The 288,358-nt window shown below is 42.3% G+C and overlaps 2 protein-coding genes and 1 long non-coding RNA gene across 7 annotated transcripts; all 3 read left to right on the forward strand.

Annotated features, from left to right (window-relative positions):
- The first annotated feature begins 78,400 nt into the window (after positions 1–78,400).
- On the forward strand, positions 78,401–234,572 carry FNDC3A (fibronectin type III domain containing 3A). 5 transcript variants are annotated; one of them, XM_084767822.1, is made up of 26 exons: positions 78,401–78,546; positions 106,679–106,816; positions 136,730–136,805; positions 188,472–188,548; positions 196,597–196,834; positions 199,985–200,254; positions 201,784–201,842; positions 207,573–207,730; positions 207,833–207,892; positions 208,899–209,037; positions 210,568–210,621; positions 213,371–213,495; positions 214,617–214,791; positions 215,921–216,007; positions 218,036–218,174; positions 219,227–219,295; positions 220,124–220,242; positions 222,584–222,689; positions 222,775–222,950; positions 224,147–224,260; positions 224,912–225,061; positions 225,157–225,440; positions 225,550–225,762; positions 227,742–227,908; positions 228,684–228,811; positions 232,053–234,572. In XM_084767822.1, exons 2-26 carry the CDS (start codon positions 106,718–106,720, stop codon positions 232,359–232,361), a joined length of 3,591 nt encoding a protein of 1,196 aa, XP_084623948.1. In that variant the 5' UTR covers positions 78,401–78,546; positions 106,679–106,717; the 3' UTR covers positions 232,362–234,572. The 5 variants fall into 5 exon arrangements, with proteins under 5 accessions (XP_084623948.1, XP_084623947.1, XP_084623946.1 ...); XM_084767821.1 differs by lacking the exon at positions 78,401–78,546 and adding an exon at positions 79,078–79,315; XM_084767820.1 differs by lacking the exon at positions 78,401–78,546 and adding an exon at positions 98,080–98,201.
- A 4,247-nt stretch (positions 234,573–238,819) lies between these two features.
- MLNR (motilin receptor) lies at positions 238,820–240,975 on the forward strand. The gene is given in 7 exon segments (XM_084768094.1): positions 238,820–239,148; positions 239,151–239,210; positions 239,213–239,245; positions 239,248–239,360; positions 239,364–239,784; positions 240,408–240,475; positions 240,478–240,975. Coding segments are annotated over 7 exon segments (1,071 nt in total). The 5' UTR covers positions 238,820–238,952; the 3' UTR covers positions 240,658–240,975.
- A 15,309-nt stretch (positions 240,976–256,284) lies between these two features.
- LOC311589097 lies at positions 256,285–266,492 on the forward strand. Its single transcript, XR_014776423.1, has 5 exons — positions 256,285–256,646; positions 257,293–257,517; positions 259,145–259,217; positions 264,449–264,628; positions 266,403–266,492. It is a non-coding gene; the product is annotated as an uncharacterized lncRNA (long non-coding RNA).
- The last annotated feature ends 21,866 nt before the right edge of the window (positions 266,493–288,358 follow it).

A 288,358-nucleotide genomic window follows, 5' to 3' on the forward strand; every position in this document is an offset into this window, starting at 1 on the left:
GTAGGCCAAGGACAATTTTTTAAGGGGGTAGCTGTGACCCTTTAGATGCCCAGCACACACTGCAGCTGAGACATGGCCTTTAAGTGAAACAACGACTGTTAAAATGGCAGTGGAGTCGCGTGGAGGGGTGGCAGTCAATTTAAAATTTCATGAAAAATAAAAAGCTGTATAAGAAAGACATTTGTCCAAATACGAACGTATTCCGATGCTGTAGGACAAATTTGAAGAATACTACTTAAGACAGGTATGCCATTTGATGTTGGTGCTAGAAATATTCTCTTACTAATTATGTAGACATAATTATAAGGCTGATTTCCTCCTCTGTGAGACTAATCACTAATTAGGCTAAATACTAGTTAGGGCTACTACTTACATAAGTAAAATTGTTAATATTTCAGAAGTGACTGTAAATAGAGTGTGTAAGAGTTAATACTAGCTACAACACAGAAGACAAAAGCAAAAACACTTAATAGCTTAAAAGTAATGGTTGAATGGATATAAATTAGGAATAAAATGTCGTACTTAGTAAAAAGAAATTCTAAGAGTAAAAAAATCTTCATATTCCATGAATGGAGTTAATGCACATTTTTCCTAAAATTGAAATAATATTATTTAATAGTATAAATATATGGAAAATGTACGTAATGCATATACAACGACAAAAAGTTGCAAGAGAGAACGTGGTTCTATAAATAAGCAAAAAAATTATTATCTTTAGGGAAAGGAAATAATAGATTCTGCCCAAGATTGATAAATTGAGAAAGAGACACAATATCTATAAAAAAAAATAAATACTAGGTGTATTAGTCAAGGTTCTCTAGAGGAGCAGAACTTAGATAATAATTAATCTATATATGTATAAATGAGATTATTAAAATACCTTCTTACAGACTGTGTCCAATAGTCCAACTCATCCAGCAATAGATGTTACCAATGAAAGGTCCAAGAATCTAGTAGTTGTTCATCCATGAGGCTAGATGCCTCACAGGTTCACCAGTATACACCAGAATCCCAGTGAAATAGGCTCTAATGCCAGTGAGGAATGGACTTGCCAGTCAGAGCAAGCAGCAAAAAGTGAAAGCTTCCTTCTTCCACGATCTCTATATAGACTGCCAACAGATTAAAGGTGAAACGTCTCACCTCAAATATCTGGGTGCAAAAATGGATCTTTCCACTTCTAATGATTGAATTAAGAAAGAGTCCCTGGCAGGTATACCCAGATACTTGCGTTTTAGTTGATTCCAGATGTAATCAAAAGTTGACAGCCAAGAATAGCTATTGTAAGTTTACCTCTTGTCAATTTGACACACAATCATATATTATTGTGCCATGGTTTTCAAATGAAAACAATGACCATGCCATAATTATGCTTAACATGATATAACCATCCCTCATACAGCTACAAATGCATGATAAAGTTTAGAATGAGTGCCTGTGTCCCCTGAAAAGCATTCTTTTGGTTGGTATCTCAAACTTAAGTGAGATACCACTGATATTCTCTTAATTGATGTTATATTATATGATTAAAAACATCAAGGAAAGAAAACATAAGTATCCATACAAACACATTCTGAACAAAATATGATAGAAACACTCATGTCAATTAAAATCTTCATTTCTGCAACTGGTCACATGGTCTTAGCTGGCATTTATAACTACTGACCTCTGTTAACCTTTCTGTATTTCCTCCACCCTCAGCAAGCACTTGAGCACATCTTGGCTCTTTTCCTGGAGGATTGACCAATACCTTCATTCCCGAAGGGTCTGTGCCCTCTGTCATCCTGCCTGGTTTAGGCTGTTGTAGTTTCCCATTGACTTTTGATCACAGGACATGGAGCCATCAAGGGATCCCTAAGGGATCACCTGCACTGAAGACATACTATTCCTCCATTGTGGACAGGAAATCCAATGTCCCCCCTGATAATCTGAATCAATCACCCACCAATCACTGTGATTCCTTCCTTAGTCAGTTGGCTTAATGGCATCAGAAACCCAAAGTGGCCAGGGGAAAGTCTGAGCTTCCAATTCTATGGAATGTTTGCTCTCTTGGCAGGAGCTTTCTCCCTCTGGCACAAAAACTTCCAGGCCAGCAGAACTTATGATCTTAGAAACAGGAAGCAAAAATTTTTTCCTAGTGGGTCAGTAAGTGTGATAGTGAGTAAAATTATTCCCTTTTCAACCCAGTGATCCTGGCTATGTGAGAAACCATACTGTGTATTAGATGCCGGTTCAAAGCATATATAGCCTTCTGGAGAACCATGGCCCAGGCCTACAGGCTGTGCCACCTAACTGGAGCTATAACTGTGTCTTCAAAAGAACATTGCATCTTTCTATCAGGCCAGCTGCTTCACGATGAACAAACTAAGATTAGTAGATCCCACTGTTGCACTTCTCTGGCTGTGGAGTGAGTTCCTTGCTCAGAAGCAACACTGTGTGAAATAACATGATGGTGGAGAAGGCATTCTATAAGCCCACAGATGGTTTTTGCAGAAGCATCCAATTCAGGAAAGGCAAATCCACGCAGAACCATCGGTAAACCAGGCCCGACTCTTCTCTTCCTCAGTCAGCCTATAGGACACACCCCATAAGGTGACAGGTGCATGCTAGGCAGCAGATGGCATTAAATGGTAGTAGAAATCATTTGGGCAACTTCTGTAATTTGCTGTGCCTTGAGGGCCTATTCAGGCCCAATCACATATATTCCATTTCCATTTGATAATGGATTGCTGCTGTGCACATCCTACTTTATGACTCGGTGGCTCAGATAATATCCAGCTCATGTTGGGCAGCCCCACTTGCATGGTAACTTGGTGGCCCACTGTCAAATGTTCAGTTTTCACTAAGGCCAAGAACGCTATCTCACAAAGGGACAGTAGTTGCCTGCAGAGGATAGCAGAGCCTTGCTCCAAAATCCCCAAGGTCTCTTCTGTGATTCACATATAGGGGCCTGCCAAAAGCCCCAAAAAGCATCCCTATCTGCCACTGCCACCTCACATACCATCGGGTCTGCTGGATCATAAGAGCAGCCTGTGCAGCAGCCTAGATCTGCTGAAGAGCCTTCTGTTCCAGGCCCACACAAAGCTAGCAGCTTTCCCAGTCACGTGACATACAGGCTGGAGTAACTCACCTAAGTGAGGAGTGTGCTGCCTCCAGAATCCAAATAGGCCCTCTAAATGTTGTGCTTCTTGCTAGGTGGTGGGAGGGGCCAGGTACAATAACTTATTTTTCACCTTATAACAGCAGTTCTCACTCACCCTTCCTAATATTGTGACCCTTCAATAAAGTTCCTCATGTTGTGGTGACCACCAGTCATAAAGTTATTTTTATTGCGACTTTGTAACTATAATCTGACTACTTTTATGAATCTTAATTTAAATATATGATATGTAGGCTGTCTAATATATGACCTCTGTAAAAGGGTTGACTCCCAATGGGGTCATGACCCACAGGTTGAGAACTGCTGCCTAGGAAGGAATATGCCTGCATGTCTTACACTACTGGATTCCTAACAACTTTACTGATGTAGAAGGCCCTTGAATTTCTGTGAGATTTATCTCCATCCTCTGCACATATGTGTTAACCAATAAGTCCAAAGTGGTTGCTACCTCCTGATTACTTGGTCCAGTCAGCATAATGTCACCAGTATACTGTATAAGAAACAGACAATCAAGATCCATTCAAACTAAGTTATGACACAGGGCCAAAGAGGTAAATACCTTTGGGGTAAAACTGTAAAGGCATACTGCTGCCCTTGCCAACTGTAAGCAGATTGGTTCTGGTGGTCCTCATGGATAGGTATTGAGAAAGAAGCACTTTTTTAAATCAATAGCTGCATGCCATATGCCTGGAGATGTGTTAATCTGCTCCAGTAAGGACACTAGCTACATCTACTACATCAGCTGTAACTGTAGTCACTAGTTTTTGATAGTTTACTGTCATTCTCCATCTGTCTTCTACACTGGCCTGGAAGAGGGGCTAAAGGGACGTGTGGTAGGAACCATCACCCCTGCATCTTGCAAATCCTTGGTGGTGGCGTTTACTTCTGCAGTCCCTCCAGGGGTGAGATGCTGGTTTCCATGCACTAGTTTCCCTGGCAGAGGCAGCTCTAAAGGCTTCCATTTAGCTTTTCCAACCATAATAGCCCTCAATAGGTCAGAAAGCCAATGTGAGAATTCTGCCAACTTGTAAGTCTATATATCCCAATTATGCATCTGGGATTGGGGAAATACCTACAGGGTGAGGTCAAGGACTCTCTGCACCTACCGTGGGCTGGACTTCAGCCAAAACTCCATCAATCACCTGGCATCCCTAATCTCCTACTTTAATTGGAGGGCCACAATGTTTCTTGGGATCTCCCAGGATGAGTGTCAATTCAGAACTGGTATCCAATAGACCTCAAAAAGTCTTATTGTTTCCTTTCCCCCAGTGTACCGGTACCTTTGTAAAAGGCCGTAGGTCCCTCTGGGAAAGGACTGGAAAAAGTCTAACAGTAACACTCTTAGTTATTTTAACAAGGTCCTTCCCCAGGGGAACCTTGCCATCCCTCCATTCAAAGGGTTCTGGGTCTACAAACTGGCTCAAGTTTGGAAATTAGTTCATGAGCCAAGATTCCTCTTTGCTATGATTCCATGCACGTAGCCTTTCTTTCTTTCTTTCTTTTCTTTTCTTTCTTTTTTTTTTTTTTTTTTTTTTTTTTGAGAAATTTTCTGCTTATACAGACCAAACAAAAATGCAATAGACTTTTCATCTATCTCATGCTTGAAAACACCATGGTTGATTAGCCAGTACCAAAGTTCCATACGAATCATGCCACCATAAAATCCGTTTTACCTGTGCTGCCCATTATGGACTTGCTTTGTCTACGGTGCCCATTGCAATAACTATCACCACCTTGCCTTTGGTAGTTTAGTGCTGCCACTGGCTCCTGGTATTTCATTTAATTCAGCCCATGGAGCAGCAGCGTCTCCAGCCCTAAGGTCTGGCACAAGGAAAAGAGTGACAGCAAAGCTCTTCAATGTTCTGGTTGCTCCCCCCACCCCCATCCATTTTGTGTCTTGTGAGGTTAATGAAGGGCATGCCTTCTGGGCCTTCCCATTGTGGAGAATTAGGTTTTATACAGCTTACCAGCTCTAGCATTGCACTTTCCCTGAGCCTTAAAATCCCTTCATCCGCATTAAACTAAGGGATAGCAATTATCTCTAACTCTTTTTCAGCAGGCCATCTTTTGACAAATGCTTCATCCAACCATTCACACTAACTTTTGTCACTTTTTTTTTTAACTGTGCAAGCTTTCATATTAAACACAGACTTTTCACTCAGTGGACCCATATCAATAAACTCAGCCTGATCTGGTTTTATGTTCCTTCCACCATTACCCCACAACCCTGAAATTCCATTCCCACACATACTCCCCAGACTTCTGCTTGAACGAGTTAGTAAGCTCATTGGGCTTGCTAGTGTGGCGCACCTCTGATTTCAGCCCGAAGCTAGCAGCTTCCTCTGTTTTTCTCTGACTCTTTTCTCGAACCTAGTCTTCATTTTCTTCAAGTAAGGAAGATAGCGCCAAAATGAAAATGCAATGACTTCATAGTGTACTTCGATTTGGTTTCTTGCCTCATCCTGAGGTTGTACTTACTGAGGGGAAGAGAGAGAGATGAAAGAACGAGAAACTACACCTCTACAAACTTGGTGATTCTGTGACTCTGAGAGAGTGCGCGTGCGCGGTCTTCCCTTTGATGCCATTCTGAGCTTAGCACCGAACTCAGCTGCATCCTCTATCTCTGCCTAGCGTACATGATCACACTCTCGATGTTTCTGCTTGGTGGCCTGCATTCAGACCCTTATCTCACAACATCAACTCTTCTTGCTTCTTCAGCACCCCTGCTGATTAAGCAACAAGAACCTTTTTCTCCTGGCCTTGTTCTGATTCCATACTAAAGGGCAAAATTGATTGCTAGGCTTTATAACTCAGGGCCTGGTAAAATGTAGGCCAAGCAGTGGGCGGAGGCAGCCAATAGTTGGAAGATGTTCGTACCATGTTAGCTAAAATACTCATGTAAATAATTAAGCTAATTTAAAGGGAAAAAATCCGAATATTTGACTCTTTAGACTCTTTAGAGGATTAAACAAGTACTTGCTGCCACCACACAGGAAAATAAACAAAAAAGTGTAAGAATTAATTCTTGTCCTCTAAGAATCTATAGCTCAGTTCAGAAGACTAGAAATAGTTTGTTTACTTAGCAAGCCCCCCAAAGCAGTGGATCATGTGACCGGAAGAGCTCAAGAATAAGGTTGACGATGTCCCATGGTGCAAGAGGAAATAACGTTATGGAGAAAAAGCATCAAACCTGCAGACACAGACATGAAGCCCTTTGGCTGCTCCTCGAGACTTGGCCGCAGAAGGTCCAGTGCTCCCCGTCTTCACACAGGAGGAGCACATTTACCAGATGCATTCTGCTTGGGCTGCAAAACAGGCCATAGCTCAGGAGGGACGTGCTGCCTCTCCTCACACTCATCACCCACACGTGCCACCCGCAGCATGTTGCCGAAGAGCTTCAGAAAACACCTTCCCTTTCTAGATATGGTGCCCACTAACACCCTTCCAAGCCTTGTTTGCTCCTAAACCAGTCTCTAGAAGCACGCCTCAGGCCCTCTCAACCCCGTCCTCTTAACATTCATTATCCTCTCTCCTTGGAAGAGCCTTTCTTGCCCTTTTTCTCTGGAAGTCGTGCTCAGACTCAATTCCCACTTTTCTATACTCAACGGCTGAAGCACTGACTGACTCCTGGCAAACACCACCAACCATCCCAATAGCATCTTCATTTCTAACTTCCGGGAGCAAGTCCTCACCGATCATGTGGGTCTTGGGGACTGAACTCAAGTTGTCAGGCTTGAAGCCAAGAGCCTTGACTCCCTGAGCCATCCCTGTCAGTCTTCACATCACTCTCCACGCTGAGGTTTCTGCGAATGGCCTCTCCTCGTCAAATGATTTGAAGTGCAAGGAAATACCTTTTAGGTTTCTGCTCCGTAACTCCATAACATGTTTCTCCCAAGGAGTACTAAATATTATTGCGTAGCTCCAGGTTCATAAAGAAGACCCTGAACAAAGGGGAGGCACCCACGAAGAGAGAACCAAGACAGATCTGGCCTCCATTATCTACAAGGAAATGGGGTGGAAATCCCCACGGCCCTGACACTGGAAGTCATCAGTGAGCATCAGCTGGGCCGCTTAACCATTCTTATTTTGACCGAGTTACTTAGACTCCTTAGATGCCAGTTTTCTCCTCCTGAAATAGACAGAGCAGAGTCCTTAGAGTTGTGCGGAGCCAAGGTGAAGCGTAGTGTGTGGGAAGAATAGGAAACCATCTAGATATCCGTACCCCCAAGAATGGATGGGTGAAATAACCAACATGGGTCAATGATAAAACACGGTCAAACACAGCACAACGTTACTCCGGATGGGTGGGTGAGGCCATGTGCTCATGTTCTTCTTTTCTCCTCTACACGCCTTGGTGAAATGTTTGCTAAATGAGAGTCCTCAGGTTTCTGTTCACATCGGCAACGCTTCCTTTACACATTATAGGGTCGCTGAGTGCAAAGTAAGAGGGGCCTTGGAAATAGTTTACTTTGAAACTGAACGTGGAGCTGTCTGCCTTAATGACACTCTCCTCCCTGGACACTACCCGACTCCAGGCTGTACAACCTTAGCCTTACACTCCTGTCCACCTTACCCCCAAGCTAGAGATGCTCCACTGGATAGGAAGAAAGCCTGGATGCCTCCCAGGTCCCGTCAGCTCACTGCTTAACTTAAGACCGGAAGGCAGCTAAAAGCTTTACTTAAGATATTTTGAAAGGCAAACTATAAAGGAGTAATATGTCTAAGCAATATTCAGTAAAATCATAAAACTCTAAAGAGATTAAAAAGATCTGGGTTGCGGACGTCGGGTTACAGCAATAGCTTCAAATGGTAATTTTCACTTCTCTGGGAAGGATTCTTCCTAAAATTACAAACTGGCTTCTAAGACGGAGCCCATCGAATGACATTTAACCTCGTTTACAAAGAACCTATTACTGTGAAGAACTGACTGAGGCCCCTTTGCATTTCCTCTCTGCGTCTTAAATTCATGTGCAATTTCTAAACCTACTTCTAGTCTCTCTGATTTCCAAACTCCCTATCTCCTTTAAATGACTGTATATGAGTACTGTGTAGTAAATCTGCCTGAAATAACCCCAAACCAATGCCTTCCAAATGGCTGTCCGTGTGGCTGTCTCTGAGCTATTCTGCAAGAATGACGTGCGTAACACTCAGAAATCGGCTGTTTGGGAGAATGAAGGAACTTCTGTAAACTGAGAACACTGCCATATAACACTTGGCCACTCAAACCTTTGCGAACATATTTTTCAATATCCAACTATGTTCGCAATTGATGAGAATTCTAGACAACTGTGTGCTAAGTTCATAAAACAAGATTTGGACTCCTTAGTCACTGTGATCTATTTCATGACAGATAAGGAGGGAGATGTCTTCTCACTAGTAATTCTTGATGATACCTGCTTAGAATTGAGGAAAAATTTTTTGGAAGGAAAATAGTTTGTACTTTGTCCTTTCTGGGTAAAAAAAAAAAAAAAAAAAAAAAGGTCGTTTTCATCTTTCTCTACCTGGAAAAATCCTATTATCTTGAAAACTCAAGCCTAAGTGTCAGGGACATGTCTCCTGGCTCTTTCTGGGAAAAAAATCTTTTTTTTTTTTTTTTTTTTTTTTTTTTTTTTTTTTTGCCCTTCATGCTCCCAAAGAGTGAAAGTGCCTGGACAACTAGTATAAGCTATTGGAAAGCAGACAGCGCATGCCGCTTAGCGTTGGCTATCCTGTACCTAGCACAGGAATTAAGGTGCTTCAGATACTTGGTACTTCAGACACGTATCAGAAAATATGCGTGTTTTAAAGTGGCCTATTTGGGGGCCATCTTAAGGAATGGAGGAGTCATATGACGAGCTAAGGATAGTATCAGGTGAAGAAAAGAGGAGCAAGCACACAAAGAAGGAGTCAAGGAAGATAAGAGGAGGGAGAGAAAGAACATAGAAACAATAGAAAATATCATGTCTGGAGTGTTGAATCGCTGACTTTTCTGTTTAAGGCACAGGTCCTCAGAGATGCTATTAGCTTTGAAAGCACTGTTTATTATCTCTCTTATTATTCTAACCTGAGCCCCACGGCTTTGCACTCATTCATCCAGAAGTCCTGCTCTTATGGCTCAGAAGTTCAAGGCTCTCAGGCACCTCCCTCCCTCCATCTGCTTTCACCTGGACCAGATGGTCAGAATGCAAGCAATGCTTGCCTAGCTGGGAGTATATCATGCTGGCTGAGAGGGGACGTGGGTTTAGTGTGTCCTTTATCAGAAGAACTCATGGCAAGCAACATCAGAAGGGATAAGCCTTGCATCACTCTTCGGACTCCTTTCAGAAATACAGAAGCTACTCATTTACCTGAAAAAGAATTCCAAAGAAGAGAGTGCCTATAAAACCAAAGGACAAACAACTGGGACCCACAGAGAGCAATCTGCAATTCAAAGAAAGCAAATAGCAAACTTGCGAATTCCCTGGTTTCAAAACTAATTTGCTCACCATGAGCCAATCTTACAATTCATTAGCTTCACCCTAGAGACAGGACTGAATGTCAGGTCTTCTCCTGACCTATAAGTAATAGGTGCCACAAGCTCAGAAATGAGCGTGGTGACAGAGTGGATCAATGGGATTGTTACAAAGCTGAAAAATAATAGGCTACGTTCTGAATGTTTCGAGAGAAGGAATTTTCCTTTCTCTTCAAGAAAGAACTTTTCTTTAATTGAAATATTTTCTTTAACAGCATTAAAATTAAACAAAAACTATTCTGAGAATTAAAAATAAAACCAAACCACCTCGATTATTTGTTTAACCTGAATGTAGAGCTGAGAACAGGGATATTACCACATGAGCAAATTATGGCGGCATGCTGTTATGTGCGGCGACAATGCAGCGTGAGGTCAAATGTGTGCTGCCACCAGGCCTGGATCCACAGCACCTGTCTTGCAGGTGTCTCTGTATTCTTTCTTCCTTCTCAGTGAGAGAACTGAACGTGTAACTTAGATTCACGGGACCCAGGAAGGCTATGTGGAGGAGAGCCGTGACCAACCAGCTTGAACCTCCGTCTGCCTGTCGTTGTGACATGAGGGAGCACTAAGCCTACAGCCGTCTGAGAACTACAGTTTGGAGCCTTGTTTATAAGAGCGATCTTTTCATCTGCCTCTATGTTCTGCTTTTAGTTCATCTTTATAACGTCTAATTTCAAAACTCATAGGGAAAAAAATAGTGTAAGTGCAGATAAGCAAAAAGAAACAAATCGTAAACAGAAGAGAAAAACCCTTCCACTTTACCAGGTCTCTACAAATAGATGTACCACTATAAGAGAGAGCTCGCTTTTGAACAATTTGTTAAGGGTTTTTTTCGCCCCTCTTAAAAATATTATGAGAGCTTGGGTACAGTGTGATGGTAGAGTGTTGGCTAGAAGGCATGGGCCCTGGATTTAATTCCAGGTACTAAAAAAAAAAAATATGGTCATATTTCCTTCTGCCTCTCTAAACACTAGGCAGTCACATCATTTCAATAACATGGGAAAATCACAGGTTGGTGAGCGGCAGTGTATCTGCTCCTTAACTAGCAAACATTGCCAGGTGGCAGTTCCCAGAATGCTTAGAGCCCAGACTACAGCACAGGCTATTACTTGGAAAATCCGGTCATTTGGTATCCTAGTAGAAGTTAAGCAGCTATTGCCAGGAAAACAAACAAACAGACAAACAGCAAAACAAAACTCCTGTTGTCAGGACATACTCTTGTCATCAAAACATTTGCAAAGTGATAGGCTAGGGTAGTTCTTGAGGGCTGTGACTCATCTCTAGAGCCAAAGAAATGTGGTATTGCAGGCTGGCAGGTCTGGGTCCACGTAACAGCTCCACTTTTTACCCAACAGGAAGAAGAGACATCTGCAGTGAGCAATTTTCTAGGTAGAAATTGCTGCACTTCCTCCTGCTCGCATTCCACTGGTTTGAGCTTAATTGCCCAACCAAACCTAGCTTCAAGGGCATCTGGGAAATAGCACGCAAACAGGGTGGTCTTGTATTCACCAAAACTCCATGATACGGAAGAAAGGGAGAACAGAGCTGAAGGGAAAATAACAGCCCTTCAGAGTGAATTTTACAGCACACTGTTTGAGAACAGTTGCCCTGCTTTGGTGGCTTCTAGACACTGACTCACCCTGGCTGGTTACGAGCTGTCGTCTTACACCCAGACTCAATGCAACTAGTTACTAGTTCTCTTCTGAGAGACAGATAGCTAACCCCAGTTTGCAAAATGGACCCCTTAAGACTCACATACTTGTATGGGATTTAAAGGGTTTTGGTGTACGGAAAGTGCTTCTAAGACATTGATTGCAGCTACAACATATCGAAAGCCAATAGAAAATCGACGGTCTGTGGCCAGGAGGTAAAAGTAATCATAATACAGTAAAGAATCAGCCCTAAATGGCACTAAATGAAGTACAGACGCTGAACGCCAAGGCCTGGAGCCAGGCTGCCCAGGTCTGTACCCCGACTCAGCACTTATTAGCAACTTGAGCAAGTTATCTCTGAACCTCATTTCCACATTTAGAAAATAGAGATTAAAATGAACAACTTCCTGTATGGTGGCTGGTGAAGATTCTGTAAGTTCATGTAGAACACATGTAGCCTAGGCTCTAGCACAAGGCATGTCATATGTAAAGTGTTGGCTTCCACTCATCTTAAAAGTGTGTTCTCAAAGAATATTAACTAGTAATTTTTTTTTAGAAAACTCATCTATTCACCTAAATCTTTGCAGTGGACTTGTATAGACCATCATACTAAAACCTTACCATTTCTATTTCTATTCCCCAGTACTCTGCACTTCCAAAACCAGTCCATCGATACTCTGTATTATAGAAGGAGGGAATGCATCCATCATCCAAATTGGACCGGCACTGCATCTGCACCTGATTTCATTTCCTTTTGGAGAGAGTGCATATTTTCATGTCTTCCTTGGTTCTGTAATGTAGGCTTTTAAATGAACAAAAGTCTCCTTTCAGGTAATGTGTTTGCCCGGAGCTGCTTGCTTCTTCTTGCTTCCTTGCTGCTTCTGAGACCTCAGCATTGAAAGCTATTCTCAGAATCCAGAATTGAATTAGGTCATGTCTTTCTTCTCTACAAACTTTAATTAAGGTATTCTTGAGTGATAATACATGCCAAACCCCTCAATATACTCTATATGCTCTAGCTGCAATTAAGTTTATCTATTAATTGATGATTACTTGTAATTAGGGAAAAAAAATCAAGACGTTAAGAACCTACCTGAAAATCAGGTTCCATGAATTTGTTCAGTTTCTATGATAAATGTAATTAGTTTATGGCTATTCTTACTTCAAAAGGTTGGGTGTTTTTTTTTAAGAAAAATTACCATAAAAATCAAAATTATATGAGTTGGAAATTATTTTTCTACATTTTTAAAATCATACTACAGTATTAAATTAGAAATAATTCATTCAAGTTTTTATTAAAATGGGTCCTAATACTACAGTGGTTATTTAGTAATTACAAATTAATACCTAATACATGTTTTATTTAGTGTCAGGTTTAATCTTCCATGTCAATTCTGCCCTGTTCATTGCATTAATCTTAAGGTGAAGGAATACTCCAAGAAAGGACCCTGTGTTTTCTTTTTTGTTCTGGAACCATATGAGGCTTGGAAAAAAAACAAGTTGTAAAAATACTACTGCATGGAACAACTGGGAGGAAAATTTATTCTCCGTTCCTCTGCAGATACCAAGTGCCAGTAGCTTCTCGGTAAGGGTTACACTCGGGAGCACCCTCCTCATTTGTCTGCAATTTGGGCTAGCTTGATTTTGTGCAGGAAACTGCAGCTACTGTGCATTTCTGAGCCTGACAACCATGTCATGTCCAGAGGAAAGCATTTCACTGCATGACACGTGCCCCCCCCCCCAATCCTCTGTTCGTACAATCTCCTCTTTGGAGGCAGTCCCTGAGCTTTGGTCGGGGAGAGTTCTTTCTGATTCTCCAGAGGATGGCCCCACATCTATGTACATATAGACAGTATTAATTCAATTTAATGTGTTATAAGAAAAAACCATAAAGTTGGGGAGGGAACATGTTAGAGGAATATGGGGGGAAGATGGAGAAGGGATATGGTCATATTTTATTGTATGCATTTATTTTATATGCTGTCCCTCAGCTTAGGCCTTTTCTGATGCTTTCTGGTACAGCTCTTCTGGGCCAGAGCACTATAGAAGCACGGCATGTGTATGTCTCTCCAGGAGGTACAGGATGCCTATTATCTTATGGTGATATTTACTTTGGTCCCTTAATTAAGGGATGTCAGCTGGTTTTCTCCATTGTAAAATGACTTTGCCCTTTTAATTTTGACTTCATTGAAGGAATGTGTATTTTAAACTATACAAATGCTTGTTTCTCAAATATCTTTCTTAACTCATTTTAACATCTACAGATGAAGATACTTGCCTGAAACAACTCATTTGTGGTAATTCATGTTAAAGAATGATTTTTCTATTTCCACTCTTCTTAAAACTGATGCTCTGCTGTAACTTTGAATGGTCCCTTCTGTTTCTTCAGATCGCTTACTCACATCGAATTGCACACAACGTGCTCCACCTCTTTCTGTCCTGTGGTATAAAGTGCTGTCCTGTGGCAGCCTGGCCAAGCTCTCCAGCAGATCTTTTCTCCTCTAATGCAGACAGCTCCTTCCTTGCTGCTCTGTTTCTAGCAGGGGTGAAGCAAATACCAGCACAGCGCACATAGGGAAATGCAGGTTGTTGATGAAGAACTCCATGTTGGCGTGTGTTTGGCTTCACCCTACTAGTAGGAAGCAATATTTTGGGCTATTGCCTGAGTAGTGCAGGCTCCCGGGGAAGAAAAGTGAGGAACTGGAAAAAACTAGATTCCAAATCCCAATGTCTTAGAAAGGACACTTATTCCTGAGCTATTTTTCTCATTCCCTAATACTTTGGTGTTCATCACGTAAGATCATCAAGACAAATTCAGAGCCCCAGTACATCAGCCAGTTCTGACAGAAGAGGCAATTCACTGTGTGGACAATGTATCCAAGTGTCACTCTAGGCATGTAGAATAGTTTCTGGAGTCTAAATGTGTAAAGGCAGTGTCGCAGAGGCCCTTTGTGGGCATTAACTTTGAGAATCACGATTCTTTTGATTGTAATTAAGCTCAGTTTTCTAGATCAAGTGATCCAAGAAGAACCATAAAGTATTTAAGTCTCCTCCACCTGCCTTATTCTCGATAAGCATTCTGAAATAGTCCATATTCCCTGTATACGTTCTTAGCTTGCAATATATTCCACCACCAGATCAATTTATCTGGAAGACTGGACTCCTTGCCCTGCCCCACACTCAGTTCTAGGTAGAGGCATTCTTCTGACCCTTGACACTCTTCTGAATTGCTGGGTGGTCGCGAGGTTTGTAGTGTGTTGATCTCTCCTCGTGTGGAAGAGGAGGAAACCACAGCCTGGAGCAGAGGCTTGATCTTCCATCTCCAAAGGTTGGATACACTGAGCTCCTTGGCCATGGCTGCATCCTCCACTTTCAAAACCAGCAGCAGCACATCAGCAGCTCTCTTCTGAATGCCTCTTCTGCCTCCATCATACAAGGACCCTGAAATTACCTTGGATTTGTCTAAGTGACCCAGGATAATCCCTCCTCCAGGTCCTTTGCAGGATTCCTTTAATCCTCTGAAGAATGTTCATGAGTTTGGGCTTGGGGACATCTGTGAGGAACTGTTTTATGCTTGCTACAAAGACTCTTGGGGCAAAGGACAAAAGTCTTTAGCCTCTGACCTAAGGATGTCTTGTCTATTTTCTCTTCATAATTTAACCAGTATATTCATATGGCTGTAGGTATACGTACACACAAAAGGGGATAGATTTACAGGAAAAATCTGCAATCAATAAAAAATGAGAGTGGGCTACTTTATTCATTTCCAGTCCTCAAGAGAAACAAAAATTTAAGGCTTCTTTTTAACAAAATAACATTGCTAAGTTTGTACCAATGAGTTCTAGAAACAGTAGGAAATGAAGAATAAATCCATATTTAGGATTGTGGTTTTCTTTCTTGGCTCATTCTTATATTGAGCCTCTGTCCATAGGCTTTGAAAAAAGTTTAATTCCAGAATTTTTATTGTGAGGTAAGTGTTGTGGTGTAGAGACCCAAAGACCATTCAGCATGCCAAAAGTCTGAATTTTGAGTCTGTATTAGGCCACCCAGCAACTGCCTGGAGAGAAACACTTCTCACAGAGCAGCCTCTAATGCATTTCATGGGGATATTTTAAAGTCAAAGAACACAGAAAAATTATATCCTGGTTGGCGGTTGCGGGGGAAAGTAAAGCAAGCAAGCAGTTTAACAGAATCCAAAAACATGCAGTTAGCTGGGGCTTTCTGATCCTCCAAGTCTCTAGAACAGAATTGGGTACTTTCTCACAAATCATGGTAAAAAATGATAAAAGATGGGGGGATCAGTTTCAGATTAAACCGAAGATGGCTCCAAAGTGTTAGTTGTGGATTTCTGGGATGCAAATTGGAGTAAATGCCTATGAAAGATTTAGGGGCAAAGGAGAAGAAGGAGGCAGGAAGAGCCTTCAGATCAAGACGTATGCATGCCTGTTCTGTGAAGGGAGAGAGGGGGCAGGGCTGTGTAGAAAGAGGCACAGGCTTCAATACAGCTTCAGGAAGTCTTAGGCAGGCCAAGAGAGACTCCAAAAAGGATGGCTCTTTAGGAGCAAAGCCAGGCTCTACTTCCAAGCCATGACCAATCATTGGCCAGAAGCTACCCAAGAGAATAGGTACCAAAGGTGTGAAAAGAGGGAAGCTGTCCACTAACTGCCACTTCACAGTAGATTTTCTTAAAGTGAGATCTGAAGAATACTCCTTCACAACTGACAGAATTCGTCATAGTCTTTGTAGATATGAAAAAAATTATGATCGCCTAATCCTCAGCCTTAGGCACATCAGCTGTAACGTGACCACAGTAACACCTAGGCTTCTTTCCTTTAAATACTTGGGTTAAGGACTTGATCTTTACGGAACCTTCTATTTCCTTCTAGAAAGTTGACATTCAGTTGAACTCAATGACATTTAAAACTGTACTCTTAAATTCCACATTCTCCAAACTCTCCACCCTCTTTTTTTTTTTTTAATTCTAAGTACCATCCTTCATGAAGTATCGAGTTAGAACATTTTTTGTAAGTGCTTTTGAAGGGGGCTGGCATCCTCCTGAATGGTTTATCTCCAAATCTTTTGTTCATGTTATTATGGTGATGAAGATAGTTGGTTAGGAAACTGAAAATGATACAGTAAAACTAAGGGAATTTTCACTGGTTATAAACACTTATCCAAGCTGGGCTTGATCCAATACATGTTTCCACAATGCCTCAAGCACAAAACCAAGGCATTCCACTCAAACAGTTCTTCTGCTTTGGACAAGATCTCTTCATTTTACTCTAGAAACTCAAAAGCACCACTGATGAGTAAAGATTGATGCCCAGCTTATTCTAAAAGGATGCAGAACGGAGGGTAAATAGTCTAAATAGGAATAATGATTCACAAGTGCAGTTTTCTAGACTATCAGCCTAAAACAGTGCACTTATAAAATGGCACACCAAGGAGATGGCTGTAAGCACATTATGCAGGAAATCAGGAGGTGTGGTCTCCATCCATCCTCTTATCTTTTAAAGGTCTGCCGCCTCCTCCTATTCTAATCTCACTACACTATACAGACTGCCTGGTAATGGGAGTTACTCAGCCAGGGTGACTCCTGTAGGCAAGCCTCTCTTTCAAAATGCTTGCCTGAAAGACTTCAGGGGAAGCTGGGAGTGAATTCTCAGTGAAACAGTTCATCAGAGGACAGACCAGGACATAAGAAAGAAGCCAAAGGGCACTACCTCAGTATTTGGTCGTAAAGACTGATGCTCAGCTTATTCTAAAAGGGATTCATAAAGGGGGAAATGATGTAAATATGAACAATATCTGTGCTAAGAGTGATCCGCAGATGCAGCTTTATAGACAATCAGAGTAAAATAGTGCGCTTACAAAAACGATAAACGAAGGAGATGGACTGTGAGTATATTTTGCAGGATATCAGGAGGTGTGGTCCGCCAGAAAAGAAAGAAAAAAATCAGAGATGCTGGGAAGATAGATAAGTGGGTAAAGAGCTTGCTGCACAATTGTGAACTGAGCATGGATCCTTAGGTCCCCTGTTAAAGCCAAGTATTGCAGTGTTGACCTATAATTGAGGCAGCAGACAGTTCTGATGACTCACTGGCCAGCCAGGTTCAGTGAAGGATCCTGTCTCAAAGCATTAGGAAGACATAGGAGATGGACCTCTGCCCTCCACACATGCACACACAAGTGAACGCACCAACAGACACACATACATACGTCACAAACACACGTCACAAAATTAAAGCAATATAGTACTATGACACCTAGGTTCAAGGGAATTTAATGCATCAAACTTATTGGCAGGCCATAAAGAATGCTAAGAATCTACCCTGGAGCAGGCAAGCAACCAAAGCGGAGCAACAACAGGAAGCTGCCACTGCCCCAAGGCTGGAGAGACAAAGGCAAGCAGTGTTCTTAGAGCCTGAGGTAGTAGAAATTGTGGCCATCCTAGGCTGCTGACGTGGACAGTTGCTGTGGCTGCTTGTGGAAACACTGTACAAAGACAAGAAAGGAAAGAAGTAGGAAAGGAAGGAAGGTGGGAAAGAAAGAAAAAAGAAAAAAAGAAAAGAAAGGAGGAAAGAAGGAATGAATGTCTTAGTATCACTCTTTTTTTCCCCTCCTACCACTGTCTTGTATTAGTAAAACCTGCTAATAGGAAAGCCTGGGAAAAACCCTTGAGGGGCAGCCTTCTGTAATGCAGAAGGACAAACAAGCTTAGGGTACAATTACACCATTTCTTCTGCCCAAACCCCAAGAGCAATCTATCATAGTCACCCTTTGAGTCAAATGAGTAAGAAATATCCAGTAAAGCATGATATCTAGGTGTGTCTATAAAAGCATTTACAAAAGAGATTAGTTGTTGAATAAATAAATGAGGAAAAGCCATATGCCAATGTGGACAGGCATTGAATTGGTTGAAAACTTAATCAGAAGAAAAAGACAGAGAGACTGGGGCAAGATGAATTCTCTTTTGTTGAGACATCCAGTTGCTCCTGCCCTCACACATCCAGCTGCTTGGTCTCCTACCTACAGACACCAGGATTTATACCAGAGCCTCTTAGATCTTAGACTCATCAGTGAAAGGAGAGGGCGCAGAGCCAGGCAGATCCTGCGGGCTTGCTGGCCAGCCAGTCTAGCCAACATGGTGAGCTCTGGTCTACGAGTACATGCACAGGTGAGTGCATCCTAACACACACACACACACACACACACACACACACACACACACACACACACACACACACACACACACCAGAATGGCAGAAGTATGTTTATAGACATTTCAGCAATTGGAAATTTTGTCCTAACTGGAGTCAAAATTCACTTTTTATGAAACTCAAGTTATCAACTGAAACAGTAGTTTTTTAAAACCAAACATTTAACACAATGCAACCCTAAGGTAAGCTAATTTGATACTTGCATGCAGAGGAATAACAGCAGGATGAGGTCCAAGGTCCTTGTTTTCTATAATTGAACAATTACGTTTCCACAAGAGTAGTAACAACACTATAGTTCATAACAAACAACAATAGTCTTGCGGTGAGGTGTTATGGGCAGCCTCCTTGCCATTGGCTAGCATGTGAAGCACAAAGCATTCATGTGTGTTCAGAGCCAAGGCTATATGAAGGTCACCCAACACAACACAGGCAAGAGCTCCCAGAAGCATCATAGACACATTACATTTAATTTTAAATTAATTTTTGTCCATTGCATATTCAGAAAACTGCTGCTAGTTTTTCACAGTCTCCCCCCTCCCCCAACCCTCAGTTCCATGACTCCATTGTGGTCATGACCCATGGCTTGAGAATCTGAATTTACAAATAATTGTTGTCTTTTATAAGCACTTTTCAAGTAGAGTGATAATTGAAAGGTTGACAGACTAGAGCTGAGAGAGTGTTGAAAAACAGAAATGGAAATAGTAAGTAGGTGTAACTGTGTCAGATTACAATGGGAGCTGGCGGAGTGTGGAGGTTACTGGAGGCTTGTCTCAAATGAACAGCTCCTGAGTTTCGTGACTGTGTAACTATTGTGAGAACGATGCAGGGGATAGAGGTAAAGTCATGATAACTAAGAAAAGACAGATCGCTGTCAATGTCTCTGTCTAGGATAAGCTCCGTCAAGGCTCCTTCTCCTTGGTCTCAGAGTAGACAGGAATCTGATACGAAAACCTATTTACCCACCTATGTTTCAAATTTTTACTAAAACATTTTAAAAGTATTTTTATTGCTGTTTAACATACATTTTGTGATGACAAATGAGACTGTTTCTTGTATATTTATCAGACATTTGCACAACTATTTTTGTTAATATCCTACATTTACTTTTAAATTTTCTTCTACATGAAAGAGCAAATATTACATTAATGATTTTTGCCTTCTCTTGGTTTAGCATCTGTCTGTTGAACTACCCAAATGTACTGGGTTCAATAGAAAGTCTTTTATTTGTACGCACAGTTAAATCTATCAGACCCTTGCCTCATGGCTAGATATTTTTGAAAAAAAAAACCCATAATCTGCTAGATACTCATTTATTAAAAAACAGATCTATCTTTTATATTTTTAACTTATCTGGACCATACTTATGTCTACTGAATAAACAAGGAGATAATTAAACTTGAAAAAAAATACTCAGAGACATTTTCTAGTTTTTCAATTGCTACTGTACTCATGTCATTGAAAATAGCTGTTCTTCTACAGTTCTATACCCAGCAAAAATCACCTAGCACGAATGAGGCTAAGATAAAGACAATTACATATAAACAAAAACTAAGTTTGCTACTAGTGTTCCTATTAAAGGAAATGCTAAAGGAGGTAACTCATACTAAAGGGAAGTAGCTGCCAATGGGAGGAACGAAGAGCAATGAAAGTTTAAATGCATGAATGAATCTGAATGACTATCTCATATCAATACAGCACTCAACATACAATGGCTTAAAGAAAACAAGCCTTTCACATATGGACCAAAGTCAATGAAAACAGATTGGGTATTAAGCCCTCCGTAGTGTTTAGAAAGAAAGCAAAGGCATTAATTTTATATTAAAATTGCACAACTTCGAAATGAAACACATCGAGAGAATAGAAATGACAGCTCATTCACGTCCAGAGAGAAGGAAATGCCAAGACAGGATTAGAGACAGAGAGATTTGTTGGTGAAAATTTCAGTGGAGAATAAAGAGGAGAGAGTCAGAGAAAATCGGAACCTTCAGACTCTGACACAGTCTGCCATCTGTAAAGGACAGAGTGAGGAAGAGCGGGTGAAGTAGGAACCAAGCTACTATTTGGAGAGAATGTTCCAGTAAAAAGAGGAACAAGTACAAAATCAAAGTGGGTACAGAGTTCATGAAACATCCCATGATCTCCAAAGGGCTCAGTAAGCCCAGAGTACCAGATGGAGATCTCCACGCAGGAAGAGATCAAGCCAGCCGATAAAGGAACAGTCACAAAGGCTCTGCGCGTCATCCAGGAAGGACGCTAGATTTTAACTTAAAAGCAACAGGAAATTAATGAGTAGATTTTCCTAAGAAATGAGACTTGATTCAATGGGGATTAGAGCACCTACTCCATATAAGACATATCACTACAGCAGATTAAGGCATACAGACCCACCTTCCTGCTTCAGTCAGCATTAGCAAGGAGGGGACATGGGCTCTAGGTAGGGTCAGTTGATGGACATAACACACGAGAGCCGTGGTTATAAAGAAAGCAGTGTAAATAAAGCAAATAAAGAGTAAGATGCAACCACTGACCAAATCCTCTGCTGTATAGCAAGTCCTGCCTTAGGGTGGGAAAAGTGAAGTCTCAACCGCCAACATTGAATGAATCTTCACTCTTAGACTCATCCAAGTACAGGATTGACGCCTGAAATGAAAACATAGTGACTTTTTTTTTTAAAGAACTAGCTTTACTGACATCTAATCCACATGCCAGAGAGTTGATCTTTTGTAAGTTTGAATTTTAATTGTTGTGCATCAGTGGCATGCATCCTCTCCTGATGTGTATTAGTTCCCAAGGAAACTGCACACCTGTAACCCATTGCAACTGCTCCCTGTCTACAGACCTTCAAATTCTTGTATATCCACAAATCCATTTCAACGCTTTACCCAGATTCCTACCTCTACACTTTATATAATTGGACCCAAATACACATGCAGGTCTCTTCACTTAGAATAATGTCTTAAGTTTTGTCCATGTTACATCTTTGTTGAGTATTCCATTGCTTGTTATTGCTGAATAGTATTCTTTGTGTGTATATAACTGCTTTTTATCTAGTCTTGGGTTGTTCCTACTATTTGGCTGTTGTTATTATTAATGTTGCTATAAACATATCTGTGAAAGTTCCTATGGGGTTGTTTTTTTAGTTCTTTTATGTGTCTACCTAAAGGTAGAATCCTGGGTTATACCATCCCACTATATTTAACTACTTGAGGGATTTTTAACTGCTTTCTCGGTGCAACACTGAACCACCAACGATGCATGAGGATTCCAGTTTCTATCCCTGCCAACACTTGTTACTTTTATTTTCTTTCATTCTAGCCAGCATAGTTGGTGCAGTGAATCACATAAGGCTTTGATCTGTTTCCATAGTTACTAATGATGTGGAACTCTGGCTTTCTTTTTTTTTTAATAATTTAATTAATTTATTCAGATTACAACTCAATTACCATCCCATCACTTGTATCCTCCCATTCCTCCCTCCCTCCTGCTTTCACCCTATTCCTCTCCCATAGGTCTATGACCAAGGGGACCTCCTCCCCCGCTATATGGTCATAGGCTATCAGGTAGCATCTTGGTAGCCTGCCTATTCTTTCTCTGAGTGCCACCAGGCCTCCTCACCAAGGGGAAGTGGTCAAATAGGGGGCACCAGAGTTCATGTCTAAGTCAGTCCCTGCTCTCCACACAACTGTGGAAAATGTCCTGTCCATTGGCTAGATCTGAGTAGGGGTTCAATGTTTACTGCGTGTATTATCTTTGGTTGGTGCCATAGTTTTAGCAAAACTCCCTGGACCGAGATCCACCTGTCATGATGTTCTTCTTGTAGGTTTCTAGGACCCTCTGGATCCTTCTATTTCCCCATTCTCCTACATTTCTCTCACCTAGAGTCCCAATAAGATGTCCTCACATCTATCCCAATCTCCTGGAATGAAGCCTACCTGGTCATGGTGAATGATAGCTTTGATATGTTCTTGTATTCAGTTTGCAAGTATTTTATTGAGTATTTTTGCATCAATGATCATAAGAGAAATTGGTCTGAAATTCTCTTTTTTTTGTTGTTGCGTCTTTGTGGGGTTTAAGTATCAACATGACTGTGCATAGAATGAATTTGGTAATAGAACCTTGTCTTTCTTACCACTTCAGCCACTGCCTGGGAAGCTAAAATGAAGGGAGGAGCAGGATGAAGACATATCCTTCCTGGTAGTGTAGGTAACTACACATGGAGCATTCTGCAACATAGGAGACTGAGCATGAGGAATCTGCATGCAAGGGGTGCTCGCCTCTTGCTCAGAGAAGTTCAAAAGATAACATTCACCAGTTCAGAACCAGGCTCTGGCTTATATGAAAACCATGGTGTAATTCCATTTACTGCATTGGCTACCATCTCTGTGTGGCCGTTATGACAATGTGACTTTCAAAAAGACCCTTGGCAAAGTTGAACCTTTAGGCCCCTTGTAAGGGACTGTCTTGATTATGTTAATGAGTTGGGAAAACCCACCCACCATGGGTGGCACCGTTTCTCTGAACTGTGAAAATGGAGAACTGGGTCTCGCCATTCGCCATCTCTGTTCCCTAACTGTGGGTACCATGGGACCAGCAGTTCCCAGCTCCTGCTGCCTTGACATCCCCCATCATGATAACCACGCCTTGAAATGGAAGCTGGAACAAATCCTTTCTTCCCAAGTTGCTAGAGAACCTAGACGCCCTTTACTGCAATCATAATAATTCAGCCATCACCATCACTTGCTTACACAGTGCCCCTCCTCCAGTAAAACAGAGTAAAGCTGATCTTCTGGTGTGATTTTCCTGCATTGAGTTTAGACGTCAGATGTTCTCCATGCAGATAAAAACGCTAGCCAGATTATCAGGTTAGTAGAGGTAAGTGCTTACATGTGACTTGACTGGCGGCAAAATAAATGACATAACTTCTTGGGGTCTGCCAACAGCAAAAGGAAGCCAGCTCCCAGACAGCCATATTGTCAGTCTGTGGCACTGGACTGAAATTCAGCCACCATCTGTGTTATGATTTATGACAATGATAAAAAGAGGCTGTTCCACTGTTTTCAAAATGATGAATACATGAAAGGCTAAATGCAGCATTTGGTACATTTTATTATTTTAATGTATTTTGAGAGCATTGGCTCCTGAAATGCATTGCAGGCTCCGGGGGGAAAAAAGGCTTTTTCTTTAATGTAGTGTGTTTTGAATAAGTATGGTCATGGAAAAATCAGACATCAGGTTATTTAAACTTACCCCAACATTAAGAACAGTTTAAATAAAGAGAATTTTTTTTACACCCAGACCCTGTGGTAAACTTTTTCTAAGACTAATTTTTTTCCCCGTATTTTGTTTTTTACTTTCAAGGATAAATTCACCAGCCATAGATCTGTTATGATTTATTATGTTAGTATAAATGTGTGACAAGTTTTAAAAATGTTCAAAATAGAGTGTATGACACTCTCAAAAATTAATTAATATTATTAAAATAAAAAGAAAATTCATAACTAATGAAATTACCTATCTAATTTCATTTTGCCTTCCAAAGAATTTGTTTTTACAACAGTGTCAAGATTTTATATCTGATTCATAGGTCAAGACTGACAGAAATAAATTTCATATGTCATCTAGATTCCAAATTGCACTTTAACTGCATGACTTAAATCATTCAATCCCACCTATTCCCAGATCTTACTATCCCCCTCAATAGAGCACAAATGCCAATTCTTAAAAGTACTTAATACAAGTCTTCTAAGATTCATGGCTTTGTTTAGCATTGCGTTTTGGGGGACTGGCTGCTCTTACCAAGATCATTCTTTTCTCTTCCATTAAGCTTTCCCCACTTAACACAGAAATGATGGTTCCACTGTAATATTTTCATACATGTGTTCTGACTTGCCTCTGTCCCTCAACTCAGCTGTGCCCTTCCTCCGCTCACTGACTGCTCTTTCCCTCCACAAAAGTAATTCCTGCCATTACCCTCAGGTCACGTGTATTCCATCCTTCTCCCTTCTACTCTAAAGACACACACACACACACACACACACACACACACACACACACACAGTGTGTCCATTTTTAAATTAGGTTTCATTTTTTATAGAAAACAAGCAGCATTTGTCTGCGGCTTATTTTGCCTAACACACTGCTGTCCAAGTCTATTTTCCTACTGATACCATTTGTTTCCTTATGGGTTAATAAAAACCCACCATGTGTATGTATCACATTTTCATTATCATTTATTTGTTGTCACTTGTTTGCTGATGACAGCCCTTCTGATGGGGTTAAGATGGAGGTCTCAAGACATTTTGATTTGTGTTCTTTTGATGGCTAAGAAGGTTAATTTTTCCCTAAATGTTTATTCGCCATTTATATTCCTTTTTTTGAGATCAGTCTATTCTGTTCCATTCTTCAACCCATGTATTAACCACACAGTCTTTGGTGTTTAATTTTTTAGTTGTTTTTTTAATTATATCTATCCTCTTTGATGCATAGTTGTTGATGCTTTCTTTTCCCCTTGTGTACTTTGCTCTTCACTCCGCTGATGGCTTTCGCTTTGACAATCTCTGAGATTATTTCATGTGAGTTAGAGTCCTTTTTTCAGAATTTACCTCTAAGAGTGCCTGCCTTTGCTTATTGGTTAACAATATGTTTAAGAATATCCTCTCAGTATTGCTGTATCCTTAGGCTTGAGTGCATTGTAACCCCCTGACAATGCACCATGGAACAGGAATGATTCACACAGTGGCAATGTAATTAATCAAATTAGTCGTGGCTGCCTGTTGTCTTGGTTTATTTTTCCTGATGCTGTGATAAACTGCTCTGACAAAAAGCAACTTAAGGGAGAAAGGGTTATTTAGCTCATAGTTCCAAGTTATACAGTCTCCCATAGCATAGATGTGAGCAACAGGAGCTTAGAGAAACTAGTCAAATTACGTCGATGTGCACTCAGAAGGCAGCAGTGGACACATGCAAGTTAGTGTCGTGACAGTGCAAGGCAGTGCAAAGCTTCCTCCACCTTGTTTTCTTGCTGAGACCATTTCAGGTTGAACTAGAATTTGACCTCCTTGATGGAGAATCATGGAAAGATCAAAGAAGTCTATTCTGGGTCCTGGCTAACTTAGTTTCTGGTAAACGTATGCTTGCTTCTAAGAAGCCCCTCTACAGTTGTTGAGCAAAACTCCAGGATGTGGTCTTTGTCCTCAAAACCCCCGTGTTCTGGTCTCCCAGGCCACACCTATATTCAAATACCTAAGTGTGGTCACAACTGGCTGGAATAAAGATTTTCATTTATCTATAAACTCTGAATGAGTGGTCATCTCTGGAGGGCTCCCTGCAACAGTGTTGAGTTAGTTACTCTATGCAAACTGAAATTCTTTGCCTAGAGAATTATCCCCCTGATAGTGGGGAGGTCATCCCACTTCAACTAATATTAATATAATGAAGATAATCCCCCCATAGGCAGGCTCAGAGGCTCCTTCTCTGCTGATTCCACATTTTGTCAAGTAGCACGTGGTGTGCTGGTTGTTGGTTCATTTTTGGGTTTTGTCTTTCTGAGATGGACTCTCACTGTTGCCCCAAATGGCTTCAAATCTGCCATAGAGCTCAAGCAGCCCTCAAACTGTAACTAGAAAGTTTAGGACAAAATCCCCTGCTCTGTCATCTGTAATATGTTAGACTCTGCCTCTCGTTCTGTTGCACCAGTTAGAGAGTGCTCCTGAAAAGCAGAGAGAGGTTTATTCATTGTAGCTACATTAGGAAGGAGAAACAGTGACACCCCCACAATGGGCCAAGTGACCTTGAGTCCATCTTCAGGGTACTGATACAATCTTTGTGTTAGAGAAACAGCTGGGGCCGAAGGCAAGCATTAGCATGATTTAGCAGTCCTGACCAAAGTGTGGTCTCTGATCTTTGTCTGTGTTCCAATCTTGCAAGGATGCCTGAAGAAGTCCTTATTGCTCGCTGGAGAGTGTGGTCATGAGGCAATGAGTGGTTCTGATGCAGGAGAAAGCCTCACCCTCATGGATAACTGCTCTCCATCAGGCACGGTTTAGCTCTTCTTGCGATCTTGGGTGATTTTAGACTGAGGACAATGATTTATTTTTGTGCCTTCAGCTTTAAAGTGGGATGAGATGGGTGAGACAAGACAATCCTCAAGCAATTTACATGCAAATTTTGGGGGCCCAAAAGCAGTTTCTAAATGCCAGTTTCAATGTTAGCAAACTTCCTACCTCGGCCTCCTGGGTGCACAGGTTATGAATGTGTTGCCTCTGCAGCCAGAAAACTGTTACAAAAAAGAAAGGTGGAGATGGTCCTAGTGATGAAACTCTGGGTTCTTGCATGCAAGGCAAATGCTAAATTCCTGATCCTGATAAAATTCTTAACTAAGTAAATGCTTAAGGGAAATGAGGGTTCGAGTCACTGGATTAGTGAGTTGCCCTCAGCATTTTGGTGTTGAAGGGAACCGTCTGAGCACTCAGGGGAATTTGAGAAGTAAAACCACAAACTTATGTCTTATCTTTAGTTTAAGTAAGATTATCAGAGAACAGTTACAGCTTAAAATCATTGGTTACTTTTTTCTAGTCATGGAAACAGTATTGTAGAAAGTCAAACCCAAAGCTTAACTATACTGGTTACATAATCATAGTACACAGTGGATTCCAGACTTAAGTCTTTTCTGTAAAGAGGACATTCATAGGTGAAGAGGGAAGCTTGAACAGTAGAGCAGGAGGCATCTGCTTGAGGTCTGAAGACACGAAAGGTGGTAACCCCTCCCCCTGCTTGTATCCCTGAGGTTCTCTTCACTGAAGAGGAAACTGTCCTTGCATGTCTCAGAGAGTAATTTCCTTGGTTAACTGGTTACTTTAAAATATCTTCATCTGATACGGTTACCCATAGATGTTGGCACTCCGTCTCCTAAAGACTTGACCAGAACATTCATTGTTGTCACTGGATTCTGTATGAAGATTAGAGCTCTTTACAATCGAAGAAAGCAGAAGTAATCAGCCTGACCTGGGAAAATGACCTGTAATAAAATATAAGTTTAAGATTTTCTAATGATATTAATTAAGGACAATGTGTGCAGATAGAAACCAGAAGATAGAATAAAAGCCCCCATTGTCTCATTAACATCTTGGGAGCCAATGACCTAGAGCACAAAATACCTTTTCTAAGAGGAAAATTAAGTTGTTGTGTGTCCACCTACCACCAAAACATTGGCACAACACCTGGATGGGCCGATACTTTGGTTTGGGAACAACCTGTATAATTTTTCTGGTTCTACATTTACTGAATACATGTAAGACTCTTGGTGTTAAGTAGAAACCAGAGTAAGAGAAGCCCTCCAACAAATCCAGACAGAGTGCTAATTGTTATAGAAGGCCCAGTCCACTGTGGGCAGTACCATCCCTAGGCAGTTGGGTCTGGCTAGTTAAGACCATAACAACAAACAATATGTTAGACTAATTTCCTTGATGAGCATACATGGAAAATTTCTCAACAAAATGGAATTAAAGAACATGTTAGGAAGAAATCACATCACAACCAAGTTGGTTTCATCCAGGGTTGCAAGTTTAATTCAATATATAGAAATAGATAGCTAATTCAGTATAGGAACAGACAAGGGTCAAAGACACACAATTACCCTGATAGATACAAAAAAAGCATTTGGCAAAGTTCAGCATATCTTCTTGCTAAATGTCAGGATAAAAGTAAGTATAGAGTGAACTTATCTCAATATAATAGAGTTTATATATTATAAACCTATTGCCAACATTTACTAAATAAGGAAAAATGAAGGACATTTCCTCTAAAATCTCCAATGTCTACTCTCTCCACTTTTTTTTTTTACAATACAGAGTTTTAAATCATAGCTGAAACAATAAGACAAGCAAGAGAGAGAAATAAAAGGGACACAAGAAATAAAGAAACCAAATTATCCCTCTTTGTAGATGATATGCTCCTATATTTGAAAAACCTTAAAGACTCTACCAAGAAGCTTTCAAATCTGATAAATTCCTCCAGCAAAAATAGTCTTTAACCAAGGAGATTAAAAACTTATACAATGAAGAATTTAAGACACTAAGAAAAAAAATAGAAGACACTAAGGTGGAATGACTTTGAAAAATAATATTATAAAAATATCTGTACAATTGAAAGAAGTCTTCAGACTCAATGAAATAGCCATAAAATCTGATACCATTCTTCAGAGAACTAGAAAAAAAATCTAAAATGTGTAAGGAAGACACAATTCCCTGAGCAATCCTAAGCAGAGGCAGGAATCCTGGCGGCATCGCAGTATGTGACCTCACACGATGCTACAGTGATAGTTAGCACCGCAGCACAAGGGCACGGTGGCTCAGCAGGTAATGTCACTTGCCACGAAGCCTGATGGCCTGAGGTTGACCCCTGGAACCTACCAGATGTAGGGAGAGCACTGAATCCCATAAGTTTTCCTGTGACCCAAGCATGCACACTAAAAAATTCGCACATGCATAAATGGCATGGCATTGACATAAAGCAGACGTGTAAGCCAATGAAACAGAATAGAGAACCCAGAAATAAACACAACATTTTTTTGACAAAAGTGTCAAATGATATAAACATTAGTTTAAATTTTTTTAAATAAACAGCACAGCTTCTTCATCTAGTGGAACAGAGAAAACTGGACTCCACATCTAAAAGAATGGAATAAGAGCAACACCTCTCACCTTACACAAAACTAACTCCAAAATAGACCGAGTTCCTTAACATAAAACCTAGAATGCTGGAACTGATGGAGAGAGGATGCAGGTAGAAATACTCCAAGAAATAAAAACAGACAAAAAGTTTCTGACAACACTAATAGCTAAGAAAATATCTTGAAAGCTTTACTTGTGGTTTCCATGCAATTAAACAGTTAAAAAAAATCTTCACAGCAAAATAAAGGGATGCAGAATGGGAGAAAATCTTTACATCTACAAAACTGTATCCAGAATACAGACCAAAAAAAAAAAAATACATCTTCCAGTTGGTGAATGGATTAATGAGATGAATGGATAATTTTCAAAAGACAAAGCACCAAATGAATATTTAGAAAAGCTTTCAACAACCTTACCATCAGGGAAACTAAAATTAAAATTGCCTTCAGATTTCATCTCAATCTAGGCAGAATGGCTATTATCAAAAAAGATGTAGAGGAATTTTAATCCAGCAACATGGCTGCTCTGGCAAGGGATCACATCCAAAGACTTTCTAGGCCTGTGTGATCTGCCTGGAATGCAGACACACTCTGGATTACAATATGATCTGACTGGAATAAAGGGGTGTCCTTGGTTCGTGTCTTTAATCCCAAACAATGAAGATAAAGTTAGTTTACAGAAGGAATAAGCCACACTGGAAAGTGATGTCTAATTGTGGGGCAGACAAGGTGACTAATCAGAGAAAGATTTGACAGAAGGTGTCAGAGATAGGATATGCTCAACTCTCACGAAAACAAGACAAGAAAGAGAGGCTACTTAAATACAGTTCAGGGAGAGAGAAGAGTGGTTTGTTTTGTTTTGTTTTAAACCAGGACAGTCGTTCAGAGAGAGGTTTCAGAGAGAACAAGCTAGATACATGTGAAGACAAAATGAGCCAGAGGATGAGAAGGAGCCAGAAGGTTAGAACATATTGTCAGAATTAGCTTAGGCCAAACAAAGCAGTTCAGTCAGAAGCCAAGAGAAGCTGCTGAAATCATTCAGCATGGAGAAGAATTTGGGCCAGAAAAGCCAAGTTGAACCACTCAGTGAGAGTTCAGAAAGAGCTAGAAAGTTTGGGAACAGCTCTCATCTCACCTCCTCATTTGAGGAAAGAAAAACAAAAAGCAAGCAGGGCTCAGTGTCACATGCCTGTAATCCCACCCAGCACCCACTCAGAGAAGTAGAAGCAGGCGGATTGCTATGAGTTTGAGGCCAGCTTGGTCTACAAAGAGAGTCCAGGTCAGCCAAGGCTACACAGAGAAACCCTGTCTTGAAAAACAAAACAACGACAACAAAACCAAAAAAACAAGACAAAACAATAACAACAACAAAAAACAACCCAAAACCCAAAACCCAAAACAAAACAAAACCAAAAAGTGAATGGTAATACATGCTGACAAGAAGGCTGGGGAAGAGATGGAGTGATGGCTCAGAGGTTAAGAGTGCTTCCTGTTTTCCAAAGGACCAGAATTTGGTTCCCAGCACCCACCTTGGGTAGGTTATAAACACCTGCAAGTCCAGCTCCAAAGGATCCAAGGCCTTCTTCCGGCCTCCATAGGCACTTGTGGGTACATGATGCACACATGACCGTGTATACATGCATTCATAATTAAAAATAAAAGAACACTAATATACCACAGATGGAAACTTAAGATGGCACAGCCACCGTGGAAATCAGTTAGAAGTTTCTAGAAGAAGAAGAAGAAGAAGAAGAAGAAGAAGAAGAAGAAGAAGAAGAAGAAGAAGAAGAAGAAGAAGAAGAAGAAAGGAACAGAACTACTCTCTGATGCAGTTGTGTGACATCTGGCCATGAATTCAAGGGATTGTAAACCCCCCATCCTGACACTTGCACATCCATCTTATTTCTGCATCACTCATAGTATCAGAAAAAAAAATAAGACCAGCTCGTATGTCCATTAGCAGACTAATGGGTCAGAACATGTGATACAGCCACACAATGAGAACAGGAAAAATAAAATCATGACTTGTGTGGGGGAAAAGGGGTAGAACTGGAAATCATTATGCTCAGTAAAATATACCAGTTTCAGAAAGACAAGCAGTACATCTTTTCTCTCATGTTTAGAACTTAGATGTGTGTATGTGTGTGTGTGTGTGCGCGTGCGCGCGCACGTGCACATGCGTGCGTGCGTTTGCGCGTGCATGTAGATCATGAAACTGGAATGTGGACTATGAGGGGGAAGAAGAGATCTTAGGAGAGGGGCAAAGGGAGAAACGGTAATAAAATGCAGGTGACGTGAAATCCCAGTGGAGGCACTGTTCAGAAAGACGAAGAAAGCAGGCACGAGGGCACTGGAGCGGTGGGACGGGATATGCACAAAAATGGCACAATGGGACCCGTGATTTTACATTTTAACTTGAAAAAAATAAATGAAACTAAACCGAAGCGCTAAGTTCTGCAAAAACAGCCCATCATTCTGTTGCCTGAACGCAATAAAACTTCCTATGTGTGCCTAAGCATGGTCCCGTTTATGTGCAATAAATCCTCCAGTATTTATGCTGTTTTTTTTTGAGGCTGATAATTGACTCCTGCAAACCATGTGGCATATTGCTTAATAAAAAGATGGATTTAGGGCTGTGCTTGAGTTCCAAGTAGATCCAAATGCTGCACCCTTCTCCACACTGAAGACAAGAGAATTCTCCTTGCTCTCGCTCTCTCTCTCTTTTTAAAGACAGGGTTTCACTGTGTAACAACTCTGGCTGTCCTGAACTCACTTTGTAGCAGTCCAGGCTGGCCTTGAACTCACAGAGCTCCACCTGCCTCTGTATCACAAGTGCTGGGATTAAAGGCGTGCACCACCACCGCCCTCTTTAGGGAGAAATAGTTTCATCACATGAGGCAATTTAACTCTTTGAACTGCAGGGGCCTATTGATTGAAACTGTCTTTTCACATCTTTAAAAGCCACAACATACTCTCAACAAAGATCATTTGCTTTTCCATTTGAAAAATTCACATCCACAACGGAATGAAAATGTAAGCTACAGGGATCCATCCATCACACATGCATGACACGACATCATCTGATGCCATGCCTTTGGAATTACTGCATCCTTTTGGTTACAAAGAGGACCAAATAAACAAACACAAACATAATGTGATCTTCAGTGTTTTTAAATCATACCAGTCTAATTTTATCCCATACATTCAAGGACTCTGCTTGAAAAAAAAAAAAGGAATCTACATCTATCTGTATGCGTTTATATGTTCATGTTTGTAACTAAATGTTGGTCATCTTAATCGTCTACAGATGTGCATACAATAAGTAAACATTTGTTTTTTTGGAATTATTTATTTGACATAAGACTATCAATTTTTAACTGCAAATTTTTACTGATCACCAAATAATGTCAGAATTCTCTGAGGTGACTTAATAGTTTACCGAAAGCACGAGAGAATTTTTGCAGTCTTCTATTTCTGCTTTTCCTTGGGAGTATTTGACTCAATGTTCAACAAATCTTTTCAAATATTTACCACATTCTACATAAAAATAATAAGATATGGACCAGAAGGAGATGAGTGTCTTGAGACAAAACTTCCATAGCAATAAAAAAAAAAAAAGAATCACATAACCAAAATTCCAAGTGTAATCCAAGTTGATTCCATATGAGGGAATAATAAGAATTGTCTTGGTTTGTGTCTTAAACAATATGGTATTACTGTGAAGAGGCGATATGATCACAGCAGCTCTTATAAAGGAAAGCATTTAGTTGGGGCTGGCTTACAGTTCAGAGGTTTAGTCCATTGTCAGCATGGCACCTAGGCAGACTTGGTGTTGGAAGAGCTGAGAGTTCTACAACCAGATCCACAGGCAGCAGGAAGAGAGTGACACTGGGCCTGGCTTGAGTATTTGAAACCCCAAAGCCCACCCCCAGTGACGCACTTCCTCCAACAAAGCCACACCTCCTAATCACTGTCAAGCAGCACCACTCCCCAGTGACCACGCACTCACTATGTAACCCTATGGGGCCCATTCCTATCCCAACTACCGCAGTTTAAGAGGAAGAGATGTCACGTGTTTGACTTGGGTTTGAGACATGAATGTGAGTTAATTTGGAGACATCTAACAGTAGAGACAATGAGCTCAGAGAGCTTGCCTGGACCTACAAGAAGCACTCAAAACGGGGCTAGTGAGATGGCTCAGAGGGTAAACAGAGCTTTGCACCAAGCTTGGCATAATCCACACCATGGAAGGAGGGAACTGCAGGTTGTATTGTAAGCTCACATGTGCTCCTTCCCACCACACATACGTGCATGCATACATAGATGCATACACATACATACATACATGCATGCATGCATACATACATGTATGCATAGACACACACATACATGCATACATAAATGCATACATAGATACACACATACATACATATAAATATAGTTTTTGAAAAAATGAATGGAAAACAGGATTATAAATTTGGAGTGCTAGCTGCGTGTAGATGGGAACTGAAGTGAATATGGAAGATATACTGTAAATAAAAAGATCAGAGCTTCAGGGATGGATGACCAGAGAGACCAGGAGAAAGAAAGCCTGTCACAAAGGTAAGGATGTAAGGCCATAGGAACAAAACCACAGATGGGCAGTAAAGCATAGGGAATGTTGAGTACATTTCACTTTGTCAAACAAAATAGGTTGGCGCCAAACACACGTTTATAGAACCACCAGTTTTTGTTTATGGGAAATTGTTTGGATAACCTGGCTGCTGTGCGTGTCCACAGATTGTTTAGGGTTGTCTTCCAAAAATTTCATAAAAATATGAATTCATGTTTGAAATGCAACATTCTATGAATGTGTATGTATAATAAAGGTTCAAAATATAAGTATACATATTTAAAAATTGGAATTCAATAGCCCCCAATTTAGAAATTTATTGTCGTCAGTGACTTAGAAAATAGCTGAAGCAGGAAATAGAAATTGAACTTCTCCAAATTCCTTTATATTGTTTCTTTAAAAGCACATATTCTCTGACGCTTATGGTTATTTGATTCCACCACACATATAAAAGGAAACAATTTGCTTCTTTTTTTTTTTAGTCCTAAAAAGAGAAGGAAGCTGCCTCAGAAGCATGTGTTTAAAAGGCATTGTGTGGATCTAGAGAGATAGCTGAGTGAGTGAGAGCACTGGCTGCTCATGAAGAGAGCCCGGATTTGATTCCCAGCACCCATGGGGAGACTCCCAGCCGTCTGTAACCATAGGTCCCAGGATCCAGCACTCTCTCCCAGCTCTTCATATGCTTCACAGTGCACAGACTTACACACAAGGCAAAACACCAATTTCCCAAATAAATTTAATACATTCAATGGGGTTTGTTTCCCTTCCCACCCCTGCCCTCTCTTCATCTTCACCATAGAAGCCTTGTAGGGTCTTGGTTAACTTGAAGACACATAAACAAACACAGATAAAAGTCTTTTCAGCGCCAATCAATTCTTCCACAGCCTGGGAGGTTATGTGTTCTGTGTTCTTCTCATAAAGGCAGACGCTCCAAAGCCCATGCAGTTTTTTCCAAACAAATATATTGGCGGCTACTCATCTGTAGGATGTGCTGCCTTCTCTTCTTGTCTTCCTGCTTTTTAAATGTAAACTGACACCCCAGGCTAATAAAACAAACAAAAACAAACAAACAAATAAAAATCAGCAGTGAAGAGAACTGTCAATATAATAGTAGCATTAAGTCTGAAATTCATCCTGACCCAACCTGGAGAAACTTGGCCTATACCAGCATGCATACCGTAACCAAAGCTGCTAACATTTGCTGCACCCTTGCTGTGTGCCAGGTGTTCTACACATCATTTCATTGGGTCCCTTTTCCGCAGTAACTCTCGGTGAATGATGTTCTCTTCATTGTATAGAGGCAGCAACTGACATAGAGAAGAGAGAGTTCGTCAAAAGTCATACCACTGATCTATGAGATCCCTAGAGCTTTTGTAACAACAACAAAAAAATGCAAACGGTGGTGCTTACAACAAAATTTGTTGTCTTCTAGTCCTGGAGGCAGGAAATCTAAATATCAATTTGCAGATAGATTTGAGCCCCACAGCGTTCTCCTGGCTCCTGCAGCTGCCTGAAACCCCTGGCTTTCCTTGGTGTAGGCCTCTGGAACTTTGATCTCTGCCTCTATTTCCAATCTGTTTCCAAGTGACGCCTTTCCATTTCTATTTCTTCTCCCTTTGTGTCTCATTAGGACATTTTATCATTCAAGTTAGAACCCAGCCTAGTTCAGGAACGATTCCACTTCAGAGTCTTAAGTCAACAATATTGAGAAAGACTTATTCCAAATAAGGTCCTGCTCTGAGGTTTGAATGAACGTTTTCTGGGGGCTGTTTTTCAACTAACTATAGCTAGTGAGTGAGTGAGTGAGTGCTAAAATCAATATACAAACATCTATTCAATCTTTTATCCATTATTTAATGTTTCTATTTTTAGCCATATCTCATGTACAGTGCATGCATATATATATGTACATATATACATACATACATACATAGACACATTCAGTAGGTATGTGCAGATTATGCACATATTGGATATCCAGTAAAAGATTAACAGTTGAATGAGTATTCAACAACAAAGATAATGTCTGGACAGTCTCTTGACTCATGCTGTGACAGAACTTACTGTAAAGAACTTCCCGGAAGACTGCTTCTAAGTAATCGGTTGTGTGTGGAGCCACTTACTCCTTGTCATTATCCTCTTTGATCTCTCACAATCTGTGGTTTTGATACAGAAACCGAAGGCAAATTAGAAATTGACTCAGGAAAGAATTAAGAGAGAGGTGTGGCCCAGAGCCCCACTAATGATGGGAAATAAGTGTGTACCAAGCTCACTCCTCTTGATCAAAAGGCAAAATTAGCAGTTTGCAAGCCTCTCTCGGTGTCTCTGTTCTTCAGTCCGGAGTGAAGTTTAGGTGCAGTGCTAATCTGTGTCCCTTGCTTTCCGAGAGCTCCCCGCTGATTTCCTAGAACAAGAGAGGAGCTGGCTCCTAGAGTTTGCTTCTCCGTTAAATAATTCTGAGCCCCAGGATATTTCTGAGGTGGGTAGTCACTCAGGGCCATGTCCCAGAAGAATAAGGCTATGGGGGTGGGGTGGGGGTGGGGGTGAGAGAACGTAACAAACTTTCCATCTCAGAAATTTTGAATTTTAAAATGTGCTAACGTGAGCGGTGAGAAAAGTACAATTTATAATGAATGTTCTTTTTCTTTTTAAAATATTTTTGCAGATGGGAATGTGGTTTGTTGATAGAAATGTTTGCCCAGTTTGAGCAAGGCCCTGGGTTTGATTTCCAGTGCCACCAAAATGGAATATACAGTATTATTAACTGTCTGACCATAAACGCCAAATATGACCACATTCTGAAATGAAGACTATGGGAAGAAGAAGTAAATTCTTCTAAAGTTGTCTGATTTCCCCTCTTCTCTTCACTAAATCAGAGCTGGGGAGGGGGATGAGGGGCAAGGGAATGGGTTGCTTGTTGGCTGGTTGTTTTTCATATGTGATATAAACCTTTCTGGAAACTCTCTATTTCCGGTTTCCACTCTGAAAAGTAGGCAGTGAGGCATCACCTACTAAGAAGGCAGTGTCCACACATTTATCCAATAAAAAAAACCCGTAACTTTTTTTTTATTAGATGGGAAATTCATTGGTTTCTCAGTCCCACCCTCATGAACACAGAGAACTTGGCATCCGAAGCTCACTGTTTTGTTTCTTCTGAACAGTCCTTGGGTCTTGCTTGATCCGAGAACTCCAGCCCTCACCTTTCTATGTCAAGGTTTTTTTTAATAGCCTAGAGCCAGGGATAGGGCTCCAGCTTAGATGATCCAGTTTTGATAATTGTTAAGACTGAGAAATGACACACAGGCGAAAGAACAACACACCAGGAGGAAAGATGCGGAGCTTGACCTTGGGGGTCTTCCCGTTACAGTTCCCATGGGCCAGCCGGTTAATGAGAGGAAGAGAGGAAGTTGTGTAAGGTGGAGAGAGAAGGGCTGCATGAGAATACAGACCATGGTTCTCACTGGGGGGGCTGTGACTGTCTATATAACAGCTGAGTCTTGGACTGGGGGTGAAGTCACGTAGCAGGTCTGTGAAGTGTGTGTTAGTGCTTCCAGGTAAAGGAGGCCTAAATAAATGCCTATCTTCTTGTGTGTAACTCTAGCTTACTAATTTACCAAGTGCTGATAGAGCTCGAGAAACGAGATAAGGCAAATCCACAGAGAGAGACTGGAGAAGCATACCTAACCAAATGCTACACAGTCTTGGTCACTATAATAATTGCTGTCATGTCAGCCAGGCAGCCTTGTAACTGTGGACAGTCAGAGGGAAAGTCAGCCATTCCCTGGTAAACCGTCAGTTTAGACCAACCTCAACATTCATTCTCAGTTATGTTTTTTTTTTTTATCTGAACTACATGGATAAAAATTTCTTTGTTCCCTGGACTTGTAATACCAAATGATTTTATTTTGAGAAATATAGCTACATTTCAGTTAAAATATACACCTTATACAGGGATTTTATTTTGTAAAACATGTTCCACCTTAGAATTGCTCTAAATTTATGATAAATTATACAGACGACGGAGAGCAGCCTGTTTTCTTTGTATAGCCCAGGAGTGGCCCCACCCACAGTGGGATGGGCCCTCCCACATCTATAGTCAATTAAGAAAATGCCCTATAGACATGCTTGCCCGCCAATCTGACAGACGCGATTCCTCAACTGAGCTTTGAGATTTCCTCTTCCCAAGTGACTCTAGTTTGTGTCAAATTGACAAAAACTATAAGTAAATGTGTCCCGGTGTCCACCACAATAAATGAAAGTTTCTTTAAAACATTAAACATACAGTTGTTACATGAAATAGCAACCCCATTCCTAAAAGAACTGAAGATACATCTCTACAAAGCCATGTAGAAGAATGCTTATAGCAGTGACATTGAAATAGTATAAAGAGGGACGGTCTAAGTTTCCATCAGCTGATGAATAAACAATATAAAGGATGCTAATGTATGATGCAACATGTACAAACCTCAGGAACATTAGGTTAAGTGAAAGAAGCCTATCATAAAAAGCCACAGACTTCCATGTTGGAGGACTAATATCCAATTACAAGTGAGTATATACCATGTGTGTCTTTCTGGGTCTGGGTTATCTCACTCAAGATGAGCTCCATCCATTTGCCTCCAAATTTCAAGATTTCCTTGTTTTTAATAACTAAGTAGCATCCCATAGTGGAAAGGTACCACAATTTCTTTATCCATTCTTTGACTGAGGCATATCTAGGTTGTTTCCAGGTTCTGGCTATTACGAATAAGGCTGCTATGAACATAGTTGAGAAAATGTCCTTGTTGTGTGGTGGAGCATCTTTTGGGTATATGCCAAGGAGTGGAATATCTGGGTCTTCAGGTAGCCTTGTTCCCATTTTTCTGAGAAGGCACCAGATTGATTTGTCTGAGAGTCTTCACTCAGCGGGGTATTGGGACAGATGCTGGGACTCACTATTGGACTCCAGGTGAGAGTGGTGTGGAAGAAAGAATTGGGGGATAGAAGGACCCAGAGGGTTCAGCAGACCCACAAGAAGACCATCACAGCTAGCAAATCTGGACCTGGGGGCCCTGCACAAACTGGTATACCAACCAAGGACAATGCATATAGTAAACCTATAACCCCTATTCAGATCTAGCCAATGGACAGCTCATTCTCCATGCCTGTGGGGAAAGTGGGGACTACCTCTGTCATGAACTCTGGTGCCCACTATTTGACCACCTCCCCTTGGTGGCCTGGTGGCACTCAGAGGAAGGGGAAGCAGGCTATCCAGATGAGACCTAATAGGCTGTGGTCATATGGTGGGGGAGCAGGTCCCCTTCTGTCACAGATCTAAGGGAGGGGAATAGGGTGAAAGAGGGAGGGAAGGGGGAATGAGAAGATACAACTGAGGGGATAACAATAAATTATAAATTAAAAAAAACAAAATAAAATAGAATAAACAAACAAACAAAAAACCCCACAGACTATGAGATTCTATTTATATGAAATGCTCAGTATAGTTAAATTTGCTTAGTGTGGTGGTGTGAATAGAAATGGCCTCGTATGTTAACAGATGCATATGGAGTGGCGCTATTTGAAAGGGTTGGGAGGTGCAGCCTTATTGAAGGAGGTGTGTCACTTGGGTGGATTTTGAGGTTTCTAAAACCTTAGGCAGGCCCAGTGGTTCTCTCTTCCTGCTGACTGCAGATTAGGATGTAGAACTCTCCACTCCTTCTCCAGCACCATGTCTGCCTGCGCGCCGCCATACTCCACACCATGATGAAGAAGGACTAAACCTCTGAACTGTACATCAGCCCCAATTCTGTGCTTTCCTTCGTGAGAGTTGCCATTGTCGCAGTGTCTATATTGACTAGGATACTTCCCAAGAACTAGAGACAAAGAGGAACAGAGACTAAGAATATCAGGTACACAGAGTTTCTTTACAGTCTCTCACATTTTCTGTTCTCGCATTTCTGGTGCTCCTGTTGTCTCGGGGTGAGCAGGACTTTGCATTTCCAGGCCCTTATCTGTTTTCTTCGACAGAGAGTGAAAGAGAGAGGCATATGGAAGGTCTCCACCTCAGCGTGTGGGTCCTCTGTCAGCCTTGTCAGGAAGCTCCTCTTGAGACATCTTGCCAATCTCAACAAACTCTTTTCATCTTGATTTGTTTTTAGTTTCATCTTAGAGTTTCTTTATATAATCTGATTTTGCCCCAAATTTGACATGTTAATGATGAGAATTTATGTTTTCTTCTTTCCTGCTCATGAGTTTTCCTCTTAGTCAGTAATTTCTTACTTTTTTTGTGCCAGTTTCTTCTATTTCTTTCCATTTATGAACAAGCATTGGCTTCTGGTGAACATAGGCTTGTAGTTATGGAAAGTGACATATGAATGCTGTGGGAAAAAGAGTCCTGTTGTAGATTTCCAGATGTATTTAGAGGTTGTTCTTTGCTTTCTTTGTTAATTTGTTCTGTACTTTTTCTATTATCTGTTTATTTGTTTTTAATTATTGTTCTGTTTTTTCATTTGTTTATTGCTTTCACTTTTTCCCCCAAAGAGAAAATGCATTTCCTTATAGATTAAGACTATGAATTGCAAGAAATACTACTTCCATGCAATCCTACACTCCCCAGAACTTAAGCTATCTTTTTATTCTTCCTCAAGTCTAGCATTGCTTGATATAATATAGTATTTTTTTAAATTTATTTTTTCCCACACTCAAATGAAGAGCCATATGGAGATAGTTCCCTGGACCATCCCCCACAGTAGGAATAGAGCCTAGTCACAGGAAGCTTTTTAATAAATATTTAATGAAATAAATAAATGAAGTTAACACAAAGGGAACAATCATGTTAAGAGAAGTTGCAGGCCTCTCCCTCTCCACAAAGATTTCTCTATGGTTATTAGGAAACTATACTAAGAACTAAATAAAAAGCAAAGTGGAGAAACATCTCTTTGATTCCTGCCAGAAAATGCTAAGTTCTGATATGGGCAACCTCTGAGAGTCACTGATAGTTCTGCAATATGAGAGGTGGGTAGAACTCAGACAATTCAGAGAACAGAAGAAACAAGCCTGGGGGCCCTAGGCAGGCTCACCGAGAGGGCGAGGTGAAGAGAGAGGGGAAGTCATTGCATCCAAAGATCATGGCATCCTTCCTTCCTCCTTCCTTCCTTCCTTTCTTCTTCCTTCCTTCTTATTTCCTTCCTTCCTTCTTTACTACTTTTTCTTTGAGATACAGCATCTGATTTATTGGTCACTGAATTAATTGTAATAGTTAGACAGGGCATCAGTTAAGCATGGGCTCTGTTTTAAACAGTCTGGAGTAGATCGTAACCATCCACAAAGATACTGGTGGCCTTTGCCAGGGAAAGGAGCCAATGAGAATATGGCTGAGGAATTCAGGCTGTGTTTAGAGCCGACTGTATTCATGGAGTATCCAAAGATTAACACTTTCTATTTAAATAATGAGAATTACTTTCACTAAACCACCTTACTTTTACTTATAGAAAAAGTCTTACCACTATAAGAATATTTTTTAGTAACCTGTCATTTGCCAAAATGATGCTTTTAAAGGTCAATTCCTAGAATCATCCTGGCCATCACTCACTCTCATGAATCTCTCCAAATCCCTTTATAGCCAGCTTGAGAGCTCAGCCTCACACAATGGGAGGTTATAAGTCAGCTACACCTGTTACCTATAAAATGTGGTTTATTACGACAAAAGCAATTGTAAACCTAGATGCTCTGATGCTGGTTTTATGGTGAAAGTCAAGCAGCCCCTGGCTTTTCTGTCTGGTCCCCAATAGTTGCCTTGACCAAAGCAGAAACTCGCAAAATGGCTACTCTCAATTCGAGCGAACTATAAGCCGTGATCTCATGTATCAGTTTCCCTAAGATAAAGTGTATTGGCCATGAAAGATTAAAAAGTAAACAAAGCTATAACAATGCCATCTCTTGAAAAGCTTATCATTTTTCTCAAGCAGGAGTGCAGATTTTTTTCGTTGACATCATTTTTTTTTTGGTCTGTATTACAAATCTACCAATTATATCTTAACTCCATAAACCTAGCCCCTCTCATTTTTAACGAATGAATTATCCTCACATTAAATGCTATGGAAATTGGCTCAGCACAGTTACATTGCTGCCATCCTTCTCCAGAAACAGTAATAATGATTTATATTTATATGCCTTGTCACAATTTGCAAATTTTACATAAAATCTCTTTACCTGTGAGTGAGGTACTCTTAGTTGCAGTGTTACAGATATGGAAAATGAAGCTGAGAAGGGTTTGTTAATTTAAAAAAAAACAAACAAGCAAACAAACACATGAACAAACGAAAACCTCACTCAGTGCTGGGCTTAATGACTCAGGCCTGTGATTCCTGGTATTCCAGAGTCAGAGTAAGAGTGATCACAAGTTCAAGGTTTACGGAATGATCAAGGCCAAGCTGATCAAACTAAGAGGTAAAATGAGGGCTGAGGATGTAACTCAGCAGTAGAGCGCTTGCTACCATGAGGGAAAGATGGAGTTCCATTGTTAGAACAATAAATCCATCCGAGACTGTTCTCTCACCCACCCCAGCCTTGGGCTGTACTCTGTCCTATCAGGGCGGTCTCCTGTGGGCTTCTGGGTGAGAGAGGAAACAGTGGTAGGAATCCAAGGTACTCTCATTTATGGCTTTGGAGTTGGTCTTGCTGCACCCTGGAGTCAGATAGCTCTCTCTCTCTCTCTCTCTCTCTCTCTCTCTCTCTCTCTCTCTCTCTCTCTCTCTCTATGTATCTGACTCCCCTGGATCTAGTCCGTCTTTGTAACCTGTGCCTGAGCCCTAAGTTTATGACATGTTTTCCATTGGCACTGAGCTAAAGTGAAAGCCCACCCTTGCTTTCTTAGCTCGTGACCTGTGCACACACCCGGCCTCTCCCAGCTTGGTATCTTTAGGAAGTAGAACCAGTTTCTGCCTGGCTGGAAGTGTACCTGTAGACCACAAAAGTCTCTTGTAGATACTGCGTGGTGAAACTGACACCCATCTCCAAGGAATGAAGCACTTTAGAAAAAAAATCTCCCCAAAGTGCTCCAGACACAGGCTAAGGCCTCTCTCTACATAAGTTCAGATGAAGCCTATGGCAAGAAGCCAACCACATAAACAGTTGCCAGACAGCAAGCTTCTACTCTACAGTACAATGCACATTTGTTTTCATTAAGAGTTGATTATCACAATCAAAACTTTCTCTCAGACATTTCTTTAGCCAAGGAGGAAGAGGAGGCGGGCAAATCAAAACACCAAGGTCTAGGGAGATTGCTACTTCTAATTGAGATCCTTCAGACACACTTATAGAGAGGAAGGTATCTGTGTCTCAATTAGCTACATCTATGGTTTTATATTGTATTATAAAGCTCAAATAACACTAACTAAAATACAAATGGCTTTCTGTTAAAAATTCACAGTTGGTATTGTAGAACCAGCATGAAATCCTTAAAACTTCGCTAAGGATTCTATGTTTCTTTGGGTTGTCTGCCTTCCCACGCATGATGCGTCCCCCCCCCCCCCGCCCACCCCATGCATCTGAATCGAGACAGTTGCTTTAGTTCCAGGCATGTCCACTGACCGTTGGTCATCAAGATGGGAAGGATCGAGAAGATTGCACCTCATTTTTAACTACTTTTCCAATCCACATGTGACTTTTCTGTGGAAAGCCTTGTGGCTGAAAATTAGTTACACAGCCACATTTAGCTGCAAGTGAGGCTGTAATAAGTCTCTGTGAGCATGCTTGGTGACTACTTACTTCACTGAAATTGGGGTTCAACAACCAAGTAATAAAACTGTAGGAGGCAACTGGAGGAGGATTGCCATCTGTTCCTTCTCAGGCAACTGTTTGAATACGTCTCCCTTAGTTCCTCTGAGGCCCAGGACATGTCCTAGTATCTCTAACCACGTCATGAGTCTATGAGCTGAGAAGAGCTCACAAGTGAAACGTGGTGCCTGGATGGCCGCGAAAGACTTTCCAGGGAATTTGCTTAAACTCTTGGACTCCCAGCACTTAAGCTGCTGGTTCACTGAATCAAAGAATGGTCCCCCAAAACTGAACTGTAAAGGCAAATGCATAGCAAAAAGAAGTCTCTCAAACAGCCCTAGTTAATGAGTGTGTTTGGGAAAATTTGCTGGGTTCATTTGACTTCTCATGTTTATAAGGCATTGTTTTCTCTGTGTATGCTGTGATCCCATAAGAGGCATTTCTAATGTCAGGAAGTATTTCCAGATGATTCTCTTGTACAGCAAGGTCTGCTGCAGAGGAAGGCTGGACCAGAGGTTGATTCTACCCAGCCCTGAAGTCTTCACATGTGCCATTTCCCCTCCTTGTACTGCTGTTACTCTTTTACACATATCCACAGAAGCAAGCATTAGCCAACTCCCCTTTCACTACACCTCGGATGAGGCCCGATGGCAGGAACATAGGAGTCACCATACTGTCCCAAGTTTTGTTTTCATATAAATCTATACTCATCCCGCCACTCCTCAGCATCTCAGGAATAACGCAGGGTGTACTTGTTTCTGCTGTGCCCTTGATCCCCATTTATTGCCCCCTTTCTCTAGTGTCTTCTTTTGTCTCTCGGGGCCCACCCGTGGCTGGGAAGGAAACTGACAGCTTTTATGTAAGAAATGGGACAAATAAATGAGCCATCAGAGTGGTAGGAAAAATGAGAGTTATGGAAAAAGACAACATTCACCCAGGACAGGCCGGTGGGGAAGAGCAATACAGCTCCTGTTGCCCCATTAAATGACAGGAAAATATTCTGGGTGGGACATTACCGCAGGAATTCTGGGCTCTAGTTCCACTTGGAGTAACAGGGAAGCCACTCTAGGCAAATGCAACGCTGCCTACGTGGGAAGAGAATATTATAGCATCTTCTTGTAAGAGCAAGGATTCTGAATGCAGAACAGGAATCCCACATTCCACCAAAGCCTGCTCTCCCTATTAAAAATTATGGGGTGGAGATGTTTTGACATACTTGCCTGTCTTATCAACCCCAAATAAAACATTCACTGCAGTCATAACAATTTTTTTTTTACCTCAGATCTATTTTGGATGTTTGCTGATGGTGCCAGTGTTTCCCTGTGGAAATGCGCTTGTTCTTCAAACAGTGCCAAATGCAACCATTTTCTGGGCATATAGAACATTTTATTTTGAAAATCCTTGCTGATGTATGCAGGGCCTGTACAGTGTCAAGACACATATTTAATCAGGCATCCCTGAGAGAGCAGCTTAGTACCATTAGCCTCATGACACAGAGAAGAACACTGAAGTCTAAATAGGTCGACTAGAGGTTGCGGAACGCTTCCGAACAGCAGAGTGCTCTAAAAACATTGTGTGTGAAGAGAAAAAGTGAGCTCATGAGGAAAAAAGACTGGCGAAAACTGCCTAGAGGCAAAGAAAATTTACATTTTTGTTTTGAAAGCTTTCACAGTGAGTGTCAAAGAACTCATTGTTCTCCTGAGCAATGTACAGTTTTTTTTTTCCTCACTCAGGATTTGGGGAAATTAGACAACTTCATCTGCAGAATCCAGGCAAATTAGAGGTCTATCTGTGGCTTTCCTCTATGGAGTTTAATGTAATAAGAACATTCTGGTTATGTTGTTGCTATCAGCATTGGGCAAAAATCAGATGCATCCTATGCAAACATAATAAACAACCAGTAGCTCTGTCTTTCACCAAGCACCTATTGAGTGGTGACTCTGGGTCAGTCAGTGAGCTAAGGCTGGAGACTCAGTGGTAAGTAGGATAGCCCCACCTTTTAGTGGCTTTCTATCTAGCTGAGAAAAGCAAAACCTAACTCAACAGTTAAAAGATAGTATCTTAGTAAGGCTGGAGACACAGCTAAGTGAATAAATGGCTTCCTGATCAACTGCGACTCCACTACTATGGGGTGGATTTCTGGGGCTTGCTGACTGTCAGCCTAGATCTTAAATTTAATAACTTAATAAGGGATCCTGTCTTAAGGAAATATGGCACAGACTTACAACAGAAAACCCAATGCCCTCCTTTGGCTCACACACACAGGTACACATACACACACACACACACACACACACACACACACACACACACACACCACAGAGAGACACAGACAGACAGACAGACAGACAGACAGACACACACACACACACACACACACACACACACACACACACTATGTTAGTTAAATGAAAAATGTATACAATGTACCACAGAAACAAGAAGAAGTATGAGGTATGCTGTGCCTATAGGAAACAATGTAACTAGAGAATGTAATATTGAAACAATGTCTTAAAGCAGAGTAAGATAAAACGCATTCTGTGCATAGGAGTATCACCTGGCCTGCATGTGCTGAGTACAAAAGGGGGAAATAAAGTTGGAAAGGCAGAATGAGATGGGCTGGTGACAGGTGATGACCCATCATCAGAGAAGACTAGTTGAAGGGTCTAAACCAAGAAAGGCCTTGGTCATCTCTGCTTTCTCAAATTGGGCCGAAAGGGGCAGGGGAAGTACCGGAGGTCCATGGGTCAGTTGGGAGATCTCACATCCACGCAGTAGTCCAGGATAGAGATGCTAATGACCTGAAGCATCACAAGGTAGAGAGAGCCAACAGTATCACGTTAAGTGAGAAAAGCCAAACTCAAAAAGACAAGTATCACGTGTGCTCTCTCATATGTGGACTTTAGGATTAAAAAAACAGCAACAACAATATGAAAACAGAAGGGGAACTATTAGGAAAAAGGAAAGGGATGAGGGTTGAGAGAGTCCCGGGGATATCACAGGCGTGCACAGACATGTAAAGAACCTAGTGTTTTCTACAACTAGAAGGAGTTTAAAATAAGACACAAGGCAACACCTGGCAGCTTGATAGGACATGAGTCTGATATCATTGTCTGAGTAGAGATGACGGCAAGAAAACATTTTTGGAGAAGTCAATGGTGAGATTTCACAATGCATATGGCCTTCTTGCTGAATAAATAGAGGACAGGGGAAACAATTGATCTTTTATTGCACAACTTTCAGCACCTTATAATCTTCTGTTTGAGATGAAGAATTGATGGAGCTGGAGGAATTCTGTTGAGGTTTTTATTTCACCTCACACTAGGTGAAGCATAATTCCCTTCTTACACCCAATTATCAGCCTTGCAGATGAACCTTTTCTTTTCATAAAGTCAGTTAGAAAGCGAGGCTAGCAAACTGACATGTAAAATAGGAATTGGAGGAAAGAACTGAAGGCATGATTTTCAATTAAAATCAGTACAGCAAAGAAATATCTGCACACCCGTATTTCAGCCCCATTCATAACAGTCAAGATACAGAATCGACCTATCAGCAGATGCATAAGGAAATGTCAGCTATATAAGCACATATGAATATTAGTGAGCCACAGGGGAAAAAATGAAATCGTCATTTTCAGAAAAATGGCTAGAAATGGAGTCATTGTGTCAGCTGAAACAAGCCAAGCCCAGGAAAGAAAATGCTGGACATTCCTTTTCATACACAGAAGGTTGTTTACTTGTTTCATGTTTTGAGATGCTCTAATGTATCCGAGGCTGGTTTCTAACACGCTGCGTGGTAGCGGGTAACCTCGAGCTACTGGTCCTTCTGCGTCCACTTCTAGAATACTGGGGATTTAGAAAGATGTGTGCCACTGCTCCTGCTTTATGACGTGCTGGCGATGAAACCGGGGTTTTATGTGCTAAGCAAATACTCTGCCAGCTAAGTTACACGCCAGCTCCAGGGTTTTTGGTCTTGTTTCTTTAAGTCAGCTTGACTATAGAATGGTGATGACTAAAGGCCAGAAACAGATGGTGATGATAAAAGGAGGCTGGGCCTAATTAGCACACACACTGTGCGTGTTGAAATATCACACTGATTTATATGCATAATTAATAGATTAATTAAAACTTTTAAAGAAAAATAAACAGATCAATATTATCTACTTTAATATAGTATTTTATTAATTCTTTGAGAATTACTTACAGTGGATTTTGATTTGCCCTCATTCCTCCCCTAATTCCTTTCAGGTCTACTCCCAAATTTGTTGCTCCTCCCAATTTCCTGTTTTCTATTCGGCTTTGCCTTCTTTTTTTACTAACTCACTGAATCCAATTTGTGTGGTCCATTCACCCTCTGTGAGTGTGGGTCCATCCACTGGAGCACGGTCAACCTACCAGAGGCTACACTTTTACAGAAAACTGATTGTCCTTCTCCAACTGACATCACTGTCAATAATGCCTCAGTTAGGGGCGGGGCCTCAGGAGACCCTGCCGCTTCCACACTAGAGTGTTGACTGGCTTGATCTTGCACACATCTTGTGTGGGCAACCAGAGATGCTTTGATTTATGTCATATCCAAAGACACTGTTTCAGTCAGGTGCTCCCTGATCTCTGGCTCTTATAATCCTTCGGCCTCCCCTTCCTTGATGGTCCCTGAGCCTTGGTTGTGGGGCATGACATAGGCGTCCCCTTTGTGGCTAAGCAGTGATGCTGACTCTTTGTACTCTGACCAGTTGTGAGTCTCTTCGTTGACCAAAGCCCACTAAACAAAGATACATTTCTGATGAGGTCGAAGAGATGTACCAACCTATGGGGAGAGAGGGATAAATTTGGAGAGCAGTTTGACACTGTGCACACTTAGCAGAATAGATTATCAATTTTCTTAAAAGGTGTGCCTTTGTATCTTTGGAAATTACTCTACATATTTCCACAATGCCTCACGTCACAACAGCTGGCCAACACAACAAATTAAATACAGGGAAGAAAACATAGAGCCATACGGAGCATAAACATATTCTAAGGGAGTACCTAACAAGTAGTGAAGGCATTTTTATAGATTATAGTGAAGGACTCATTGAGTTATTAAAGGAGCATACTTTCAGCAATCACATAACTGATGACTGCGACACTTTAGCAAATGAGGAGTTCAGTTCTAGGATAGAGCCATCTAATTACTTGTTAGCTTTGGATTTTAAAGTTAAATGAAGTGCATGCTAAAAGACTCCAGTCACATAGATCCATTCAAAGCTGTTCAAATTAGCGCACTCGTGGCGTACTCTCTTCCCTACCTCCATCACCACCACTTTATGGATAAGAATCCAGATGTAATCTTTCTGGTCATCAAAGGGAAACTGTCTATTTCCTCTAAAGCTCAAATGTATCAATTATATTGAATGCATGACCTGCCTCCTTCCCTCCCCCTCCATATGGTAAAACAAAACAGAAGGTAATCTTCCATTGCTAAATATGCTCTTTTACTTTGTTTTATTGTACTTGTTTATTTTGCTTAAATGTTCCTAGTACCTAATAATCTTCATTGGGCAAAATGGCTTCATTAGAGGTGGTGATGGTGCTGGCAGCAGCGGCAGTGGTGTGTGTGTGTGTGTGTGTGTGTGTGTGTGTGTGTGTGTGTGTGTGTGTGTGTTGGTTTCTTTATTTTTTACATATTTTTATCAGCACACAGGTACTCCATGCATAGTAACTTGTTTTACACCTCTACCTCATTACCACTCCTGTCTGCCCTTCTGAGTATTGCAAATCTCTCTCCCATGTTTGTGTGTCTTCCTTTTGTTTTGTGATACACTGAGATTAACCAGGGCCATCTTTGTCAACTTGAGTTTGAAATTTTCTACTGGAGCCTGGTGGGCTCATCAGTGGGTGTACAACTGAAGACAAGACAGCACTTCTACCTTTAAAATGTGTCCTGCATAAGACAGTTGGCTTAGACTTCCTAGTTCCTTTTATTGACTTGAGTTGTACTGTCAGTTCATCAGAAAGCCATTTTGTGTGTGTGTGTGTGTGTGTGTGTGTGTGTGTGTGTGTGTGTGTGTGTGTATGCATATATTCCTCCCATGGGAGCATTACTGAGGTTTTATTTGACCAAAATCATTTCAATCATGTTGAATGAGGAAGAACTTTTGGGATTAAATAATACATTTGCTCATGGATCAAAAGGATGCATTATTTCTTATTGACACCTCTTTTCTCTGGACGTTGCTTTCAATAACAAGTCACTATCATTTCCAATTTTTCTCTAAGTTCCCTATTTTTCCTGACCACCTATTGCATTAAATGCACTTCAGAGTAACTAATGTTTCCCAGTAATTAAACACCTGTTTTCATAAATAGCTAATAGATTTTCAGCATAGGATCCATTTGTTGAATATGACTTTAAATGTGCCTGTTTAAAAATAGCTTGTCACATTTCAAATGAATAATGTCACTGTGGACAACCTCAAGGGTTAGAGCGAGACCAAAGCTGAGAGAGAGTCACAAACACATATGCTTTAACCTTCAGAAAGGGTCATTATTTAATTCACTATTATACCCACTTATTCTACATCAATTTTAAGCAATCATGTGTTAAAAGATTAAACCCATAGATTTTATATTATGGCTACATGCAGAATGATTTTCATATTTTGTGTTTGGAGGAAGACGTGACCGTGAAATATTCTTTAATAAGCATCAATAAAAGAAGAAAGTGCTTTTCTTGGAAAAGTAGAATATGTTTAAAGGAAATGCGTATTATCCTCAATTCAAACCATTCCTAGAAATGTTTCACCTGAGTGTTTTGGCCAGTGGGATTAAGGGGAAGAAAGGAATGTACTAAGATTTTGTACAAGAGAAATCTGAGCCTGCTATTTCATCTGGAAATGGAATCATATTACAGCCATTTAGGCCTCAGACACAGAAGGGATCTGTAGTCCGCAGCTTTGTTCTTTAGGGCGAGGCAGAACATTGTGTTCACCGGGACGAGGGGCCTTCTGTGACAGACTTTCCGAACAAAAGGAAGGCTTTCATAGCTCAGTGTTGGCACTCATGTAACCTTTAGGTAGGTAGGTCTCTTTGCTCTCACTGAGCTGTGGCTTGTTCTGTAATTGCATGGAGTGAAGAGATGCCGAGTCTTACAACAAGATGCTTGGGTCATTAACAAGTCGAGATTATAAATGCCATATCTTGGAAATATCATTTGGGTTTAGTCAACCTGAAAACATATCTACCCTTTTCTTCCTGTAAAACAACGTTATATTCTATGTTTTAAGTGGTTTGGGAGGCCCTGAGTGTAGGACCTTTAGCTCATCAATGCTGTTTTTCTTTCCTTTTTTTCTTTTTTTCTTTTCTTAACCTCATATTCTCTTTATCCTAAACTTACCTAGTCATCCATCTACTCATTTATTCATTCATTCATTCTAATACGATAAGGCTTTTTAAAGGAAGGATTAAAAAAAAGGTATTCCCATATTAAATGTTTAAATGGCAAAATAAAAGTTAGCTCCAAAATGAGTGAGAAAAAAAAAGGCTTTAGGAAAATTATCTACATGGGCAGTAATGGTCCAGAGAAGTCCCCTCTAAAGTCACCCACCTGACGTAGACTTGCCAAGTGACCCAGCCCACAGCCTTGATTTCACCATCTCTGGCTCCAGGTCCTACTGTTCTGTCTCTGTCTTGCCTCATTCCTCCTTCAATATACAAACACAATACCAGTTGGCTCAGGGAACCTCCACTATGAATTTCTCTAACTCAAGTCATGTATGGTCCTTCCCCTTCCTCTGCTAGTCTTGTAGCTCATTCAGTCTTAAAGACTATCAACTTGAGACTCTTGTTCTCTACTGAGAAACTCACATGTTACTTACAGGGATGAACTTTTCTGTTAACAAATATCTCTAGACTAACTCAAAATGATGATTTGATCATGGTCGGTCATACTGAACATCAGCTTGGGCAAGGTGGTGGCACTAACTTTGACCAAAAGACCAATCGGTAAATCCATGCTCTCCCAATGCCCTAGGCAGACCTTTCGTAAATTAGATTCTTTGATGGTAGGGACACATCAGGTCTTATCGCAATAGACGAGGCAATGATGGCAGAGTTCCCAGGAGACATCTTCAAAAGCAGTGAGGGCTGCAGCACCGTGGGGCAGAGGAGCTGACCAGTAAAGCTCTTGCAATTGAGGACTCAGTCTCCAATGAATGAGGATGTCCCCTCAGAGTTTCCACAAACTGAAGCAAGGGCCACGCCTTTTATCCCAGTCATTCTGTCAGCTAGTCATTGGCCATGAGATGTTTCTTAGGAGGGGTCGTTGCAATAATCTGTGGCAGAGGACAATTCCCACCCAGAAACAGTGTAAGAAGACAGCAGCCAATGTGGCTAGCATCTGGGAAATGGAGGTGTTACTCCTAATAAGATTTCTGGAGGATGCCAGAATCTTGAGGGCAAAATGAGGGCTTGTCCATTTGTATTAAGTTGTCTTAACTCCTCGTGCGTTTTAAGATGAGGCTTCTCACGTCACCACAGAAGCTGTGAGTATTTTTCTCTTCTACATATCCCAGATTTCTAGTGTGTAATCAATAAGCTAAGTTTGATGACTCAAAACGGTTGTTCTAATCATCGTAATAGGGCACTCAGGTGACAGTAACATAACGTAACAATCTCCCTAGATGGCCCAAATGATCTCATCAAGTTCTGAATCATCCTCCTGGGGGACACAGAGAACACTTAAATTAAGGCTTCCATTAAAACTGTAGAAGGCTCATCTACAACGAGTACAGGACTTTTATTTAAATCCATACTTCTCCACCACATGCATTGAGATCATAGGGCATTTTGAATAGTAACTCTATGCTTGTAATGAAGCCAGAAATTTGGTCTTTATGAAAATCAACACCTTTATGTACATAGAGACAAATACCACTCTGAGTTACCATGGGTTTACAATTACTTTACTACAGTCTAACTTTTAATTTATCATATCATGCCACTAGTAGGCAACGTCATAAAGAGAATGAGGGCTTTCTCTTTAGGATGGGTTATTTAACACAGTGCCATTTCATCTGAAATATTCAGACTTTACCTTCTACTAAAAATAACTGGTGTTGAATTCAAAACACATTCCATTGGGCCAAAAATTACATCCTCTAATTATCCAATCTAAGTTGATAATGATCTAAGTTGAGTCTCTAATCTGTTTAGGCATACTCTTTTTTTCAATCATCAGGAGAGATACTCAAAGCTGTTATTTGCAAATTCTTAAAAATCATTTGGAAACTCAGCTTGTACCCTCAATAATGCCAATTATATCAAATCATGAACTCTTTGGCCAGCTTCAGACCGGATGACATTGGAATTCTAACTAAGGGTGGAAAAGCTGTGTGAGCTGGCTAGCACCAAGTCATAAAAACTGACTTCACCCAAAGGGTCTGATAGCTCGATTCATTGAACTGGCAGTGGGATTAAGATTGCTTCTGGTTATCTGAAGAGGGTAAATAAGTTCTCAATAACTAACCCCTGTTGTTCCTTGATGACCCTTCCAGTTAATGGAGTTGGCACAGTACTTCATAGCTCCCAAACCAAAAAGCCTCATGTCTTTGTACTACCCACTCATTCCAGGGGGCAGGCAGCATTGCTTCTGGGGATAATTTAAGCCTGATTTACAAAGGCAAGCTAATTTGTGCACGAGCAAACACGCAGGCTATGCTGGCTAGCTTTATGTCAACTTGACACAAGCCAGCACCATTTTTGGAAGAAGGAACATCAATTGAGAAAATTGTGGACAAGACTGTCATGAATGTCCTGTGGGTGGTGTCAACCCTGGGCTGGTGGTCCTGGCTTCTATAAGAGAGCAGGCTGAGCAAGCCACGGGGAGCAAGCCAGTAGTCATCAACCCTCCGTGGCCTCTGCACCAGCTGCTACCTCCGGATTCCTGCTCTGTTTGCTTTCCTCCCCTGACTTCTCTCAGTGACAGACTATAACCTAAAAGATGAAAAAAATCCCTTTCCTCCCCAAGTTGCTTTTGGCTATGATGTTTTATCATAGCACGCGCGCACACACACACACACACACACACACACACACACACACACACACACACAAAACCTAACCTACACAAGGAAAACCTGTTGATAAGGTACTAATTTTAACTAAAAGAAAACTTAGAGGTTTTAATCTTATCTCTCATCTTGCACAGATTTGACAAAAACCAAATCTAGGAGTGGCAGATATGGGAAAGACTGGACAGGCCCTGGAGAAAAGCTGCTTGCTGGTTTACCTTCATGACGGACAGTGAATTATAAGACGAAATAAATCCTTTCCTCTTCACGTGGATCTTGGTCATGGTGATTGTCATAGCGATAGAAAGCAAACTAGGACAGATGGTTTGAAAAATAATTCATCCTGTCTGCTTTGAAATGATACAGGTAGATCCATTGTCTATCCCTCTGAGCTTCTAGAAAGCAGGATGTTCCTAGCAATGCCTAATACTTAGATAATACCTCTCTTCGTCAAAGAGTTTTAAATGGAATAACTACCTGTTGGGCTCTGTCCCTCACCTCAACTCCAGCTACACTGTTGAACAGCCCAGTGATTAAGTATGGTGAGAGTGATAAACGGGGGGAAATAATTGGTCCATTATTGTCCTTAACCACATACAGTGCCTCATAAAGTTCCTAGGCCCTTTTATGTCCTTTGAGATTGACCATATTTTTCAATAATATTTTGGATTTTCCCCCTTATTAAAAAGGAATGTATATTCGTTGTTTTCCTTAGAAGCCTTAATAAAAACATTCAAGGAAAACAACTAGTGAATTATTAATTAGTTTCATAGATTGTAATGGTGTACTCATTACCCTTATCACTTCTTTGTTCCTAAGAAATGCAGTGAGGCATAGAAAAACTACTGGAATTTTATGACTGACAGTTGTACCAGGACAATGAGAGAAGTACAGTGAGTCTAAGAAGTAGTAAGATAGATTCACATCCTGCACTTCCATTTTAAAAACATCCTTTATTGTGTTGTGTTTAATTGAGACCACATCTTACTATGCAGGCCGGGCTGGAGAGAACGTGCTGTGGATTCCGGTCTATCTTGAGCCAGTCCTTCTGCCTTTGCGTCCTGAGTGCTGGAATTACAGACATATGCCATCTATTCTCAAGCAAGAGGATTCAGTTTTAATTTTGGTAGCACAAATATCTGCTAGGAAGTGTTAACCACATTTTGGCTAATTTTTTTCCTTCAGATTTATTATAAATGTAACGTCTCATGACAGATTCCAGATCAAGTTAAATTATACATTTATTTTTCATACGTCTTGAATTTCTGTACTCTTTTGGGCGGTTAATTACCTCACTATAATACATCATACAAATTTTGCTGCTCAGAGAAACGCTAAATAATGGGGTAGGAAAAATATTGAGAAATGTATAACAAGTAAAGAAGTTCTAATGAACTCCAGTGAAGCAGGGAGTTCCCTTGTCAGGACCAAAGGGAAATCACCCTTTCAGAAACTCTAGGTGGCTCACACTGACCTACAGTATCTACCTCTGGTCCATTCTCTCCTGCTGTGTGCTGTGAATAACGTAAGATGTGCCTGTAAGACAGAAGTCTGGTTGGTCACGCCGCTGCCGGAATAGACTTGTTCCCCCAAGCTAGATTATAAATGTTTCCATGGAATGCTGCCTTCTTCCTTATATTTCATTATATTTTCCCTAAGTGTCCCCAAGCTCCCATTATGCCACTTCAGGGAGTCATATTAGCATAACTCTCTTCCTGGAGGAAGTGGGGTGGGGAAGGTGGAAAGCAGTATCCTGAATAATGTGGCACTGCTTTGTCTCCTAACACATGGCTCACTCTGATAGCAAGAAGGACAGAGGAAAGGTCAGAAGATGATGTTTAACACACCCAAATCCACATTCTTCATTAAGGGTTTTCTTGGAACTCCTACCCAGTGATTTCTATTCATGGCTCAGCATAGACTGACATCACTGCTTTTATCATGAGGAAAGACTTGGAAACGCAGATGTTTGTTTCAGACATTTTACTTGTTTCTGTTTTTTACTTGTATGTATGAAGGGGAGAATAAACATTAGTTAGTTAACTATCTCAGGCCCAATCACTAGCATGAAGTCTGTATAAATGTAGATGCATTTAGTTGTATAAAGTCTGAAGTAAGCATGAATCAAAAGTGAAAGAAGTAAGACATTTATTCATATAAGTCTGAAGCTATTAGAATTTTACATTTTTAATATATTTTATTAATTTATTGATATTGCATCTCAATTGTTACATCCATCCCTTGTGTCCTCCCATTCCTCCCTCCCTCCCATCTATTAGAATTTTTAAGTAAAAAATGTATAAGAAAATTCTCAATGAAAAGACAAATGTCTAAGATGTGATAAAGAAAAAATAATGATGACTGAAAGTAGCTCTCACTTTCAAGGATCTCAGTACAGTCACATAGATGCTCGAACAAATAAATTAAGCCCAGTATCAAGAAGCCCTATTGCATTGAGAAATGCATTGAGGACTAGTGGAAGAATGAAAACGATTGAGAAGATATAAATGTAGCGAATCTACACATGCTATAGACCTAAAAGATAATCCAAAGTGTACCAAAAAGGATGAGATAACTGTAGTTTGCAAAATGCAATGCATCTCAGTTACGGCCAGGTCACTTTAGAATACTGCAAAGGTGCTGCCGTAGTAGTCCAGGTGCCTGAGCTTGGTCTCTGTATCATGGGCATCTCAAGCTTAATACTCCCAGTAATGTTGACCCAGTCAGATGAGTATTACACACACACACACACACACACACACACACACACACACACACACACACACACTCAAAATGCACTGAAGTTTGAGAACTAGGGTCTAGCCTGGTGTAAGAAAGAATGAGCCAAGGAGATCATAGCCCATGTCCTCACCACATTCTTTCTTTGACTGTCTCGCTTGAGTGTAACTAGACTTCTACATAAAGACAACCAAACTATGTTTCTTAGTTTAAAAGATGGCCAACTCCTTGGGAGATGCTCACCTTGGGCACTCCCTCTCTGAGGTCCTAGTTTTCATCCTCCGAAGTTAATTCTATCTTGAGGAGTCAAAAGTGGACAGATCAGTAGGAGGATCCTAAGAGTTTATATTGGTTTTGTGTAGCAGGGTTCTTTGGCATTTTTAGAAACCTATGCATCCAATTCCAATAATGTTTGTTTGTTTGGTTGGTTGGTTGGTTTTTCAAGATAGGGTTTCTCTGTGTAGTCCTGGCTGTCCTGGGCTTGATTTGTAGATCAGACTGGCCTTGAACTCACAGAGATCCGCCTGCCTCTGACTCACCGAGTGCTAGGATGAAAGGTGTGTGCTCCCACGCCCGGCTCCAATAATAATTTTTCAAATGTGCAAAAATAAAATACAAAGGCATACAGAGCTTATATTAAAACACTGGATGGAAGAAAGTCAAGATCAGAAGGCTACCTAGAGAAACAAGAGAAAGAGCTATGGAAAACAGATGAGGTTTTCTCTGGAAAGAACCCAGCCAGTTCTTCCAACAAACACCAGGCTACTCAATGGAGCTGGGACCTGCCAGGCAACTGTGCTCTGAGAGTCAGTGCTCTGAGAGCGGTTTCTCATAAGTCAACTCTAAGTCCGAATTCAGCGTGCTCTAAGAGGAAGGAAGAGCACACTGAGTCGTAGGCACAAAGCCAGAGAAGGGATGTGTGTGCAAGCCTGAAGTTGAAGGATTTGCAGCCGCCATCCTCTCGCACACCCCACATTGCCTGGAGGAGCAAGGAGTCCTGAACTTGGGAACTGAACTCAGAACAGCAACCGGGGATCAAAATGTGTAGCAAGAGCAGAGGAACTTGGATCCAGGGAGCCAGGGTCACCCCAAGCTACACAGGCTGTGAAGAAGGTAGCAAAGTATATGCTAATACAATGTAAATCTGAGAGATGCTCAGTCCTCCCAAGGCCCACCCTGTGACTCCCCAGTCTCTCTTCCCTAGCCAGAGCAATAGGAGCTGGATGGACAGATTGCAGAAGTTTGTGGTGGAGCTTGCCGCACTTCAGGGCAGACTGATAGAGGTAAACGCAGGTTAGTTAGCTGGCCTCTTGTGCTCTCCCTTGGAACCCGAGACACAGAGAGCTCTGCCCAGACTTGTCTGAAAAGCGTGAGATAGAGTTGCAGTGTGCAACCTGGGGGAGTCAGCAGGTGAGGATGGACAGGAAGTGGTCTTTGACCACAAAACACTTTTCCCTGAAAGGACACACTTAACTTGTGTGGATTACTGAAACTGGCTGCCCTCCTCCCTGTTTATGAAATCTGTTTTTAAAAATAAGTTGAATAGTAATAACAATAAATAATAATAATAATAATAATAATAATAATAATAATAATAATAATAATAATAATAATAATAATAAAATAAGAAAGGCAGGATATACCTCCGCAACCAGGAAAAAAAATCAGAATCAGACAAGAGGTATAATATCTTTTATTTCATTGTATTGTCCATTTTTATGTTTATGATGTTAATCTTTAATTTTCACTTATTTACTTAGATATTAGTATATCTACCTTAATTATTCATTTATTGTGTTGTAACTTGCTTCTGACTTGAAAGGCTTTTATACCTGCCATCCCTTTCTCAAAACCTAATATACAATACCTTTCCTATTTTTCTGGATATACTTTCTTATTCATTTTCCCCATTCTTTCCTCTTTTCCTAATCCTTCCTTACTTCATTACTTAAATATTGATGCTCTTACCTTAAAACAACAAGAACAAATCCCTATAAACCAGTGGTTCTCACTCTTCCTAATGCTGCCACCTTTTAACACAGTTCCTCATGTTGTGGTGACTCCCAAACATAAAATCATTTCATTGCTACTTCATAATTATAATTTTGCTACTGGATGATGGGATTCAGACCTGGGACAGGCTGCTGAGGTGCCTATTTAAGGTACCAAAACGGAACTGGCCTCCAGGTTCTCCCAGCATCCCTCAGTCCCTACCTGAACTTTCCAGCCCAGGGGCTGGGTTTCCTCTCCCCCAGAGGCTCTTCACTTAAATGTCATATAATCTCTCTCTCTCTCTCTCTCTCTCTCTCTCTCTCTCTCTCTCTCTCTTCCTCTCTCCTCTTTCCTCTCTCTCTCTGCCCCTCCACCTCACCCCTCCATTTTCTGTCTTCCTGTCTTCACGACACTTCCCCTGCTTTTTAACTTTAATTTGGCTTGAATTGGTCCAGCTTGTCGGCAGAGAATACCTATCACTGCTATAATTTGTAATGTGTAAATATCTATTGTCCAATGGTCCTGAGCAACCCCTGTGAAAGCGTCAGTCAACCCCCAAAGAGCTCGCAACCCACAGGTTGAGAATTGCTATAGTATAAACTAAAACGTCCCAAACCAGTGGCCCACTGCCATTCTCTCTGAGCCTTACGAGGACAGACATGAGCTCACAAGCATCTTCGCCTACAGTTAACACCAGGACTTCCGTCGCACTACATCTGTTACTGCAGTTGGCCTTTTCTTGAACATAAATCCAACTGAAGACAATTCATCAGAAGAACTTTAATAAAACAAACAAAAAACCAAACAAAAACAAAAAACACTGGAGGGAAAGGGAAAGAAACATAAATAAAAGAATGTGCGCATACAGCCCGACAGACACAAAGGACCACAAAAATCATGAGGCAGCATTTCATTATGATACCCCCACAAGCTGGTAACTTCTTATTACTGGGAAATAAATATAATTATGTCTGAAATGCCAGGAGAAGATTGGAGGGTCCTACTTTAAAAAAGAATTAATAGTCATATATAGAACTACAATAAACAGGTGAATGAGGTAAGAAAATCAACTTCAAGGTTTATATTAGAAAGTAATCAAAGCAGACGAAACAGTAATATAAAAAAAAAAAGTAAAAACCTGGAAGAAGGGCTGGCAAAACAGCTCAGTAGATACAGGCACTTGTCATCACCCTGAGCATGTGAGTGGGATCTGTAGAAGCCACACAGCAGGAGGAGGGAACCAACTCTCAACAGTTGCCCTTTGATCTCTACATATGTCCCCAAAATGTACATGCATGCATGCACACAGAGTATGTACCTAAATGCAAATGAAAATTTTTAATGGATAAAGAAGAAAAGATATTATAGCACCAAAAGAAGGACCAAATAGAAATTCTGGAAATGAAATAAGCAACAAATAAAATGGAGAAAAAAGAAACCCACAACAGAAGTCATGATCACCAGACAAGAACAAGCATCAGAGCAAAAGCCAAGGTCAAGACAATAATATATACAGACACATTTAAAGGAAAACATTAACAGATCCGGACAAAAATCCCCCAAACTCTAGGGTACGTTCAAGAGATCAAACCTAAGAATCCATTGGATAGAAGAAGATGCTAAGAAATACCCTTAATGCTTAGAAAATTTATAAAATGAAATTATAGCTGAGAAATTTCAAACCTAAATGAATCTGAACACTCAAGGCATTTAGCACCCTAAAGATGCATGATGGCAAGAGAAGAACTCTGCATTATGTCATAGCCAAGATATCAAAAATTAGGGCTAGTAAGATGGCTCATCTGGAAAACACGCTTACCCCCAGTCCTGGTAACCTGAGTGGTTTCTTTAAAACCTACACAATGGGAGAGGACCAATTCCCACAAATTGTCTTCTGACCCTCACACATGCTCCATAGCAAGTCATGTCCCCCACCCCCACAGTCACATACATGCAGAAAAGAAACAAGGAAATGTACTAATTTTTGAAAATGTAAAGCAAAGGGCAGTAAAAGCTGTAAGGGAAAAATATCAACTCACATACAAAGGCAGAAATGTCAGAATGATGTCATAACCTTTCATGTGAGGATATAGTTCAAGGATATGTGAAGGTAAGTAACTGTCACCCGAGATTTCTATACCCAGACAATTTATCTCTTAACACTGATGCAGAAAGAGGACAATATTTCAAGACAAATATATCCTAAGGCCACTGCTGAGAATCAGAGCCAGTACAGATGAGGAAGAAAGGGTTTCACCAATGAGAGCACAGACATGAAGTCATTTCATGAGAGGGACAAAGTAACACAGGAGAGTCAGAACGAAATCAATCATATCCAACAGGGAAATTCAGCAAAGCACTTGTACTAACATTGGAGGAAGAAAAAAACTACCAGCAGCCCTATCAACTAGATCAATAACCAACAAAATTACAGTCAGAAGTAAATCCCTCTCAATAATACCTTAATTGCAAATAGACTTAACTTACCAATTAAAAGATGCATTCTAGCTGACTGGATTGAAAAACAAAATTCAGGCTGAGGTACTGGTGCACACTTTTAATTCCAGCACTTAGAATGTAGGTGGATCTCTGAGAGTTCAAGGTAAACCTGGGATATACAGTGACTTCTAGGCCTTCATAGTAAGACTTGTCTTATTAAAAAAAATCCAAGTATGTGCTATTTTTGAGTCACAAAACTAAAAAAAAGACACTACAACCTGAAAGCTAAGACTGGAAATCAACCTATCAACTAATGGATTATATAACCAGCTGGCATGGGAATTCTCATATAGGATGAAGTAGACTTCAAAACAGAACTGGTTAAAAAGTAAAAAGAGAGCCATTACATATGGATAAAGGGCACCATTCACCAACAAGATATAACAGTTGTAAATATTTATCCACCAAATATTTGAGCTCCCAATTGCACAAAACAAACACTAAAATATCATGGATGTCCTAGTGCAGCTGTGGGAGCCTTTACTACCTTAACCTCATATTTTCCAAATTAAAAGTCACCAAAGAAATTTCAGGGCTAAAATATACCATAGATAATCGAGTTTAGCCGGTGTCTATAGAGTGGTCCACCCAACAGACAGAGAATATAGACAAAGAAATAAAGGATGAAGGACTCAGACTACAGTGAAACAGAACTAAAAACCAATGGCGAGAGAACCTCCACAAACTACACAAATACTTGGAGGTTGAACACTTCACCTTTGAATGAACAGTGATCTTTGAAGAAATCAGTGAGAAAAAAAATTTTAAAGTCCTAGAATCAAATTAAAATTCTAGAACAACCTACTAGAACCTTTGAGATACAGCTAAGACTGTTGTAAGAAGAAACTTTATATTTGACTTTTTTTTTAAGTCAGAGAGATCTCAAATAAATAATATGCGGATCCATCTAAAGATCTCGGAATCTAAATCTTAATGCTGTAGATAGGAAGATATAAAGATTGGGAAAAAATAATTGAAATGGGCAGGAGAATACATAGCATTAGACAAAGAACTTGTTGGGGTTTTTTGTTTGTTTTTTTGTTTGTTTTTTTGAAAAACTGAACAAGATTGACAGACCCCTAGATGAGGTGGGGAGAGCATAAAATCAACAAAATTATATATGAGAAGGACAATCTTCAATAAACCCAGAAGATCATTAGAGGATCCTTTGGAAAGCCTAGGAGAAAGACAAATTTGTAATGACTAAAAACAACCAAAACTAAATCCAGAAGGCGTAAGCAATTAAAATAATCCCATAGCAGGCAATGAGATTGATAAATTGCTTAAAATTCTCCTGGGAAAAAAAGGGGGTGGGGTCTAGGACTGTAGGGAGTCTCTTCTGAATTGTACCACACTTTTAAAGGGGAGCCAACCAGTACTTCTCCACAGAGTAGAAAGGGGAGGGCACTAACAAACTTATTCCATGGAGCCAGTGTCACCCTGACATCAAACCAGGTAAAGATACTGAATAAACAAGCCCACAAGACCGAAGTCTCTGCCCAACAGAACGCTTGAAAACTGAGTTCTAAAACACATTGAAAAATCACCGATTAAGACCAAATTTTTTTCATCCTAGCAAAGTATACAGTCTTGACTGTGAAAGTATTTTAAAAGACAGTGCCCAATATGTGAAGCCATCTGTAACTAAATTACTAAGAAGACAAACTGAGTCGGGCATGGCGGGGGTATTACTGTAATCCCAGCACCCGGGAGGCAGAGGCAATAAGATGGCTGTGGGTTTTGAGGCCCGCCTGGTCTACAAAGTGAGTCCAGGGCAGCCAAGGCTACACAGAGAAACCCTGTCTCAAAACAACAACAACCAAAAGACAAACTGATAACCACACTGGAAATCTATTTGGAAAACTCAGAACAGAAACATGAAGTGATTATTAAGAAAAAACGAAAAGTGAACCAACCATATTAACAAGTTCAACAGATAGGAAGAGTTTTGCAGGAATAGGGAAATAGAGTTTCTTCAGGCACATACTTTTAGTTGACCACATATTGCCACAAAAGAGAGTTTAACAACAAACAAACAAAAAACAGAAAACAGAAAAGGCTATTATATAAAACATGTTCTCTGCCAAGAACTTTTTTAAAAGTTAGAATTCAAGGGGGGAAGAGGTGAAACGTTCAGAATGCATGGATAGCTTTACACATAGACCGTGATAATGGCCTCACAAGTGTAGACTTCCCTCCGAATTTACCACGTTATATACACAGAACTTATTCAACTTCCTATATGTGAATTACTCACAATAAAGTAGTTTTAAAAGACAAAGTGGAAACAAGTTATATACCTTTCTCTGTACATTCTTCTACTAAAAAAAAAAATAATAAAATGTGTTTTTAAAAAAATGTTTGAAAAGAAGAAAAACTACTCCCAAGTAACCCCGTGGGATGGGAAGAGAAATTATGGAAATTAAAGTTCTATTAGAACTGAATGGTAATGGGCAGACCTGGCCTTAAGGAAGTTCTTTTGAAAGAGGACTCAATCACTCATGGGCCTTGGCTCCTAGGCCGACACCTTTATCATCAAGAGGAATGCCACAGTCAGGTATCTGAAAGGCATGCTATAAAATAAAGGAGCAGCTACACTCTCGATAAATGCTGCACTTCCAGCCTGTCAGGTATATGATACTGAGCAAATGCTTTCAAGATTTTAACTTTTCTTTAATGTAAACATGGTATCATTTCTATCACCTAGAGGACACATGGACTAGAAATAAATCTGGCTCATAAAATACGTAAACAAACAAACAAACAAAAATCCCACGGTAATGAGCCTCCATTAAAACTACCAGTGTTTGTTATAGTTTGTCCAGAAGTTTATTGACATAGTATCTTCAGTTTATCAGCTCTGAATTTAATGAGTGTAATTAACATCTTTAGAGACTAAAGGCTGGAAGAAGAGAGATATTTCTTAATATTCTGCATCTATTACAATGGCTCTATTGTTTAAGCGGAAGTAAGGAATTACTTGAAAGATTACAATGAACTAGAAATCCAATCATGCGTTTCATAGCCTTTTCCTGATCAATAAGACCATTTCACCCCCTGAGCCTACAAATTCTTATGTACTGTGTACTAGAAAGTTACAACAACAAGTTTTCCAGTTCCAACTAGAGATAAAAGGCAATCCCTATCATTTCCACATGTTATGCTGGAAGACGACCACCAGGCTGGCATTTCAAGGATAGCGAACTCAATTCTTGACTTGTCCTTACTTTTGCATTGTGGAAATTACATTGTTTTTACTCTTGTACATAGAATGTTTACTCCCTTGTCATCAGGTCTTTGATGGTGAAAAATTATTGGAATTGCCTTTTGTTTATATCAAACGAGTTCTTTTTTTTTTTTAATACTTCATTATTTGAAAATGCAGTATTGGACTTGAAAGAAGTATACTAACTAATCTGAAATCCTCTGAGACTCAGTGCTGGTAATGTAGCGGTTGTGATAGACAATCTACATTCAAAGCACAGACAGTCCCCGAGTGGCAAATGTGTTCTATTCTAAAAGTTAACTTAAAAGTCTGCTGTTTTGAAGTTGCAAAGACATTTTGCCATGGAAACAAAGTTATAAATGAAGGACAGTTGAATTTCTGAACCAGCCCACAAAAGTTGACCTTGCCCATGGCGTGTCTGAAGCCACGTGCTTCAAGCACAGGTTTGTAGCAGAACATGACAGAGCGTGGGCGCGCTGCTCGGTGCCCCACTTGATCACCATCTCTCATTTTCGTGTTGTTGGCTTGTCAGAGAAATGCTGTTATTTCTTTGTTGTATCTCTTAAAGATGTATTAGTCAAAGACTAACACGATTCAGTAAGAACCAGCTCTCTGATCTCTCATAGTCCAGGAGATTGCCTTGGAACTCTATTTTACCTTAAAGCAAAGAACAAATAAATATATTTTTCTGTATGACAGCAATTGGTCTATTTCCTTATACTTTCCCCTTTTCGCTCATTCATTAAATTTAAATTTCTTTTCTTATCACTTGGTGTGTTAATTAGGTTTTTGTTTTGTTTGGGTTTTGTTTGTTTGTTTGTTTGTTTGTTTTGTCAACTTGACAGAAGAAGTAGGGTCATCTAGGAAGAGAGAACCTTAATTGAGAAAATACCTTCTTCAGATTGGCTTGCCATCTGTTGGGCATTTTCCTGATTAAAGAGTGATGCGGACGGCCCACTGTAGGTTGTGCCATCGCTACGGAAGATTGGCAGTTGGGCATGGGTTAAATAAGAGAGCAGGCTGTGAAAAGCAAGCCTAAGGTAATGTTCCTGTTCCTCCATTGTCCTTGATTCAGCTCCAGCCTTCGGGTTCCTGCTGTTTCTTGAGCTTCTACCTTGGCTTCACCCAGGGATGGACTGTGATCAGAATGCGTAAACCAAATAAACTCCCCAAGCTGCTTTTGGCCAGTGTTTTTATCATAACAGACACAAAAAATAACCAACATTTGATGTAATGGAAGTAGTCCATATTTTTTTTTGTTTTGTTTTAACATGTTAGATATTTAAAACACCCTTGACAGCTGTAATGATGGCAAATATCAATGGATGCCATTAATCTATGTCACCAAACAGCTTTTTCACTCTTGCCCATTCATTTTCCTGAAACTTCATAAAATTAAATTGTTTAAAAAATTATTTATGTACCATTAAAATCATTCTGAATTTGGCCTCCATTCATTTCTTCTGTATCTCCGTACCTCCCATCACAGACTTTTGTCTTGGCTTCTTACTCCTAGTCACACCTGATATTTTTCTCTGTTGAATGCCTTTATAACTACCACCACATTATACTGACATTGTTCCATCTGAAGCCTATTCTTCAAGGTTCCATAATATTCCACATTTTCTGAAGAAATGTGGACTAATGGGGGAAAGGCGTTGAGTACTAGAGAACATCAAGTTCCAGCCCTGTCATCCCCTGCCATCGTCTTAGCTATCTGTGAGCCCAACTTGATCCTCTCACAGTCAGCGTTCTCACACATGTAGTAAAATCTATAGTACTTTGATCATAGTGTTGTTTTGAAGATTACACTTTAAAAAGTTAAAATTTCAAAATATGATGCTAGTCTCTGAGCATCCCATAGCAACTAGTCATCTTGTCCTTTTGAACTCTATGGCAACTTCCATCTCAGCTATTCATTCTGTTATATCTCTATTTTTGCATAAAGACATGTTGAGTCCCCAAGCGTTTTAAATGGTTAAAACTTTGACTTTGTCAAAGTCCCAATTAGGCTTCAGAAATCAGAAGCCACAATAAGTATTTTGGACAGATTCATGTGTAAGGAACTAGTCATACAGATGTTTAAAAAAAACAAAACTAAACCCCCCCAAAACAGAAAGAGCAAGTAGAGATAGGTAGAGAAAGGGGTGACCATCTGCAGGTCCACAGAAGTCAATGGGGTAAATAGAAAGTCCTAGCTGACATCTGTTGAAGGAACTACACTGATGGTCATCAGAACAGGAAACAAGACCTGTCCACTTCCAGACACTCTTTAGTTACTAGAGCCTTCCATTGGCACAGGCATTCCAAAGTAGAACATTAAATGGGGGATGGGCTTTGGGACTTTGTAGATGGCCAAGTGGGCAAAGTGCTTGCTTTGCATTTTGAGTGTTGCCTGCTATGCCAGAAACATAGACACGCATACTCATGTCCTTCCACAATGTCTGAATTTATTTAGTAAATTTACATTGATTTATTGAATAAATGTGTCCAATAAATTCATATGGTGAAGGAGTTTCAGTGGCAAGAATTAACCAATAATCCCCACTACCTTGGCTCTGACTGAGGCAGGTTCAGGTCTGTTACTCCAATCTTCTCTTATTTTTAACGTGTATAGGTATTTTGCCTGCATGTATGTCTAGATGGCCTAGAGGCAGAGTTAGAAAAAGTTGTGCCATGTTGATGCTGGGAATTGAACTTGGGTCATCTATAAGAGCTGTGAGTGCTCTTACCGTTGAACCATCTCTCAAGCCCCTTTATTCTAATCTTAATTACTAATATTAATTCTTATAACACACAGCAAATCTATCATCTATCTATCTATCTATCTATCTATCTATCTATCTATCATCTATCTATTATCTATTTACATAACAAGTACAAGTTAAAGTGGCTACAGTAGAATCTGAGAGGCTTCAGGAGTAGGCTGAGAGAGTCAGGATCGACAGGGAAGGTGCAGTTGAGTTTGGCTTCAATGTGAAAGGACAGAGCCACTGAGTTGGGGCAGGAATGGCAGATCCAAGACCATAAGGGTTTGCAGATGGACAGGAAGGTGGCTGTCACGTAGGCATTGTCAATAGTGGGTGACCAAGCTGAGCTGAAGCCCCAGAGGTTGTTGGGAATTCTCTGCCTGTTGGTCCTTGAGGCATATACTGGCTGTCTGCTGACAGGTTAGTATGGGAGTGTGACGTCACAGTGTTTGATGTCGAGCGCTTTATAGGTCCACCCAGAGGAGTTACACACTTTCCTCGATCTGAAACATCTGGTAAGTTCCTGGGCGTGGTTTTTCTTGATATGATTTTAATATGCCCAGTGCCCTTAAATCTAACTCACCCTAATAAATAAAGAATCACATTATTTTTTATGCTCAGGAATATGTCATTATCAGTCAGTGCTACATGGGCGGTACTGACCAGATAGTGTTGTTTGCTGGTCCACCCTACAACAACACAGTCATTCTCCACCCTCACAACTGAGTCAAACGCTGCTTGTAAAATATACTCTCAAGGCAAAGTACATCCTGAAAAAACAAAATTATACGTAATAATGAATAATACAGAGTAGGATCTCAACAGTGGACAAGTATTAAGAGCTAAGTCTAGATCCCTATCACCTACATTTAAAAAACAAAACAAAACAAACAAACAAACAAAAACCAGGTAGGTGTGCCTATAACCACAGAGCTAGAGGGCAGAGGCAGCAGACCCTGCGGGCTCACTGAGATCCAGCTAAACAATCAGTTCCAGGTTCAGTGAGAAACCCCCTCTTTTTTTTTTCCTTTTTTTAAAAATTAATTTATTCTTGTTACATCTCAATGGTTATCCCATCCATTGTATCCTCCCATTCTTCCCTCCCTCCCATTTTCCCCTTATTCCCCTCCCCCTCATGAGGGGGATTACCTCCCCCTGTATATGCTCATAGGGCATCAAGTCTCTTCTTGGTAACCTGCTGTCCTTCCTCTGAGTGCCACCAGGTCTCCCAAAAGGTGGAGGAATGATTGAAGAAGACATGACACTATTCACGCTTTCATGTGTTCATCAACATATACATATACAAAACAAAGGACAGAAAGGGTGAATTTGGAGTTAAGGGCTAATTGTAAACAAATGCTCAGAACAAAATGGAAATCTGCCAATGTGATGGTATTTGTCCTTTGTACAGATTCTTTACCAGAAAAGGAATTCTACACATATTTCTTGATTGTTGCATGATTCTCTCTTTTGCAATAGGCCCCTTCTGAAGCAATTTAGATTGTCAGTGTAAATGGGACTCTTGCTAGAAGGGGTTTTTTTTTTCCTTCTTGAGTAAGATTAGCCTTTATCTGTATTTAATAGATACTGTTAATAAGAAAACTAATATAAGTCACATTCCTCACCTGAAACACCTAGTTGTTTTTGTAGCTAGAGTCACAATTTAAGCTTAGACTTTTTAGCCTTAGGACTTAGCATGTTTGAGCATGTCAATAGAGATAAAAGAGTAGGCTTATTTACGGAAGTGGGGGGGGGAGGAAGCTGGGGGAAGGGGGGACTTAAAAGTGATATGAAAAGTTTACTTTGAGGTTGTTTGCCACACAGTAGTGGTAAAGGCTTAGTGAGTGATGTTGTCTGTTTCACAAACTTACTCCTGAGACCTAGAGCTTCAGTGAAGCTACAACAGTGTGTTAGTCCATCTTCTGTTACTAATAATAAAACAGCAAGATGGAGTCAGTTCTGTAGCACAAAAAAGACGTCTTTTGATCCATTGTTCTGGAAACGCAAAGTAAAAGACTACGTGTGGTGATAGCGTTCCAATGGATTCCTGGGTGGGGCAGGGGATCATCGCTCTGAAAAGATAGGAGCATGCATGAAGGTGTGTCACTTGGGATCTCCTAAAGCCACAGGAATTCTCCCTCACGGGGGAGTCGATCCACCCTGATGAACTCATCTTATTGTCCTTCCTTCTCAAGGCCTCATCTCTAAATACACAGGCTGACCGAGGTTCCAACTTTTTAAATTCCCATGATAATTAACCTCCAGCATGAGTTTTGGGAATGCAAACTGAATTCATACCAATGCTTTGTCAAGATTTGCTGGAGCCAGGTGTGGTGGTGCACTCCTTCAATCCCAGCACTAAGGTGGCAGAGGCCTGAGGATCTCTCTGAGTTCCAGGCTAACCAGGATTACATGGGACCCTGGACAGAAACAAACAAACAAAACTGAAATGTATCAATACTTTCCTAGTTTTTCAACATTCTATACAAGTGTGTCTAAGTGTAAGAGAAGTCCATTTCCTTTTAACGTGTGGTTTAAAATATTATAATAAAGACAAATGATTGTTTAAAAATATGCCGGCTACCACGATTGGTTGATTTGTCTGGTTGTTTTTAAAATGCGATTTTGGTTGAATATTTATTTCAGAAGTTTGCCAAATTACAATTGAATTTCGAGTACATGGATTTTCATTTCCAAACTCATGTACATTTTGATTTTTCTCCAGATTAAAATTTCACTATTTTTCTGGGAATGAAAGCATTGCTCTTGTTTAAGGATTGCTTTTTTTTCTTCCGATATTGGGGCGATGGAGTGGGGGGTGGGGTGGAGAATCTAAGTAGTTTGAGAGTAGTTTTTAAACTTTCCACTCATCTTCTGTCTCATTTTCCTCCCAGATGGCTATCTTCCTCTTCTGTCTCTAAAACTGATTCATATGTCATCTGGTTGTGCTGGATAATAGTGGTGTGTTCAAACCCGAGGCAGATATCAGACTCTCCTAAATACGTACAGAGCATCAAAGAGCTGTTGATAGATCTAAGAACAGATATAGAAACTATTTTTTCAACCAAGAGAAAAATCCTTATAGTCTGTCTTATGGTTGTACAGCCCTTTCATATGGGAAAAGGTACTTAGTGAGTAAGGCAAGCACGTGAAGTTCTCCCCTCGTGAGAAGTGAGATCTGCTCCTTATAGCGTGCTTTGAAACCGTATCATTAACACTGATAAATTTGGGCTACTAGGATTATCATTTATGATTTAAAAATCTCTTAGTCCTTCTTATTTTCTCTATAAAGATAAACCGTTTAAAACCTTGAACTGTAGGTAACCAATTTTTAAGCAATTCCACTAATCCAAGTTAATACTATGTCACAGAGGGGGAAAAATCTTTGTGAAAGTTAACTGTTTTTGTGTTACTCTAAGATGCTTAAATTATGGTCCATGGATTACCCTCATCAGAACCCCTTAGAGTGCTTAGAAAATGTAGAATCTTGGAAACAGGAGGGGACAATGGAATGGAAATGCTATATCATATATATATGTATATATAGTAAAATATTTACTTTAACTATTGTGTGTGTCCATGCATGCGTGTGTGTGTGTGTGTGTGTGTGTGTGTGTGTGTGTGTGTGTGTGTGTGTGTGTGCTTGAACAAGCATCCCAGGTGAGTTTTATATTTGCCGACATTTAAGAACTACCTCTCAGGACAGTAACTACTCAGCTCAGGAAGCGGAATAGGGTTTTATGTGTCTGTTTACTCATTCTGGTGTTGTTTTGTTTTCTGATGGTAAAACTCAAACCCAGCACAACACATGTGCTAGAGTCTATCACTGATGTTCCTTTTCAGCACTAGGAAAGCACTTTAGTAAACTTTCTTGTCTTCGAAACAAAGCTAGGGCTTCCAAGTTTATTTTGGGCAAAAGCAGCATCATAATCTACTATTAACATTTAGCAATCAACAGCGTGGGTGGGAAACTGTCTATATCAAAACCCTTTGTTGGAGCACCTCCCCCAGACTAGCAGCACTGGGCGGTGCTGGGGGGTGGGGCACCACTAGGACCAACAGATGTGTAATGGAGAGGCGAGAAAGATAGAAAAACAGAGTGCTGTGTGCGCTATGGAAAGGGGTGGAATTGTAGACGTGATGGCAATGACAGGCAAGAGATGGGGCTGAGGTTGACACCCTATTATTGCTCAGTAGGACCAGTGGGATTGGTGTACAACAGCCTGGAGCTTATATAGAGGCAGATTATGCCCCCCCCAAATTTGCTGCCAGGTGACAGGATCTCCCTGGCTCTGGGTAACGATGGAGGCGTAAGAAGAGGAAAAGTTCACTTACTGGATTGGACCTCTGTGAAAGACCACGTGAGGCCATGTTGGTGCTTGTGGTCCATGCTGCTGCTCCAGGCTGTGAAGAAGCCTGAGATCCACGTGGATATATGCAGTCTGTGCTGCTCCCTGATGTCTTGGTGATGGCCTTGGGCTTTGTTGCCTAGGGAGACCATGTTGATGGGAGTAGGATGCATAAACAGCTACCTGAGGCCCTGTTGAGACCCATGGCCCGTGCAGCCGCTGAGGGTCTGTGGTCCTGATATTCATTTATCTCCGTGGCCTGTGTGGGTGTCAGTGGTCTGGGCTGTCGCCTGAAGTCATATTGATGTCTGTGGGAGATGAAGAGCTGTCCAGGCTGTCTCCAGAGAGCTGGTCCTGTCCGTGTCAAGAGCAACCCCTCCCTTCTCCAGTCACTGTGGGACTCTCCTCAGTTGATGGCTTCTAGGGTGGATGAAGGTGGAGAAAGGACCTATCTTCCCTTGGGGGGCTGGCCACTAGGGATTTGACCATGTTTCAGTGAGTTATATGAACGACACAAAGTAGACTTGTTTTTTCTTTTTCCTTCTTCTTTTTCTTTCTACTTTTTCCTTCTTCTTCCTCTTCTTCTTCCTCTTCTTCTTCTTCTGTGTGTGGGTCATGAGGAAGGGAATTGGATATGGGAAGACTTGGAGGTGAGCACAATCAGGTTGCATGATATGAGGTTTCTAAATGATCAATAATCAATAACAATAACAACAACAATATTCTTTGTCTTACACCTTTCTACTGAATAGAAAGTAAAATAACTTGCTATACAATTAATCACAAATACAGTCCTGAATGTGTTTTGCCCATACACACAAGTATTGTCTAAAACATGTCTTCTTTGTAGAGGCCAGGCCCTGCCACCACTGTGCTTGTTTGAGTTCACAAATCTGTTGCAAACTGTAGCTTCCCTGTCACTTAACTGGCTCTCCTTGCTTCCTAAGCCGTGTTTCCTGACAGCCATTAGAGCCTCCTACCACTGCCATGGCCACCTTGGTCTTGTGCTTTAGCAAAGCACTGGCCTCTGCTACCATGAGGCTGGAGCTTTTGCCTCCAATGTTTCCTTCTTTCATTGGTTCAAACACTGAACACAGTGATTGTTGTAGCTGGCAAAGCCATTATAGCTTTCACCACCTCCAATATTGCTTCCTTCATTAACAAATCCACTATATCGACCCACTGCTGCCATATTTACTACCACTGTGGCTGCCACCAAAGCTACCACTGCCACTGAAGTTTCCCCCAGAACCAAAATTGTCCTTGCCATCAAAACCATCTCCACAACCACCACCAAAGTTTCCTGTACTACTTGGACCTCTTGGGTTGAGTGAAACACAAGTCATCTCTTACTTCCATAGGGCTTTCCTCACTTTGCAGTTGTAGCAGTAAGCAATATAGTACTTCCAAATGACAATTATCCATGGGTCATGGTAGTCATGGGCAATGTCTCACTTTTGCTATGATGAACCACTGCAAAAGAAACTTGGGGAAGAATGGCTTTGACCCGGGAGCTAGAGTAAGGTCAAGACGTGTCCAAGCCACCAAAATCTCAATCTTGAGGGTGGCGGGAGTAAGTATCGCTCCCTCACTGTTCTGTGCCTGCATTCCCCAATGTCCATAGTCTTTCAACCCCCACCTCTGCAATTCTCAAGGTCATCACTTAGCCCAGCACCTGGAATTCTTCTCTATGCAAATGAAGCATTCCTAGTACTTCAGCCCCAGCCAGTGATGTTCACTCACCCGAAAGCCCTTGTCCACTTCCTCAAGGCTTATATAACTTTTATTCCCCTCAATAAAGAGAGTTGTATCATTGGAACAACTGTGTCACTGAAAAGGCTGTATTGGAGAAGGCTTTTTCCCTCTGGGCATTCACCACTGGACTGAGATCCTGCACATCCAGCCTCCTGGCTTAGCTTCATTCCTTCTGGTCCAGCACCTGTATGCTTCCATACCTCAACACGTCGAGGGGAAGAAGCAGGGCCTGAGCTCCAAACCGACAGCCATGGACGAGTGCTGCTTACTGGCATGTTCAGCATGGCTTACTCAGCCTGCTTTTGAACTCAGGACCACCATCCCAGGAACGGCACCACCCACAATGGACTGGGTCCTCCCCGATCAACCACTAATTAAGAAAATGCTCTACAGCCAGATCTTACGGAGGCATTTTCTCAATTGAGGCTTCTTCCTTTTGAATGACGCTAGTTTGTGTCAAGTTGACATAAAATTAGCCGGGACAGGCAACAAAAGCAAAGCCCCTGTTTTGTACCCTGCCTCTGCAGGTTGTGTTTTCAGTAACTTTAATTTTGCATACTGTTCAAAATAACGTCACATGTGATATTCTTCAGTGTCTTCTTTAATGCCACTAACAAAGGTCTCTTGAGACTCTTCCCTTGATGCAGCTGTCTTGGGCTCCATAAGTCTTCCAAGCACCTGGTATGACGTTGGAGTCAGAGCTTGCATGGGTTTCCTCCATGTGGCATACCTGACAAACTTGTTGTCTAGATCCCTCATTGCCTCACAGTTGGTGAGTGTTCCCCATTGCTCAAAATGACTCCTCAGACTCTCACGGGCTGTTCTGAAGCTCAGCCCTCAAAGTTGAAGAGCTTCCTCAACCTCTACAATGCTTCCGGTATCCTTAGGAGACTCTGGCTTAGGCCTGGAGGCAGGGGAACGAGAGCCTTCAGCATTGCTTCCTTGGTGGCATCAACACTTAGGAAGCCCAGCCATTCTTGAGACGGTTCTTGCTGGAGTAAAGGACCAAGGAAAAATAGTGGCAGAAGGGGTTGTGAGAAGAATGAATGATGGTGAGTGAAAAAACAAAAACAACAACCCACTAATCATTAGGGAGAGCACTGAGGCCTGTGACAGGGGAGTCCCTGAGAGGCCATCGTCTGATGCTGTGAAGGTGGAGCCTGTGATGTGTCGGACACCCCGAGGATATTGGAGCTGCCAGAGCTGTGGGCTCTGCATCAAGAGAACTGCTGATACTGATAGGAAGCGGAAGCAGCCCAACAGAGGGAAGTACGTTGCCCGCAGCAAAGCTGGAAGGGAAGCGCTGTCTAATAAACCCTCCAACATTACATGTGGAGTTGAGGATTTTGGAGTTTCTCCGCTGGCTTGTGGTCTTGCTTTGGTCCAGTATTTCCTCACCATGCCTCCTTTCCCTCTTTTTGGAGTGGTAACGCATCTTTAGTGCCATTGTTTGTTGGAAGTATGCAATGTGATTTTTGCCTTTGCTTTTACGTGAGGTTGGAGTTAAGAAACGGCCTTGGGTCTCAGAAGAGAGATTGACTTTAGGCTTTGAAACAGTGTTGAGACTGAAAGACTGTGGGGGACCTTTGAAATTGTACCGAATGCATCTTGCATTGTGATAAGTCTATAAGCCTATGGGGGCCAGGGAGTAGAATACGGTGGTTTGAATAAGAATCACTCCCAAATGCTTGTATGTTTGAATCTTTGGGCCTGAGTTAGTGGAACTCTTTGAGAAGGATTAGGAGGTTGAGCTGTAACATTACTGAAGTGGGCGTGGCCTTGTGGGAGGAGGGGGAGTGACTGGGGTGGGCGTGGCCTTGTTGGAGGAGGGGAGTGACTTGGGGTGGGTGTGGCCTTGTTGGAGGAGGTGAGTGACCCGGGTGGGCTCTAAGGTTTCAAAAGCCCACACCAGGCCCAGGGTTTCTCTCTCTCTGCCTGTTGCTTGCAGATCACGATTTGAAGGCCTTAACTACTGCTCCAGCTCCATGCATGTCTGTCTACTGCCATGTTCTCCCACCGTGATGATCCTGGACTAACCCTCTGAACTTTAAGTGAGAGATAGAACAGTAACTAATACAGCTGGTTTACCTGCCATATCTACATTTGTATCTTCCACACTTGCACTCAAAGTGAGGGGCAATAGAAGAAGTTTTCTCTCTGGCTCTGTTCAGTAAGGACGTAGCGGTTGTGCTCAGAAAATTCAGCCAGCACATCGCCAATCTCCTGTTCATTCTCTCTGTCTGTCCGTCTCTCTCCTTTTTTGTCAAGTGGCCTAAAAGATGAGCTCTACTTTCATTTTTTAAAAAGTCATCCTTTTATTTATTTTTTATGCGTATGGGGTTTCTGCTTGCATGTATGAATGTATGCCATTCCTGTGAAGTACCCATGGAGGCCAAAAGAAGAGGCCTCAGAGCCCCTGGGGCTGGAGTTACAGATAGTAGTGAGTACCTTGTAGGTTCTAGGACTCAAACCCGAGTCTTCTGAAAGAGCTGCCAGTGCTTTTAACTGCGTCACCATCTCCAGCCCTGAGATCTACACTTTCTACTTGACATCTTCATTCGCTCCTCTTTTTTAGTCCATCACACCTTTCCAAGTTTTTGAAGTTTCAGATCTTATCATCCTTTCCAGTCTTAACTTAGCCGGTTTCCGTTTCACAAATGCCAGCAGAAGGCACTTAGGAAGACCACGTCATGATATAGAAGTCAGACAATTCATGTCATATTCATTGTTTAATTCATGCCTTGTCTCCACGCTTTTAGGAGACAACATGGAATATGTGGCAGAGCTAAGGAACTTTAAGCTTAGGAGTCTCTCAATCTTTTTTAAAAAGGCTGCAAAAAAAAAATGCTCAAGCTTGACTGTATCTGGGAGTCTTTATTATGTTGGGTGATGCCCTCTGCCTTGATTATGTCTATTTTACACTCCTATCTGCTGAGGAAATATCCTTGAATGAGCAATCTAGAACTAAAGCCACTGGTGACGTGTGAGAGTCCTCACCGTTACTTGCCTTCCACTAGTTTCTACTCCTGAAAGTGACCCGCCATTTCCCTAGTTTCACAAGCCATCACCTCCAATAGTAAAAGGAACAGTTGTCCTCAAAGGACAGTAACACTCAACCATTGAAGAAATGTACTGGGTATCTTTTAAATGCCAGGCACTGCAGAAGCCAAAGTAGACACAATCTCTCTGTTGTCATGAGCAACAAGACCAGTATTCGGACATAGCCAAGTGCCATTATAAATTGTGGTAAATCATAAGAACTAAAAATACATGGTGGTAGGATTGTTGATAGCCACCAGGGATCTTAAACTTATTTGGCATGCCAGATTCTCTGCTCCCCCTCTCCACAATGTCCTATTCAAACTGAGCCCTGAGGGTAAGTAGCAGATAGTAAGTAGGTAATAGTAAGATGGTTAAAAGGAAGACGGGCAGGTGTACAGAGCTTATAACTGTTCCAATTAGAGTACAACCGAAAAACTAAGTGGTCAGGAAATCCTCAGCCCAGAAAGCAAGGAGAGAGTTATATGAGATGAGACGGGGAAAGGCAGGTGTGTTCAGACACCCAGTGGTTTACAGGGCACTGAAAGGTCTCTAGCCTTACTCCAGGATAATAATAAATTCTTTGAAGGTGTTGTGCAACAAGTGACATGGCTTTATTTGCTTTCTGAAAGATCATTTTGCCTGCAAAGCAGTGAGTAACAGGTTACCTGCAGTTAGGCCGAATCAGCTCTGTAGTGACGGCAAAGAAGCAGAAGCATTAGGGGAGTTTGGAGGAAACACTTCTAGGAGTTGGCACAGCAACAGATACGGGAGACAAGCGTGAGAGAAAACGTCAGGGACCATTATTGATGCTTGATTTGATGAACTGAATAACCAGGAAAACACGAAGTTGGCCCAAACGTTTCAAACCTGAGACATTTTGTGGCTTGCCTGTAGGCATGCAGGTCAGCAAAGCAGATGATGACGCAAATGACGACTTTGGATTTAATGGAAGAGTCTAGGCTCCAGGTGGGTAGTAGAAATGTGAAAGCTGACACTACGGTTTGTGCAACCGGGCAGAGGCTGAGAGAAGAATGGGTCTATGCAAAGGGACGAGAGAAACTATATCCCGGAAAATAGAAGGAAGGCTAAGATGATGGGTGTCAAACAGAGAGGAAAAGTTAAAGGAAGAATGCAAAGTGTTGACTGTTGCCGGAGCACAAGGAGGATGAGGATGGAAAATGGTATTTATTTTACTAATGAGGAAAAGAAAGGCCCATTTGAAGGCCATATAGATTCCTGAGCCTCTCTGGGTACAGTGATTTATGTATGCTTCTTTCTCTCCGCAGGATATAAATCCCCCAGTTTTTTACCTTACTCCATCTCACAGCACTGTGTAGCATATCGAAGTGTGTAGGTCTCCCTCTGAATAACGCCTTGACTGACACACCTTCATCTCCTTCAACGGAGCTGGTATTTCTTGCTCTGCCTATGGCACGCAGGTGGGCTTTAAACACACCTCTAACACCTCAGGCTACGTTACATTCTACTTCTTTGTCTATCACTGCATCATGGAACCAGAAACTCGAGGTGGTAGATTGTGGGATTCCTGATTTTCACAAAGTTCACAACTGCAAAGCGTTGGAAAAGAGTTAAAATATGGAGACCGCTAGTTTACCCGCAAACTGAACACGGCGTTGGGCAGCAGTGTGGAGAAGCAGCCACACAACTCCTCCACAGTCTGATATAAACTCTCCTATCGTAAAACAATGACCAGTCATACTTCTGTTATTCCAAGATCAGCTTTCCAGCAATTTTGTCTGGAAGAGGGCCAAAGCTGGAAGCTAAGAGAATGAAACATTTCTCTCAGGGAAAGGACTTTTGGTCCTTTATTGAGCAATTAAAAAACAAATAATCTCAAGACACCATTTGATAGACTCACTGTCCTACTTGCTGACGGGAAGAAAAAGAACCTCTCATTAGCTGGCTGTGGATATAAACATTGGATCAATCATTGCCTGCAGCCATACAGAAAAGTAGGGAAGACAAAACAAAACAAACAACAACAAAAAAACCCAACGCGGGTAGTAAAAACACCACCACCGCCACCAGAAAACAGAAGGATTAAAGTGGATATACAGGCAGGTGAGCACAAGTGAGGGGTCTTTAATAAAAGTCAGTAGAACGCTGCAAAAAGCAGCACCGAAGTGGGGATTTTATACACTCACGCAGGCACACCTCTGCAATCCTATGGGACTTCGGTGCACGGTATCACATTTGATAGTCAGTGATCCACTAAGATTTTCGTTATCCATTGTTTTCTTTAAGAACGTAAGAAATACGTACGTCTTCGAGAGACTTCTGTCAAATGGTTAAAAAAAAAAAAAAGATTGCCGCCTTAAAACGCAGCACAATTAATAAACTGAAATACAAGTCAGACGCGGAGCCTGGTTTCATCAGTCACCAGTTTTGGATGGACAGGGTTAGGACTCAGGTTCCCAAAGACGACCCTCTCCCTCAAGGCTTCCGGTGAAACTGCAAAAGTAAGCAGTCCGGGCCAGCCCTAAGGCATTACTGCAGCGTCCCCCATTGCTTGAGGCTTCAGGAAATTGCTGCTGCCTTCGCTTCGGTCTCCGCTGTGGTAAAAATCAAGGTAAAGGGTCTCCACTAGATTTGGCCGGTCTGAGACCATAAATTAAGCACTGCGTTTCTGAACGAAGTAAATCTGTTCTGCGGGTGCTATAAAATACCGGGGCTCTAAACGTTTGGGAGCGGAAACGTCTCAGCCCACTTCGGTGGGCTTCCCTGTTGTGGGGTTGTACCTAAAAGCACCTGCCAGCGCCGTAAGTTCTGGGGCTTTCGGAGAGGGGCCGACAGGGTTCATGTCTCGGGGTCGGTGGCGGGGGGGCGCTTGCTAAAATGCATTTGGAATGGCGTCAATCATCGGCACAGTTCCCGGGGCACCGCCGGGCTTTGGGCGAGCGTCTCGGGAGCGGTGTCGGAGCTCGCACGCCTCCCGCCCGCTCGCCCGCGAAGCCTGGCGGCGGGGGCGGCGGGCACGCGCGGGGGCTCCGGGTCCGGGCGGCCGGGGGCGCCGTCGGCGGGGCTCGCGCAGCCGCACTGGGCGCGCCCGACTTGCCGGCTCCTCCTCCCGGCTCCGTAGTAATCATGGCGGCGGCGGCGTTCGCGGTCCCTCGGGTGAAACAGAAAGCGGGAGCTACGCGGAGAGGGAGCGAAGAGCGGGGCTGAGGCGGCGGGCGCCGTCACTGCCGGGAAAAACAACCCCCAACAGTCAGCGCCGCGGCGGCCGCGGGAGCCCGGCCCGCCGCCAAAGGTAGTGAGGGGAGGGGACGATCCGGAGCCCCGCCGGGGAGACGCCAGGGGATCCGCCTTCCTTCGCCTCGGAGCGGCGGGACTCGGAGGTGAGAGCCGGTTGACGGGGGCGCAGACGCCGGTGCCCGCGTCGGGGAAACCGTTAGGCTAGGGCTTGCGGGCCGCGGCGCCGCAGGGCTGAGTCCGTCGGGGAGGGCGGGCGACGCCCCCTCGCGGGGTAGCGCCGTCGGTGGGACCGCGGGCCCGGGACGCGGCGGCGGCGGCAGAGGAGACTTGCGCGACACCTGCCGGGGCTGGGCGGCCGCGGAGCTCAGCCCGCTCACCTGGGGGTTAAATCCTCGAAAACACGCCCTTCGGGTCCGCGCCCGGTGCCCGGCGGCTCCTCTCCCCAGGTAAGGTAAACCACCTGTTCGGTCGGGAGGAGGAGGAGGAGGAGGACGGCAGGCGGCGGTCCTCGCCCCGGTTTTCACAGCCTGCGTGGGTGAACTTTTGACACGACTCTGGAAAGGGCGTCGTGCGCTAGGGTGAAGGAAAAATGAGCGAATGATTTCCACGTCAGATCGCTAGCGCTGCTGGTTTAAGAGAGTGCGATAGGTAATCGTATATGTATATTTCTTTTTTCTAGAAGCCTTGGGGTATTTGGGTGTGTGTGTGGTGTGTGTGTGTGTATTGCTGAGGGTGCTAGGGATGGTGAGCTAGAGAGGGGTGTTTGTGTGTGTGTGTGTGTGTGTGTGTGTGTGTGTAAGTTCCATTGGGCACCTTTTTGCCTGTCCATCTATTAATTGAGAAACAGCAGGCTGATAGGCTTTTCCCTCCTTTTATAGTATAATCTTATATGCTCACGGTGGACTTTAAGGAGAAAAAAACCTGATCCACATCATGATTTTTGCTGTTTCCTATTGTGGTCTGTTTTAGTTCTTGGAACCCAAGTTTGTGTGTGTGTGAGTGTGTGTCTGTGTCATAAGAATCAAATAGCATCGGTTCTCTGCCTTTTGGCTAAGATCAGCTGTAAGAGTGAAATAACGGTTGAAGCTTTTCTGTAATATTTGGCTCACTATGCTTTTTACCAACATTAGAACTAAACATATGCCATTCAAAACCGAGCCATATGTCAGACAGAAACAAATGAAGATTTCTGGCTCATAGCCTGTGTTTAGATAAATATTTAGTTTTTGTGTTTCTGAGAGGTATGTAATTCTTGCCATCCCATAAGTTTTGTTTAAGTCCCCTAAAAATGTTCCCGAGAGATGCGTACCCTGCTTTCTAAACATTTTCCTGTTTGAATTGATTTTTCTCAACTAATGAGATAAATTACCCATGGAAACAGGTGGTAGGCCTAATAGAAAGCAACGGCAGGGACCTTTTAAACATGTTTTTTTTTTTCTAAAATATAAATATGAGAGTTTGCTTTAAAAAACATTTTAGCCCACTTGTAATTCTTGCCACCACTAATATCACCTTTTAAGAGGAAGAAGAGATGATGAGGTGACAGGGGAAGGATCTTGTTTAGATTTTATATTTTAAAAAATTTAGCGTTCTCACATTAAATTTCTCTGTGTTTTCTTGTCTTCATAGATCGTCACCCTGTCTCAGGCTGGCCACCTTTAGCCACCTGTCTGCGTCTGTCTTATCTCTTTCCGTTCCCCTTTTTTCCACATCCTCCTCATCACCGAATGATCAGGAAAAATAAGCCCCTACTTAACCATGGTCTCAGGGAAGCATGGCTATAAGGGGAATTTTCTCCCAAATTAATGTTGTACATTCAAGAAAAAAAAATTTTTTTTTTGGTGTTATGTGTCATCACTTCCTCTCTCCATGTAATTGAGAGCTGATTTATTTTACCATACATTTAATGATTCTTCTTTCCTTTCTATATTTCTTTGATTTTCAGCTTTTTTTTAATGCACATTAAGAAAAAAGTTCTCTGCCTTTCATGTCTAATGAGATATAGGCTGAGAGATTCTGGGAAAAAAAATAGGAGAAAAATAAAGAATATTGTAATGAATAATGTCTTTTAGCTTGACTTAGGTAAAAGACATTTAATTTATGATTTGTTCAACTTTAGCTTAGATCCATAGGTAATATTTCTCCTTCTCTTGAAAATATTTGTATTTCTTGGTGTTTATGTATGTAAGATTTATTCATCTTGTATTTAGCCTGTAGTGTTAAAATACTATTTGATGATGTAACTAAAATAGTTTTTTTTTTAAAGCAAAACATGCTTAGTGCATTTTTTTTTTTCATGAAAAAGAGTTTTGATTATGTCCTGGTGCATGATATAAAGATGCGGATATGATTCCCAAGTTTATTAGCCTTGTGATGCTATGCGGTTTGTTGTTGTTGTTAAATGCAACCTCCAAAACAAGAACTATTACTTGAAATAAGTTTTGGATGTTTTTAAGAAGTCAGATTTAGATTTGTGTACATGTCTGTTGCACTGAGTTCCGTGGTACTTCAGCTGATCACGTTGGCACAACAATCGTGTATCAATGTTGTGAGCTCACACACACACACAAAAATCCATGACCAATAGTGTTGAAGGGCGCATTTGGTTCTTGTGCATGTATTGTGAGTGACTGTCCTTTTTAATACTCTCATCTTTATTTCAGTGTTACTCAGTGACTTCTTTTTCTGTCAGGGTCCCTGATATATTCTCTCCATCGGTTGGGTTTGGCCTTTAATGCCTGCTGTCTAGGTTTGCCTCGCAGCCTCCATCAAGGTCTGCATGGGTTTCGCCTTCCGATGTGCCCAGTCCTCTGCCAGCCATTCCCGGGCTGGAAGGCTACCTCTCTCGTAAGGTAACTACAAGATGGTGAACTTGGGAGGAGACAGCTTGGCCTCAGAGGGTGGTAAGCTATTGTCAAAGTGTTTGGGTGTGTTCCTTCGTGTAAGATGCACATTATTTGAGAGTTGGACACTAACAAAGGAGACCTTTAGCAAAAGCTGTAGCACAATATTGTAAAGTATGTGGCACCCATGATGACTGAGAGCACTCTGAGCGGGGCTACAACAGCCTGGGCCTTTGGAAGAAGCCCAACTTGAAATTTAGGAAAGTGTTTATCAAAGGAAAACTCAATCCAAAAGAGAATGACAGGCAGACTTGGATGTGATAGCAAGAGGAATAGTTCGGGAGCATCCAAGGACAAGTATGAGGGAAAAAGAGGCGACCAGGCAGAGACTGGAGCTAGGCCTCAGCAGGTGTGAAGAGTAGAGTACAAAGCCCTGGAGAGGAGAGTTTTGCTTATCAGCAGGAATCTGTCTTTAAAAGTGATAAAGAGCCACATGCCACCACTTTGTTTTGTTTTCACTGTTTTTGGTTAGCATGCAAAATATGTATTATTGTACCAGGCTCATTTTCTTCCCCACTACCATCTTTGGACCCTTCCCTGCTTCTTGGGGTTCCCTGTTCCTCCCCAAATGGATCATCTTTCATCTTTGTGTGTGTGTGTGTGTGTGTGTGTGTGTAGGTGTGTGCATGTGCGTGTGTGTGTGTGCATGTGTGTGTGTGTGCATGTGTGTGTGTGTGCATGTGTGTGTGTGCATGTGTGTGTGTGTGCATGTGTGTGTGTGTGCATGTGTGTGTGTGTGCATGTGTGTGTGTGTGTGTACATGTGTGTGTGTGTGCATGTGTGTGTGTGTTGGGGGTGGAGAAGCACACACATCTCTGTATATAAGAGAAAAATCTGTCTTCCTTATCTCTCCTGCTCCCACCTCCCACTCCCTTGTCCCCCCACCAGTCACATTTCTGCGTTTCCACCATACACAGACAGACAGACAGGTAAAAATTCTGTATATGAGAGAAAATGCAGTATTTTGTCTGTCTTACCATATTTTGTTTCGCTTAGCGGTTTGATCTCTAGCTTCAGCTTTTTTAGTGTATAGATTCTCTATGTTTATGTAACTTAGGTAAGAGTAGACAGCCGTTTTATGGATTGTTTGATAATATTGCCTTGTAAACTATAGCCTCTGATGAATATTCTTGTTTGTTTGCTTGTTTGAAAAAATTGTTTTTTCAAATGTAAAAACCTTGTCTGCAAGCTGGAGTTAGCCATCTGGCCTAGTTTGCCGAAACATGGCTAACTGTCCATACAGCACGTATTGCCAAGTATTTACCTAACGGTTGTTTGAAGCAGTGTATTTATCTTTTCTTGTGGTATATGAAAATAAAGAAAATATACTAAAGTAACCACTACTGTAATTATTACTTTGTGCCTGGTGTTCCAGCCAGAGCCTAGTCTAGGCCTCAGAATGAGGAAGTAAGAGAAGTCTTTGAGCTGCACCTTAAGACAGCGAAGCAGCTGGGTTCACAGTTTCAAACAAGCACAGATGGCACTGTAGAAACCTTGAGTTAGGGACCTGGTGCTCCGTAAGTGATGGCACGGGGACCCATAATGTGTTCTTAAAAGGTAGTCTAAGGTGAGTTCTAAACATTTAGAAATTCTACAGTAACTCCAAGAACAGTCACCGTTAATGGAATAATTGGCAATCAGATTGATAAACTAGAGTCATGTAGAAAAATGTTACACCATGTAGATTAAAGAAGGGAGGAAAGACCCAGAAATCTAAGAAACACTTAGATTAAAATTATTTTAACATGATTATGGTGATTGTAAAGGATAAGTATTGATTGCTTTGAAACTACATTTATGTTAAACATCTCTTTTGCTGGACGTGGGGCACACGCCTTTAATACCAGCACTAGGAAGGCCGAGGCAGGCGGATCACTGTGAGTTCGAGGCCAGCCTGGTCTACAAAGTGAGTCTAAGACAGGCAAGGCTATCACAGAGAAACCCTGTCTCAAAAAACAAAAACAAAAACAAAAAACCAAAAGAAAGTTCTAAATTTATAACCTGTACTTCTAAGACAGAAGCTCTCAGCCTGTTGGTCAAACGACCCTTTCACAGGGGTTACATATCAGATACTCTGCATATCAGCTTTTTACATTATGATTTACAACAGTAGCAAAATTACAGTTCTGAAGAAGCCACAAAAATAATTGTATGGTTAGGGCTGAATACAACAGGGGGAACTGTATTAAGGGTTGTGGCATTATGAAGGTTGAGAACCACTGCTCTAAGACACTATTTCTCTTTCCCACTGTGCTTCTGCCATCTCTACTAGGTGACCCGTGGTGCCTGAGGGTGGCTGAATGGCTCAGTTGGTGAGCTGCTACATAGTTTGTGATATCAAGAAATTAAAAGACAGCTGGGCATGGTGGCGAATGCCTTTAATCCCAGCACTCAGGAGGCAGAGGCTGGTAGATTGCTATGAGTTCGAGGCCAGCCTGGTCTACAAAGGATAGCTGAGGCTACACTGAGAAACCCTGTCTCAAAAAACCAAAATACAACAACAACAATTAAAATACAGCATTTTGGGCCGGGTATGGTGGTGCTCGTCTTTAATCCCAGCACTCGGGAGGCAGAGACAGGTAGATCGCTGTGAGTTTGAGGCCAACCTGGTCTACAAAGCAAGTCCACGACGGCCAAGGCTAACACAGAGAGACCCAGTCTAGAAAAACAAAAAATAAAAAACAGCAACAACAAAAAAATAAGGTTGTTTTTTCATTCTGCAGGCATTAGAAATAGGCTTTGTCAGTATTAGGTGTTGAAAAAGTATATGAGACACTGATTAAACAGAATCAATTCTGTTTCTCCCCTTTATTTTTCTGTTAAAAACATTAAAAACCAAACCAAAATTAATCTTTTATGCTTTCATAACTATAACTTTAGTTTGCTTTATAAATATTTTTACTTAAGTTTAAAGGCAACTTAAGTCTTTTAAACTAGGTTTTGTTTGACTTTCCTCGATTGCTCCCTAATATAATTTTGGCTTAACATTGTGTTTTAAGAATAAATAGCCAGGCTTAGTGGTGTATGCCTTTAACCTCAGCATTACGGAGGCAGAGACAGGAGGACCTCGGAGTTAGAAGCCAGCCTGATCTCATTGTGAGTTTCAGGATAGGCCAGCCAGGGCTTCATAGTTGAGACACTGTTTTGGAAAAAGAAGGGGCGGGGAGTAATTAACAGCTGACCACTGCTTTGCCGTCCTTGTTGTCTTCCTTGTGTGAGGAGAAGAGCAATTGTTGAGGAAGGATGTTAGACTTGAGGGCTTCTCTACCCCAGCTAGTTCCCAAATAATCGAGACAGAGGCCTCTTAGATGTACAAAAGCTTTAAAGCACAGTAACTGGGCAGGTCTCAACCGTCTAAGCTACACACCCGATGTTGCTTGCCACAATAGTTCCTGTATGGGCTGCTTCTGTTCCGTCAGGCCAGCCCCATGGCCCTGGGCTCGTGGTCTGTACTGCGCCATGGAGACCGCCCTCCTCCTCTCAGGCTTCCTCTCCTGTTACGTCTTCCACTTCCTTTCCCTTCTCCTGGTCCTCATCTGACCCCAGACCTCAGCTCCACCTACTTCTCTTCTGCCCAGGTACAGGCTTCAGTAGCTTTAGTAACCAGTTGACTTTTGAAGTAGGTAGAGCAAGGTTTAGACAAGAAAGCCTGGGGACATGAGGATGTGCTCCTCTGGGCGGCAGTCAGATCGTGGTGGCCAGTAATGAGCATTAGAATGCACAGCACCAGACCAAGTCCCAACAGTCAAGTGCCTGGATGATGCAGAGCTTAGTTCCACATTCACTGCTCATTAGTGACAGTGCTTTCATGGTTTGGTTTTCTAATCCTTAAAATTGAGAATATCTGTTTTGTTTTACACACACACACACACACACACAGAGTAAGGGCTCAGCAAGATGGTTGAAACATGAAAATGTTGAGGTGCCATGTATACCAGAAGCTAATGAGCTGCTTGTTTTTTCTAGTATGACCAGAACTTTTGAGTTCAAGTTTTACTCTGCAGAGTTCTACAAACAGTATTTTCAGGAAGTATTTGGTGTATTAGAAAGTCTTAACAGTTTTCTTTGCAAATAAAATATATGCAAAACATTTTCCACTCAATCTTTGTTTGGAAGGGGGGTGCTTTCGAGGCAAGGTTTCTCTGTGTATCCTTGGCTGTCCCTGGACTCTTTGTAGACCAGGCTGGGCCTGATCTCACTGTGATCTGCCTGCCTCTGCTTCCTGGTGCCACTGCACCTGGGCTCCACTCATTAATCTTTCAGAGCAGTCCCTGCCTTGGTTCCTCTTTGCAAGGGAATGCTGATCTGTTCTATACACCTGTAGCTATTGTATCCATAGTGGGAGAAAAATGTATAAAATGAGTGAACTAGCTCTTAAGTCGAAGACAACTTCTTTTCTTTTCTTTTTTAAAAAAGATTTGTTTATTATTTATACAGTGTTCTGCTTGCATGTACCCCTGCAGGCCAGAAGAGGGCACCAGATCTCATTATAGATGGTCGTGAGCCACCATGTGGTTGCTGGGAGTTGAACTCAGGACCTTTGGAAGACCAGACAGTGCTCTTAACCTCTGAGCCATCTCTCCAGCCCCCAGAAGACAACTTCTTTACAGTACTGAGAAACACCTGTTGAGGTCACACTAGATTTTAGGGCCTGTGCTCCGTGCTATTTTTGAAGTCCTGCATAAACCTGTTGGATATACCATTGTTCTCTCATTTTACAAATGAAATTCTTCTTGAGAATTACTTCTTTTTTTCTCCCTTAGTTTTCGAGATGGCTTAGGTGCTAGTTAGTAGAAATACAAAGTACAGTATGTATTTTGTTATCAACCTTGATTTTAAAAAAAGTTAGTGTACATTTGACAGATTATATGAACCAGACTATAGCAATGTTAGGTATCATTTCTCTTTTCCTTTTCAGAACCCACATCTTAACATATATATTTTTACATATAGATAACTATTTCTAAGTGACTTTCTCTTTCCCCAGTGAGGGGTTAGTTTAATTGACTTAAGTGTGTATAGTCTTCTCCAGTAAACCCCCAGCCACATGGTGGGAGGGGAGGACTCTTCTACTCAGGGGCAGATGCTAAGCAGATGTTTCTTAAGTACCCTTCACAGCACGTGTAAGAGTTTTCTTAAAGTATAATTACAAATTGAGTACCCAACCCCCAAATTCAAGATGCTCCAAAATGTGAAACTCTGCTGCCACCACGATGCCACAGACGCCAAGCCTTCCCCCAGTGTGTGGAGTGATATGCTACAGCTAAGATGTAGGTAAACTGAAAACACTGGCTGTAGTAACCTCAGGCCCGTATATAATGTATGTAGAAAACACAGTGAATTTTGTGTTTAGACTTAGTTCCCCTTCCAGGATGCCATGGTGTGCGCAGACATTCTAGAGTCTGACATGGAACCACTCCTGGTTCTAAGCATTTTGATGAAAGGAAGCTGTATACTGTGTGCTTTGAGAGAAGCAGGAACCTGAGGAGAGGTTGTGTCATGTACTTCAAAATCAGCCTGTCTTAGTATTTGCTTAAGCGAAAAGAATTCGTGCTGTCATTTTGTTTAAATTTTCTGGATTTGTTTTGGTTTTCTTAATATAGCCATTCTCAATTACGGTTTTAGTCTTAAGACTTGGTTTTTCCCCCATGTGGTATTTTCATTTATAATGCATTGTGTATATATTATTTACATTTTAGCATAATAGTTAAGAACCTTTCTGTTTTTTTACATATTGTTTGGATGAAGCACAACTACAACCTGAGAGCAGTATTTTAAAATAAGATATCAGATGCCAGGTGGTGCACGCCTTTAATACCAGCATTTGGGAGGCAGAGGCAGGCGGATCATTATGAGTTTGAGGCCAGCCTGGTCTACAAAAAGAGTCTAGGACAGCTAGGGCTAACACAGAAAAACTTTGTCTCGAAAAAAACAAAAACAAAAGCAGACAAACAAAAGGAAAATATTGGGCTGGAGAGATGGCTCAGAGGTGAAAACTACTGGTTGCTCTTTCAGGGGTTCTGAATTCATTTCCCACCAACCACATAGTGGCTCACAACCATCTATCATGAGCTTTGTTGCCCTCTTCTGGCATGTAGGCATATATGCAAGCAGAATACTATACATATAATAATAAAAAAAAAATTAGGAAAACGAAAGTATCACAGTATGGCATATTTCATTTATGTATCTGTTACTTGAAACTTAGCTAAGATTGGCTCTCTCATGTGGTTGAGTAGTCAGTCCTAGGGCAGCAGTTCGCAAGCTTGTGGGTTGCAACTTCTTTGGGGGTTGAACGACTCTTTCACATGGGTCGCATTTCAGATAGCCTGCATGTCAGATGTTTATAATGTGATTCATAACAGCAGCAAAACTACAGTTATTAAGTCGCAACAAAATTAATTTTATGATGGGGGAGGTCACCACAACATGAGGAACTGTATTGAATGGTCCCAGCATTGGTAAAGCTGAGAACCACTGTCCTAGGGTAAAATGTAGGAGTCGCTGTGTCCCTCTTGACCCACTTTTTAGGTTGTGTCCAGACTAGTGTTTCAACTGATGAAATAACATCTCAATTTAAAGATAGACCAAACTTTTTCTGGAATTAACTATAGCCTCCTTTCTCTGCACATGCATATTCTGTCCATACCCTTGCCTACCTCCTTGCGTCTCAGCACTGTCCAGTTTTGTACCATGAGGGAAGGGCATGCTTCCTGCAGGCTGTGAACAGCACTGCTGCCAACAGCTTTGAACTGAAAGAGCAGAGAATCAGGGTTTCAGGCATTGTTGGTGGTGAGGACCCTGCACACCCTGCCGAAGGCAAGTGACAGCAGCAGGCTGGGGCTGTCTTTTGATTGTCTTTCCTAGTTATAGAGAAGCATGCCACTTTACCACAGTGACCCCTGATTCCTCCATGTACAATGGAATAATAATAATAACACCTGTCCCTTAGAAAAGGTGGTTAAAAGATTAAAAGGTAGATCTTATTTCTTGTGGCGAGGAGAATGAGTGCCGTAGAATATTTATATCTACAACTTTGACAGATAGAGTTATTGTTTTGGTTGTCACCAGGTTTCTATTTCTTTTTTCCCCCCGTTATTTGCTTATCATTTGCTGAAGAGTTAAAATGTCGTAGATGCTTGTAATACACACGTCATAAAATGAGTGTCATAATTCCTTATCTCTGGGTTTACAGACTAGGATGGACGATAAGGTCATGTATATAAATACGTGTTTAAAAGTAATTAAATAAAGTACCACTTCTCTTAACTCCTCTTACTTGTGTGATCGTTTCATGTATGTATGTATGTATGTATGTATGTATGTATGTATGTCAGCGACTGATTTGTGAACAGCACTGCTGCTAACAGCTTTGAACTGAAGGAGCTGAGAATGAGGGTTTCAGGCCCTGTTGGTGGTGAGGACCCTGCACACCCTGCTGAAGCCAAGGGACTGTAGGAGCAGAGCCCAGCCACAGAGACATTACTAAGAAAATGCGTGTAGTTCTCCTCCAGTTCACCTGTATTTACAGAAACAGGCAGCAGGCCGGTTTGACCCAGAGGTCTTAGTTTGCAGAGTGTTACATCCTGTGTTCTTGGCTAGTACAAACTTACTAGGAAATAATAATTAACAAGTGCTCTTTCTGGCCTGGGTGCTGTTGCAAACATTACACATGAGCTGTTTATTTAGTTCTCAGGCATCTTAGTTAGACATCATGCCACCATTTCCAAAGTGAGGTAACTAATATGTTGAAGACCATAGAGCTGTTGGTGGTGATAAGGGCTTTGAGCCCAGGCAGTAACAGAACCTGGGTTTCTTGTTAGTGCCAGTTCCAGTGTGCATCCCAGGAATGCAAAGATTCAGTCTTAGGAGACATTAATGTAGTTTGCTATATAGATTTAAGGACAAACTGTAATTACCTCATTGGTGCTAAAAATTTTACTATGTTGAAGTCCAGGTATATAATAACTCACTATTAGGAAATATTAATGTATTTATGGATTTTAGGAGCAACCATATTTATGTCTTTGGTGCTAAAATTTGTTTTCTTAACTTCAGTTACCAGGCCAGGCGGTGGGGGCGCACGCCTTTAATTTCAGCACTTCGGAGGCAGAGGCAGGCAGATCTCTGTTAGTTTGAGCCAGTCTGGTCTATGGAGTGAGTTCTAGGACAGACAGGGCTACTCGGAGAGTTCTTGACTCAAAACAAAAACAAAAACAAAACAAACAAAACAAAAAATCAGTTACCAGTCCTAATAACTTATAGTCAGCAAGAAATAATCTTATAAAAATACACCATCAGGGACTTATATTGAATGTCACAGTGAAATGAAATGTTAGCAGCACTTCCATTAAGACATAGGAACATTAACATTGGTCCAGAACTCATAGCTGATTCATTAAGAAAGAATAAAAATAACTTGTAAGTAATAGGAGAATAGCACTATTATTATGAGTAACTGATATGATTGTACACTTAGAAAACACAAAAGTGATGGGTTGTGATTTGGCTTTAGAACACTTGCCTGTATAGCTGACGTCATGGGTTCTGTTCTCAGCAGCCCCATCACTATTACTGCCACCCTGACCACAACAACCACAAAATAGAAAAAGGAGTGATGAGATTAGACATTTTTTTTTAAAAGCTTAGTGGGAAAGTATATAGTTTCCTCATCAATGAACACACACACACACACACACACACACACACACACACACACACAGAGATACACTATAGTAAACTGAACATGATTTAATTGGTTTCAGTAAATTTCTGGCTATGAGGTTAATTTACTAATGTTTTTATGTACCAACAGTGACTGACTTATGAAGTAATTAAGAAAAAGAGCAATCTTAAGTTATAGAGTACTTAAAAATTTACAAAATGTATAATTAAATGATGAAACGATGAGTAGCTGGAGGAACATATTTTTGAAATTGATGACTCACTAATTACTACAAAGTGGAAGTTCTTACTGTATTAGTTTATAAAACCATTGTTTTAATTAGAAATTTAATGTCATTTGAAAAACGAAACTTGCAAAATTGAAGGTTCAAGTATTGAGATGGGGGAAACCGTAGGGGCACGTGGCCAAACACATTTCAGGACTAAACACAAGGGAGAGCTTACTAATCAAAGGCAGAACACAACTCACTACGAAGCTTTTAAAAAATATTGATTTACTTTTATGTGTGAGTATTCGGTGTCCACACATATTCAGTGTCTGCAGAGGCTAGAAGAAGGCAGGCGATCCCTGGGAGCTGGACTTACAGTCAGCCATAAGCTGCCGTATGGGTGCTGAGGCTTGAGCCCTGGCCTTCCAAAGCAGTGAGAGATCTTAACCATGAAGCAGTTCCTCAGCCCCTAAAACCTTAACTTTCTGTTTTAACTGAAAGGATTTGGGCTGCAGACAAACACACTGATCAAAGAGACAGACTAACATTCAAGAGAAAGAAGATTTGGTGAACTGTTGAGTAATAGAAAAGTTAATTTTTAAGTAATGTAGGGAAGTCTGCCATCCAGTTGGGTACTCTGAGAATTTAAGTTCCAAGTGAACTAAAGATGCAGCAGGAGGAGGAGAAGGAGGAGGAGGAGGAGGAGGGGGAGGAGGAGGAGGGGGAGGAGGAGGAGGAGGAAGAAGAAGAGGAAGAAGAAGAAGAAGAAGAAGAAGAAGAAGAAGAAGAAGAAGAAGAAGAAGAAGAAGAAGAAGAAGAAAGACCAAATGTTGAACTTTTTTGGTGGTTTTTTAAAAAGCCTTGAGGTGAACACTAAACTTTGGCATCATTTTAAAAAGGCAAGCGAGAGACTAGAGCGCAGTACTCGCCAGGTCACAGAGCATTTACACTGAAGCTTTAGTTTGCCTATAACGAATATGACAAAGATAGTTTCAGAAATAGGAAAGAATGTGAACAATAAATTCATAGAAGTAAAAATGTAGAGATCTTGGGGTTGGAGAAATGATTCTGTGGTTAAAACCACTTGCTGCTCTTGTCGAGGGCCTGGGTTCAGTTTCCAGCCCCATCCTGGTGGTTCACAGGTATCCACAGCTGCAGTTCCAGGAGACACAATACGCTCTGTTGACCATTGTGAGCACAGACTGCAGCCAAACACTTATAAGTCTATAGAAATTAGAAAAATAGAGATCTTATAAAGCCTTGAGGCCTTATCCATAGAGCTTGAAAACGTCAGTGAGAGATGACTTAAAAAACAACTTTTAAGTAAAACTAGCAAATTATTATAAAATTTTAATAGTGTCACACTGGAAAGCAGGCACTCATAAATTATTGAACAGAGTATAAATAGCTTTATTTATTTATTTTTTGAAGAAAGTTTGGCAGTTTCTGTGTACTTTAATCAATACATTTTTGAATCATATCCATATTGCAGAGAGAGAATATTGAAATTACATGGTTATACCTGCAGAGGAAGATATACATAATGAAAACTGCAAGTGTGCCAGGTGTGTCAGAAGCCTTTAATCCCAGCATTAGTGAAGCAGAGTAAAAGGGAGTCTCTGAGTTCAAGGCCAGCCAGGGTTACGTAATGAGATTTTGCGTTAAAAAGGAAAAGAGAAAAGAAAGAAGAGTTTTGGGCTGGAGGGATGGCTCATCAGTTACACATGTTTACTGATCTTGCAGAGACCCAAGGTCTGTTCCCAGCGCTCATGTCAGATGGTTCACAACTACCTTCAACTCCATTTCCAGGTGACCCAGTGCGTGACCATAGCAGTAGAAAGCTAGGCACCATCAGACACGTGGAATAGAGCTGTGGAGGTAATTTTTAATGAAAATCTTCAGTAGTTTACACGGAAAACCTAAGACAGTCTTCCATGTGGCTTTATTTGTACCAGAGCTATTCCAGAGTACTTCTTGCACATGCAGAAGAAGAGGAGTGGTCCCCCCACAGCTGCGAAGCTCTAGACAGAGCTTGGGTGTGGGGACAGTAAGCTAAAATCATGCTGTATGTGTATGTTCATGACAGCAGGTACAGCCTTTGTGGTGTAACAAACCTGGTAGCAAAACAGAAGAGGGTTTTGTTTGGGCAATTCTGATTGGTCCTTTTCCAAATAATTTTCTTTGTTGGGCAGTTTTGGTTTATGTCTTTTTTTCTGTGTTTTTAAGTAGTTTCTCTCACTTGCAAAAGCCTCTCAGGTGGTATTTTTAGGAATAACAGTATCAAGGCCAGTGAGATGGGTCAGCAGAGAAAGGCACTTGCTACCTATACCAATCTCTAGTACACATACACACACACTCACACACACACACACACACACACACACACACACACACACACACACACTATAATAATAAGAACTAATAGGACTAGAGAGATTGCTTGGCCACTAAAGGCTAAGACTCATAAACAAAATGTCAAAGGAAGTAAGAATTTCAGCATAGTGATGGGTCTGAGTTGTGATAAAAACACATTTAAAGAAGTAAAAGTTATACCAGTGATTTTTAAATAAAAAAAAATATTCACTTTACATCCGAATCATAGCCCCCTCCCTCACCTCCTCTAGGTTCCACTATCCTTCCTCCTTCCCGCCTATGCCCCCCCCTCATCCTCAGAGAGACAGAGCAGCCCTCTCCCCTGTCAACTGACCCCAGCCTACCAAGTCTCTTCAGAACTGCCTGCATCCTCTTCCTCTGTGGATTTATACCAGTAATTCTTAATTTTTATAAATTAACTGATATCCAAGACAATATTATTACTTTCATTTGTAGGCATGTGTGGTCTATGCATGTATGTACGTACATGCCAATACATGTGCAAAGGCCAGAGGAGGATTCTGGGTGTTGTGCTCTGTCATTCTCCACCTTTATTCCCCTGAGACACCATCTCTCATGGAATCTGGGGTTTGCCTGGGTCACCAGAGGCCAGCTGACTGGCCAGCAAGTCCCACAGTCCTTCCATCTTTGCTCCCAAGAGTCCTGGAACTGCTAGGGTGACAACCCCACCAAGGTTTTTGCATAGGTGCTGAGGGTCTGGGCTTCATGCCTGTGCAGCAAGGACTTTCTTTCCTGTTCGACTGTACCTTTTCAGATGTAGCATTCTGAATTGTGGGACTGTGGCTGCAGCTCAGCAGCCGAGTGCTGTTGAGCCCACGTGCAGTCCTGGGTTCCACCCTGCTACCACACACAAACTATGATTGTGAATGTTTTCCATTTTTCATATGCCCTGACCTTTCATAGGAGTCTAAGCATCCTCTTCAGTTGTCAAAGTTCTTCCTTCCTCTCTTTCTTGGTGCTGGGGAGCAGATCAAGGGCCTCAGGCATGGAAGACAAGTTCTGCACCACTGAGCCAGCCCCAGAGCTCTAAAGACAGTTGGTGTGAAGACAAGAGTGTTTAAGAAGCAGATTGGCAAGAATGATGTGCTTATGGAAAATAACTTAGCCCAGGCCTGGTTAGAGGTTTATGACAGAACTGGGTTGTTTTGGAAAGCACTGCATTGCGTTACTGTGTTCTGCTGAGAAAGGCTCAGTGTCACAGAACATCCAAACAAGATTTTCATGTAATGACATTTGCTCTTCGCAGGTAACTGGTGAGGTTAACAGTGTTAAGTATGTGAAGCTGTCCCGGCACTGCAGCCTCCGCATAGCTGTGCAAGCTGCTGTAGAGTCAGGCAGCGCAGCTTCAGCTGAAGTCCAAATTCACTCAGACAAGACAAGGCCCGGAACTTGAAATTCTGCAAGAACAAAGTGAACAACCTACAACATAAAAAGTGATACTTTTACAGAGGCCTATAAAATATCTGCATATGAGAATAGAATTGACCCAGGTATAATTATGTTTTGAGTCTAAAAGTATCTCAGATACTTAGGGCTATGTATAGGATTTAAGATAATACTACTTAACACTCGGGAGGCAGAGGCAGGCGGATCGCTGTGAGTTCGAGGCCAGCCTGGACTACAGAGCGAGTCTAGGACAGCCAAGGCTACACAGAGAAACCCTGTCTCGAAAAAACCAAAAAAAAAAAAAAAAAAAAAAAAAAAAGATAATACTACTTAAAAAAAACAGCAGCAACAAAACACAAACAATAACCATTTAGTTGCTTTCAAGTGGCCAGTCTCAGTCCTTTAATGGCCTGGGCTTTGCTCTCACTTCCATTGCCTGTATCGTGAATCTCATAGTTTCTTTAGCTTGCTTTTATTTTGGTGGTTTTGTTTGTTTGTTTGTTTGTTTGTTTTTAGAGACAGGCTCTTGCTGTGTAGCCCAGATTAGCTACGAGGATGGCCTCTGTCCTCCTGCCTCTGCCTCCTGAGTGCTAGGATTCGGGTGTGTGTCACCATACCTAGCTTATGTGGACCAGAGTGTTTCTGAAATGACTTTTTTATCAAGCATTCTTTGGAATTAACTTGATTCCGAATCAGTATTTCACCATAGTGTGGTTTTGTTGTGGAGGAATGGGGACTGACTGTATTTCTTGAATGCAAATTAAATGCTGTTTACTGAATCCGACTAAGGAAAGCAGAAATAATGGCTTCCAACACTGTCCCACCCATCCTACATGTACCCCGTTTCTTCTTTCTGGTAGACAAGGAAGTGGAGATGAATGGGGTAAATTTGCCGTGAGTAAACGTGTTAAGACATGCTTTATGATATAATTGATATTTTATAGGTTTTTAATCTTTTCCTTTAAATGGAAATTTCTTAAGGTTAAACTTACTGTTTTCTAAAACCGTGGTTGTAATCACTGGCCTATACTCAAAAATGTTACCTCACCATGAAAATAATTTTAGTTATTGAAATAGCATAAATTCATAGATAGCATGTAGCTCATGAAATGTCACCATGAAATCCAAATTAGCATATTTACAAACACAGATACTTCAGGTATCAATGGGCCAGGCAAGGTGTGATGGCACACGCCTGTAATCTCAGCACTCAGGAGGCTGAGCCAGGAGGAACACAAATTTAATGCTAACCTGGACTCTCTAGTGTGACGCTGGCTCAAAACAACAGCCATAACAGTAATAGACAAAGAAATATTCTTATTGCACATGTACTTTTTATACACTCTACAATTAATCGAACAACTTTCTCCTAAAAGTAATGTCTGAGAGAAATAAAACTAAATGATACTATTTATAAATAAAATGCACAGTAAGTTAACATAAAATCTTCTAAACTTGAAAACCTTGACCAAGTAAAGACACCACAAGCCCCAAGACCAATTAAAGAGAGCATCAGGAATAGCTCCACAGGTGACCAAGTTTTTGTCTCTACAATTTGTACTTATTTTGCCTATGGCGTGCAGCCACGTGTCGTAGAATCTTGGATTAGAGGCCCCAGGTGGCCCCAGAATTGTATTAATTCTGGCTTAAAGATGGCACATTTGAACAGAACTCATTCTGGAAGTTGCTACTAACCCCAAGTCTTATACTGAAATAGAAGCCAAGGAATTGTTTCATTTATTCAAAGTAAGTGAATAAATAGCTTCAGTTTTTCTTTTAGGTAAGGGCATAATAAGAGCAGGCTGATTTCCAAAGTAGTGAAGTCTGGAGCATACTTTAAAAAATAGTCACAATTTAAAGTATAGCCATTTATGTCCTAGTAAATATGTTTACCATTCTCCTGACTATTGGGTACACTAAAAAATCACAAATGTAGGTCTCTTGTCATTGTTAAATAAAAAGAATTGGATTTGCTTTTTATTTTGAAACAACTAAAAACTAGACAGAATGCCTTGGACAGTAGACATCAGACAAAAGAGGGAAAACAAAATAAAATTGTGATTGGTTGAGCTTCCTTGAGGAGCTTGCCAGGTACAGTACAGGCCAGGGAAGCCCCGGCAGACTGATTTGAGATCCAGCTGGCAGTCTAGGAAACCTCTGAAGATTATAATGTGCAGGTCAGAGACTCCAAGATGGAAGAACTGGGCGCTGGAGAGATGGCTCAGCGCTTAAGAGCATTGGCTGCTCTTCCAGAGGTCCCGAGCTTAACCCCCAGCAACCACATGGTGATTCACATCGGTCTATAATAAGATATGATGACCTCTTCAGGTGAGCAGATAGAGCACACATACATTAACTAACTAACTAAATAAATCTTAAAAAAAAAAAAAGGAAGAACTGCATAGAAATCTGGAATGGTTCCCTTAAATAGTCAGCCATAGTAGTAATAAATGCACACATTTGCCTGTATCTAGAAAGGAGACACCTAAAATGATCAGACACCCAAGATGATCTTATTTAGCATTATCTACGTTCACACAGGGCCGGAAGAAGCAAAGGAGGCAGTCAGCTACTGGGGGCCTGAAAGCAAACCTGGACCTGAGTAAGCAGCCCCATCCTATAGCTGAGGGTGGTCTGGAGCTCACTGTGTATATAACCCAGTCGCCCCAAACTCACAGCAGATTGTGTCCTCTGCTCTGCCTGTCCATTTGGGTCTTAAAGGATGAGATGGGACAGCCACATGATTCTTGTCAGGGCCCTGACAGCTGCACTGGTCGGGCTGCACTGTTAGAATGGGTGGACCTCCTTGTCAGGCTGTGTGGGTGGGTGATCCTAGCAGGTCTGGAAAGCACAGCGTTAAACCAAAGGTAATTACACTCAAGCCTTTAGAGCTTGTTATTTAGAACTGCTAGGTTTTAGACCTTTTCCTTTTTTCCGTTGGGGACAGGGCCTCTGTCCCATGTGGATGTCACCATTATATTTTGTAAGCACACAATTTAAATGGGTTCACAAGTTCAGAGGAAAGATTGCTTTGGGATAAATCATGAGTTTTGCCCAATGATTGATGCAGGTGGTGTTGATTTAAAATTATGGACTTGAGAATTGATACTAAAACAGGTTGAAACGTTTTGGGACTGTTGGGACAGAGTGAAAAAGATGTGAATTTGGGAAAGAGGTAGTGGCAGTGTCAAGTTTTGAATATGTGTCTCCAAAATTCTTATCTGAATGCCTTAACCCTCAGTGTGATGATGTCAGGATAGGCCTTTGGTAAGATAATGAGGCTAAGATGACGTCATAAAGGTGGAGCTCCCATGATGAAATTAATGTTCTTAGAAGAGGAGGAGACAGGAGAGCTTCCTCTTGTAGAGAAAACAGATAGCTGTCTGAAAGGAAGCAGGCCCTGGAAGAGCCAGATAGCGAGCCTATCACCTGACTTTCTAGCCTCCACAACTGTGAGCAGCGTCTTTAAGCTACCCAGTGTGCTGTGTTTGCTGTAGTTGCTTCATCATGACAGCTTACTACTTTAAACTGTTCTGAAAGTTGTCTTTGTTTCTATGTCTTGAATCCTGTGGTGTGTGAACATTTATGTTGGTGTACTGCTGCTTTTTTTTAATCGTGTTTTTGCCATGTATATACAGCATATACAAGAAACCCAGCGTCATGAAGTGTTGCTGATTATTTTTGTCTAGGAATTTTATCTCTTTGATTCTTACATTTAAGTATTTAGCCTATTATGAATTAAGTTTGGTACGTGTCCTAAGAGTCACGTTTCACTGTGTGTGGGTATCTCCGTTTTCATGATGTCATTGCTGAAGAGATTCTTCTTTGCCATCTTGTAATCTTAGCACTCATGGAAGATTGTTTAATCATATGTGTTGGAATATTTCTGGGGTCTTTAGCTCGTTGCTCTATTTGCTTTTCTTTATGCCAGTCCCATACCTGTTATCATTACACAGATTTTTGATGTGCTTAGAGAGCAGTGGGAATGAGTCCTGCATCGTGTTTCTCTTTATAAGTTGCTTGGCTATTTGAAGTACCGCATGCATCAAATTTTCTACACCCTTAAAAGTGCTGTTTCAATAAACCTGTGGATTATTTTGAAGAGTTTGGAGACCTTCAAAATGAATCTTTGAGTATACGAACATAGGGTATTTTTAAAAATTCTTATTTCTATCGGTCCCCTTTTCAGTGGTATATTGTAGTTTCAGAGTACAAGTCTTACCTCCTGGGCTAAGTTTCTTGAACTATTGTGTGTGTGTGTGTGTGCGTGTGTCTGTGTGTGTGTGTGTGTGTGTGCGCGAGCGCGCGTGCGTGTGCGGGCGTGTGCGCTTGCCGTAGTGTATGTGTGGAGGGCAGAGGATAACTGAGCAGTAAGGCGGGGCTTTTCCTGTTTCTGCATTTGTGCTCCGTGCTCCAGCCCAGCTGGCCTACGAGCACCCAGGTGATTCCTGTCTCTGCCTCCCATCTTGACCTAAGAGTGCTGGGGTTGTAGATGGGTGCCGCCCCTTCTAGCTTGTTACATGCTCTCTGGAGACTGCAGTTGGGTGCCAGCCTCCATGGCTAGTGCTTTTACCTACTGAGTGGTGTCCCCAGACCTGTCTTTATGCTTTTTGTGTTGCTACAGATTCGATCTTCTTGATTTCTTTCTCAGATTACCCATTGTTAGCGTATGGTAACGGCAACTCATTTTTCTACATTGATTGTACATCCTTGAATTTTGGTAATTTTATACTAGCTATAGCTTTTGTGAAATCCTTACATTTTATACAAATAGCACAGTATTTGTAAACATATTACTTACTCCTTTATAATTTAAATACCTTTTTTCTTTCTTATATAACTATTCTAGATAGAACTTCTATAATTGCATTGAATACGGCTGTCAAAAATTGGTATCATTGTGTGGAAAATAAAATGTCAACCTTACTACAATCTAGTTTCATTTGAACATTATAAATCCTTACTAAAAGAATGTATGTGATTAAAAAAAATCCTACCAATCTAATCCCAGAGTTAAGTGCCAAGTTAGAAACACAAGAAATATGAAAAGTCAAGGCAACATGACTCCTTAAGATTACTAATTCCATAGTAATTGGCTCTAGTGAGAGTGAACTAGATGAAAATTCAAAGTATTCAAAAGAATAATTATAAAAATGTTGAATGAAATCCAACAGGATATGAATAAACTTCTTGAATTATTCAAAGTGAATACACACAGCTGGATGAAATAAGAAAGTCAGTACAGAATATGAAAGAGGACTTACGTAGAGGTACAAATACTGAAAAAAAGTTGAAAATTTGAAAATTAAAGTCTCAATAAATGAAATAAAAAATTCAGTGGGAAGCCGTATGAGTAGCGAATTAAACGGAAGCTGGTGTTAGAGCTTGTTGAGCTAAATGAGTTATGGAAATCAGTGACAAAAGTGAGGTAAATAGGAAAGCACGAACAACATCTAAGACCTATGGGGCACGACTAAAAGCCCAAATTTACACATCACGGATATAGGACAAGAACAATGAGCAAAAGGTAGAGATAACGTATTTAAGAAAGTCATAGAAAAATTTCCAAATCTAGCAAAAGAGGTGGCTCTAAGATGTAGGAAGCATTTAGAAAACCAAATGAATAGGATCACAAAAAGTCTGCCACCTCATACTGTGCTTAAAACAATAAGTATTCAAAACAAAGACTATTGAAAGCTGTCCAAGAGAAGCACCAATCATATATAAAGGCAAACCTCTCAAGATAACAGTGGATGTCTTAGTTTTGTCAGTGTGACACAACCTAGAATTTACCTGAAGGAAGAGTCTCAGTTGAGGCATTTCTTAGATCTGATTAGTTTGTGGGTATGTCTTTGGGGATTTTTCTTTATTGTTAATTGACATCGGATGGCCCAGCTCACAGTGGGTGGTACCATTTCCTAGGCAGGTGGTTCTTCTGGGTTATATAAGGAAACTAATTATGCATGAACCTGAGAACCAGCAAGCAAATGAGCCAAAGTACAGCATATCACCATGATTTTTGCTGTGAGTGATTGTCCTGGTTAGAGACAGTGCTGCATAGAATAGCAAGCAGGCCTGCCTTGACGTTCCTGTGAGTTTCTGCCCTGACTTCCCTCAGTGACTTAGAAGTATAAGCCAAATTAATTTTTTCCTCCTGAAAGTTGCCTTTGTCAGTGTTTTATTATAGCAACAGAACAGGAGACTAGAACAGTGGACTTCTCAACAGAGGCTCTAAAAGCCATGAGCATGTCAAACAATACATATCAGGCTCTGAAAGACAGGAGTTGCCATCCCAGATTTATTATACCCAGCAAAGGTATCCTTAAAAATTGAAGATGGAAAAAGTTTCTATGATAAGGAATCCATGGCTACTAAGTAAGCACTAGGGAAGGTACTTAAGGAATTATCCATACTGAATAGAGAGATAAATATTCATGAAGACACAGAAGAGACTGTACTCCTTAGGAATAGCAAATGATTAGCAAAGTACCAGATACTACAAAAACAGTAAAAAGACATGAGGCCATAGGAGAGATTATACTTATTATATTAGTAAGCAAGTGGTTAGGAAAGTGCCAGATAGTACCCAAACATCAAAATGACAGGAGTTAATTTATACCTTTTAATACCGAGTGTTCATAGTGTCAATTTTCTAGTTAGAGATAATGACCTATAGGTTGGATTGAAACACTGGACCCAAGCAGGATAAAATAGTTATTGCTCTTAATCTCAACACTCAGGCAGGGGCAAGTGGATTTCTGTGAGTTCCAGGACAGCCAGGGCTATATAAAGACCTATCTCAAGCAACGAAACAACAACAACACAGCATCCACCACAAAGAAACCCAGACCTATCTATGTATTGTCTACCAGAAACATCTGTCAAAGGTCAACACAGCCTTGGGGAAAAGGGTAGAAAAGATATTCCAAGTAAGTAGAGCTAGAGCAGGTGGGTATAGAAATAATACTGGACAGAGACTTCAAACTAAAATTATGATAAAGACAGTCATATTGTTTAAGGGAACAATCCCTCAGGAGGAAATTTGAATTCTAAATATGTAAGTGCTGACTATGGATGTACCCTATTTCCTAAGACAAACACTACTGGACATAAAGGCACAGGCTGACCTCGATACCATGGCTGTAGGTACCTTGAGTCCCCTACTCTCATCAGTAGGCCAGTCAAGCAAAAAACCAAAATAGCCACAAAAATATAGAGCTAAATGATATTACAGATCGAATGGACTCAGCAGGCATCAGCAGAATATTGTACCCAAACATTTTTTCTCAGAAGTTCATGGTTCTTTCTTCAAAAAGGATCATATTTTAGAACAAAAAGAAATCTAAAAATATAAAAACTGAAATACTTTTGTGTGTTTCCACTGATTGCAATTTAATAAAACTAGAAATCATCAGCACTAGGAATTACTGAACACACACACACACAATCATGGAGCACCATAGTATTTGAATGGTTCATTTAAAAAGTGAGGGAAGTTTTTTAAAAAATCATAGAATTGAATGAAAACAAAACCACATGATATAAGAACTTAAGAAGGACAATGAAAGCAATTCTTGGGGTATGTGTGGTGTTGGGTGGGTGTGCACTCGTGTGCAGAAGTACTTGCTCATTAGTATGCAGCTGTGCAACAGAGGCGGACATCCACTGTTGTCCTAACCTCCTGCCTCACCTCACCTTACCTTACCTCCTGACCTTAGTTTTCTATACAGGATCTCTCAATGAATCTGGATTAGCTGTTTTCGCCAGATTGGTGCACAGGGAGCTCCTGGTATCTGCATCCACATGTCTTTGTGCCCCAGGGCCAGGTTACTGATGCGCTGCCATGCCTGGCTTTCAGGTGGGCACAGGGGACCTAAACCACAGCTTATGCTTACACAACAAGCACAGTACCCATTGACCTAGCTAGACATACATATATTTTTTTTAAAAGTCTGAGAAATACCAAATAATTTAAATGCTAAAAAAATTTCTGTTCTAAGTGTATGAGTGTTTTAACTGCAGGTGTATGTATGTGCACCTTGTGCATGCTTGGTGCTTGTAAAGGTCAGAAGAGGGTGCCAGATCCCCCTGAAACTAAAATTATGAAGACTGCGAGCTACCATGTGGGTACTGGACACTGACTCTGTCCTCAGTGCGAGCAGACAGTGTTCTTAACCCTTGACCAGTGTCTCCATTTCCAGTATTATTTGATTATGCATCTCAAGGTCTTAGAAAAACAAGAACAAATCAAAGTTATTGAATGGAAGGATAGCAATGATTAGGCAGGAAATTATGACATAGAAGCAAAAAGAACAAAACAAATAATGAAACAGTTGGTTGGATGTTCATCATATTAAGCAATATAAGCCAGACACAGAATGACAAATACTGCTTTCTCTCATTTGTGGGTGTAGACTTTATATAGAAACACAAAAGCGTTTACTGTGTACTTACTCCTGTGTATTTATTTATATACTAGTATATACGTACACACATAGGAATGAGTGAATGACATGAAAGCAGAAGAGACACTTGGAGAGGAAGAGGAAGAGCACCTGTGGGAAAGGGGGAGGGGTGTAAGGGAGGTACTGTAGGTAATAAATATGGTCAGAGTCCAAAGTATATGTAATAACTTGAAAGCAGTTGTCTTTATAAAACTGAGAACTATGTACAACAAGTGTATAATAGCAATATAAGAGAAATATTTGAAATAAATATTTATAAAAATGGGTATCTTTGTCTTTTCCTGATCTTGAAGAAAAACTTCCAATCTTTAGTTATTAAATATAACCTTCTCTATGGTTTTTTATATGTAGCCTTTTATTTATTTATTTTTATTCTTGTGTTCCCACTTTTTATTTTTTCATGAGTATTGAATTTATCAAATGCTTTTATTAGATGATTTGTGATGATCATGTGGTTATTTAATTTTCAAACATTCTATTGAAAAATAACACATACGAGCAGTGCAGGAGTGGTCAGCATGCAATGCTTATAATTCAGTGGTTCTCAATCCGTTCAACAGCTCCTCCTGGGTCAAGGCACAGAACAGAGTCGGCATCCCAGGAACTGTCTCCTGTCCGATCCTTAGCTCCTCATGAAGCTGATCTTTAACAATATGTTGATTCTGCTTTTGAACTTTATACAAAGTTGAGCAGTGTGTGTTCTCTTTGTTTTCCACTCACATTGTATTTGTGAAATTTTACTCATTGTTCTCTGAATCAACAGTTTGATTTTCTTTGGTTTATGTAGTTATTTAGTAGATTGGTTGATTTCCAAGGGACATTTGGTTGTCTGGTTTTAAGGGACTATTAACAAAAATATTGCTACAAGCTCATGTACTTGTGTGTTGGTCCACATGCGCAATCGTTACTTTTGTTCATCTATTTTGAGTCTTTGTCATCAGACCACCTTTGGTAGAAGGCCCTGCCTTCAAAACCAGCACCACAGCACACAAACTTGGAGAGATACTAGAAGAGGTTGGGTTTTTTGTTTGTTTGTTTTACATTCTAAAATGATTATAGGACTTTTTTGGTTACTCCATAGCCTTAGTGCTGCTTGACATTGTGAGTCTTACGCAGGTTTTTCTCATGCTAAGGGTACCCATCCAGTTAGGCCATTCTATGTTGTCTAAGTTTAAATTACTTTTTCAGCCAATAAATGGTGTTGAGATGGTTTGAAATGGTTTGTTCATTGGGACTTTGAATTCCTTCAGTTGCCTGTGTTGTAACTGTCTCTTCAGTCTGTGCCTTACATTTTATTCTATTAAAGATATTTTTTAAATGTAACTCTGAGTGAAACACTGAATATTACTTTCCCTTTATGACTCGAGAAGTATATTTTATCCCTTATTTGAGAAATATTTTTCTTTTCCATGCCTATGAGCATACTCAACTGTATTATATTTTAGAAGTAGTTTTGATGGTGATAATACTGGAGTTATCTTTACTTTATACAGATATTATTTTTTAAAACTACAGATTTGTAGGGCAGTTGTTTATAGCCAGTGTATGTTCTGAATTGTGAGTTAGAGTATAAAGCATTTTCATGTACTTTTTAGCTTGACAATAGAGGTGGGGCATTTCCTCCATCAACATTAACAAACACCACACATCGTTCCTACTCTCTTTGCATATATCTGATACTCCGTTATGAGAAGGGAAAAGAGATGTGTAACTCCAACAGAGAGCGGGTTTGGGACACACACACACACACACACACACACACACACACACACATACACGCACACACACTTGAGAAGAGGAAAAAGCAAAGTGAGTACAGTGAGGAGGAGGAGGAAGGCATGGACTTGTGCTTTCAGGTATCCAGGGTACCACAGAGCAGGGCTGGAGTGTAGCCTGCACAACGCTGTCAGAGCCCATCTGCTAGTGAAATAAAAGTTCTTCACTGTTATAACAAGGAGAAGGGGAGGGAGGGAGGTGAAGGAAGAAAAACTAAGAAGAAGGGGAACAAAAAGTACTTACAGGCTCTCTGTTTACTTCCTGGAAATGTTTGCTCTTAATATAATAAACTTGTGTTTTGCAAGAGTCAAAATAACGTAATGACTCTATGCCGCCTTAAAATTCTTCATAAATTCCACAGAGAAATTATTTTATATGATTCAAAGTATTGAGTTTTTATCAATCTTTAAGTAATTTAGTAGTGCACACTTAGGCCAGAGTTAATTTGTTCTTGTGAACATGTTATGTAACATGAGCACTGTGCTTAAGTGGCATGTCTTTTTGAGAGACAGCTAGTGATCTACAGTGTTCTGTTAGGGATTTCAGTGTGCAACAATCAATAAGTACCTGTGTTGAATACATTTTTAAAAGTCTCAGGCAATTTCTGATTATCTAAACAGAAAATTGTTTTCAAGTTGAGTCAACTTCTGTGAGAGTTTCTGGAAAGATTCAACATTTTAAAATAATGTGGATTTCATCTTTGAATAAGGAATGTCTTGTCCCTTAGCACTGAATTGGTGAATGCTACAAGCATCCAAAAATGTTTTACAGCTCAGCATAGACTTAGTAGCATGTATGACTGTGTCCAGTTTGCTGATGTTTTATTGGTTCACTCTGTATAAGCTATTCTTCTGCCGTCCTACCCTGCCGTATGCATGCTAGCACATCTGCAATTAAAGGTTTCTAAGTGCGCACCAACACCCTTTCATTAACAAAAGATTCGTTTTGTTTAAAATTGTTCTCATTTATAACAGATGAATGATGTAAGACTGTATGTAATACTTAAAACTTGAAGGTTCTTATCCTTAATCCTGAGCAAGTCTTTTTTTTTTTTTTAACTGTTTTACTTTGTGTGAGGATTCAGTGGAAAATCGTAATTCTTTTTGTGTAGTGCCTCAAGGCAAATAGGATGATGAGGGAGACTGGTTCTTTGTAATTACCTTCTCAGCTCAAAGAAAAATGTCAGAGAAGCGTTGCCTCATCCAGCCATTGTTGTTTGATGCCGATCACAGGGTGTAGACTAAATAGTGATGTTGAATTTAAATTAAATAACCACTATCTAGGAATGGAAGGGTGGAGAGCAGATATGCATTTAAATAGTTTCTGGCCTGGCGTGGTGCTGCACGCCTTTAATCCCAGCACTAGGGAGGCAGAGGCAGGCGGATCTTTGAGACCAGCTTGGTCTACAAAGTGAGTCCAGGACAGCCAAGGCTACACAGAGAAACCCTGTCACAACAAAACAAAACATAGAGCTTCTGGTATTAGCATTAGGTTTAGTGTATATAGTGTAATAATAGTTACCTTGGTTGGATTGTAAGAATTTTTTCAAATAGTTGATTGAAAATAATCATCAGGAGATCTTCTTGGTTTTCCTTGGACAGTATGTCTGTTAGTAAGGCAATTTCTGAATGTATCTTAATGTGTTCTCTGGTTGAATATTCAGTGTCTATGCCTTTTTTGTTTTGTAGAGTTGGAGGGCTGTCCGGTGTATCGATGCCTTATTGATAATGGCAGAACACCCGCCATTGCTAGATACAACTCAGATTTTAAGCAGCGACATCTCCCTTCTGTCTGCCCCGATTGTAAGTGCAGATGGAACACAACAGGTAAGGAAGCGTATGCTACCTCCTGCTATGGTTTTCTTACAGCCTAAGGGGCTACTTACTCTCTTTGCTGTTGAATAACCAGTAGTAATAGACTTCTTTCTTGCCTTTTCTGTCCTGTGTAAACATGGTAAGAAAAGGGTTTTGTCTTGGTTTTTGTTTTTAATGTGTCCTCACACGCCTTCGCCTTCTTAGCCTTACCTTCCTTTTTCTAGCTTGCTTTTCAGGGTCAGGTGGAAATCTGTTAAGGTTTTCTCACCCACACTAATCACAAATGTGGCAGATACTCGTGTGCTTTCATGAGTTTCTGGCAGATTTCTAACATCTGTTGCCTGAGGCCAGTCACTGACTTCAATATGAATCTATTAATCAGTTAATCACAGTACACTGCCCTGGTTGCCATAGCTGTGTATTCTGTTGAGGGGAGGACACTGTACCAGGCTGAGGAACCATCACTACAAAGGCTGAAGCCTTGTTTCTCTTCTCTCAAAAAGGAGATCCCATTGGTAAAATCCTTCAGAACCCGAGCTGGGAATAGCAACCCTGGGGTGAATGGCTGTTGACAACAGCACACACTGAAGTAGTAATCTGGGTGGTGGTCCAGCAGCAGTGGTAGAATATGTAAAACCATACAGCACAGGCTCGGAAGATTGCGCAGCAGTTAAGAGCACTTGCTTTTCTTGCAGAGGACCCAGGTTCAGTTCTCACCATTCCACACCGTGGCCTACAGCAGTCCTTTACTTCAGTTCCAGGCTGTTCAGTGTCCTGGACTCTGGGGCATCAGACGTACACACAATGTACGTAGATAACACATAGGCAAAACACTCATGCACATAAAGTTAAAAGACATTGTCAAAAAACTGTACAACAAATAATAATTGAAGGTAGATGGGCAATAAACTTGACAGTGTATATTCTCAATATTGGTTGAAAAACTAACTAAAATAAGTGAAGTCAGAGCTTGCCTGTAAGACGTGACATCAGTCGGTTCCTGGGAGAAGCAGCAGACAGTAAGGCGCGTGTGCAGGAATGGCGTGCAAACTCCATGGCAGTGGATCCTTCCTTCTGTTGTCTTCAGGGGGATACTTTCTCTTGTATCTCTTGGGATCAAATTAACTTTCTTATATTTGGCTATTAAGATTACCTTCCCTTCAAGGACGCGTGTGTCTGCTACTGCGTTGTATTAGCTGTAGTGGGCTTGTGGGGTATAGAGGACTCTTCTGACATCTAGTATGGTTTCTACAGAAGCAGTGACAGACTTCTTCTCTCTTCACTGGCATGGCTCAACTATTTTGGTTTTGCTTTCTTACTAATAGATTTTTTCTTCTTTTTTCTTTTTTTTTTCTGAGATGGGGTCTCACTGTGTATGTCTGATTGCCCTGGAACTTTCTATACAGACCAGGCCATCTTCAAACTCACAGAGCTCTCCCAGACTCTGCCTCCCAAATGCTGGAATTAAAGGTGTGCACAAGCACGCCCAGTTAGTAAAAGATTATGTATGTTTTATATAATAATCTTTTCATTTGAAATTGTAACATAGGTACATCATGCCCTCCTTCCAACCCCCCTCGGCCCCTCCCATCCACACTCACTCATTGGTCAGTCTGTATAATGTTGCCTGTAAGTATGTGCTCCCAGGGCTGGCCACTTGACCCTGGGTAACCAATTGGGGAACTCTTCTTGGGGAAGACTGTTCCCACTGTAAGCGTTTCCCAGGCCATGCCCATCGTTCTTTGGCTAGGCCAAGAGCCCTCACGCTTTCCCCTTCTGTGTCCTCATGTTCACTGGTGTCATCATTGCTTTCAGGTCTTGTTTGGGCAGTCACAGTGATGAGGCTGGATGGGTGTAGCCTCTCTGTCATTTCTGGGAGACACAGCCTTCGTATTTCTGGCTCTTAAACACCCCCCCCCCTCCCTTGACATAATGGCCTCTGAGCCTTAGGTTGAGGAGTTATGTTGTAGATGTATCAGTTGAGACTGGGCACCATGCAGCCTCTTGATCTGTTGTGGTTTTCTGTAATAATCTCTACTTGTTGCAAAGAGAACCTTCTTTGATGAGGCATTATCTATCTATCTATCTATCTATCTATCTATCTATCTATCTATTTATTTATTTATTTTGAGACAGGGTTTCTCTGTGTAGCCTTGGCTGTCCTGGATTCACATGGTAGAGCAGACTGGCCTCAGACTCACAGTGATCTGCTTGTCTCTGCCTCCCCGAATGCTACAATTACAGGTGTGCACCACCATGCCCAGCTTATTTGTCCTTTTATACAGTTCTAAGCTTGTAAGAAATACTGAGTGACTGTATAGAGAGTTCCAATATACCACCTCATCGGTGGTTTCCTCCATTAGCACATCAGTGTTAAATATTAACATATACATTACAACCAGAATGATATCACTAGATAATATAGTTTAATGGGCCAGTATCTTAAGTGCAGTCCTTCAGCTACCAAAACATTATTTGGTGAATGTTAGTGTTAAAGGTTCACGCTCAGTGTTCTGTAGTCCTGTGAGTTTTGACATGTAAATACAAGCTACTTATGTTGTCATATGTACAGTAGCTTCTCAACTGAAGAAAGTCCTGTGTTTGCCCGGTTCATCTCTCCTTAACTGTCCCTGGCGGTTTGGCAGCCACTGGCTTTCTTCCTGTCTTTCATACTTTTATCTCTCCTGGAATGCTATGTAATTGAATTCACAGTGTGGCCTTTTCAGATTAGTTATCCTGACTTCACAGTACAGTCTGGACAGTTTCTTCTCGTGGTTTTAATGACTCCTGCCTGTTTTATTATTGTGTAATGCCCCATCATGTGGATGTTCTAGACTAGATCGTTCGTCTAGTCTTCCTTTGAAATCTGCTTCTGTTACTTTGAGTTCTGGACACTTACGTGACCATTGGAAACTTGGTGCAGAGATCGGGTGGATCTCAGCCTCATCTCATGGTGAGCACAGTCAGAGACGGATGTTGGCTCGTGTTAAAAAGCAGCGCTTAGCTTCGTAGGAGGCTGCCAAACTGTCTCCCAAAGTGTGCCTTTTAGATTGCATCTGAGATGTCCTCAGTGGTAGAGGAAGCAAAGCATGGAGGAGTGACTAACGCTGCTGGGATCTCCACCCTTGCTCGGCTTCAGGGAATGTGGCCTTCACAAGGAGGAGGCCCAGCCCTGCATGTTACCACTATCAGAGACAGCCAGATATTTTAGTTTCTCATGTAGCTCAACAGTTTTCTGACTTCTATGCATTTGTCTTTTTTTTTTTTTTGTCTTCTAAATGGATCGGATACACCTAAGATGTTGGCTGAGATCATCTCAGGCTGCGCTTGCAGCTTGGTGATAGAGCACATGGGTGGCCTGTGGCAGGCCCTGGATTTGATGCCCAGCACCACAAAGCAGAACCACTCACCGAGGCCTACAGAGAGTGTTCATCATCTCCATTTGCTCAGCCTCTTTTACTATTTTGTACACGTCCTGTCGGATCTGTGTCCACAGGCACTTGCTTTACATTGGAGACTGAAGAGACAACACAGAGATGCTGCAGACATCGTCTGAAGCCTTCTATTATTTGCATTTCCCAAAGAAGGCTGATAGGAGCGGGATAGCAGCATGGGCTACAAGGAAGCCTGAGCTGAGAGCTTGGCTGGAGTGGGTACCATGAAAGGCAAGGCAGGACAAACAGGATTGGCTAGTCGCACTATGCCAGTGGGCTTTAAGCAGTGGGGGCATTTCTTAGTTGCTTGGTTACCCCCACCCTCCATGTTTAAAAAAGGGGAAATAATAGTGGCTTGGTGTGTATGTGTTAGATCAGTGGAATCTGAGTTAAGGACAAATTAGGACAAATAATTTGCGAAGTATTAAGTAGGTAGACTCGGTAAACATGGCAGGACAAACCGAGAGGATGAACTCTCCCAGGGAGTCCTGTGAACACGTGTGTGTGCGTGGCAGGAACACTCACTAAGACAGGCCTCACATTTGTGTGGCACAAATACCCTTTTAAACAGTAAGGCAAGCTTTATTGCTTGTGCTGTGTGTCCTTCACAGGTTAACTGTGGCTCTGCCTGATTTATCCTCACGTGCTGCTGGTCACATTCACACATCGCCTGACCTCCGTCCACATTTCACTGGCTCCAGTGGGCAGGGACAATCTTACTTTAGGCAAGGTAGTATGCATTTTGTAGGAGTCCTTTACAATAGAGAGACCAGAAATATCAGCAGGGTTAGGATTTAAAGGAGTATGAGAAAACTTGAGACGATTTTCAGGTCACTGGGGATGTGTCAACAGAGGCAATAAGAATGCTTTTATTGTCCAAGCCCTTGCCATGTGCCAGGCTGAGTCAAGTCCTGTCTGCATTGTTTCCTTCACTCTTACTAAAGTCTGAACAGATAGCATGAACAGTTCCACTTTTTAGAACCTACGAGTTACAGTGATGTTTAGTTATGTGTTACTAGGTTAAGGCACACAGCTTCTAAAAGACTGAATGAAACGGGTCAAGCTGACGCTGGACGTTTCCTAGTTACATACCATGGTTTTAATTGCCATAAAAATAAGATTAACAGGTTACTAACTTAGTCAGAGGTCTAAAATTACCAGGACATTAGAGGTATTAAAGCCATAGGAGTATGTGAGATTGTTTGTAATGAAGGCCTTTATACTTGGCATGCATGTAGGGGACATAGTAGTAACCAGTGTCAGCATCCACACAAGCGGGTCTCTCGTTGCTTGGGCATGTTGGAGCTGCTTGAAGTTGCCTGTGGCATTCTGTTCTTAGCTTCTCTTCCGTGGACTTTGGTGGGCTTCTTGATTTCTCACAGGCAGTTGCAAGGTCAGCCATCTGCCACTGTTTTAGACAGGCACGCAGTAACAGAGTGCTGGCCCTATGACTCTGGTTTCCAGGGAGCTGCTCGCTGACCTCTTCTTTAGGCATGAAACTTCTATGGCGCCCCATCATTCTGCTCCCTCCAGTGGCTGCTGTGAGTTTTAAGACTTAGTTTTTTAATGCTACCAAGAAACTGAGACTAGGGAGAAGAATGCAGCTTGAAGTGGTTCAGATCCTGCTGTTCCCACCAGGATCCAGATGTTTCCTTGAACAGAGGAAATTAAAAACAGCATTAGCGACAAGTAGGGACATTTCCTTTCTTCTCCCTCTGTACCACCTAGACAAACGTAGAAGCAGCGCTTCTGAGATGAGCGTTTGCGGCTCTGCTGTTGCTGTTTTATCTCCATGAAGGTTATGTGTAGTTCAATGTGTAGCTTAGCGTAGTTAAGTACAATGTACTAGCAACTGAAATTCAGATATGGGAGCTCTAGAAAGTGATGAGATTTTTTTATTTTAAAAAGATATAAATTAAATTATGCACATTAAAAGCAAAAAGCTCATGTGACAAGCTATACCCATTTAGTGAACCTTAGGGTTCTGGTTCTGAGGTCTGAAAGTACTAGCTCACACCTTCATGTTCCAGAAGCCCAGTGCAGACCCTGACCACAGATTTCACAGCAGCTGAACTTCTCTTGTCCTTGTGTTTTAGATTAAATTTGCTCTGTCAAAGCCCTCCTTAGAAGCCCTGGGAAAGTTAGAATTTAAGCATTAAGACGGAATGCTAGCTCCCACTAGTTTATTTCTCTTACATGTCTGCACCATGCTGTTTCAATGGTACCTCATGAGAAAATAAAATACCAAAACCAAAAGGCTTCATTATTGGATGCGGGGAGAAATCATAAGAACTCAAATTCAGTCCAAAACATCCTGACACAGTGGCATATACTTGTAATTCCAAATCTGGGAGGCAGAGATGGGTAAACTCCAGGGCGCACAGGCCAGCCAGCTGAGCTGAGTTCTAGGTGGTTGAGGATCTGTGCCTGAGGCATGATATTCTCTGGACTCTACTTATATGTGCACACATGTACACCTTCCCACATGCCTGCATATTTTCCTCCCTCCCTCCTTCCTTCTCTTCCCACCCCCACATGTACGCACGTACCCATGCACACATAAACAATGTTAGCATCACTAATTAACTTTTTATATGTAATAAACCTTATACACATGGTTCAGACCAGATCTGTTAATATTATGTACTTTATAGTAATGGTTCAGCTGTGTTCTTCCCCTAAAAGTTAGCTGCATACATATTCAAGTACCATCTCTGTATAAAATGTTATATTGATTATTGTCCTAATAGATACTAAATTTTACTTATAGTTAGCTTAAATAACGAGGTAGTTGGGAAAATACTTCTTAAAATATTATTGTTTTGTGAAGAATTGATGCATAAGTGAATTTCAGAAGCATGTACAAAGGTGACTACTGTTAGGTAATGTATAAGGATCCTAAATAAAAGATAAAATTAAAAAAAATAATGCCCCCAACTGCATAAAATAATAAATCAGTATATTGGATTGAATCCCAAAGCTGCTCAATACTTGCTAATACATGAGTATACAAGAAAAATAGTTTTCTTATTCTGAGATTTTAACATGTCTGGAATTCTCTTTTGTGCCTCTACTCCTATTCTTTAGCCAGTAAATACCCTGGAGTTCCATATGTATCTTCAAACATATTGTGGACTCTTGATCATCTTTTCATCTGTGTAACTCAGAAACTTATTTTAAAACTAAACCAGTTGGTAACCTTGACGGGCACAATAATGAATGTTTTGGTTTGGTTTTTTGTTTTTGTTTTTGTTTTTTTTATACCAGAAAGAAGTTCACGTTTAGTGAAAGTAGAGCCACAGATTGCCTGTATGCAAAGACTCCTCTAGGAATGAGTCACAGGGTGAATTAGAGGTTTGAAGAAGGGAGGGAGGTTGCAATTAAACTTTAAAGAGAGAAAATGCAAATTAAAACCTCAGTGAGGCCCTGGGTGTGGTCTTCAGAACTGCACAACAAAATAAATATTAACCAGCCTTACATTGAAATCCCTGTGGAGCAGTGAATCTCTTGCACACTGCTGGTACTCTGTTCTGATGGAGGTATCTGAAGCTACAAGCCAAGACTGAGATCAAACTTGCTAATTACTAGGTGTTGGCCTTGAACTCCTGATTTTCCTACCTTCATTTCCAAGTGCTGCAAAAGGTGAGTACTACTGTGCTGAGAGAATCTTATACATGTATGTAAAGGCGCACACACAAAACTGTTAATTGCATTTTTTTCATGAGTAACTGATCCATAGCATGGAAATAGGGACAGAGGACTTATGTGGGGAATGCTTGCATCATACTTACCAGCATTCTATTGCATGGATTTATATTAAGGGGAGGCTGTATAGGGATAGTGTTGAGATCAAAAGACTACATAAGCTGACCAGAAGAACAGCAGAAACCAAAGAGACATAGAACGATCCAGGTAAAGAATATTAAAGATGAAAAGATATACTTCAAATTCACACACACACACACACACACACACACACACACACACACACACTTGCACATGTACACACACATATGCACACACATGCACATACATTGTACATACACATACACACCTGTAAACTTATGTTTATCCAAGGAACATCTGAGTATCATTGGTCAATATCAAAATTCTGGTTGAGGATGACAAGTAATAAATACAGTACTTGCTACTTTTCATTTATATGACATATTTTACAATAAAATATCAAAGATATGATATATACATTTTTGGGTTTTTTTATTTTATTAATTTATTCAGATTACAACTCAATTGTTATCCCATCACTTGTATCCTCCCATTCCTCCCTCCCTCCCACTTTCACCCTATTCCCCTCCCCTAGGTCTATGACCGAGGGGGACCTCCACCCCCACTATATGGTCACAGGTTATCAAGTAGTATCTTGGTAGCCTGCTTATTCTTTCTCTGAGTGCCCCCAGGCCTCCTCACCAAGGGGAACTGGTCAAATAGGGGACACCAGAGTTCGTGTCCAAGTCAGTCCCTGCTCTCCACACAACTGTGGAGAATGTCCTGTCCTTTGGTAGATCAGAGTAGAGGTTCAATGTTTACTATTGTATTGTCCTAGGGTAGTTTGCGCAGGCCCCCGTGGGCCCCAATCCACCCATCATGATGTTCTTCTTGTAGGTTTCTAGGACGTTCTGGGTCCTTCTATTTCCCCATCTCCTAAATTTCTCTTACCTAGAGTAAGATATATATTTTAGGATGGATGATAAAGGTTCTAAATGTTATATTTTGACTTTTAAGTTTGAGCTAATAACCAACAGTTAGTCAAAAGTTTAAAAAAAAATAGGTAAGTGAAATGAGAAAAATCCTTGAAGAAAATTGTTTTGTTTTAGGAGAAGACACAAGGAAAAGACTCTGAGAGGTGCTGTCAGCTTTAGAAAGCTGCTGGACCATACGTGAGCCATGAGCTTGAGGCTCCTGGTGGGGTTGCTGCCCCCATGTGTGGCTAGCTTTATGTGTTACCAACCACACAATCAATGCAGAGCTCTCTTTGTAAAAGAGTAGCTCCTGTTAAGACAGATGTCATAATGCACAAGTGTACTCCCGACACTTAGGAGCCTGAGGCGGGAGGATTGTCTGAGTTTGAGGCCAGCTTCTGCTACTTAGCAATATCCTATCTCAAAAAAAAAAATCTAAACAAATAATAGTCTAGATTAGTACTTACTATATAACTTCTGCAAATTCTGAAGTTGGGGAGGATTTGACAAAGAATTGGCTGATGATTTCCCTGGGATCGAAACTGGTTATAGTAACACAGAGATGCAAGGACATACGCCTTTGTACTGGTCTCTCAAGCATATGCTTCTGCAACACAAATGATTCTGCTACTCTTGCTGGATTTTCTGTAAGAGAAGCTATAAAAGTTTATTAGAGCTAGGGATAGCAAGCCAATTCTATCACAAGAGCGATCCTTCCCACATAGTCAGTTGCAGCGACACTGAACAGTGCTGATAGTAGAGTTCTGCCTTTGCTAGAGCATCCTCTGGTTCTGCCAGTCCTCCATGGGCACACTGAGCTAGAATGAAAGATGTGTGCTTTCCTTGAACGTTCCTTTGTTGTTCTGAGTTCACAGCACTTCTTCAGTTTCAAACTAATAAATAGGGAATCGTTTTTATTGGAGTTTATTGGATTGGTTAAATATCTCAGCATTCTTTAACTATTGCATTTTAAAATGTATATGTAATATAAATATTGAGATTTTAAAAAATGAAACATGTTAGGCAAACTGTAACCAAAACAGAGGTGGTACTCTGTTTAACTGAACTATATATAGACTTTAAGTTTAAAAAAATTATGGGAGGTATTATTAGTTTTGTAATAGGAAAGGGTAATCTTGGAGAGATGGGTCAGTGGTTAAGAGCATGTGCTGCTCTTGCAGAGGACTTAATTTTGGTTTCTAGCACCCACCTTGGACAGCTTACAACTGTGCCTGTGAACTTAGACACAGATACAGGCAACCATGCATGCGCACGCGCGCGCGCGCATACACACACACACACACACACACAATTTTAAAATAAATCTTAAAAAATAAAATAAAATAAAATAAAATAAAATAAAATAAATCTTTAAAAAAGATAGGCCAGTCTGCAGGTAACAGTCCAATTTCCAAACACCCAGAATGCTGACAGAATTGAAAGAAATGATAGCCAATTTATTAAATTAAAAGCTCTTTACAAAGATAACCAAGTTTTTAATAGGTTAGATATAAAACACAAAAAGGCCTACAATACTGAAATCAAGAATGTAAGGTCTTATAGATAGAAAAAGAATAATTGGGTTACACAATTGCATGCCAACAATTGTGTCCTCAGTGAATGAGACCAATATAAGGATATAAAATAAATGAACCAAGAAAAAAATTAGTCTGAGTGGAGCAATGCCAGGTAAAGAGAATTTGTGTGTGCATGTATGCAGGCAGACACACATGCAAATTAAAACTGTCAAAAAGGGAAGGCCAGGTGATTTCTCCCATGAATTCCACCAGGTGCTTAAGTCAGACAGAGTCATCACAGGAAACTATAGGCCAGTGCTCTCTGTGAATACAGATACAGAGTCTTAGTAAACACAGTCAAGCAATATCTAAGGCGATAATACTGGACAGGTAGGAGGAGGGTTCTTCATCGAGCATTGTAGAACAGGAGCAAGAGCCACATGGTCATGGCGATAGGCTCAGAAGTATCTGAGTGGACTCGATTCCTCTTTCTGACAAAAACAAAATGGAACATCCATTCAGTTGGAAAGCAGTATAGAGGAGATTCTTCCATCTCAAAAGCATACATATTGCAGAACTCACATTAACTTTATACTGAAAATCAGTGAACACCCCCTCAGATTAGGATCAGGTCATGGATGTATATGGTACCAAATGTGGGCAAATGTGCAGAAGTTGGACTCTTCATGGATTACTGGTAAGAATATGGTTTGCTAAGTCTACTTTATAAAATAGGGCAGTCTGATGTGCCCATGTTAAAAATTTCATGGCATCATTTGGAACAGAGAAGATGACATTTTAAATGTCCACCAACAGACAAATGAATTAGCAAGACGCTTGTATCTGTACAATATTATTCAACGTAAAACTAATATGAAATACTTCAGTACCTGCTGTACCTGAATGGACTTAGAAATCATGTTAAATGAAAGAATCCAGTCATGAACATCTACAAAAGTTCCGAGTTAAAGAAAATGTTTTAAAATTGACTTTGGCACTGGGAAAGCAGCTTGCCTAGCATGTATATGGATCCCCAGCACCAGGAATAAATTTCTGCCTATGATGGTGGTTGGTTTGATAACTCTGTATTCTAAAAACTACTGAATTCTACGTATTACAGAACAAATTTTATGGTAAATGCATTATATCTTGGTAAAAAACACTTTAAAATTTATCTCCCTTTTATGTTTACATAATTTAAATATGGTTGTTAGTGATAACTCTTACACTAAGTGTCCATCTGTCTCTTACAAATGGGTTAAAGTTGTGGAGCCATTTTTAGATTATACCATGGATAAATAATTTCCAAGTCTATGCCAAGTACCTTACACACAGACACTGTCTTCTTCATTCCACACGTACCTTCAGTGTGTGTGTGTGTGTGTGTGTGTGTGTGTGTGTGTGTGTAAGTGAATAAACTGACCTTCTGCAAAGCCAGACATACAAATTAACCAGAACTTTACATAGTAGCATACATAACTTTACAAAGTAAATTTGGAAGTAGCATAACATACTCTTAAATTCTGCCAGCTGATACTGGATGATCCAGAACCAGATGCTACTATAGTTCTTTGTTGACTTAGTTGCTATGGTAACCAGATACATTCATGGACAATGGAAGGCGGCTTGTATATTGGCTAATTTGAAATGAGGTTGGGAGTGGATATGAATGAGATAAACTTACAAGCAGTTATAGTTTTGCCATTCTACCACTAGTAGTTCTAAAATTATATGAAATGATAGAGTTGTGTAGGCTTACCTTATTACACTAAGCACAAGGACAGATTGAGGTGCTTTTTGTCAGTGAGAACTATGTGTAGTTGGAGCAGGAGCTGTTGTGTTTCCCAGCAGCTGTTGGCAGCTGTGGTAGCAGCAGCTAAAGGAAGAGATTAAAGAAGATGTACGCAGCAGTAAGTACAGTGCAGTGGTGGGAAGGGCTTCACTGTGGTTGCTATCTGAGTCCTTCGTACTTCTAGATTAGGGAGGAAGACCATGACCTGTCTAAAAATGGAGGCTCAGGGAATAAGAACTATTCATTTCCCAGTTTTAAGCTTAGTTTAGCATTATTGACCTTTTGAACTATAGAATACTTTTATTAAGTCTAGTTATTTGTATCTTAAAAGAATATTATGGATTTAAGTGAAAAACTGGTAAAAGAACTTTTCAGAACTATGACTAGGATACTAATCCTTTAAATATAAGACTATCACTGAGGTTATTTTATCTTATAGCTTATATTAGAGTTTTTACTGCTGTGACGAATCACCATGACTAAAAGCAAGTTAGGGAGGAATGGGTTAATTTTGCTTACATATCTTGAGTCACAGTCCTTTGAGGAAAGCCAGGGTAGGAATTCAAATCTGGTGGCAGGAGTTGATGCAGAGGCTTTGGAGGATGCTGCTTACTGGCTTGGTCCTTATGGCTTGCTCAGCCTGCTTTCTTTCAGCACCCAGAACCACTAGGCCAGGGACAGCAGCACCCTCAGTAGGCTGGTCCCTCCCCAGTGGGCTGGTCCCTCCCCAGTGGGCTGGTCCCTCCCCAGTGGGCTGGTCCCTCCCCAGTGGGCTGGTCCCTCCCCAGTGGGCTGGTCCTTCCCCAGTGGGCTGGTCCTTCCCCATTGGTCACTAATTAAGAAATGCCCTACAGGCTTGCTGATAGCCCAATCTTTTCTTTTTTAATTGAGAATATTTTTTCTACGCAAAATGTTCTGATCATGGCCTCCCCTTTCCCAGTTCCTCCCAGGACCCTTCCTACCTCTCCACCCAACCAGTTCCCCGCGCCCCAGAAAAACAAACAGGCACATACACATGCCTTCCCCAACAACCCTCCCCCCATTAGAAACCAGAATATACAAGTAGAAGACCTGTAGGTCAAAACATGCACAAAGTATGAGACGAGATGTCTACAAAATATCATTGACTTCATTTGGTGTTGGTCTTCATCTGCTGGCAAGGGCCCTATTCTAAGTAGGTTTAATATCCCCAGTGAAGCTCTATTGCAGAAAACTAACTCTCCCTTCGCAAGGCGATGTCAGCTTCTTGGTTAGGGATAGAGCTCACACTGAGACCTCCTGTGGCTGGAGCCTGTGCAGGACCTCTGCATGCTGCCTCAGTTGCTCTGTGAGTTCATCCGTGCATGGCTTCTCTTGTGTCTAGAAGACATGGCTTCGTTGGTGGTGTCCCTCTCCTCTGGCTCTTACAGTCTTTCTGCCTTCTCTGCATAGATCCCTGAGCCCTGAGTTTGAGGAAGTCTCATTTAGGACTGTCGCTTCCAAACTCTCTCACTTTCTTCACATTGTTCTGCGGTCTACAGTCTGTAATTGTTTACTAATGGAGGCATTTTCTCAATTGACCTTCCCACCCCTGAGATGACTCTAGTTTGCCAAACTGACATAAAAACTAGCTCGCATATAGCTTATGCTTACTGCTAAGATAATTATATACTGCAGTATTTTATTAGATCAAAGTTTGTAGAGTCCTTATCTCTGATGTTTTCCTGGTATATTGTAATGTGAATCAGCATTTATTAAGAGTGATAAGTTTAACTACACTATGAAATTGTAAGTGTGAGAGTTTTTAAGAAGCCATAGTAGGAAATCAGGAAAAGTGTAAGGGATTAAGTTTTTTAAGGATTAAATTCTGTGTCTGACATATTATGTTGTCAAAATATTAACACTTCTAGCCCAGTACAAAAAGAGTCTCGTCAGTCACGTAGGCAAGCTGAAATAATCTGGACAATAGTTGGAAAATACACTATCCTCTATATTACAGTATGTAGACAGTATGTCCGTGCCTATGTGCATACATGTGTGAACTCTCATACATCTGTTTGTATACATATGCAACAGTTGATGTCCGTACCTACTCAGATGGCATATCACTCACTCGGCAGCATCATTGATTATGTGTCACATAGTTAAGTTTGTGTGTAGTTACTGGTCTTATTTGTCTGATTATTGATGTCAAATATGTCTTCTTAAGTCAAGTTATTATTTTTCGTAGAACCTTTGAATATATTAGTTTGATAGTTTTCCTTAATTTTTAAAACCTTAGTCTGTGGATTTAAATGAAACATGACATCATTCAGCTTTTGTACGAATTGATAGGCTCTAGATGAATGCAGTACATCCTGATGCAGAGTTCCTCTGATCAAGTTAGTTTAATGAGTTGTATAAGTCACTAATCATTTGTAAATGTGTAAATAATATATAAATGACACAGACTTGTGAGCCAATAGTATAGTTTGTGAATGAATGTACCTCCTTGTTTTCTCAGAGAATTCCGATAAGTACAAATTTAGACATAGTAAGATTGTAGTTGTTTTCAGGTGAATAAATCTAGGAAATAGTTGGGAACAGAATTTTGGTCTCTGGGAGTCCAGAATTTAGTCCCTCATTTTCACTAATTGTTTCTAGTTTCCAGCAGCCACAGTGGGCGGCGAACCTTCATGTCTGACACCGCGAGTGAAGAACGTTTCTGCCTTTGCGGTTCTAGTTCATAGCGGTTGCAGCCAACTGAACACATTGGCCATTTGAAGCCGGACTGCAGTTGATCTAGCACATGCTTCTTCTGCCTTCTGTTTTTGTCATTGCAGTACTCTAGGCTAACTGAAAAAATAATGACATTTTATGAAGTGTTGCAGTGGGGACGGCAGTGTGGAAACAGCTGTGCATGGCAAGTGTCTCAGAGGATCAGCATACGAAGTGAAGTGTCCCTTAGAAGAAGCTGGTTTCATTCTGACTTCAGATGTCTGAGCCTTGAGAGACGAGTGGAGTTTCTTTGAGAAAACCAAGTCCTCAGTTGTCAAAGTGGAGAGCACCCCATTCAGGAAAATGTCAGCAAAATCACATCTTACATGTTCCTGCTAGAGAATAGTCTATAAATAATTCATGAAGTAGGGCATGGAAATGAGGCTACTGATTATTGGAACACTAGATTGAATAGAGTGGAGGAGATGGATAGCTAGAAAACTAGATGATCAATGAGCTCTTTAAACAGGCAGTTAAAAATCACGCCAGTGGAGTAAGACTTAAAGCAGTATGGCTGTTTTCCTGGTACAAAGAAGGAATTAAGACTCAGAAACACACAGAGGAAAAAGCATAAGGGTTCTGGACCAGCTCAGAAGAAGTCCTATGTGTCCTGTTCTCAGCTACATGCTAGACACGAATCCTTCAAGCAACAGGTGTATACTGATAAAAACAGTGATGGCTGTCACACTGTTCTAATAGTAACATGCTTAGGTGGTGCTTAGTAAATATCAGCCGCTGTCCTAAACATTCGACATATTCTAACTCATTCAAGCATCACATGACTGCCTGAGGACTGAATTACTTGACGACCTTTAAGCATAGAGGGGAATAAATTATTATTTTTTTAGCTAGCCACTATTAGTCAAGGATACAAGACTCAAAGGCCTCTCATTTGTATCATTGTTTCAACCTAATTAAATTGACATCCTACAGAAAATGTAAAGAAGCAGTTGGGCAAGGGGATAAAAGGATTAGACATTGCTAACATGTGCATTTTGTAATGGGAGTTCGAGTCTGAATCATATACTGTGCTCATGGGAGCATGTATTTCCAAGTCCTCCACTTTGCATTTAGACTGTACTGATGAGCTCTTCAAACAGGTAATTAAGTTAACAGTAGCACCACTGGGGTAAGTCTTAAAGCAATACGGCTGGGTTCCTCATAAGAGGAGGCACGAAGACCCACATACATACAGGAAGAAGAGCAGCAGCCAGAGCCTCAGAACAGAGCAAAGCCACCCTCACCTTGATCATTGGCGTGTGGCCTCCACAGCTGGGTCAAAATCCATTTGTGTTCTTTGACTCAACAGCCCTAAGAGACTAATAGAATAACCAATAAAGTGTCTCTCTGTCTCTCTGTCTCTCTGTCTCTTTGTCTCTCTGTCTCTCTGTCTCTGTGTGTGTGTTGCATTCTGGACCAACTTTGTTGTCTTACTTACTGAGTCTCCTACGGATTTCAGAATGAAAATATCAACTGTTTATTCACCGCAGCCCTGTGATGTCAGTGAAGAGTGCAAATCATGATCTTCTTGGAGAGAAGAAACAAGTTAGTTACACCTTCAGAATTCATGCCATCTAGAAGCATTTTAATTTTTTTCTAATAATTTAGGTTTGTAGATTTGTAAAACACAAAGCTTTTTGGAATTAATGATCATTAAGTATTGTAAAATTATGTAGATACCTCTCAAAATAAACAGTTTAAATTACTAGAGTATATAGATAGGAACCGTGAAATTCCTTCCTAACTTCAAACCTTCAATTTTGCTAACATACAAAACAAGTTACTTAAAAGAACTTTTTAAAAATAGGCATGGTACATGCTTGTGGCCCCAGCATTCGGGAGGCTGAGGAGGATTGTTGTTTGAAGACAGACTGGGCTACATAGTAATGCCTTCTTCTATCCTTTTTGGAGGGTGGGGGGCTCAAGACAGGGTTTCTCTGTGTAGCCCTGGCTGTCCTGGACTCAATTGTAGACCAGGCTGGCCTCGAACTCAGCATCTGCCTGCCTCTACCTCCTGAGTGCTGGAATTAAAGGCGTGTGCCACCACGCCCAGCTTAGTAAGGCCTTCTTACGGGGTGTGTCTCTCTCTCTGTGTGTGTGTGTTTCCTTTTTGTTTTTGTTTTTTGAGACAGGGTTCTGTAGACCAGGCTTTGAAGTCAGCAATCTGCCTGTCTCTGCTCCTGAGTGCTGGGATAAGAGCTGTGTAACACCATACCCGGCAAAAAGGGAAAACAACAACAACAACAACAAACTCAAGGAGCTTTTAAAGGACATTTTTATCCCAAGATTTCTCCTTTAGAGAATTAAAAATACTTCTTTTTGTACTCCATATCAGTTATTGACTTTTAGGACTCGAAGTTGCCTTAGCAAACCTAGAATGGTTTTTTGATTTGTAGCTGGCGACAGCAATTACATTTCCAACAGGAAGAGTGCGTCCCTGTGCTTCAGATGGAGAAGATGGCCTGCTCCTCGGCCTGCACAGAGAACTTGAGTCTCTGCACAGTGTCCTGAAGGACTGGGCGTGGCTTTACACTTCCTTCTGATAGCCTAGAGAAGGCGTCACGTGTTTGAGCTTCTCCTTCTCAATGTCTGTGGAAGGGACTGAGACCCACAGGATTAGGTGCAATCAAAGCAGGAGGAAAACTTAGTATGTTTGTATGTAAATGTCTATGTAAACAAGTATTTTCATAGTTACACGTAGTGCTGGTTAGTGGCAGTTGATGTATGCAAGTGTCATTAGTAAATGAGTATGCCTTGTAGACATGAGAATAAAGTTTATATAGACAAAGCACAGGTAGGCTCAGCTCTGTACCTTAATTCATTAGTTCAGATTCCAAGGTAGCATCACATCTAATACTTTTCATTATAAGGTTCATTACAGATTACAGTTTATCTCATTTAAGTGTTTTAATGATTAAAAATAATTCTCACATTAAATGTAAAGACTTGGAATTTACTCCAAGAAAACTGTTGGATGGTTTTATGAACTGAAATTTATGTTCTGAATAATACAAATACCCCTTCAGTTTCTGTTAAGAAGCAGTCTGTATTGGGTTAGCAGCTCTCCCGGGTCAGTTAGCTCCTGCCCTCCGCAGCTGTGTGCTGTTTCCAGTTGACTGATCACCATCATCTTTTCCTGTTGTTCTGCCCTTTTATTTTATTACTTTCCTTCCTCTCCTTTAAATCTGTTCCTGTCCATGCTATAACAGGCATCTTTATTATGTATTAAGGAAGTTAAAGAGCATTAGACCTTAGAGATGGTTCCTGAATCAGTGCATATGTAGTGTGTGTGCGTATAGAATGTATGTGAACACACATATACACACAGATGATGTGCGCATATTTTTCCATTGTAGCCAGATTCACAGCCCCATCCCTCTGACTTTTTGTTACATTTAATGGAATATTTTTGTGCACTGTGTAAGATTGCATCATATGTATTAAGATGTTGTGCTGTTTATGAATATGCTGAAAACAGTTTTTATGACATATTTTGTCTGAATTTTAAAAATGACAGAAAATAACCATTTAAAATAATTGGTCTTTCGCTTGTATCTCTTCTAATTCTTTTCCCTCTCCTTGCTTACCACATCAGGCTATTATTTATAATGAGATCATGGAAAAATCTGTTTTGTTTGTGAAATATTCTTATAAAATGGCATGTGAAGAAGATAATTTGAAGATAGGTAAATACTGTATTTTGGGACTTGGCAGACTTTTGATTTTTTTTTTTAATCAGAAAAAGTGGGGTTCCTGTGTAGGCAGGAATTCCATTCAGTGTAGATTTTGTTTGTTCTTCAGTGTTAGGGAAAGTGAAGATATTTCTCAATCACATACACATCTGTACGTATTAATTTCTTTTAACTACATTTTCAAATCATTTAAAAAAATAGTTATCTGCTTGGTATTATTAACTGGAATAACTTGAGTCCTAGCTTACTCTATTGGCTGTGTCATGAGGACAGTATTTCTGTCTCGTTTGTTTTCTGATCAGACCTTGTTATCTAGAACAGAACTTAAGAGTTAGTAAATGTTTAAGTGAATGAATGAATTCCCCACACTACCCAGCATTCATGGTTCATCCTTTTGTTCACTGCACAAAGCTCTGTTAACATCGTGTGAGCCAGGTGCTAGAGTGCAGAGTTTTATAAACAAATCAAGGCCCTTGTTCATTCTCATAACTTGGAAATGATACACTGAAATAACAAAGATTGTGGCAATGGCTGCAAATTATGGCAAGTGTGAGGTACAGAGTGTCAGTGTGATACCGAGAGTGTAAAGGGCAGCGTGTCCTGCAGTTTACTGACCAGATAGGATCCTCTAGGGAGACTGTTCAGAGAATGCAGGAGAAGGAGGAGCCAGTGTTAGGAAGATGTTGGAAGAGCTATCATCTTAATATCCCATTAAATAAAACTTGCATGGACAAAGTATTAAAAGTTCTTATTTTAAAACTATCTGCATGACTAAAATTTTCCAGTATACATGACTATGAGTTTTCTCTTAAGTTTTTACTAGCATATATTATTATACATAATATAGGTTTCATTATGACATCTTCACACATGTATGCTTTGAGCATCTTGGATGTTTTCCCCTCTTGGATACCTGATTACTTTTGGTACCTTGCACGATGTTGCAACTGTCTGTCCTCCATTCTCTCTCCTTCCTCATTCACTATTTCTGCTCTTTTTTTGTTCCTAATTTTTACTTTCTTTGGCTTAATTCCAGTGATATGAGTTGAGCATATAATGTACTAACTTGCCAGGTTTACTGAAGTCTTCTTTGGTAAAACAGTTTTATCTGCATCCTACTTTGTAAAAAATGGAGGGAGTACCAGGATTAAACCCAGAGGGCTTGGGCTGCTCAGCAGGTGTTCTACCCAAGCCCCACCCAAGCTGAGCAACTTTAATTTCTACTTTTGTTAGTGTTTATTGTTTTCTTTTCCAGTTCTCACTAGAATTTTTTCCATGAATTGATGTAATACTTCTTCCGTGATCCTAAATCGAGTTTATTAACGGTGTAGTTCAGATATTATATGTATTAGTAGGTTTCTCTAGAGCAGTGGTTCTCAACTTGCAAGCCAAAAGACCCTTTCACAAGAGTCACATATCAAATATCCTGTATATCATATATTTACATTATGATTTATAACAGGAGCAAAATTAGAGTTACAAAGTAACAGTGAAGTCCTTTGTTGTGGCTGGGGGCCACCACCAGAACATGAACTGTACTAAAGGGTTACGGCGTTGGGAAGGTTGAGAACCACTGCTCTAGAGGAACAGAACTTAGAGAATGAGTTTATATCTAAAGGGGTTTATTAGAATAGCTTCAGGCTGTGGTACAGCTAGTCCTGTAGTGCGTGTTTGTCCATGAAGTGGGATGTCTTGGCTGGTCTCAAGTACAGCTGGAGTCTCAACGAAGTAGGCTTTGATGCCTGTGAATGTGAGAGCAGGCAGGCAGAGAGAGCAAGCATCCTCTTTTATACAGCCTGCCAGCAGGAGGTATAGCCCAGATTAAAGGTGGATCTTCTCATCTCAAAAGGTCTGGGTTAACAGTGTGTCTTCAGGTCTCAGAAAAAATGGATTAAAAGCAGGTCTTCTCACTTTGAATGATTTAGTTATAAAACGTTTCTAAGGTACACCCAGCTACTTGTGTTTTAGCTAAATCCAGATGCAGTCAAGTTGAGAACCAAGACTAGCCATGATATTATATTTACAGGATTTTTTTTTTCTGCTTGTTTCACTAATCAGTATTGAGATAACCTACCCTAGGGCTGGTGGTTTAGCTCAGTGATAGAGACCTGCTTCCATTCAGTCTTCGGTGAGCTAGCAAACAAGAACACCTACAGAATAGGGAATTTAAAGAACATAATCTGAATCTATTTTTAAGGAATATGATCTAATTTGCCTATGTGTCAGTTTTAGTCATTTTAATTTCTATTCACCTAACTTTTCCTGGTGGATTTTTCCTGCATTTTTGTCGTTACTAGCTTGCTTATGCTTAGGACTGTGTGTTTAGAAATGTTTATTGCTAAACCCTCAACCTTTACACCAGATCTTTTTATTTTATTGTTGTTTTGAATGTTAGTATAGAAATGCATATGAGTTTCTCAGCCAGTGCATTCTGTTAGGCTGCAGATATTAATTAGTGCCCTGTACTTAAATGCATTTCCTTTTGGTTGCTTGAAAGGTTAGCTCCTTATTTTTGGTGATGTACAGTTGTGTGTCTAGGAATGGGCTTTAAAAAAAAAAACTTCATCTAGAGACTTACATTTCTCAATTTTGAAATTTAGAGTGTATTTGAGTGCCAGCAAAACGGCTCAGCAGGTAGACAACTGTGCCACTAACCCTAACAGCCTGAGCTCACCTTTCAGTACTGATGTGGCAGGAGAGGTCCAGCTCCTGCGAGCTGCCTTCTGACTCCACAGAAGCACTGCGCTGTGGGGGCATCCCCACACGTGCATATGCAGGCTTATGTAGAATGGATTTTAAAACCCAGAGAACCAGAGCCCAAGTCACTTGGGAGAATTCTTAGATTCTATTCTTTTAAATATTGCCTTTCCTTTGTTCTGTTTTTTTCCCCTGCTTATAACAGTTGTTAAATTTTATTTTGAAATTTCTTATTCTCTTTTGTATCTCTTAACTTCCCTTTTATAGTTTACATCTTTAGATTTCTAAGTAGAATTTTAAATATTAAAAGTAGTTTATTTTGTAATTTTTTTTTACAGTTCAGCTGTTTTCAACTGAAATGTATTATATTGTCAGTTCATCCATTGTTTTGTTTGATTTCCATGGCATATTTTTTCCATTTCAAGCATATGTAGTTGGTTGCTTGTAAATATATTTGTCATTTTTTTATTCTCATATTTGAATTCATGCCTCTAATGTCTTACACATTTAAATTTCTTACTCCCCACTTTTGCAGTATTAGAGAGTGAACCTGGGGCCTCACGTGTTAGGCCAGTGCCTGTGCTCCCACAGCCCTACTGCATTTTAGTGCTTTTTGAAACAAGGTGCCACTAAGTGGTGAAGTTGAGCCTCGATGTTGTCATCCTTCTGCCCTGGATGGTTTACCTATGCCCTGCTAAAAATTTTAAAGAATTTTATACATTTTTATTTTTCCATCTGGAGATTTTGTTATCTAACTTCTTAGGGGTGAAACCCTCCTGTGTGCTTTGCTTGTTTATTAATGGTGAACTAATTTCTTATGGCTTGTATTTAAAGATTCTATGTGTTCATCATTTCAGGGACTTTGGCTGGGGAGAAGTCTTAGTAGCCTGATTTAATAAGTATGTGTCTCCCTTTAAACATAGTGTTTTTGCTAAGTATATTGACATTAATGGCCATAAACTAACAAGTGCTTTTTTTTTATGGCATTCCTACATTTGGAAGCTAAATATAGATTTAATCCTTCTATCAGTTGAGGGCAGGTCAGTGGTCTTGAATTCTTGGGAGCAGCCTTTGCCCAGGCCAGAGCGTTACTTGCCTTTTTATGAGGCAGATGGAAGTGTTTTAATTGAGTTTGTCTACTTGTATTTTGGGACAAGGTTTCACACTCTATGTATCCCTGAATGGCCTGCAAGTCAAAGTGTAGCCTGTCCTGGCTTCAGACTTAAGGCCATTTCGTTCCTTAGGATATGCCATTGTGGCTGGCTCCTATTTAAATCTTTTCTTTTAGTGGCTGTGCAGTCTTCAGGGAGTGGCCTTTGCATAAAGTGAACTCACTTTTGTGCTTGGAACCATTTGCTTTCTCTTCCTGTTTTGTATTGGCTTTTGAAACTAAAGCGTTTTCATTCCTAGAGCCACTCGAGTGCCTCTCTCTGCCAGGCACACATACAGTTTTTACTTGGTGCTTTGATTTTTTCCATCTTTTTTGTTCTTTTTATTTTTATAAATTCCATAAGATTCGCTTTAATTGTCCTGTGTTTCGCATTTCTGTGTGATTTGATTTTTAGGCTATTCAGTGTTCACATTCTCCTCTAATAGAAGCTACAAGTAGCTGACTTGCCCACACACCAGTGTTTTGTTTTTCTTCCTTATGTAGTTTACTAGTGGACTATTAAACAATAATGAAATGTTCTGCCCCAGTACTAGGCAGACTAAACATTTTTGGTTTTTTGACTGTTTAGTTACTGTGTGTTTGCACGTGCATGTGTGTGTATGTATAGTGTATCCATCTACTTGCCCATGGTGTACGTGAAAGCCAGCGGTCTACACCGAGAGTCATTCTCTATCACTTTCCATCTTTTTGAGACAGGGTCTCACTGCGCTGGACTATTTAATGGGCACAAGGTTTTCTGTTGGGGTGATAAAGACATTTTGGAAAGAAGGTAGTGGCTGCATAATTCTGTGGACATATGCCAATGCATTATATACTTTAATATGGCTATTTTATATTATGTGAATTTTACTTTTAAAGGGTCATAGTTCAGTAACTGATTATAACTGAATTTTAGAAGAATTTATAAGTCTAGATTGCCACTTGATTTTTTATTTTGAGATAGGTTGTCGTCTAGTTTATCTTGGCCTTGTACTTTTGATATTTCTGCCTCTGCCTTCCAAGTACTGGGATTACATACATGCACTACTTGCCCAAATGATATATAAACATTTTGAGGTAGAAATGGTACTGAGGGTAGAACTTTCTGATGGAAAAATGCTGACTAGTCTATGTTGGGTCATTTTTTTTTTAACATCACAACTGTACAGTCATGTTAAGGGGAAGTAAGCCAGAACAGAAAGACAAGTACAACTTGTTCTCTGTTTCATATGGAATCTAGGGTTAAATTTGTGTGTGTGTAGAAACAGGAACACAGAAAAGGATGAAGAAGACTAAAAGGAGGGTGGAGGGGGATAAAAGTGGGCATTGGGGTATATACGACATGAGGGTAGAAGGAGGAGTAACTATTTGCAGGAAAGGGAGGGTTACTAGGAGAGAGGACAGCGGGGATGGCATTTGAGTAGCAGATAACAACAAAATATAATAAAACACATGGAAAATATTCTAAAAAAGCCAATCCTAAATTATAGTCAGCATGGTAATAAAGGGCTTAGTAATAATCGTCGCAACCATGACTGCGGCAGAATACGCTGGTCACAAAACCTCGACAGTCTCATAATATTGTTTACTAGTTTCAGAGGGAAGCTGTGCATTGTAATAGATTGTGTATGGCACCATCTTAAGACAAGGGGCCCAACACCATTCAGTGACCCCATTGCGTCTAGAAAAAATGACAGTTGTGAGTTGCTAGTTGGCGAAGTTAGATGAAGGGCGCACAGATGTGCACTAAATTATTGTGTTTGTCCCTCTGTAGTGTTGCCAATTTCAACATAGGATAAAGATGAGGTTTGGTTCTGAGCTTCCTCTGTTTGATAGCTTTGCCTAAAGGTTAATTGACTGCCCTTAGTCTGACACTAAAGGAGCATCCTAACCCAGTTCCTGCATCTCGTTGTATCTTATCTCTTTCCATTGCACTTCTAGCTTAAACAGTGGCTGCCACATTTCTTTTCCTTGTTGGAATTGTCCATGTTTTCTTCTACCATTATGGCCTCTACAATCCTATGTGTTTTCTCTTCTTGGAGTATCCTAAATAGCTCAAACTATAAAAACTTTCAAAGGAAAACTGTAAATGTTCAGACTCTCTGACTTGAGCCTCTAGTCCCTGGCCATTGAGTCAGTGTCTGGCATTGGCTCTCTTTCATAGTCTGGGTCTCAAGTTAGACCAGTCATTGGTTGGCCACTCGTACAACTTCTGTGCACCATTACCCCAGCGTATCTTGCAGGCATATTACAGATTGTAAGTCAGAGGCTATGCGGCTGGGCTGGTGTCCCAGTCTTACCATTGGAAACATTGTCTGGTTACAGAGGATGGTCAGTTCAGGCTCCATAGATCTCCTATTACCAGGGTCATCGTAGTAAATTTCAGGGAGTTTCTACTGCACTAGATGTCCACATTGACCCCCAAGTGTCCCCCAGTTCCAGTCACCTCTCCCACCTCTCTCCCTCTGCCACCCCATCCCTCCTCTTCCTATCTCCATCTGCTCACAGTCCACCCACAGAATCTCCCTTCAGAGGGAGGTCCATGCCTTGCCCCACTTAGCCCTCATTGTTACTTAGTCTCTATAAAGTAGCTCTTTAGTAAGTGATTTTAAATAAAATCTGCTTACTCTTTTTTATGTTAGAATTTTTAATAGGACTGTTTCTCTTTTTAAAATATTATTAGGATATTATTAGCTTCAGTGTATCATGTTTGATTTTCTTAGTTTTATTTCTTTTTGTCAGTTTTATAGTAATTTTAATATAGAAACTATTCATATTTTATAGGACCCCACAGTATAATAAGTATAGCATAGGTATTCAGCACAGCTTGGTTCAGTAAATATGAACTGTTATTGCTTTATAATATACTATATTTTTAGCCATATGGGAGAATATAGTGGTAGTTTTGACAAGCTGTTTAGATAGTTAGCTAATGTTTTTTTACATTAGACCCAAATGTTTAATTCATTTGTTTGAGGCAGAATTTTAAATATTTTTTTAAAAGAGAAGAACCATAGATGCGCTAAAAACATAGACTGGGTTTTTGTTGTTGTTTCGTTTTGTTTTTCAAGACAGAATTTCTCTGTGTAGCCTTAGATGTCCTGGAACTCACTCTGTAGACCAGGCTGGCCTCGAACTACAGAGATCCACCTGCCTCTGCCTCCGGAGTGCTGGGATTACAGACATGTGCCACCATGCCCAGCTTATAGATTAGTCTTTTAGAATGATAGTGTCATATAAAATCTTCCATAGCACTAAATGAAACCCAACAGCTATGTAGAGAGAAACATGCTATGATAATTTCTTTACAGAAACATGTAAAATTCTACTGTGCAAGAATTATTTAAAAACCGGAAGAAAATAGATTTTCTTGACAAACAGTGAGCTCCTACCAAGCACTAGAAAACAGTAACACGCTATAAGGCAGGCAAAGAGCAAAAAGACATAGTGGGAAAAGACCTAGGAAATACGGATAAGCATACAGAAATGCATTCATGAGAACGGGAGATATGTGTGCTGCTGAGAGAGATACTCAGAAAGCTTCATCTTTCTTCTCACCTGCACCTTCAGTTGTCCTTGACCGTGTAATAAGCCAACTTCGAACTTGATGTCTCAGAGCAGGCACCATTTCTTTGTCCCCGTATGTGTTTTTCTGCTCAGGCACCAGCAGGACTGCCTCTCTGCTCGCCCCACCTAGGGGCATCTGTAGGCCTGCCGTCACCTGGAGGTCTGCGTTGGGCTGGAATTCAACAGCAGACTAGTTAGGAGCTCTCTTTCTCTACTAATAGCTCTTCAGAGAGATTGTTTGTTCCCCATGGGATCCAAAGGGACCTTTCTGGTAGGCCCAAAGCCTAGTGTCTCTGTGTTTATGATAACATGGCCAAGCCCAGGTTTGGCCCTGAGGACCTGCACAGGCTGTAATGCCAGCAGGGGTGGTTCATGGGAGACCACTGCTACAACCGCAGTTCCTCAGAATGTGTTACATGGTTGACTTTGTTGTTGTGTCCAGTGTCTCCTTCTAGAGTAGAAATTCCACTATGGATTCATTCTTTTTTTTTTTTTTCTTTTATATCCACCTGGAATAAGATGAACTTTTAAATTTAGTAAATTTTTGTTGAATGAATTAGTACAGTAAGATCTAGCCAGCTTATGTTAAAATGGTTTGTAGTAGGAGAAGCTGCAAGTATTTCTGTGTATATACAATAAATATATAATATATAATAAATATGATTCTGTTAACTAGGAATTGAACTTGTAAGAAGATCGGGTGCTTCATTTGAATTTTGTTTTCATGACTCTCTCACTGGCATACTCTTTGTTCTTACCGAACACTTAGTTCAGAGTTGCAGACCTGGTTGGATAAGTAGAAAAGTGCCAAGTTAAATGGAAAGCATAAAATATTCCATTGTTTTTATTCAGGTTATTAAAACAGTTATTTGGAGCCAAATCTTGGTTCTACGTTGTATTTTAAGGAGACACAATAAAATAAAGTAGTCAGAATGCTCATTTGTGAGTCTGAACTAATGTTTAAGACAGTGAAGGGAAACAAGCAGGTTTTAAACCCATTTTGAGACCTCAGGTTTAGCACTGCCCCCCCCCTCCCACTCCGCCCCATGTCTGCCTGTTTGGCTCATTGGCCGCAGACACCACTGTATTAGTTACTGCTCCTGTTTATGTGGCAAAATACCCAACAAGGGCAACTTAAGGGAGAAATGCTCAGACTGGGCTGACATATGAGGGTTTGTTATGTCATGGTTGGGATGCCATGTATGAGATGTATGAGATGTCTAGTCACAGTGGTCCTCAGGGAGAGAGTTGGTGCACCTGTGCAGGGTGTGCTTCCTGTTCCAGTCGGTCCAGGACTGTGCGCATGGCTGCACCACATTCAGTGCCATCTCCCATTCTCAGCTAATCCTTCCTGGGAACAGTGGTACATACACCTAGAGGCGAGTGCCAGTGTGATTCTAAATCTTATCAGGGTGATGATCAGATCACAGATAACCATCACAGGTTCACAGCTTGATGTCAAGGCATTCCACCTCTGCTTCCTAAAGTGTAATGTTCCTCTTGTAAAGCCATTTGCATTTAGTCCATCTTTAAAAGTCCCCAAATTCGTGAATAATCCCAAACAGTTCAGAAGTCCAAAGTCTTTTCTAACACTTGAACAATCTCTTAGCTGTGAGCCCCTAAGATAAACTTATTATATACTTCCAATATACAATTGAATAGAGCAAACATTTCTGTTTTTAAAAAAAATGGTAGGGGGCATTGTTAGAACAGATTAGACTCATGGTTCTCAACCTCCTAATGCTGTGACCCTTTAATACAGTTCCTCATGCTGTGACCCCCAGCCATCAAATTATTTTGTTACTACTGTAATTTTGCTGTTGTTAGGAATTGTAAACATATGATGTGCAAGATAGCTGATATGTGATCCCTGCAAAATGGTCCTTTGGTCTTCAACAGGGGCTGCGACCCACAGGATGAGACCTACTGGATTAGATGACAACAGGACTGGAACCAAGTAGGGCAGAAACTAAACCCTGTAACTCTCCGAGTTAAGCACCTGAAGCTCATGATAGAATCATCTGAGGGTTAATCCTACAGGCTTGGGTAACGCTATCCCCATCCCTCTAGAGTGTTCTGAACCTGCCGCACATACAGCCATGGTGCTCCGTACTGAGCTGCTTTCCTTGGCAAACATCCTATGACCCTGGCACATCCAGAGTTCTGGTCTTCACTGTAACTTGGCTTCCTCTTCCCCCCTCATGCAGTGACCTCTCACGGTCCCCTTACAGAGAGTGTAGCCCTGCCACACACTGGTTGGTCTTAGTAGCTTTCTGGAACCATGTCAAAGCCTCCATGATCCTTCACATCTTTCATGCCTGCAAAAGCAGCACCTTGTGAACACTGCTGCCATTTCTGTTGGGAGCGGGAGCCAGAGCCTGCTCCCCTTGAGCTATAACTGCTGCAACCTCTCTTTGCTGCCCCATGGGAAATACCAAGGGTGCTATTTGTGAGCAGAGACCCCATTCAGTGCTGTTCTCAGTCCAGGCTCACTCATTGAAAGTCACTTTGTATTTTCACAAACCCTTAAGTGGGGAGGGGTCTTGCCCTCAGGGCACTTTTCTGCTGTTCCAGTGAACAAGAAGGCTTCCCTCTGTGCTGCTAGTCTCTTAACAGAGATGTTTATCTGTAGCTTTAAACTTGAGCAGGCACCTTTCCTTGCCCCATCTTTTTGCTCTTTGCTGTAGTAGACTTGGTAAGAGCAGAGCTGCCTGAATGCTATTGTGTCTAGAAACTTTCCTGAAAATAAACCAGTCCATTACTTTTAAATGTAGCCTCATTTAAGTTCTCAGGACACAGGCACAATGAAGGCAGGTTGCCTGCCAGAGTATGACACAGATGTCCCCTGGACATGTACACCTTGAATGGAATAGCCTAGTATAGGGGTACATGAAACAGCTCATCATGTTGCATCAGAAACTAGTATTTATAATCCTCTGGATAGATCGTCTAGTGGACTTCTAATGCAAACAATGTACAAATTTAATAGCCACCTTAAAAAGTTAAAACAGCTGAGCTCAATGGTGCACAACTGTAATCTCAGTACCCAGGGAGGCAGAGGCAGGCCAACCTGGTCTACAAAGTGAGTCGAGGACAGCCAAGACTACACAGAAAAGCCCTGTCCCCAAAAATAACAACAACAAATTAAAACAGGCAAAATTAGCTGTAATATTTTTATACAGTATGTTCAGAATACTGTGTCAATGTGAAATAAACATAGAAGCTGCTAATAATGCATTTCATACTTTTAGGATTTTGTTTTGTTTTTGGTACTAAGTGATTTTGAAATCTAGTATATATTTTACTTACAATGTACCTACAAAAAAGCATATTTTAAGTACTTGATAAATATATCTGGCTAGTGGCTCTTATCACTAGACCACACAACTATGAGAAAAATTAAATATGGAAACAATAGGAAATATCATAAAGGAAAAAGACATTGACTATAGTAAAATAAAAGGAGAAAACAAGGTGAGAATATGTTTACAATATAAGAATATAGTAAGATATTATTCATAATATATAAAACATTTATGCAGATTTCTAGGAACACTTAAAAGCCCAGAAAATAAATGGTAAGATGACAAAATCAGGCATTTACAAGAGTTAGTATAAAACATGCAGGAAAATTAAAGGAGTGCAATTTTCACTAAAGGCATGTTGTTCAGTGGTAGATTGTCCATCCTGTGTGAAAGCCTTGGTTTGATCCCAACATTGAAAACATACAAATTAAGATCTGTCAAGGCATCAAAGATTATAAAGCTACAGATTTTTAGCATATTCAGAATGCAGTGAAAGGTGTTCTTACAGACTGGGAGACGGGCCATAGCATAGCAGAGCCCTTTAATGTAGTAGAGTAACGGGCACCAGAATTTGTTTTCTAGGTCTCTGTCCTAAGGAAATCAAGCTAGAGAGGAAGAGGTGCTGCACACATGAGGTTCTCACGGCTCTGCTGTGAAGAGTAAGGGGAAAATTGAGGCCTAGAGGAATTCCTCACCTAAGGGAGGCTAAGTAACTGGTGATGGCGAGGTTGTCTCTTGATGGGGTGCTTGAGACATGTAGCGTGGAAGTCCTGTTAGACTATTATAGTGTCGTGTGGGAAATTAAGGAGATAAGCCAAGCCTGTGCAGATAACAAGGCTAAGCACTTTATCATAATCTTGACGGTGTGGTAGGACTCCAGACTTTATTCCAGTTTTCTGTTTATCAGGTTTCAAATGTCATTAGTATATATTTTACTTACAAATGGTGGGATTAAATTCACATTTTCACGTATAATTTCAGATTTCATCCTAATTCCAGTTGGTCTACTTCTGCTTGTCAATGTATCAGTTACTAAGTGCTGAGCTGTCTAGCGCACAAGGCATTCCTGTGTGTGATCCACGCTGAGAGCTTTGACTCCACCTTTGTTACCGAGTGGTATTTCCTCCTTCTCAGTGCACTTGGCAGTAGCTTATTTCTCTGCTTTCCTTCTTCTGGCCTGATTCTGACCTCTCGTAAGGTAAAATAAACACAGTGTATAGTCTGCAGCTCCCTCAGGCTAGTTCTGGCTCACAGCTGCTCACTTACTAGCTGCGTGCTTATGTGCTGCTTTGCTCTCTTATGGTTTTGATTGATTCTCCTTTCCTTTGTTTCAAGGTTATTCTGGTACAAGTTAATCCAGGGGAAGCATTTACAATACGAAGAGAAGATGGCCAGTTTCAGTGCATTACAGGTAAGAAGAGAAGTTTGCTGCATTTCATGACAGAAAAGAAAATCCACAGTCTCTCTGGTAGCTAACAGTGGGTGCGCTGTGGTTTCTCCCTTTGTCACTGTCACAAACTCTGAGTACTTACTCGTCCTTTAACTATTGCAGTAGAACTCTTAATTAGTCTCTTCTTTCTTGACTGCTCTAACTATAACTATTGTGTATGTTTCTTTAATAAAAAAAAAGGGGGGGCAACTCTAGCCAGAACCTTCAGTCTTTAAAAGGTCCACTCTGTTTCTAATCTTGCTTGTATTTCCCCACCAGAGTTAGTTCCCTCAGGCTTTTAAAATCTGCTTGTTAACTGCAAACCTGTCATGTCCAGTCAGCGGGAGTTTCCTTATCTCAGATTCACCCCTGTCACCACACTCCAGGCTGTTCAACCCTAACTGCTTTAAACTCAGCCCAGATGTTCTCCAGGCTCACTGGACCCTCCTCTGCTGGATCCCCTTGGTGGATATTTTTCAGCTGTTGGGAGCCGTCCCACGATTTGTAGTGGGTTTATGGTGTCCTTGTGCTCTACCCACTAGTTGTTTCTTATCCACTATGATATATGACATAAAGAAATCTCTGGACATCACCAGATTCCCTTAGAGGAACAAAATCACCTCCGTTTAAAGAGAACTATTTGTATATATGAAAATGAGGGCAATAGAAAACGTATTGGCTAAGGTGGCCTCGTCACCCATTGTGACTAGTATCATGAAAAGGGGAAATTTCTGCAAGTAGGGTTGGAGTGGGGTGCCATATGAAGAAGATTCAGGCATTTGACTTGCTTAAATTCACTAGCCAAAGATTGCCAACAGAGCCAGAGACAAGCAGAGAACCATGGAATACATGTCCCCTTTATCTGTGAGAACAAGCCAGCCTAGCCAGCAACTCAGTGCTTCTCTCAGTACTCTGTCCCTGAGATAGGAAGTTTCTGTGGTTACAAGCAAGGAAAAAGTCACTGTCTTTGGAATTAGAGGAGCTGAGTTAAACAGTAGCTATTTCTGAATAGCTTGCTACAGGTACTACTGGTTACTTACGCTTGGTAAGAACATTTCATGTCATTACAGCTTGTGCCCCCATCAATAATAGTTCAAGCAAGAGTAACTGCCTTAGTTAGGGTCTTATTGCTGTGTGGAGACACCATGACCACAGCAACTTTTAAAAAGAAAATTTTTAACTGGGGCTGACTTACAGTTCAGAGGTTTAAGTCCATTATCATCATGGTGGGAAGCATGGCGGCACGCAAGCAGACATGGTGCTGGAGAAGGAGCTGAGAGTTCTACATCCAGATTGGCAGGCAGCAGAGAGACACAGAAAGCCACTAGGCCTTGCTTGATTATGTGAGTTTTCAAAGCCCCCCACCTCCTCAGTGACATACTTCCTCCATCGAGACCTGGTGGTCCCACTCACTGTGGACTTGTGGGGCCATTTTCATTCAAACCGTCCCATCAGCTAGTAAGCATATGTTATACTTTAAACTGGACATGGTACCTCTCAAGTACTCGGTAAGAGGAGGAAGTGAGGACTGTGGTGTAAGTGTTAATACAAGTGAGCCAGTCTCCTCTGAACCCTTGATACCAGCTGTTGTGAAACCTGTGTGCTGTACTGTGTGCTGTACTGTGTGCTGTACCTGTGTGCTGTACTGTGTGCTGTACTGTGTGCTGTACCTGTGTGCTGTACTGTGTGCTGTACCTGTGTGCTGTACTGTGTGCTGTACCTGTGTGCTGTACCTGTGTGCTGTACCTGTGTGTTGTACCTGTGTGCTGTACCTGTGTGCTGTACTGTGTGCTGAACCTGTGTGCTGTACCTGTGTGTTGTACCTGTGTGCTGTACCTGTGTGCTGTACCTGTGTGCTGTACCTGTGTGCTGTACTGTGTGCTGTACTGTGTGCTGTACTGTGTGCTGTACCTGTGTGCTCTACCTGTGTGCTGTACTGTGTGCTGTACCTGTGTGCTGTACTGTGTGCTGTACCTGTGTGCTGTACTGTGTGCTGTACCTGTGTGCTGTACCTGTGTGCTGTACTGTGTGCTGTACTGTGTGCTGTACCTGTGTGCTGTTCCTGGTGTGCTGTACTTGTGTGCTGTACTGTGTGCTGTACCTGTGTGCTGTACCTGTGTGCTGTACTGTGTGCTGTACCTGTGTGCTGTTCCTGTGTGCTGTTCCTGTGTGCTGTACCTGTGTGCTGTACTGTGTGCTGTACCTGTGTGCTGTACCTGTGTGCTGGACTGTGTGCTGGACTGTGTGCTGTACCTGTGTGCTGTACTGTGTGCTGTACCTGTGTGCTGTACCTGTGTGCTCTACCTGTGTGCTCTACCTGTGTGCTGTACTGTGTGCTGTACTGTGTGCTGTACCTGTGTGCTGTACTGTGTGCTGTACCTGTGTGCTGTACCTGTGTGCTGTACCTGTGTGCTGTACTGTGTGCTATGCCTGTGTGCTGTGCCTGTGTGCTGTACCTGGGTGCTGTACCTGTGGTCTGTACCTGTGTGCTGTACGTGTGTGCTGTACTGTGTGTTGTACCTGTGTGCTGTACCTGTGTGCTGTACCTGTGTGCTGTACTGTGTGCTGTACCTGTGTGCTGTACCTGTGTGCTGTACCTGTGTGCTGTACCTGTGTGCTGTACCTGTGTCCTGTACCTGTGTGCTGTACTGTGTGCTGTACTGTGTGCTGTACTGTGTGCTGTACTGTGTGCTCTACCTGTGTGCTGTACTGTGTGCTGTACCTGTGTGCTGTACTGTGTGCTGTACTGTGTGCTGTACTGTGTGCTCTACCTGTGTGCTGTACTGTGTGCTGTACCTGTGTGCTGTACTGTGTGCTGTACTGTGTGCTGTACCTGTGTGCTGTACTGTGTGCTGTACTATGTGCTGTACCTGTGTGCTGTACTGTGTGTTGTACTGTGTGCTGTACTGTGTGCTGTACTGTGTGCTGTACCTGTAGCTGTACTGTGTGCTGTACTGTGTGCTGTACCTGTGTGCTGTACCTGTATGCTGTACCTGTGTGCTGTACCTGTGTGCTGTGCCTGTGTGCTGTACTGTTTGCTGTACTGTGTGCTGTACTGTGTGCTGTACTGTGTGTTGTACTGTGTGCTGTACTGTGTGCTGTACTGTGTGCTGTACTGTGTGCTCTACCCGTGTGCTGTACTGTGTGCTGTACCTGTGTGCTGTACTGTGTGCTGTACTGTGTGCTGTACTGTGTGCTCTACCTGTGTGCTGTACCTGTGTGCTGTACCTGTGTGCTGTACTGTGTGCTGTACTGTGTGCTGTACTGTGTGCTGTACCTGTGTGCTGTACCTGTGTGCTGTACCTGTGTGCTGTACCTGTGTGCTGTACCTGTGTGCTGTACCTATGTGCTGTACTGTGTGCTGTACTGTGTGCTGTACTGTGTGCTGTACTGTGTGCTGTACCTGTGTGCTGTACCTGTGTGCTGTACTGTGTGCTGTACCTGTGTGCTGTACCTGTGTGCTGTACCTGTGTGCTGTACTGTGTGCTGTACCTATGTGCTGTACCTGTGTGCTGTACTGTGTGCTGTACCTGTGTGCTGTACTGTGTGCTGTACCTGTATGCTGTACCTGGTGTGCTGTTCCTGGTGTGCTGTACCTGTGTCCTGTACCTGGGTCCTGTACCTGTGTGCTGTACCTGTGTCCTGTACCTGTGTGCTGTACCTGTGTGCTGTACCTGTGTGCTGTACCTGTGTGCTGTACCTGTGTCCTGTACCTGTGTCCTGTACCTGTGTGCTGTACCTGTGTGCTGTTCCTGTGTGCTGTACCTGTGTGCTGTACTGTGTGCTGTACCTGTGTGCTGTACTGTGTGCTGTACTTTGTGCTGTACTGTGTGCTGTACTTTGTGCTGTACTTTGTGCTGTACCTGTGTGCCGTACTGTGTGCCGTACTGTGTGCTGTACTTTGTGCTGTACCTGTGTGCTGTACTTTGTGCTGTACTGTTTGCTGTACCGTGTGCTGTACCTGTGTGCTGTACCGTGTGCTGTGCCTGTGTGCTGTGCCTGTGTGCTGTGCCTGTGTGCTGTGCCTGTGTGCTGTACTGTGTGCTGTACCTGTGTGCTGTACCTGTGTGCTCTACTGTGTGCTCTACTGTATGCTGTACTGTGTGCTGTACTGTGTGCTGTACCTGTGTGCTGTACCTGTGTGCTGTACCTGTGTGCTGTACCTGTGTGCTGTTCCTGTGAGCTGTACCTGTGTGCTGTACTGTGTGCTGTACCTGTGTGCTGTACCTGTGTGCTGTACCTGTGTGCTGTACTGTGTGCTCTACCTGTGTGCTGTACTGTGTGCTGTACCTGTGTGCTGTACTGTGTGCTGTACCTGTGTGCTGTACTGTGTGCTGTACCTGTAGCTGTACTGTGTGCTGTACTGTGTGCTGTACTGTGTGCTGTACCTGTGTGCTGTACCTGTGTGCTGTACCTGTGTGCTGTGCCTGTGTGCTGTACTGTTTGCTGTACTGTGTGCTGTACTGTGTGCTGTACCTGTGTGCTGTACTGTGTGCTGTACTGTGTGCTGTACCTGTGTGCTGTACCTGTGTGCTGTACCTGTGTGCTGTACTGTGTGCTGTACCTGTGTGCTGTACCTGTGTGCTGTACTGTGTGCTGTACCTGTGGTCTGTACCTGTGGTCTGTACCTGTGTGCTGTACCTGTGTGCTGTACCTGTGTGCTGTACCTGTCTGCTGTACCTGTGTCCTGTACCTGTGTGCTGTACCTGTGTGCTGTACCTGTGTGCTGTACCTGTGTGCTGTTCCTGTGTGCTGTACCTGTGTGCTGTACCTGTGTGCTGTACCTGTGTCCTGTACCTGTGTGCTGGTCCTGTGTGCTGTACCTGTGTGATGTACTGTGTGCTGTACCTCTGTGCTGTACTGTGTGCTGTACCTCTGTGCTGTACCTCTGTGCTGTACTTTGTGCTGTACTGTTTGCCTGTGTGCTGTGCCTGTGTGCTGTGCCTGTGTGCTGTGCCTGTGTGCTGTGCCTGTGTGCTGTACTGTGTGCTGTACTGTGTGCTGTACTGTGTGTTGTACCTGTGTGCTGTACCTGTGTGCTGTACCTGTGTGCTGTACTGTGTGCTGTACTGTGTGCTGTACCTGTGTGCTGTACCTGTGTGCTGTACCTGTGTGCTGTACTGTGTGCTGTGCCTGTGTGCTGTGCCTGTGTGCTGTACCTGTGTGCTGTCCCTGTGTGCTGTACCTGTGTCCTGTACCTGTGTCCTGTACCTGTGTGCTGTCCCTGTGTGCTGTCCCTGTGTGCTGTACCTGTGTGCTGTACCTGTGTGCCGTACTGTGTGCCGTCCTGTGTGCCGTCCTGTGTGCTGTACCTGTGTGCTGTACCTGTGTGCTGTACTTTGTGCTGTACCTGTGTGCTGTCCCTGTGTGCTGTCCCTGTGTGCTGTACCTGTGTGCTGTACTGTGTGCTGTACCTGTTGCTGTACTGTGTGCTGTACTTTGTGCTGTACTTTGTGCTGTACCTGTGTGCCGTACTGTGTGCCGTACTGTGTGCTGTACCTGTGTGCTGTACCTGTGTGCTATACCTGTGTGCTGTACTTTGTGCTGTACTGTTTGCTGTAACAGTTTGCTGTACCTGTGTGCTGTACCGTGTGCTGTACCGTGTGCTGGGCCTGTGTGCTGGGCCTGTGTGCTGGGCCTGTGTGCTGTGCCTGTGTGCTGTGCCTGTGTGCTGTGCCTGTGTGCTGTACTGTGTGCTGTACTGTGTGTTGTACCTGTGTGCTCTACCTGTGTGCTCTACCTGTGTGCTCTACTGTGTGCTGTACTGTGTGCTGTACTGTGTGCTGTACCTGTGTCCTGTACCTGTGTGCTGTACCTGTGTGCTGTACCTGTGTGCTGTACCTGTGTGCTGTACTGTGTGCTGTACTGTGTGCTGTACCTGTGTGGTGTACTGTGTGCTGTACCTGTGTGCTGTACCTGTGTGCTGTACCTGTGTGCTGTACCTGTGTCCTGTACCTGTGTCCTGTACCTGTGTGCTATACTTGTGTGCTTTACCTGTGTGCTGTACCTGTGTGCTGTTCCTGTGTGCTGTACCTGTGTGCTGTACTTGTGTGCTGTACCTGTGTGCTCTACCTGTGTGCTGTCCTGTATGCCGTACTGTGTGCTGTCCTGTGTGCTGTACCTGTGTGCTGTACTGTATGCTGTACTTTGTGCTGTACCTGTGTGCCGTACTGTGTGCTGGACCTGTGTGCTGGACCTGTGTGCTGTACCTGTGTGCTGTACCTGTGTGCTGTACCTGTTGCTGTACTGTGTGCTGTACTTTGTGCTGTACTTTGTGCTGTACCTGTGTGCCGTACTGTTTGCTGTAACTGTTTGCTGTACCTGTGTGCTGTACCGTGTGCTGTACCTGTGTGCTGTACCTGTGTGCTGTACCTGTGTGCTGTACCTGTGTGCTGTACCTGTGTGCTGTACCTGTGTCCTGTACCTGTGTCCTGTACCTGTGTGCTGTACTTGTGTGCTGTACCTGTGTGCTGTACCTGTGTGCTGTTCCTGTGTGCTGTACCTGTGTGCTGTACCTGTTGCTGTACTGTGTGCTGTACTTTGTGCTGTACTTTGTGCTGTACCTGTGTGCCGTACTGTTTGCTGTAACTGTTTGCTGTACCTGTGTGCTGTACCATGTGCTGTACCTGTGTGCTGTACCTGTGTGCTCTACCTGTGTGCTGTACCTGTGTGCTGTACCTGTGTGCTGTACCTGTGTCCTGTACCTGTGTCCTGTACCTGTGTGCTGTACTTGTGTGCTGTACCTGTGTGCTGTACCTGTGTGCTGTTCCTGTGTGCTGTACCTGTGTGCTGTACCTGTGTGCTGTACTGTGTGCTGTACTGTGTGCTGTACTGTGTGCTGTACTGTGTGCTGTACCTGTGTGCTGTACTGTGTGCTGTACTGTGTGCTGTACTGTGTGCTCTACCTGTGTGCTGTACTGTGTGCTGTACCTGTGTGCTGTACTGTGTGCTGTACTGTGTGCTCTACCTGTGTGCTGTACTGTGTGCTGTACCTGTGTGCTGTACTGTGTGCTGTACTGTGTGCTGTACCTGTGTGCTGTACCCGTGTGCTGTACTGTGTGCTGTACTGTGTGCTGTACCTGTGTGCTGTACTGTGTGTTGTACTGTGTGCTGTACTGTGTGCTGTACTGTGTGCTCTACCTGTGTGCTGTACCTGTGTGCTGTACTGTGTGCTGTACCTGTGTGCTGTACCTGTGTGCTGTTCCTGTGTGCTGTTCCTGTGTGCTGTACCTGTAGCTGTACTGTGTGCTGTACTGTGTGCTGTACTGTGTGCTGTACCTGTGTGCTGTACCTGTGTGCTGTACCTGTGTGCTGTGCCTGTGTGCTGTACTGTGTGCTGTACTGTGTCCTGTACTGTGTGCTGTACTGTGTGCGGTACTGTGTGCTGTACTGTGTGCTGTACCTGTGTGCTGTACCTGTGTGCTGTACCTGTGTGCTGTACTGTGTGCTGTACCTGTGTGCTGTACCTGTGTGCTCTACCTGTGTGCTCTACCTGTGTGCTGTACTGTGTGCTGTACCTGTGTGCTGTACCTGTGTGCTGTACCTGTGTGCTCTACCTGTGTGCTGTACTGTGTGCTGTACTGTGTGCTGTACCTGTGTGCTGTACCTGTGTCCTGTACCTGTGTGCTGTACCTGTGTCCTGTACTGTGTGCTGTGCCTGTGTGCTGTACCTGTGTGCTGTACCTGTGGTCTGTACCTGTGTGCTGTACCTGTGTGCTCTACTTGTGTGCTCTACCTGTGTGCTGTACTGTGTGCTGTACCTGTGTGCTGTACTCTGTGTTGTACCTGTGTGCTCTACCTGTGTGCTGTTCTTGTGTGCTGTACCTGTGTGCTGTACCTGTGTGCTGTACTGTGTACTGTACCTGTGTGCTGTACCTGTGTGCTGTACCTGTGTGCTGTACCTGTGTGCTGTACCTGTGTGCTGTGCCTGTGTGCTGTGCCTGTGTGCTGTACTGTGTGCTGTACTGTGTGTTGTACCTGTGTGCTGTACCTGTGTGCTCTACCTGTGTGCTCTACTGTGTGCTGTACTGTGTGCTGTACTGTGTGCTGTACCTGTGTCCTGTACCTGTGTGCTGTACCTGTGTGCTGTACCTGTGTGCTGTACCTGTGTGCTGTACTGTGTGCTGTACTGTGTGCTGTACCTGTGTGCTGTACTGTGTGCTGTACCTGTGTGCTCTACCTGTGTGCTGTACCTGTGTGCTGTACCTGTGTGCTGTGCCTGTGTGCTGTACCTGTGTCCTGTACCTGTGTCCTGTACCTGTGTGCTGTACTTGTGTGCTGTACCTGTGTGCTGTACCTGTGTGCTGTTCCTGTGTGCTGTACCTGTGTGCTGTACTTGTGTGCTGTACCTGTGTGCTCTACCTGTGTGCTGTCCTGTATGCCGTACTGTGTGCTGTCCTGTGTGCTGTCCTGTGTGCTGTACCTGTGTGCTGTACTGTGTGCTGTACTTTGTGCTGTACCTGTGTGCCGTACTGTGTGCTGGACCTGTGTGCTGGACCTGTGTGCTGTACCTGTGTGCTGTACCTGTGTGCTGTACCTGTGTGCTGTACCTGTTGCTGTACTGTGTGCTGTACTTTGTGCTGTACTTTGTGCTGTACCTGTGTGCCGTACTGTTTGCTGTAACTGTTTGCTGTACCTGTGTGCTGTACCGTGTGCTGTACCTGTGTGCTGTACCGTGTGCTGTGCCTGTGTGCTGTGCCTGTGTGCTGTGCCTGTGTGCTGTGCCTGTGTGCTGTACCTTTGTGCTGTACCTGTGTGCTGTACCTGTGTGCTGTACCTGTGTGCTGTACCTGTGTGCTCTACTGTGTGCTCTACTGTGTGCTGTACTGTGTGCTGTACATGTGTGCTGTATCTGTGTGCTGTACCTGTGTGCTGTACCTGTGGTCTGTACCTGTGTGCTGTACCTGTGTGCTGTACCTGTGTGCTGTACTGTGTGCTGTAATGTGTGCTGTACTGTGTGCTGTTCCTGTGTGCTGTACCTGTGTGCTGTTCTGTGTCCTGTACCTGTGTGCTGTACTGTGTGCTGTTCCTGTGTGCTGTACCTGTGTGCTGTTCCTGTGTGCTGTACCTGTGTGCTGTACTGCGTGCTGTACCTGTGTGGTGTACGTGTGTGCTGTACCTGTGTGCTGTACTGTGTGCTGTACCTGTGTGCTGTACTTTGTGCTGTACCTGCGTTCTGTACCTGCGTGCTGTACCTGTGTGCTGTACCTGTGTGCTGTACTGGTGTGCTCTACCTGTGTGCTCTACCGGTGTGCTCTACCGGTGTGTTGTACCTGTGTGCTGTACCTGTGTGCTGTACCTGTGTGCTGTACCTGTGTGCTCTACTGTGTGCTCTACTGTGTGCTCTACTGTGTGCTGTACTGTGTGCTGTACCTGTGTGCTGTACCTGTGTGCTGTACCTGTGTGCTGTACTGTGTGCTGTACTGTGTGCTGTACTGTGTGCTGTACCTGTGTGCTGTACTGTGTGCTGTACCTGTGTGCTGTACCTGTGTGTTGTACCTGTGTGCTGTACCTGTGTGCTGTACCTGTGTGCTGTACTGTGTGCTGTACTGTGTACTGTACTGTGTGCTGTACTGTGTGCTGTACCTGTGTGCTGTACCTGTGTGCTGTACCTGTGTGCTGTACTGTGTGCTCTACTGTGTGCTGTACTGTGTGCTGTACTGTGTGCTGTACCTGTGTGCTGTACTGTGTGCTGTACCTGTGTGCTGTACTGTGTGCTGTACTGTGTGCTGTACCTGTGTGCTGTACTGTGTGCTCTACTGTGTGCTGTACCTGTAGCTGTACTGTGTGCTGTACTGTGTGCTGTACTGTGTGCTGTACCTGCGTGCTGTACCTGTGTGCTGTACCTGTGTGCTGTGCCTGTGTGCTGTACTGTGTGCTGTACTGTGTCCTGTACTGTGTGCTGTACTGTGTGCTGTACTGTGTGCTGTATTGTGTGCTGTACCTGTGTGCTGTACCTGTGTGCTGGACTGTGTGCTGGACTGTGTGCTGTACCTGTGTGATGTACCTGTGTGCTGTACTGTGTGCTGTACCTGTGTGCTGTACCTGTGTGCTGGACTGTGTGCTGGACTGTGTGCTGTACCTGTGTGATGTACCTGTGTGCTGTCCCTGTGTGCTGTACCTGTGTGCTCTACCTGTGTGCTCTACCTGTGTGCTGTACTGTGTGCTGTACCTGTGTGCTCTACCTGTGTGCTCTACCTGTGTGCTGTACTGTGTGCTGTACTGTGTGCTGTACCTGTGTGCTGTACCTGTGTGCTGTACTGTGTACTGTACCTGTGTGCTGTACCTGTGTGCTGTACCTGTGTGCTGTACCTGTGTGCTGTACTGTGTGCTGTACCTATGTGCTGTACTGGTGTGCTCTACCTGTGTGCTCTACCGGTGTGCTCTATCGGTGTGCTGTACCTGTGTGCTGTACCTGTGTGCTGTACCTGTGTGCTGTACCTCTGTGCTCTACCTGTGTGCTCTACCTGTGTGCTCTACCTGTGTGCTCTACCTGTGTGCTGTACCTGTGTTCTGTACCTGTGTGCTGTACCTGTGTGCTCTACCGGTGTGCTCTACCGGTGTGCTGTACCTGTGTGCTCTACCTGCGTGCTGTACCTGCGTGCTGTACCTGCGTGCTGTACCTGCGTGCTGTACCTCTGTGCTGTACCTCTGTGGTGTACCGGTGTGCTCTACCTGTGTGCTCTACCGGTGTGCTCTACCGGTGTGCTCTACCGGTGTGCTCTATCGGTGTGCTGTACCTGTGTGCTGTACTCTGTGCTGTACCTGTGTGCTGTACCTGTGTGCTGTACCTGTGTGCTGTACCAGTGTGCTGTACCTGTGTGCTCTACCTGTGTGCTGTACCTGTGTGCTGTACTGTGTGCTGTACTGTGTGCTGTACCTGTGTGCTGTACCTGTGTGCTGTACCTGTGTGCTGTACCTGTGTGCAGTACTGTGTGCTGTACCAGTGTGCTGTACTGTGTGCTGTACCTGTGTGCTGTACCTGTGTGCTCTAACTGTGTGCTGTACCTGTGTGCTGTACCTGTGTGCTGTACTGTGTTCTGTACTGTGTGCAGTACTGTGTGCTGTACCTGTGTGCTGTACTGTGTTCTGTACTGTGTGCTGTACTGTGTGCTGTACCTGTGTGCTGTACCTGTGTGCAGTACTGTGTGCTGTACCTGTGTGCTGTACCTGTGTGCTGTTCCTGTGTGCTGTACTGTGTGTGCTGTACCTTTGTGCTGTACCTGTTTGTTGTACTATGTGCTGTACCTGTGCGCAATGGGGCTTCCAGTTGTGTTTGAAATCATGTTCATTTATGTTTAATTTGAAATGCTTATTCTGTCTTTCCAAATAACAGATTAACACTTTGGATTTCAATTTTTTACATTTATTTTTATCCCTTTTGGTTCTTTGGTTTCTAACTAATAGTTATGGCTTTAAATAAAGAACCCTTTTAGGTGAGTCACCACATTGTCACCGTCCAGACTGTAAAACTTCTGAGGATGCAGGACTTGTGCACACACTCTGATCATCATCAACCATGCGTGCCACAAGCTGACCAGGATGTTCAGTGCCCCTTTCCTTTCCCTGTACTTACCCTGGCTCTGCTGTTGACTCTTTTAAAACTAATTTTCTTGAAAAAAAACTTACCCAGTAGTCACAAATCAAACTTGGAATCTTATATATATTAGAAATTTTACTAAGTCAATCTAAAATATCTGTGCAGCAGCTGACGTGATACACAAATAAGTTATACTCTTGAACAGATCTAGTCAGAGAATGTGTAAGACACATATTTTTTCTTCCTCTTTTTTAGTAACTTTTCTTAAATAGAATTTTATGTTTTTACTATGACTCACATAAAATATAAGTTTGTGATCACATATCTTAGCTAACTTGTATGCCTTTTAAATTATTGTTCATAAATATTAATCAAGAAAGCATTTTACTTAACATAGAATTGATTTCCTCAAATACATTTTCAGGTTAAGAAACAGATTATTTTGCTATATTGTAAAACACAAGGACTGCTAAGTCCCAGTGATAAACAGGTTTTTATTTGGGAGCTGGTTTGTACATGCAACCTGTAAATTGTCTCCCATAACTCCTTTCTGTTAATTTTAGTGTCTAGCAGTGACAGCTTCCTGCTAGATAAGAGCAGCTGTGTACTGTATAGCCTGCCTCTGTTTGCCAGAGCCTAATGGCAGCTGAGTCTGCATGAGCTTTCGGTACAAGGACACCTTTCTGTGCTTCGCTGGAAGATAGTCCTTTCTCTATATGATAAATAATAATAAATGGAAACCTTGTTTTTAAATTACTGGGTAGAATTTTTTAATGAGAGAAAAAGAATAAAGAGAATCAGGCACTAAAAAGCTCTCTCCTTTTTCTGTTTCCATCTGTCCAGAATTATCAGGTGTGCTGTCTAGTTTTATGTCAACTTGACACAAACTAGAGCTATCTAAAAGGAAGGAACTTCAACTGAGAAAATTCCTCTATAAGATCAGGCTATATTTAGGGCTTTTTTCCAAGTAGTGATTGATGGGGGAGGGCCCAGCATTTAGTGGGTGGTGCCATCCCGGGCTGGTGGTTCTGAGAACTATAAGAAAGCTGGCTGAGCAAACCATGAGAGCAAGCCAGTAAACAGCATCCCCCATGACCTCTGCATCAGCTCCTGCCTCCCGGTCCCTTCCCTGTTTAAGTTCCTGTTCTGACTTCCTTCAGTGATGAACAGTGATGTGGAAGCATAATTCTTCCCCAGTTTGCTTTTGGTCTGGTGTTTGATCACAGCAGTAGAAAGCATAACTAAGATATTGGGTCTCTAGGTGAAAGGAGTAGTAGTTAGTAAAGACTGTTGGAAGAGATGACCACAGGAAGAAGAGTTAAATGGGTGCTTGATCTCGTCTCCCCTCTACCATCAGGACTGTCTGTCATTTGGCAGCAACAGGAGAGAAGCAGGCATCAAGAGAAGGTCTCAAAGGAGGAAAATCAGGGCAGTGAAGCCAAGAGGAAAAATAGATTCCTTATGACTTTTACTATTCTCATAAGAAAAAGTCTCTATAGGAGCATGTAGAGAATGCAGTAGCTCTAACATAAATGTTTGAATTACTAAGGGAGTTTATTACCTAGCAAGAATTCTTAGAAACAGAACTAGGTTAACAACTTTAGAGATCTGAATCGTGACCGCCTTTGGTTTGGAGGCTCGTAATTTGTGAAATCCAGTTAGTTATAGACAGAGCCTAATGCATGCCTTTTCGACCACAGCACACTTCCTGGAGGAAAAAACTACTAATCATATTTTCGTTGTGAACTTCTTAAGTCTCCTGAAGTATACTGTGCTAGTTTCTGGGAATTTGGGGAAAATCAAGACAGAGTTCTTATCTTTTAAGACCATAATTTAATAACAGGGATATAGCTTGGTGGTAGGACATTTGCCCAACAAGGCCCTGAGTTGGACTCCAGCACTGAAAACAAAACTGTGAACACCCAGTATACTAGTTTAGAAAAGAACAAGTGAACAGTTCTGTCAGTATAAGTAGTGAGCCATTCAGTGCATGTGGATACAAGAGGATATGAGGAAGGTTCTCTAAACAGTTGTTATGTAGACAGTTCTTCTCAGACACATGAGCCGTCTTTAAGGAAACTAGCAATTAGCAAGATGGACAGAATCTCAAGGTGTTTAAGACAGCAAACGGTATTCAAAAGCGGCAGAAGGAGTGACTCAAATTATTTGAATAACCATGGAGACTAGACATTGGGTAAAGGGGAATACAACTGGAGATGGAGCTGAGATGCTGACAGTCTTGAAGTGGCTCATGCAGCATGCTGAGAACTTTATTGTAAGGCAGTGGAAGAGCCCTTGACGGGAGTTAATGGCATAGAAAGCTGGAAACCACCTGCCTGACCTGCCTGGGCCTGCCAGTGCCAGGATTACAAGAGTGTGCCACTACGCCTGTTCACTTGGAGCTTTCTGAGTGCTCTCTTGGGCTTCCTGACACTGCAGTCCCTTTGATGCTTGGGTTATTTCACCCTGGAATATGAAAATGTTGCTCTCTGGTGACTGCTCCTCAGTTTATCCTTCTGCCTATTTATTGGCCTTATTTATACTCCCTGATTGGACCTGTACCATGTTATTATCTTAGGCCATCTTTAGCTGAAATGCATCAGTTTCAGCCCCAATACATCATTACATTTGAAATGAAAATACCATCTTGAGTCTGTCTTGATTCTGTACATTGAGAGATTTCGAAACTGATCTAATAATAATAACTTGATGTTTACACATTTTAGTGGTAAAGTGCAGGCTAACAGATCGTTTTCCTAATAACACTGAACTAAGTCATGCTTGTTGGGTAACTCATACATGGGCATATAAACATTAAAGGAGTAGATTTGTAGATCTTTGTAACATATGCTAATGACTGCCCTCCTTAGTTTATTTGTGAAATAGCAAGAAGGAGAATAAGGAATTAGGCAGGGTTTCTAAGTTAGGCTTACTGTCAACGTCAAAAAGCATATTTCATAGAGTGTAAGTGATAAACTTTTAAAAAGTCTTATTTTTTTTTAGTAAGTATACAACATGTATGTTTAGCATGTATCATCATACTTTATTCTTTTAAAATTAGTTTTTTATTGTTTATATGAATCCTTTGTTCAGATGTACATTTGTGCCTGGTCCCTATGGAAGCCATAAGAGGGCATCAGATTCCCTAAAACTGGAGCCTCCAACGTTGTGAGCCACCATATGGGCACTAGAAATTTGAACCTGAGTCCTCTGCAACAGCAGCCAGTTCACCTCTGAGCCATTTCTCCAGCCCTTTCATAATACTTTGTTCTTATTTCCTCTTATTGTGAGCTTCTCAATTTCTTCTGCCAAATAGTTCCTCATTCTGCTTTCATGCCATATATATTCCATTACCCTCTTAAGCCTTCAGACCTGTCTTCCCTATCATAATCTCTGTCTACTTTCATATCTTACACACACAGACACAAATCTAGAATCTGCATATGAAAATTGTCTTGTGAGTCTGGCTTGTTTTGCTTAATGCAATGCTGTCCAGCTGTGTGTGTGTATGTATGCACTCTGCAAGTGCCATCATTTTGTTCTTTACCACATTTTCTCTGTCCAGTCACTTTTTGATGGATATATAAACTGATTTCATATCTTAGGTGTTAGTAATAGAGTAATGATAAACATGCATATACAGGTATCTCTTTGGTGTGATGACTTAGAATCTCTTGCTCAGGAATGGTAAGGTTAGACCATCTAGTATTTTTCTTTCTTTTTTAAAAGATGTATTTATTACATATACTGTGTTCTGTCTGCATGTACACCTGCACACCAGAAGAAGACACCAGATCTCATTTTAGATGGTTGTGAGCCACCATGTGGTTTCTGGGAATTGAACTCAGGACCTCTAGAGGAGCAGTCAGTGCCCTTACCCTCTTTTTCTAAGTTTAGGATTTAAAAAATATTTGTACATCAAGCAGCAGATTGTGTTACTTGTTTTCTTGATGATAGCTGTTCCACCTGTTGTAAGATGGAGTCTTAAAGAAGTTTTGATTAGCGTTCTCCTGATGGCTAGTAATATTGAACACTTTTAACTTATCATCCCATGATATTTCTTCCTTTGAGAGCTGTCTCTTCAGTTCATTGGCTCATTTATTGATTCTATTTTATGTCTTTGGTTTTTTTGTTTGGCTAATGTGTGTGTGGTTCCTTTTTATAGATTTTTTATTTATCCTTGTTAGATACATACTTGGCAGCGTTTCTCTCCCCTTCTTTTTCATTTCATGCAGTCCCATTGTCAATTCCTGTCATTATTTCTTTTCCTACTGAAGTCTGTCATCTAGTCAGGGCTACTACTATTGCTGTGATGAAACACTGTGACCAAAAAGCAACTTGAGGAGGAAAGGGTTTATTTGGCTTACACTTCCACATTATAATCCATCATTGAAGGAAATCAGGACAGGAAATCAAACAGGGCAGAGACCTAGAGGCAGGAACTGATATAGAGGCCATGGAAGGGTGCTGCTTACTGGCTTGCTCCCCATGGCTTGCTCAGCCTGCTTTCTTACAGAACCCAGGGTGACCAGCCCAGAGATAGTCCTACCCACAATGTGCTGGGCCCTCCCTATCAATCACTAATTAAGAAAGTACCCTATAGGGTTGCCTACAACCAGACCTTAAGAAGGCTTTTTTTTTTAAGTTGAGTTCCTACCACCCCATGACTCTAGCTTGTGTCAAGTTGACATAAAACTAGCCAGCACAGAGTCTTTTTAAGAAATTCTGTCTGTACATGACTATGTTTTAAAATGTTTTACCTGTTTTCTTTTATCAGTTTCATTAGGTTTTCTTTTTATTTATGGGTATGTGTCTGTGTGCATGTGTGCCATGAGCTTGTGAACACCAGAAGATGATATTGGATATGGGATCCCTTGCATCTGGAAGTACAGGTTGTTGTGAGCTACTTAGTGTGGGTTCTGGGTATTGAACCTGGATTTTCTGGAAGAGTAAAGTTCTTCTTGATCTACCACCAATTAAGTTTTACATAAGCTGAAAGATGAGTAATTTCAGTCTTATGTGTGAGGAAATTCAGTTTCCCCAGAATCAACTATTAAAAAGAGCCTGTTTTTAGCTGGGCTTAGTGGTGTTCTTCTGTAACCCCAGTACTTAGGGAGGCAGAGGCAGGTAGATCTCTGTGAGTTTGAGGCCAGCCTGGTCTACAAAGCGAGTCCAGGACAGCCAGGGCTACACAAATAAACCCTGTCTCGCAAAACCAACCAACCAAACAAAAAAAAAAACTCTTTATTTTTTCCTCTCCAGTGTATAGTTTTGACAGTTTTTGTTTGAAACTAGGTAGCTGTAGCTGTGTGGGGTTTATCCTGGGCCCTCTGTTCCAGTCTCCTCTTGTACATACCTGTTTTATGCTGTTCTTGTTACTGTGGTTCTGTGATAGGGTTTTAGATTGGGTGCTGAGGCATCTCTAGCAGTGCTTTCTCTGTTAAGGATTGCTTTAGATGCTTGGTGCCTTTAATGTGGAGATTAAAAGACAGCTTTGTAGAGTCGCCTTTAATTTTCCAGGGATTTAACTCAGTCCACCAGGCCCAGGCTTGCATAGCAACACTTGTTGGCCCAGAATGTCATTGAAATTTTGATGGTGACTGCATTGAATTTGTACATTGCTTTTGGGGATGTAGCCATTTTCATAATATTTCTTCTGAATACACATGAACGCCTCGCCCTCCTGTCCTAAGCTCATAGCCATTATATGATATAAAATACATTGAGTCCAACTTCCAAAGATGTCATATTCTTTTTTTTTTTTAATTCATTTTACATCTTGGTCATAGTCCCCTCCCTCCTCTCCTTAACTCTGTCCCTTTGTTCCCCCTCCCCTACTCCTCAGAGAAGGGGAGCCCCACCCACCTCAGCCTATCAAGTCACATCAGGACTGAGCACACCCTCTTCCTCTGTGGCCTGGCAAGGCCGCCCCACCACGGGGAAGTGATTGGAAAAAGCAGCAGCAGACTCTCCATGTTAGAGTCAGCCCATGGTCCCCGTACTAAGGGACCCATCAGTTGCCCATCAGCTACATCTGTGTAGGGACCAATGTCCAGTCCATGCGTGGTCCATGGTTGGAGCTTCAGTCTCCACTCTCCCCTCCCCCAGCCCTGGTGAGTAGGCTCTGTTGGTCTTCTTGTGGAGCTTCTGTCCCCTCTGATTCCTTCTACCCCTCACTCTTCCACAAGACTTCCTGTGCCTCCCCAATATTTGGCTCTGTATCCGCTTCCATCATTTGCTGGATGGAGTCATTCAAAGGACAGCTATGCTAGGCTTCAGTCTGCAAGCACAGCAGGTATTGCTAATATATTGTGTCAGGGGTTGGCTGTCTCCCGTGGGGTTGGGTCTCAGGTTGGGCCAGGCATTGGTTGGACTAGTCCTCAATCTCTGCTTTATTTTTGTCCCTGCACATTTTATAGGCAGGGTAAATTTTGGGTCAAAGTTTTTGTGGGTGGGTTGGTGTTCCCTTCATTTCACTAGTCTGTTTAGAGGTTGTCTTCTCCAGTCTCCATGGCCCCTGCTACTAGGAGTCTCAGCTAGAGTCACGCTCATATCTTCCTCGGAGCCCACCCTGTCCTAGGTCTCCAGCTTGTCACAGAGAAGCCCCCGTCCAAGGTTTCTCTTCTCTCTGCAAACCCTCTGTCCTCTCAGCCCTGGTCTCCTCAGGTCTGATATTGGCCCTCATTTCTCTCCGTGCGCCCTCTCTTACTGTGTTGCTTCTGCTGTCTATTCTGTTTCACTTGAGTGAGATTTAAGGGTCCTCCCTTGGGTCTTTCTTGTTACTTATCTTCTTTGGGTCTTTGAGTTGTAGTATGTCTACCCTGTGCTGTATGGCTAAAATTCACTTATAAGTGAGTGCATATCATGTGTGCTTTCTGGGTCTGAATCCTGGATCACTCAGGACGATCTTTTCTAGTTACATCCATTTGCTTGCTTTACTTATAATAGCCAGAAACTGGAAACAACCTAGCTGTCCCCCAACCAAAGAATGGATAAAGAAATTGTGGTACATTTACAAAATGTAAATACCATTCATCTATTAAAAACCAGGATGCCATATCCTTTTGACTCCAGACACTGTTTAAAAGTCCAAATCTAGGATCTCCTCTGAGACTCATCCTGTAAAATCTGAAAGCGGATGGGGGAAAGAACCTAACAAGCAAGCAACCAAAAAATATTAATTACATATGTCTGACACACAGTGGCACAGACTATACATTCCTTTTCCCAAAGGGAGTCATAGGGAGATGCTGAGGAAACACTGGGCCAAAGCAAGATTAAAACCCAGCAAGGCAAACACTAAATCCTGTAATTAGGTGTCCAATAGCTAGAGCTTCAATTTCCAAGGCTTTAGGTGGCGCCGCCCCTCCGCTTTGCTGCCTGTATCATCTATCTATATCTGGCTGTTTCCACTCCCCGTGTCCAGCCCTCCTTCAGAGACTTCTCGTGGCTCTGGCATCTTTAACATCTTAGTGTACCCATCACAACCCAGACTTTATTTATTTACACAGCTTAACCCAGTGGCCTCTTAGGGCCTCCTTACAGGAACTCACACCCAACACATGTTGCCTTGAACCCATGATTACCCCCCCACCCCAGTCTTACATCTTTCTTATCTTTAAAACTTGGCCCCTTTGGACCTTAGTTGCAGCAGCTTCTGTATGCTGAATCTGGCTTAACCCACCTTTAGGGGGTTTCTGCTTTCTAGGAGCAGAAAACTTATTTGGTTGTTTCCTTTTACACAGTGGTGGTTAGCTGGATGGGTCTTGCCATCAGGGTACTGTTCCTGTTCTAGTACAAATCCAGGCTCTATTCTCTGCTGGCACCAGTCTCTTTAAGGATTACTACGTATGTTAATCTGCCTAGTGATCTCTTCCTCTCCAGACTGCACAATTTAAATTTATTTTCATCCAACTTTTTGCTCTTTTTCATTGTGTACAAAAATAAGCAGTAATAAGCATGCTGCAGGCTCAGTGGTATGCTGTCTGGATACTTCATCTGTCCATTTAATATACTGCTTTGTAATTCAACCTCACACAAATTCTCAGAACATGCGTAGGTTTCAGCTACATTTTTGCTTTAGCTAAGTATTCCATAAACAGCCTCTTGCTTGGGTCTTGATAACTTCCTAGATCCCCTCTGGAGCATCATGAGCTGGGCCTCTCAGCATTAATGACATCTACGCTCACCTAAGAACCATGCATTAAGCTCTGCACATTGCATTCCCATCCCAAAGTTTTAAATTCTTCAGCAAAGTAGCTCAAGGGCCTAAAAGCGACACTGTCAGGTTTATCACTACAGCAGCCCCACTTCTTGGTACCAGTTTCTCCATTGGGTACTTTTCTGTCTCTGTGATAGAGCATCCTGACAAAAGTGCATTAGGAGCAATTGTTTTGCTCACAGCTCCAGAGGGTGAGTCCATGATGGAGAAGACAGTAGTCAGAGAGGGCATGGTGGCAGAGCAGGAATACAGCTGACCTCATTTCACATGCACGCAGGAAGCAGAGAACCTTACAAAGCAGTTCAGTTGGTGACCAAATCTGTGAATACAGGGGCCTGTGGAGGGCATTCCTCATCCAAACTACAACAGAGGGCCTTTTTCTTACCTCTAGTGCTGTCTTCACTACCTAGAATTCATTGCTGCAGATGTTATTCACGCCTTGACAAGGCTTATTCTTTAAGTGTTTTAGATTTCTGAATATATTGTGAATGAGAGTTTCCCCCCATTTTCTGCTGTGTCATTGTTGGCATATACATGAGATACTAAGTTTTGTGTTTTAAGTGTTGTCTTGGTACTTACCTGAAAGTGCTTGTTAGATCTGAAAGGTTTCTGACAGCATTTTCAGGGTCTTTTGAGGTATTTTTGGTTTCTTCCTTTATGCATTGTATACCTTTTATTTACCCTAGTGTAGGCTTTGAACAATATGAGTTAAAATCAGGGGAGAGGATACCCTTTCCTCCTTGGCTTTAGAGGAAATGCTTTTATTCTGCCATTTGATATGATGCTGACCACCCTACTTAGTTTTTTGTCAACTTGACACAAGCTACATTTATCGAGAGCATCAGTTGAGAAAATGCCTCCATCAGATTGCCTGTGAGTCTGAAGGATATTTACTTGGTTAGTGATTGATGTGGGAGGGCCCAGACCACTGTCTAGTGGTCCTTGGCAGATGGTCCTGCGTGATATAAGAAAGCAGGCTGGGCAAGTCATAGGGGAGCAAGCCAGTAATTACTACTCTCCTGTGGTCTCTGCCCCTAGGTCCCTGCCCTGACTTTATGATGTTCTGTTAGGTGAAATATGAAGTAAACCCTTTCCTTTCCAGCTTGCTTTGGTCATGGTGTTTATCACATGGGCTATAGGTTCATGTAGATAGCCTTTCCCCATGTTTGCTTCCTTGGGAGGCTGTCAGTGGCCTTTTTCTTCATCAGCTGTGATGCTCGGATAACTTCATCCATTAGTCTGTTTATGAACTGTAGCGTGTTGTTTGCATATGTTGTACCATCCACCAGTCCCTGCAGTGAAACCAGCGCATGACTGTCTAGTGTGTAAGGACACATTGAGTTTGTAGTCATTTTATTGAGGAGTTTTGCATCTATGCTCATCAGGAAAATTGGTCCACGGTTTTCTGTTTTGATGTCAGAGTAATGCTGGCTCTGTTGAATGAGTATGGCAGTGTTCTGTTCTTTCTGTTATATGAACAGTTTGAGAAGTGCTGGTGTTCTTTAAGCGTTTCATAGAATTTTGGCAGACCTTCCACCCTGGACTTTTTGTGTAGTTGGAACCTCATAGCTTGTCATAGGTATCTTTAGTAGGTCATATGTGGTTTTTGAAACACAGGTTTTCAGATGTTCTTATTGATCCTCTGATTTCACTGGAATCAGCGGTAACTTCTTGGTGGTCTTCTGGTTAGTTTGCTAGGCATTTGCCAATCTTACTTACCTTTTTTGGTTCTGTGTATTGCTCTGTTAGGCTAATTAATTTTTGGCTTTTCTTAACTTTGTTTCTTTTAACCTCATGTGTTTATGTTTGTCATGTCTTGTTTTTTTAACCTTGAGTTATGTCAACAGGTTGAGACCTGTGACTTTTCTTTATGTGAGCATTCATGTCATAACCTTCACTCTTAGAGCTGCCTTAGCTATACCCTAAGGTGAGTTGTACTATAATTTTTATTTTATTCTAGAAATTATTAACTTCCTCCTTAGCTTCTTCAGTGGGCCATATATTTTTGGACGTACTGTAGAACCACTAAACTAAAAATCTAGTCCAGATATATAATTTGTAATTATATGTTAATCTTAATTATAAGTTGAGCATAATCTAAATATATGCTTAATTTTAAAATGTATATAATTATATAAATATGGATAAACATACATAGAATACATACATATTTGGATGCCCCAATTTCACTTCAGCAAAATTTATTCTTTGTTTCACTATTTATTAAGAGACATTAATGGGTAAGCAAGAGCTCTTTAGTTCCTTGCTCTTTTTTGAGGGGTATTTATACATCTTTCTGGGAAAGTAATAAAAATTTGCCAGGTTACTGCTGTGATACATTTTTTTTGGCATGTGTGTTACCCTCTGGCTTCCTTTCTCTGAGCATTTTAAATTAATAGCTTGAAAAAAAGACATATTTTTAAAACAGAAACATGAAAAGATAATTCATGGCATTAAGTAAATGTTAGGTTTTTAAAAATCAACATATTGGAGAGATATAAAGTAACAGGAAAAATTAATAGGAATGATTAAGTTCTACAGTTTGATGCTTTACATAAACTGAACTATATAGGAATGCTACCTAAGATTGCTCTTGAAATTGACTGTATGTATGTCTGTTAATCAAAAAGGAATGTAAGATTTCCTCTTTTTCCTAAAGTTCAAGGCTAAAGGCCAAATAGAATAATGTAGACAGTGCACTCTCGGGCGGGGATAGAGTGCTGCTAGCTACAGTCTGAGTTTCAGAACCTAGATTTAGTAAGGGGCACATCACACAGGCTATTAGCCAAATGCCAGAAGTCAGAGTCCAAGCCAAGTGAGGAGGGAGTTCACACAGGAAGGCTGTCTCGTGTAGATTGGAGGAGGCTAGAAGAATACCCTTAGGAAAGAGCATGGTTTGTGGTGTGTGAACTGAGGAGTTTGGTTTCTCTCTAGAATTTGATGGTAAGACCCCGAAGATATCATATAGTTAAGTCACAGGACATGGAGAGAGGAAGCGGACTGTCCAGCTCTCAGAGTGCCAGAAGGTGCTGTGCATGGGGGGAGAACAGAAACCAATCCTCAGACTCAGCTGTAAGCGAGATGTGACTGTTGATGCGGTACTAGTATGACTGTTACCACAATAGCCAGCCTAGTCCTGTTTGGACTTACAGAGCACTCCACAAGATGGATGGCATGCCTCCTACTATTAACTGGGCCAAGAACCAATGGCAAAGTAGTTCATAGGCCCTATGTGGGAATCTGCCGCTGTTCTACTAAGTGGGCATACTATTAAACTGCTCTATAACAACACACCCTTATACCCAACACCCATGTATCTGGGCAACTCTGAGGGAGCATTGTCAAGGGAGAACAGGAAGATGGTAAGACCTAGAGACAGTAGAATACTGCTGTAAACAGTGTTCTCCAGACCTGACAGGGCCAGTGCACACATGAACTCACAGCAGCTATGACAGTGTGTGTAAGGCACAGCCCAAGATCAAGCCAGCAAGAATCCTAGCATGGGTGGGGAAGGGGTTCATGAAGTCCCACTTGCAGTGAGGATCTGTTGTCAGTTGCTGGCCTTGGAGAGGGCGAGCCATTGTTCTTTACATGCAACCCCTGTTAGGCTGCTCAGGCTCTAGCGGGTGGCCCCATATCTACACTGTATTGATGGCACTAAGTGAACTCAGTGTATTTAAAAAACGCATGAAGTTGGCAGGAAAAGTGATGAGAGGGAGGGATAACAGGAGGAATTGGAGCGGGGCAGACTTGATCAAATTTCATTCTATTCCTGTATGAAATTGTCAAACAATGGAAAGGAGAACAGCCCTGGTCATGGTTAAAGTGGGGGACTATTTGTGAGGAAGAGTAGCTTGGCATGGATTGGAGACAGCCTGGCAGGTTTAGACTGTGTGCAGGAAGAGCCGTCTTGAGCTGAGGGAGATTATTTTTTAAAGGCATAGTGAGGAGGTCTGACTAGGAAATCGTCTTAATGCCACCATGTACTCTACCTCTTCTCTGCTAAGATGGAAACTCAGTACGTGTTTGCTTAGTGCAGGTACCACTTTTGCAGCCGGAACTGGGCAACTGATCCCCGTTTCCTCCTGGATTATCACAGAGATGACTCAGGCACACAGAGGAGCCTGAGAGACAGGGCGAACACAGCAGTCGGCAGTGTCTGCCCTAGTGCAGGAGAGGAAGACTTAACTTTATAAATAGAAGTTGCTTATTTTAGCGGGGCTGGAATTAAAATGAGTCATCTTATTGAATCTCATTTTCAAAAGAAAACGAATGAAGTCTTAGACTACAGAAATAGAAATGTCAATTCAAGACAAATGACGGTCTATGCAGGTTACACAGTATCATGTTAACATCTTTGAAAGGAGTATTAACAAGTTGGGATTGTCCCAAGAAAAGCAAACCAGGAGAACATACAAGAACACAGAATCATTTCATTAGGCTATAGAGACCTGTGAAACCTAGAAAAGAGAGCTGACTTTGAGTACATTGGTTTCTGTGCTGTGAGAGACCAGCAGGGTGTGCGGAGATAGATTTTGACTCAGAATGTCCAACAGTTCTGGCTGCGTACATGGAGTCATTCGTTACAGTTAGACAGGATCCCCCCTTTTTGTGGTGTTCCTGTTCTGCTTGGATGGTACTATAAAAGCAGCTTGCTTTTTTGTTTTTGTTTTTGTTTTTTTTTTTTTCAAGAAAAAAAATTTGATTAGATGAATTCTGGTGTTCATCTTAACTAAAGATTCTTGGATTCCAGAATAAACTCTTTATTATACTTAGATCTCTTTAATTAATTGTGGGAGTGTGTGCTCTTCATGAGAATCTCAAGTTTGACAATTTCCCTGTGCAAAAGCACATTTCAGAGCAGCTGAACTTGCAAATGGTTATTGCTCATAATGCACCCATAGGCTGAGTTAGATGGCCTCCCAGTACCCACTGCTCCTTAGGGAATGTGTAGGAATGTCTGAGTCTTAGAGGAACACAAACAGCGATGTTGACTGATATGTAAAACCTTATTTACCTCAAGGGTCCAAGAAATGTTATCCTCCATTTTGCTTAAGAATTGAAATTATTGCTTCATCTGATTATCTGATTAAAAAAAAAACAACCCTTTCTTCGGGATTCTTTTGATACATTAAATGAACTGTGAAGAAACTTTTTAATTGTGTGTGTGTGTGTGTGTGTGTGTGTGTGTGTGTGTGTGTGTGTGTACTGTTTGTGTATAGGTTCTTATGGAGGCTAGGAGAGGGATTCAGATCCCCTTGAGCTGGAATTACAGGTGGTTCTGAGTCACCAGACATGGGTGCTGGGAACTGAACTTGGATCCTTTGGAAGAACATCAGTGCCTTTAACTGCTGAGCCATCTTTAAGTATACCAGTGCATTTGTTTGCTCTGCTAGGAATTCTGTGTCATAGTGAGCTTGGTATACTTGGGAATGTTTTAGAATCATGTCATCTTCATATGAGTGCCAGATCAGATTGTATATTCAGGAGCCACCATGCTTAGCTTATATTCTGTTTCTTTTGAGTAAATGTTTGGGAATTGATGCCTTTTAAGGTCCTTTGCAAGTTTAAAATGTTGGAATCCTATTGGCTTGGATAAATTATATAATTCTGACCATTATTTTACTCTATGTAAAATGATGAGTCATTTGAGAAGACTGAATATTTCTACCAAGTCAATATTTTATATACTCATAGTTATGTTAATTTATCATATATTAAGTGTATTTTAATAATATAGATATCAATATTCTAAGTCAAGGGTAGACCCAGGGTCTCCAGCAGCCCAAGGTGGACGTGATATATAGTCAGGGATGTCTTAAACTACTCACCCTTCTGCCTCCATCTGCCAAACCTAGCATTACAGGTAGGTATGTGCAGTATACCTGGTTTTGTGGAGGTTTTGTTGCCTGCCTGCCTCTCAGTCTGTGATGGGATCTCACAGCATCTCAAGTATGGAACTTGTAGCAGTCCTTCTGCCTCAGGCTCTGGAGTGCTGGGATCAGGGTTAGCTGCTTTCTAGCTTTACACTTTTTATAGGCTAGGACTGCAGTACTAAAAGCGTGACCTTTGCTAAAAGGTTCTAGTTCTACTCTAATAAGTGACTCAGGATAAAACAATATTCAGTAGATTCTCATTCCCACATGGATAGGCATTGATAACTTCATTAGTTAAAGGCAGCTCTGGACTTCTGTTCATTATGCATATGAGTATCCTGGGAAAAGCCTTAAGATATAGGTAGCTATTTCTCAGCAACTGGAAATCACCTAATTCTATTTAAACACTTAGCTGCTGTATTTCCCTTATTGAGGACAACATCAGTACAACATCAGCGTGGCGCAGAATGCTAGCTTTGAAGCTTAGTCCTTTCTGCGAAGTGAGTCAAGCAGATGATCCATTCATAAATGCAGCACCCCCTGGTTTCTATGGAGTGACTATGACTCCATAGAAACTAAGTATACTCTGAAATATTCCTCATTCTCCCTGAAAGGTATTTGACTGTTACTTTTCAAAAGAAACTATGTTGCTATGTTGTATACAGCTGAGTTAGGGTAATATAACAACTTTATTTTTGTTGTTTTGTTTTGTTTTTTGTTTTTCTGAGATAGGGTTTCTCTGTGTAGCCTTGGCTATCCTGGACTCACTCACAGTGATCCACCTGTCTCTGCCTCCTGAGTACTAGGACTAAAGGCATGTGCCACCACTCCTGGCCTAACAATTTATGTTTAAAGGCAAAATGTACAAGCTGAATCAGTTTTTCTTTATGAGTAATGTTAAAACTTATAACTTTTTGTGTGCTTTGTCTGTTGGAAATTTGCAGTCTTTTGGTGGGTGTTAACACTCAGATTCAAAAGTATGTAGCAATTCATTAGGTCAGACACAAAAGGACAAAAAAATGCCAAGTGATTGTACCTATTTGAGGTACTAAGAGTAGTCATAGACATAGAGATGGAGATGCAGTCGTGGTTGCCAGGGGCGCGAACAGGGAGGTGTTAGTGAGTTCATAGTTTAGTTCCAAAGATGGTTAGAGGTGCTTGTTACATACCAATATAAATGTATTTAATACTGAATAATTGTAATTGTTAAAATTCTAGTGTGTATATAATATAAACTATATGTCTTAATCTAGACACATATATAACCTGATTTTATTAAAAAACACTTTTAAAGTAGCAGAGACCTGAAGTAATGTTACAGAATTCAAAGATGGCCCAAGGTCATAGTCCCTTGTTGTATAAACCCTATGTGCTCTTCAACACTTAATTTGATGAATTTTACTTCCCTGATTGGGTTGTGCTCTGGGTACAGTTGAATTAATTTTAAGAGAGCAGGATGACTCTTGCGTAATCATCCGAGCTTTTAAAAAGGACAGGCATCTATCTTCTGGGAGGACATCAGAAGCACCACAGGCATACTATAAGTCCAAGAGTTTATCTGCTGGCCTTGGAGATAGAAGTGTGGACCAGGAAAGGGCTTTGAGTGTGTTTGAGGAGCTGTCGCCTCAGATAGCAGCCTGAGGACTTGGTTCCTTCCTGCTTACAATTCCTAGACTGAGTGCCTCCGTGCCAGGGCAGTCTGGGAGAGTCGCCCAACCTCCGGATGAGAATACAACCTATCGAACACCTTGGTTTTTACCTGTGGGACCTTGGCCAGAGAAACCAGCTCCGCTAGTCTGATTCTTAGTTTCACAACTGTGAGCTAATTAGTCTATCTTTGAAAAAACAACTGTTCATCGTCATTATGACGTAACAATAGAAAACCAAGACAAATAGTGTGAACTTTTTCCTCCTCTCCCAAAGATTGGCTCAGAGCTAGGCAGTATGCAGGTGGGGTCTCTCTGCCCTGTGTCATGAAGATGAGGTCGTTACCCTCCACCCTTAGGAGATTGCCCTAGTCTGCAGGGTTCAAGGTATAATGTTACCTTGTTCATGTCCCACACAGAATGGAAAAGGGCAAGAGAAGAGAAAGACGTGGAAGATTCACACCCTCTTTCTTTAAAAACCCATGCACATTGGCTGAAGTTTATATAACCAGGTTGTGTTGGGATTCAGCAATGGCTCCATGAGTGGGTAAATTCTGATTTGCAGTAGATGGTGTCAGCTCTCTAGAGAAAAAGATCCTTTAGTTTGGGTGGCTTTTAAGAAATATTTCAATAAGGAACATATCACTGCAGGCCGCTATTGCTGAGCTATGCATAGAGAGCAGTCTTGGTTTCTGTTCTGGCTATGATGAAATCCTCTGAGAGCAGCAGCGTCAGGCAGAGGTCCTTCAGCGCAGCACGGCGGGAAGTCCAACAGCAGGAGCTGGAGGCGCTGCTCACATGGCACCTGCTCACATCGCAGCCACAGTCAGCAGACGGGACCAACACCTCGTACACACTGGTACTCAGCCTTCCTCCTCCATCTGTACCATCTGCGCATGGGGTATACTTACAAAATGCCTTTCTCCTTAACTGCAAGCTAGAACGCCATTTTCAACTGAAAACATTTAGAAAATAACATTTACATTCAGCCATGGTAAAGAGCGCATACCCAATAATTCAGTCTTCCAGGGCCCTAAGTACTGGTTGTATTGTATTATTGTTGTACACTATAGGAAAGACTGGATTGGACAAATTAGTAAGTCTTGAGATATGACCTAGAGGTTGCTTTTTAAAATCCACTTAATTTAAATAAATTATTACTAATATGTGTGGTCACTATCTAGAACATTGGTGAACAGTATAGAACTTATTAACCTCATGTTACCATGAAATTTATGGACTTCTAATAAAAAGAAAATTAAGGAATTGCATGAAATAGTGCTGTGATTGAGAAAGCAAAAAGGGAACTATATACCAGCAGCATCTCAAGGAGAGCAGGGACTCTGGGGCATGATGTTCTTCCTGGTTCTTTAAGAAAGCAGGCTGTGCAAGTCTTCCATGGCCTCTGCATCAGCCCCTGCCTCCAGGTTCCTGCCCTGTTTAAGTTCCTGTCCTGACTTCCTTCAGTGATGAACAGTGATGTGGAAATGTAAGCCCAATAAACCTTAAAGAAGTAGTAGCAGCTGTGAGGAGAGTGAGAGTGGAGAAAGATCTCTGAGGCAGCAGGAATAACATTGTTTTACAGGTGGAACACACTTCGATTCAAGAAGGCGAAAGGGTATCTTTAGAATAAAGTCAAGGAAGAGCGGCTGAAAACTACACTAGAGCTTATCTGTGGTTTCTATTCTAAATCCCGTTATAGCCGTGCTACCCACTCTGCACATAGAGCAATGGGGCAGATAGAGTGCATATTTAGCATGACAGAAACCTGCAGAGGAAGCCAGGCCCGTGCACGGCACACTTCCTGATGGGCACTCAGTAGGCGAGTCCTACTCTTGGCCGTTCCTGTCCCCACAGTGGACATTTATCAGGGCCAGAAAGACAAAGACGGGTAAGCAGGTAAAGGCACTTGCTGCGTAGCCCTGAAACACTGTTCTGTCCTTGGTACTCAGGTAAAGGCAGAAGAAAGCAAACTTCACAGGGTTGTACACATGACCTGTACATGTATGCCACATCATAGGCACCCCCCAAAAGCATTGTCAGTTAGTAATTTGATAGAATTTGTAGGGTTCAGCTCCCCCACAAAAAATCTTTTATTTAAAATTTAAATAATGAAAACTAAAGCCAGTCTATGTCTGCAGCTTAGTGGTGTAGTACTTGCCTAGCACGCACATGGTCCTGGGTTACCTCAGCACTGCAGAGAACAGACAGTGAAAATTGTTAATGTCTCAGAAGGGGAGAAGTAACCAGAAGAGTAGTAAAAAGAATGAGACTACAGGCTCTGTGGTGGCAGGAGCTAGGCGGACAGCTTATGCAGTTACTTTGATGGGCAAATGGCACTAACTTTCATTTATATGTTAAAGAATGTAAGAGAGAGGAAATTGAGATAATAAATTTCATTTCTGAACTTGTTAGCTTCAGAGTATCTTTTGATTTTACTATCTTTGCTCAGAAGGTCTCAGAAGAGAAATACCAATTTGTCAGTGAGTGATTTGAAGCCATGAGATACAAATGAGCTCGTCAAGAGAGAATATAGGATATGAAAAAAGTTGAGATTATGAGAGCCTTAGCATCGTGGGGATGGGGAATAGAAAGGAAGATACAGGGCTTATGTCACTCTGTGACTCTAGGGAGTAGAGGGGAAGAACAGTGTAGGAGAGGTGAGGCATTTAGCCCAGAAGGAGGGCTAAATTAGCCCTGGCCTGTCATGCCAAGGCTATGGGTCAGTTTCCCAAACCACAAGAAAATACAAACGAACCAGAGCGCTAGGAAGAATATTTGATTCTTATCACAAAGAGCTACCTTCTTAGTTGGGTAGTGCCCCTACAAATACAAGAATAGAAACACTTATTAATACAAGGAAAAAGAAGTGGCTCTTAAAAGTTTAGCTATTTCATTCTGACTGAAAGGAAAATGAAAACTGACTGACAGTGAGATATTTTCACCTTTTAGATTGTCCACTACCAGAAAGTCAGGAGCTCAGTAGGATGTGTTGATGAGAGCATGCGTGAGAGTAAACACTGAGCTCATTTGGTAATGTCAGAGTCGTGACTTCTGCTGCGTCCAGCAGTCCCAAGTCAAGCGATTTAACCTGTAGATAAAGTGCTGTGAACCAATACTTGTGCAGTTGTATTGCACCAGTGGTTGAATTGCTAAATGAACCATCAAAATTGAGGCATCTCTTTAAAAAAAAAAAAAAAAAAAAGATCCCTAAGGCTGATAAGATGCACACAGTGTGTAGGTTTTGGAGAATACATAATTACTGTAATGTTTGTAGAACATATCTGTGAAAAGGTTTATAAGCATAACAATGCTTGCTGAAGGTTGGAGAGATGGCTCAGCAGGTAAGAGCACTGGCTGCTTTGCACAGGACCTGGGTTCAGTTCCCAGGCCCTACATAGTGGCTCATGACAAACTCTAACTCCGGCTCTAGTGGATCTGTTGTTCACTTCTTGCCTCCATGGGCAGCCACACATATGTAATATACAGTCACACATGCAAACACATAAATACATATATACATTTTTTTAAGTCTAAAAAAGGAAAAGAGTGGTTCTCTTTGGGACATCACATACACACATGCATACACACCTATGTACATATACGCACATACACACCTGTACATATACATATATACATCTGTGTATATATGTGATGAGAGTAGGAGAGAGCATGTATGTTCCAGGGGATCAGATTATAAATGTGTTCTCTGAGCTGGGCATAGTAGCATATACCTATAATCTCAGCACCTGGGGAGGTAGAGGCAGGTGCATCTCTGCAAGTCCAGGAGAGCCAAGGCTATACAAAGAAACCCTGTCTCGAAAAACCAAAACCAACCAAACAAAAAAAGTGTTTCCTGGCCATTACCCATTCTGTGTTTAATTTCATCATAAGTGATCAGCATAAACAAGGCTTCCTGGGCTGGTGACATTTGAACCCAAACACAATAAAGGGACATGAAGCCCTGACGTTCATCTTTTCATTGTAAGATTTTAAGCTACCTCTTCTCAGTCTTTAGTATATCGTAAACATCTGGAGGTTTTCGTTCATCCTCTCATTTTATGGTCCCAATAGCTTGAAGACATTGAGATGATAGGGTAGTATACGAGGCAACACAGATGATCTCAGTTACATAAAATGATAGACAGAAGGAGTTCTGACTTAGTGATCCGCCAGAGAAGCAGAGCTATTCTGAGCACATCTGCTGTTCTCAAGGACTGTGCAGACAGCCACAGTTAGGTGCAGGTGCTGCACTCAGGTCATTCAACAAACTTAGAACTAAGGAAGACTAATTTTTTTTTTTTTTTACTTTTCAAGAAAAGATTAATATCTTTGTCCTATGTGTACGAGTGTTTTTCCTGTATGCATGTATGCATGTGCTTGCAGAGGGCAGTGTGTACGAGTGTTTCGCCTGTGTGCATGTATGCATGTGCTTGCAGAGGGCAGTGTGTACGAGTGTTTCGCCTGTGTGCATGTATGCATGTGCTTGCAGAGGGCAGTGTGTACGAGTGTTTCGCCTGTATGCATGTATGCATGTGCTTGCAGAGGGCAGTGTGTACGAGTGTTTCGCCTGCGTGCATGTATGCATGTGTTTGCAGAGGGCAGTGTGTACGAGTGTTTCGCCTGTGTGCATGTATGCATGTGCTTGCAGAGGGCAGTGTGTACGAGTGTTTCGCCTGCGTGCATGTATGCATGTGTTTGCAGAGGGCAGTGTGTACGAGTGTTTCGCCTGTGTGCATGTATGCATGTGCTTGCAGAGGGCAGTGTGTACGAGTGTTTTGCCTGTGTGCATGTATGCATGTGCTTGCAGAGGGCAGTGTGTACGAGTGTTTCGCCTGTGTGCATGTATGCATGTGCTTGCAGAGGGCAGTGTGTACGAGTGTTTCGCCTGCGTGCATGTATGCATGTGTTTGCAGAGGGCAGTGTGTACGAGTGTTTCGCCTGTGTGCATGTATGCATGTGCTTGCAGAGGGCAGTGTGTACGAGTGTTTCGCCTGTGTGCATGTATGCATGTGCTTGCAGAGGGCAGTGTGTACGAGTGTTTCGCCTGTGTGCATGTATGCATGTGCTTGCAGAGGGCAGTGTGTACGAGTGTTTCGCCTGCGTGCATGTATGCATGTGTTTGCAGAGGGCAGTGTGTACGAGTGTTTCGCCTGTGTGCATGTATGCATGTGCTTGCAGAGGGCAGTGTGTACGAGTGTTTTGCCTGTGTGCATGTATGCATGTGCTTGCAGAGGGCAGTGTGTACGAGTGTTTTGCCTGTGTGCATGTATGCATGTGCTTGCAGAGGGCAAAAGGAGCCGTTGGGATCCTGAAGCTAGAGTTCCGATGGTTGTGAGCCACTGTGTGTGTGACAGGAATCAAAGGCTGGTCCTGTGCAGGGCAGCAAGCACTCCTTGCTGCTGTGCCATCTCCAGGCCCCCTTTAGGTCTGGGCCCTGCATCCTGCACACTCTGCTCTGTGGTGCTCCAGTACAAGCCAGCTCGGGCTGCAGAAGCACCACCAAGACCATCATCCGAGGGTGCGGAAACGGTCCTCGGCTGCTTTTCAAGCCAGTAAGATGGAGGATGATAAAATGCAAGGTTACTAGTTAGCTGCAGCTCACATCCTTCTAGCTTTCTCCTCCTCCTGGGAAGTGATGACGTTTGAGGAGAGCATAAGCTGGAGAGAAGATCATGTTTAGGTGAACGTTACTCGTTCCTTTCCTAGCAGTCTGTAGCACGACACAAACACTTTGTGTCAAGCTGCCAGGAGTTTCCGGTCCTGTTCTCTGTGCATGTATTTTATTTAAGAGGCTATTTTAAAATTTTACAAAAAAACCACTCATAATTGTTTTTCTTAATCCTACAATAACCATAAAATATGAACATTTTTACATTGAAAAATAAATAATACTTGATCTAAAGACAGAACAGGAAAGATAAAATTGAGAGTAGGAAGAGGACCCCAGGATTGCAGTGGATTGTAAGGTCCTGGTATAAGGTCATGTTCAAAATCTGAATCTACATGGGATTTGTCAAGCAGAACATGATATATAAAATGCTTAATAACCAGTGGCATGCTCTGCATAATACTTGTCAGAAGAGCCAGACTGCACAGTGCATTTTCCAGGTAGCTCATTTAGCTGATAGACCCTTAGCATGTTCTGCAAGATGCAGACCTTAGACCACAAAAGCGCCAGGGAAATTTAATAGAGTCAACTGCTTGGGAAACCTGTAACATTTTCATTTTTAGCACTGCAGCATCGATCTGGAACAGTCAGGTGGCTGATGACTGGCCTGGGCTGCCACTTGTATACTTTCCACCCCAAATCTCTGTGGCCTTAATGTTTGATCCTAACAGGACTTACGTCATTGATCCATATCGCTTCTCTGTGATGTCAGTGTGCGTGTTGAGTTCTTGAGACATAGTTAATCTCATGTACTGCAGTAAATCCCAAGGGCCATTTAGAATGACTCATCACTGTTCACATTAGACTGCTGCTACTGCAGCCTTATATTGGTATCACAGCATCTGCAGATTTCTGAGAGGAACGCCAGAAACAACTTGTTTAGAAACAGTCCCTTGGTAAACATAGTGCCTGATTCAGGTTTTATACATATATCCAGCTCACCTGAGTGCTGAGGGGAAAGTGTAATCATATTTGTTGTATCACCTTCTCCTGAGGGAAGTTGAATGCCTGTTTCCCCAGATAGGACGACTTCATACCAGTGCAGCTATGGAAACCAGTGTGTCTGTTTGCCTTAACTCAGGATCATTGGTCAGGGGTCACCTAACAGGACAGGGTGATTTACAGAAAGTGCCATCCCTGGTGGTGAGTTCAAGGAAGCTGCTTGACAGACTCCCACCTTTAGCTGGCCTGTCATAGCCCACAGATTAGAGTGTGCCCCAACTCCCCATGACCACGCCCAGGTGGGAGTGGTGCTGGGCTCCCAAGCTAGAGTCTCCTGATTCCCCTCTCCTCCTCCTCCTAGGGCTCTGTTAATAACTTCCACGCCACTGCTGTAGACCCAGCTGTCCCTGTATCAGCTTGCTTATTTGTTGCCATGACTGTAGGCCAAGGTTAACTCTGCTGAGGGGAAGCTCTGAAGAAATATATGGTAAATCCTTCATGTTTATTCTGTTTAAATATTGTAGTTGTATCTAAGTGCATAGAAAAATCTAATTATAGATACTTTAGTTAATTGTACATAGATAAATAAAATTATCTATAAATGTGAATCATACCAAGGGTACTTGTTTATATATTCTACCTTATATAAACTTTAAAATGGATACATTTTTTAGGAAAGAGGAAAGCCTCGATCTTTGCATTCTCTCTGTAACTACCTCCTTCATCTGTTCCAAGTTATAATCACCAGCTTGTGAAATTCCTAGCCCATCAGCAGTGCTGCCTGCCTGCTTCATGTGAATGGGTGTTGCCAGGTGTATTATAATCTCAGTAAGTGCTCCTGTTACTAATAAGGGAGTCTTGTGCCCCAGTTTGCTTAGACATTCCAGTTGTGCCATTTCAGTCTCTAATTGACTTGACGTTTGTCTCAGATTTATTATTTTTAACAATATAATGTGATTGACCACCATTTTGCAGTTCCAGTTTCTTACTTGATCTCCATTGGAAAGTGGTTCTCTGTCTCTTGAGTTTGCATTTTAATTTGTTTAAATCTTAGAAGATGAACAACATCAGTTACACTGGATGCCATTGGTCTGGATTGTGTTACGGTGTTAGACTGAGTAGTTATGAAGAAACGTACTTCTTAGCTGAGTCTGCAGAGACTAGAATTCGTAGTGTAGGTGTGGTGAAGGCCGCTTGCCGTGTCAGAAGGTGGAAGAGGGCATCACAGAGAGGACAAGAAGCATGCTAGCTAGCTTAGGTCATTCCTTTCTGCCATCTGTTGAATAAAGCAACTCCCTAACCCTTCTGACCTCATCCCAGTTACCTCTTAAAGGCCCCACCCTCAGATTTAATCTGCATATGCATAAAGAGGGATTAAGTGTCTAACATAAATTTGGGGAACACATTTAAACTAAAGCACTTAGACATTAAAAGGCTAGGCAGTAAGTTCTTTGTTTCCTGGTGGTGTTAGTGAATGCTGTTGCCTCTGCTAGCCACTTGATGTCACCAGACCACCAGTTGAGGAACATTTGGGAGACCTATTAGGTGACAATAAATTACAAACAGGCAACAGCAATCTAAATATTCTTGCTGCAGCTTATATATTTTAAAGCAAGCCTTTTTTATTATGTAATTATCACTTGGCAATGCTTTTTCCTTTTATAATCAGTGAACTAAGAAAATGGGGTCTAAATTAGTGAAACATTCACAAGAATTATAACTGAAGAAAATTGAAATTTGTAAAAATATTTGAAGATGTCAGTCATACTACCTGTGGAAAAAATTCCAACCAAAATTTATTTATTTCAGTAAGGACTCCAAACTTACCAGGCAGTACCTCAGAAACAGAGTTTTCTTATTTCTCCCACCATACCCCAGAAGAATTAACTATGTATTTGTTTACCCCAGAAGGGACACTGAGTAACAGATTAAAGAAATGCCTCAGGTAATTGATTTTATTCTTTCTCAAGTCTCTGATGTGGTTGAAGACCAGGTAGTTTAGTCTTACAGTGAAGGTTAGTTGTTTAGGTGTTAAGATGTTTTAAGTCTAGATAGATGTCTTAAGTTGATAATGACTAGATATGATAGAGATTGATTTACATTCAGAATTTTAGACTCACCAAGATAGGAAAGATGTTTTCTTCAAGGCTGCCAAATACAAATAGCTAAAACACTAAAAATGTAACACAAATTCCTGATTGTTTCATGGTTCTTCTTGTTGTAGGTAGTTTATTGTATATATGTATAATAATATAAATGTATATGTAAAAAATAAAAAGTATTTTTAAAAAGAGAGTGCAGTTATATTATTGTACTCAGCAGGAACAGTCACCCAAGCGGTTCATTGTTAATTTAATTTTCGTTACTGTTTCATTGTTCTTAACTGATTTAGGTGGGGTGGGTGGTGTCGTCTCAATTGAAAAAGTTGTGCCATTAATACCAGAACCCAGGAGGCAGAGACAGAGGCAGGGAAATCTCTTTAAATTTGAGGCCAGCCTGTTCTGCATATTGAATTCCAGGATAACTATAGCTACATAGTGAGACTCTGTCTCAAAAAGTCAATAATAATAAAATAAACAAAAAATAAATAAACGTATCACCCCCCCCCCAAAAAAAAAGAAAGAAAGAAAGAAAGAAAGAAATGATCCCACTCAGATCTGGACTTATTGGGCTTACCTACAGGAGCATGGATTACCCAAACGTAGTTACATCACCAAGAAGTGCATCTTAGAGTGGCTAGTAACTCATGAAACCTGCATCCCAGGAGCCCTGCGCAGGGCGCGCACCGCTCTGCAGCCCTCTTCATTGCTGTCAAGAGCTTGGGGAGGGGCCTCCTGAGGGCTGCAACTTTGTGAGCTTCCTGTGTCTCCTGCGCCTCCTTTCCCCTTCCAGGAAGAAATGTTTTACTTAGGAGGAAATAACTAACCACATCCTTTTCTGGCACTTCATTTTTCCACATCTCTTTGATGATGTTCCCTGGGGCTTGTTGGGAGTGACGTGGACGTCTTACCATCTTCTCCGTGCTTGGCTGAGCCTGGTGTCACAGTGCCACAGCCACGGTTCACTAGCTCTTATGCTTGGCTGAGCCTGTGTCACAGTGCCACAGCCGCAGTTCACTAGCTCTTATGTGCCTGACTTGCTGTCTCTGCACTCAACTCACTGTAGAAAAAAGGATGTCTACCTCTCCCGACCTGCCGGACAATCAACTGGGACCCTCGGACCCCTAGGGAGAGAATGGGGGACAAGAGACACGAAGAACAGACAGCAAATCAAGGAGTCTGATCAAGCTGACAAAATTTTATTTTCTCACAGGCAAATATGTACCATTGAAACAGGAGGCTGAGTGGGGTGATCCGGGTGGGCGGTTTTTGCAAGATATCAGGAAGTCAGGAAGTTTGGCAGGGCGAGGGCCCCTGTGGTTCTGGGGTTGGGTGGAATTGTTAGGCATCTGGAACCACAAGGTGTTATCTATAGACTTTGTTTCGCTCGTCCTCTGAAGGCCTCTGTAATTCCAGGAATACTGAGAACTGCTGGAGAGTACCTTGAGGGAGGGGAAGAGGTCACAAGGCAGCCTTCTGGAATGTACCCTGAGGCAAGGAGGGAAAGAGGTCACAAGGCAGCCTGCCCCAGGTCCACTCAATGTATTATGCTAAGGTCCGAGATGCTTGCTGGCTATGGTCTTGGCTCCCCACATCTACCGCCATGAATAACTGAGGTCAACAGCAACAGTCATCTGTAGGCTTAAACATTTAGAAGGCAATTTGAGGGGCACGTAATACACTGAATAAAACAGTGGCTGAGCCTCTGTGCTAGGACCTATGACTTGCCTAGTCACAGGCTTTGCCCTAAGAGCACCAGATGTGGGTTCACTGCTGTGGGACAGCCCTTAAATAAAACATTGGCACTCATAACTATTGTCCTGCTACTATTATGCCAATGGTACACCTTGCCAGGCTCGTTTGTGCATGCAACACAAAGGGTCCCATAGCATGCAGGACTGTCATGAATAGTTCTACCAAGCTCCTGTGTCCTGCCTTTAGCACTCTGGAAGCCAGTCAGCTCATCCAAGCCTGATTTCATGTAGCCACTGTATATGGTATCTTCAGCAGCAGGGTCTTACCTTCTAGTTCTGGTGCTCAGTGGCAGTAGGCATAGTGTATGTATGCATCTCAGAAGTCTTCCCTGGCCTATAGCTCACAGGGAGGAGCTCACTTTTGGCACTGAGAAGTATTCCACAACCTTATGGCTTCTGGGAACGCCTTCTTCGCCTTGTGTAGGGTGTCGTGTATGTTTAAACTCTTTAATTGCTATTTTCTGTTTTTCCAGATGCCTTTTCAGCTCTGTAAGGACTCAAGGGTTAGCACGACATAATGAAGCCTTTCTCAACAGAGGGCGGGGAATCCCTGAACGCACATTGCTATTTGCTCTAAGCCAGTGCTAGTGGATCCTGGGTTGCTAAGTGTACTGAAAAGAAATGTTAATGAAATCCAATAAAGCATGAAAAGATCCAGCACTTGTATCCAGCATTTCCTCAAAAGATTAATGTTGTGTACAAAGGCTTTATCTTGCTTTTCTTTCCTGTTACTGTGAGGAAATACACCCTCCTTTACTCCCCTTTTCCTCTTCCCTTCTTGTTTGATCCCCCCATTCCAGTCCCAGACGCTTGTCCACTGCTAGCTACCTATTTTATTTCCCCTTCCTACTGGAATTTCTCCCATCATCCTTTACCCTAACCTCTGTTGCTATATGGACTGTAGGCTGCCTATCCAAGACTAACAGGTAGCATCCTTATATAAGTAAACATATACTGTATATGTCTTTTGAGGTCTGGGTTACCTCACTGAGGATTTTTTTAAGTTCCATCAATTTACCTGTAAATTTCATAATTCTGTATTTAACAGCTAATATTCCACTATATAAATTGTCACATTGTCCTTCTCTCTTTATCTATTGATAGACATCTAAGCTGGTTTTAGCTGTTGTGTGTAGAGGAGCTCATCCAGGACGTAGAGTCTTTTGGATATATACCCAAGAGTGGTATAGCTGGATCTTGCTGTAGATCTTTCCCAGCTTCCTAAAGAACTGCTCTCCATAGTGACTGTACAAGCTCGCAGTGCTGCGAGCAGTGGATGAGTGCTACAGCGTTAGCCTTTCAAAAGACAGTTTCGTTGAAGTGTATTATGTACTTGACCATATTCAGCCTTTATCTTTGTTCTTCTTGACCCTTCTCCCCTTCCCATCAGCTTCTTTCCTTTGTTGTCTCCCCAAATTTTCTTCTTGTTGTTGTTGTTGGTTTGTGTGTGTGTGTGTGTGTGTGTGTGTGTGTGTGTGTGTGTGTGTACACTATTCTGTGATAAAATATCTAGCAAAAGAAACATAAGGGAAAAGGGTTCAGACACGTGTACACCTGTTTTATGTATCTATGTAAAATCTGGGATACATAAATGATAGAAAAGAGGCAGTTTTTGTTGTTCTGAGTCTAGTTTATTGTCTTAATGTGATGCCCTTCACTTGCAACACTTTCCAGCAAATGACCAAATTTCAGTCTTGGAAAATAAAGCTTCATTGTGTATATATATGTACATATATACACATGCAATTCCCTGTTCTGTTATTTGATGTCTAGGCTGATTCTATAAGTTGGTTATGGTGTGTAATGCTTGCACAAGCTTTTGCTTTTTAAAAGAAGGTTTCCTTCTATCATCCAGGCTGGTCTTGAACTTGTGATATGCCTACCTCAGTTTCAAATGTTGGTATTTAGGCATGTACTACTTCCTTGCCCATTCTTGTTTAATTTTATAAACTGTGCATTCAATAGAATTTCTTTTCATGTCCCTTAATAAGATAACAGTTAAACAGCAGCTACAATTATATGTATTTTGTTGTTGTTTTCTTGAGACAGGACCTAACTGTGTAGCTCTGGCTGTCCTGGCACTTACAATGTAGACCAAAAGGCTGGCCTAGACCTCACAGAGCTCCACTTGCCCCTGCCTCAGCCTCCTAAATGGTAGGATTAAAGGTACACCTCTACACCCAGCTTAAAGTAACATTGTTTTGATGGTTTGTTTCCCTTTCAGAAGTAACCTGGTAACGCACAGCTATCCTCGATGCTCTGGGCTTTGTCCTCATTCTTTCACCACTGAAGGTTAGCCTGGAGAGAAAGCTTGTCTCTTGTCGCTTTAAGAAGTTTCCCCCCCAGTATTTGTTCACAAGTTTGAAGAATTTTTTTAAGTCTAAGAAATGGAAAAAATAAGGACAATAAAGTAGTTTTTCTTTAAGCTTGTTTTACTTAAAGTCTCTAATTCTGAAGGTAATTTTCTTCACCTTTGAATATCCTTTCTAGTGACATGATTACATAGAAAAGACTTGCTTCTGTGTGCTTACCCTTCCTTCCTTCCTTCCTTCCTTCCTTCCTTTCTTCCTTCCTTCCTTTTTTGTTTTCCTTCTTCCGTGTCTTGGTTAATAAGTAGCTATGAGCCCCAGAATTAGTTTTCAGGTTTCACTGGCATGAACTCCAACGCCGGAGAAGCAGTGCAGTAAAGTACAGACTCCTGGATGCACACGTGGACGCATGGTTGGGGTCTACTCTTCCAGCTTCAGCTAGCACTTTTGACTTCCTCCCCAGCCAATCCAAACACACCAGGTTTCATATTCCTATAGATCTGTATCACAAATGTAAAAATGTTTATAGTTTATAACTTAGCATTAAATATGAAAAATTACTGAGAAAGCATGATGACCTGACATACAAAGTGACCAACATTCCCTAAAGGCAAAAAAAAGTAAAGACAGAGAATGGGACGCAACATAATCCAGATTGTATACAACACATCCACGTACAACATCATTCCCGATAAGGAAAACTTGAAGTAATCTTGTTAAAAGGCCAGTAGACCAGGTCTTCCTATGTAGCCTTGGTGAGCCTAGAACTCGCTGTGGAGACCACACAGTCCTGGAAGTCACAGGTGTCTGCCTGCCTCTGCCTCTTGAATATAACCACCATGCCCAGCTATGATGAAGTCTAAAGCATTGTTATGGTGGACTATGCTGTGAATTAAAGATACAAAGCAGGTATGTTTTTAAGTTTGTTGCAATCGTCACAATCAGACAAAGATGAGGAATATATACACGCTGATGCATGTTGTATAAACTATAATGCTTTCAAACTGTCTCTGGTCTTTATTTCTATAGGAAAATCGTCTGATGTAGAGTATCAGCCTAACATGTTTTAAGAAACGTATATACATCAATATTTTCCTATTACGCCTGAAAGGTTATTTAAACAGGGACCATATCACTAATGCTGAGCCTTTTAACTGGTGATAACTCTGAAGACAGTAAGGGCAGTAGTCCAGTATAGCAGAGATTTTCTTCCAGCAATGTTAATTAGATTTGCCAGTAAAAGTTTGATGTTAGTGGCTGTCCCCAGTATAATCTCTAGAGTAGTCTGGAGAAAAGTTGGATTGTGGTTGGTTGAAGTGTGAGTTTCGAAGCCTTCGCTTTTTGTTTGTTAGACTGGATCCTCAGATAAGCGTTCTCTCCTAAAACAGGCTTTTCCATATAATGATTTTGTGGCATTATCAGCTCACAAGAGGAGGCTTGCCCTGGAGCAGGAGATAAGGGGGCAATCTCTGGACCATTAGCTATCTATTTCTTCTCTTTCTTTTTGTTTTGTTTTTTCAAGACACGGTTTCTCTGTGTAGCCCTGACTGCCTTAGAACTCAATTTGTAGACCAGGCTGGACTTGATCTCACAGAGATCCACCTGCCTCTTCCTCCTGAGTGCTGGGATTAAAGTCCTGTACCACCACACCTGACTTTTTTTTTCAAAGCTATCTCTTGATCATGTAGAAGCAGGCCATTTTCTCGTACTTTACCTAGAAGTCAATTTTGAGTAAAGATAAAGATGAAAATAATGAGGGAGATTAACTGTATAGTTGTGGAATGGAGATGTCTTTACACACACTCACAGTGCTGCCAAGCAATGTTTCACTCCAATTAGAAACTCTTGAACATTTTCATAAAATACATGAAAAACAAGTCATAAACTAAGAAGATACTCACAGCCAGCTTAACCCACAGGAGTACCTAGAAAACTCAGATCTTACTAATTATTTTTAAAAGGCAACTCATATAGAAATAAGAAGATGAAGCCATGTACCAGGTAACAGACAATAAGAACAAGATAAGACTGTCCAGATTTTTAAGTCTGTTTTCCACCTAGCAGTGAGACTGAGTTGATAGAGCCTTGCATGCAGTGCTTGCTGGAAGAGGTGTAAATTAATAATAGGTCAGGGAAAGTGTTTGACACTGCCCTTCAAAAAATAAGAATTACATATCCTAGATCTAGCAGTTTTCGTCTGGGTACCTGGGTAGAGTAGAGCATCTTAAAGAAAGATGTGGCCCATGAGACCTACAGACACCTCCCCCCTTTAGAATCTAGTCTATCTCCACTTTTCTGGTGATATTAACAAGCCTCATGGATTAAATGCCCATTTATCAGAGACAGAGGAATTTATCTCTCAGACTAAGTATATCTTTGAGTCCCAGAACAGTTAAGCCAATGGTCTCTTAGATGAGGCAGTGTGCCCTGATGCCTCTGAAACCTCTTAGGCGTCGTCTGGGCATCGGATTGTGCCCAGGCCCATTTCATCCATTTTGGTCCTCATGCAAATGCATTCATACTGTATAGATACTCTAGGTCCAGGCCTTTGATGGTTTCAGTTACTGGGTCATGGGCTATATAAAAATGCTTTAGGTCTTTTCAGGTATTGTACCGTAGTCCAGCAAGCAATGTGTATGAGTTAGATATAATGAATTCTCTTAAGATACAATTCAGGTAATGACTTAAAATCCATCAGTGGCTACCCATTTCACTCACAGTAACAGACCCATGTGTCCTAACAGTGTCCTTCAAGGCCCAGGAGCGTATGTTTCCCTATTTCCTCTCCCTCAGGGACTTTGTACTGATGGTTCTCTCTATGAAAAATTATCTTTCCTCACTTACCCACGTGACTCTGTCTCACACTTAAAATCTTTGCTCAAAAGTGAAGCTGAGACTGAGCACTCTTTGCCAGGGAGCACCTCTGTTACCCTGCTCTATTTCTTAATCATATTATTTCCCACCTTCAACATGTTTTCAACATACATACTTGCAAACATACTGCCTCCAGACATGTATGACTTACTGCAATCTGATGGCTTTATTGTGTATTTAATTTTTTTTTTTTTTAATGCTGAGCATGGTGGCACAACCCTGCAATCCCCGCACTTAGGGAGGCAGAGGCAGGCCTCTGAGTTTAAGGCTAGCCTGGTCTACAAAGAGAGTTCCAGGACAGTCAGGACTGTTAGACAGAGAAAGAGAAACTCTGTCTCGAAAAAAAATTTTATAAGGGGAGTTTGTAGTGGCTTAATTAAATAGGAATGGCCTCTATAGATTTGTGTGTTTTAGTGCTTAGCCATAGAGAGTGGCGCTATCAGAAGGTGTGGCCAGTATGGTGGAGTCACCTCTGCTGCCTGCCGATCAGGATGTAGCTCCTTCTCCAGCACCATGTCTGCCTGTATACTGCCAAGCTACCTGCCATGACTGACTGTAATGGGTTAAACATCTGAAACTCTAAGCCAGATCCAATGAAATGTTCTCTTTTGTACGAGTTGCTGTGGTCATAGGGTCTCTTCACAGTGCTAAAACCCTAAGATAAGCGTGAGCTTGCCAAGGTGTGCATATGGGGTCAGAGCACAATTTGCAAGCATCTAGTTGTGTTCTTCTACCATGTGGACACTAGAGAGTGAATTGAGGTTGTCACGTGCTAACAGCAAGCACCTTTACCTGCTGCGCCATCTCTTCCAGTGTGAGATTTATCCTTGTTCCTTTACTGATCTGTCTATCCCAAATGCCTTGACAGTATCCAGCATGTGGCAAATGAACTTACAGAAGATAATACTATCTAATTGTTATACGCTGCAAAACTTAAGCAAATTAAATTGGTTGGATATAGGATTGTCTTCCTTTTCCTTAGATTTTTTTCCATGATACTGGAATCAGACCCATGACTTCGTACATTGTTAGGCCAGCTAGCTAATTACTCTGCCATTATTATGCTCCTCAACTAGAAAACCGTAAAGATGCGATTAAAGTCAAAATTGAGAGGAGCAGAAACATGAGTGGTCCAAAGTGACTTGGGGGAGTAGCTACAGAAGTATTACTGGGCCTCCTTTTTAATTTAGCTTGTTGTTGTTTAAGGAGGGCAGGCACTTCAGTGTGCTCAGTGGCTTGCATTGTTTCCCTTTTTGTGCATCAAATATTGCCTAACAGATTTTTATTCGATTTGAAAGGGAATATTAGGTCTGTTCATATTATTTTGGTAAGAGTAGCTGTGAAGCAGGATTGACACACATATGGATGCACAGACTGGCAGCATGCCAGTACAGGCCTGTACAGGACTGTGCCTGATAGGGTCCTAATGCTGAGAGAAGTGGACCCATGCCCCCCCCCCTAAGCTAGAAGCTAGCTCCAACTGATAACCACTTGAAAATGAAAAATTAGTTCTCTCCAACGTTTGAATGGGGATATAAAAAGGCAGGCCCCATGCCCAGCAGTAGATGGCCAACACGAAACAAACTCAGTGGTAACTTTGGAGGTTCTTTGTCTCATAATGGTAACACATGGATCCCTTAAAAAACAAACAAAACCTTAAATGTTCTTTATGCATATATTATGGATTCTGGTTTTTGTTTTTATGGGATTCTTATGTGTGTTAACATGTGTGTCTCTGTTTCTCTATTTTTTTCTTGAGCTCTTTTTCTTCAGGTCATTTTGTCCTATTCTGGTTTATTTGCTTTGTTTCATCTTATTTTTATTCCTTTAAGATGCCTGTCTGTTCTGAGGAAAGACAGAAGAAAGGGTGTGGACCCAGAATGGAGGGAAGGAGGGGAGATCTCAGAGGAGTTGGGTAGGAGAAACTGTAAGCCCACCAAGTTTTTATATGAAAAAAAATCCTTTTCCAACTTTTAATTTATTTTTAAAGAACACCAATCATCAAAGAGAGAAGGAGAGAGAGAGAGAGAGAGAGAGAGAGAGAGAGAGAGAGAGAGAGAGAGAGAAAGAGCTCTATCTAGGTGGTAGCACATACCTGTAATGCCAGGAGGCAGAGGTGGGTCTCTGTGAGTTCCAGGACAGCCAAAGCTACACAGAGAAACTGTCTCAAAAAGAAGAAGAAAAGATTAGCTGTGAGGAGTGGTGCCTGGGCGGCAGCATGGAGAACATAGGAAGCCTGTCTTCGTGGGAGGTTGGCGGTATGTGTGGTTTGTCTCCATTTTCACCTGTGTTTGTGTACTAGAGGAAGGATTCGAATGGCCATGCGGAAGGTGAAAACACAAGCAGTGTGACAGATGGTACAGAGTCGCAGTGGAGGATGAGGTCAGGGGAAGTAGGGAGCTTCAGTTAGTGATGGCATGTGCTCCTGAGCACAGGAAAACAGTAAGAGAGCTTGGTCAAGGTTTTTGAGAGAGTTCAGTGTCATGGTGAGAGAGCAGACAGGGGCTGGATGGTGACTTCTGAGAGTACAGAGCATCTCCACAGTCACTAGGAAATACAGGGAGGGGGTGATGTTAGTGGGCTCCTGAGAGGACTCCTGAGCAACTCTGGCAATTAAAAAACACACCAACCTGAATACAGTGCGATTTGGTTTCTATAGTGAGCCTGCGGGTCTCCTGGGAGGAGAAGTGGACAGAAGACGTGGAGGGGAAGGTCCAGCAGGCCGGCACAGAGGCGGGAGAAAGGCGGGAAAGGGAGTCTAGAGGGATGAAAGATGTGGTGGCCAGAGACCGAAACATGACTGTTTAAGGGTTCAGAGACGAGGTGTTGTAGTTGTAGGAAGTAAGTTCAAGATAGGCCTCTGAGCACAGCTTTACCAAACCCAGAATGAAGCAGGCGAGGGGACGGAAGTAGATCTGGGTCTCAGACACTGAAGCGGTTCTCTTGATAGGCAAGTGTTGGGGCAGAGGAAAAAACAAAACAAAACAAAACTTACCGTACTGTCAAAATATTCAACAAAGGAGGGCAGAGTGTAACAGTGAGAACAGGACAAGGAAGTAATCACACACGACACAACCTCAAGGGCAAAAGAAACATTGATAATGGAATAAGAGGTCAGCAGTTACCTTCTCCACTTTCCAGAAGTGTTTCTTCTCTGGAGTACCTTTATTTAGTCTTGTTGCTTGGGCAGTGTCCTGCCAGGTTTATTCTTTTTTTTTTTTTTTTTTTTTACCTTCGGGGGTGGTGGTGGAGGTGGAGGAGGAGGAGGAGGAAGAGGAGGAAGAGGAGGAAGAGGAAGACACTGGGCCTTTAAACAGGCCTGCATTTTAAAATGTGAGTATGTGGCAACCTGGCCCTTGCCTGTGTGTGCTTGACAAGTTCCTTAGCTGCTCTCAGCCTCAGCTTCTCTAGCATGATGCCTCTACTTGAGTGAACCAGCAGCTCAAATGTGGAAGCCCTGGCTGTGAGAGTCGGTGGTTGTAAGTAACAGTACGGGTGGGGTGACTGGCAGCTACTGAGCAGCAGCAAACACTGCGCTCACACCAGAGCTGTCTACCGTGATTCTCCCAACACTACTGTGAGGTTGACCTTTTTAACCTTTGCTAGGGAGACAGTTTCAAAGAAGAGGATTAAGTTGCCATGCTAGTAACCATTAGAGCTGATTTTAACAGCTAGTATCATCTAATAGCCAAATCCACCCCCACCCCCACCCCCGCACACACACCCTGTGCTTAGTACACAGGTCCAAGCCATTACCTGTGTGTATGGGTGAGCAGTTGATAAAGTTCCTCTGAATTTACATGGCATCGTATTTCAAAACAAAACAAAAACCTTAAGCCCCCCCCCTTTCTTATGAGGGAGTATTGGTCATTTTCCTGGTATCTATTTTTGGATAAGTATTATCTTATTTTATAAATAAAATCAAGAATACTATCCACTAGGAATCTTTCTTTAACGCCCAGAGCAAGTCTTATTTTTAAAATAATCTTTTAAAAGAAAGTAAACTGACAATAAAAGCAGGAACCTTCATCCGCTTTCAAGGAAAAGACAAAACAAGTCTTTCGGTTTAGGAACTTGTCATTCAAGTCTATTGGTGTGGGCAAGTCTCTGTGTGTTATAGACACTCCTTAAAGGTTAAGCACGAAATGCCCATAAATTATACACTCATATTTTAGATTAGGGCTTTGGAATTAATTTAACTCAAACTTTCTAAGTGAAGGCCAGCAGCAGGGCGAGTGAATAAAATCACACAAAAGGAGATAGTTTTCCATCGAAAGCGTCTCCGTGACGTTAATTTCTATGAGTGTTTACATTGGCTCTTAACAGGGAACGCGGTGCATTCAGGGAAGCAGCTGGAGGAGCCTTTTAAATCTTGTTTCAGCAGCTCCCAAGCAAGACCCTAAGGCGCTGTTTCCTCTCTCGGTGTTTCCCGGGCCACTGTAGGTCATGTGATCGTCGTCACGTGACTCGGTCAAAGGATCTTTTCCTCTTACCAGCTTTCAGGGAAAAAAAAAGCGAAACTGTTCTCCAATTAAAGCTGCTAACGTGTACTACGCCGCTTCCTTGTTGGGTTTTCTTGTTCGCTGCTGCTCCCGTAGAAACAAAATGAGTGGTAAGATTTGCCGTTTTTAAACATTCGCTTTTATTTTAAAGCATAGGAAGCCTTGCATTAACCTAAAGCCGCGTTGTGTTTTCAATGCCAAATCTGTTCGCTATAAAAACACTATAAATTGTTACGTGGTTATAAAAATTGTAGTCTATATGAGCTAGAGTGATTTTATATTTCACAGCATGTCCCATTCTGGCCTCTTGATTTTATTCGTGTCTTTTCTTTTAAGACTGATCTGAAAATTGGCATTAGATAATTTGGAAGCCATTGTGCACGCCGGCATTCAGCAGCCCGTTGCATATTTAATGTAAATGCTTGAACAAAATTGTAGTTTTGTTTTTTCTTTAAAAAAGAAAAAGAATTTCTTGAATATGAACGTAGATTAGCAAGGAAACAATAAGTTTAGTTTATGTTACTTGAAATTAGGTATTAAGTTATTGATGGTACTTTAAGAATTGGGGTGGGGTGCTTCTCAAATTTAAGGCAAATGACAAATAGAATTGTACCCTCTTTTGTAGGTTTTGCAGGTCTTTAATAATAACGCAGTCACTGTGCTTTGAGGTAGATTTTACCTGAAGCATGTAAATTCGTGTACCTACAGCTGTTGAGATGCAGCGTTGTTGTGCCAGGTGTGCGTTTCACTTTCCGCCTGTTACAGGTTTGGCTTCCTCCCTGGACACAGTCTGCTCTGCCGAATACAGACTTCAGATAGTTCCTGGTTAATCTCCCAAAGCTTCCTGAGTTACAAAGTATTGTTGGATTTAGGAAATAATCAAGCATTTTTGTTAATAAGTGGCAGGAGTTTTCAGCTTCGTTCTGTGACTGTAGACACAGGACAAGCAGAACAGCTGTCAGCATTGTGGGTCTGAATGTCACTACTGGTGTTTACTGTTTTTGTATTGGGGGTGTGGCAGGCTTGTGTTCTGTGTTGAATATATCACACCATTATTTTAGGTAAATGTATATAGTACAGATAAATCGCCTTTAAAAAATCTAACCATGTGGCATTTCTGCCTCATTAGAAAAATCTATTTAAGCTGGGCATGGTGGTCCATGCCTGTAATCCCAGCACTGGAGTGGGGCTGGGGGCTGGGAGAGGCCAACCTGGTCTACAAAGTGAGTCCAGAACAGCCAAGGCTACACAGAGAAACCCTGTTTTGAAAAACCAAAAAAAAAAAATAAATAAATAAAACCAAAAACAAAACCAAGCCCCCCAAAAGGAAAGAATCTACTTAAGTAGTTAAATGCTCACATCATAAAGGAGCCTTTTGTGCAAATAAATGGTGAATTATTTTTAGCAGCTATCAAAGTAAAATATGAACTGTTTTACATGTCTGTAATAAAGAGAGAGAGAGAGAGAGAGAGAGAGAGAGAGAGAGAGAGAGAGAGAGAGGGAGAGAGAGAGAGGCCACCCCACATAGCTTTGGGTGCTGCAACTGTGAGTGCCATCAGCTGGAAGTTACAACTCAAATAGCCACATAGGACCGAAACACCTGTTTTGATTAAAGAACAAATTCTGCTTTTGAAGATGCCTCTCTGCTTCCTTTCATTTCCACATCGCCTCCAACAGTTTCTCCAACTTTACTTTGCAGTGGGTGCAAAAAGCCATCGGTCTATACTTAGTACGCAGTCAGGGCTCAGTAAGTGTTAATTTCCTCCATTAAGAATAGAAATACCATTTTCAATAAACTCTGGTTTTCAGCCAAGTTTTACATTTTGTAAATAACATTTAAAGCAGTTCTTAGAATTCAGAAGGCACGTTTACTGTAAATTAGTTAATAAATAAAAATGAGCGTTAGTGTACAACTGTTCCCCATTCTCCAGAGAGCAGAAACGTGTTTTGAGTGAAGTCTTTCTGTGTAGAGATTTAAAGAGGTTCTCACAGTGTTATTTAGTAAATTTAAATTTACTTTTTAGAAATTTTTTTCTTTCTCTCATGTTTTTCAAGAATAAAAACAAAGGTACCCTTAATTTCCTTAGAGGCAAGACTTAATGACTCCGTATCAGTTACCAGCAGTGAGTAGCATTTCAGTGTTTGTGTGATGTGTATCCTGAGAAACAAAACTGTTGGGTTTTGTTTTGTTTTGTTTTTTTTAAGAATTCTAGCTCTATTACTTGGGCAAACTTAAGTTCCCTCTGTCTCCTTTTCTGTCTGGAAGATAGGTAATGATAAATACAGTTTCTTGATTAAATGATTATGAAGAAAAAAGATACATCAAAACCATGGTAAAGTGTTAGTGTTCATGGTTAAGGTAATATGGAGGGGGCTGGAGAGGTGGCTCTGGGTTTAAGAGCACGTGTTGCTCCTGCAGAGGGCCTGGGTTCATTTCCAGCACTCACCTGGTGGCCCACAGCCATCCACAGCTGCAGTTCCCAGGCATCCAGCACTCTGTCCTAACCTTCACAGGCACCAGACACACATGGTGGGCAAGCACATATGGAGGCAAAACACACACACACACACACAGAAAATAAGCATACATTAAGGTAATGTGCCTATGAACTTCGTGTATTTCGGAGCTATGATGTTACTTAGCTGTAGAGCACTTGCTAGGCAGGCCTGGGCAGTCCAGCTCTGGGCATTTACTGCATTTCTTCTGGACAAGAGTAGAGCCGACTCCTGGTAGACACACACACAGCGCACTGCAGAAGCCTGCGTTCCCTCTGCTTGCTTCCTAGTAACAATGCCAGCCCTTGTACCCCTCCCCCATCCTCCATCTCTTTTCCTTTTCCCCTTCTAGTTTTCCCTCCTTTTCTCCACATTTTCCTGCCTTCCTGTTTCTCTCTCTTTTTTCTCCTCTCCCTCCTCTCCCTCCCCTTTCTCTTCAGTTCCCCTTATTTGCCCTCATTTAGTACTTTGGAAGCCCATTTCCCTTTCCTCACTTCCCCCTATCACCCCAGGTGCCTTTGTCCTCCTCTCTCCCCCTCCCTCCAAAGGGTGGAATCCGGATTTGCTGGAATCCGCTTGCTTTTTAGTCCTGGTGGCCTGACCAGTGGTTACATTCACCTTGCCAACAGATTTTCTGCATATAAAAGGTACCCTCCCCCACAAGCATTTTTTCACCAGCTCTGTCCGGACAACTTTTCTTTTTAAGAATGGGTAGTTTCTCTTTTAAAAGAAAAAGGAGAAAGAAGGAAAGAAAAGAAAGAAGAAAAGATTGCTTTCAAATGATTACAGATGGGGGTATGTGGGACACTGCAATATAAACTCCTGGGTGAAAAGATGCAAACATGAAGTGTTTTTACTAAAAAGTTATTTAAAGCGAGTGAGGTTTTGTTCCAGAAAAAGCAAAACCTTCCAAGAGGGCTTATTTTATTTCCCAGAAAGGTGAAAAGAAAACAAGATTGTATTTATAAAGCTTATCTTGGGAATATGACACCATAAAAGTAAAAGACAGTTCCAGTGAAGTTCAAGTTTCTTGTTTAAAATGTCCGTGTGTTCAGGAACACTCAGCTTTTCTCAGGGTAAACGCACATGTATGCTCCTCTAGCTGTTGTTCTCCCCCCCCCCCCAGGACAGACAGGCCCACTCTGCACTGCACGTGGCCTCACCCCACAGAGCCCTTTAAGGAGCCTCACTACTCCCTCTTCTGTCTTTTTTGTTGGTTTGTGTGTGTGGTGGTGGTGTGGGTGGGGGTTCCTTTTCTTGTAGATTTTTTAAAATACAAAGTTCAGTTTGATTTTCCTACTTGCACAATCATTAGAGTAGCATGAGGTATTTGTACAGTAGATGTAATGTTTGCGATTATAAACCAGCTAGGCATTTCTGTTGGAGGGCCTGTGAATCTTAGGTACTGTGGGCTACCATAAGTATAAGCACTGGGCAGGTTTGAAACTGTAGATGCACTTAAAAGATAATCCATATACCTCATAATGTAAATGTTACCTAAAAACTTACTTATATATAATGACTTCTTTGTATAAAATGTTAAATAAAAACATAAAGTAAATGGTATATAAAAACTCGGTAATTGTAATTTTTTTCCGTGGTATACTATTACAGCCAGTGTTGGCTTCATGTTTAGCTGAGGTCAAGTAGTCCTATTGTTCTCCGCTTCGCCTTGCTAAGCACTGATGGATTATTGCATCATTTCTGTAACCCATTCAGGTCCTGCTCAGGTTCCAATGATGTCCCCAAATGGTTCCGTGCCTCCTATATATGTGCCTCCTGGATATGCCCCACAGGTACGCTTTTTGTGTTATATTTCTTTATGTGTGATCTAGTGATGTGACTCTCTTTGATGTTGATTCTGGTGAAAATATGCTGTTAAAGTTCTAGACATTATCCAGGAGTTTATCTGAACATTATCTGTAAGTCCATTTCAAATATTTTACTATATTTGCAAATGAGGGAAAAATATATTGGTAGTGCATGCTCGTCACTCAGAGTTGCCTTTGGGCATTAAATTCCAAAAGAAATTTTATAGTTTTGTGTCCTCGAACATGCAAATTGTGTAACTAAGTTAAGTTGCGTACACATAGCCTTTTAGATCATTGACTTTAAAGTAGTCCAGGACTGTGCTTCCAGCCTTGTTTCATAGAAAGGCTTGCGGGTACTGCAGTGATCATGTGGACGTATGTGGTGAATAGGCTTTGTTTTCATGTGTCCTTGCATAGACCAGGCTGACCTCAGACTTACAGTCCTGCCTCATCTCATGAGAGCTGGATTGCAGGTGCTTGACACTGCACCTACCTGCACCCCTGAGACTGAGGGGATCACTGCGATGCACATCAGAGCCCCTTCCTGCAGCCCTGCAGCTGAGATCCCCGCCCATGCACACCATAGCCTCACGCGAATATCCAACCTTGGACTTTATGAAGTATAGCTAGGTTGAATACACTGGCAAACAGAATTAAATGGTGTACCTGAGATGCCCAGTAGTTTCCACTGCTGAGCTTTCGTTGTGGTCTGTGCTCATTGCATCAAATCCCTACTAAGGATTACTCACATTCTCTTCCTAACCAAATCTGCACCTAAGTGCTCTTTAAGCCCTGTCTTGCTTCCTCCCTGGCTGTAGGAGAGTATCAATAGGCTGTTGTGGTAGATTTCTTGCTTAGTTTGTAAAACGTGCCTCTGTGTGACTGCAAAAATTAGTATGGGGAGGAGAGAAGTTGCTGGAATAAACAGCCAGAAAAGCTGGGTCCTTTTCCTTTATCTCAAACCTTTGTTGGCTGTTGGGTTTGGGGCGTATCGGCTTTCTTGACTCTTGGTGCCCTCCTTGTAGTGAGATGCAGACACATGAGAGTGGATATTTTGAAAGTCCCCTGCAGTGGCCACTATCACTGCTTTAATGCACTGGGCCTTCATCTACTACAGCTCACATCCTACTTCCAGGTTGGCTGTCACTGCTCGCTGCTGTGTTGCAGACCTAAGCACTTTTTTTCCCTGCTCAGTCTCTGTGGCCTTTAAAAATTAGAAAGCATTGATGTGATTTATTCTATGTTTTGTTGACATAACGTCTTTTCTTTTCCTTCTGTCTGTTGTTCTTTCTCAGAACTTTGTTCATCTCAAGCGTGATTCAGTTCAAACATTTGCTGAGTGCTCTCGTTGCCAAACTGGGTTACATGCTGCTGACGTAAAGAGGAGTGAGCACTTATTCTGGTTACAGGGCATTCATGTCGAGGCTGTTGTTTGTATTTTGTTGGTCGTGGGAGTGGTTGTTTAATTGGGGTTTGGCTTTGGCTTACTGTTTGAGACAGGGTCTCACTGTATAGCCTAAACTGGCCTGGAGTTCATGAGCCCCTTGCTTCAGCTCCCCAGTGTTGGAATTGAAGGAATGAGTCCCTGTGCTAGGCCTGTGCCCTGTCATACAGTACTTCTGTTTTTATGACAAACCCTCAACCTGGCATACCATATGTGCTTATCACAGTTTGTTAATTAATTTTCTTTCTTAGGAAGGTGATGTTTAGCAGTCTTATATATAACAGTTTTCTACAGCTGTGTAGTGGTACACATCAGTCATCCTTGAGAATGAAAGAGGCAAGACTCTACCTCCCTCTGAAGGTTACAAAATGTTTGTAGGAAAAAGCAAGCAAAAAGCACAGTCAGTGGACAAGTCAGGGTATTGAAAGGAGAGCGAAGGCAAAAGTGAACATAGAGTAGAGTTGGGTTGTGTGTTGTAAAACATGGTGGAGCAAGGCACAGGGAAGGTGTTAGTTATTTAAGCAGATTCTAAAGAAAGGTAGGCATTTGTCTTCTCTTTATCTGGTGAAAATGGATTATAGAAACAAACTGCCAGTGGCCTAAAATGAGGGTGTATCCTATGCCTAGGAACAGTGCGGAGGCTAGTAGAGCTTTAAAAAATGGAGTCAGGCCAACCATAAATAGTCAGAAGTCAGTCTACTGTCTCTAGATTGAGGGCCTAACTCTAGACCAGAAAGAAGCACGATGACGCCTCGGAGCACCTCTCTGGCCTTTTGCTTCTGTGAGCTTGCCCACTGGATGCAGGATCAGTTTCTTAGTCTGTAGTTCGCCTTGCAAACTTAGTACTAGCCTGTAGTTCCCTTGGTACTTGCAACAATACAGCATTTTTGCACGACCTCTAGTACTCACTTTTTTCCCTTCGCAACTTTAATATTGTAAAGTGCTTATTTAGAGAATGTTAATTCCCTCATTTGTAAAAATTTTGTCAATCTTTCAATATCTATTTTTGTCAATCTTTCAAGCTTTATATTCAGTTATTTGTACTGGTTTTCTATTATTTCCACAGGGTCTTAGGTTCCTTGGAGTTAGGAGCTGCCTTTTAATTAATTTCACAGTCTTATACTTAGATACAGTAGGTGTCTCACGGGTATTTGTCAAATAAATTGGTAAATTTTAATCAAAATCTTTGTGTGAAGCTAGTGCATTTATTACTAATACCTTAATTTAAAAATCAAGGTTGTCTCTAGGAAATTTATGAGTTTGAAGTATATGAGATAATCCAAAGACAAAAATTCAGTCTTTTGAATTATCCTAAGTATATAGTAAGACAGTATTCTCCGGTTCTCATTATCCCCAATTAACATGTCCCTGGTGTGTTATCATTTTTAATACTAGCAAACACTAATAAGATCCACATTGTACTCACAGCTAAGCATGTGGCACATGAGCACAGTGCTAGCAAATCAAGAAGCTAGGAGTAGAAGGAAGGACTGAGGCCCTTGTGTGGCTGTAAGAAAGCGCAGGCTGTTTAGAGTGGTAGGAATGAAGTGGCACACGCATTAATAACCAGACTAGTCTCCTTTTAGCATTTTACACTGTGAGCAGCCTCAGTTGTTAGATTCCTAGTCTGTTTGTCCTTAAAAAGCAGGAAGAAAGCCTCACACTAGACCAGCTGTTTAGAAAAGATGCTTTGTTGTCAGTAAGCCAAAACCATGTACCTTTCTTATTGCTAAGCTCTGGAGCCTGCCCTTTCATGTTAGGTGTAATAACAGGTTGTTAGTGCTCCTTAACAGGAAAGGGAAGGTTGTAAGAGACAATGTACAACTTAGAGACAGAATATTTAAATATTGTTGTAAAATATAACTATTCTAGTGATGAAGCTAATGACTTACTAAAGTTTTATAAAATACCTGAATGGAACTTTTGGATGACAACATCAAAATTTTTCCTTGGGTTAGGAGATGGCTTAATGGTCAGGGCGCCTGCTGGCAAGCCTGAGGACCATAGTTCAAATCCCTAGTGCCTAAATAAATAAATTCATAAGGAGGGGTGAGCATTTGAAAGACAGACAGAAGATCCCCAGGGCAAACTGAGTAGCTAGACCAATGGAATTGGAGAACACTAGCTTCAGTGAAAGATTTTTGCCTTAGTAAATAGACTGGGCATCTATCTGCTAAGGAAGTCCTCTCGTGTCAGCCACTGGCCTCCACATGCACATGGTCTTCTTGAGCCAGACATTGTGGCCCATATCTAATTCGGAGCTTGTTCAGAGCTAGTCTGGGATATAAAACAGACCTCCCTTAGTTGATAGTGCTTTTGTTTGTTTTAGTGGCGTGGGGATGGTTGTTCAGATGAGAGGGTTGCTGTAGGATTGGAGATTTTCTAAAGTGGGGGAAATGCCCATGTTAGCTTAGTTACCAGTTTCAGGTTACTCCTTTTAAGTGGTGCTTGCTGTTTCAGGTGACATTCTGTCAGCACCCTGTAGTGAAGCAGAGAATTCTTCAGAGCGTCCACATCCTGGCTGGTCCCAGTGCTGCCCTTGGAAAGCAGCCCACTGGGAAGAGAGAGCAGGGGTCTGGAAAGACTAGAAAGAGATGAGGACCAGAGGGCGGAGGTTATGCTGACTGGCTGACGCACATGCGGGTGTATGTGTGTGTGTGTGTGTGTGTGTGTGTGTGTATTAGTAAGTAGTAGTTCAAAACTTAAAGGGTTGCCAAGCCTGGGGCAGACACAAAGATTGGAGGGTGTCATCCCTAAGAGCCTAAGAGTCAGTATGGTGATGAGAAGAGAAGGAGAAATGAACTTTCTAGTGGGATGTTTATGTTTCCATATCATTTCTTCCCAAAGTCCAGTACTGTTTCCAAGTACTCAGGTGAAAAAAGCAAAACGGATTTACCTTAGACTTTTGTTGTGGTTAGGAGGGCACATATACAGTAGAAAATGCCAAATACTGAACACAACCTTTCTGTCTTCAGTAGAGGAAAATAGGGCTTTGCGTAATTAGCAATAGATGGAATCTGTGGCTAAGGAATTGTTGTCTGGGTTCTAATTTTAACAGACTAACTTACTGCTTTTACTTTATTCCTCATGGCCAGAGTACCAGCTGATATGAAACCATTGTCTGGATGCTGGCTGTTTCTTAGCATCTAGGCCTTTGGAGACCTGAGGTGGTTTTGAGGTCTCCTAGCCTAGGCTCTTAGGTTATAGCTGCCTAACTCATTCCTTGAAGTGCTGAAGTGCTCTGTTCTTTCAGTTCTGGTCCAGCTCTTTGTTGTTTTGTGTTGGTTTTTGGTTTGGTTTGATTTGATTTCTGTTTTCCAGTGTCATTTCTTGTGTTTTGTTTTTGTAACTGTGGCAAAACACATATAGTATATATTTTACCAACTCAGCCATTTTTTTAGGTGTTCGGACTCGATGGCACCAAATATGTTCACATTCCATCATTCAACCACAGAACTCCTCACATTGATTAAAACTAAAGTTGCAAACCTATTTAGCAATAAGTCCCCATTCTCCTCAGCTTATCCTCTGCTTTAGTAAGAACATGGCATTAGGAGCCAAACTGCTCGCTGGGCAATTTATTTAGCATCCCTATGCTTTGATTTCTCCATCTGAAACTAAAGATAATTGTATCTAATTTACAGTATTGTTACAAGAAATAATTTATAATGAACACGTTGTGGCGTGACGAATATTACAGAGGTGGCTTAGATGAGTGTGATAGGAATTATAGGGAGGGGACACAACTAAGGCTGTGGTGGCCTGGCAAGGGGCGTTCCAGAGGCAGTCGGGACCAGCCAACCCTCCCAGTCCCCATCTGCTGACATCTACCTACATTCGCATGAGGCTTGAACTGCTTGCTCATCTGTAAGGGATGAGCTAAGCATCCCTACTAGAGCATTAGAGCCACCCACCCGCTCCAGCCTGCTGCAAGGCACTGTCCTCGTGCCCTTCCCTGGCACACCAGTGACTTCCTCTGCTGGATCTTACTCAACTAGCATGTCTGCGTGTTGAGTTGCTCGCGCCTAAAACAGTGAAGAACAAATCAAGTGTCTCCAGCCCCGCTCTTCTTGCCAGCCATAACCCTGCTTCTGTGTCCGCGTTGCAAGGCTTTCCAATACTGTGCTGTTAGCTCCAGTTCTTCTCTCCACTTTCCCTTTAAAACTCGCCCCCAGCCACTGTTGCCTCTCATTTGCCCAACACTGTTCTCATGGGTCACACGTACAACCCATTAGCTAAGCCAGCGGCCTTTTCCCCTCCCTCTACCCAGCCTAGTAGCTTTAGACACAGTTGAGCCTTCCTCCTTGACACAGTTCACCAAACTTCCAAACTTCACAAAGGAATGTGGTTTCCTCCTCCAGCACAGGCTGCCCTTTGATCTTTCTGGAATGGCAAACCGGTTCTTATCGGTCTACTAATTTCCACTTAGATGTTTTAGAAATATATAAAACTCTCACCTCTGGATCCTTAAACTAAATGCTCAGTCCCATAACCACTCATCTTGTTCTGCCCCCTCCCCAGTTAGTGGAGCACAGTCATACAGCCTTTTTTTTTTTCTTTCTTCTTCTTCTTCTTTTTTTTTTTTTTTTTGGTTTTTCGAGACAGGGTTTCTCTGTGTAGCCTTGGCTGTCATGGACCCGCTTTGTAGACCAGGCTGGCCTCGAACTCACAGCGATCCACCTGCCTCTCCCTCCCGAGTGCTGGGATTATAGGCGTGCGCCACCACGCCCGGCTCTTTTTTTTTTTTTGTAGTTAGCCTTTTCTTTATTCTTTTTCATTAATTTACTATACATCCCAATCACAGTCTTGTCAAAAATGTTTTCTTTATTAATTTATCCACTTTACAACCCTCCTCCCCTCCTAGTCCCACACACATGGGAACAGACATGCATTACACACACACACACACACACACACACACACACACACGAAGAGGGAAAAGGTAATTGGAGCAATGGTGAGAACTATACATCTCTTCAGCGCTAGCTGGCTTCTGGGGATTGCGAATCACAGTGCTAAGGGTGAACATGCTGTTGTGGCAGATACTGGGGTCGAGTTTACTTAGTCTGTTTCCAGCTCTCCCTAATGCCCCTTCTCTTAGGATCTAGGCTGAAAAAGCTGTAAGCCACTGCCGACTCCTTCGGGCTGGCTTCTAGATACAGCTCGGTTTCTGTGTGCTATACATGATGGACATTTGCCTGAAGATTTGAGGCATTCGTTTCACTGGAAGCAGGATATTGGTGCAGACCCAGCAGCACAGAGGAACAACATGTGTTGTGTAATATATATGCTAAATATATTACATGTAAACAGTGAATTCATTTGCTATTCTAGCCAGCTGTAGAGGAGTCGTATCACACTTGAGTAGATCAGTCTTTAACCCAGACTTTAATCAAGTCTCTGTAACTTAGGTTGAACTGTATCCAAATAAATGCCATCCTTACTAAACAAATACTTAGATACAAAGCTTGTTATCCTTAAATATAAAAGGACTTGTCTTTAAAATAGTACTTTTGTATAATAAGTTTCTCTTTTCCTGAAATGTTGGGTATGTCATTAACCACTTCTTGTAGAGGGATTTCTGATTTTGAGATTAAAAGTTCTATATCTTTTAGACATTACTGTGTGTCCGAAAGCCCTCACATTCCTAAAGGTCTTGTGAGGTCCAGAGAGGAGTTACGATTTTGTTAAAAATTGATTCTCAGAGTTAGGACTTTGGAATGTGAAGATACAGAGTGGGGAGCATGCATCCATTTGTTTGTTTGTTTATGTACTTATGTATGTGTGTACTTACTTATTTATTCATTCATTAATTCAATCTTGGTTTCTTACTTTCTTCAAACAGAATATTATTTTGTAGACCAGGCTAGCCTGGAGCTCTGTGATCTGTTGCCTCAGCCTCTGGGTACTGAGATTTCAGGTACCCAGCACCAAAACATGCTAGGTTCCAAAAAAGGGAAAGTATAATTTTGAGTCCCATGCCACAGATACATTTATTAACCTGGACCTAAGATAAGATATCTGGTGCACTTTCGTCTTCCTACAATTTGGGGTGTTTTTTTTTTTGTTTTTTTGTTTTTTTGCTTGTTTGTTTGTGTTTGAAACAGGCTTTCTCTATGTAATAGCCCTGCCTATCCTGGACTTATTTTGTAGACCAGGCTGGCCTCAAACTCACAGAGATATCCACCTGCCTCTGCCTCTAGAGTGCCAGGATTAAAGGCATGTGCCACCAACTTGGCTCTGCAACTTATTTTTTATCCACATGATATAGAAAAGGAAATTCTTGACCTCATTAATACTCAAACCACCAAATGCATGTAATGCATAAACTAAATACACAGTATCACAGCTCAGTGCTCATTCATCGTGCAGCCACTCCCTTCAGTGTTTTTAGGTCGACACTAGACAGCGCTCACATTGTGTGGCAAGAACTACTTGGTTGTTGAATGCTGATTTAGTACCTAATGTGTTGAGTAAATTCTTTCTGTGGTCCTTTGAGTCCTAATAGTCCACAAGGTCTTCCTCTAGTACATTTGAAGAGTCCCTTACTTCCTTAGAAGAGACTTGTGACCTGTCGTTCCTTTTGTAGGTTATTGAAGACAATGGTGTTCGGAGAGTCGTTGTGGTTCCACAGTCACCGGAGTTTCATCCTGGTGGCCACGCAGTTATCCATCGCTCCCCACATCCTCCTCTGCCTGGTTTCATTCCTGTTCCAACCATGATGGCCCCTCCACCACGCCATATGTACTCACCAGTGACTGGAGCTGGAGACATGGCAACACAGTACATGCCACAGTATCAGTCTTCACAAGTGTATGCAGATGTAGGTAAGGTAACTCAGAACGTCCCTACCTCATTGAGGAGGTTGTCCCTTACTTGGATCTAAGAGATGCTCACTTCCTGTCATATACAGGACACAACACATGATAATGATAGCACAATGGGTTTCTGTTCCCCAAGCACTATTTAGGAACTTTGTTTTTGTGATGCAACAGGTCTTTAGCAAACAGTTAAGTAAATCTTACATCACACAGAGTCTTTAGTAGGTTCATGATAGACAACAGGTCTCTGAGAAAATTTATAGCAATTTTTTAAACTTTCAGATTTTTAAACTTTGAAGGCTGTTCTCCTACTACAAAAAGTTCCTGGATTCTTTGAGGAATTGACAAGTCTAAAGTGAGCTGTAACCCTTGCCTTCAGTTAATTTCTAAAAAAGACAAGAAAGACACACACACACACACACACACACACACACACACACACACAGGATAATAATCTTTGCTGTAGGTTTAAACACCATTATACTTGTAACTCCAGTTTTGTATATTCTTCGAGAATCTCCTTTTAGCCCCAGACTTGTATCTCTTCCTGCCTTTCTGATACTCCTTCCTGTTCTGTTGCCCAAACATATTTACATCAGCCTCAATTTAAATAAAAACCATGCAGCACAGTTCATAAGTAGTAAGTGAGAATGTGCAGAGCTCCAACTCCGAGCTGTGAGGGAAAGCGAAGGGTGTAACACACACACACTGCTGAGGAAATGGTGGAAGACAAGGGTCCATCACATGCCAGACTCTACCAAGCTGAGAGTGCTGGCTTTCTGGTCAGTTCTGCTCCCTTTCCCTTCACATGAGGCTTCCCAGGATGGGACCTGATGAAACGTTTGTTAGCCATACCGTCACTGAGCTGGAACTTCACTGTATACTGTACTTACGCATACATTAACTCATGTCATCCCAGGAACATTCCCGAAATACAGACAGGCGCTGGGCTTCAGAAAGATTGGTCTCTAAAGGTCACGTTAATTAGCTGCTAGGGTTTTCATTCTCTCAGATCTACTTCGGTACTGCATAGTCTTTATTTTCCCCATGCTTGCTCTTATCTTGAATAGTAGATGAAATGTAAATGCATCTCAGTAACCAAACTAAATTTTAGAAATGGGTACTAATTATGGTTCTTCAGTATTTTTATAACTCATATAACATTAGCTATGTTTTAACTGTGTATATCAGTCGACCTTCCTGTTTACTGGGCTGTACAAAGAGTAGAATTTATATATATATATAATATTATGTTATATATATATATAAAATCTTGTGTGTGAGTGCATACGTGCATGTAAAGTACCCAAGGTTTAAACATTTCAGGTAAAGGATAACACCTTGGGTATTTTACATGCACTCATATACTGATATCTTAGGAATGAGATCTAAGGAATTATAACACAATTAATTTAGACACGTACCCTGATGATAATTTTCATATAATATTTAGTAATATTGCACATCACATCACCATTTAGGTATGGAGTTTCCTATTTGTGTTATATCAGCACTCACGGTTCCAGACTTGGGAACATTGCGGATTTCAGATTCTTAGATTAGGGACTTGTACTTCTAAGTCATGTCTAGCATCCCAGAAAGAAGCCTTACACCTGTCAGTAGCCTGTCCTGGTTTCTTCTTTTGCCCCTGGCCCTTCATCTACTTTTCGTCTCTGTGGTTTTGCCTGTTCCAGGATTTTCACTGACACATGTATAGCAGTGTTTGTACAGCATTTAAAATGTTCATGTTAAGATGTGATATTTTCTGCCTGCGTTTTTAACGTAAGGTATGTCTGTGTTGTGACATGAGGTAGCATTTCATAATTTTAGACTTGGTGCATATGCATGCCACATGTTGTCCATCCATTCATTAGTTGGTGACATTTGATACTTTCACTGTTTATCTGTGAGGGATGCTGTTGCAAACACTGTATACAGCCTCTCTGCTGCACATTTCACACTTCTGAATAGAGGGGCTGGGGCATATGTGAATAGCAATTGCCGTACTGTTTCTTCACTGGTCCACCATTTTCTCTCCCTACCAGCAGTGTTTAAGGGTTCCAGTTTTTCCACACCCTTGCTTAAATGTACTATCTTTTATAAGCATATTGTTGCCTGTGAATTTTATCTCATTTTTTTGTTTTGATATCCTTTTCTGTATTTTGTTGATGCTCATTGGCCATTTGCATATTCATTCCTTAATAGAATTGACGTTTTATTGTCTGTTTTATGGATAGTCTGGCTACAAGTCTTTCATCAAATCCATGGTTTGCAGGTATTTCCCCCCATACTGCCTTTCCCTGTGGTATCCCTTGGTAGAGAAAAGGTCCTAATTTCGATAAAATCCCATTTTGTTTGATTTGTGTTTTTTATCTCTCATCCAAAAAAGTATTACCAAATCCAACATCATGCAAATACACTCCTTTGTGTCTTTCTCAGAGTTTTGTAGTTGCAGCTCCACCTTGGGGAGTATTTGATTCATATGTAATATAATATAAAGTGCCACACTTATTCTTTGATGAAAAATATCCAGTATCTGATTATATTCTGTATATCCTTATTTCAAGAATATTGAACTAATTTTTGTAAAGCATTGGTACATTAAAATTGTTTTCTTTACTGGGACTTGATAGACTTTTCTCTTAAGTATTTTCTTCTACATATTTCAAATATAAAAGTAAAAAATGAATTTAACAGTCCAATTAATTTATTTGCTAACTCCTATAGCTTTCTCAGCTATGATTTCCTATTTTAGAATCATAATTTAGACTGGTGATATTCCTTTTACCTTTCCTATATAATTGAGATTGAAAGGAGGTTGGAAAGTAATAGCTTACAGTACAGTGAAGGAAGATCTGTGACTGGGTCAGCCTGATTTCATTATTCCTGGCCCAGGAGACCACTGTACTGTTTCTCTGCAGAGAGATAGCTGGGAAAAGGGGGAAAGATGAAACATCTGTGCTAATGATCATAGAGCCTTAAACAAGTCACAAAGCTTGATTCTCTTACTGGAGATACAGAAATAGCTTTGTAAATATTTTATATATTCATAATATTTTATATAAAACAATAGGCTGCTACTGTACTTTTGTTATGGCATGGACTCATCTGAGGAATGTGATACTTTTAATAACACTTGTGTTTTATTTCTTCTAGATGCCCACTCTACACATGGCAGGTCCAACTTTAGAGATGAAAGATCTAGTAAAACATATGAACGTTTGCAGAAAAAATTAAAGGATCGCCAAGGCACACAGAAAGATAAAATGAGCAGTCCGCCGCCATCACCTCAGAAATGCCCTTCTCCCATAAGTGAACACAATGGACTCATAAAGGGGCAGAATGCCGGTGGTCTGAACACGGGAGCGGCAAGAAATAAGTCGGGGCGAGGGAAAGGTTGTACGCAAATTGATCCAGAAGTAGAAGGTAACTCTTGACCCAAGACTCTCTGATAACTTCATCATTTAAACTGCTAAAAGTATATCCTCTCTTTTGACTGCATCATCCTAACCAACATAAATTCATAGCCTAGCACTTCCCCAACTGTGAGAAGTACTTTATAACCTTAATAATTGCTAGACAGCTGCTTTGTCTCGATTGAGTAATTTTACATTTTCATAAATGTTCCTAGTTGAGAAGTTTCATTGGCTAGGAAAGCTAACCAAGATGCCATTTCTTCTCTTTCTGGTTCTTTGATAAGGCTGTCTTGCCTTTTACTTTCCCAGCCTCTTCCCATATGCATACACAATAACTAGTTATGTCATTAACCAGTCCTGTCTGCGTGTGCCATGGTTAGAATATAGTATTCTCCTTCCCTTTGCTTCAGAAGTTTTCCTTTTCCTTTGGAGCCTTCCCTTAACATGTTTCTGTCACCATATGAACTCTGAATGCTACTTTTTAATGTGTAGTAGACTTGGATCTCTATAGTCTGGATCCAGGCTAGGTTAACAATAGCCTGTCTTTCCTGTGTCTAGATACCCAGGTACCCTTACTGTAATGCTAAGCCTCTCACTGGCTCCTATCTTAATTTCCATAGATTTCTTTGATACTATTACCTGTTTTAACTTCTAAAGGTATACCACACAGTACTTTAAGTTCCATCAGTGTGCCTGTAAGACAGACTAACATGCCTTTCACAAACACTAACACCATAAGTCTTTCAGTCCTTGAATGTTCTTACCTAAAATGGTACTCCTGGTTCTTATTGTGTAGAATTATCAAGAGATGCAGCTGACTAATGTGACGGCAGCCAGAATGCTTCCAGCTCACCTTCATCTTCCCTAACATTTTCATCCCTCGCGTTTTAAACAATGCTTTAATGGCTTCATGTTTTGTGTGTTAACATTTACTAAACGTTCTCCGGTTGTTGAAAGTGTCTGAATATCCTTTTCTGCGCTGATGTCCCCAGGAGGCTGGGCTAAAGGTTTTTGTTGTTGTTGTTGTTTGTTTGTTTGTTTTTTGTTTTCTTTTGAATGTCAGTGGTTGCTATGAATGCGAACAGTAGTTACTTCTATTGGGAAACCATGGTTAAATACTTGGTTCACCAATTAAAGCCAGCTGTGGTGATACATGACCACAAGCCCAGCACTGGGAAAACTGAGGCAGGAGAGTTGGAAGTTCCAGGCCATCTTAGACTATACACTGAAATCAAAAGAAAAAAATGAAAAAGATGGGGTGAGGATGGCATAGAAGCTTACCAGAGGAGAGAGGGGTTTTTACCATTACAAAAGAAATGGTATAAGAAAAGCCACTGTTCAGGTGGCTGCGTACATGCACACATACATGCACACAACACACACGCACACAGTGTAAGTGGTGGTAATGGGTAAAATAGACACGGAAGCAGATGAGCGGTGAAGGGCTACGGTGGGCTGTGAGGGAGTCAGGGTAAAAACTAGGAAGCAGGAGAGGAAGAGAACTTTGCATTTAAGGTTTTTGTTTGTTTTTGTTTTAAGAAAAAGATGAAGAAACTAAAGCATTTGAAGCATTTCTTTCCAACATAGTCAAACCAGTGGTGAGTATCTCATGTATTTTTCTTACTATTTAGTATATTCATGTAGACTTTTGTCACTTTCATTCAGGCTTTTGTGTTATCTTCATAGAAATGTGAGACCAATGTATGCTCATCATGGAGTGAATGTTGTAAAAGAGGAGCCCTTCCTTAGCAAAGTGTGATTGAGACGAGGAGGGCACGAGGATGTCCCAGGTCCCCGTGTATAACACTGGGCACAACCAGAGAAGTTAGGAAATAATGTATGTGAACAGAAGAGGCTCGCATGAAAAGTTGTGTGTACATTCCAAATGGCTCACGCAGAGGCTGTGCAAAAGAGTCGGTATCCATGCCACGTGAACAGTCTCAATCCTGGAAAGCAAAGGAAGTTCTCCCCTGACGTCTGAGAGAATCAGAGAAGTGCTCTACTGGGGTCTTGTTTCCCATTTAAAAATTACACAAACAAATGTTCACTGCAGCATTAACATTCACAAAAAGTGGAAAAGAAATGCACAAAATGTGATAGATGTATTCAACAAAATGAGAAATAGGCAAAGCTGTTGTTAGTAGAAGTTGAGGAGGGAGTGCTAGGAACCAGATTATTTGGACATCATAATTATAAATAAATCAATAAGATAGTTTAAATTTTTTTCTGCAAAGTAGTAAAGACATGAACATGTCACAGCACTTGCTCTGATTAGTCCTTTTCTTCTGCTTTTCAGTGCTGTGACTCTGCTTGATTGTATAAGCAAGCTAACAGAAAGGCCAGTAATTAAGATTTTATCCTAGCTCTTATGCTAAAGGTGTAAGTCAGAGATACAGAGCCTAACCAAACCTCTCTAACTACTCCTCCAGCATCATGTTTAGCTGCTTGGGATTCCTACTGGTCTTTGGAATTCATTTCTATGCATCCAACTATCAATACACTGTTTTAGCCCCTCCCTCCGCCCTCTTATTTATAAAATTAAGGTCATACTCTTCTTCCATGGCTCATTTTTAATCTCTTCCTATGTTTGGTTTGTGTTCCTATATCATGTTATTCTTTAAGAAACTAACCTACTCATTCATTCATTCATTCATTCACTGATTCATCCAAAAGCATTCACTGAGTGGTTTCTGTGTGTTAATCAGTAAGTAGTGTAGTATGTCCAGTGTATGTATGTCCATACAGACAAGCCTAGTATGGAAATAGAGTAATACAGTGAAAAGTAATATGTTAAAGCGAGGAGGAAAGTCTTCCTGGGCTTCTGAAGAGGACGAGTGCAGTCAGAGCCTGGGGCTCACGGCACGTTGGTCAAAAAGGAAAGAACCATTGTCAGTATAACATGGTGATGATCTTGGTGGGAAGCAGCCTCAGGGCTTTCCCAGCCAGTGTAAGGCGGTTGTCATTGGTAAAAAATGTTTCCTAACTTACAAAGCAGAGAACTACACTTTAGCATCCCCAGAATGCATGGAAGCATGATGCAAGAAAAACCCTGGGGAATGTTTTTCCCTGTGCTTAGAACTGGAGCTGGACTAGAAAGCAGAGTGTGGGCCGTCCCGACAGCTTCTCTTAATAGAATCTTCATACAGTACATGTAAAACTATTGAGTGCGGGGCTAGAGAGATGTGCATACATACACCACACATGAATAGGAAGAAAAGATGCTCACTTGTGTAACTCGGCTGTGTATCTTACTTCAGTGTGAGCTGTGCGTTGAGGGTTGAGTGGCTGGAATGCTGCTAACCCTGTCTGAAGCCCTGTCTGCCAGAAGATAGATAGAAGGGGGCTGTGTTCTCCTGTTTAGAGAGCTGGCCGTGCTGCCATGGTCTGAGTTTCAGTCTTCGCTGAACTAAACATGTTAGTTTTAGTTTGCTCCATTTGCTCCATTCTCTGTGTTTGTGAATTCTAGAACTGTCTGCCTCCAGATTCTTTAGACCAAGCTCTCAAGTTCCTTTCTCGGGGTGTGTGTGTGTGTGTGTGTGTGTGTGTGTGTGTGTTTCTGAGACAGAGGGTCCTGCTGTGTGATTCAGGCAGTGTTCAAGCTTACCCTCCTGCCCTGGGCTCCTGCAGCCTAGGATTGCTGGTGTACTGCAGGGCCAGGTCCATACATCCATACAAGGGTTGAGTGTTTCTTCTGCTTTAGCTTTTTTTTTTTTTTTTTTTAATTAAAAAATGCTGCCATTTCCATCTCTGCAGTCTCTGTCATAGTACGTGGCATTGCTGTCATTCTGAGTTTAGTTTTGACTATATTAGAAACTGGCAAGCAGGCCAACCTGCCTTGCATACTGTAGCACTCCAGCAACTTCTAACAGTTGCTTGTATTGGCTGCCTATTCTTTTTGACCATTGTCACTTCTTTACCTATTCTTGCACAGATGTGTCACTTCTTAGCTGCTCTCAGAGTTGGATTCAGTTGTGGATTAGTCAGAGACTTGCTTACTGGTTGAGCATAACCAGTGAGTGGCTTAACCCTGTAAGTGCTTTTCCTGTAAAGAGGCAGTGTACCTGTTCTGCCTGCTTTAGAGGGCAGTGATAAGCAAATGAGATGGAAATGAAAGCATAATTTATTCTAAAGGAGCATGCAAGAGGAAAAAATTCCAGGTGGTTTCTAAATCAGCTACAAAGATATCCCAAAGAATATCCAAACAGGACTTTTCACGAGTAGTTCTTTTTAAAAAAAAAACATTATTTTCAAAACTCGTTTCCCCTGTTCATCTAAAAGGAAAAAGAAATGAGACCGTCTTCATGCTTTGCAGTACAACCGTCAGCAGGCAGTTGTTATCTGCATTTCCTTAGGCTGAGCTGTCAGGGGCTCCTCCAAGTCCTTCTTCCCCTTCAGCTCTCCAGCATGCACTGTCAGTTAATCACTGCATCTCTGAGACACACGCTTTCCTGGCACTGTCCCTGATGCACACAATTATTACTCATTCCTCACACCGGAATTCCACGGGAGATTTGTGTGGATCCACTTTTGTTTCGTGTGTGTGTGTGTGTGTGTGTGTGTGTGTGTGTTTACAGTCCGCCTGACACCAACATCACAAAACAGCTTCTAAAGCATTGTTCATACTACAGTCTTCCTCGTTGATTGCCATGCAGTAATTGACACTTCTGGTCACTTAGTTTTGACACTACCTTCGTCTGTCAGGACACGGCTGCCTCCCTGTCTCTGGTAACCCTTTCAGAGGGTCTTTATCGCCTCTCTCTCCCTCAATCTGGTTCATATGAGAGTGAAGTTACTGGGTTTTCCTTAAAAGTCAGTTTATTGTATGAGCTTAGGAGATGAAGCATTCCCAAATTTGTCTCCTCTCCTAGCACGTTATATCCCATTCTGAGCCCTTTAGAATCTGTTTACATAGTATGTACAGGGCTCATGCGTTCAGCCCCAGCACCTGGAGGGCTGGGCCAGGGAGGGTCTTGAGTTCCTGGCCAGCTGGCCCATGTTATGCCAAGACTTTGTTTCGTAATACAAAAAAGAAAAATTCTATTTGAAGTTAACTTTGCAAAGAATGTTCTGTAGCTCACTCCAAAGTAAGCATTCCTCATGTACCTTATTATGGATGTGTAGGTAAGGATGAAAGTCTAGCTTGTTAGTACAAGTGGAGAGCCAACATCTCCTGTAACAGTGGGCTGCAAAGGGTGATAGTTAGAAACAGATCTGGCAGTATTAGGTCACAGTGCTTATAAGTGTTAATTTCTTAGTTTTGAACCAATTAATTTAGAAGCGCATGGCTGTGTAACATCTTAAGCTTAGGGGAATCTAGTGAAAGAAGCAGGAAAGCATTCTATGTACTGTCTTCTCAACTTTCTGTAAAAATCGTTTTATTCCATGATCAGAGTAAACCCCTTAGGTGCTGAGAACTCAGAATCAGCCAAGCAAGTTTGAGTCTCGCAGTTCCCTACTTAATGCTTTCCTACTGCCTGTCCTTGTGAAATACAGTAAGCAAGCACCAGGCCTGACAAGTGTACTGCATAAAGTAGATGCCAGTTAATGCAGCCAGTAATCCACCTTCTGAGTCTTGTTTACTGTGTCACATTTTAACATAGATATCATCGTTCTGCGGGTCAAGACACCTAAGGGTATACATACATATTACAGTAACAAGTGTGTTTATGTTCTAAATGAAAACAAAGTCCTGTCCTATCTACCAGCTAATAGTCAGAAAGACACTCTTTAATGTAGAGTCACTTAAAATCCATTGAAGAATTCATGACAGTATTACAGTAAATAAGTTTTTATGTTCCCTTGACTTAACAAAAGCAGAAAATAGAAAATTTAAAAATTCTTCAGGCTCTGAGAACTTTGAAAGAGAAGTTGGGCTTGTTTATCCTGCCCAATACAGGTCAGGGGTACCCTTATCTTGGATGTTAGTGATGTGGTTTAATTTTACATTTGGAAATACTAGTTAAGAATAGATCCATCTTTTAAATTGTATTTGCCATGTGTGTGCCTGCGTGTGCATGCCATGGCCCTCATGGAAGTCGGAGGGCTCGTTGTAAAGTCAGGTCCCCTCCTTCCACCTTCATGTAGGGTCCTGGAACCAAACTCATTCGCAAAGCTTGTATAGTACGTGCCTTTACCCTCAGAGCCATTTCACCAGCAATGTCTATGCTTATCTTTAAACTGTATTTAATCCTTACCTTTTTGCTCTTTATTAGGCTCTTACTGTAAGAGAAACATATACTCAGAATTATTCCAATAAAAACAGATACATATATAAAACAATTAAAACCTCTTGTTTTTTTTTTCCTCTTAAAACTCCGCTTGTATCCCACCACACATGTACAAAAAGATCCCAAAAGGCAACAGTAAATTTTCTTGTACAGTACATTTCAGGCATCTTTGAGCACTTAAATCGCTTTAACAAACTGTGCTATAAACTACTCCCTGACTTTCCTTTATTCCCTACTCCTGGCTATCACCAGCATATTGCATGTCTTTTCTCATTCTTTTTAAATACCTGAGTAGGAATGTTGTAAGGGGCTGCACCATTGCTAGAGATCAGCGCCTGTGCATCCAGCTTTTTGCCATCAATCATGTTGCAGTGAATATCTTGATGTATGTGTAGTTGTGCACTTTCGCAGTTTGTAGGATAGTATCCTGAGGAAGAAAATAAAATAAAGTGAAATTCTTATGTCCAAAAATCAATACAAGCTGGCATTGTAGCATGCAGGTTTATAATCCTAGGATTCAGGAAGTTGAGGCTGGAGAACTCAAGTTCGGGTTTAGCCTGGTCTATAATGAGACCTGACCAAAAGGGAAAATTTTTTTAAAAGTATCCATGTGTTTCCCAAATGGCCCTGAGCAGGGGCTGTAGCAGCACGCAAGCCCAGTCTTACTCTAGATGCCCATTTCTCTGGACCCTTAGCATACTAGTCCTTAGCTTTAACAGCTGTCTTTGTAACTGTGCATGCATCTGTACGCTTTAATATTTGTTCCTATTAAACGTTCATGCCTTCATTCATTTTTCTCTTAATTCATTTTGTTTCCTTCGTGCTACAACATGTGGTAAATAGAGAAATGAACTCTAAAATAACTTTGAAGTTTTTTTTCCTTCATTGTTTTATTTGGTGTGTAGAGTCTTGAGTGGGCCGTGTTGGTCTTTATATTTTGTCCATCTTTTATCTTGTCATCTGTACACGGAGCGGCCTGCCGTGTGCTGATTTGGACTGCTGCTGCTTTGTGGGGAGCTCTGTGCCCCTCAGTCCGCTGCTCATCACACACACGCATGTGCTTCAGAGAGCTCTTCCACCTGTTGGCATTTTGTCTTCTAGGCCTCCGACATCCAGGCAAGGACAGTTCTGCTTACCTGGTCACCTCCCTCCAGCTTCGTCAATGGCGAAGTGACTGAGACAGCGGTGCCAGAGCTCTGCACTTATGAAATCCTGGTGTCCAGCACGGGGAAGGAAGGCAAATACAGGAGTGTTTATGTGTAGGTGTTTTCTGGTCCTGCTGTTCCGTTACATGGGCTAACGGTTTGTGAAAAAGGGCACATTGCTAATTGTGCTGTGTATTCTTTCTTTCCCTTCCCCAGAGGAGAAGAAACGAGTGTCACTTTAAATGATCTGAAACCAGCCACAGATTACTATGCAAAGTAAGGAGTGTGTTCGTTGTTTCCAAGTGGTGAACCCAGCACAGGGCTTTGCCTGTGTTGTTTTTAGTAAATTCCTTTAAAATCAAGAATGTAATTTCAGCTAAAAACGTGGCCTTTACTTTTCCTCCTGGCATAATTATTATCATTTCTCAGAATAATCCACATTGAAACAGTGAACTCACATTTATTGTTACAGTAAAGTAAAAAGCTAGTTACCCTGCCAGTGGGAGGAAAGGTTAGGGGGAATCTGTGGACGAAGTCTGCAGTATGTGCTTAACACCGCACACTTGCCCTGGCTTCTGAGGCGTCATGCACGGAGTCATAAGCAGTGCCTCCTTGACTTTTGTGTCTGTTAGTCTGCATCATGTTTTGGAAGGAGCTCTCAGAATTCCACAGCATTTGTTGGTAGGAGCAGTTCAGAGAATGCCTGACAGTTTTGCAGTGTATGTCGTTAAGTCTTTACTTCCCATCTGGGGCCTAGTACTTACCCTGTTTCTTAAAAGAATGCCTATGGTTAGGAGTACTGCTGTCACACATTAACACTGTGAATAAGGTTCTGTACTTCCACTCGAAGCATGTCCAGCCCAGTCTGTTTAATACTGAATTGACACCGTTAGTGAGTCCTGATTTGTGTGGGTTCTATTCAGTTTTTACCCAGTGAGATAGAATCAAATAGAATAGAAAGTATCAGCATATTAAGAATATTGTTTTGGAAATTTGCTACTTAAGGAAACGTGTGTATACAGAGACATGTTGTGTCACTTTTGAAGTGTCTTTCTTGTCTATGGCCATGCTACCCTGAGCGCACCTCATCTCGTCTGCAGTGTTTATCTTTGAGTTACAGTGAAAATAAGACCACTGGTTAATACGTTTCTTAAGGGACACTTTTTACTTCTAGATAATACTTAAATTTTCTTGAGTACTTGAAAATCACCTTACTACTTGCATATACTTAAAGCTGATATTGTTGAAAGTAAAAACAGGTAAAAACTGTTTTATCCCATAGAGTGCAGGCAGAGTCCAATTCGATAAAGGGAATTCCTTCAGAAGCTGAAAGCTTTACTACCTTGAGCTGTGAGCCTGATACACCCAGTTCACCCAGGATAGCCAACCGGACCAAAAACTCGCTCACCTTGCAGTGGAAGGTGAGGGTGCTCTGTCGGAGATTTTTAACTGGATATCTCTTTTCTTTTCCTTTTCCCTCCTTGAGTTAAATGTCAATTGCTTTTTGGAGACCAAGATTATTAAGTTAAATAAGTTGTTCTTTTCCTTGTGTTTGCTTCTTATGCTCAGATAACTCACTCTCTGTCTCTGTGTTTGTCACTGACCAAAACCAGCTTGTAGGAGAAAAGGGTTTATGTTGCTCTACACGTTCTACTCTCTCACTGGAAGTCAGGGCAGGAACTGTGGGAGAACAGTACTTGCTGGCTTGCCCCCAGCTCCACCCACCTAGGGATAATCACCCCAGAAAGCTGGACCCTCCTACACCAACTAGCAATCAGGAAATGCCTCAGGGATATTTGTCCACAAACTAACCTGATGGAGGTGGACCATATTAAGTAAACAGCCGAGGCTGACTAGAGGTGCCCCCTCCCACACTGGGGATTTGAGGGTTTATGATTAGACCCTCTATGTGTAGACACACTACAACTGACTTTCATCCTCAGTCCCCTCTGCCTTTTTAGAACTTGTTATCCTCCTGTCTCAGTTACCTCAGTAGCTGGAATTACTTTGAAGGCCCTATTTTCTTTTTGTATATTTCAAGTAAAGGGACAACATAAAAGTGACATGATAACTCTATGATAGCGTGGCAAGACACTTACACATCGTAGTTTCCCCCAACGTGGAAGAAGATGGGAAGGTGGGCCGTAGGCAGCCTAGCCCCTAACTCTCTGTATTTTAGTATATTACAAAATAGTCCATTTACATTGTAAGGTGAGCCACAGAGAAAGTGGTGGGAACTTTAACCTGATAAAATCTGATGGGCACAATGATTAAAAAAAAAAAAGAATTATGAAAGTTAAGATACTTCTTGTTAAAGGAGATTATAGAATATTCAGAAAAATGTAGATGGTCTCTTGCTTTATGTATCTATTGTTTTGTTTTGTTTTGTTTTGTTGATGCGCATGAGTGTTTGCCTGCTAGTAGTTATGTGCACTGTGTGTTTGCCTGCTAGTAGTTATGTGCACTGTGTGTTTGCCTGCTAGTAGTTATGTGCAATGTGTGTTTGCCTGCTAGTAGTTATGTGCAATGTGTGTTTGCCTGCTAGTAGTTATGTGCAATGTGTGTTTGCCTGCTAGTAGTTATGTGCAGTGTGTGTTTGCCTGCTAGTAGTTATGTGCAGTGTGTGTTTGCCTGGTGCCCACTGAGGCTGAAAGAGGATCCACTTCCCTGGAACTGGAATTAGGGATGGTGGTGAGCCACCTTGTGGCTTCTTGCAACCAAACCCGGGTCGTGTGTGAGAGTAGCAGTTGTTCTTAGCCAGTGAGCTGGCTCTCAGCCCCTCTGCAGCCATTGTTAAGGAGTAAATCATAGACGCAAAGTAGGTTCCTTGTTATTTACGATGACTAATTCCTTATCTTTTCTTTCTTTCTTTCTTTCCTTTCTTTCTTTCTTTCTTTCTTTCTTTCTTTCTTTCTTTCTTTCTTTCTTTCTTATTTTTTCCCCCTGTTCAGGCACCTAGTGACAATGGTTCTAAAATCCAAAGCTTTATTTTAGAATGGGATGAGGTAAGTACATTGAATCTTTTTAATGGTTAAACTTATGGTTGTATCTTCTGACAAAATAATACTATCATCTGTTTTACTTATATGTTCTCTTTAAGAAACAATATTTTATGTGGTAAATGGCTAAGTGTTGTTAGAAAACATAACTGGACTTGCCTGTGAACGAAAATTGTGTTTTCATTTGTTGGCATAAACCTAGGAGACCAGGGCCTAAAAAATGAGGCAATCTAAAGTTCCATGTTGCAGCTGACTTGGTTCAGAGCTTCAGACAGTTCATACTCTGTGACTTAAGAAGAGTCACCTGTGTAAAGTATAAAATCACAAGGGTAAACTGTACGTGGCAAACACATAATTTTCCATAGAGGCATATAAACATATCAATAGCCAGTTGTAATGAATGATCTAAAGTGAATTCATTTTTTTAGTGTTATTTTATTTTTTAAATTACTATTCTTTTTTTACATATACATTTGTGTTATTACACATACATACAATAAACTGCCTACAGCAAGAAGAACCACGAAACAATCAGGAATTATATAAATGATAGATTCATGGTGTTTTGGCTATTTGTATTTGGCAACCTTGAAGAAAACAAATGCCCATAAACATACAAGAAGCCTGCAGAACTCCAAAGAGATTGGAGCAGAAAAGAAAATCCTCCCACCACATAACAACCAAAACATTAAATGTACAGAACAAAGAAAGAATATTAAAAGCTGCAAGAGAAAACGGCCAAGTCACATATAAAGTGAACTCATTCCTGTCCACTTCACCTGGGAGGGGCAGGACAGCACGTTCCAAAGGCAGCCATGTTACAGAGGGACAGAGGTCACAAGACTCTTGCTTAGTTGGGTTTTTCACCAGGTCTCAGAAATCACGTCACACAGCTTCATTCATGGACCGTGTTCTGACACTCCATCAAAATGGTCACTTGAGGAGTTGGGGTATAGCTTACCTAACAAGCATGAGGCATTGGGCTTAATCATACACACACACACACACACACACACACACACACACACACACACACACATACACACACACACACCATTTTTTATAATTATCTTGGGAAAGGGACTATTTTTTTTCTCTATGCCACCCTTAATAGCAAGACTATTAGTTTCCTATGGTCTCTACAACAAATCATAAACTTGATGATTTAGAGAAAATCTTATAGTTTTGAAAGCCAAAAACATGATATGGTTTTCATTGGGCCAAAATCGAGGTGTCGTCGTGAGTTTGTTCCTTCCAGGGATTCTCACGTTGTTTCTTGTCCTAGCCAGTTTCCTGTGGCCCAAGGCCTTGTTGCCATACCCTTACTCTTTTGTCTTACTCCTGCCTGCCTATCTCAGGGGGCTGTTTGTGCTTACATCTGTGGTCCATCCAAATAATCAAAGGTAACCCTCTTTCTCAAGACCCTTAATGTAGCCACATTGCGTGGCATTCAGAGACTAGTGGTCAGGTCCTGGGCATCTTTGACAGCCACAGCAAGCACAATGGGCTATATATCAGTTTGGTGCATTATTTTCTGGTCAATTATCCCATTCTCTCTTACCCTGTTGCTTATACCAAGCAAAGAGAAGGGACCAGAAAGAGTAGAAATCCTGTTGGTAATGTTGGTAATGTGGGAATTCAACAGAATGTATTCCAAGAAGAATGAGGCATAACTAAGGTTTTGTTCCAGAAATGCTAAGAGAAGTCAGAATAAGATTGCTTTGACAGATCACAAAAGATAAACCACATCCTCTCAATAAGAGATGGGAGGGGATCTGATAAAATGTAGCAGGAATAGAAAGTTAATTCATTGTTCAATAATTTTATACCATTACTAAACAAGGCATTTTGAGTGTCAGCTAGCCAAAGAACCCACTGTTCTGTTCTCTTCTGTTCTACCAATTTATCTTACTCGAGAATTTGTAATTTCTCAATGACTTTTAACTGACTAGAATGCAAAAATTACCAGTATTTAGAATTATGATTTTGTGCTGAGACCATACAGCTGACTCAGCTAAACACCATTACAAATAATAAGATTATTGAGCTTAACAGCCAGGTGCAGTCACCCTTCAGAGAAATGGAGTTAACCCCCGCTGTCCTTGACCGAGGTACAGGAATAGAGTATAGGTAAGAAAAGAGAAGCTGCCCATTTTATTTCACGGCCAACATTTCTAAAATTCCAGTTGTCCTGGGGTGGCCTAACTTTCTTCTCCGTTGTCTAATCAGGCTGATACCTCTTGTAGAATTTTTCAGTGTTAAATGTAACTTTTGGAGCAATTGCTACTCCAAACCTTTATTTTAAAGACACTTAGCATCTCAGGGGAGGTTTGGAGGCGTAAAAACTGTTTACAAAGAACTTTTCCTGAGTTAAAGAAAAAGGGCCTTAAAAAAAAAGAGAGAGAAAGAAAAAGGGCCTTGTCTGTTTCAGAGATCAGCCTGATGCCATAACTACTTGTCCCCCATGGAGATTATAAGGTCCATACCTTATTATGGCCAGAAATTTAGCATTGGCTGAAACGTCATATTTAACTCAAGGAACAATGAAAGGTGACTTAGAGAGCTACTTGTGCTCTTGAGATTCTGCAGCTGAAGTCAGCCACCCATAAGATGTTCAGTGTCTCGGCCTCTCTTGAGATCCGTGATCTGTGTACCAGAATGCTACCAGCTAATATAACTATCAGAAAGGAACTGCTTTGGATTTGTCTCTTGTTAGTAGTGCATATTATATATAATAACTAGACCTTTCTCCTAGGGGAAAGGAAATGGAGAATTCTGTCAGTGTTACATGGGCTCACAGAAGCAATTTAAAATTACCAAACTGTCACCAGCAATGGGTTGTAAATTTAGATTATCAGCCAAAAATGACTATGGTGTAAGGTAAGACTTTTTTTTTAGGTAAGAAATTTTGCAAAATAATACATATTTTAGATTATTTACTCAGACTACCCATTGAAAAAAAATTGCTTTCTTTTGTTGATACAGTTATGATGTAGCAAAGGCCAGAAGAGAGTGTCTTAGTTACATAGGGATGACAGTAAAAATTAAATACAAAAACTTTTCTAGCCTCAAATATAAATTAAATATTTACATGTCACTCAAGAGGTTCCTTTTTTTCCCCCTTTTAAAAAAATTGACAGTGTATATGTTTTCATAGTTTTATTTAGAATCTGGTGGGTTCCATATCTTTGGTGCTTGATACAAACAGAGAGTGCCCCCTCCACTTTTTTAACCTTGAAAGGTCCAAATTTCTATTATTTATTTGTGAATGAAATAATAAATCATATTTAGGGTAAGAAACATTAATGCTACTGGTAAACAAGCTTAGTTGGATTAGTGTGACTCTTGTCCAGGTGGATAATCAATAACCAATAACCATTAAAAATAGTATCTGGGGCTTTGTTTTCTCTGTTTCTTAAAGGGCTCTCTGTAGCTCAGACAAGCCTGGGTCTTTTAAGAGTCCTATTGAAATTATTTTTAGTTTGTTTTATTTTAGAAATTCCTCTACTTAACTATATGGGAGTTGGTAGGTTTAATTCTACAGTTTACATCTTCTACCACATAAAATGGCATTTATGAGCACTGTCTTTTCTGCTCCATATAGGAACTATATGGAAGGATATATACCATAAAATGGGTTTACTGTGTTCTCTTTCCTACAGACCACTGTATATTTTGTTTTTTTCACTGACTGAATACATTTCATGGACAAAGCTTAAAGATTCTGAACTTAACTTACACATTTGAAAGAATACTGACCGTTGGGTATCTGGGTCACCTTAAATATCTTCAAATCCATTCAGTTTTGGCTTTCCAGGCCTGGGACTATAGCTCAGTGGTAGCTGCTGTCTTAGTATGTTCAATCAAGGGTCTTGATTTGAATGCCTTCACAACAACAAAATTAAAATTTTCATTTTGAAGAAATACTATTAGTGGGGGAGTGGGGCTCTTTATCAGTAGACATGATGTTTACTCCTTTAAACAATGACTTGTTCCAACAGTGCTTTCAGTGAAGAGGTCTTGTACTACACCTCAGGCTGTGCCCCCTCCGTCCCTGCAAGTCCTACGCTGACCAAGGCTGGAGTTACGTGGCTGTCCCTACAGTGGACTAAGCCCTCAGGAACACCATCGGATGAAGGGATTTCTTACATTTTAGAGATGGAGGAGGAAACATCAGTAAGTGTGACTCTGTAGTTAAGTAAGAGTTGAAGTGGTTTTGGTACAGTGTTAATACCAATACAGTAAATGTCGCCACAGGAGTTGGTGCCTTCCCCAAGTCTAGGTGATATTGCAAGGGAGGGCTCAGCTCTCTTGTTTCTTGCTGTATATAAGAGGCTTGGAGGGTTGTGAATGCTGGACTCTATACCTGGAAAACACGTAGAGAACATGTTCCATTGAGAGCTGGATGTGTAGCGCAGTGGTAGATCATTTAGCTAATGGGCAGGGCACCTTGCATCCTCCAGCCAGAGAGTCAGACATAGATTGGCTAACTTAGGAAGAAATAAAAGGATTTTATTAATCCTTTTTATTAATTTTATTAATTTTTTATTAATTTTATTAATCCTGTGCCTTCTGCACAGAGCTGCTCCAAAGTAAGGACTGTGGCAGCCCTCCCCACTACTGTTCACTACTGTGTGTGGATGTACCACTGGGTTACCTGGGAGACTGTAGTACCTCCCAAATCTAGTTCCCTGCCTCTACTTCCTGCTAACCAAAAATAGACAGAGCTTTATTTTAAATTAGGATTAGGTTATCGTGGCACAGTCTTGTGAATAATACTATAAATTTTCTAATTGTTTATGTGTAAATGGCGCATCATACTATATTTTCAATTAATCTCCACTTTTTATACTTTTCAACATTGGAGCTAATACGTAGTGATATATTGTCATTGGGAATGGTACTTCATCTCCCATTACAGCCAACCATTTACTTCTTCATTAAACACAGCTGTGTGTTCAGGGCAAAGTAAGTGTGCTAAATACTTATGTGTGCTTGCTTCTTGTGACAAATCTGGGAAACTTGGTTCTTAAAATTGCTTCATTGACGGTGAAGCTGCCATTGGCTCCAGCTCTTCCCTCAGAAAAAAGGCCTTCTCTTGGCTCTTAAATGTACTGAGACTAAGTGATCTTAATTCTTCTGAGAAGGGTTCTGTAGCTGCGCTCAGTCAGTCAAGATAGAGGGACTCAGGTGAGGATCACCTTTACACAGGTCAGAAATGAAGAGTGCCCCAGGGCTTCGCGGGTCTGTTGCCCCTCATCTCCCTGCAATTAGATAGCTAATGAAAACTGTTTTCCCTTTCCAGGGGTATGGTTTTAAGCCTAAATATGATGGAGAAGATCTTGCTTACACAGTGAAAAATCTGAAACGTAGTACAAAGTATAAATTTAAGGTAAGTCTTGAAAGCCCGTTAAGAAACGTTCTATTGTTTTTATTGTTCTTGTTAAGTTAAAACCAAGCACAGACTTCCACTGTGTAATCCTTCCAAACCATTTCTTTGGTTTTAATTTTTAAACAGTTCTATAATTTTTAATGAGTGTTTTTGTTTTACCTTTTCACTGTAGTATAATAACACTTCTCAAACTTCATGTGTTTACATTCAAAACAAGTTTTAATCTTTTGTGGAGCTTTCATCTGTAACAAGTGTGGCGCTATATATATATATATATATATATATATATATATATATATATATATATATAAAATGCATGTTAAAACATACCTGATAATTTTTGGAATCATGTCATGGAAGGATTCTTCTTTATATACTGTTAGTGGTAATCCCTCAAAAGGAGTTATTTTTTGGCGTTTTGCTAGTATTCTGCGAGTACTGTATCGTTCATAAGCGTTATATTACCACCATGGTTTCATATCACTCTTAATGCCCATTAATTTGACTCTTGCATCAATCTATTCTTGGTATGATTGATAATGCTAAATGGTGATGTTTTACTTGAATTCTTCCTTGTTTCGCTTGCTTGAGGCAGTGACAGACTGAAAATTCCTCTATGGAAACTTCTGGAATTTATTTTCTCCTATTGCATCACTCTAGGATATATTTTGGCTCTTTAACTTGCCCAGTGTTTGAATTATTTAATAATTACAGTTAATAGAAACAAATGTAAAATTATAATGCTTATTTGTTGGCAAATTAAACATTTATATTCTCCTACCAGGGCTCATTTCATTAAATGATTTCAGAGAAATCACAGAGGGCGTTGTAAGTGGTTCTCACTCTCCAGTAGTGAATGTTTTAGCTTTCTAAGTTTTTGTATACTTTTACTGTTTGTTTCTATTATTGATATTCAGCTTTAGGTCAAGGTGGACAGTTAAGATTCAGGGTGTTATTTCAATGTTCTTCTATCTATTAAGATTTCTGTTGTGTCCTAATATATGGTCAGCTTTGGAAAAGGTTCCATTTGGGCTGCTGAGAAGAAAGTAGATTCTTCTGTGTTTGGTGGTATGTTCTGTAGGGTGTTTACTAGATCCATTTGGTTTATGATGCTATTCAACTCCATGTTTCTCTGTTTGGTTTTTATCTGGATGACCTGTCTGTTGTTGGCAGGCATGGGTTATGAAGTCACCCTTTTCACTGTCTTAGGTTCACTGTATGATTTTATACATAGCAGGGTTTCTTTCATGAAACTGGGAGCCCTTGGGTTTGGTGCACATATGTGTTTGGAATTCTAGTAGCCTCTTGGAGGATTTTTCTTTTAATGAGTATATAGTGTTGTTCCCTATCTCTTCTGAATGCTTCTAGGCTTCATTTGCTTGAAGATTATCTAGAAGTGTGAGAGCAGTGAGGAGATCTGAGAAAAACTGAACAGTCAGACTAACTTTTAATAAGTTGTAATAGGCCACATTTAGTGTTCAGAATTCTGGATTTACTAAAATTCCCACTCATAGTTACATAGTGCGTGGCAAAGTAAAAATGTGAGTAAATTTCTAAAACCAAATAAAATGACACCTAGATTAGATTAGATTTTTTTCTATTTCGGTGTTTAAAAAATCGACCCCATTCTTTTACCTGGAAATAAATATTTGTTATCTCATAGCTTCTGCTGGTCAGGAATCCAGGAAGCAGATTCAGATCTAAAGTCTTCTGAAGTGCAGGAGTTTGAAGGTGTCAGCCCTCCGTTCTCACGCATGGTTCTTCCCTGTGCCCTCAGATCTCACCACACAGGCTTTCCCATATTATGCAGAGGGCACTTCTGCTACATTCTGTGAGTCAGCAGAATCCGCTAGGTGTGACCAGGGTGCTGGAGCGCACTTAGTATGCCCGGTGCAGTCAGCTGTCTTCTCGTGACTAGAGGCAGTGCTCCAAGAGAGACTGTCAGTCTTGGCAGTTAGTCTTCTTACCGGGCTTGTGATTTGCTCACTGCTTGGTTGCAAACATGAAGCCTCTGTGCTCTCATCACAGGTCATTGCTTATAACTCGGAAGGGAAAAGCAACCCTAGTGAAGTAGTGGAGTTTAGTACCTGCCCTGATAAGCCAGGGGTACCAGTGAAGCCTTCGGTGAAAGGGAAGATACACTCACACGGCTTTAAGATTACCTGGGGTAAGTAAGATGTCTGTGCTTTATTTTGTGTTCGGTTAAAATAATTTAAATATGAACTTTTTAGAAAACCACCCCTGTGAAAGTGTTGAGAGTGCATTTTGCTAGAAATTTACCACATTCATCCTTAGAAGAAGAGAAGAAAATCTATAAGCAACTAACTAGTTCACAATTCATGTTCCTGGTTTATGTATATAAGCGTCCAGGTGGATAAAAGCTAGTTATAGTCGGCCGTGCTCAAACAGCCTTCATGGGGATTGTTGGATGTTGTAGCAGCCTCCTGTGGGACGAAAGGCCGGACTCACTGGAGTTGCTCAGAAGAAAGAGATGCTGTTGGAGGACACAGCACCCTGAATTCACGTTTTCTCACGAAAAGCCCAAGTTTAGTGATTTTAAAACCACCAAGTTAGTGTGACGATGTAGTGTGATTCCCTGTAAAGGTGCAACAGGCTGTTGGCGCCAGTTTTTCTGTAACATTGTGATTGTGGAGCTTGGGTAAATTGATTAATTCAGGACAGTCTGATAAGAAACGTGTCCTCCATTGAGGATCATCCGTGGAAAGCTGTGTGCTACTAGCCAGTTTTGACACTAAAAGATCCGGGAGCCACTGTAAGAGGGCAGATGGGTCAGCTTTGTGTGAAAGGAAAGATTGCTGAACTTGGAGCTGGCAGCATCTGAGTCAGCTTTCAAGAAATAAAACAACAACAAAAACATTCCCTTAAACATTTGCTGAACATTTGCTTATACACAAGCTCAGAGAGACAGCAGAGTGTGCAAACTCAGGTATGCCCGGAGACATGGCTGAAAATTAACATATTACAATTACAAATTTCATATTCCCTTAGAAGCTACAGTGAATGGAATGTTAATATAGCTATTAATATTATCGTAGAGTCAACTTTATAAATGTGGGAAGATACAGTATATTAATTGAAAAGTGGTGACAACATTTAAGTAAAGCATGTGTAAATAGTATAGTTGCTCTGTTACAGGTGATTTCCTGCCTTGGTATTCTGTTTATTGGGGTTTTTAAACACAACTTTTGTTTGCAATAGATCCACCAAAAGACAACGGAGGGGCGCCCATCAATAAGTACGTAGTGGAGATGGCGGAAGGTTCTAATGGTAAGCATAGCTGGTGAAGGGACAGATCTTTTCTGGTGAATGAACCTCAACTCTTCCTGGCTTTACATTGTTTGCTGCCATAGAAATGTTTTTGCTGTGCTGTGCATTGTTCTTGATTTGGTGGGGGTTGGGGTGTTTGTAGCAGCTACAATAATGCCTGTTATGGTGCACTTCAGATTGTGACCTCCGGAAATATAGTGGGTCAGATGTCAGCCTCTATTATTATATTTAATTTTTTATATTTGCTTATATTGTGCAATCCTAGCATGTCCAGATGGATCCCTTAGCTACTATATATTTAATGTTTTTATTAAAGAGTAGTTTATTAAGTTAGATTTATACCCACATGTGCTAGAGGGAGATTAATCTCTAAGAGTCAGCTCCAGTTAAGATTTTTTATGACATATAAGCTTTATGATTAAGTCACCTGTTCATCAATTTTGATTTCTATAAAGTGGCTTGTTTACTCCAAAGAAAGGCCTTAGAATTATGATTAAATGTGTTACAATACTAATTCTTTATATGCTTTGTTGCAATATTATTACCGAACCAGAAAACACATTTAATATGCTCAATTTAAAGCAAATTATCAATCTAAGCCGAAGGCTGTACAGATATATTTCATTTGGTCAAAGCCATGCAGATTTGTCTGGGAGACTGCATGCATAAAGAAAATTAAATCCTTTCTAGGAAACTCGAGTCAGGTTTGAATTGATTGTTGATTACATAAGCACTTATTTAGTGAAGCCTGGCTTACCTGCCCTGTCCGTGGTACCAAAACGTTAAACATTACCTTGAGGCTGATTGCACACAATTCTGCGCTTCCAGGGAACAAGTGGGATATGATCTACAGTGGCGCCACCAGGGACCATCTCTGTGACCGGCTGAATCCAGGCTGCTACTACCGCTTGCGGGTTTACTGCATTAGTGATGGAGGGCAGAGTGCGGTAATGGTCATGTGTAGATTTGCTTGTACTTTGATTTGGACCGAATGGGACAGGATCACCATTTCCTGCCTTCATTGCTGAAATTCTTGTACTAATGTGGAAAAGTAATTTCTGCAACCTGAATGGCTAATGTTACTATTACCAGAATATTCTAACAGGATATTTTGCTCATAGTACATATTTAGGTAAATTTTAGGATGATATTTGATGTCCATATCTAGCAGACATTGAAATAGTTAGATACTGTCTTGCTGCTCTGTAAATTGTGTGTCAGGAGAACCACAAACTGTTTGAACACACATATGATATTTGGTGTTTCAGAAAAGCTAGCCACTATTTTTATGATTGTTAAGAGACTCAGTAGCTGGGCATTTAATCCCAGCACACAGGAGGCAGGTAGATCCCTGAGTTCAAGGCCAGCCTGGTCTACAGAGTAAGTTCCAGTACAGCCAGTAAGTACTACACCGAGAGACCCTATCTGGAAAAAACAAAAACAAGGGACTCAGTAACTCGGTGACCAGAAACCTGAGGGTTGTACTGGCCCTATCCCAGCTCTGAGGACAGTTCTGGAGCTGGTTGCATTTGAATACAGTCTGCGTGGGTCAGTAGTCTGCGAGGGTGTTTGGTCAGACTCTGGCAGCCCTTTTGGGCTGGCGCAGCACTCTCACTGTTTGAGCACTTGAAGGTTTCTCCTTTGAGTTTGCTTGAGGACAAACAACAGCATGAGAACACTGGGCAGAGACTTTTCCTTTCCCCATCTTTAAGTCATTTCAAACCACAGAATCATTTTGAGCTCCCTACTCCCTGCCAAGATGCATGCTTCAGTTGCTGTTTTCATGTTTCTCAGAGTTTTGGGGGAGCATTCATCCTAAATTATGCCAGGTGTCCCAGCTGGGCACATATACAAGCAACCCCAGCAGCTAAGCTCAGTGTAGCAGGCAAGGCCGACCTCTCCCACAGTCTTGTAGCATATAAGGCACCTGGGCTCAGTCACGCCTCCCTGTTGTTCGCTCCTGGGCAGGGAACACACTCTGGGTGCCTGCTGTATTTTTAATGAATTTAGCCAAGAATCACTTATTAGAACATTCATAATGTTTTTCAAATGGAATTTTGTATAATAAAGATACTCTTATAAGAAAATGGCTTTTAAACTTCTTGTTATGCACCAAGTGTTGTGAAAGAGAATGTGAGTCCTACCCAGCAGGCTTGAGGTAATATTCCATTTTCTTCATTGAGAACGCTCCCTGGTAGTAAAGGTTGCTGCAGCACTTTTCCCCTGTAGATGAGACCCTCCCGAGTTCCCAGAACCACCTGGAGAAAAGGGAAATCTCCCTGCATTTAAGAACAACAAACCTGGCCTGGAGAGATGGCTCAGAGGTTAAGAGCACTGGCTGTTCTTCCAAAGGTCCTGAGTTCAATTCCCAGCAACCACATGGTGGCTCACAACCATCTATGCTGCCCTCTTCAGGTGTACATGCAGGCAAAACACTGTGTATAGATGATAAATAGATAAGCTTAAAAAAAATTTAAAAAAGAACAACAAACCTAAGCATCTAAAATTCTTTTCTAGTACATCATTGATATAAGAATGTCTATATGAAAAAAATGTTGAACAAATACTTTTTGTTTTAAAATAATTAAATGTTAAGTGTGAACCTTAAACATGAGGCTTTAGAAATAGGGCACTTTATGTTTAAAGTAAAATCAAGGCTTTTTTTTAGCTTTTCGTGGTAAGATACTTGCCTGGCATTTGTAAGGCCCTGGGTTCAAGCTCTGTTCCATAAAAAAATAAAGGAAAAGTAAGAATCAAAGCAATACTAAATGGAATGGTGCTATATAATAGAGAAACTTACTGCTTATATAATAGTTTCTAGAGGAATAAAATAAGTAAGTTAATATTTAGGTTAAAAGACAGTTTGAAAAAAAAAAAACAAACAAAAAACCAAAACACTCTGAGTCTTAACCTCCAGAAATACTAGGGTGGACAGAATCGTGTCAAAACAACCTAAGATTCCTTTGGTTGATTGTGGATTCCTTTGGACAGAAATTTTTTAGTTATCTATTGTTTTGGATGTTTTGGGGTTTTTTTCTTAATATAGAAATAATTTTTTTCATTTTCAAACTTTTCTTTTTAATAGTGGTTATAGCATGTGTCTTTTGGGCTATAAAAATAAATTATGATGTAATAAGGCTTGGTTCTGTTGAGAAAGTTATTTCTCTCAGTCATTAGCAAAGTACGATTTCATGCTGTTGGTGCAGTCTTATGTTGTGCTGATGTTCTTTTTTCAAAGCCGTCAAGGTGTTGCGGGCCTTTTGTCTGATTTTGCTTCTGTTCCGGCAGGTCTCTGAGTCTTTGCTTGTGCAGACTCCAGCCGTGCCTCCTGGCCCGTGCCTGCCTCCCAGGTTGCAGGGCAGACCTAAAGCGAAAGAAGTACAGTTACGATGGGGTAATTTCCATTTTTGTACTGAATTATAATTAAGTTAGAACCAAAGTATTCTTCAGTTAAAACACCCAAATCTGTCCACCCTTAGGACCTCCGATGGTTGACGGTGGAGCACCCATTTCCTGTTACACAGTAGAAATGACTCCCGCAGATAAAGAGGAGTCCAGAGATGTCTATCAAGGCTCTGAAGTAGAGTGTACAGTGAGCAGCCTTCTTCCCGGAAAGACGTACAGCTTCAGACTTCGTGCAGGAAACAGGATGGGGGTAAGAGAGCTGCTGGCTGAGTCATCACGGAGCGTGTGCCATCATACTATTATTGAGCCGTGTTGTTTTAATAAGCTACTGATTAGTAAAACATAGTGTGCCCTATAACCTGCCTTGCTGCCTTTGTACTTTCAGGCCTCAGAGTTTGTGGCACTTGAAAAGAGTTGTGGTTTCTTCCAGGGAATGCTGAAAAGCCTGTTTGCATGGTCACTAAACTGGTTTTATGCAGCATTTACTACTCCCCATTGCCGACCAGATGTGATTCATGCTTTGCCGCATGGGCAAATGCTGGTATTTTAGCATTTCTGGCTTATATGAGTTATTTAAAAACCACTACATGTATATGTAGACAGTTCCATAAAATGAGCAAAAAAGGTGAGAACCCCAGTTTGCAGCTGGTGATGCTGGGGCCTGGAGAGAGGGCTTCCACACAGTGCTGATGCCCTCAGCTCTCTGCTAAGGCAGGTTCCCTAAGTGGTGTGGCACAGTTTTTAACTATTCTGTAAGTAATTTTTTTTTCAAAACTAAACTGACAAATCTCTTTACATCTTCACTTTTTGAAGACTTCAGTGAGCTGTGCTTTGTTTCATGTCCTGTCTCCAGCTGAACTGTATTTTAATCTACATGTGCTTAAGTGCTGTGACTGGAGACGTGTGGTCTGCAAGCAGTGCTTATTAAACAACTGTCCTTGTGCTTGTGCCCTCAGCAGCCTCACGAGGCTGCAGGTCACTGGCAGCATATTCAATACTAATGTCTTCTGTTTATTTACTGGCTTTGGCTAGTTTGTCAAAATGATTTTAGTTATTTAATTCCTTTGTTTCCACTAAATACCCATTTTTGACTCCTGCTACCCCAGATTTTAAGGTAAAGTTGAAGTCTGCCATTTCCCATGCCTTTATTTGGTACCCGTCTTCCCTCCTCACACAAGCCTTATTCCACCTTCCTAATTTACTAGTACCCTCTGTTTACAAAAAGCAGTTCATGAGGAGAGTAAGGGAGTGGGATAGAGAAAGTATATTAAGTAAAACTTAAATTCTCTGTTTATGGTAACTTTTTTCTTTTCAGTGAATGCCTATACAATTATGACAAAATTACTTTTAAAGGATGTAATTGCTGTGAATCTTTAAATATAGGATTCTGTGCAGTGAACACTTAGGAATGAAAAAGAAAAATGTCTATTCTCCTTGTTTTCCTAGTTTGGACCATTTTCAGAAAAATATGATATCACTACAGCTCCTGGGCCACCAGACCAGTGCAGACCCCCTCAAGTGACATGCAGATCTGCAACTTGTGCGCAAGTCAGTTGGGAGGTATTGTCATTTCACTAACTTACGTAATTCTCCTAAGTGGTTGGAGAAGTGTATGTAAGAGACCAAAGGTAATCAGTCTTCCGGTTTTGCTCCTTTAGTTATTATGTGAAAAACAAGTCCTAGAGAAATTCACATGGTAAGAGTGAGTTAAGTGCTTGAGGAAGATAGAGTTGCCTTTTAAGAATTTAGACTCTACTTCATGTTATTTGATGTTTTCTTTATTGAGATATTTCAGCAACTGGTTAACTTTGAACAAACACTCATAAGATATGGTATAATATTTCTCTTAAATTCATTTTCATCATTGTGCTTATTATGTATTGCAATTAGTCAGTAATTTTCAGTTTCCTTTGAAATTTAATGATGAAAATATCTGTGTGAGTTAACAGTCCGCCTTCAAATTATTTTGAAGTTTGTTTACCTAAGATATTGTGACTTTTAGGCTTATTTTTCCTTGTGGAATGAAGCAGTTATATTTTTGATTATTCAGATAGTTTTAATGAATAAAAATGTAGTTAAGTACTGTTGGTTGTGTTTAGATGTTTTAAATACATTCAAAAGTGATCCTGTCTTTAATATGTTTGAGGAAAGAACATTTTTGTCCAGAGCTATTTAATACCAAGGTTAAGGAGACTGTATCCTTTCTTAAAGATTCCTTTGAGTAACGGAACTGACGTCACTGAGTACCGGCTGGAATGGGGAGGAGTTGAAGGAAGTATGCAGATTTGTTACTGTGGGCCTGGCCTCAGCTGTGAACTAAAAGGACTTTCACCAGCTACCACCTATTACTGCAGAGTTCAGGTGGGTGGCAGGTGTGCATTCACAGTCCAGACTCTTGTGCTTGGAGGTCACTGTCACAATCATGTCTTTGTTAACTTCACCTTATTCGTTTGTAGGCTATGAGTGTTGTGGGTGCAGGTCCTTTCAGTGAAGTCGTAGCCTGTGTGACTCCACCATCAGTTCCTGCCATTGTGACTTGTCTTCAAGAAATAAGTGATGATGATATAGACAGTCCCCATTACTCACCTTCTACCTGCCTTGCAATTAGCTGGGAAGAGCCTTATGACCATGGTTCAGAAATCCTTGCCTACAGCATAGACCTCGGAGATAAGCAGCCTTTGACAGTAGGGAAGAGGACAAGCTATATCATAGACAGTTTGCAACCGGATACAATGTACAGGTACGCCCCAGAGTCTGTGTTTATTTTTGCCTAAACCAGAAAAATGCTGTAAATAAAATAGCCATAAGCTAAACTTATTATTTTTTTTTTTTATGTGTGTGTCGTTTAGAATCCGAATTCAAGCCTTGAATAGCCTTGGAGCTGGCCCTTTCAGCCATACGATTAAGTTGAAAACTAAGCCCCTCCCTCCCGATCCACCTCGGCTGGAATGTGTTGCCTTTAACCACCAGAACCTTAAGCTTAAGTGGGGAGAAGGAACTCCGAAGATGCTGTCCACAGATGCTGTTCAGTACCACCTTCAGATGGAGGATAAGAATGGAAGGTAGGCTTCCCTACTTCTTTTTTCATGTATATATTTTGGGAGTTAATGTATACAAATGTTTTCAGTATAAATAAATTGCCAGGCACCCAGCTAGGTGCCTCAGTGAGTAAAGACACCTGCTGCCAAATCTCACAACCCTTTGACCTCTGCACATGCCCCATAGAATATGTATCATAGAACACACACACGCACACACACACACACACACACGCACACACAAACTTAATTAAAATTACTTACAAAATTCTCAAGTGCTTTTTAAGTGTGTTTCTAAAGTCTCAGAAGGCTCCCTGTAGCTTCAGTGTTGTAATTCCAGTGATGTTCGGGGTAATTGAAGTAGGCTACTCCTGAACTGGGCCCCATGAACTCCTATCTCAGCTGTGAGGTACCTCTTACAGTGTTGATCTCCAACTGGACACAGTTTACAGAAAGTGATTGTGATTTGCTCAAGGTTTCTGAGATCTCAGACAATACAGTTACGACTCAAGCATCTGTGACAAGGGCGCACTGAGTCAACAGCACTTCAGGCCCTTCTTATGGGTCCTGGTCGGACGCTGATTATTGTTTGTAGGGAAAATGAAAGTAAGACCTTTTATGATCTATAGATTTAATATATAAGCTTAAGAAAGTCGACTTAATAGATTTGATTTCTTTTTTGTTTTTTGTTTTTTTTTTTTTTTTGATTTAGTTTATGTGTCTGAATGTTTTGCCTGTATGTATGTATATGCAGCACATGCATGCCTGGTGCCCTCAGAGCTCAGCATACAGCGTTGGGTGCCCTGGAACTGGAGTTACATGTGGTTACAAGGCACCATGTACATGCCGGGAATTGACTGGGATCGTCTGCAGGAGCAGCCAGTGCTGCTGAGCGCTGAACCCGCTCTGCAGCCCCATTGTGTTCCTTTATGTTTTGACAGATACTTACATTTGCTGTGTGGTAGAATCAGAGGATAAATGTTGTCGTTTGCAGCTGTTTTCAACTGTGGCTGTTCCCTACCTCCCTTACTTTCCTTAAAAAAAAAAATTATTAGCCGGGCATGGTGGTGCACACCTTTAATCCCAGCACTCGGGAGGCAGAGACAGGTGGATCGCTGTGAGTTCGATGCCAGCCTGGTCTACAAAGTGAGTCCAGGATGGCCAAGGCTACACAGAGAAACTCTGTCTCGAAAAACCAAAAAAAAAAAAAAAAAATTATTATTATTATTTCAGAGGTCCAGAAAGCCAGGCTCACCTAGTTATTGTTTATTGCAAATATATTTTCTTTAGGTCATTCACTGTTTTTTATTCATAACTTGAATACAGTTTCCAGGCTGTTAGCATTATCTGAGTAATTCATTACATATCCCTCAGTTCCTAAAACTGCCCATTAAAAATATTTAGAAACATTCAATTTATGAATAATATACTAGGTAAATATGTCTAATTATAAGCATCTACTTAATAGTTCATGTGATTAATTTATTTGAAATTATCTAGTCTCTCATACTACTATCTTAAGTCTCTAAGAAAGGTCACTAAGCTAGTGACCACAGGCATATAAAATTATGCCTGTGAATTAAGAGTTCCCTTTTGTTTTCAGATGAAAACAAGAGAAACTGAAGTGCAGATTATCTCAGCTGCAGTCCGTGCTGTGGGTTACGGCTCAGTTAGAAGTAACTCATAATAAAAGCTGTGCCTTTGTGTTGTCCTGATGCCTTTGTAGACATAAAAGGCGGCAAGAAGTAGAGCCAAAGCTGTACCGCCAGCCTGAGCAGGAACTTAGGATGGTTGGACATTGGTACAGTTCTTTTGTAAATCAAATCATATTGGGAGACATACACCTGTGATTCTTACTTTCTGGTGAAGGGCATAATAATTGTCGATTACTCCAGAGTTCAGTGTTGGAGCCACTTATTTCTAACTGGCATGCCGATTATAGACTTGAAATGGGTTTCAAAACATTTTATATGATGTTGTAAAGTTAATTGTTTCCATTTCAGGTTTGTCTCCCTGTACAGAGGGCCATGTCATACGTACAAAGTGCAAAGGCTCAGTGAGTCCACATCCTACAAGTTCTGCATTCAGGCCTGTAATGAAGCTGGGGAAGGCCCTCTCTCCCAGGAGTATGTTTTCACCACTCCAAAATCTGTCCCTGCTGCCTTGAAAGGTAATTTATAACCCCTGCAGTGTGTCTCCATCAGTTACATAGAAGCATAGACAAAGAACGTGCTCAGGGTTTACCCAGTCATCAAAGCTGTTTCATGCGTTGCAGGAATACTCAACAAGTCACTGGCCTTTTTAATGATCTGACATAAAATGCTAAATTGAATAAGTAAGTTGTGTTTCTAATTAGGTTATTTGCTATTTCTGCTATTGTTACTTAAAGAATAAATATCATCGACGCTAGATGTGTAAAAGTTTCAGATTGGAGGACCCAGGTCTCCTCCTAAGAAAGACAATGTTTATTTAGCTGGGCTTCGTACACAAACATGTGCTCAGGCACTACATACTTTACACTTATTTCTAATTCTAAAGTAGCTCTTATTTTAAAATGATTCTGGTAAGGATTGTACTTTGTGTTTATCTAAAGAGATGGAAATCCACTGTACTCTGAGAACTAGTGGCAGACTGTTGGGACAATGTCCTGCATCTGGCCCTGAGAGTCCTTTGTTGAACAGACTGGCAGCTAGCAGGCCTGTAACTAGCCTGGCTGATGTTGATGAGTTTCCTGCACCATCCATTTGTTCCCCTATCCAAGTTATAAGACCCATGGCCTCATAAAGATAGTTGTTTTTTGAAATTTCTTTATGTGCCTGTCTCAAAAATTCACTATTTATGTTTATAACTTCATTTTAGAGATTTGTTGATTTTTAATTATAAGAAGTGTCTGCATAATGTGCCAAATTAAATAAGAGCTGATTTTATTTGTTTGTTTCATCTAGCCCCCAAAATAGAGAAAATAAATGATCACGTTTGTGAAATTACATGGGAATATTTACAGCCAATGAAAGGTGACCCAGTTATTTATAATCTCCAAGTTATGGTGGGAAAAGATTCAGAATTCAAACAGGTATGTGTCAAGATACCAGTTTATATGTACGTATTTTCATTTTCAATAAAAGATTTGACAGTTTACTTTCTAATTAAGAAACCTTTGTTTGGTAGGTGTTACACTCTAGCTGTCTTAGAATTCAGAATGTTTTGCGAATGCACTGACCTAGAATAGATTATCCATTCATTCAGCAGTCAAGACAGAGCAGTGAAAAGTACCTACCTTCATGGAAGTCACAGTGGAGTGGAAAGTCATGCCTCAGTATACATATGTCAGATAGGTGCTAGTATGTTATAGAAAAGATAAAGTTGCGTCAGAGGACTGGGGAAAACTAAAGTTTCCCTAAGGCAGTGCTGTGAGAAGAATGCAACCAAAAAGAGGTTTTTAGGCAACAGCGTGCTTGTTGAATTTGATCAGTAATAATGAGGCTGGCTCCCTAAGACAAACTTGATGAAATCAGGTAGTTTCTTCTCAGCGGTGACTGTGTAAGAAAAGGCCCCATCCTACTCCAGTAGCTGATCTTCACAACACGCTTGACTGTGGAGCTTGCTGAACTTAGAACTGACAGTGCCTGGCTCCCCTTCAGCGCTGCAGCCCCTACACACTTGCTCTGCTGTACAGTCCTCTTGAGAAGCCGTTGTGGTGCAGAGGTGGTGTGGAAATCTCGCTGACATCCTGGGCCATGCAGTAACTTTTACTCTAAGTGAAATGAGAAGCCATGGGAGGATTTGATTTTTTTCAGAGTAGGTACATAATCAGACACATTTTGATTACATTGTTGAAATTAGAGTGGGACAAAAATAAACATAGGAAATCACTAAGAAGACTTAAGTAATAATAATTATTATATATATATAACATATAACAAGATGAAGTTCTAAGGAAGTCAGTATTTTAAGTCTTATAGTTAATAACATAAAGTGAATGGACCCTATATTACTGCTGTCATTTTCCAGTGCTTGAATACAACAGTTTGATAGTTGTAATTATTTATTGGATATAACAATAGCCTTTTATGGTGAAAGGTTAGGGGAGGTATCACTCTCCTGCCAGGAAAATTTCCAAGAGAGCTTCTGGTAGTGAGTCATGGAGTGGGTAGATGTCAGTGTTTCTTAGGATGCTCTGTGACCACGATGGTCTCCACAAGCATTGCACTCCCTCTGACTTTTTCCCTTTTCTTCTGTCAACCCTCTTTATGTTGAGTGCTGACAAAAGGTTTGTTTTTATTGTAACTTAAATTTTCTTTTCTTATTAGAAAAATAAATCATCCATCTACTTTATTCCAACTTTATGATATTATTACTACTAATAAAAGAATTTTACTGCATACACTTTTCTTCCAAACTATATAGAAGTACAATGTGTTAACTAAAATCACAAAGGGCTCCAAGAGTTAAATTTGGCATACCATTGTTGTGCTCCATTAAATCATCTGTTATGTGACACGATAATTAGATTTCAAATGTAATTTACAGACGAGCAGATTTTAGTAAGTTTATGTTACTGCATGAAGCAGCAATGCTAATTTCTAATTTAACTTTAAATCTAAGTTAGTATCACTTTAGAGTCCTAATTCTAAAACCAAAAAGGCTGACTCACTCAGAGCTTTCTTCTTACTATAAGCACCTCTACGTGTCTGGTGCCCAGAGAGTCATATGGCTTACTAGCTTGTAACATTCCGAACGCTCAAGGTCATCTGTTTGAAGAGTTTAGTTTCTTTTCTGTAACCTACATTTTATTTGTAATTCATTTGATAATTACCATGCAAGGAAGTGTAGGGAGGCAGAGTTACTATCCTACTGAGTTCTGACTTCAGGAAACTTGCTTGAATTCTAGAAAGTTCAGGATGGGCACAAACTGTGTGAATGACGTCCTAGCACTAGGAAACTACGTAGCTGGGAGCACCCATGTGTGAGGCTTCAGTGAATGAGACCGGGTCGTGATGGGTCTCTGCTCTCCCCCTAAGGGGAGTATTATTTTGAATTATTAGTTCCCAAACTAGTCCATAAAGATCTGATAAACTTGTGAAGTTTCTGAGATTGCAGGTTCTGGAGGCAGCAGGTTCCTATGACCCTAGGCCAAGCTCAGAAACAAATTGCTTTCCATTTTACCCCTAATTTTTCCTCTATTTTACCCCTAATTTTCCCCCTAGTTCTGGGACTAGGCAAATGTTCTGACCTGAATCACATTGCTGCCCCTTAAATTTGTTTTTATGATTTTATTTTTGAAACAGAGACTCAGGTTGGTTGGTTGGGTGGTTAGGGTTACAGGGTATATAGCTTCCTCTTTTCTAGGACACACCATTTTACAGTCACGCTTTTTATACCCTACTTTCCAAATAAATTCTCTTATTTACTAAAAAAAAAAGAAAAAGAAAAAGAAAAAAGGAAATCCATGTAACTCCAGTATTGTTCATTTCTCTTGTAAGTCCTGGCCAAAGAGTTAGGTTTTAGGATTCTAGTCTGTGATTCCAAGTGACCAGTTTCTCTCTGATGTTGACAGAGTGATACCCACAGACAACTTCCCTTGTATTGTTTGATTCGACTGTTGTTTAAAACTGTAAAAATTCACTACTTAGGTTGTCCTGGCTTTCCTAATTACAAAGTGAACAGGATTATATGATCTCCTCTCTGATGCAGAGAGTTCACAGAGAGCAACAACAACAAAAGATGACTTCCTTTTCTCTTACTTGAGTAAACTAGGGAAGTGCTTGGGAACTGATGTCTGTGGTTGATCTTTTGTCACTTTGGAGCCCATCTTTATTTGTAACTCACTGTAAACTGGGGACCAATCTCGTTGCCTTACTTTTGCAGCATACAGGCAAGTACTTGGATGTTTTAAAATGTCATTTAAAAGATAAAATTGAGACTGCGAGATGGCTCAGTTGGTGATGTGAGGTACTTCCCATGCGGGCTTGAGGACTCTGAGTTTAAGCCCTAGCCGCAGCATGAAAGCCAGCTGCAGCAGCATGTGCCTAAAACCCCAGTGCTTGGGAGAGGGGCACGGGGAGGGAGGTCATCAGGCTAGCCACAGGGTCACTGAGAGACTTCTGAAAAAATACTGATAAAGTAGTGAGTGATTGAAGATGGTGAGACAGCCATGACTGCCCTCTGGCTGGCATGTGCAAGTGTCCACACACCATGTGTACACAAAGACGAAATCAGTGATGCTCAGAAGTGTTCATGTCCAGAATGTGGCTGTGTTAGTATTTTCTCTCCAGACTTTATACTCCATTCTTTTTCTGACATTTCCTGAACAGATTTACAAGGGCCCTGATACTTCCTTCCGGCATTCCAGCCTTCAGCTGAACTGTGAGTATCGATTTCGCGTGTGTGCCATTCGCCAATGCCAAGACCCTGGGGGGCACCAGGACCTGGTCGGTCCCTACAGCACCACAGTGTTCTTCATCTCCCAGAGGACAGAGCCTCCAGCCAGCACCCACGCTGTGGACAGCACGCGGAGCCAGCGCACTCTCAGTGACGAGCAGTGTGCCGCCCTCATCCTGGTGGTGTTTGCTGTCTTTTCCATTCTGATTGCCTTTATCATTCAGTACTTTGTAATCAAGTGAAAATACAACTTTATTTTTAACACTGTATTACATTTTATTTTGTCATGTACTAAAATTATTTCTGTATTTGCTTTTACAAAATGGTGGCATTTAGCACTGGCATTGAGAGTATATATTGAAACATGGTTTTGGCATTTTCTGTGCTTAGTTAGGCAAAGGCTGGCACTTAATGAGAATTCAGCCACTCAAACATTGGTCTGGGGAGGAGGGCTCTTGCTTTTGTTCTCGGCATGGTACTTCACCCCCCCCTTTTTTTTTTCTTTTTGTTTTTTGTTTGTTTGTTTGTTTTATTTGGGGTTTTGTTTTTTTGGGATTTTTTTGTTTTGTTTTGTTTTGTTTTTGGTTCCCTTGCCCCCGCCCCCTTGGATATGCCTTCTAGAAGAACAAACTTTCTAAAAGGCAGCATTTATGATTGTTTTGACCAGCCAACATGAGTGTAACAGTAATAGCCACATCTGTTTGTTTCAAAGATGATTACCATGTGAAAAATTCGGAATGAGTAGAATTTACACTAACGTGCTCTACGAACCTTGTCCCAGTCTGATGCTGTGAAAGCAATCTAGTGCTATATTTCTACCTCCTCGTTTGTCTTAACTGTTTGGTAAGTGGGATTTGGATGAATAACTGGAGGGCTTAGCAAACAAAAGCTGGATGATGGAATCTAAGTGAGAAACAGGAGCTTCCTGTTTGGTGAGTGTGGAATTCTTCCTTACACATACATGTGAATCCACAAGTGAGTCTAAAAAGGCACAGACCCAGAAATACCAATCTTTACTTGAACTGTACCTCTTTTTGGGATTTGAGAATAGAGGACTTTTAAATAATAACTAAATTTGAAGCCCTTTAGCTTCTGTTTTCTGGGCCTTTAAACCTTGTGCATGTGCAGGTGTGTACATGTACATGAAAGCTGTGTGCAAACCATCAAGTAAAGAGACATGTGTCCACACTCATCATGGTCTGGGCTAGCTTTGAAGGACTCCCAATGGTTTTGCAGCATCTCCTATAACTACTGCCGTTGCCATCAGAATTTCTAATCAAACTCAACCTTTTTGTTTGGGGTACCAAATCTGAAGACAAAATTAATTTGCACCAGTAAACTTCAAGCTGCTTTCTTTCTTGAGAAACTAATGTTTAATGTATAATGTCTGTTTGGATACTGTTCCAAATTGTTGATTGCATGTGGGTACCGCTGCATTTGAGCACTTTGCAAATTGCACAGTTCATTAATGTTTTGTGAGCTTGCATTTGTGAGTTGTTGGATGATCAGATTGAATTTTGTCATATCGCATTGTACATCTCGCCTCGATGTCAATGACTGCCAGTAATAATACATACAGTCTGCAATGAATTTATATGAGATTTTTGTTTTATCACATCTGTTATCTGTAGACATCTGTAACTAGCTTCTTTAACTTATTATTTGAATTTTAGAGTAGTGAATCACTAATTTTCAGTTGCTGAGGTCTGCATTGTAATGATGACTAAGCACTTCTGTCTGTCAAAAAGAAATGTGTGTTTTGTGCTTTGAAGACCTCTGAAGAATTCCCCTTATAATAGAATGGGCATGTGTTGTAATTGTTTTATGTCAAATGATCTGCGCTGTAGAAAAACATTAACCTTTATTCAAAAAAGAAACATAAGCTTGGCCTCTCCAAGTATAAGAAAACCCTGTCACTATAATATACTGTATGTTTACATTTTATTTAATCTCTTACAAATAGGGTGATAACTTGTCCCCCAAACAACAGCGATTACGATTGTTTTCTAGAAACTTCTTAAAAGTGCCACACTTGGCAGTACAAATGAGTCTGAGTGTAAGAGCCCAGAGATTTCTATATAGTTGAATGTCTAAAATGGTAAAATGTGCCACACAGTGGCTTATGTTTTTCATAGTAATTCAAATGAACTCCTATTTTTGATAGTAAATGTCATTTAATAGTGTACTTGCCATTTGAGTCTCACTGCAACATTAGTGCAGAGGGGAAAATGATTTTTAACGTAATCTTGATTTTACCTCATATTATACTGTACATTCCAAAAACTCAACTTTTTAAAGAGTATAAATACACTACCAAACATATCACCTTAAAAATTGTATACGGTTGAGCTTCATACAAGTGGGGAAAAAAAATCTCATAAGAATACATAAACTATGTAGCAAAAGTATCTGTAAAATCCATGAAAAATAAAAGTTGTATCATTCTTTTTTGAGATCTGCTTTTTGTATTTCTAAACAGCTCATCACTTGCTACCTATATAAGAAAATGAAATTTCCTCTCTCCCAAGGGGCTTCCAACAGTTTTCCCAGCAGTATTTGAACTTGAGCCTGAGGGGACGCACACTCTTCCAGCCAGTCAATCTAGTAGGCTCAGGAATGAAATTCATGGCCTTACTCCAGCCTTTGGGAGGGAGGTAAGTGGGCTGGATGGGTTCCAGGCTACCCGGGGCTATATAGTGAGACTCTGTCTAAAAAAGGGGGAAAAACACTTTATCCCTAACAAATTGACCTTGGACAAATCATTAACTCTCTTGCTTGTTTTACGTAAAGAATAAGGTGGTTCTGGTATAAACTTCTGTTGGAAAGAAAAAGAGGAAAATTCTAATCCCATCTACTTGAGAGTCTGAGGCAGGAGGATCATTTGAGTCTGGGAGTTAAATGTTACCCTGGGCACCATAGCAAGAATTGTTCTAAATTAAGTACATTTGCCCCGGAGGAATAAAATCTCCGGCTGTTCTTGGATTCCTCCTCTTGGCTGTCATTCCCTCCACCGCCAGAAGCCCAGAACCTTGCTGTTCATGGTATTGCTGGGAAGTTCAATGTTCCGTCCCACAGGACTTCTCTGAGGTTCATTGCTATTAAAATTTTAATGGCTCTCTAATTGCCACTGTGCCGTGTGTGTGGTACCACACAGTCCATGTTGAGGGAATGGGGAATGGCAGCCTTTTGGATCAGAACTGTCATTGCATAGCAGCCCAGGAAGAGTCCGTCCTCTCAGAGGGCATCAAAGCGCTGGCAGCGTTGCACCTGTCTCCTCTGTCTGGTTTTGTATTCAGCGGATGCAGAGATTCTGTGCACCGGCCTGAGCATCCCAAGCCTTGGTTTCCAACTCTCAGAGCTTTGCACCAATTTGAAGCAGATTGTCTTTCTGCAAAGCGACCTCACGTGTGTGGTGGTCCAAGGAGGCAGGCACACCAAACCAGTTTAAAACCGGAAGTAATCCTCTACTGCCACCACAGGTGGTGATGCCATGTTTGGATACTTTTCTCTAAGTTGACATTTTCTCCCTTACGTATGTTTGTTTTGAACTCCTGCCTCCATCTCCTAAGTTCTAGGACTGTGTGTGCGTACCAACATGCCCAGTTTTCCCCTGGTGATGTTTGAAACAACTCAGAAAAGTAATTTTGACCAAAAAAAGTATATAATTGTGATCATCCTCATTTCAGCTGTGCCTTCAAGTGTTTAGATGCCACAGTGGCTGCTCTTTGTCTGATAGCAAACAGGATGAGCTACCCCTGGTCCTAGCCGCACTGAGCCTGCCTCTATCTTCTCCACCCCCAGGGGAGCTGAGATGGACTAAGAGTTACAAAAGCATCCAAGGCAGAGTGACAGGAATTGGTGCAGTGAGTCTCACCTCAGTCTGCCCTATCACGTCTCGTTACGCAAGAAACTTGGGTACCTGAGCCCAGAGGTTTGTGAGGGGAGAAGCTGAGCTCTGCGTCTTTTCTGGAAGGTTTCCCTTCCACAACCAGCTTTGCTGCCTCTGCCTTTCACTTAAGATGCCTTTTCTGTATCTGGTAAGATGGCCCAGTGGGTAAAGGCATTTGCAGGCAAGCCTCAGGACCTGAGTTCGATCCCTGAAACCCACACAGCAGGATTACTCAGCAGGTTTGTGCACAGACACCATTTCTTGGCATCTGGAGAATAAGGAAGAGACTGGGTGAGAAGCTGTAAATGACACCAGCCTGCAGGTGGCAGCCTCCTGGGGATAGGGACCCCCGACCTGCCAGTGCTCCCCTGCTTTACAAGAAGTGATGTCTCAACCTTCCTAATGCTGAAGACCCCCTCCCCTTAATACAGTTACTCATGTGTGTGATGAACCCCAACCATAAAGTTATTTTTGTTGCTACTTCAAAACTAATTTGCTGCTGTCGTGAATTGTAATGAATATCTGTGTTTTCTGATGGTTTTAGGTGAACCCCTGTGTAAAGGTCACTTGACTCCCCAAAGAGGTTGCGACCCACAGATTGAGAACTACTGAGCCAAGTCCTGCTAATGCTGCACATTTTCAGTGAGCAGCAGCAAAGTGGGAGCACGCATGAAGTAGGCAGACCACAGCTTACCCGGAGTGGTGGCTGTGCCCTGGGCAGAACCCCGTGATGATGAAGATAAAGGGGAGGACATTGAGGGGACTGCGGACCAAGGATCTTAAGTTGGGAAGAAGGAGGAAAGTGGGGACTTGAGTAGGGCGATGGACAAGGAAAGACAGAAGAACCAAATGAAAACTTAATGAGTTAAATGATTACAGGAATACCCGTGAGGGAAAGTGAGCTACAAAGAGCCAGGAAACAGTAGGGATGAACCGCAGTGAGGTGGAGGTGGGCTCCCACACCCTTAGGTAAGGAATGAGTTGAGTCCGCTGGACTGGCTAGCTGAGATGGGGTGAAAGGCCTGCGTGATCATTGGTAGAAATGAAGTCAAGAGGCCAAGATCCTAAGGGTGATGGGTTTTGTCCTGGGGTGGTGCTTGCTGGCCATAGTGAGGCATGTAATCCTTGGGAATGAAGGCAAGCCAGGAGGGCTCGCGGAGGTGGAGCCTGGCGGAGGCAGGTTTTAGAACAGCAAGACACTGGTGATGAAGACGCCAATCACTCTGCAGAGCGCCCATGCTTCTTGCTTATCCGCGAGAATGGCAGAAGGCATTTGTGTAGGCTCTGTTTCTTAACAATTAAACTTTATTATACAACCCAACTAGCTTACACAAAAGGGAGAAAAGGTTAAAGGGAAAAAAGAGTGAACCTTCTGGTATCCGTTCCACGGGACGGGTCCTTAGGTGTCTCTGGCCTGCCTCCGTGCTGGTCCAGCCTGTTCACTGATCCACGTGCGCTCAAGCCCGGTCTGCACCTGCTGCTGCTTTCTCCTCTCTGCCTGCCTGGGTCACGTGCGAAGGGTGGTCTCCTTCTCCTGTTGAGGTTTGATTAGAAAAACAGTAGTTCAGGTGGAGTCCTCAGGTCTGTTTCCTGAATTCCAGGCCCAGGATGGCTCCACTCAAGTCTATCTCAAGGTATCCATGGGGTGCCCAAGGGTAAAGCCCGCCAAGACTGCTTTCACCTGTGACAAAGCTTACAGTCTTCCCCACACATTTGGTCCAAGTTTCAGGTCTAAAGGGCAGGAAGGAACTTGAGGGGAGGCATTAAGGGTGTGGTTTTGGGGGTTTGGGGGTTTTTTTTGTTGTTGTTTTTTGTTTTTCAAGACAGGGTTTCTCTTCTGTGTAGCCTTGGCTGTCCTGGACTCACACTGTAGACCAGGCTGGTCTCGAACTCACAGTGATCCACCTGCCTCTGTGCTGGGATTAAAGAGGTGCACCACGATGCCCAACTGACATTGAAATGTTTTAACTTTTTTATGTATTGAGGAAAGGGTGGCTTTCGTTTTTGTTGACATTTACTTTTTAATTTTCACACGTGTGTGCCCCAACAATGCATGTGGGGGTTAGAGAGAACTTGAGTCTGTTCTCTCCTTGCACCATGTGGGGCCTGGGGGTGAGGTGGGGTGCGGTGGGGTGGGGGTGGGGTGGGGTGGGGTGGGGTGGGGTGCGGGAGTGGAGCAGGGATCCCCAGGCTTGGCAGCAAACACCTTCACTCCCTGAGCTTCACTAGCCCCGACGCTGAAATTTTAAGCCGCAACAGAATGGAAAAAACAAAAACAAAGAAACTTTGCTAGACCTGGGTTTGTTCACAAACAAGGCTTTGGCAGGAGGGCTGCTGAGAAATGCCAGAGTTAGGAGAGGGTCAGGAGGGAGGGAGGAGTCAGGGAACGGACCATCCAAATCCTTGTGGGATGTACATTCCAATGAGGATTAAACTGAAAATGTAGCCACCTGGGTCGGAAGTGTCAGCTACTGTCAGAGACCTTAAGGAGATGGGAGGCTCACAATACATCATTGAGTGTTTCTTTCACCTTTTTCCTGAATGTTATTTCAATTGTTGGCACAGTCTGGTTTTTGTTAGGTTTAAAAACAACAGATTGCAAAAGCATTCAAGTTGTACACATACCCAGGCTCTTAGTGATGAGTTTTTGTTTTCGTTTTTGTTTTTTAATCCTCTTGTTTGCAGATCTGGGGGATCCTTAACGTGATTTTGCCCACACCCTCCATCCTCAGAATGTTTGCAAGGGAAGAGCCCTACTACAATACTTATGGGCTGGGAGACAGTGTCCAGGCAGGTGCTGGGGGGCAGGCCACACTGGGAGGCAGAGACTGCACGCTGCCCACTAGGATCTGCACTCTGAGCCACCCAGAGTTGTGGTGCTAGGGGGAGTGTATTCACCATCCCTTCAGGTACATTTGCTGCTGCAGCGCACTTCTTGCAGCCCATGGACTTGTCCTGGAAAGGCAGCAGCAGCCCCGAGGGCGCGTGGGAACCGCTATGGAGCGATCTTCCGCCCTGTGGCGAGCGTTACTGCTCGGTATTCCCGCTGAGGGCTTTGGTGCCGGTAACCGCCTTGTGCCTCGGACTTTTCGCTATGGGTGTGAGTGGCAACGTTGTGACCGTGCTGCTAATTGGGCGCTACCGGACATGCGGACCACCACCAGCCTGTACCCAGGCAGCGTGGCGGTGTCCGATCTGCTCATCCTTTGGGACTCCCGTTCAACCTGTACCGCCTGTGGGGCCTCGGCCGCTTCTCTGCCGCCCATCTCTTTATCTGGGCGAGGGCTGCACCGACGCCACGCACATGACCGCACTCGGTGTTGTGCGCTACCTGGCAATCTGCCGCCCACTGTGAGCGCAGGCCCTTGTCACGGGGCGCCTCATCCGCGCGCTCGTCGCCACGCTCTGCATTGTGGCGCTGCTCTCAGCTGGGCCCTTCTTTCTGGTGGGCTTCCAGCAAGATGTTTCCCCAGGTCTCTCCCCTGACCTGGTCCTGAACCACACCAGGCAGGTCAACCCCTCAATCTTGGTCCCTCCGCCGCCCGTTGGGTCCTCTAGGACACCAGCGCTGTCTCCGTTGTCTGGAACTGAGGCTGTGGAGGCTGCAGCACTGTTCACCCGGGAGTGCCGGCCGAAACCCACGCAGCTTGAGGCCCTGAGGATCATGCCTCCTACTTCTTCCTGCCCTTCTATTGGCTTATCAGGGGCGAGCTGCGGAAGAGCCAGGGTCTCCGGGCGGAGGGAAAGGAGCTACCGGCAGACAGTCCGTGTCCCAAGTAAATGAGACCACCTCCTTTCCAAAACGCTTCTTGGGGTCACAGCAACTGCCCATCTCCACCTATAGTCTGTCCTACAGTACCTGTGAGGGAGCACATTGAGCCCCTTGGGGATGGGATGCCCAGAAACCACAAAGGTTTTCCGAAGTTGGGGCCATCCAGGATGGTAACTGGGGGCTTCCTAGGTCTCTTAGTTTCGCAATTGGGCGTTACCTACAGTACCCTTCAGAAGGTGAGGTTGATTGCAGAAGATTCTACTTAATATAAAGTTATTCTGGAGACTAAAGCGAACCAAGTTAAACAAACAAACCCCGAAACTTTGCAGACCTATTGCAAATCTTTTGCAGGGAAAACCAAGGTATTTCTGAAACAGAAGCCCGAAAAACTGCTTCTTTGGAGTGTGCTTTTTCTGATGTATAACCGTACTTACACATTTATGAGCCTAATGTTCAGTTAGAAAGTAAATATCAGTGCAATTCACTACCTGATTTTTTTTGATAGCATGAAGATCTGTAAAGACCATAATTTATTTTACTGTTACTCTTGCAGGTATGGACGAGTGGTGGGGCTTTAGTTTATCTGAATGCTTTTGCTAACTCCCGTGCCCATGTCTTGTTTTGCAGTGGTGGTGGTTCTGCCGTTCATAGTTTGCTGGTTGCCTTTTCCATGCTGGCAGAAGCACTTAAGTAACACACTGAAGATTCCCGGATGGTGTATGCCTCTCCATACTTTAATATTGTCGCTCTGCAACTTTTCTATCTGATTGCATCCATCAACCCCATCCTCTACAACCTCGTTTCCATGAAGAAAAGAGCAGCTGTCTGGGAACTGCTTCTGTCAAAGCAGTCGCTCCAGGCTCGTGGGTTTTGGTAGAGACAGCTGAAGGAATCCCAAAGGCACTTGCTGGATCCACAGAGAGGATGCCCTAACCAGCCTGCAAAGGCGGTTTGGGGATTTCAGGTCTATAGAGAAAACTGAAGATGGTGGAGGGGAGGGGGGTGTTATGTGGAATGCAATGGGTGTTTGGAATTTTGACGTTGATTAAGAAATGGGCTTTGTTTTGTTTTGTTTTTTAAATAAGATGTGAAAAGCAATTACCAATATATCTAGTTTGTTTTCCTCATCAATATTCACTCCAGCATTCTGGAATTCCACCTCCCGGGAAGTGTTGCTGGGTGCTCTGGCAGCTCTTCATTTGCTCTATGTACTCTGGGTACTTGGTTGCTCATTTTACAGTTAGATGTCACAGAGAGATGTGGCTTAAAAATATTCATCGCCTCTGAGATCAGGGCTTATGGTAGTTTTAATTATTTGGTATATAAATGTAGCGATACAATGCAAGGCAAGAAAATGATTTTGGATCCAAGAAATTATTTAATGCCGATCTAAAGGAGCAATTTTAAAAGCGACTACAATTTCCAGCTAAGTGCTAATGTTTATTCTGGCTAGCCTTTCTGTAGTGTGGAAGTAAATCGGCGTGTTTTGGTGCAGTGCTTGAGAACTGCTCTTCACAGAAGTACATTTTCCCAACTTAAAACTGTCTCTGTGGGTGATGGAACTGGGTCTTGGGCTTATCAAACAGGAGCTGTGCGGCCTGATTTGAGTCTGAATTCTGATTTTCTCACCCACCGAGGTCCTGCACTTACTGAAAAGTAAAAGTCAGTGGGTGAAAAGCAGCCGGCTGAAAATTCATCTTAAATATGTGTGATACTGCAGTGGTGGATACTTGCTAGGACAGTAACAGTCATAACACAGTCACAAGTTTCTGTGTATTTTGCATTATAAAAGGCTGTGGCAAATTTGCCATATAGAGAATGCGGTGTTTCAAAGAACCACTATGTGGTGCTATATGTATCCAGATGCTAAATTACGGGCCCCAAAATCTGGTTGCAGTCTAGACAAGTGCATCCTCTCTCTCTCTCTCTCTCTCTCTCTCTCTCTCCTCTCTCTTTCTCTCCCTCTCTTTCTCCAAAGTTGTATAAACTTTGTTCCCCAATTATCTCTGATCTTTAGTAAAGGGAGGCTAGACAGCCTGTAACTGGGCAGAAGAGAGGTAGATGGGGCAACTGGAGAAAGAGGGGGTTTATTTTGGCTTACAGTTGCAGAGGGTTAAGTGGCCATCATGCCTGGGCGACAACATGACAACAAGTGACAGACAGGCCTACTCACAGGAGCAGGAAGCTGAGGAAATCACAGTCTCAACCGCAAACATTACACCGGAGGAGTGAGTGACCTGGACACAGGGAGAGGCTGTGGGTTCTCAAGGCCTGCCACCGCTGAGGAACTTCCGCCAGCAAGGATACAACCAAAAAGCTCCCAAGCCAAATTAGCGACAGGGAGTGAGTGTTCAGATGCCCGAGCTGGAGGGGGATAGTTCTAATTTAAACTATCACAGATGCTTCCTGGTGAGTGTCCCTCACCAAATTGGTGTTCTAGAAGTCACTGGTACTGCTACATGACACCTCTCCTCTGAGGCTCCTAAATGCATCTTTGCCATGTTCCATTGACTAGCATGACACTAAATCTTGAACGAGCTTCAAAGGAAGTTATTTTCCAACACAAAGGAAGATATTGGAAAGAAGTTGCAGTGCCATAAAATCTTCTGGAAAACCACTGTTATGATGTACTTGTGAAAATAATTTCTAGTTTCCTTTGTAACTAACGAGTTATTTCAAAGCATGGTTTTTAATTTTCCAGTACTTTTCTAATCTCTGGTTTGTACTGGATTTTTTGTTTGTTTGTTTGTTTGTTTTTGTTTTGTTTTCTTGATTTTTTTTTTTTGGTTTCTTTTTTTTAAACAGCTTTCTGTTCAAAGGACATACTTAATAGGATTTATGTTTTCAGGTTGTTCTATGGCTCAAGATGTGGTCCATGTTGGCAGATGCTCCACCTTGAACATTGTCAGTATCAGTTGGTCGACGGCGTTATTGGTTAGCTCTGCACTCTTCTGCGGTTGTGCACTCTGGGTAAAGCCAATGGTTTGTTGTTGTTGCATGTTTATGGGGTTTTTTGCTTTGTTTTGTTTTGGTTTTGTCTGCACAGTCCCTTAGACTTTGAACACAAGTGATGTTATGTCTCTTATTACTTCCTGTGGCTTCTCTCTAATTGCTCTGGCTGGGACACCCAGTACTATGCTAAATAGAACTGCCTGATGCAGGCATCCTCTTCTTGTTCTCCATCATAGAGGACATGTTTTAGTTTCATCACTGAGTGTCATGTTAACTTGGGACATTTTGTGTGTCACATTTATTGAGGCTGTTCGCATCCATCCTGGTCTACTGGGTATTTGTGGTTTAGATGAATGATGATCATCTAACGCTGGCATGCTAGCTGTAAGGAAATGCTAGCCTGTCCTCCAGTTTGGGGATATTTCACAGGAAGGGATCTATATTAACAACATAAGGGTGCTCAAACACTGAATTTTTGTGAGGATGCATTTAAACCATGGCACATCGCATCTTGATTGCTATAGCTTTATACTACATCTTTAAAACTCCAACTGTGTCTGTATTCCAACTATACTCATTTACAATATATAAATATTCCCTTTCCCTTTTAATTAGTTCTTTGACATGTTCCTGCAATGTGTTTGATCGTGTGCTGATCCCTCCCTCAACTTCTTTCAGCTCAGTCCTTTCTCTCTCCACCCAACTTTGTGTTCTTTCTCTCTCTTAAAACCCAAGTCTAATTTGTGTTGTCAATATACTTTTGAATGTGTGGCCTTCTACTTGAGTGTGATCAACCTACCAGGGTCAACACTCTTGAAGAAACTTGACTCTCCATCAAGTCATAGCTATTAATTGCCACTAGCTCTTCAGCTAGCATTGGGACATTGTGACCGTTTCCTTTTTTCATGGTGGGATTTGGTCTGGCTTGAGCTTGCACAGGCCTTGCACAGGCTGCCACATCTCTGTGAGTTCCTATGTTCAGCTGCCCTGCCATGTCTAGAAGACACTGGATTTTTTACAGCCATCAGCTGCCTCTGGCTCTTACACTTTTTCCACCTCTTCTGCAATGACCCCTGAGCCTTGGGAGGCAGTATACAATATAGATATCCCATTTCAGAGTGAGAATTCCACAGTTTCTTGTTTGTTGCACCTTGACCAGTTGTCAGTCCATTTTAATTGCTGTCTATTGAAAATAGAAGCTTTGGCAATTAAAAAATTATTTCTTCTATGTGTAGAGGTATTTTGATTGTGTGTTTGTTAATACAGCACATATATGCCTAGTGGCATTGGAGGTCTGAATAGGGCATCGTATTCCCTGGCACTGAGTTACAAATGGTTATGAGCCCAGTGTAGGTGCTGGGAATTGAACCTGGGTCCTCAGGTAGAGCACCAGTGCTCTTAACTGATGAACTATCTCTTTAGCCCCATGATTTGGCAGTTATGAGTCTTTTGCTATTCCACAAATACTTTATGGTACAGTTTAGGGTTTTGTTTTATTTTACATCCACAGAATAATCCACCAAGAAAGCTATTAGGGTATCAATGAACACTGTTACATCAGTATTCTAACTTGTTTTATTTTTTCATGGAATTGTAAGTTAGAGGAACAAGAAAAAACAACACTACAAAATGTACCTACAAATAGTCATTATGATGTTTATGAAATTGTAGGCCATTAAGATAGAAAGACCTTCCCTTACGTAGCCATAAGCGTTCCATAAGCAGTGTGGACATGCAGCTCACAGATGCAGCTCTCACCACTCTATTGAGAACCCCGAGAGTTAATGACACAAATGACACACGTGAGGAAAGTGTAGACAGACATTTGCAACAAATTGTGTTCACTACCTCCATCACGTTAACCAAAGACGTGTTGAATTAGGAAAGTTTTGTTTGAGCTCAAACTGTGATTTAAAGTTACTACAAATAAAGGACATTTTAATTTTTGAGGCCGGGTTTCACAAAGCTCAGCTTGGTCTTGATGTTGCCATATAGGCAAAGGCGATCTCTAATTTCTGATCCTCCTGCCTCCACCTCCTAGGTGCTGGGACTACAGGAGAGTACGACCACTCAGTTTGCGCTGGTGCTGGTGCTGGGAATTGGAGCCAGGGCGCCCTGCATGTTAAGCAAACACTCTATCACCTGAACTACACTCTAGCCCTCCCTCTCTACTCCTCTCATTTTATTCTAATGTCCGCTGTGTGTGATGCCAAGAAGATGAAGAAATAGCTGTTGGTCCCACATTGCTCCCTTTTCATAGTGAACTGCCTTCTTTTACACTGAAATTGCCCTCATTGGCAACACTCGATAGGCTTGTGTGAGTTGTTGCACACACTGGAGAATCTTTCATTCCCCTCATAACAATCGTTTCTTCCTGTCACGTGCTGATCTGGTGATCACTCTGTTCCTCCACAGTCTCTAGTCTTCCCTAAGCCCCTGCCTCTTTCACTCACCCAGAATTCAACGGGCTGTGGAGCCTTTGACTTCACCTTGCCAGATGGTGGCAGCAGAGCACCACGGAAGTACACAGGTGACCCAGGGTCAGGGCGCAGAATGCGACAGACCGGAGGGCCACTCCGTGGCCAGAAAACGCTCAAATGGAACATCTTATTCGAAAAAGGCTGCTTCGCTCTTTAGGCTTAAAAAAATATGATACTATCTGGGAAGTTTCTGTGAAAGTTGATTTTCAAAAGGGATTTTAGGATCCCTTCAGCCAAAGACAAAGTAGAAAAGCTCCTGGCTCTGGATTAGCGCATGCTTCAGGGGGGGCATTCCATGCTTCTCGAACCAGGGAAAGGGAAAACCCAGCCACCGCCTTCAGATACTTGCTTGGTTGTTAAGTTCATTACATTTTCTTGTTTCTGATAGTTTTCACCACCTTAATACACTCAATGAGACTTCAGAAAACACGGAAGAATTTAGAAGCACTGCACTGGCGGCCCCATAGCTATTCCGGGGATCAGCAGAGATTTTAAGAAAGACGATTGTGTGCCACAGAACAGCCATTCTGAAAGGAGACGTATTTATTCGTACGGCCTTTCCCCGTGTTGGTCCTTCTTTCTTCGGTACTTCCGCCTTCTAGAGTAACACCATACAGAGTGGTCTCCTTTAAAGTTCACAGTGGAGTCTGTGCTCTTCACTTCTTACCTCTGTGACTTAGCTCTGGGGACTTAAGTCCTCAGCATGCTCCATATGTCTTTGGAAGGTTGCTAATATATTGTGTTCTAGAGGCTAACTGAAAGTATTAGAGCATACAAAATAGTCAGATAGATTACGGTAATAAAATCAGCATATGGAATTTCCCTGAGCGGTAATACATTATACATATTTGTTAACGATCATATTACCCATGGGAATTTACAGGACACACACACACACACACACACACACACACACACACACGCACACACACACACCAAAAAACAACAACAAAAAACCCCTCATGATTTCTTTTCCCGTGAATGAAATACAAATAAAATAGGAATAAGGAGAGACAATCTAACAGATACTTCCTTTAACTCCTTCACTGATGACTGTGGGTTCAGAGCAAGGACACCCCTTCTTCTGGATGGAGTTGGATCTGTTATTCCAAAGGAGCCTCCCAGCCTCCACTGTACAGTTCACCTACTGTATTTTACCACTGGAGCTTCTAATGCTTAAAGCTTTCAAACAGATTCCTCAGTGAAGTCAGGCAGGTGCTCAGAAGAATCTATGGGCGTGAAGAGGACCGGGGAAGCACAGTTGAAGGCAGCCCTTAGGAAACGCATGTGCAAACCCTTCTAGTCCCCACTGCTACCACCAGTAAGGGGCTGAGGGGTCATTCGCAGGTCCCAGATGTTTTCTCCTCCTCCTCTTCCTCCTGCTCTCCAACTCCTCCCCACCTCTTCCTTCCGCACCTACTGTTTTAGCTAGGTAGCTAGCTAGATAAAAATATACAACGGATAATAAAGTGGCCAAATTGTCTTAAAATGCAGCCGCAGACACTTTTATTGCTGCTCTACTACCATTTTGGAGGATGGATTACATTTTTCCTGTTAACTCTATGCTAGTGCTTGGGAGCAATGTTGGAACTGGGGAAAGGGCGGCAGCAGGCTGTTCTGATGCTCGTGTCTGCCATGTTTTTCGACCTGGGAAAGAACATACTTTTAAACTTTTGCTTTGACGTTCATTGTAACGAGAGAATTCGAGTCAAAAGGAACAGAGGGCAGGCAGTCAACACCTTGCCCGGTGTTAGCCAATCCGTGCAGTCTGCTTGTTTGAAAGGCTTCCACATCTATTCACGTTGTGGAATATTGAAAACTTGCAAAATTACAAACTTATCTATGCGTTTTCCAGTGCAGGCTTTAATAAGGACACAGGAAAGCTTCGGAACTTTCAGAAAAAAAAATCTGAAAAACTAGCATGGCTTTTCTGTTACTAATCCATTTTGTTTGCAATAAATTAATCTTGATAGTGCCCAAGGCTTAAACGTCTGTAAGATAAAGGCCAGTAAAGTGGCTCAACTTGCTGTGCAGGCCCAGAGAGCTGAGTTCGAGCCCCAGAACCCACATAAGGACAGAAGGAGAGGAGTGGGCCAACCTTGACTTTCACACGTGCACTGTGGCATGCACAACCATACACCAGTCATTTGAGCAATGGGCATGTGCACACATGTGCTCACACACACACCGCACTAAAACGGCAAATTCCAAAAATGAACCAGTGAATTCCTCCTGCCCTGCTCTTTCCCTTACTGCTCTTCAGTATGTTAAGACTTCTACCACCCAAAGCAAAGCAAGGCTGGAGTCTGAGGTGATCTGCGTAGTGGATTTGAAATAACGGGTTAGACTAAGAGTTTCACCGTTCCAAGCTCTAATGAAAATAACTCTGTAACATGTTTATAATATTTCAACTTATTAAGTGTAGTATGGTAGGAATCTGTGGGTTGTGGCAGTCTGTATGCTGACATTACGTTAGTGAATAATTTTTCAGAACTTTGAAATGATTGGATGATGTTAAGTAGTCAAAGCTGGCATAGGCATTATCAGAAGCAGTTGGAAAGCGACTTTTTAGAAAGAACACGTGCTCTAGTACTACTGCACCTTGATATTTGTCTGAAAGCAATGGAATCAAAACATGGAAAAGAAAGTATGAACGGCCATGTTGCCTGTGCTCACCAATTAGTTTGCAGTCTCCTCAACGGTGGGAGGGGACTTTGCTCAGGACCATGTAGAAAATACCAGCTGAGTAAAGATGAGGAGACAACAGGAAACTTAGCAACTGTTTCAAGGACTGAGGAGACAATCTGCATAGTGTTTCCAGATAGGAGTGTGTTGGGGGCGGTGAAAGGATAAAGCAAAGACATTGCAAATGTATTCCAGTCCTTGGCCTCTGTATAACACCTCACCAAAAATATTTTTAATTAATTAACTCATTAATCAATTCACTTTACATCCTGGTCTCATATCCCCAGCCCTACTCACCTCCTAGTCCCACCCTCCCTAACTTCTTCCCTCCTCCCTGTCCCCTATTCCTCAGAAAAGAGGAGCCCCACTTCCCATCTACCCCAGCTCACCAAGTTACGTCAGGACTGAATGCATTCTCTTCCCCCTGTGGCCTGGCAACGCAGTCCCGCCATGGGGAAGTGATAAAAAAAAAAAAAAGTTGGCAACAGAGTGCATGTCAGAGAAAGCCCTCAGTCCCCTTACTATGGGACCCACATGAAGCCTGAGCTGCCCGTTGGCTACATCTTTGTAGGGGGCCTAGGTCCAGGCCTTGCATGGTCCTTGGGTGATGCTTCAATCTCGGCCCCTCTGGGGCCTGGTTAGTTGTCCCTGTTGGTCATCTTGTGGAGCTCCTGCCTCCTCCAGGTAGGTCCCCTCCACCGACACACAGTTTTTCACAACACTCTATGCATCAACCAGTAATTCACTTTGAGTCTCAGCATCTGTTTCTAACAAGTGCTGGGTGGCAGAGGACAACTCCACCCAGGCTTCTGTCTGTGAACATAGCAGAGCATCATTAATAGTTTCAGGGGTTGTTTCTCTCTCCCATGGGGTGGGTCTTGGGTTTGGCCAGGCATTGGTTGGACATTCCCTCAATCTCTAGTCTGTCTGTTCTATCTTTATCCCTGCACATCTTGTAGGGAGGGTGAGTTTGGGGCTAAGGATTTTGTGGGTGAGTTGAGGTTTCCCTCCCTCTACTAGGAGACTAATTAGAGGGGGTCTTCTTCAGTCTCCATGACCCCTGCTACTAGAAGTCTCTGCTAGAGACCCCCTCATATGCTCCCCGGAGCTTACCCTGACATAGGTCTCCAGCTTGTCACAGAGATGTTCTTGCCCACGGTTTCTCTTTTCTCTACAGATCTTCTGTCCTCCTGCCCCTGCTCTCCCAGGGACTGATCTCCACCCTCGTATTTCTCTGCACTCCCTCTCTTACCTTGTTCCTTCTCTTCAGCGACTACCTCTGTTTATTCTATTTCTCCTTCTGGGTGAAGTTTAAGTTTCCTCCCTTGGGCCCTACGTGTTACTTAGCTTCTTTGGGTCTGTGCATTGTAGTTTGTTTCTTCTGTACTATATGGGTAAAATCCACTTTTATAAGTGAATACGTACCATGTGTGCCCTTCTGGGTCTGGGTTTACCTCACTCGGGATTATCTTTTCCACCTCCATCCATTTGCCTGCAGATTTTATGATTTGTTTTTGATACCTGAGTAGTATTACATTGTGTAAATGGGTCACAGTTTCTTTATCCATTCTTTTGTTGAGGGACATCTAAGTTGTTTCCAGGTTCCAGCTATTAAGAATAAAGCTATTATGAACATAGTTGAGCAAATGTCCTTGTTGTGTGGTGGAGTATATTTTGAATATATACCCAGGAGTGGTATAGCTGGATCTTGAGGTAGAGCTGTTCCCAGTTTTCTAAGAAAGCTCCAGACTGATTTCCAAAGTGGTTGTACAAGTTTGCATCCCCACCAGCAATGAAGGAGTGTTCCACTTTCTCCACACCCTCTCCAGCAGGTACTGTCACTTGAGTTTTTGATCTTAGCCATTGTGACCAAAAAAACTGATAGGCATCCCCTGATCTTTGTTTGTTTTCTTTTGTTATTTGAGACAGGTTTCTCCATGTAGCCTTGGCTGTCTTGGACTCTCTTTGCAGACCAGGCTGGCTTTGAACTCACATTGATCTACCTGCCTCTGCCTCCTTGAGTTCTATAATTACATGCTTGTACTTCTGCACCCAGCTTAACATAATTATTTTAAGGGTTCACAGTTCCCAGATACCCAGCATCCCAGTCACCACTGACATACAAGCTATTTGCATAAGTTTGCAAAAAATGGAAACATGCCTGTGGTGGTTTGAATAGAAATGGCCCCCAATACACTCATTTGTTTCAATGCTTGTCTCATAGGGAGTGGAACCATTGGAGCTATTGTGGCCCGGTAAGAGGAAGTGTGTCACTGTGGGGCAGGCTTTGAGGTCTCATATGTGCTCAAGCTAGGCCTAGTGTGGCACACAGTCTCCCTCTGTAGCCTGTGGATCAAGACATAGACTCTCAGCTCCTCCTCCAGCACCATGTCTGTCTTCATGGTGCTATGCTTCCTCTCATGACGATAATGGACTAAACCTCTGAGCTGGAATCCAGCCCCAATTAAATGCTTTTGTTACTAAGAGTTGTTGTGGTTGTAGCGTCTCTTCACAGCAATAAAGCACTAACTGTGACAATGACTTTAAACAATATTCAATAAACACCTCTTGCATATATCTAACAGAAAATGTAAAGTGTGTTGAGTGATATGACCTTTTGGCTATTTGGTTTCATACAGTGTGTTTAAAGGAGAACCAACCAACTACTCTGGCGATGACGTGGGCATTAGAAGTGGTTCATTGGGGGTTAGCCTTTCCTGCACAGATTTCCGTGTTGTTTGACTAGGTACAAATCACTTAACTGTCCTATGCCTCACATTACTTACACATAAAACAATACTGACCTGTAGGAGCTGATGAGAGTACAAGGTTTCTCTAATAACCAGGAAACTCCTTCTCTCCAGATAATACACTTTAACAAATTCTTCTGGCCCAACCCTACTTTAGGTAAGGACGACAAAGAATAGGAAGCCACTTGTGTGCTTTCAGAAAGGTTGCCAAACTGTACCTTCCTTGGATTTTGGTGGCCTTGCTCTTGGTGACAGAAGCTTCAGCTTGATCCCATTGCATAGCCTGCGGAAGGAGCAACACAAATCGGAGGAATCTTGAGGGTTGCTGGGCAGCAGCACGACTTCAAAGCTGTCTTCAGCACATCACCACTATCAGAGAGTAAACTATTATTCGCTGGGTTTACTTTACAACCAATTATATCAGCTGCAAATATTGAAATTGCTTTGTAAGCATCCTGGAACACCGGGCTGAGTTGTTAACATATGTGACAACGCAATTAGAATCATAACTTCCCTCCGCCCACACCTAGACAGTTTACAAGAGAACAGACTTTTGTGACTTAACCGATTTATCAGTATTATTAAAATGCACTCTAGAGGTCAACTATGCCAAAGAGAGGCGTTTAAGAGAAAAGGGCTGTCACATCTAGGATTATATTATTGCTAACCAATTAGCATACTTCTTTCATACTTTTTATTTATCTTTTTCTTCCAAGAATTTTGATATTGTCAAATGGAAAGAAGCCCATGCTTTACTCATCTCACTCTGAAATATTGCTGTAGATAGTGCTAAGTGGCGAAGTAAGGAAGCTGGCTTCCTGGAAACCTACTTTGTCCACAACCGCACCCTGGTCAGGAGGTCCTCACCATTCCTTCTGATTTAGAAACCCATCATCTCTCGTCTTAAAGTAATTGTAACCCTTAAATTGTAACCTATACATAGAGACGTATGAAGGCACTACTGTTTTGTTCTGGGGCAATATGTGATAGTGTGGAATTCCATGGGAGCCATTCTATGTAAACGAGGAGCCAACCTCATTTTCCTTTGGCAACCTGGGAGTTTTAGTTTATCCTGAGGACTCTGGAACCCAACTTTACTTCAGGTAACGATGACAGTGGATGGGGTGGCATTTGTGTGCTTGTGGGAAGGGTGCCAAATGTCCCTTCTTTGGATTTTGGTGGCCTTGCTGTTTGACAACAGAAGCCTCAGCCTGATTAGGCTCTATCCTCCTCTGGAAAATGCCATTCTCATCCCAGGACCTGTCTTAATAAGCTAGGTTGCTGCCTCTCTGCTTTGCTCTTAATAAATGCCAATGCTAGTATGCCTTGCCTGTATTTAGGGTGCGAGGGGAGAGTGGCAGTTCATAAGTGTAAGGTGTGTCATTTTGTATTTGAAACTTCTCCTGAAATTTTAGTTTAGATTATAAAAGTTAAAAAAAAAAAATCAAGAGTCACTGCACACTAACATCTCTGCCACTGTGGACAGTGCCCTGCTCTTACCATGTCCTGCTGGGAGAGCAGCATGTATGTCCAATAGGAGTTTCATCGAATAAATTACAAATTATTTGATTAAAAAATGGATGAGTTGAACGAGTTCCTGAGAACCATTTCCGGAAGACAGGATCCCCACCCAGCAGAGAGCACTGAGCAGGCCCCGCCACGCCTTTTTAGTCTTAGTCCTTTCAGTATTTAGTAAATATACTACTGGTAAATTACTCTCTTGAGGAAGATTTTGGGAATGCCGGGTAGGAATCAATCAACAAAGTCAGTTATACATATGTAGATGTGGTTTATTTTACAGATCTTATGCATACAGCACACACACACACACACACACACACACACACACACACACACACACACTACAGATGATGCATCTGCACAGAAATCCTACAAGGGTGAGATATGAAAGTGTCAAATTTTAGACTTGGATTCAAAATAGTATCTTACTCTAGTGGAATGAACGTCCAATAGAAAGTGTTGTAACACATGAGAATGCCCAGGTTTTATGTATGTATTGGATATCATTATTATGATTAATTCCTTTATATTGCTCTTTATTTTGTATATTCATACACATATTAATTGTATATTAATATCTACACCCTGATCAGGAGGTCCTCATACATATGTATATAAATATATGTATATAAATACACATGTGTATGCTAATATACATATTAATAATTAATATGCACAATAAAAAACTTTCTACTTTAGGGGCTAAGAGTACAGCTCAGTGGTATAGAGGTTTTTGGTCCAATTCCCAGCACAAAAAGAAAAGAGGAAGAAAAATTCTAGTTCACTAAACTGTATTTTCTTGAAGCATATTTTCATACATGTCAGCTGGATTTGACTCAGTTAAAACTATTTTATAGTCAGAAAAATCTAGTGCCTGGCTTTCTGTTGTTTGAGCAGAAACATGTATTTCCTATGACAAGCCTAAATAACCCTTGTTTCAGATTTTTCCCACCGCTCAGGGCCAGGAGTAAGTTTTTTCCTACCGTGGCTTCTGTCTCACACCGTGATGACAAACTTGAGCAGGGCTGGAAGCCAGTTGCATTGGAAAGGAAGGCTGAGAAAGGAAAGACTAAAAAGGCCTGGCAGGGCCTGCTCAGTGCTCTCTGCTGGGTGGGGATCCTGTCTTCTGGAAATGGTTCTCAGGTGCTCGTTCAACTCCTCCAGTTCTTATCAAATAATTTGTAGTTTATTCTATGAAACTCCTATTGGATATACATGCTGCTCTCCCAGCAGGACATGGTAAGAGCAGGGCACTGTCCTCCGGCGGCAGAGATGTTAGTGTGCAGGCCGTCCTGCTAGCCTGCCCTCAGGGGGGCCAGCCACCTGCTACTGCCAGGTGGCTGCAGGATGGAAGGACACCCTGTATGCTCAATTTTCTTAACCAATATATTTTATTAACAACTTAGTGACCGAGCATATGTCACTTATAACCCGACTAACCAAAACAATAGGAAATGAGGATTAATGGGCACAATAACAAAACCGTAAGGATATCAGTTCTGAGGAACGATTCTCCTGGCACAATCAGCAGGATTTCTTCTGCTGGAACCTAGAGTAACCAGAACCCAGAACCTCAACAGGAGCTGGAGCCCCGAAGCCTTCCCTCGAGCGGTTCTCTCTAGGAGCGTCTCAAAGCGTAGCGATGAACAGCCAAAACTATCCCAAGTCTCCAAAAAGCCCCGCCTCCAGTTCTGGGCTCATTTATATATCTCCTCCCAGAGTCTGTTCACGAGATCTTTTCAGCTGGCAACAATTAAGCTCCCGCACGAGGTGGTCGGTCTTCTAGTAAATTAACCTTACCTGTTCTCTCACAAGACTGTTCCAATCCTGCACTTAGGATCCTAAAAAACAGGTTTATCTCTCCTTCACACCCCCTACCCTCCCTACTCCATGACCCCACTATCATAACAGGCAGCCTCCTCAGCGTTGCATTCAGTGGCTGAAGACTCTTTTTTTGCAGAGACCTCTGTTCAGGTAAACCTAGGATTTGGTTGATGCAGGATTTGGTTTGACTTTGATACAGGAAAAAAAAATTTACAACAAGATAGGAAGAATTAGACGTTTGTTTAAAGCAGTTTTATAGTCATTTTAAGCACAGGGTTGAGAAAGAGTGGCACTCAGGGAACTCCCCCGCAACCCTCCCCCCATGTGAGTGTGGCCTTCTTAAAGGAGGATTGCTCTTCATTTCTTTACCTAATCATATATCGGGTACCTCCTGGGCTGGAGGTATTATTAGAATGTGGATATTGGCCCAACTGAATTCCTCTCTAATCAGTTTGGTTTATGGGTATATATGCATGAACACACGCACACACACACACACACACACACACACACACACACACACACACACACCACACGTTCTTCTAATTATCCTAAATACAACTTTTGTTAAAGTCAAGTGAAGCAAAATTTTACAACTAAAAATTAAACCACATGGTTGCCATCTTAGTTGTTCTTAGTTAGGGTCACTATTGCTGTGATGAAACACCATGACCAACACTACATGAGGAGCAAAGGGTTTATTTGATGAAACACCATGACCAACACTACATGAGGAGCAAAGGGTTTATTGGCCTTATACTTGCACATCACTGTTTATTATTGAGGGAAGTCAGGACAGGAACTCAAACGGGGCAGGAACCTGGAGGCAGGAGCTGATGCAGAGGCCATGGAGGGGTGCTGCTTACTGCCTTGCTCCTCATGGCTTGTTCAGCCAGCTTTCTTATCGAACCTACAGCCATCAGCCCCGGGGACAGCCCCACCCCACCGACCTTTAGAACTCTTGTCCCAAATTGAAGTGCCATAACACGAAAAGCTCCCCATTTCTACTCCCTCAGACACCGGCAACCACAACTCTACTTTCTGTTTCTATGAATTTAACTTTTTGTTTGTTTGCTTTATGTAGGCAAGGTCTTCTGTAGGCCAGGCTGTCCTTGAACAGGATCCTGATCTTTCTGCTTCCACTTCCCGAGTGCTGGGATTACAGGCCTGTACCCCCATGTGAGGACTAGGCTGATTCAAGACTTTCCCCGAGGCCTAATATGGAGAAAGGACATAGCTTTTCTAAAACCAGGAATATACTCTCCAGAGCAGGTAATGGCCTGGGGCTCCTGATCCTGGGGACCCACTCTTATAGTTATGAGTTCAAAGCTACTGTGTGCTTGGTCTGCAATGCTACTGAGATACTCTGTGTTTCCTTACTGCAGTGGTTCTCAACTTTTATAAAGCTGTTACCCTTTCATACAGTGCCTCATATTGTGGTGACCCCAACCATAAAATTATTCCATTACTACTTCATAACTGTAATTTTGCTACTGTTCTGAATCATAATGCAAATATCTGCTATGCAGATATCTGCTATATGACCCCCTGTGAGAACTGCTGTTCCAAGCACCATATCTCAATTTATGAACTATGTCAGACATGGTAGTGCAGGCCTGTAATCACAGCACTCAGGAGATGTGGGCAGGGGTATCTGGACATCAAAGCCAGACTGGAACACTTGAGACTCTGCCTTAAGCGAAAATAAAACAATGTAAAACAAAATTTAAAAAAAAACCATAAAATCAAAAATAACCCCAAAACTCCAGGTCTGCACAACCAGGACACAGTGCATATGCACAGCTCCGTGTTTCAGAGGAGAGAGGCTTCGTGTGTTTTTAAAACTTTCTCTTTTGAAATGAGTTAAATTCAGACCTGAACAAAAGTGAATTTTTTTGTTGTTGTTATTTTTTTGCGGGGTGGTGGACCAGATTGCTAACCCAAGTAGGCCCAAACTATAATAAGAGAACAGAACCTTTCCTAGGGACTGCAAAATGACCAGAGAGAATTATTTATTAATTATCTTCTGCCTTCTGGTCTCCTATAAAAGCTCTGCAGGGAAACCATCTCAGTCACTTCAGGTCAGGTCAAATCTCCTTGTACTAAACTGTGTGTAACAGAAAAGGCCACTATTTGTTTAGCCTGCTGCCTATGGCGGTGGCCCTGTCAACAGCCCTGGACTCTCCTTCTGGCTCCCCCTGGTCCTGCCAGAGAGGCAGAGTTTAGATCCTAGGCCAGGCATAGCGGAGGAGGGCTTAAGCCCCTAGGTGGCAGCACAGGGAAGCAGCCTACAGCAGGCAGAAGCGCAGCGGGACCCAGCTTCCGCTTTGCCCACATTGCTTGCAGGCAGGAGCGGCAAAAAAGCGTGTCAGTAGGCTTGTGGTGCAGAGGAATACAGATGCTGCTAACAGCATACAAGCGCAAGATACAGGCTCCAAAAGCCAGCACGCGGGGGGCGTGGCCTACGCTAAGTGTGGATGAGGGCCACGGCTCAGGGGAGAGCAGTGTTTTCGTCGCCCAACTAGCTGTAGAGCAAGTCTTGTACCTTAGTTGCCAAGCTGAAGCAGGACCCTCGGCGTGGACCGCACTCGTGAAGGAGCACGAGAGGCGGAGGAGGAGCAGCTGGAAGCCAGGTGCAACCACCACAGAGCGAGGTAAGACAGACAAGGCGCCTCAGGGCTCAGGGGCTTGCTGAATCTGGGCAGCATCCGGATAAGCACTGTGTCCTAGCCTGCAGCTCCAAGACTCTGGGGATGCTTTCGCAATCCGATTCAGAAACTTATAGGGTGCCCCAAAGTTGAGGAGTGGACTCTTGGGAAACTGTGGGAACAATTGGCCTTCCTTCTTGGCTCTTAAAGATCTGGCAGGACTATTGCTCACCTGAATGGATGGCCGAGACTGGGTGGAGGTGGTTTTCCTGGTGGTGTACCTTTGAGCTGGGGAAAGCAAGGCCACCCCAGCCATAAAGGATCTCAGGTCAGTTTAAGGCGCAAGCAGTAGCATCAAGTGTTCACATTTCCGGTCACAAGTCGCGTTGGCATTGGTTAGAAACGAGATGGACTAACTTATTTTCTTTTAAGAAATTTTTTAAGTATTTGTTTTTCTTTGTAAAGTAATATTTTAGATATTAATGCCATGACCTAACACCTTGATCTGTACGCACGTGATGGTGCGCATGTGTAAAGGATAGCCACCTTCAGAAGAATAGAAAATCGCATCGCGTTCTACAAGCCTATAGTAGAGTTGTGGTGACAATAAATTGCAGTGGCTGAGCGCTGTTTGCTTTCTGTCTACTTGCAGGTGAACGGAATTAATCCTCCTGGACAGACTTCTTGGTTCATCAGTATTTGTGGAAGGAGCTTTAGCACTCCAGCCTTCATTTTATCAAGACGCCTCCAACACACGCCGCTTAACAGTGGTTGTTTACAAACAGCCAGAAAGTCAATTCGCTCTGCCGGTCCCTGAAACTTAGAACGGACTTTGACCTGGAATCCGTGCATCGGGCCACCCACCACCGATAAGTGGGTCTGTGAATTAAATATGTTGCAAAACAAACATGAAAAAATTAAAATAGATTGGGGGGGCCACTTCTTTTCTAAATATCACTGTGTTCAAAGTAAACTTAAGCTAATGTGGCACAAAGTCCCCTGGCTCTGCACTTTGGTTCTGGCTGAGATATGCAACCAATGAAGGAAGTTGGTGTGCATTCATCAACTTTGCACCAACACCTACCTACTAGCCTCAGTGTGACATTCATTCACAAACCGGTTCTGTGGGAAACAGCGGTTTGCTAGCCAGCTAGCCATTGTGTCTCTGGAGCGGTTGTTGTTGTTGTTGCATTTCGAGACAGCGTCTCTCTGTGTTAGCTTTGGCTGTCCTGGACTCGCTTAGACCAGGCTGGCCTCGAACTCACAGCAATCTGCCTGCCTCTGCCACCTGAGAGTTGGGATTAAAGGCTTGCGTGGGCCACCACACCTGGCAGGCCTGCATCTTTAAGTCACAAGCAGTCAGCACAGCCAAAGCAACAACAACAAAAACAACAACAACAACAAAAAATAGAACAAAACGAAGCCAATCCGTTTCCTATGGCTGCCAGGCCTGTTGCTGGGAAGAGTTAGCTATTAGGCTTGGAAGGAGGAGGGGGAGGGGGTGGGGGGGGTGGTAAACTCAAGACAAAGGAGACTTAGGCTGCCCCCTTGCAGCTCATCCCTAAATCACTGAAGTAATTGACTGGAGAGAAAGTTTGTTTATACTTCCTTCCCAACCTCTGCAGTCCCTGACTGAGTTATGGTCAGCCTCCCAAGGCTTTTTTTTTTTTTTTTTTTTTTTTAAACCATGCATCCTGTATGGAGGCTGTGAGGTCTCAGGTCTCAAAGAAATAAGGGCTAAGTCTCATTAAGTTACCTGCGGCTCCTCCCAGCGCTTCTCACCCGCAGTCTACCCTAAGCCCAAAGCCCTGGGGCTGGGCTTCTGCTTCCCTCCCCCCTCCCCCTCTCCCATCCCCCTCTACCCTCACTCCCACCCTCAGCTTCTTTTCTCTAACCTCAGCCATTTTGGTCACACTGTCTCTTGGCCTCTTGGCTCCTAGCAAGCTCCACTCCTGGATCTTTCTTGGCCTACCCGCCACGCCCCCCTCTCCCCTCTCCTGGCCCAGTTGAGTTTCCTGGGCATGTTCACTCCGGACTCTTCCAGATGCTTCTGACACTTCTCCCCCTCATATCTACAATAAGTCTTCCATACAATATCCTGGAGTGGTCATGTCCTTATTTTTCATTCGGAGGCGACATGGACTAGAGCACCAGCCCACACAGGGGGGGGTGCTGTTTTCTTTTCTTTCTCCCCTTGCAAGCTCACCCTCACCCAGTGGCAGGATCCTTTCCATAGAGGCTCATACAGATGACTAAGCATCCTTTTCTTCCTCCTGGGAATTCTGCCTCAGCAAACTGTCTAACCTGTGGCCCACATGGCACGTTGTTTAGCAATGATATGACTTAAACAGGGGAGGTCACAAGATTTCATTCTTTGCCAGCAAGAAGAGAATTTTGACCAATCTCTTGAAAGATATTTACCATTTAAATATCGTTTCTCATAATTAAGGTGATTTACAATGTGAGTTTGAAGATTAAAATTTTGTTTCTCATGGCTGTTGTAGGTTGCCTGGTGCCCGTGGAGACTTTGAACTGTAGCTTTTCAGATGACGTCACTACTTGAACACATCCCTAACGGTAAGGAGGATTAGAGAATTTTAGGATCTTCAGTATTTCACAAAGTCCTGTGACACATCAGTGAACACATAGCGTTTATAATGTGCGAATATGGTGCCAGAACAAACTGAAAGGTCCTCCCGAAACCAGCAGCTGCACAGAAGCCTGCTTCTCAGATGCAGTTATGAAGAAACTCAGCCAAGGGCAGCTGGCAGCTTGACTTTCCCAGGTCTGTCTGTTCCTCTGGGATGCCAAGCTTGTTCCCAGGACTAGGCAGCTAGGCTCTGAATTTTGATCTCTTTTCCCATGTCTGTCTCTTCAACAGGTTGCAAAGCAATCTCCTGAAGTGAGAGCTGCTTTCTTGTTATTCGAATATTTACAGTACATAGCTCAGTGCCGTACACAAGATGATTTTAATGTTTACTGGAGAGAGGGAAAAGAAATACCCATCCACCATTGTGCATGCATAAAAATCAGCCTGTTTGCAATTTCATTGTAACACATCAAGACAGTAAAAAAGTGTCTCATCTGAATTGTCATTCTCACTATGGTGGAAAATTCTTCCTCATGAAAACTAGGTTGGTAGTTTTGGCCAGGTAGCCATGGCAACTAATTGAGCAGAGTAATGCAGAGGTAGCTAGGTTTATGGTAATCATGGTGAAGCTGTTGTCACTCCCTAGTAGAAGAGAAAAAATAGTCACCAAACCCTCAGTTGGGAGTCAAGCCATTACTTTCCCCTGTTCTCCTCCCCAAGCTACAGATGATGTTAATTTCACTGAGGGAGAGTAAAGACCATTTCACAAAGTCTTTGATCAAATCATGCAAGCTTTATTTTCTGCCAGACAAGACTTTCTCCCTAAAGTGGGATTTGAGAAAATAGCATCAAATACAGGAGAAGGTGGGGTTTATATTAGCCCCCAAACTTCAAGGCTAGGATTTTTTTTTCAAAGGTTGGGATTTCCAAAGGAATTCTGGTTATATATGAACTTGGATGCACATTTCAAAATTATTTGGCAGAATATCTTACCAAGCTGGAGGTCAGGATATATACAGGATGTGGAACATGTCAGAGTCCAGAAGCTGGGTCAAGACCTGCTCAAATTTAAGGTTTGTAGAAAAAAAAAAAAAGAAAAAAGGAATGAACCTATTTTGACCTTATAATGAGATAGTGTCTTAGGGTTTCTAATGCTGTGAAGAGACACCATGATCATGGCAACTCTTATAAAGGAAACATTTAGTTGAGACTGGCTTACAATTCAAAGGTTTAGTCCATTATCATCATGGCAGAAAACATGACAGTGTCTAGACAGACATGGTGCTGGAGGAGGAGCCAAGAGTTCTACATCTGGACAGCAGGTAACAGGAAGAGAAAGTGAGGCACTGGGCTTGGCTCATGCTTCTGAAACCTCAAAGCCCACCCCCTCGTGACACGCTTCCTCCAACAAACACACCTACTCCAACAAGGCCACACTTCTTAACAGTGCCACTCCCTACGGGCCTGACTTCTAATTTTAAGATGGAGTCAGTCTGGTCCATCAATTATCTAGGTAGATGTTAAGAGGAAGTGAGAAATTAACTGAATATGGCCTTGATGTAGTTTTTAATGAAGTCATCATTCATGGTGGGGTGAGACTTTGTGGTGATGCAGCTCTTCTTGGGTCACCCATGGTCATATTAGTTACTCTTCACCCATAGTCATAAGTAAAACCAATAAACTCATTGATTAAGTTAACACTCTAAGAATCCTTACTTTGGCATCTAGTTGATTCCCTAACTGAGATGAATAAACATTTGTTCTTAACTTCCCAGGGGGGGAAATGTGAAAACTCTGGACAAAAGAAACAGTTCTCACTCAATGGAATAAAGAGATGATTTATTCTCGATTTAAACATGAGTGACCATGGCCCGTGAAAACAGATTGAAGTCACCCCAAATTTCATGTTCCAATATGTAAGCATTTCCATGAAGCTTTTATAGTATAGCAAAGTCATAAATAGAGACATATACGTACATTGGTGGAAGCATTAGGTAAAACAGAGAGAGGAAATCTCTATAGGTTTCAGGTGCTATCTGATGACACTCTTAGCCTTTTGATTGGTGAGGGCTAGGTGTTTGTATGTTTCAAAGGATTAACAATGATGCTAGTCCACACACAGAGGGGACCATTAAAAGGTCTAAAGATCCCAGCAGAGGCAGGTGGATCACTCACTGTGAGTTCGAAGCAAGTCCAGGACAGCCAAGATAACATAGAGAAACCTCTCTCAAAAAACAAACAAACAAACAAACAAACAAAAAAGTCTAAAGATAATTTGTTTCTGAACTTATAACATTTCAAACTCCACCTTCACTGAAGTTCTGGTCAGATAATCAGCCTTGGAGAAGCTTCAGTGAGAGGTACAGCTCCTTTCTAAGAGCTCTCCTTCAGGCTCATTGAAAAATGATATTGTCAGCCACACAATCTTGTAAATCTCATGCGTTTCGGCTAAACAATGATGACAACCGATAAAAGTAATTTGGCTCTTGGAACTAAAGGAACTTACTTTTCTAGATTCTTGTCCTGCCCTACCCTGTCAAGCCCCAGTCAAGGATGACTGTTGATCATCAGGCATTCTTTAACTGAGCATCCACTGGTTACCCTTAGCAACAGCCACCTGTGGACCAAAAAAGGAAACTTTTCTCTCTCCTTCCTCCATCCCTCTTCCTGCCCTGTAACTGCTGCAGCCAGTAAGCAGACAACAGGATTTTATTCTTATACCAGAAACAATCTCTGCAGACCCCTCAATAAAGGCCTGCAATGAAGACTTGGACCCTTGTCTGTCTTTCTTCCCTGCCAACCTTACAGTATGGTGAGTATTAGTCCCAAAGATTCGAGGACAAAGACCACTGAATCCAAATCATCATGGCCAAATTAATTAAAGCATGCTTTTTTATTCATGTACATAAGCTGCCCCTTCCTCAGGGGGGGTTCAAGAAGTCAGCCCTGGATGTAAGGAAGACAAAAGATTTTATAGCTCAGGTATAGGGGTTTTCCATAGCATAATAAGTTAGTGACCATGACCAGCACTCAGGAGGCAGAGGCAGGTGGATCACTGTGAGTTCGAGGCCAGCCTGGTCTACAAAGCGAGTCTAGGACAGCCAAGGCTACACAGAGAAATCTTGTCTCAAAAAAAAAAAAAAAAAAAAAAGACCTCCTGAAACAAAGGCATAATTGCAAGATAGTCTTGACAACAAATAGTCAAAACAAAGTAGTCAGAGGTGGTCAAAATAACCTTTTGAAACAAAGGCACTGTTGCTGTTTTCCTGGAACAGGCAGTTTAGAACCATTTGTAGTTTAAGATTATAAGTGGGGCATATTCCAAACCGTGAGAAACAGATTTTGTTTTTACCATAAGATGGCTTTCAAGCCTAAGATGAAGGTGGGCTGATTTATTATACCAACAGTGTAAATGTAAATGAAACAAGAGGGAAAGCTGAACAAACAATATTCTGCCTCCTCGTCCTTTGTCATCTGGCTGCTGCTAGAAGGTGCCACCGACATTTAGAGTAAGTCTTTCCATGTCGGTTAAGACTGTTAAGAGAACCCCACAGGTCCAGCTTGATATACATCATTCCTCAGTTGAAACCCCGTTCTCAGGTGATGCTAAATTGGGGCAAGTTTGCGGAGGGCCCCAGGGCCCAGACTCGCCTGTAGTTTTCCAGGACCCACTGGATCCTTCCATTTCCTCTTTCTCTCAGGCTTCTCACACCTAAAGTTTCAATAGGATGTCCTCCCCTCTTACCCACTATCCTGGTAGGTACAGTTTTTCATGGGGACGTACACCTTGGACTAGTGTCTCGATATAAGTGAGTATATACCATTTAGCTCTTTTTGCTTCTGTGTGAACTCACTCATTATGACAATTTCTAGTTCAATCCATTTGTCCACAAATTTTGGAAATTCCTTGTTTTTAATAGCTGAGTAGTATTCCATAGTGTAAATATACCACAGTTTCTTTATCCATTCTTCTATAGAGGGACACGTAGGTTGTTTCCAAGTTCTGGCTATTATGAATAAGGCAGCTATGAACATGGTTGAGCATATGTCCCTGTTGTGTAGTAGTACATCCTCTGGGTATATTCCAAGGAGTGGAATAGCTGGGTCAAACTGTGGCAACAGCCAAGGAAAAATTAGGCAGTAAAAACCTTGAACCCCTACCCGGACTAGCCGATGGACATTCTCCACTGTTGAGTGGAGAAGGAGATCTAACTTTCACACAAACTCTGGTGCCCCATATTTGAACATGTCCCTTGGACGGAGATGCCTGGTGGCACTCAGAGGAAAGATAATAGGTCACCAAGGAGAGACTTGATACCGTATGAGCATATTCAGGGGGAGGAGGTCCCCCTCAGACACAGACTTAGGGGAGGGGAGGGGAGTAGGGGGGAAGTGGGAGGAAGGGAGGAATGGGAGGATACATGGGATGGGCTAACAACTGAGATGTAATATGTATAAATTAATAAAAATGTATTAAAAAAATAAATAAAAAAAATAAATTGGGGCAAGTTGACATTTAACACTGACCATCTCACTTGTATTGAAAACCAAAGTATTTTGTGTATCCAACCTCATATATTCTGTTTAGATATTCTATCTTTATTGCCATATAGGAAAGATGCATAGCTGACATGCACACTTCGAAAGAGAATTTATTTCTTCAAACATAACTCTACTCTGCATTCCCCACAAAACTAAGAGGACATGTTGTGCAAATGCACACTTAGACAATTGCTCATAAGCATTAAGCATTTTTGGTAATTCCACTTCAGAGGCAAAGTAGAGCATGTGGCGATCCCCCACTCAAAGGGATTAAAATATTTTTTTAAAATTTCCATCTTCAAAGAACCACATAAACTATCTGCAATGCCTAATCTCTGTTGTTGACTTGACTCTATATCTAGAATCAACTGAAATCCAAATTGCTTGGTGCTCATGTGAGGGCTTTTCTAAATCAGATGATTTGGAGGAGGAAGACCCGCCCTAAATGTGGGCCTTCTGGTGGTGTCTCCTGAAAGCACACAGAGGAAGAAAGTTTTATTTTTTGTCTGCTTGCCCTCTCTCTCCCTCTGGCAAGTTTCTCTATCCTGTTGCTATGGTCAGTATCAAATCTAACTTCAGGATTTGAGTGTAAACTGAAAGCCATCAGTGTTGTGGAAGTTTTGGTTTCTTAAAAACTCAGTTATGTTATATAAACATAATTTTGTTTTACTCCCAGGTGGGGGATATGGGAGCTGCTCCGGTTTGTCCTCAGCTGTTAACAGCTGAAAAAAAAAATACAAGAGCCCAGAGAGAAGAGAAAGGATGGATTTGAGAAGAACACTTGGAGCAATTGGTCTAGGGAGGAAGGGAAGGCTGCTGCATTTGCTGTTGCTGGCTGACTACCCTGATGATGGAGGTTGGTATTGCCCCAGAGAACCCAATGACCCTAAACAGCAGGAAGTAGAGAAAGAGACCTAACCCCCTTCTCCCCACTAACTTTCTTTCTCTCCTACCTGGTGTTGGGGTATTGGAAGGGATTGGGGTGGAGAAGGGAGAAAGAGATATAAGGAACAAAATAATGTAGGTTTTAAAAAATCAAAGCCTACACATCAGCTCTCCAGGAATCCGCCATGACAGCTAAGACATCCAGCTTTGTGTACTAAACAATTACCAAATTCATGGCTTTCTTTTTGTAAGATAACCATTGTTGCACTGCCCAGACCGCAGCCTGTAAGCCAGTCTAATAAATCTACTTTTAATATGCACTCTTGATTTAATTTTAATAAATCTACTTTTAATATGTACAATATAGTAAATCTGCTTTTAATATGCACAGTATAGTAAATCTACTTTTAATATGCATATTCATTCTACCAATTATGTGTCTTTAGAGAACCCGGACTACTATATTCCCAAACACTTAAACCCTTAACCCCCACCCCTAAGTACTCACCTCCTTTAGTGCAGTGGTTCTCAACCTTCCGAATGCTGCAACACTTTAATATAGTTCCTCATGTTGCGGTGACCCCCACAACCATAAAATGGCTTTTGTAGCTACTTCATAACTGTAAGTTTGTTTTGCATCACAATGTAAAATATGTGTCTTAGGTGACCTCTGAGAAAGGGGTCCAGACTCACAACCCGAAAAATGCTGCTCTAGTGGGAGATTGACATCTGGAAGCCGTGACTCCTGGCCGCTGAACTGCTGCCCTTCTAAGAACTCTGTAACGATCTCCTTCCCATGACCTCCTTCCTATGACCTCCTTCCCATGACCTCCTTCCCATGACCTCCTTCCCATGACCTCCTTCCTATAACCTTCCCATGACCTCCTTCCTATGACCTCCTTCCCATGACCTCCTTCCTATAACCTTCCCATGACCTCCTTCCTATGACCTCCTTCCCATGACCTTCTTCCCATGACCTCCTTCCTATGACCTCCTTCCCATGACCTCCTTCCTATAACCTTCCCATGACCTCCTTCCTATGACCTCCTTCCCATGACCTTCTTCCCATGACCTCCTTCCCATGACCTTCTTCCCATGACCTCCTTCCTATGACCTCCTTCCCATGACCTCCCACTTTCTCTTCTGCAGGCTCAGTGGTAGCCTCATCAAGATCATCAGCTTAGAAAATTTCTTGAAGGAAAGATGTGCTCCAAGATCTCTCTGCCTCATTCTGATATCAGACTTAAATGAATGCTCCACCACACACCCTTAAGAATAGTTGTGTTGCCAGCTATTCAGCAGAAGTGCCATGACATGGCTATGTTACCAGACAATTGTAAAACTTCCCCAACACACACACACACACACACACACACATCAGGAAGAACATTAGCGGGGAATATGAGCGGAGATGAGTGTGTAGCTCTACAGCACCCAACAAACATCTTGTCGAGAGACTTCAAGTCTTCTGGCAATTAAGATCCCGGCAGTCTAAGGAATAAAAATGTCCCTTGTGCTTTTCCACTGTGCAAATTCACCTCAGTGGCTCAAGTTACCCTAAACCGTTCAACAGAAGCCTTGATGCTTCTCAGGTCCTACAATTAAACAAGAGCATAATGTTCAAGACTACCTCAGACCCGCATTTAAAGGTTCCTTGTATGAATGCTCCCTATCTTGGGTCCTTAGCCCCTGTGGTATTGGTATAAAACTTGTTCCAAATGTCGTCCTTCTGGTCTCTTTTCTAGGATGCTTACTCCTGCCCAGCCCCGTGCTGCTACTCTCCACACTGGCCTTGGTCAACTCAACACACTCCATCTCCTACTTTTGCTGATGCCATGCATGTTCTCTAGACTCCCCAGTCCTGTTGTTACCATACCCACCTACACAGGGGTAAATAAGGATGACAGATGGACTTAAATATCAATGCACATGGACTCGAATGCCATCCACGCCATTTTTCTGTATCCATAGACGTCACACTAATGTCTCTGTGTTTCAAGTTCTACATAAGGACATCCATTTTCCCAGGGAAGTAAACACGTCTGAAGCACCTGATTGTTATTTATTTTGATTATTTTCTTAGATTCCTTAAAATCCTGACACACCGTGTGCTTTTTTTTTTTTTAAATCTTCCTTACAGGAAATAAAATGAACACTTAGCTGGTAGAAAAATATAAAACAAAAAGACAAGACATAGGAAAGAAATCAGAAAAGTCAGTTAAAAAAAAAAGAAAGAAAAGAAAAGAAAGAAAATAGTTACAGTACACTAAAAACAGAATGAAAACCTCCATTGAATTATGCATGTGCAGTAGCTCAAGGATAAAGCAAACCAATTTAAAACATCATCCACTTTGGCTGAGTGCGGAGGCCCATACTTTTAATCCCAGCACTTGGAAGGCACTGAAAGTTCATTCCCTTAAGAATTTATTCACTCTGTGGTGGATCTCTATGGGCTCAAGGCTAGCTGAGCTATATAGTGAATTCCAGGCCAGCAAGGACTACACAGTGAGACAATATATATGCATATATGATTTTACCCACTCTGAACTTTTGCTAATTGAGAGAGGCATAAAACGAACTCAGGGTAGCAGTAGCATGCTGTCAGTGAAGCCTGTCTGACAGATTCTTTTTTTCTTTTTTTTTAAGTGCCACCTCTTGAAACCCTTGGAGTCTGTGTAGACTGAAGAGAACAGGCAACTGGGATATCCTGCCAATGCTCTGAGTTAGGAGCCTTAGTCTCTCAGGCTCTTTCACTCTGTGCCAAACTGGAAATGCAGCCTCTTCTTCACGTAAATTATTTGCCATCATGTCCTGTGCTGATGAACAAAAGCCAAAGGGAAGACGGGCTTGCGGTGTGGTTTACAGATGAACCCTGAGCCCACTCTCCAATGCTAATAAAATTATTCTTTTCATTACAAAAAGCAGACAGAGAGTGGTGCAGGACTGCATTTCCTACCATTGGAGATAATTGTACCTGGGCTCCTAAGAAGTCAAAGGCAGGCTGGGACCTTGGTAGTTACTGGACCTTGCCTGTCTGTCCACCTGCCTGCCTTCTGCCATGCCTGACAACAGCACTTCAGGTGGGCGCCCCATTGTGTTAACAGAGCACTTGGAAACTCCCAACCCGTCCTCCATCACTTCAAGTTGATTTTTGTTTCTTTTAACATTTTTAGAAGTTTATTTTTAGTTAAAGTATAATTTACTCCTCCTCCCTCCAAATACTCCCATGTACCCACCAATTCATGGCCTCTTTTTAATTATCATTCCTAAAATGTATGTGTATGTGTGCATGTGTGAGTGCATGCACATACAGATAAATACACAAATTTAACTTGCTGAGTCCATTTAGTCTTGCTTGTGTGGTTGATCACTTGGTATTGAATAGCCAATCAGGAGGATCATCCCTGGGGAAGACTAACCCTCTCTTAGTAGCCTTTAATTTAATTGCCTGTAGCTCTTCATCGAGGGATGATGGGGACCCATTAGATTTCTTTCATGGATGTTAGCATATCTACTTACTTTTTATTAATCCTTTGAGAATTTCATGAAACATATTTTGATCATAGTCACCACCCTGAACTCCCCCAGGTCTACCCCATCCTTTTTAACATCCTCTACTTCATATCCTTTTTTTTTTTTCATTTTTTTCACCACCTGCCCCAAAGATATTATCTTACAGAAGATGTCCTGGCTGGCCCCTACCAATCTTTCCTCTCCCTCTTCTGTGATGTTATCTGAATCTTAATTGTAGGGGCTCTATTGTAGATGTATCATTAAGGGGTAGACACCCCACAAACACTTGTCCTCTGTATTTTGACCAGCTGTAGCTTCCTATAATGCTCTCCACCTGGTGCAAATGGTTCTTTTTAGCTTTTAAAGTTAGCATACGAGGTGCTAAGGACCAGTGAACTTCTCCTGAGGAGCCAGGAACTTGCTCTGTAGAGCCCTCCCAACTATCTGTTGAGTTGGCTCTCTCTTTACCTCAACTTCACATACAGGAAATTGCTACAAAAAAAGAGAAAGGCGTCCCAGGAATCCCATAGCCAGCACATTTCCAGGGGTTGTAGCCTGGATGCTAGCATGTTCCTCTGGAAAGACAGATCAGGCCCTGCCCCTCCCCCCTGGTGCTCTCTGGGAGGCCACAGTTCCCTGGACCCTAGGGATAGACAGCCTGGTTCAGGTTACACATCCTGTATTGCAAGCTCCTTACCTGCGGGCCCAGGATCCAGCACATTCTCTGGCTCGGCCTTTCCTTGCAGCTACCCTGGTATGGCACAGCCTGAGTTCTGGGTGCCCCAGGTCCTGCGGCTTGTACCATTCAGTGCAGGTGAGTCAAAGATGAGGTTGGTGAAATTCTTGCCTCCACATCTGGATGCATGCCTTGGTGCAGGGGAGGGATATAGCCCAGTCTTGTACAGCTTCTGTTTAGTTTCTGGTCAACTCTGTGCACACCTCTGTCTGAAGCTGTGAGTCTCGTGTTCAAAGGCACGCCATCAACAAGTATAAGGGCTGGGTCAGAAGTAGCCATGACCTTCAGTGTTACCGGGGTGGTACTCTAAGCAAGGGATGGGAAAGAGCAGTAGAGAGCACCTCTTCTGGGTTTCTCTAATGTGCAACGTGTTCCTGGTCTATGGGCATCCCTCGACACTCATACATGGCCTTCCTCCTCCCTTTCCAGGTCCCTGAGTTCTGTTCCCCATTCCACCAGTTTCTATCCTCATAACCCCCTACCCCAACCCGGACATATGTTCCTCTGTTCTAAGCACCTTCCCCGGGGGCCTGAATCACAGTTGCTCTTTGAAGGTACTGTGGTTGTTGAAGGTTGAGATTTCCCTGCGAATTGCCTACTGCAGGGAAACACTTTACACAGGATAAAACTGAGGTACTCCAGGTTACCCCCAAAACACTGGAAGACGGTGCACATGAGCCAGGTCCGGCTGACCCTAAAGCCTGCCACCTCCCCACTGGGACCATGAGGTTCCCAGGCATCGGGGAGATTTGCTGAGAGCTTCAAAGGTAAAGTCCAGCCACTCCATCTTGACTTCCCACCCTGGAGGAGGCTCTAAACTGCCTTAGTTGTAGCTAAAAGTCCTTCCTACGTTACTTCTTCCTTCCCATAAGCGACGTCTACCCCTTTTCCTAAGTTCCCAATGACAAACTGAGGCATAATTCTACCAACGTTCACTGGGAGGAACTGGGGTTCCTTACAGAGCATGGAAAAGTGGTTACCTACAGGGCTGTGGGTGTTCCTCTTCAGCAAGCCACATCTGGAAACCCTGTACCCAGTAGTTACCCATCTGTAGCTACATAGATGGGGCCCTCCTCACCAGTCTTCTCCAGCCTATATACTCTAGGCCTCTCCCGGAGACCACAAACAAGGCAGAGTGCCATAACACAGGTAGTACAAGCCTGGATGCTCTAATGAGGGCTGGATACTCAGGTTCGGGTCTCATGTCCTTACCACACTTCCATCAGGGGATGTAGACACGCAGAAAGCCTGGCTTGGAGAATCTTTTTGCAGCAGGGAGCATCTGAACTCCCCCATGTGGTGGTTGCTTGGCTCAGAGAATGGTCACTCACAACAAGAGTTGTAACAGGAGAGTGAACACTTCAGGGTTCCCGAGCTACAGAGTGCATGAGCTGGAGTCTGATGGTACCTTACACCCTGCTGTGCAACGCTGTCCCTGGAGAGGTCTGGGTGGCACTGCCTGTCATTCCATCTCTCTGGGCCTCTGTTCTGCCACATGTAAAATGAGAGGACTGACCAGCCATGCTATGAGATGTCAGCTCAGGTCTTTCTTGTTGCTGGCTGCAAGTCTTTGAGCTCCTAGAAATTCTAGAAGTGGTGGCAGGGGCGGAGGTGGGAGGGCAAGGCCATTGTGACTTCCTTCATATCAGGTTCCCAGGATCCTCGGCCTCTCAGCTGATGCTGGCCCTGATTACATGATCTCTGAGCTTTCCCCTTTCTCTATCTAATGGCCCTGTGTCCAGAACAGCCATCCGTAGCGTTGCTACTACCATCCATGTCTTCAGTGGAGATGCCTGTGATCCCACTTTCTCATGCAGTAACTAGTATACACCAGCTCTGCAGAGACAGAGAACGCAGGGCATTCATACAAATCCTTTGCTCTCTGCAAAGCTGACCACCGTCTCCACTTGCAGTGCGGCAGACTGCCTCCACATCTCCCTTCTCCTTTACCATCAGGCCTAAACACTGGCCAAACTCTGCCTATAGCCCTCTAGGCTTGCAGTAAGGAACAGACGCCTAGACCCAGAAAAACAGAGGGGAATGCATGGAGAGCCTGCGGTGCTCTTGTTGAGAGTTCCAAGAGTGATGGGCTCCCAGGGAGACCACCAGAGCCGTCCCAAGTGTTAAGGGTCTGATGGGCTGAATCCCAGTGCTCCGCGACACACCCCCTGACACTCCAGGCTGGACAGAGGGTGGGGCCAAGATATGAGCAGTGTTCCGGCTCTACCCCTCACCTGCTCTGTGACCTAGGTGAGTCCCCTACCTGGGAAGTGGAGCTGGTCATCGGGTGTATTGCTACCAAGGAGTTCCCTTGCCGTACTCACCAACACTGACTCCTGCTATTGGGGTCCCTGAGAGATCACTTCTCTCAGCTTAGGACACTCAGAGCTCTAGCCCTTTCTCCCTGAACCCCTAAGATGAGCTCCAAATAGGCATTCTGATATACAGAGCTTTTTATCAATACTCTAAAGTGGTGGTGCACGCCTTTGATCCCAGTACTCACGGGGCAGAGACAGGTGGATCTCTGTGAGTTCTTCAAGGCCAGTCCGGTCTACAAAATGATTTTTAGGTTATCCAGGGCTACACATAGAGACCCTGTCACAAACAAACAAACAAACAAACAAACAACCACCCCAAAGCAGAACCTTCCCATAGCCTGGGTGGCACTCATCCTGTCCCCAGGCCTCCATCTCTGCAAAGTCCACTTATCCCTGTGGGAACAGCAGAAAGTGGGCCAGGTGGCATCACACTCAGTACTGGCTTAGTCTATTGGCTTCCTTTGTCCTTGCAGTTGCCTAAGTAACAGAACAGCTCCATAGCCATTCCCAAATCAAAACTGCTGCATCTGCCCAGGACAGCACAGACAGATAGCAGAGACAGACCTGGTATGGAGGGAATATGAGGCTCTTTCTCCTGTTGTTCCGTGTGTGTGTGTGTGTGTGTGTGTGTGTGTGTGTGTGTGTGTGTGCGCGCGCGCGCATGCATGCCCAGAACAGATAAAATTCCAGGAATCATTCTTCTTAGGGAACAGGCCACAAACTCTTCATAGTTATGGAAGACCAATCCCCCCAAGTCCCCATGTAATACTCAATAGTAATCACCCTGAATCCAGTTTAACTCACCTGGAGCACTGCTGTGGAAGCAATGAGATGATGTTCATGCAGGTGTTGAGAGGTTCAGAGCCTCTGTTCCCATAGGATATGGTGAACGGAGAAGCCATCAAGTCTGGGTGAACAGAGATGTCATCATGCAGGGAGGCCACCCGTATGGAAACTGTGCTCTCAGATTCCACAGCCCGCCCATGTTGTTGCAGAGTGTTGTGCACACAGCAGGGTTAGGCTGGCCTGTGGCCCCTTGGTCTGGCATCACCTATAAGGGCTGGGACCTGTGCATCCCAATAGCAACTAAGAACAGAGGAGAAAGTTCTGTGAGTCCTGGTTGGCTACAGGTATGAGTTCCACCTTCCTTTGATGCATGAAGGTTACATTTGATGAATGAGAAGGCAAGGGACAGAAGATTTAGAGAGGGGCACAGTGAGTAGTTGAGCTGAGGCTGCGAGTTGTACCAGCATCAGGATGTACACGAGGGGGCATGTATACCCAGCTGCCCACTTCACCCTGGGGTTTCTTATCCCATAGAAGTGCTTGTCTGGACAGGTGCTGAGAGCAAAGCATCCCAGCTGTGCTGCCTACCTTCCAGGCTGCCTCCCAATGGACTACAGAAGCTACACCCGCCAGGTCTGCCTCACAGGTAGGTGGGACCCCATTGGGCGCTATTTCTGATCTTTCCTGCTTGTGTGCCATTGGCGGAGCAGTGCAGCTCCTCAATCCTCAACGTGCAGCCTCTGCACTTGTCTCGTTAAATTCTACCTACAAGTTGGACATGAGTTTTGATGAAAATGGAGTTGTATACTCTATTTTAACTCCCAATGGTTCATTACTAGTCCTGATTTATGAATATCATCTCTGCCTTTTTTATTGATTTTTTTTAAAAAAGAAAAATAATTCTGTGTGGATTTCATTGCACGCAGTCACATTATCTGTGGATAGATATGGTACCCGTCGTACAGTTTCAATCACATATTTCTCATTGCTTTTTCTTGCTCACTGCACTATTACAATCTCTAGCACTGCTCTCAACAGCAGGCAACCCGACTGGATTCTAGAACTTGTAGGAGAGTGTTTCCTCAGTTGTCACACTCTGGGATGCTCATTTCAATTTGTTACAGGGGGCGAGTCAGGTGGCAGAGCTCCTTTCTGTTTCTGCTTTGCTGGAAGCTCTTACCATGCATGAGGATTTGTCTTGGGTCTTCCGCTGTACCTACTGAGATGAGCACACAGATGTACTCACCCTCAATCTGACAGGACACTGGGTCATGCTTCAAGTAATAAGCCAGCCTTACGGTTCCCTCTGTAGAGCACAGTTTGTCCTTTTCACACATTGAATTTGACTTGCTAAGTTTTTTTTTTTACTAATTTGTAGGAATATTTGGATTTGCCTTTATGAGAATTAGGGCATCTATAGTTTTCTTCTCTGGTTTTGGTACCAAAGTAACACTAGGCTCATTAAATCAGTTCCACGGTACATTCCACATCTCTGTGTTTGCATAGAGCTCATGGTGATCTGATGTCTCTCCAGTGGGGGCACAGACCTTAGTAGAGCTACAGGCTTCTGGTAGGAAGGGCCTCTAGTTACAAAGTCAGCTTCTGTAAGACACTGGGACGCTTAAGGCGCTCCATACTTGTTATTTGCCTGTGGCGGTTTGCTAGTGTGCTGATGTCTGCGCCTTAAGGAGTCTGCCCATCTCATCTCAGGTGCGAAGCAGATGCCCACGGAGCTGCTCATCTTGTCCCCTTGATGCTTACTCTCCTGCCCTCCTCGGCTCTCCCACCCCGCAGCAGTAGTTAGCATTCTCTTTATTTCTTGCCCAGTCTACATGGAGTGTTATCAATGATGCTTATGTTTTCGAAGAACAACTTTTGGTTCCATGGAACCTGAGTTGTTTTTCTAGGTTTTTGAATACTTATGTTCTTCTTTTTGGCTGTTTCAGCTTTAATTTGTTCTTTAGCACAGAAGCGAGAGAGGGAAGTAGACCGTTTCCTCCACTCCGTCCCTCTGCCTCTGCAAGACGTTGTTGCCCCTCTTCCAGGACACGCAACTCTTCACTTTTCCCACCCACCCTTTGGTGTATGTTGGGGGCACTAGGCCCCAAGGTCATGAGGAGGATTTTCCCTTAGCAGAGAACAGGACTGGGCTAGAGAGCCACAGAAGAGGGACAGTTGAGCCTTAGCTGCTAAACTCACCAGTAAGAATGTCCAGGAGGTAGGCAAAGCCTCACTCAGTCAACTGCAGCTGCCTCCGTGGGAGTCACAGCGCCTCCTTCCGGGCAGGAGAGCAAGATGACATACTGCCCATGCGGGGCATGAGTCAATGCATGGAGTTGCGTCCAACTCCTGTACTTCCTGTGATACAGTGTCATCAAACACCACCATGTGCTGGCCACTAGACACAAGGAGACTCCTGGAGTGGCCTGTCTTGGAGAGAGGCTGTCCATAAGCAGCCATTTAGGAAACCTTGAGCTATGGTAAAGACAGGCCATGAACCTCAGACCAAGGTCCCACTGCACACTTGCTCAGCCAGGGACCTAGGCGACTTCGTGGAGGAGTGGATGTGGGGATGACATCAGCCCCCAAAAGGGTAAAGGAGCCCTAACAGAAGAAGCGGCTTTTGTGGATGCAGAGAACAGAGATCTGCCCCACTGCCTTCCTCTCTGTGCTGGTGTCATCTCTGGTCTTGAGTGGTCACTGTCATACCCTGGGTGGTGCAGACCACTGCAGAAGCCCCTTCCTCGTCCCAGATTCATTACCCATGCTCCCTCAGCCTGCAATCTCCTTCCATGATGTGGACTCTAAGGCTTACGTGTTCCCCTTCACGGGCCACTTCTGTTTTGCCAGATATTTTCCCTGGGTTGTGTCTGTCCAGGAGCTCCCTAGGGCCAGGGGGAGAAGTATCAGGTCCTTCTCAGAGAGGCTTGTGCAGGATTTTGCCTTCTACCTGCCCAGAAGGAGGCACATGGGGTGTCAATCATAGGCTAGCAGCTTGCCCAGGTACCACTGAGGGGGTAAAGATGAAAAACAAAGTCATATCGAGGTGTGCAAGCCAGGACCCTTCAAGCTCAGCCCTGGGAAAGTTGTGCTCTGGCCTCAGCTGGAGGAGTCAGGAACTGTACATGAAAGGCTAAGGTAGCCCTGGATTATGGCGCACAGAGCTTTGACAAAGAAAGAAAGGGTGGTGTGGTTGGGAACCACAGGGGTTGAGGATGGGAATAAAGGAAGCCAACAGTCTATAGTGAACAAGGAAACATTGCCAGATACGCTGGAGGCACTTCCTGATGGGGCAGCAACATAGGATATCAGGCTGCGGACAGCCTAGATTTATTATCTAAGAACCCAGGGCAGTTCCTGGAGGCCAGGGCCTCTCAGAAAAGACAGTGTTGAGTTGGCCTGAGCAGGGGACAGTGCAGAATAAGACTCTGAAGGTCAGATGGTAGCTCCCCAGGCTGGACTGAGGGCTCCTGCTGGAAGGCTGGAGAAGGCAGCCATTTCCCTGTACCCCTGAGCACAGCATTGCTGTCTTATTGCTTGCCTAAGCTATCATGGTCACAGCATGAGGTGAGAAGTGCAGATCTGCAGGGAGAGGAGATACGGGTCTGATGTGACCCCATTAGCCCCCCAGGTTTCCCATCTCTTAAAGTGTGCTAGTGGTGACAGAGACACTCAGTGAGGCACCAGTGCACCCAGGGCTGTGCGAAGCCATGGCATATTAAAAATAGCACATTTGAGAGAGGCGATCACCAGGATTTTTTATTTTAAAGAGGGGGGAAGACCCAAGGAGGGGTTTGAAATTGTGGGAGGGATTTCCAGTCATAGATACTCAGGCTATGCAGGGAAGGAGGCCTTGGGAGTAAGCCCAAAGACCATGGGCACCAAGACAAAGTAGAAAGACCAGATACAGGCCAGTAGGTGTGCATCAAATGAGGACAAGGCCTGTTTAGTGCCTCAGGCCCCTTCCTGGTAAATGGTAAAGATGCATCTCCCTTTGTCCCAGGTCCAATAGAGCATGGGGGGTGGGGGGGGGAGGGCCTGGACTTCTGTTGCTTTTTTGTGCAGCTTTTTTTTTTCAGATACATAACTATTCTTTCCCCAGTTCTCTGCCTGTGTCTGTGGTGCCCTGCCAGACTCTTCCACCTCCACAAAGCCATCCACCCCATCCGGCACCAGCCAGGCACGTTTGGCCCCAACTCAGAGCCTGAGGAAGCCAAAGGCTATACTTCATCAGGCAGGACCAGTACCCAGGCTTGGCTGACCCAGCCAGATGCAGAGAACAATCTTGGGTGAGTACTACCATTTCTAAAGTCCTGAAAACTCATGGGAGCCAGAGGCTCAGGTCAAGGGGAGACTTGTCCGAAACTCATTCCATTTCTAGGGCAGTGAAGACATTAATTCTAGATTAAGGTTTGGCCTTGTCTAGATTGGGAATCTAAGACTAGCCCAGAACCCTGAGTTGATGCCTGCCTCACATTGCCACCTTAGGAGCTAGCCAGAAAGCTACACCCTGGCTTTGAACATGGATGAAGGGAGACGAGGTTTCTGTGAAAAGTCACACAGCATAGCCAGGGCATAGTAATATCTCACTGTGATTCTCAGAAGAGCAGGCTCGAACTGGTGAGCACCAGTCTGCTATCCCTGGCTGTCTTGGGCACTATATCCTGTGGGTGCCCGGAGTCCCCATGCTTCCCCTCAAGCCTGCCCATCTTGGGACCTTCAGTAACCTCAAATACATGCTTGGTTCTTGCCTGCCAAGGGAGCCTCTTCTGGGAGTGAGCAGAAAGGGGATGGAAACCTGTATAACTCTGCCTTGGGGTGGAGACTCAGCCCCATTCAGGGCAGAGGCCTCTGGGAGTTGAAGCCAAATTCCAGGGGGAGCCACCTGAGAGGACACTAGAAGACAGAACGCTGGGAAAGCCATCAGCTAGCTGAGGTGGGACAGGCCAGGCCAACTCTGTGTGTCCTGATGGGGATTTGGGGGGCATCTCATCCCCTCCCCCAAGTCTCGGCCTTCCTAAAGACAAGGGCTCTGGGGAGTAGCACTTATAATTCCTGACTCATGCTTAAGCCTGGGCCCTAGGACCAATAAGTAGCTATGGAATTTCTGTTCAAAACGACACAGATCTGACCCCCTCTCTAACCCAGACTCATTCCTTCTCTGAACTAAACACAAGATGAGGTGATCAGTTTCCCTTCCCAGGGGCATCCACAGTGACCAGAGAGCTGTGGGCCAGCTGAAGAGATGTGAGCTTTGCCCCAAGGTCCCTTTGCTCCATAGGCGCTCTAGAGCCTAGGCTGTTCTCACAGGAGGCTGAGTTGAAGCCTGGTTACCACTGTGCATCATGTCCCTGCCAGAAACCAGAACTGTCCTGGGTGCTAAGGTTTTCACAGAGAGAAGCTGGGCCTATCACAGTACTCAGCTGCCAAGGAAGCGAGGACACAGGAAACAGCATGATCAGGGCCAGTGTATGGAACCACAGATAATTCATCCCAAGCTGGAAGAGACAGGGAGAAAAACAACACTCCATCTGGCTCTAAGAGGGCTGGAGCGTCTAAGGGTTTAAACAGCATCTCACTAATAAAGGCTCACAACGGAGAGCAAAGCAGGAATATTTACATGCTGGCAGATGGGCAAAGCTTTCATTTGTTTACTGCCTTGTTTTATAATGAGCCTTTACAGCTCAGTGAGAATTAGAGAAACAGAGGGAAACAGACACCGAAACAAGCAGAGAAGCAACGGGGAGATTTAGCAAGTAGGGAAAGAGAAACTTTGGGAAGAGCCTGGTTTGCAAGCATTGCTGCAGGCTGAGGTGATCTGGAGCTTCCCTGGGCTCTCTGTGGTGAGAAAGCTACAGAGCTGGAGGCATCTCTCCTTGTAAAAGCAGGGTTGTCAAGGACAGGGTTCCTCCTAGAAGGTTGGGGACCCTTGGTGTATTTTCTCCTCTGGAGGAACCTGCCTTTTGGCTTCAGGTGCTAGGCAGGAGGTGGCCCCATGCCCTGTGCCCTGAAGCCAACCACTGCAGGGGTCCTGAGTTGGGTACCACCAGACCTCAGTAACATGATGCTGGCAGCTCCTCTGTCAGAGGAAGGATAGTAGGCTACCCAGAAGAGACTTGATACCCTATGAGCATATACAAGGGGAAGAGGTCCCCCTCAGTCACAGTCATAGGGGAAGGGAGTAAGGGGAAAATGGGAGGGAGGGAGGAATGGGAGGACACAAGGGGTGGGATAACAATTGAGATGTAATATGAGTAAATTAATAAAATATATTTTAAAAAGATTTTAAAAATCATAAATAAATAAAAAAAGACAGATGCTGTCCTCAGAGGCAGGGTGGAAACACTCCTGTCTACTGACCTCCCAGGCTCAGTGCCAGGCAGACAGGGGCACATGATCAAAGGGGACCTTCCCTTCCAGAAGGAGCTTGGAGCTGTGCAGCACCTACACTCCTTGAGAGCAGAGGGGAAGTGAGGGGAGGCCAGCACAGGGCCTCATCTCTGTGCTAGCATGGTGCTCTCTGTCTCTTGTGGGGTGGGGGACATATACCAGCAATGGGTAAATAAGGCATTCTGATGAAAGGGAGCAATAAGAGAGATGGCTTCAATGTGCTCAAACATCAGAGCAGAAATTTACCCATGGCTAAGCATACTGTGCTCTGAGGACTCTGGGGCAGGCACCTTCATTGTGAACCAGGAGCAGGGTTGGACCTAGCCCAGGCTGGATTCCACATCCAGCCCACATCATGCTGAACCCAGGGACTGGGAGGAGGATGTCGATGAGCCCAGGCCTCTCTCTGTGGATACTACCTGACTTACACACAGCTCCTATGCTAATCTTTGTCTCCCCAACAGTCATTGCTATGAAGCTGGCTGAGGGAGGCAGTCCCATGAAGTGTTTCCTATAAGAGAATATAGGTGCTGAGGGCATCTGTTCTCCATGCACCCATAAATTAGCAAGAAATAAGAGCCTAAAGGCTCCATTCCAGACCCACATGCTGTGAATAAGCCTACTGACATTACCACAGTTCCACGTGGAGAAGATGGCACTGGATGGACCCCCTCCTGATCACACATTGACATCTCTGTAAACTCTTAAGAGTGGGAGAAAGTGACTTAAGCTCACATAGTCAATCAGGACACTGTGGGCAATGTAGAATAAGTCATGGATTGTGCCCTTCAGCCAATAGGGCCCAGTTTCCCGTGTAGGGTAACAGGAACCACGGCCATGCATAGACTCCAGAGTGTGCTTCTGTAGACAGTATCTTCCCTTGCTGCTCACCAAGCCCCATCCTCACCGCTTTATTTACCTGATGCCATGCCATCTGCAGACCCCAATGTGTAACACCCAACAGGCCGCTCCAGATCTACAAATGACAGAGCAGGATGCGAACCCAGCAGTGCCAAGACCTACCCATCCCATCCCTCTGTCTGCTATCCCAGGACACCAGGACACCAGGACACACACACACACACACACACACACACACACACACACACACACACACATACATAGACATACACACAGACATACACGCAGAACACAGACACACAGACACACACATACATACATATACACACACACAGAGACACGCACAGAGACAGATACACAGACAGACAGACAGACAGACACACACACACACACACACACACACACACACACACACACACACACACACCAGGAAGGAGGAGATGATCAAGATGAGGGAAGAAGAGCCTGTTATGGAAACTATCCATGATCTCAGCTACAAAAAATACCTCCCCTGACTCGCTTAGGGTCCTTCACAAAGACGCAAGGCCCCATCTGACCAGGTCTCACCCTCCAGGTATTATGAGCAGGCAGGACACTTGGCGTACAACCTGAATAATTCTCAGAGCGATTCTTCAGATAACAGAGCTCTTAACTGGAGAACAGCAGCGCGCTGCGAGGAGAATCCATGGCATAGAAAGCTAAGGGTGCATGCGGTTGGAGCTTCTTCAAGGCAAAGAGGGGGTGATTTGTGTGAGCTGGGGCAGGCTTCACGAGCATTAAGGAGGTAGGTTATGGAGTCGGAGAGAGTGCTCCGTAGCCAAGAGAGAGTGCTCCGTAGCCAAGAGTGTGCTCTGCTGTTCGGGAGGACCTGCTTCATTCCCAACCTCCTACAACTCCAGCTCCAGGGGATCAAATACCCTCTTCTGACCCCCCAGGTACCCCCCCACATATGACATACAGACAAAGATACACATAATTAAAAATAGATACTTTATTATAGAACTATGTGCTAACTGGAGAGGAATGCAAACCCCATGACCCACACAGAATGTGACAGGATGCTTTTGGTACCTTAAGAAAGCTCTACCTAGACATGTAGATCTGGTTCTCCCTTTATAACCTCCTGGCTGTATTCAGTTTCATAGTCATTGAGCAGCAAGAGCTCAGGTGGTACAAGACGCTCCTTCACAGTAGGAGTCAGAGTGTAGTGTAGAGTGTATTTTCCTGGCATTCCTCAGGCCTTGCGTTCAATTCCCTCCATATAAAAGAAAGTCCAGGCAATTCCTGCCCCTGACAGTAATCCCAATGTGGAGAGTATACTGAAAAGAAGAAAAGTGTTGTGCCTACACATCCAAAGCATCACAAACTTATTTCTTACCTTTTTACATTTTATTTATTTATTCGATTTACATCTTCCTTTCCTCCCAGTCCTGCCCTCCCTCCCTCTTTCCCCTAACCTCCTTGCCTACTCCTCAGGAAAATGGACCCCCCCCACTAACCAACCCCGGTACATCAAGTCGCATCAGGACTGAGTGGAATCCTCTACAGCAAAGCTGAAAAAGTAACAGACCATCACAGGAATAGGAAAATAAATACCTAGGCAGAGACCAAGACAAATCAAGCCAGTAACAGCATAGTAGGCAACTATTAGTACTAACAGATAAATATACTGTTTAATGTGTGTGTTGATATAAGATATGTGATATGCTGATTAACAGATGATGGAGAGGTGGGACAGGTTGATAAATATGTGGACCTATAGATTTGCTAACTGATAATTAGCTCTAGATGATGGGTAGACGCATCGGTTACTTGATAGGAAGCTAGGCAGATGGCAGATGTTGTCTATGGAGAGCAAAGTCAGCCTAGCTTGTGCTAGGTGGTTTTGGTGAACATGACACAAACTACAGTCACCTTGGAAGAGGGACCCTCAGTTGCAGAACTATCTCCATCAGATTGGCTGATGAGCCCTGTGTGGGCATTTTCTTGACTAGTGACTGATTTGGGAGGGCGCAGCCTACTGTGGACAGTGCCCTCTTAGACAGGTGGCCCACGCTGCAGAAGCAGAATGAACTATGGAGAGCAAGCCAAGGAGCAGTGTTTCGCCATGGTCTCTGCTTCCAGCCTGCTGCTTGAGTTGCTTCCCTGGCTTCCTTTGATGATGGACGCTAACCTGTAAGACATAATACATCCTTCTTTCCCAAGTCACTTTCGGTTAAGGCTTTATCCCAGCAACAAGGAAGCAAGCTAGGATGCGAAGTAGAGTCGTATTCATCCAAGGTTATTAGGATCACATCCTGGTAATACCCCTGACCTGCCGATGCCAATTTCAAGCTGCTGCAGCTTTGTGCTCTGAGGTTTTTACAAGCTAGCGGATGGCTGTTTTCACAGCTTAAACTGCAAGGATGGGGGATGTTAATCGCATCACTTGTTCATCAAAAAGTATGACTGGTGCAATAACAGATGTAAGAAAGGGACAGGGCATAATCTTAGTCACCTGACAGTTGGGGAGATGGAGGGGGATGTCAAAGGGACCTGTTCTCAAAGGCTAGAGAGTTTCATTCCAGAAAGTGGTAGCTCAGCAGTTTCACAAGGTCAGCATTTGCCTGTGGGTGTGTGGCTATGGGCCGATGGCTCACTTGGAAAGTATATGTATATGGCACCTGTTGTGCCAAAGGGTCCAGACCCAAAGAGGCCTCACTTTAATTTTCTTCCCTGGAAAGCTGGTGATGATACATAGATTGGATAGATAGATAGATAGATAGATAGATAGATAGATAGATAGATAACTGGTTTAAAAATATTGACAGGCTATAGGTTAACTGATTAAAGGATATAGATGATATATTGATTCATTCATTGTTAAATAAAGATAGAAGATAGGTAGGCAGCTTGATTAATAGAGAGAACAAATGAATGATAGGCAGATAGTTATAGCATACACAATTAGAACCCTGCACCAGCATGTTAGCAAACAGGTGAAGATGAATTTGCTTAGGCTGCTTAATCATTTGACAATGAAGAGTTTGCACTATAGCTGGTCATTTTACTGAAAGTTAAGGTCCATGCATAGTTGGGAAAATATTCTTGGCTATAGTGGGGGTAGCCAGGATTGATGAGCAGGTCAGGGAGTGCATGATTTACTTCAAGAGGGGTGCATGGAGGTCAGGAGGATCTAATGGGATAAGCCCCTACTCTTTGATTTTAAAAGCAGTGAACTTTTGTCTTCTTTCAGGAAGGAGTCCATTTTGGCAACTTTTGTTGCCCAGGCCACTTCTGCTCTGCTGAAACCTGGAGTGTGGAGAAGAGGTATTGGGAACAGAGCTGGTACCTGTCCTGCCCACCTAGGATGTTCTGTTCTGTAGTGGGCCAAGTCACCCCAAGGGACCTATGTGCGAGTGAGGGTACTCACCAGAATACCTAGCAGCCTTGGGGACCTCAGGACCCTTGGGATGGGCATGTTAGACAGAGCCATATCCAATGTGACCACGTGAGCATGGCCAGACTTGGACTGATGAGAAAGGATGAGGATGGAAGGCTGAAGGATGTTTGGGTGTAAATAGGGCCTCATACTGCAGCCACATCCCAGTCCATTTACATATCTCAGCCTTCAGGCCATGTGGAGAGGTAAGAAAAGGAAATGGGGACACCAGTAAGGCTAAAGCAGAGGCTCCTAAGTTGCTCTAGGAGGATACTTGGACCAAATTCTCTTTAAGATCCTGAGGGTCCCCCAAGAGCCTCCAAGGTAGAGGTCCTGGGAACTGCAGTTGGCCATAGGCTCAGTGGGACCTCCATTATCTACCACGCACATTTCTATCTCATGACCATGGGAAGATTTGTGAGCTCTTTGGGGACAGATTTGGACCTTGATACCATACACCCTGAGCTGGGAGGAAGATTCAAGACCCCCAATTCCCAGCCTGCAGCTTCTTCTACCTTTAAGATTTCATCAGCCAGGAAAGATACTCACCCCAACATCCCTTGGAGGATCCCTTCAAGGGCCACATTCAGGTTGGAACCAGAAAATATCAGTCCTCTTCCTTAAGACTCCTCTATCCAGAACACTGCACAATTCATGTCCCTTACTATGACCTTCTAAGCTCAAGTCAGTATTTACCAGTGTGATCCTAGCTACCAGACAGCTGAGGAGTTCAGCTAGGTCTCTGTGACACCGGCCTCTTGCTCGGGAGGGTTCTCAGAAAGGGCATCCAGATCCTGCTAGCTACATGACCTCAGCACCATGGGAAATAGCTGGGCGAACAGAACCTCCACAGTTCATATAGGAGCTCTGAGGACTATACTGTGGGACAGATGATTCCCTGTGGTCCCAGGTGCTTCTGTCTCAGAAAGTGGCACTGGATTAAAGTCCAAGGATACTCTAGGAAGAATAGTGCCACCTCCCACCCTGACCTCAGCCCATCCTTTCCTGGCTCAGGGGAGCAGGATTGTTTCCTGTAGGCTGCAGGGTCCAGCATTCAGGAGGTGGCTCACTGTATTCTTTCTGTATTTCAGCTATAATACTGGAGTGTGCTGTGTACTTGTACAAACACACACATGCACATGCACACACATACACACTAGCACTCACACATGCATGCACACACACATACACACAACATGTGCATGCAGGCACAGGGTCGTATGCACAAATGTATGTACACACTTTTCCTACGTTGGGGATAGCCAAAAATTGAGATCATATCACTCCATCTTTTCCTATTAAAAAAAAAGACTCCTTTCACTTGAGAGATTCTACTTTTTACAAAGAATCAGAATAATATGCGGAGTCTCCTCTGTCCAAGTGGATCTGAGCAAACCTTTAGGGCATGAACTGATGATACAGATCCAATGCATCAGACGAGAGCCGACTTCAAACATACCTAGAAGCCACATGTGGTCAAGACTGCCTATAGCTAGGTTTGGGACCTGTCATTGTCCTCTGTATTGGGATAGTAAAAAAACAAAAACAAAAAACAAAACAAAACAAACAACAACAACAACAAAAATAATCTAACATGCCTCTACCAAGGAATGCAGATTCTGGAATGTTCTTGTTTTTCCCCATTTCATGACAAAGAAGCAGGGTCAGTAACTTACCAAGAAAGGGGCAGCCTACCCACCATCCCTTTGGGCTAGGATGCCTGGTATGAGATCCACCCTTGCCTTAAAGAATTCAGTCACTGCCACCATCTCACTGACTGCATTCTGAGCTGCACAGGTGTGGAGCTGTGGGAGGTACAGGTGGCAGGAGGAACTGCTCTCACTAATTCTTCCCTCTCTGGGCAGGAGCTGAGCCGGCCCGTCCTGATGTAGGCACTCATGTAACAGCAGAGGCCCCCTGCCCTGTAGGTCACTTTTGTCCAATGGGTCTGGGCATGCCCCTACCCTGCCCTGTGGGCACCTTCTCAGATCGGTGAGTACCACTGCCTGGGCCTGGGGGTGGATCTTGGCTTCCTCTTGACCCTGTTTCCCACAGAAAAATCTAGCCAGCAAGATAAGCAAACAAGATTATGAATCTCAGATATCTCAATTCCTCCTGGCCTAGGAGACCAAAAATGTCCTGGGTAGGCACTGAGGATTTGACCAGGGTGGATCCCATAGGTTCTTGGGGCTTGAGTTGTACCACGCACAAGAGAGAAGGTCATAAAGGAGTCATATGCCTTTTAAGTTCCTGATTTGAAAAGAGATTCCCTCATCCAAATCTCTAGGAAACCCCAGCCTCCAAGTACAGACACCCCAAAGCAAAGGAACAATTGTTAGCCTATGGCTGAAGGGCTAACAGACATTCTGACTGTAGAGGCTAGAGAATTCTGAGGCCCTCAATCACATGAGTTTGAATTGAGAATAAGAAGAAAAAAATACAACTAGGTGACTGTCAGAGAGAAAGAGAGGGGCAGAGGGAAGGGGAGTGAGAAAGAGATAGATATTTAGATAGATGATAGATAGATATATAGATAGATTATAGATAGGTAATTGATAGATAGATAGGTGTATATATAATAGATAGATAGATTATATATATATATAAAGATATGATTGATAGGTAGGTAGAGAAATGATAGATAGATAGATAGATAGATAGATAGATAGATAGATAGATAGATAATAACCTCCAGGATCACAGGGGATCTGATGAAGTGGGGGTAACCTGACAGCCTATTCGTGAGGATGGTACCCATTCATTCTCAGAGCTACCAGGCCCCATTGCCCACAGTTCCATACTCAATGCTTGGCAGCCTCTGTGTTTCTTTCTGTCTCCTAGGATGTTTCTCTCCATGTCCTCTGAGTGCCTGCCATGCCCCCCTGGCCGTTTCTGTGCTGCCTCTGGCCTCTCTGCTCCCTCGGGACTCTGTGCCCCTGGCTACTTCTGTCTAGCAGGAGTCTCCTCTCCAACCCCAGCAGGTATGAAGCTCCTTGGGTCTTAAGTGTCTCTGGCCTCCCTAGACACCTTGTAGTGGGAGAGTCCTGGGGAGGCTGAAGATTGCGGGAACCACATGTTGGCTACTTTGAGGGGGGAGGAGATATGAGTGGAGACTGAACCTGGGCCAGAGCCGTCCTGTCTGGCTCGCCCGTTGCCTGGAAAACATTCAAAATGCAATTCCAGCTCCAGATAGAAAAGACAGTTCTGAAGGTCGTGGGTAGGGAGCTGGAGCACAATCTCAGTGAGCCAGGGTGAGAGCCAAAACAGAGCCGGCCTCCCAGTTCAGAGCAACTGAATATGAGGGTGGTGTCCTTTTAGTCTGTGTCTAAAAGGAAAGACCTCTGAACGCGACCTCAGGGGAAACCTGGGATGGCAAAGAGTGGCTCTGAGGCAGGGACAGGCTCAGAGGATGCTAGCCAGCATCTCTTGGCACCTTCCATCCTCAGAACGGTCATCACTGTCCTGTGCACTGGCCACTGAGAGGGATGTTCTGGGGCTCTCACACACAATATTCTAGAGAACACGCACTATTTGATCTGTGAGGAGGTGTAGCGATAATGGGTATTAGTCATATGATGCTCAAAAACATCCTCAGGCCCTCTAACCTGAACCCGAGGAGTCTACACTGGGTCCTGGTGCCACACAGCCACCCCGGCTTCTGTTGTGACCAAAGCTCGCAGCCCTCATAATATTCCTTCTCCAACAGGCTTCTCAGGCCATGGAGGGCCCTGTCCCCAAGGGCACTTCTGCCCCCGTGGGACCAGCCTCCCGCATCCCTGTCGTGCAGGCTCCTACAGCTCCCTGCCCGGCCAGGCTTCCTGCTTCCCCTGCCCCGCTGGGTATTACTGTCCCGAGAACATTACCAGCTACAGTGGATACCCATGTCCCGCTGGCTTCTACTGTCCCCGAGGTAAATGCATGGGACACAGCTTCCTGGGCCAGGCTGCCAACTATGAGGCAGCAAAGGGCCTCTAGTCTCAGTTCAAACACTGTGCTTTCTGCTTCAGTGGTGGGCAGGGTGCCCTATCTCTGAACTCTTGCTCTTCAGGTACGAAGCATGGCATGCAATTCCCCTGCCCACGGGGCTACTACAACCCAGACCCACTGACCCACAGCCTGGACAGCTGCCTGCCCTGCCCGCCAGGCCACTACTGTGGGCAAGAGAATCTGACAAAGCCATCGGGGCCCTGTGATGCAGGTTTGATTCCCATGCGGGTCCAGACGAACCCCTGTTCATATCCGTACTTGCTACTTTTGCCCCATGAGTGAAGTCACCAGAATAGCACCCAGGACAGCTATTAGAATGGTTGGGCCTTGTTGAGGTTGGCCTGGCCCAGTCAGAACACTGCTCACCTCCTAGGCTGGTACTGTGTGTCAGCAGCATGGACTGCTCGCCCCTTTGACTTGGACAACTACACCAGCACCAACTGCCTGTGTCCAGCCACTGCCACAGGGGGAAAGTGTCCAGCTGGCTCCTACTGCCCTGAGGGCAGCCCAGAGCCCATGCCCTGCCCACCAGGCTCCTTCTGTGCTACCTCAGGTAAGAACCAATCATGCTCGGCCCAGAGTGTCTGGGGGAGAAGAGAGACAGTGCCCTTTCCCAGCTCTGAACTCCTGAGAAGGCTGGAAGGAGACTGTCAGTCAGCAAGACCCAGCTGTGTGTTACCTTGTCCTAAGTTGGGGTGGGAGTGGGCGTGTCTCAGCTCATTTGATAAGACTATACAGCCTCTGTCTACTGAACTTAAGCCCCAACTTCAGCCCTGTGATCCTGTGACCCTCAGACCCTGTGGGACTGAGAGGAGTAACCGTGTCACTGAAGAAGACCCTGAAGGAGAACCGTGCCATAAGAAGAAAGGGGTCTGGAACACAGCTTGGGTTCATGGGTCTCAGGGCAGGGCAGAAGCCATGTGTGTTAGCTACTTTTCTCATCATGGTGACGGGCTGCATTCCATCCTGGCAGGGAAGGTGTGGTAGCTGTGAATGGAAGGGTTGGATGGTCACATTGCATCTGCAGTCAGGATTCAGAGAGTGAACACGATTTGGAACTGAGCTATAAGACCTCAAGGCCAGACTCTAAGGGCCCATTTCCCCCAAAGAGCCCCACCTCCTAAAGGTTCCTCTATTTTCCAAACAGCTCAACCCAGCCAAGAACAGAGTTCAGAGACATAAGTGTTATGGCAGAACATTCCATATTTATAGTGCAGCTATCCCAGAGAGACCCAGTTGGTGTGAATCCTGTCAAGGCCTCTAAGTGTGACCCTGTGAGTCATGGAGCTCACACTGCACTTTATTGATTTTTTTGAATGAGTTTTCCTTGCAGTAAAGTTCTCGGCTGCTCTTTGAGTGGGCATGCTTGCTCTGTGGAATGCTAGAAAGTTCTTCCAATATGTTCCTGTGTGAACCCCATGGTAGGCATGAATAGGCGAACCTTGCCAGAGAGCTCTCCACAATGCTTGAAGGCTTCTTTCCCATATAGGTTTGAAGTTGTTTCTTTTCAGGGATTTCCCTGGTGTCTGTTGTTATGCTGTGTGGGGATTTCTAACATATGTTTGAGGTGATCATTTAGAGTTCCCAGGTGACTCATTGTTATAGATGGGTAGCAAAAAGATGCAGGATATTGTGGTTAGGGAGATTTCAAATGTGGAACCTGGTCACAGTACTAAGAGGTAAGGAGGA

This window comes from Acomys minous, assembly GCF_964271855.1.
Source record: "Acomys minous genome assembly, chromosome: 18".
Lineage (NCBI taxonomy): Eukaryota > Metazoa > Chordata > Mammalia > Rodentia > Muridae > Acomys > Acomys minous.

Excerpts from the sequence above, each read along its gene's own strand:
- FNDC3A (XM_084767822.1), top strand. The coding sequence starts at position 106,718 with ATGGCAGAACACCCGCCATTGCTAGATACAACTCAGATTTTAAGCAGC. Across the intron at positions 201,843-207,572 it reads CCAACATAGTCAAACCAGTG|GCCTCCGACATCCAGGCAAG; the intron begins GTGAGTATCTCA and ends TTTGTCTTCTAG. Across the intron at positions 225,062-225,156 it reads CCTATTACTGCAGAGTTCAG|GCTATGAGTGTTGTGGGTGC; the intron begins GTGGGTGGCAGG and ends ATTCGTTTGTAG.